The sequence below is a fragment of the Tenrec ecaudatus genome, chromosome 5, assembly GCF_050624435.1.
Source record: "Tenrec ecaudatus isolate mTenEca1 chromosome 5, mTenEca1.hap1, whole genome shotgun sequence".
NCBI lineage: Eukaryota > Metazoa > Chordata > Mammalia > Afrosoricida > Tenrecidae > Tenrec > Tenrec ecaudatus.
The window spans coordinates 2,449,859-2,693,651 of NC_134534.1; the positions used below are offsets into that span (position 1 = coordinate 2,449,859).

General features: G+C 53.1%; 1 protein-coding gene and 3 pseudogenes across 7 annotated transcripts; 3 read left to right on the forward strand and 1 right to left on the reverse strand.

Annotated features, from left to right (window-relative positions):
- The first annotated feature begins 20,625 nt into the window (after window positions 1-20,625).
- Window positions 20,626-21,066, forward strand: LOC142448634 (small ribosomal subunit protein uS17-like; annotated as a pseudogene).
- A 37,157-nt stretch (window positions 21,067-58,223) lies between these two features.
- Window positions 58,224-239,752, forward strand: PTK2 (protein tyrosine kinase 2). Of its 7 annotated transcripts, XM_075549215.1 has the most exons (34): window positions 58,244-58,372; window positions 63,275-63,402; window positions 64,581-64,637; window positions 101,412-101,507; window positions 119,789-120,015; window positions 126,589-126,755; window positions 135,073-135,160; window positions 152,452-152,531; window positions 154,593-154,655; window positions 161,297-161,351; window positions 173,315-173,455; window positions 173,887-173,964; window positions 174,327-174,434; window positions 175,374-175,491; window positions 179,099-179,129; window positions 180,855-180,907; window positions 194,084-194,140; window positions 196,739-196,836; window positions 200,141-200,225; window positions 202,904-203,004; window positions 204,533-204,648; window positions 205,118-205,218; window positions 205,888-205,977; window positions 206,477-206,681; window positions 217,059-217,170; window positions 220,557-220,643; window positions 222,200-222,337; window positions 222,822-222,953; window positions 229,859-229,921; window positions 230,404-230,443; window positions 230,685-230,791; window positions 234,030-234,185; window positions 236,919-236,999; window positions 238,566-239,752. In XM_075549215.1, exons 5-34 carry the CDS (start codon window positions 119,821-119,823, stop codon window positions 238,776-238,778), a joined length of 3,159 nt encoding a protein of 1,052 aa, XP_075405330.1. In that variant the 5' UTR covers window positions 58,244-58,372; window positions 63,275-63,402; window positions 64,581-64,637; window positions 101,412-101,507; window positions 119,789-119,820; the 3' UTR covers window positions 238,779-239,752. The 7 variants fall into 7 exon arrangements, with proteins under 7 accessions (XP_075405334.1, XP_075405328.1, XP_075405333.1 ...); XM_075549214.1 differs by lacking the exon at window positions 64,581-64,637; XM_075549213.1 differs by lacking the exons at window positions 63,275-63,402; window positions 64,581-64,637 and having other exon boundaries at window positions 58,235-58,372.
- On the forward strand, window positions 125,070-125,226 carry LOC142449635 (small nucleolar RNA SNORA24; annotated as a pseudogene).
- LOC142448468 (fructose-bisphosphate aldolase A pseudogene) lies at window positions 167,121-170,297 on the reverse strand (annotated as a pseudogene).
- Window positions 239,753-243,793: the final 4,041 nt, after the last annotated feature.

Genomic DNA, 243,793 nt, shown 5'->3' on the forward strand with positions numbered 1-243,793 from the left:
ACCTCAGTGTCCCCTCAAAACAGCACTGACTCTGCCAGCCTTTGCCAGGTGTGAAGGCACCACTGGGAGCAAGGAGGACGCGGTCTATTAACACTACCCTCTGAGCCACACCCCTTTCCCAATGTCCTGCACGTCCCGGCCTCTGTGCTGGCGGTGACCTTCCCACTCGGTAGGACACTGTGCTTTGCTAACGGACAGGAGAAAGGTGGATTTGTACCTGGGGTCTCCACCTGGCCAGAGGGTATCAACCACGTCACCCGTCTTTGCTTCGTTGGGGTACAGTGTCCAGAAAGACACAAACCAGACCTCCCTCAAAATCTTCCCTGTGTTTCTGAGCCACCCTGGAGCAGAGACCCCGGGGTCCTGGGGGATGGATGAAGAGCCGGCATGGAGCCCGCTGACGTCTCCGTCTGAAGTGGCTGAGAGGAGACCAGGGGCCTGAGTCTGAGACAGTGTGGCCGTGGCACTCGGGCTTCCAGGCCCACCCACAGAGGCCAAGGCCGAGGGACCACGTGGCCCAGAGGCTGGGGACCAGGGAGAGACGTGGCTGCTGGCAAAAGAGAGGTGCTGCTGTGCCCCAGACTGTCTCCTTACTGTTTACTGGCCCTGCCTTGTGCTACCTGTTCACTCCCTGAGTTCTGTCTGTGAGTTCTGTGAGGTCACCCCGATGGACTGCTGACCCAGGAGGAAGGGGTGGTGTCAGAACAGGACAGGGTGGCCTGTCTGACAGAGGATGGAGGCTGGTGTCAGAACAGGACAAGGGAGGCTGGAGGCGGGTGGCCTGTCTGACCCCTGCCTGGAGGGAGGCAAAAGGGGAGTCAGAGAAGGTCAGAGAAACTCCTCTGCACCGGGTTTTGCACACACACACACACACACACACCTCCAATGAAAGAATGTGTTAACAGAAAATAGGTGCTAAATAAAGACTCGGGGTGAGACACCTATGGTCGGGTCCTGGCTCCACCTGTCACAGCTGAGAGTCCCTCTAGCCTCAGTTTCCCCATGATAAATCCAGGGGCTGGACTCAGAACTCGGAGGGTTTCATCACACTGACCCATGTCCACCACCCCCCTTCCTACTGTCCAGGGCACAGCTGGCTGCTCCCTGCTGCGGTGAGTCTGGCAAGTCCCTTCTCTGCCTGACACCAAGTTCCTTCTCAGTCCTCCGAGGGAGGGGACTCGTGATGTCCGTGATGACCTGCCTCCTCTTCCTGGCCACCATCAAGTCACAGGGCCTCTGCAGAGAGTGGACTCCAGCCTGGACGCAGGGCAGCTGGCTGGAGGGCCCGAGACTGGGTCTAGACGACAGGAAGCCTTGGACAGGAGACGGACTCCTGTGGGCATCTGGCCCGGCCGCCACCTGATCCCTCTCCAGCCAGTCGACAGTCAAACTGCCCCAGCAAGTGTGGGGCTCTCCACCCTGTCTCCTCTGTTAGAGGGGGATCTCTGATAGCGTAGTGGTTATATGGTGGGCGACTAACCGCAAGATCAGCGGTTCAAAACCACCAGCCTTCCCCTCCTGTAATGCTTGACAGTCTCAGAAACCCACAGGGGCAGTTCTACTCTGTCCTGTAGGGCCACTGTGAGTCGGCATCGACTCGATGACAGTGAGCGCACGTGCTGAGACTCCCTGGTGGCACAGCAGGTGAAGCTCTTGACATTGAGCCTAAAGGTTTCCACGGAGCAAAATCTAGGCACAAAGACCTGGAAACCTGCCTCAAAGGTTGCAGCCGTGAGCCTCCAGGTCCCCTCTGTCCATAAGTGGAGTGTCCTGGACAGTGTGGGGCCAGTCCCTCTGCCCACAGGCTGCCAGGGTCGGAGCAGCCTGCACAGGGTTCCATGCAGCGACAAGCCTGTTATAACCTTCAAACCCGCGGTCTCAGCGGGATCTTTTGTTCCCCAGGGACACTGGCCAATCTGTCACAAGTGGAGAGGAACATTCAGTTGGCAGGCCGGTGCTCAGCAACTTACAGCCTCAGCCAAGGACAGTCCAGTGGCCACTGCCGGGCCCGGGCTCCCACTCTCTCTCACTGCTGTCGACCCTATGCCGGCTCATGGCGGCCCGTAGGACAGTCGAACTGCCCCTGTGGGTTTGGGAAGCCCTAGTCTGACCCCAATCCCACCCCTTCTCCAAACCCTGCTTCAACCCCCCTCCCCCGGGAAGCCAGGCTTGCTTGGTGTCCGTCATCAGCCGCTACCTTCTGCTGCTTTCCAGGGTCCACCCACAGCCAGGACGCCAGCAGTCCCTCTCCCCAAGAGCAGCTGGGCCCACCGTCTGATGACCACTCGGCCACCATCCCCTCGCCCTCAGATGCCCAGCGGCCTCCTTCTAAGTTTAATGTCCACTGTCTTCTTTCAGGTTTGTTTCTCTTCAGCTTCTATCATCTGTTCCAAGGCTTTGGAGGAGGGAGTGGGGTGGCACCTGCAGGTCTAAATCGAGGTGGGGGTGTTCGGTCCTTCCGGGCCTTTCTGAGAAGGACCGCTCAGGCAACCACGTAGCCTCCCACACAGCCTGGGGAGCACGCTGCACCAAAGACACCTGCATCACATCGGAAATGTCCCCAGGGACTGCGGCCCCCACTCCATTTGAATTGCGCCCTTCTGAGTGGCCTTGTCCTTGGGCACGGTGGACACAGCTCACGTGGGAATAGGGTGCATGTTAGACACAACCCTCGTTTCCCCTTTTCTTGTCACCTTGGAAGTGAGGGTGGGAGGCAGGCCGGGGTGGGGGTGGGGCTCCTTCTTTTTCCTCCTACCCAAATGTGGAGACCCTGCAGGTCTGTAATTGATGGACAGCCCAGCATGGGGTGAGGCTTTGGGAAACCTGAGAAGACTGAGGCAGTACCCTCTCCTGAGTGGCCGCTGCTTCTGGTGCAGTCTTGCGGCCTCCCTGCAGGGCCACCTTGCGACTGGGCAGAGCTGCCCCCTGGGGCTTTCCAGCCGTCATCTTTACAGGCACCAGTCACCAATGCCTCCCTGCTGCCTGTCAGAGAGGCCCTGGACTCTTGGTTAGCAGCTGAACACCTGACCTCTGCCCGGATCAGAGAGCCCTAGGTTTGGGAGACCCTGGCCCTAGTGGGTCATTGGCTCCGCACTTCCTGAACTGAGGGAGGGCAGTGAGCAGCTGGACCCCCCTGTCTTCCCAACGTTGCCCACTGCTGCCCAGCCCCAGGGAGAACACCTGTTCTCCCCAGAGTGCTGCAGTAATCCCCAGATCCTGAGTCTACCGCACACCCCTCAGTCCCTGTCCAGTCCCTGCTTAAACCCTGCCCACCGCTGCTGGCCACCTCCCTGCCCATGGCTGCTACCTCGCCACGCCCCTCCCAGCCACCAACATTCTTCCCACCAGACAGAGGACCTGCCAGGGCCCCCGGGGCCAGGGCCGGCTACCTCATCCCCGCCCCTGCCCTCTTCATCCTCTGGTGGCCGGAGAGCCCTTGCTGGGAGTGAGTCAATTCTCCTGGGATGTGGGCCTGGGTGGGGTCCCAGAGACTTCCTGCCCCCAACCACCATTGTCATCTGACCACAGCTGGGTGGAGGTTCAGTCCCCAGGGAAGGGGTGGCAGCAGTGCCCAGAAAGCCAAGAGATGCTCCAGACCCCGAGGCTCAGGCAGACAGACAGCCACGTATCTGTCATGAGTGGACACCAAGTAGAGCGCAGCCTGCCCACCTCCCCAGGCAAGCGTGTTCACTCATGATGAGGCGTGAGAGTCACACATGGCTGTCCTGTGGCTGCACCGTGAGTACCACTCTGGACACGACGGTCTGCCATCTCCAGGGTGGGCCAGTGAGGGAGTCAGGCAGCAGGCACGGGAGGAGCATGCTGAGTGGTGGAGGGCATCTATGGTGGGGGCTGGGGGCTTGGAGGTGAAGACCCACAGATATGGAGACACAGCTAGCTGGTGGCTGGGCAGTTGGTGACTGTACACTCGATTGGGTTGAGTTCTTTGAGTGAGACCTTTTATGTTTGATGTGTATTTTATTACAAACTTTATCAATCGGCCAACTGGCTTGGGCATGTTAGTGAGTGAGCAACATTTGCTAGCCCCTCCCTACTTCAAGCCAAGGACAGAGCGGGGCAGGGATTGAGGGTCCAGGTTCCCTGGGAGGATGAGGTGGAGATGGTGGAGATTCATGTGTGGAGACCTGAACCCCTGTCCACATCTCCACAGCAGGACCAAGGCAGCAACAAAGACTTCTCTCCGAACGCATGTGTCTGACCAAGATGCTGTCCCACTGGCCAGCCAGTTACAGTGAGCAGCCAGTGGACCCAGCCCATGCCCACGTGGACTGGTCAGGCCAAGGGAAGGTGCCCCAAAGGGTAAACCTGGGAGGCCCACACACCTTAGAATAATCAGCCTTAGGATAACCAACCTTGGAATAATCAACCTCAGAATAATTGACCTTAGGATAATTGATCAACCACGTCAGATCAGACGGGCAGCACTGCCTGAGGACAGAGCCTGAGGGTGAGGAGAGGCAGGTGTCATCTAGACTCACTCCCAGAGTGTAGCCAACCTAACACACGGCCCCTGAGCAGCCTCTGTGCACACTGTCCCTTCCTGTGCTGCTCAGAAGACTGGTCTTGGGAGGACTCAGCCTGGAGGACCATCTGGACAGCTCGTCTTGGAGGTGCTTGCGGCTCACCGAGGTGGCTCTTTGGGTTGTCTGACTGTTACAGTGGGCATTTACCTTTGACTATCTCGTGGCATGAGTGACTGAGAGTTCCCAGAAGTCTCCGCCAAAGCATGCATTCAATATAGAAGTCTGCCACTCTGTGCATGCTGAGCACAGATGGAAGGAACCCTGCAAGACAGCCTGCATTCGGTCCGTCGGTCTCCTGGACGGTGTCACCTGCTGATAAGCTTCTCTCGTCCCCTCTCACTTGAAGTGAGTGAACTGGCTCCTCTGCTCAGGCACAACCCTTCCAACCAGCAGCCACGGAAACAGGAGACCAGGGAGGAAGTGGGATAAGCCATGCTTCCCTGAGCAGACTGCAATCGGCGAGAAGAGATGGAGTCTGCATGAACTCTTGGTTGGGAAACTTCTACCCAATTCACAACAAAAGTTCTCAGCGAGAGAGCGCCCCTGGGGTGGGCCATCAGCCAGAGGCAGGCTGAAGGAGGGCTTGCCCAGCTGGGAGGCCCAGAGAAAAGGGCGCACCTGCAGGTGGCTGCTCAGGCCCCGGCAGCAGGTGGGCAGGACCCTCCCCACCCAGCCCCCATGTACCTGGAAGAGGAGGCACCTCTCAAACCGGTTCCTCCAGGGTCTGGCCTGACCCTGGCCTGGTCCACCTCCCTGGTGGCAGCCTCAAGTCAAGTTCCTGTAGCTTTGGGGGTGGCGTGGGGGTAGGCTGGGCTTCCAACCACAAAGCCGGCTGTTTGAACCCACCAGCCACCCTGCAAGAGGAAGAGGAGGCTGTCTACTCCTGTGAACCTTCACAGCCTCAGAAACCCGGGGAGTGGTCTACTCTGTCCTGTCGGGTCCCATGCGTCCGAATCGACTCATTGGCAGTTGGCCGGTTGGGGTTTTCTTTGTTTTTTGTGGGGGTGGGGAGGGAGAGAGACACCCGGCATGGAATGAGGCTGCAGGACACAGACACCCAGCATCCCAGGTGCAGTGTGTGTGTCCCACCCCAGCCCCAGCCACACAGCTGTTGGTGGCCACCGAGAATTGTTCAAAAAACCCCAAATTCAAATCTACTGTATGGAAACTCCTTTATTAAGTCTTAAACAAGACACAGACACGCCATCCCGAGGAGGGAGACCCCAGCAGGAGGCCATCATGAAGCCCGAGGGCCACTGGAAAGGGCACAGACACCGAATGAAACTGCCCCAAAGCGCACTGGGCAGCAGAGCATGCAGCAATGTCGCAGGTGGGACCACAGGAGCAAGAGCAGAACCATGACTGGGGACAACAGCTGCAGATCAGAGTGTTCACCAGAGGGAGTCAGGGTGTGGCTCAGGACCATGAAACCCTGTGCCCCCAAGTCCACCCAGGGCACATCCTAGCACCCAATATTTCACCCGGAGTGCCACCTAGTACCCCAATTCCACTCAGGGCACCTCCTACTATCCCCAACTCCACCCAGGACACCCCTAGAACCCCCAAGTCCACCCAGAGCACATCCTAATGCCCCCAAGTCCACCCAGGGTACCTCCTACTATCCCCAATTCCACTCAGGGTACCTCCTACTATCCTCAATTCCACCCAGGGCACCTCCTACTATCCCCAATTCCACCCAGGGCACCCCCAGAACCCCCAAGTCCACCCAGAGCACATCCTAGTGCCCCCAAGTCTACCCAGGGTACCTCCTACTATCCCCAATTCCACTCAGGGCACCTCCTACTATCCCCAATTCTACCCAGGGCACACCCAGAACCCCCAAGTCCACCCAGAGCACATCCTAGTGCCCCCAAGTCCACCCAGGGCACCTCCTACTATCCCCAATTCCACCCAGGGCACCCCTAGAACCCCAAAGTCCACCCAGAGTACATCCTAATGCCCCCAAGTCCACCCAGGGTACCTCCTACTATCCCCAATTCCACTCAGGGCACCTCCTACTATCCCCAATTCCACTCAGGGCACCCCTAGAACCCCCAAGTCCACCCAGAGCACATCCTAGTGCCCCCAGTTCCACCCATATCACATCCTAGCACCCAATATTTCATTCAGAGCACCCCCTAATACCCCCAATTTAACCCAGGGCACCCCCAGAAAGTCCCTCCCAAGGCTGGTGAGGACAAAGCTCTCCTGGGTGGTCGCCAGCGATGGGTCAGAAAGAACTCAATGGAGGCCCATGTGCCTGTGGGCATGCGTGTGTGTGCACCTTCCTGTGCATTGTGTGCGGGCGTCTCCATGCCTGTGTGCCTGTGCACAGGTGCGTCTGTGTCGTATGTACACGCCTGCAAGCATGCATCTGTGTTTATGTGAGTAAGGTTGTTTGGACTTATTTCTCGTGTCGATGTGCTGTGCCTGTGCAGATGTGTAAGGAGCCCTGGCGGTGTAGTGGTTACAAGCTGAGCAGTTCAAAGCCACCAGCTGCTCCATGGGAGAAAGACGGGGCTCTCTACTCCTGTCGAGCGCCATGGCCTTGGAAGCCCACAGGGGCAGTTCACCTGTCCTCTGTGGTCACAGTGAATGAGCATGGGGTTGACAGCAGTGAGGGATGTGTCTGTGCATGTGTCTGTGCATGTGTGAGGGTGTGTTGTGTGTCTGTGTGTGCATGCGTGTGTGTCTGTGTGATTGTGTGTCGTCTGTGTCTGTGCATGTGTATGTGTGTGTGTCTATGTGTCTGTGTCTAGGTTTGTGAGTGTGTCTGTGAGTGTGTGTGTCTATGAGTGTCTGTGTGTCTGTGTGTGTGGTGTGTGTCTGTGGTGTGTGCTCGTGTGCATATGTGTTTGTCTCTGTGTGTCTGTGAGTGTGTGTATATGTGTGTGTCTTGGTGTCTATGTGTGTGTGCGTGTGTGTCTGCGTCTCTCTGTGTCTGTGCATGACGTGTGTCTGTGTGTCAGTGTGTGCATGTGTGTCTGTGAGTGTGTGTATAGGTGTGTCTCGGTGACTATGTGTGTGTTGTGTGTGTTTGTGTCTCTCTGTGTGTGTCTGTGCATCTGTGGGTGTGTGCCTGGGTCTGTGAGTGTGTGCCTGTGTGTGCTGGTGCATCTGTGGGTGTGTGTCTGTATGTGCATGTGTGTCTGTGAGTGTGTGTATATGTGTGTCTCAGTGACTGTGTGTGTGTTGTGTTTGTGTCTCTCTGTGTGTGTCTGTGCATGTGTGTCTGTGTCTGTGTGTGTTGTGTGTATCTGTGTCTCTCTGTGTGTGTCTGTGCATGTGTGTCTGTGTGCCTGCGTCTGTGAGTGTGTGCCTGTGTGTGCCGGTGCATCTGTGTGTGTGTGTCTGTATGTGCATGTGTGTCTGTGAGTGTGTGTATATGTGTGTCTCGGTGACTGTGTGTGTGGTGTGTGCGCATGTATGTGCATGTGTTTGTGTGTGCATGTGTGTCTGTGCGTGAGATGGGGGAAGTGGCTGCTGGTTTCAGGAACCCCATCTTGCGGCTGGGATCCACCCCTGTACAAGGAAGCTTCCCAGGGGCCCACAGGGGTTTCTCCTGGGCACTTGAGCGGGTGAGAATCTCTCTCCTCCCCGAGAAGCCCCATCCCCCTGCTCAGGGCCCCATGCCTCTTACCTGCCCTCAGCAAGGTGCTGGAGCTGGACCCAGCTGCCCCCCCCCCCCGCCGTGCCCTCCTCACCCCCACCCCCCACCACAGCATCTCTGCTGATGGCCGGGTTATTCCTTCCTTCCTTTCTTCTGTCACTTTCTGGTCACTGGAGGGGCAGTGGGGGGGCCCAGAGGGAGGAGACAACATCTCCTTGTCTGCTCCCTCCCCAGCATGGGCCTCAGGCTCCAGCCCCCTCCCTGCACCTGCCTGCTGGCCGCCTGCAGAGCCTGCAGAGCTCAGAGGCTCTGCTCACCACCACCCCCAGCAGGAGCCAGGCAACTGGGGGAGGCCCAGTAGTGGGAGCAGGTTCCAAGGAGGGGCAGGCCGGCACCCCATCCTCACAGGTGCTCATGCTGCAGGCCCTCTGAGGCAGCTGGGCCTCCATTCTGGGCCAGATGTGGGGTTGCACCCCGATACCCTGGGCAGGAAAGAGACTTCCTTCCTGTCGGACTGAGGTGACTTTCGCCCGGTTCTGCCCGGGGTCCCTTGGGCCCTCAGGGAAAGTGGGGCCTCTGTTTGCTCATCTGTAAAATGGAGGTGTCGGGGGAGCCATCGCGTGAACGTGGTGACAGGAGTGGGTGGTGGCAACAGTCCACGAGTTCGGCTGCTGACCCAGAGGCTGGGGTTCAAGGCCGCCCCAAGCAGTCAGACGACAGCAAGGTCGGCTCCCTCCCGGGGATGCCTGGCCACGGGTGTCTGCAGACAGGCTCCCCAGAGCCCCTGGAACGGGTGGTGGGGCTCCCGTGTGTGGGATCTGAGCCCTTGAGCTGCACTGCACCCCGAATGGAGGCAGCAATGGTCACCCCACTCTGCCACCAGGGAGGGAGAGGGAGGTGAATGAGAAGCTACCTGGTCACCCCGGCGGCCATGGAACTGCCCTGAGGGCACCTCTTCCAGGGTCCACTGGGGACGGGGGGCGGTGGGCTCTGTGGACTGTGGAGGGCTGTGCACACCTGGAGGGGGGCACCACTGCCCTGTCCATCCCCAAGGGAGAAGCAGTGATGCTGCCAGCCCTTTGCAGTCAGAGTGCTCTTCCCTCCCCTGAGGACTCCGCGCCAGGGAGGCCGCTACACACATCGGTCTCACTCACTGTCTCAGTGGCCTGGCGCTGCTGTAACAGGAAACACCACACCTGCCACGAGTTTATTTCCTCAGGGACCTGGAAGTCAGCCACTGACTCGAGGAGAGGCTTTCTCTCTGAGTTGGCTCTCGGGAAAGTCCCAGTCTCCAGAGTTTCCACCCCTGCAGACCTGGCATTCTTGGGGAACCTCCATGTGTCGTGGCATCGATCTTGCCCAGGGTTGATGAGGTTCACAGCACGGGGTCCCAGGTCCAAAAGACTGGCTCTGTCCAAGATCCCTCTTCCTTGGTATTCGTGAGCCCCCAGATCTCTGCCGGCTTCCTCACTCACCGTCAACATCGCAAACAGCAGCCACTGGAGACAGGATCCAGCCCTGCACCCTGTGTGCTGCCTGACTCTGCCTCAATGATGTCACAGAGGGGACAAGTGACAGCTCACAGGACGATGGCATCAGACGACAACATGGAGGATAGTTACCTCCACTGTGCACCACGGAGACCCACGCACAGCAGAACAAAGCCCCACCCGGTTCTGCCCCACCCTCACAATGGTTCTGCAGCCACCGTGTCCATTCATCATCCTGAGAGGCCTTCCTCTCCTTTGCTGCCCCTGTACCTGACCAAGCACGATGACCTTCTCCAGGGACTGGTCTCTCTTGATGACATGCACAAAGTATGTGAGGAAGTCTCACCATCCTGTTTCTAAGGAGCACTCTGACTGTACTTCTTCCAAGACGGATCTGTCCGTTCGTCCAACCCTACTTTCCACTGACAACACGATCATGCCAACAGCAGTGCCTGGCACATAGTGACTGCTCAGTTTGACCAGTACACCCACTGCTGTTGAGTGGGCCGCGACTCTAGCAACCCTATGGGACAGAGTCCGCCACGATCCAAGGGGGCATGGCCTCACCTTTCTCCCTCTGGGCAGTTGGTGGGTTTGAACCGCTGACCTTAGGATTACCAGCCCAACACTTAGCCTGTGACACCCCCAGGCCCTGATAAGTAAGTGAACAAAGGGAACACTGAAAGGATTGACACGATGGGTCACCAACATATACGCCCTCGGTGACTACTGGAGAACCTGGCAGTTCAAGTCACCCCATGTGCTGAGGAAGAGAGAGCTGGCTGTGTGGGTCTCGAAGATCACTGCCATCGCTCACACCCACTCCGACACCAGGGGGTGCCCTGAGCCAGAGCCCACGTGAGGGCCGCAGTGCTGGGAACGGAACTCCCTGTTTGGGTCACGTGACCCTTCGACGTTCCCTCAAAGAAACCTCTCTCGCTGCTAATTTGAGGGGGGAAATCCAGAGAGCTGACAACCTGCCACCAGGCCATGAGTGCGGTCCTGGGCATGAAGACTTGGAGGCCCCTACCTCCGGGCAGCCGAGGTCAGCGGGTGCTGCACGGGGTGCTGAGAAAGCCCCTGAGCCCCAACTTCTCCTTCTCCTCCTTCTTTGGTTCCTCTGTGTGGTTGGGGTGATGGGTGGGTTTCAGAAAGCTAGAAAGGGTGGGGTGCCCTTGATGGGGGAGGAGCTGGCCCAAAGCTGGCCTGCCGGGCCTCAGTTTCCCCACCTGCAAAGGGAGCGATGGTGCTGAGGAGTTTGGATTCAGCCCCGAGCATGGGTTGGACACTTAGGGGGCTCTCTGAAGCCTGGCTTCCTTCCTGCCCTCCTGCCCACAGGGTGAAGCAAGATGTGGAAGCTACTCACTCATGGTCACTGCAAGGGGAACCCAGCGCAGCTGGCACCCAGGAAATGGGGGGTGGGGTGGGCAAGGGGCAGCCTCGGGACCAGGACAGGGTTCCCAGGCTGGGCCGTCCTGCACTCACCTCTGCTCGGTCTGTGCAATGGGTACATCGTGGGGCTGGTTCACACTCTTGAGAGACCTCGCTCTCCCCAGGGAGTCCTCTGTGTCTACCCCTCCCCAAAACACACAAGTCCCAAGGGCCCACCTGTCTGCTCCAGCTCTCAGCAACCTGCCTCCTCTGACAGGTAGGCCATCCCTGCCCCCCTCCAGATCACCACCAACAGATCTGGAGCCTGCCCCTCCCCTCAGCTCCAGGCCGGACCTCGGAGCCTCGGACCCACCCTCTGTGAGGGGGTCTTTTCCCTTTGAATAGCACCGGGGAGAAGGTTCAAGGAGAGCTTGAGGCACCTGCTGGTGAAGAACCAGGATGGCATCCTTCAGTGTGGGTCTCAACTCCGTGTCAGGAAGGCCAGAGTCCTCACGCAGGGCCAGGAGGCAGCGTCCTGACCCACAGAGTAGGTCAAGGATTCCGCCCTGCTTGGATCCGCACAGTGATAACGGACACAGCAGCCACGCGGTCAGACGCCACGCTGCACTGAGTAAACCTGCCGCAGGACTTCTTTCAGGTGTTGAAAAGCAAGCAGGTTACTTTGAGGACCGAGGTGTGCCTGACCCAAGCCACGGTCCTCTCTGCTGCCTCGCATGCTGTGCGGGTCGACCGCTCAATAGGGAGGGCCAGAGAAGAACCAATGCTTGAACAAATATGTCTTGGAAGAAGCAGGGCCAGAATGAGCAATGGTGAGGGCGTCCTGGACCCCACATTGGTTCCTCTGGGTGACTGGCAGATCAGTGTAAACTCCTGACCCGGGCTGGCCCCGATGGGTCTGCAGAGAGAGCGCTGGGGCAGCTGCCTTTCCCCTGTGAGTTTACCAGTGGGCTGTCCTGGCACTTCAGCCGAGGGGTGCTCAAGAAATCCAGTCTGTACTCACTTTAGTGAGAGAGAGAGAGAGAGAGGTCTTTATTGTTCAATTATGCAAAATCAGGTACCCAAGCCCAGAGACAAAGCAGGCAAACAGTTGGGGGGGTTGCCTCACAGCTTCTCCAAGAGCATTTTATCCCCTGGCTCCTCACTGCCCGAGGACCATGGGGTTAATACGCCCCTAATAGTTTTCTCCACCTCCCCCACACACACCCCATACCTCCTTAATCCACCCGGCCCCCAGGTCCCACACCCCAGGCGCCTGGGCTCCGATGATTGCCCAGGCGGCAACCGACTGGTGTCCTGGTCACTTCGTGACCCCTGGGCCCGCTGCTCTTGGTTTGCTGAAGATGGACCAGCCTGGGGACTTGACTCTTCGTCACGGAGGCAAGGATGGTGAGACTCTGACTCTCGGACCTTGGGCATGTTGTCGGGAGAGACCAGTCCTTGAAGAAGGACGCCATGCTTGGTAAAGTGAAAGCGGAAAGAGGAAGGCCCTCAGGAGCTGGACTGACCCGCGGCTGCATTGATGAGCTCAAGCGTAGGGACACTTGTCAGGGGGCGCAGGGCCAGGCAGCGGGGCGTCCTGTTGTGCACAGGGCGAAGGTGAGCAGGAGCTGACTGGGTGGCACCTAGTGGCAACAACCCCTGACGTTTGGTGGGGGTTGCTGAGCAGAGGGCCACCACGGCTGGGTAAGGTCATTCACAGCGCTGCTGCCTAGCCTTCCAGCTCCACAGACACGGGAGAATCAAAACGGCTTCTCAGTGGGTCTGTTCACTCTCCTATCAGCATTTACCACCCTGGGCTAGCTCCCGGAGGTCAAGGCCAAGGTGAAGTTGGTGGAGGGTGTGAGGCATCACAAGTATTTGGTTGCAGGTGGGAGGGGATAGAGCCAGGTAAGCTGAGAGAGCTTCCTGCTTCCTGGGCCTGAGATTCCTCATGTGAAAGCAAAGTGAATCCCTGCAGCTCAGAAAACCCAGGCTCCCAGTACCACTTTCCCCCCAGCAGGGGCCCCGGGGCAACCCAGCTCTTCAGAAGACGAGGGTGTGTGCACCCTCTAGTGGGCAACAGGTGAAAGGCCATGCTGAGCCCCTTCTCTGTCTCAAATGAGGAGACCCTCTACCTGATCTGTCCCAATGCTGCGACAGACCCACGGGGGTGATACACAGCACCTGGCACAGCTACAGGTGCACAGGTATGGCCCCCTGGCAAGCCCACCTCTAGGAGCTTGTTCTGCAAATACCCATCACACACCTGAGAGAGACCATGGGACTGGTCTCCACAGGATGAGTCCATACTCATTGTGTGGGCCCCAAGAGTCAGAATGCACTGGCAGACCAGAGCCAGGTGTGTGGGACATCGTGCTGACATGAGCGATGAGCCAGTCTCGCCGACAGGGGCTCTCAGACCTGGGGGCAAGGGGTCCCTGAGCAGGGCACAGGGAGGGGTGTGTTCTATGAAAATCTCAGCTGGCTTTTTTGTAGAAATCAAATGCTACAATGTGTCGAAAAATCCAAGGAATGCAGAACACAGGCGCTAACCTTGGAAGCAGAGGGGTCCAAACTTCCGATTTCAAAACTCCCTACAAAGCTATCGCTACACTATGAGGCCTGCACCCACCCTGCCCAGCCCCGCCCCTCAACAGCTGCCTGTCCCTGGCCACAGAGCTGACCCCACCTCACTGAGCAGAACCACACTCCCCGGGGTCTCAGGGTGGTCTTTTGGAACATTGACCTCCAGGGAAACGCGTGGCTCTGGGTGAACTAGCACCTCCTGGTGAAAGCTTGCCGGAAGGCACACCCTTCCCAGAGGAGGTGTCCCCAAACAGGGTTTTGAAGGATGTGTAGGAGTTTGCCAGCCTTCGTGGAGGGTGTCTCCCTGGCTATGCATTTCTTTAACAAGCACTTTGGGGTGCCCTGGAAACCAGCCACCGCAGCTCACAGCAGCCTGCGTTGCTGAGTCGGGGTGAGTCTCCCAGAGAGAAAGGGCATCCTCACTCAGGAGCCGCACCGTACCACATAGGAAGCTCCCTGCTTGGGGGGGGGGGGGGGTCCTGATTGCAAGTGGGCTGCTGCCACTGCCCAGCTGCATGTCCTGGACCAAGCCCTCCTTCGGCGTGGTGGGCTAGCCACCCTTGCTCAGAGCTGGTCACTCTGGCTGCGAACATACACACACACACACACACACACACACACACACACACACACACACACACACCACCACCACCACCACCACCACCACCACCGCCACCACCCCTCAGTCACCTGCAGTGGCGGCCCCAGCCAGCAGAGGGCACAGGCACCCCGTGAGCCTGAAGGTGGCAGCCACGCACCCAGGGACGGAGGGGCGTGAAGGCCAAGTATCCTGTGGACACCCGCTGTCCCCTGGGAGGGGGCCATCCAGGCCCTTTTAAGTAGGGCTCTGGTGGCCATCAGAGCTAAGAGCTGGCATCAGAGTGACCCATGACCCTGACCATGCCCTGGTCTTCTCCCAGGTGAGGCACTGCCTATGGTCACGGGCAGGAAGTGGCCCAGAGGGACTTGCAGGAGGTGGCTGGCCGCCGCCCCACTCGCCACATGCCTGACACCTCTGGCAGAGCTGCCCCCTGAGCCCCAGCCAGCGGGGATGACAAGGACAAGGAGAGGCCTTCCAGCTGAGGGTGCTATAGAAATGAAGGCTTGGGTCTTGGGGTGGCAGGGGCAGGAAGTCAGGGAGGGTCACAGGGTCAGATCACACCTCCACTGGTGCCCCGTGCCCGCTTGATACAGAGTCGTAATAATGGCTCTGTGGTCTTGGTGCAGGCCACATACGCTGACATAGAACCAGGTGTTCGATAGACAAGGTTCTGTACTGGGCAGCTGACCACAAGGTCGGCAGTCTGAACCCACCAGCCACTCCTCGGGAGAAAGACGAGGCTTTCTGATTCTGAAAGGTGGGAAACCCACAGGGCCAGTTCTACTCTGTCCACAGGTTCAAGATGGACCCCATAGGCAGAGACTTCTCTGTGTTGGTTTTTTCTGTGTTGTTTATTGATCAGGAAGGTAAGCACTCAGCTACCAAAGGGAGGTCGGAAGTTTGAGCCCGCCCACGGGACTTCAGAAGAAAATGGACTTCCAGAAAAGCTGCCGTAGAAAGGCCTGGGGAGCCCAGTTGCTCTTGGACCCACCTGGGTCACTATGAGCCCATTCCACAGCTCCTGGGGGTGCCTGACCCTGGCACCAGCAGTGACCAGATCAGGATGGCGGGAGTCCTCGGTTTGAAGACAGGCCAGGGCCACCTCTAGGCTGCTGTGGCCAGGTCCACAGTCCACTCCCGAGGATAATTAGAGCCGGGGTCCAGGGGTCTCCTCAGCTGGCCCCGGGAGTCAGGGAGTGGGTGCAGCTGCCCCTGGCCCCAGCTCTGCCTCCTCCCTCTCCCTCTCCCCTCCCCGGGACAGTGAGTGTGGCCCTGACACCTCCTGGAAGTGTACCTTACAGCCTCATGGTCCAAGGGCGCCAAGTCCAGGTATGACCAAGAGGAGACTCAGGGTTTGGGGCCACTCCTTTCTCCCTTCTCGTCTCTGGGCAAGAAAACACCCCGGTGAGGGGCAGCCTTGAGCCCAGAGCGGAGAAAGGGTGAACAGACCGAGTCGGTTTATGGAGATCGGTCAGAGTGGAGCCTCGAAGGGCCTCGAGCTAGTCCGGGGGTGGGGTGGCATGACGAGCTGGGGTCACTTTATTGGACGAATGGTGGACTTCCACCCTTGGCTGCTCCCAGCATCCCTCCCAGGTCCAGGCATGTGCACCCCACACCTCAGAGTGTCTGTGGTGCTCTCGTCACCAGGCTCAGACACCAAGGCCCAAGGGAGCCACTGAGGGGCGTGGGACTGGAGGGGCTGAACACACTTTCCCTGCTGACACCCTTTCACTCCATAGCCCAGCAGGTTCTCAACCTGTGGGTCCAGACCCCTCTGGGAGTCCAATGACCCTTTCACCAGGGTTGCCTAAGACATCAAGAAACAAATTTCCGATGGTCTTAGGAACCAAGACACTGCTCCTCTATCTGTCTCCAGGTGGTTCTGCACACATGCAGATACACCCACACACAAGTACCCGGCGTGACGACATCATTGCACCAACCCCATCACATACACCCCGTACAAATACAGGTGTATGTGACAGAGTTGGCGTCATATGTACTTCTGTGGACCAGTCACACATGTGTAGAGAGCAGCTACTCTGTTGTGGAAGATGCTGCGCTCTTGCAAGACTGCTCTGAGAATTTCTGATCTGGTGAGAAAGAAGCTATCTCAACCTTTGCACAGATGTTGGTTTTTTACACACACTGTCGCAAAATGGACCAGTGTAGTTTATTGTTGTTATATTAAGACTGTTACCTATGCTACACCATGCTTCAAAACAAACTTCATTCATTTGTCATTAGAAATAAATACTTCACAATCTAGAATGACATGTTGTTTTGTGATGACTCACGATGCTTTCACTATGCTCCATTTGTAACCATGAAAACACATCCTGCATATCAGACATTTACATGATGATTTACACCAGTAGCAAAATGACAGGTAAGAAGTAGCAACAAAAATAACTTGATGGTTGGGGGTCACTACAACACGAGGAACTGTATGAAAGGGTCACGGCACGAGGAAGGTGGAGGCAATGTGGCTTCTCTGCCCTTCACCTTCCTCTGTGACAAGGCTGGGGGGAAGGGGGGCATGGGGAAGTCTGCCTCCATCTCCCCCCTCCTGTTTGTTTCAAGATTCCTTTTACCCTCACCCTGTGCCCCTCTGCCCAGTTCTGTGCAGCTAACACTGGGATGGCAGCGGCTGGTACAGCGCGGGTCAGGGATCTGCCCTGTCCAGTGGACCGTGGGAGGGACAGGGCTGGCACTGGGTTCATGGAGCCTGCGTGGGGTCTCTGAAGTTCCGAGGAAGGACTGGGACAGTCCAGAGCCCTGGGCTGGCCCCGCCTCACAGACACCTGGCTCTGGAGTTCTAACTTCTCTTGTTTGTGTTAAAGTCTGAGAGCCGGCCAGGTGCTGGCAACAGTGAGGGTCGGGGGTGGGGAGATGTTAGTCAGCACCACCCGCCCACCATGAGGTGACGCAGAAAGTCAGCTGGTGGGTGTGCAGAACCCTGAATCTATTTTCTTTTCAAGGTTTAAAAACCGAACAGCTGCTGGGGAAGGCAGGTGCGCAGGCAGGAAGGATTCAGACAGGGAAGCAATCGTGGCCCCTGGTGATTGAAGCCACAGAGAAGGAAGCTGCGTTCTCTCCACCAGGCTTCACCCCAGGACACAGGGCAGGGGCCTCCCCAAAGACCCAGACTCTGGTGGGGGGCGGGGTGTTGAGAGGGGGCAGACCTCCAGTCCCTTTACTGGGCCCTGGGGAAGTGTGGGCCGGGGTCTCAGTTCTCATTACCCTCCTGGATCTTGTTTCAGTTCAGTTCTGACTCACAGTGACCCCATGAGGTGTGCCCTGGGCCAGCCCATCTGGTGGGGGGTCTTCCTCTCCTTCACAGACCCACCACGTTCCCCTCCTCCAGGGACTGATCTCCCCCGACAGTGTGTCCACCAAAGTACGTGAGACAGTCTCCCCATCCCTCCTCTGAGGAGCGTTCTGGCTGTACATCTCCCAAGCTTGTTCTTCTGAAAGCTGAGGGGACCTCCAGTACTCTGCCAGTCCTCCCCGCCACTTCACATCCCCCCCCCCACTTCATACATACCAGGACTCCTGTCTCCCCCGTTGTTCACTACCCAACTCTGAAACAGGTGAGATGGCTGAAAACACCATCGCCCACGTCCGGCATAGCCTAGACCTTGAAGTGACATCTTTGCCTTTGAATGCTTTAAAAAAGAGGTGTTTGGCAGCCCGTTTGCTTAGCGCAAGTCATTGTTTTATTTCTCGTTAAAAATATTTCTGTGGATTTGTTGTTGTTTTTGTTTTAAATTTTCCATCGTGAATGGGGGGCAGGGGTGTTTACAGAACCAATCAGTTTTCCACTCAACAGCCCAGACACGCTCATCCCTGTTTGCCGTTTCCGTCCCCTCCTCCTTCCCTTCTTTCTGAACGTCATCCTTCCAGACGCTGCCCAGGGATCCCAGGTGATCGGTTATTCTGAGGCGTGCGTAGCTCACTAGCATTACCGTCCCCTATAGATCGGTGATTTGCTTGTTTGACGAGTGAACCACAGGGGTGAGCTGTCTGCGGCCTGCCGGGTGAGTAAGGGCCAGCCTCTCTCTGACCAGTAGGCGTGGTGTCTTTTAGGATTTGAGGTTTGGGTCCTCATTTCTTGCACTCTATCCTGGAACATCTAACGTGAGCCCCTGCACAACAGTCGGTGGTGGTGGGAGCCGGCACCAGCTGGCTCGTCTGCTCCCGGGATCCTGGAGACCGATGTCTGGGTGTCCCGTGGACTAATCGTTTCCATGACTTTTCTATTGACGTCAATCTTCTCTCCTCTGGCTGCAGAGAGACTGAGTGTTACACCTGAGACAGCCTCTCACGAGCTCTTTAAGATCCTGCGCACTGCTAGCCACAGCAAGACGCAGAGCATTCTCTGTGGGTTCCGTTGTGCACAATGGACCTAGGTGCTCCCTGGACACCCCCCCCACCCCCGATCCTGATGCCCCAGGCCCCGCAATTCACCCTTCGAGGCTTCCGTCATGGCTAAGAAGTCTTTCTATCTTTGTCCCCTGAGCGCTCTACTTTTATCTGGAGTGTATTTGCAGCCTCCATACATATACCATCTGTAGAAATATCCTCCGCCCGACCTGCATATACCTGTGGATACAGTCTACTCTCCGTCGCATACCTGTTCAGGTGTGTCCCCATTCAAAGGCTGCTGTGAAGACTTGATGCAGGACGGTGTCTGCAGGAGAGTCTGCTTCTGTGGCCTTGAACCCAGGCCACTCCTACAACTCCCGTGGTCTGGGTCACTTTGTTCCTCTACTCGGCTGTACATCGCCCCTCCCTGCGCTCAGGTTAGTAGGCGGGGTTCCAAAAAGGGCAAGGACATATTTCGATCTCTTTTGGTTCCTCATTTTCCACAAGCTTCTCGAAGGCCGTGGCACGTGTCTGCCTCTGGTTGGTGAGTCCTTCATCCAGCGCTGCTTCTGTGGGCATCCATGGTGGGGCCAAGTAAAAGCTTATCATGATGTGGCCTGGTAGCCCCTGGACACTGGTCACTCTGAGTCCTCTATGCCTGGAGAGAGGGGCCTGGGGGCTCAGGGGGTTGCATATTGGGCTGGGAACTACAAGGTCAGGAGTTTGAAACCACCAGACACTCCGTGGGGGAAAGATAAGGCTTTCCGGCCCTCTTTACAGCCATAGAGAGTTACAGCTTCAGAAGCTCACAGGCCTGTTCTACCCTGTCCTGTAGGGCTGTGTATGGGGGAACAGACCCCAGCTCTGGGAGCGCCCACAGTGGTGGCCGGGTGGTTAAGTGCTGGCTAGAAACAGAATGGTTAGTGGTTTGAACCCAGCAGTCTTGGTGAGGGAACAAGGTCTGCTGGCATCTCAGGAGCCCCACAAGACAGTGCCACTCGGTCCTGAAGAGGCCCACAGCTCCCCATTGGCTCCATAGCAACGGAGCGGCTTGTCTCTTCCACTTCCTCCTCCTCATCCCCCTTCATGGCTGGAATGGGGGCCCAGCACCCCTCCACTCCAGCACGTGCTCCCAGGCTGTGTGTGAGCAGGGGTCAGCAACTCCTGGCAGAGGAGGGGCTGGGATGTGACAAGACCCTGCCGAGCCTGGGCCAGAGACAGCAGGCTCTATTCCTCAGAAGTTCCAACCTGAGGGTCTGCAAGGACCGCCCCCCCCCAGGGTGTCTGAGCCAGTGCCGCCTCCCCAGGCTGGTGACAGAGGAGGACTGTCCCCCGGGTGTCCTGGCTGTCATCGTGACAGGAGCAGACAGCCAGGACTTTCTCCTGAGGAACTGCTGGGTCTGAAAAGCGGGCCTGTCTATGAAGACGCTTTGGGCTCCTTCAGAGCCACCCACAGAGCCCAAACCTGCCCCAAGTCCAGCTGTCTTCCCGTGTGGTCTGCACACAGTCCCCAGTTTCCAGGAAGGAGGGGTGAAGGGAAGACCCTGCTCAGAGGTGGCCACTCAAGAGGCACCTTCGCCTGGGACATCCCCCCTCTCCTTGCATGGGATGCCAACACGGGGGGGTGGGGCGGGGGAGAAGGGGGACAGTGTCTCCGGTTTTCCTAATTTTCCTTCTGGGAAACCTCGGAGGGTCTCTGAGGGAGGACCAGGAATAGGACCTGGGAAGGTAGAGGAAGAAGAGGGGTGGGGAAGGAGGAGGGATGAAGGAGTTACAGAGGGAGGGGGAGGGGCCACAGGAACTTTGGGGCGGAGGGAGAGAAAGAGGAAGAGCAGGCACTGAGGCCTAGGACCCAGCAAGGACGCGGGGGGTGGGTGTCAGAATCCCTCCAGAGCAGCAGTTCTCAACCTGTGGGTCACGACCCCTTGGGGGATCAAATGACCCTTTCACAGGGTCGCCTGATTCCTAACAGTAGCAAAATTAGTCCAGCCCTTGCATAGTACATAAGGAAACCCAGCCGATTCCATGGCCCTCTTTCTTCCAGGCCACCGGGAAGATGGCGGACATTCAGACGGAGCATGCCTACCAAAAGCAGCCGACCATCTTCCAGGTACCAGAAGAGGGTCCCCTTGGGGAAATTGGCAAGGAGAAGCTCCCCGATTACTACAAGAACATTGGCCTGGGCTTCAAGACGTCCAGGGAGGTCACTGAGGGCACCTACATTGACTAGAAATCCGAGGGCCGATTCTGTTTGGCATGGTGACCAAGATGAAGGTGCAGAGTACCATTGTCATCCGCAGAGACTACCCCTAAGTACAACCATGTTGAGCAGCACCCCAAGAACATGTCCATGCACATGTCCCCCTGCTTCAGGTACATCCAGATCGGCGACACCACACTGTGGGCGAGCGCCAGCCCCAGAGCAAGACCACGCCCTTCAATGTGCTCAAGGCCACCAAGGCTGCAGGCACCAAGAAGCAGCTTCCGAAGTTCTGAGCCGCCAGCCTCCCAGTAAAATAAAGCTATTTTTGGTCCTGCCCCCCAGAAAAAAAAAGTAGTAAAATGACACTGATGAAGGAGCACAGACACCCCCTACTGCCCCTGAGCACAGACACTCCCCACTGCCCCTGAGCACAGACACCCCCACTGTCCCTGAGCACAAACACCCCCACTTCCCCTGAGCACAGACACCCCCCACTGCCCCTGAGCACAGACACCCCCCACTTCCCCTGAGCACAGACACCTCCACTGTCCCTGAGTACAGACACTCCCCACTGCCCCTGAGCACACACACCCCCACTGCCCCTGAGCACAGACACCCCCCACTGCCCCTGAGCACAAACAACCCACTGCCCCTGAGCACAGACACCTCACTGCCCCTGAGCACACACACCCCCCACTGCCCCTGAGCACAGACACCCCACTTCCCCAGAGCACAGACACCTCCACTGCCCCTGAGCACAGACACCCCACTGCCCCTGAGCACAGACACCCCACTGCCCCTGAGCACAGACACCCCCACAGCCCCTGAGCACAGACACCCCCCACTGCCCCTGAGCACAGACACCCCACTGCCCCTGAGAACAGACACCCCCCATTTCCCCTGAGCACAGACACCCCACTGTCCCTGAGCACAGATACACCACTGCCCCTGAACACAGACACCTCCACTGCCCCTGAGTACAGACACCCCACTGCACCTGAGCACAGACACCTCCACTGCCCCTGAGCACAGACACCCCACTGCCCCTGAGCACAGACACCCCACTGCCCCTGAGCACAGACACCCCACTGCCCCTGAGCACAGACACCCCACTGCCCCTGAGCACAGACACCCCCACAGCCCCTGAGCACAGACACCCCCCACTGCCCCTGAGCACAGACACCCCACTGCCCCTGAGAACAGACACCCCCCATTTCCCCTGAGCACAGACACCCCACTGTCCCTGAGCACAGATACCCCACTGCCCCTGAGCACAGACACCCCCCACTGCCCCTGAGCACAAACAACCCACTGCCCCTGAGCACAGACACCTCACTGCCCCTGAGCACAGACACCCCCCACTGCCCCTGAGCACAGACACCCCACTTCCCCAGAGCACAGACACCTCCACTGCCCCTGAGCACAGACACCCCACTGCCCCTGAGCACAGACACCCCACTGCCCCTGAGCACAGACACCCCCACAGCCCCTGAGCACAGACACCCCCCACTGCCCCTGAGCACAGACACCCCACTGCCCCTGAGAACAGACACCCCCCATTTCCCCTGAGCACAGACACCCCACTGTCCCTGAGCACAGATACCCCACTGCCCCTGAACACAGACACCTCCACTGCCCCTGAGTACAGACACCCCACTGCACCTGAGCACAGACACCTCCACTGCCCCTGAGCACAGACACCCCACTGCCCCTGAGCACAGACACCCCACTGCACCTGAGCACAGACACCCCACTTCCCCAGAGCACAGACACCTCCACTGCCCCTGAGCACAGACACCCCACTGCCCCTGAGCACAGACACCCCACTGCCCCTGAGCACAGACACCCCCACAGCCCCTGAGCACAGACACCCCCCACTGCCCCTGAGCACAGACACCCCACTGCCCCTGAGAACAGACACCCCCCATTTCCCCTGAGCACAGACACCCCACTGTCCCTGAGCACAGATACCCCACTGCCCCTGAACACAGACACCTCCACTGCCCCTGAGTACAGACACCCCACTGCACCTGAGCACAGACACCTCCACTGCCCCTGAGCACAGACACCCCACTGCCCCTGAGCACAGACACCCCACTGCACCTGAGCACAGACACCCCACTTCCCCAGAGCACAGACACCTCCACTGCCCCTGAGCACAGACACCCCACTGCCCCTGAGCACAGACACCCCACTGCCCCTGAGCACAGACACCCCCACAGCCCCTGAGCACAGACACCCCCCACTGCCCCTGAGCACAGACACCCCACTGCCCCTGAGAACAGACACCCCCACAGCCCCTGAGCACAGACACCCCACTGTCCCTGAGCACAGATACCCCACTGCCCCTGAGCACAGACACCCCCGACTGCCCCTGAGCACAAACAACCCACTGCCCCTGAGCACAGACACCTCACTGCCCCTGAGCACACACACCCCCCACTGCCCCTGAGCACAGACACCCCACTTCCCCAGAGCACAGACACCTCCACTGCCCCTGAGCACAGACACCCCACTGCCCCTGAGCACAGACACCCCCACAGCCCCTGAGCACAGACACCCCCACTGCCCCTGAGCACAGACACCCCACTGCCCCTGAGAACAGACACCCCCCATTTCCCCTGAGCACAGACACCCCACTGTCCCTGAGCACAGATACCCCACTGCCCCTGAACACAGACACCTCCACTGCCCCTGAGTACAGACACCCCACTGCACCTGAGCACAGACACCTCCACTGCCCCTGAGCACAGACACCCCACTGCCCCTGAGCACAGACACCCCACTGCCCCTGAGCAGAGACACCCCACTTCCCCAGAGCACAGACACCTCCACTGCCCCTGAGCACAGACACCCCACTGCCCCTGAGCACAGACACCCCACTGCCCCTGAGCACAGACACCCCCACAGCCCCTGAGCACAGACACCCCCCACTGCCCCTGAGCACAGACACCCCACTGCCCCTGAGAACAGACACCCCCCATTTCCCCTGAGCACAGACACCCCACTGTCCCTGAGCACAGATACCCCACTGCCCCTGAACACAGACACCTCCACTGCCCCTGAGTACAGACACCCCACTGCACCTGAGCACAGACACCTCCACTGCCCCTGAGCACAGACACCCCACTGCCCCTGAGCACAGACACCCCACTGCCCCTGAGCACAGACACCCCCCCCCCGCCCTTGAGCCGAGTCCTCGTACGGGGGGCACCTGGAGACACAGTGGACAGGGAGAAAGGGACAGTTATCAAAGGCCCTAAGCTGGGCACCCTTGTGTCGGCCCTCACTGACCACCTGGAGGTTACAGAGAAGAAATGCAGCTGAAGAGACAGATGGCCAGAGAAGCAAGGTCACTGGCCATAGGCAGACTCTTCAGGCTGTCCATGCAGCAGGTCTGACCAGCACCAGCCACCAGGACACCAGGGATCAGGTGGTGCTCAAATGTCCTCAGACACATGGGATACCTGGAGGCATAGCCAGGGGAGGGGATCTGGGGAAACAGCCAGGAGAGGGGGTCTGGGGGTAGAGCCAGAGGAGAGGGTCTGGGGACATAACTAGTGGCGGGGTGTCTGAGGACATAGCCAGGGGAGGGGGTCTGGGGACACAGCCAGGGGCAGTGGTCTGCAGATATAGCCAGGGGCAGGGGTCTGGGGACACAGCCAGGGGAAGGGGTCTGCAGACACAGCCAGGGGAGGGGGTCTAGGGGCACAGTCAGGGCCAGGGGTGTGGGACACAGCCAGGAGAAGGGGTCTAAGGACACAGCCAGGGGAGGGGTGTCTGAGGACACAGCCAGGGGAAGGCGTCTGAGAACACAGCCAGGAGAGGGGGTCTGGGGGTAGAGCCAGAGGAGAGGGTCTGGGGACATAACTAGTGGCGGGGTGTCTGAGGACATAGCCAGGGGAAGGGGTCTGGGGACACAGCCAGGGGCAGTGGTCTGCAGACATAGCCAGGGGCAGGGGTCTGGGGACACAGCCAGGGGAAGGGGTCTGCAGACACAGCCAGGGGAGGGGGTCTGGGGGCACAGTCAGGGCCAGGGGTGTGGGACACAGCCAGGAGAAGGGGTCTAAGGACACAGCCAGGGGAGGGTTGTCTGAGGACACAGCCAGGGGAAGGCGTCTGAGAACACAGCCAGGAGAGGGGGTCTGGGGGTAGAGCCAGAAGAGGGGGTCTGGGGACATAACTAGGGGCGGGGTGTCTGAGGACACAGCCAGGGGAGGGGGTCTGGGGACTCACCTTTGGTGACCCCTCCCACAAGCTGTTCCCAACTCTAGTAGGGAGAAACCGGTCAGACCTGCTGACTGGCTTTTCACTGGACTCAGGGCCTCAGGGGCCTCAGCTTGGTCCCCTTTGAAAGCAGGAGATGAATTGGGGTTGGGGGGGGAGGGTTCTGTAACTACTTGAATTAGTACCAAAAGCACTGATTGCAGTTTTTCCAGAAAGTGAATAGAAAACAATCACTCTGACCTGAGGCCCCAGCACCACAGAACATTCAGTACCTGCTACTGGGCAGGCTTGGCAAAGCCCGAGGGCTCTTCATTCACCTAGCCCGCACTTGGCCTGGGGCACCAGTCCTACTAGCTGGGTCTGCACCAGAGGTGACCATCCACCCAACATCCATTCACTCACCCATACATCCATCCACCCAGTCATTCATCCACTCAACATCCATTCACCCACCCATCTACCCATACATATATCCACCCAGCCATCCACCCACCCAGCCATCTACCCACCCATCCACCCATCCATCCATCCCTTCACCCACCCAGTGCCAGGCCCTGCGCTGGTCCTCTCGTTAGCTGAATCAGACAATATCCCTGCCAGCCCCCCACAGCCCTGCCCCAACAAGAGCTGCGGGTCTGATGGGGGAGGCAGACTGGAGGACCACACAGCACAGTGGCCTGGGCCAGTGCTGGGAGCCGCCAGGGAAGGGCCTTTGGGCGTGAGTGGGAGTTCCCCCAGGAGAAGGGGTGAGGGAAGGTGTCCCAGGAAGCACAAGGAGTGAGGGGAAAGAGATGTCTCCTGGCAGGCAAAAGGATGGGCAGCTGGAACAAGGAGCCAGGGGGGGGGATACCGGGCTGGATGTGAGGGTGGGAACCCAAGGGGGGCAGCCCCTGAAGATGTGGTCTTTGGGCAGGGATTCGGGCTCTGGATCTGGCCCACTGTACAAACAGTGAGGCTCTCAAGCTGCCAACCAGATCCGCATCTACCCAGAGGCACTACCCTCTGAGTAAAGGCCTGGCATCCTGCTCCCAGAAACCTCTCCAGGGACACCTGTGGAGGTGAACCTCCCTGACATGTGGGCACCACCAGTGGGACATGACCAACCTGCTGGCGCAGCTGTTTGCATTTGGTTTCGGGCTATGGGCCGGTCAGGGGATGGTGGAGAGCCTGGCTCCTGTGCCCTGGATGGACCCCAGGCTTGGCATCTACTCTGGAGGGAAAGTGAAATTTGGGGCAGGGCAGTGGTGAGGAGGAGAAGGTCAGGCTCCCCCCCACAGGTTTGGACAGGAGGAGCTGGTTCTGGAAATATGGCAGAGTGAGCACTGTGGGCTTGGAGACAGGGCACGTGGTACATGGCACACCCAACTCTTTGTCCCCACACAGAGCCCTTAGTCCCCCACCACCACGGCATACCTCCTTAGACATCCTTCATCCAGTGGGGGGTTAGGGGGTCAGGGCACGCAGCCCCAGTGCATCCTCTGAGCGTGGGGTGCCCTGGCTGCCTCGTCCCTAATGTTTCTGTTCAGAACCTACCACAGGGCAGAACCCAAGAGACCCAGGGCCAGGGGGCAAGAATGTTGATATGCTGGCCTCCTCCCGGGTCCACTCCCCTGAGCCCAGCCCCCAGGCCAGCATGGTCCCCATCAGGGTCAGAGGACACGATGGCCTCCAGCTCCTGTTGGAGCCTTGTGTCAGCTCTTTCCAATCTTCCTGGGTTCTGCCCACTGCCCCCTCCCACTGCCTCAGGCAGGTTTTGAGTCTCAGCGCTGGCACAAGGCTCCTCCCGACTGGTTGAGATCACGTCACCACAGCCAGGGCACAGGATGAGTGCATGTGTGCACCAGTGTGTGGTGTGTGTGTGAGAAGGAAGAGTGGACATGAGTGTCAGGTGTGTCTCTCAGGGTGTATAGGTGAGCCTGAGAAACAGTGGCATGTGAGTGTGCGTGGCATGCACGTGTATGTGTGTTAGTGTGCATGCAATGCAGTATGAGAGTATGTGTCAGTGTGTAGATGTGTATGTGTGAATGCGGTGTGTATGTTTGCATGTAAAAGTGTGTACATTGTGTGTGAGTGTGAGTAAGTGTGTGTCCAAGAGTGGCGAGCACACAAGAAGGATCTGGGTGACCGTGTGTGTGTCTGTGAGAGTGAGAGTACACGTGTCAGGGGGGTAGTGTAAAACACTCGAGTGTAAAACACATGAGTATGCAAGTGCACGTCTTACACATACATGCGGGGGTGTCAGGGGGTGGGTGTTCACAGTACCTCCTGGATCCTCCCCTCCAATTCACACTGGACTTCAGCTGCTGACCTGGTAGGCCAGTTACAGGACACCATCCCCAGCCCATGAGCTCACACACACACACACACACACAGTAGCCGTGGGAACAAAGGGTAAGTAGGAATCAGACTGTGCAGGTTTCTGATCACTAATGAACACTGCCAGTGGCCGGCTCCCCGTAGGGACTGGGCACCCACCGCCCTCTCTGTAGGGGCTCAGCTGCCCTCTTTACAGAGAAGGACAAGGCAGGCTCCAGTAGGCTGCCCATGGAAGAGCGAGGGCTAGGACCCAGGTCACCTAGTCCACACCTACGCCACCATCCATTGGGCCACAGGACCCCTGGGGCAGGTCTGTGTCCCCGTCCGTGAGGAAGCCCACCCATCACACAGGGTGACAGACATGCAGCCACCTTCTTTACGAGCAGGTGAATCTCTGTTCTCCCAAACCCCGTGCCACAGAAAGAGCCTGTCACCAGGCCTGTCTGGCGGAGATCGACCATGTCTCTGATGTTCTCGTATGTTCTACCACAGGCAGGGGAGAACCTCAAAACCTTCCACAGCAGTGAAGAACGCTGATGGTGCCCAGCTATCAAAAGATACAGCGTCTGGGGTCTTAACGGCTTGAAGGTAAACAAGTGGCCATCTAGCTCAGAAGCAACAAAGCCCACCTGGAAGAACACACCAGCCTGTGTGATCATGAGGTGCCGAAGGGAGCAGTTATCAGGCATCAAAGAACAAAAAAATCATATCATTGGGTGCACACCTCCATGATACGATCGCTGAGGACACACGGGTGCATAAGCAAATGTGGCAAAGGAAGCTGATGGTGCCCGGCTATCAAAAGAAATAGTGTCTGGGGTCTTAAAGGCTTGAAGGTGAACAAGCGACCATCTAGCTCAGAAGCAACAAAGCCCACATGGAAGAAGCACACAAGCCTGTGCGATCACGAGGTGTTGAAGGGATCAGGTATAAGGCATCATCAGAACAAAAAATCTTACCATAGTGAATGAAGGGGGAAGTGCAGAGTGGAGACCCAAGGCCCATTTGTCGGCCACTAGAGATCCCCTTACAGAGGAGTCTAGGGGAGGAGATGAGTAGTTAGGGTGCGATGTAGCACCAATGAAGAATAGAGCTTTCCTCCAGTTCCTAAATGCTTCCTCCCCAACCCCCTACTTCCATGATCCGAATTCTACCTTGCAAGTCTGACTAGACCAGAGGATGTACACTGGTGCATATAGGAGCTGGAGGCACAGGGAATCCAGGGCGGATGATACCATCAGGACCAGGGGTGTGAGTGGCAATACTGGGAGGGTAGAGGGAGAGTGGGTTGGAAAGAGGGAACAGATTACAAGGATCTACATGTGACCTCCTCCCTGGGGGACAGACAACAGAAAAGGGGATGAAAAGAGAATTCGGACAGGGCAAGATATGACAAAAGAATAATTTATAAATTATCAAGGGATAAGGAGGGAGGGAGGAGCAGGGAGGGAGGGGAAATAAAAGAGGACCTTATACCAAGGCCTTAAGTGGAGAGCAAATGCTTTGAAAATGATGAGGGCAATGAATGTACAGATGTGCTTTACACAATTGATGTATGTATGGATTGTGATAAAGTTGTATGAACCCCTAATAAAACATTTAAAAAAACAAAAACCTTCCACAGCAAGCAACCAGTCAGGAGGCCTGCTTCGGACTGTGGGATCTGTACCTGGATCCTGGGGGTTACCGGGGAGGGGAACCTGGGGAAAAGTCTAACAGCGACTCTTTACCAACCATGAGGGAAGGATTTTAATATCTTAGCAACTGTTTTCTTGTCGCAGTGTGAATTGGGACAGGGTACTCCCCTGTCCCAAGAAATACAAACAAAAAGGATGCTGTGTCTTGAGGGAAAATCCAGTGACAGCAAGCGTGTCCACGATGGAAGCCTCTCACATGGAAGTAATATTCTTACAAACTCGAGGTCCCGCTGTCTGGCCTCCCTCTCTCTTTCTTCTGTTTATTGAGCTCGAATAAAACAAATGAAAAATAGCATCCAGACTGATGATCCTTCTGGTTTTATTTAAAACCAATATTCCCACCTGTCAGTCCCTTCAGCCATCCTTCTGTCTGTGTGTTTGCGTGTAAAGTTGTCCCGATGGTGCTCCCTAATAGGAATGGTTACGTCCATCCTTGGGATGAGCCGGGTTTGCATTCTGCATGGTGACCAGATGTATCACTTCTGCTTTTAAAGTACTGTCATTTAATTCTTTCCCTTGAAAAAAGTGACAGGGAGAAAACATCTCAAGACTGTTCATCAGAATTAACACTGGCACCAGAGATGATTAGCATTTCTTCTTTCTCTCTCTTTTATTTTTTCCCTAGCAAGTATCCATAAAATGTCTAAAAGCCAGAGAAAATGATTTCACTTTTAAAGTGAAGGGGGAAAGGAACACAGATTGTGAAACAGCAGTAGACAAAACAGCTCGACTATGATTTAGTCAGGCAGCAAACATGCACTGAGCAACTTTGGGGCCTGGTTGTCATGTTTGCTGTCATGGGAGAACTTTAGGGGCTCGGCTTATCACACTCCCCCCTGCCTCCTTTTTCCAACACGCTTTCCCTGTAATAGTACATGCTGCCATTAGATGTCAGGAAAACTTTTGGTTTGAGCCACTTAATACAAATAAATTCTTTTATTATTTCAAATACTTTTATTGGGGGCTCTTACATCTCTTATCACAATCCGTACATTCCAACAGTGTGTCAAGTACCTTTGCACATATGCCGCCATCATCATTTTCAAAGCATTCTCTTCCCACTTGAGCCCCTGATATCAGCTCCCCATTTCTTCCTCCACCCTCCCCCCGTACAAAAAATTCTTATTATCTACATTTTACCTTGCGTAGATGGCTTTTATTCTTGAAGGTTGGGGACATAGTGACAGGCAATGTTATCGAAGCGCCTCTACTTTTTGTCTCCGTCGTGTGAGTCAGGAGCGTGACTTGGGCAGACCGGGCAAGTCATGTCCTCCGTGGGTACCCCTCACACCAGGTGGGCAAAGTCGCCCAGCTTTGGAATCAGCTGGATCTCGGCCCAGTCAGTCCTGGTTCCACCATTTACTTGCTTGATCCACTTCCCCTCTTGGGTGCGCTCAGCTCTGTCCTGGGGCAGTGATGGAGCCTACAGCACAGGAGTGTCTTAGGCATTCAGGGAAACTGCACATCAAGGAACCAGGAATCTCCATTTGTATTATTCCCGCTGCCGCCGCCACCACCACCTGGAGAACCCCGACTCCATGTCCCCGCTCCTCCTCCAGGCTCCCTCTGCTGACTTCTCCCAGCAGTTACTGGTGGCGCTTTCCGTGTCCCTAACCTGAAGGCTTTCCTTCCAAGTCTTTGAGGCCAGGCTGTCAGGTGCGTGTGGCTCTAGGACTCTGTGACCTGTTGACGTGACCCTCTTACTGTGGCGTGATTCTTTTTCTCTCGCCAGACCTTGGTTTTACCGCAGCAGCTTGCACATGTGTGCACACATGTGGCAGGCAAGATCCCCCGCCTGTTGTCCTGAGGGGCCTCAGGGTCGGTTCTGACGCATAGCGACCCCTTCAGGGGCGGCCGACTGAAATGGCACCCCATCCTGCACCAGCTGCACTGTCTTTCTTCCTGTGGAGGGCCTTCCGCCGGGGTGCTGCTCCTGTTCTTCACCAAGCACGATGTCCCTCTCCCTTATCCAGTGTCCAACCTTCATAGGAGGCCACTGGAGAGATCGTGGCTTGGGCCGTGCGGCCCTCTGTCCTCACAGGAAAATCCTTGCTTTTCAACATAGGGAAGGGGTCTCGTGCAGACTGACCCAAGGCAACGTGTCCTTTGATCTCCTGCCTGCTGCTTCCGTGAGCATCGATTGTTGTGGTTGGAAGGGGTGCCAGCCCCCCACCACTAATCACGGGTTCGACAAGCACAACTGTACAGTTGAGATATATAAATATTATAGTAAAGTCATCGAGAGCATGAGCGATAGAAGAGAGGTAGAAATAATGGAGTCAGACACATTTCATGGTAGCATGCTCACCTCAGCCCCACTTGGTGGTCCACATGGGGGAGGGGGGAGGGAAGGAGGACAAGGGGAAAGGGAACAGGGGAGAGGATGGGGGAGGAGAGAGGGAACCAATGCGAGACCAAGATGGGAGCCTGAGAGAGAGTTCTTTCTTGCTAACCCAGCCCTATATACCTTTGTGGGGAGTGCAAGCCCACTAATTACAAGTAAAGGCATATGTCACAGGAAGGGGTTACACAGCAATGAGAGTGGACAATCTAGGGGTATACACACAACAGGGAGCAGAGGCACTGGGGGTATACGCGTGACAAGATGGGCGGATCCTAGATTCAGATGTCAGCCTTACTTTGGATGTCACTGAGCCAGTTTTATCTGTTCTCTGGACCTCCATAGAAACCATTACCAGTAGGGTGTAAACCCCACCTACAGGAACCAAGCTAATGGTCCCAGACCTTTAGGGAGTAGCCCATTGTCCATAACAGTAGGGAGTAGCCCTACCTGCCTGGCAACTGACTGCCTACAGGGAATATGTCTCTAAGCATTTGACCTCCCATCATATGCTGACAAAAAGCCCCTAATGTTTGGCATGTTTTGGGGGAAGACAAAGCTGGGGAAAGTCTATTTACAAACCCAAGGATTGTGGATCCAGGCAAGAGGAAATTCTTGACAACTTCAAGCTTTTCTCCATTCACGATGACATCACCTACTGGTCCACCTGTGAGGATGCTGGCTGTCCTTCCGGTCATCTGTACAGAAGGCTGCAGTCCTTGACCTTCATCAGCAAGGGCTTCAAGTCCTCGAAGCCCTCCTCCACTCCTGATGCTGCGCTCTTGTGTCCAGGATAGTACTGGGAGGAGGGTGAGAGGAGACCTGCTAGGCTTGCGGTCAAGTCCTGACGACTGCGTGCTGGTCCTGGTACTTCAGGAGACTACTTTTCCATCCTCAGGAGACAGGGTGTCCACTTGCTGAGTGTCGTGATGTCAAGACCAGTGGCGGAGATCAGTGAGGAAACGATGTGGGCCCAGACAACATGCTGGGCAAGGGAATGGCCTCCAAGGCAGCCTCTAGCAAGGAGCGGGGACTTCTCTGAAACACAGGGATCACGAGTTTGCTCTTCTCCCTCTCCGTCTCTGTCTGTCTGTCTCTTGCTCTCATGCACAGACACGTACTCACATGCTGGTTCACACACATACTCAGACACACTCATCCACACTCATCCACAAGCCCCTTTCACACACATGCTCACACTTTTACAACACCTAGTCTCACTTACTCATTCACACACTCCCAACCTACTCACACACTCACTCATTCTACTTACTCTCTCCTTCTCTCACACATTCAGACTCTCTTACTCATCTGTTCACACTCACACTCGGCGCTCACGGGTACACACCGGCGTGAGCACATCCCGGAAGCCCGGGCTTCTGGAACATGGCCCGGAAGCCACTCAAACCGCTTTCAGCCCAGACAGTGCGGGCTTGCTGAGGGTGCTGCTTTGAGAAGGCGTCACCTCGGGGAGCCATTCTCCACCCCAGACCCAGTGTCCTCACTGCAGGTGCCCAGCTCCTCATGATCACAGTGTCAGTGAGGGCTCACCTGCAACCCCAGCCTGGCGTGAGTGGGGACACAGACGCTTGGCTATGGTCTGGCTGGAGGTGGGCAGCCAAGGAGCCGGGCCCAGGTCAAAAGGCCTTGGCTATCAGGACTCGGAGCCTGCTGCTCTCTGGACCCCGTTCCCGTGCACACGCCCTTGTGCAGATAGGTGGGTTCAGGGGAAGCTAGAGAGTCTGAGTGCTGAGCCCAGGTGGTTAAGAGCCAGTCCCGGCAGCACAGTGAGCGAGCCCCCGACTCCTCTCAGCAGCCATGGACCTGGGGAGCAGGCTCGGGTTGGCTGGTTCAGCATCTGGGTCAATGTCCTGTCTCTGGCCTTTGTCTCAGCAAGACTGCTGTCGCTCCAGCCATCACATGAGTGGTCACCGCAGGGAAGGAGGAGTCTCTGAAACACTCCACGCTCCCTGTCTGGCAGCCTCATGGCTAGGAACGCCAAGAGGAAAAGGGGTGAGGTTGGAGCACAGGCTGAGGGCGATCCCCCGCCAGCAGCCCTTCGTGGGAGCATTGCCAGGGTAGAGGGCAGGGTGGGGCCTGGTACAGAACTCCCGTGCAAGCGCCTGACCCTAAAGTCAAGCTAGTTGCTGTCGCCCACTGCCACCGGGTCTGTCTCTAATCACCGTGAGCCCAAATCACTGAGACGGCAAACGCTAACTTATTTGACTCACCTCTCTCCAGAGAAGCAGCTGGTGGGTTTGAACAGCTAACCTGGGGAAAAAGCGACCCAATGTCCAACCCACAGCACTCCCAGGGCTCCTTTGCCACCTAACAAGTCAGTGTCCCTGCCCCCAAGCCGGGGATCCTGCTGGGACCTTTTGCCATGCCCAGTCACCCCAAGAGCCGAGACGCATGCTCAGGGGCCCCAGTGCCTGGCACAGTGAGTCTTCGTGTTCTAGCTCAGGACTTCCTTTAGGCAGTGGACAGCAGAGGGGACAGCAGAGGGGCCCCGGCTCCGGGGACACAGTTCTGGGAGCCTGCAGTCCACAGCCATGGCAGGGAGGAAGTAGCAAACAATGGTCCCCAAGAGGCCAGGCCTCTCACGGCCAGCTTCGCACTCCAGACAAAAGAGACTTCCTGTACAGGAAATGATCTGGGAGGTGGGGGTGGCTTCCGGCGGGAACAAGCTGTGGAGGGACTGTGTGGACAAGGGCAGCAGGAGCGGGTCAGGGCACCCTCGTCCCCGGCTAATGGCTACCGGCAAGCAGCCACCATCCGAGTCACCAAGGCCTGCCAGGTCCCGCCTCATTGAGCCTCTGAGCCACAACCCCAGGATTAGAGCTGCCCACAGTCCAGCCTCAGCACCCCTCTGCCCAAGGAGCTCAGCATACACGCCCGATGATGTCAGGCAGTGACCCCTGGGAAGTGGACATGAGTAGGAGCGGCTATGCCATGCAGTCCCACCGCCATCCTAACAGGACAGGGTCAAGGCCGTGCTGGTGATGTCCCAGGTCTAGGGTGCGCCTCCTGGGTCCGGGGCGTTCCTGTGCATCAGTAGCATGAGGAGCAAGCTCAGGATGTGGACAAGAAGGACCCAGTGTGACACTGAGGCTCCACTGTCGGGAAGTGGCACCGAGAGGGGCACCCGTTGCCACAAAAATTTGACCCGTCCAAGACCCAGCCTCTGCAAAACACAACGAAGGGGCGGGTGCTGACAGTGCAGGTGAGTGTCTGCACATCAGCGTCCCTGTGGGTACCTGGAGGGCACACTGCTGACGCTCACGGGACGGCGGTGCGGACGCGGTGCAGGAGAAACACTGAGGGCGGCACCCTCCACACATCACATATCCATCACTACCGTCCTCTTCGGGCCCCGTGCTATCAATGCTGGGCCCGCAGGGTGGGCATGTGGTCGGAGAGACCGGTCCCTGGAGGAGGACACCAAGCTTGGTAAAGTGGAAGGGCAGCAAAAAAGAGGAAGGCCCTTGGCGAGACGGACGGACATGGCGGCTGTACCAGCGGGCTCAGACACAGGACAATGGGGAGGACGGTGCAGGCCCAGGCAGTGTGTCCTTCTGTGAGTCGGCACAGACTGGGTGGTGGTGCCTAGCTACAGCAATAGCGTGCCTCTTGTCATTGTTCCCATTGTCACCCATGGCGAAACCTGCCCACTGCCACGCCAGCTGCACACTTCTCATCACGGGGGAGCATCGAGTGTGACCTGGGTGCAATAGGGGAGCCGTGCTCGGTACACTGGGAGACTCGCCCTACCTGCTTAAAGGAAGGGATACGTACAAGCTGAGATGGGAGATGGGCAGGGGAGGAGGCGGGCAGAGACGGAGGGGTGCAGCTGGAACTGCAGGACACCAGGAGCCACCGGGAGGGCCTGGGGGTCCAATGAGGGCTGTCCTCCAGAGCCTGGTCCTGCTGGCAACTACATTTCGGACTTCCGGCCTCTGAACTGTGAGCAGATGGGGTTCTCTTGTCTGGTCTTTCCGGGAGTCCAGGAGTCAGACACCCCATGTTCCAAAGGGAAGGCCACTCTCCCTGGTCCTAGCCCGGTGGGATCTGACAAGACTGCAGCCCCCTATCCTGAGAAGCTGGGAGGCTTGGGGGTTGGGCTTCTCTAGAGCCACCTTGGACCTGCTGGTCTCCAGGGGAAGTAATCTCTGAGAAAGTGTCATCTGCGGTCAGCGGTCAGTGGTCAGCCCAGGAGGAAGTGGGGAAGCAGAAGCTACTGGGTGAGTGCTGTCACCCAGCCTTCCTGGCCTGTGGGGGTAGGTGCTACCTCTGCTCTGTCTTGTGTCTCTCCTAGGAAGATGTGCGTCCTTGGAACCATGCAAAGCCCCTGCCCCCGGGGGGGGGGGGTTCCACTCCTCAGGGCCTCTCCTGAAAAGGTGGGTGGGATTTTTCCTCTGAAGGGCCATGGCCTTGACCACAAGACCGTCAATATGACAGGGACCGTTTCATCTTAAGAATCCCTGCCCCTGGACAGGAGCCCCAGTGGTACTGTGGTCAAGCCCCTTTGGGCCACCCCAGAGGTCCAGGGTCCAATCCCACCAGCTGCCGTGCAGGAGGAGGAGGAGCTGTTTGTTTCAGGCACTGATCCCTGCCCTCTGTGGTGGCACCCAAGCCAAGACTGCCAAGCTGGCAGAGCACCCGCCCCCAGGGCTGTGGGGAAACCAGCCCCTCACACTATCACGGGTCCAGTAAGCGCAATTTCATGGTTAAAATATATAAAGATTATAGCACACTCATAGAATAATATGAGAGAGCAAAACAAAGAAGTAAGACCCATTTCATGACAGCATGCTCACCTCAGCCCTTCTTAGTGGTCCATGTGGGGATGCGGGAAGAGAGGAGGGCAGGAAAGCGAGCGATTTATTTCTAACCAAGGCTTATATATCTTTTGGGGACATGCAAGCCCCCTGATTACAGGTAAAGACATAAGTCACAGGAAGAAGTTGTGCTATAGGTAATACAGTAATGGGAGGTGGACAATCCAGGGGTGTACATGCTATAAGATGATTAGGGATTAAGGGTATGCATGTGACAAGATGGGCAGACCCCAGAATCAATATGGAAGCCAAACCTTGGTCACACTTGAGTGGGCTTGGCCTCCCTGGACTCTCCTTCAGGGAAGCATCTACAACTATCCTTTTCAGAAGGGAGAGGGCCCGACTTAGGGTGGGACAGACTATACAGTCTGATTGCTCCAGATGGCAGATAACCCTTAGGGAGCATAACCTCTGACCTGCTTCCAGTGGCCTCCTAGTGTAGTCATGCACCATGTGTAGCAAGCAGCTAGGTTTGGCATATATTTGGGGGCAACAACTTGGGAGAAATCTTTCTGTATTCCACAGAGGGCCTCCTCTTTCTCCCACAGCGACGTAGGAGGATTTGAACCTCTGACACTTGGGTGCCCAACCAAGTGCTTTACAACTACGCCACAAGGGCTCTTTCCACAAGAAACGACAGCCTTGGAAACCTCGGGAGCAGCTGGCCAGAGAGGAGCCGGCTGCACAGCCCCCAGCAACACCAATAGCCCCGTGGGTAATCGGATTTCCTGTGGCTCTGGTCACTCAGGACTGCCTGCTCCAGCCCAGCTGCCCTGTGTGTCAGCAGCCTTGGGGGCTGCTCCCACAGATGGTCCCCACTCAGGGATAGCAAGTCCCAGGCTGGCTTCCTCTGCTGCTGTCACCAAGCTGCCGTTGCCATGGTGCCTGTGTGACACCCAGAGCCTGGAACAAGGTGGTGGGCGGGCCAAGCTGCTCGGAGGGGAGGGGCACTGGGGGCAGGGGAAGCATGGCTAGACAGACTCCCAACAGACAGGCAGTGAGCAGTAGTTCCCGCACCGGTAGCTGCAAGGCATTCTGGGACAGGCCACAGGGCCACGGGCCTGCTCCTGTTGCGACCTCTGCCCCCTGCCCCCACTCCACCCCCTCAGCGTGCTCCCCACATGGCTGCGGAACATCAGGTCTCTCACACCGCCAGCCCTGCTCAGTCTCCATTGCTGCTAAACCCACTCCCCAGAGACCAGTGCACAGCTGGACCCCTCCTCAAAGCTCTCCTCTCTCCCAGCTGCATGGGCCCCCCTCCCTTCCGTGGCCCCGAAGACCTCAAGACTCTCCTTGATCTCTCCCAGTATGGCCGGACCCCTCCTTAACACTCTCCTTGATCCCCTCTCCCACCCTGAAGCACGCCCCCGCGCACCCCCGCTACCCCACCCCCTCTGCCAGGAACCCCTTCCTTCAGAGGGAGCTCCTTCTTGTCGTGCAAGTTTTAGACGCAGGGTCACCTCCTCCTCAGCAGGACCCGGCCTCTCAGCAAGATGGACTCCTCCTCTCCTTGTCCCTTTCCCTGGGGAATGTGAGCCCTACCAGGGCAAGGCTGCTCTGTCTCAGTCCCAGCTGTCTCAAGAAGCTCAGACAGACAGACGTGCCACCACTGCCCTAGGCTTGTCTCCAGGCTCGGAGCCACCCACTCTGCCCCAGAGCCTAGTAGACTTGGCCCATCAGAGTAAGGACCCACCTGCATGAGGGGCTCAGCATACTACCTGGCTTTACCCCAAGGAGAGTCTAGGTTCTGGGAACTGCTGTGTACAGATGGGCAAGACCCCCTGTGTGCCCTGGACTGCTGGCTGAGAACCAGGGAGGGAGCGGTGGCTGAGGTAGCTCAGGAGCAGGAGGTTCCTCCTGGGTGCTGGGCGGGGTGAGGTGCAGCTGGACCATCCCTGGCTTCCGTTGTGGGATCAGGGGCACAGACCCCCAAAGAGGGAGACACCCTGCTGGCAGGGAGGGGACATCCTCCTGTCCCTCCTCAGTTGCTGCTCTGCTCTGGATGTGGGTCCTGCTGCCTGAGCTCCAGAGGAGACTCAGAATGCCGTGACTGGCTTTCCCAGACTCCTTTGCAGCAGCTGTGCCACAATTGCTGGCTAATGGGGCTGAGGCAGGTGTCTGTGGGGTGGGGTGGGGGTGGGGTTTCCTGGGAAAGGCCTATCCTCCCGTGTCAAGGAGACACCCCAAGAAGGAACAACAGAGCTTGTTCTTCAGTGTCCCTTGACTGTATGGTGCCATCTTGAACCATGAGGGGACAGGAGGAGCCAGAACCCAGGAGGACACTTTGGTCTCACCCAGGCCCTGCTTCCTCGGGCACCAGGGGACCCCTTCCCTTGGGTTGGGGATCCTGAAGCTTCCTGGCTGAGATACCTCTGCTGGCTCTGGAGCCGGGGGACCCCCGGGAGTGGAAGTGAGAGTAAGACCCCCTGAAGGACCTTGCTGAGGCTTTGAGCAGCTGAAGAACTGTGCACAGCACGGTGACAGCCATCGCTCGGCCGGGCTTCCCTAACAGACTACTGCGAAACGCTGACCGTGTGTGTGTGTGTGTGTGTGTGTGTGTGTGTGTGTGTGTGTGTGTACACGCACGCTTGCGAAGGTCAGCAGCCCAAGTTCAAGGAGCCTTGCACCTTCTGAAAGCTGAAGGAAGGAGATGGCCCTGCAATCTCCCAGCATTAAATCAGAGAAACTGAAACCCACTGCTGTGGAGTCGGCTCCGGTGTAGAGCAACCATGGGGACAGTGTGTGAGTGTCCCTCTGTGTTTCCCAGGCTGTAGGTCTTCGCAGGAGCCGAGAGCCCCGGTGTTCTTCCCCAGAGCGGCTGGCTGGTGGGTTCACACCGCTGACCTTGAGGTTAGCATCCCCATGGGCACCCCACTGTCCACCAGGGATATCCGTGCGTGGAGATACTTCACTCCAACCTCTGCCTCTGTCGTCTGGCCTTCTGCCTCTGTGTCTCTTGTCCTCGTCCTGTAAGGACACCAGTCCCACTGGATGAGGGCCACCTGCGTGACCTCCCCTCCCCTCGACGGCAGCCTTCAGTATGGATCGCAACTCAATGTTGAGAAGACCAACCCCCTCACACTGGGCCAGTAGGTCACGTCACGATACAGGGAGAAGACTGATGCCGTCAAGGACCGTGTCTTCTCAGAACCACAACCAGTGCTCACAGAAGCAGCAGTCAAGAGATCAACCCACAAACTGCACTGGGCCGGTCTGCTGCACAAGACCTCTCGAAAGTGTTGAAAAGCAAGGATGTTTCCTGTCACCTCATAGGCATGTGACAGCTGGGCACGGACCGAGCAAGGAAGACCAGAGAAGAATGTATGCCTGGCACTGTGGTGCTCACAAGGACTATTGAGGGAACTGTGGACCGCCCGCCCGGCAGAAAAACAAGCGCCTCCGTCTGGGAAGAAGTACAGCCAGGACGTTCCCGAGAGGCAGAGATGGAGAGTCTTGTTCTCACGTACTTTGAACCTGTTACCAGGAGAGCCCAGTCCCTAGGGAAGGACATCGCACTTGGGAAAGTGGAGGCGCCGTGGAAAGCAGAAGGCCTTCGTTGAGCTGGACGGACACAGTGGCTGCAAGAGGCCCAAGGACCACGGGGAGGGAGGTGCGGGACCAGGCAGCGCTTCCTTCTGGGGTACAGAGGGTCACTAGGCACCGGCTTGGTGGCACCTCACAACATTGACAAATACCTCACTTCCAAACCAGGTCACCTTCTCGGGTCCGGCTGGGACTTGTCTTTCTAGGGCAGCGGTTCTCAACCTGGGGGCGTGACCCTTTCAGGGGTTGAATAACCCTTCCACAGGGGTCTCTGAAAACCATATTTCTGATGGTCTTAGGAACCGAGGTACCCCTCCTCTATCCATCTCCAGGTGGGTCCGCCCACATGCAGATACAGCCACATATGGGGTCACGGCCACATGAAGAACTGTGTGAAAGGGTCGCAGTATTAGGAAAGTTGAGAACCACTGCTCTAGGGGATGTCATCCAGTCTCTAAGAGTCATCTTTTAAGAATCGCCACACCTTGATATCCACAAGGTCAGCAGTTCGGTGGCACGTAGCTTTCTACTCCCATAAAGAGTTATGGTCTCGCAACCCACGGGAGCAATTCTACGTTGGGCTCCAGGGTTACCAGGAGTCGGACTGACTTGCTTTCCGGCCTAGTTATCACCACTCGGTAGTCAGGCCGGCACTCCCAGGGTCACCAGGGCCTGAGCAGGGCCTTCCCACCCACAACCACGCCATCCTGCTCAGAAACACAACCACCGCCCAGTAAGGGCATGTCTGCGAACCACTGGGTCAGCGTTATTGGTGTCTGCAGTGGGCCCTGCTTCCCCCTAATGACGCTGTGAGTATTCACTGTCCACATACCACAAAGGACTCCACCGGAGGCGTGGCGGGTGTGGCGGGCGTGGCCGCAGGGACCAGGTGCCCCAGGAGATGACAAGCCGAAATCCTGCTACCCTGGAACAGATTCTAACTCAGTGCTCCCTAGGGCACAGAGTGGAACTGCCCCACGGAGCTTCCAAGGCTGCAATTATTTTTTTCTTTTTGGATTATAACAGTTTTATTGACATAAAATTCACATCATCGTATAACTCAATGGTTCAAACGTATTAAAAGAGAGTTGTGCAATCCAAGGCTATGATTTTTCACATAGGCCTGTTGGCACTGTGAGTTAAGCATTGGGCCGCTAACTGCAAGGTCAGCGGTTCAAACCCACCAGCCCGACCACAGGAGAAAGATGAGGCTGTTGGCTCCCATAAAGAGTCACAGCCTCAGAAACCCCAGGGGCAGTTCTGCTCTGTCCTTCAGGCTTGCTATGCGTCGGACTCAATGGTGGTGTAGAGGTTACTTGTTGGGCTCGAACCACAAGGTCAGCAGTGGGAAAAGAGTCACTTGAATGGAGAATGATGAGGCCTTCTACTCCTGTAAAGAGCTGGTCTAGAAACAGGGGCAGTGCTACCCTGTCCTACAGAGCTCCTCCTGTGGGTTGGCCTGACTCTGTGGCCGTGGTTCGGGGTCAGCAGGGAAACAGCTCAAAGCTCGACTGCTCACGGAAAGACTGGCTGTTCAGGTCCACACAGGGTACCACGGAGCAAAGTCCTGGCAATAGACGGCGGAAAGCCCAATTGTGGGAGCCACACGGAGCAGTGTGACGTGCGTGACTGGACTGGACGCAGCCAGTCAGCACGCTGCTCAGCTCTAGGCCCTGGGGACGCACCTGGCCAGGGGCTAGTCTGAGGGTGGGCTTGTGGTGGTGGGAGGGCAAGGGTGCTGGTTGTCCCTGCCTGTGTTCCTGACCTGCTCTTCCTCTGTAGCTGTGTACTGACCATGTCCCTGGTTGGATAGGACTAGAGCCCTCGTCTGACTGCCTCAGGGAAGGGGCCAAACTGGGGTCTGCCAGGCCCCCTCACAGCAGGCCTTCCCGCGTACCCACCAAGGGTGACTCAGGGACTCTGGCTCTGGCACGGAACCCCTGCTGCCAGTCAGCTCTGGCGTGTGCTTACTCACGACTCGCTTCCCAGAAGTCTCACTCAGGACTTCCTCTTGCTGACTCACAGCCTCTGTGGTCTGGGTCTTCGAGCCCCAGCTCCCAGCTGACAGCCACGTCTCCCAGAGAGAGCCCTATGTAGCCTACATCGGGCGGCCGCTGGGTGGCCAGCCGCTGTGTCCCCTGCCTCATCTCTGACGGCATCCCCGTGTTCAGGACAAAAATCCTCAAGGGACCCCAGGCAGTGTCCCCGAAGGAGGAGGGTGGCCGGTGCTGTGATGAGCACATCTGGTTCACTCTCCTGCCTGCTTCACGCTCCAGCCCTCCGCCCCCACCCCTCCCCACTGCCCCATGATGAAGTGTTTAGCTGCCTCTGCCCCATTCCATCACCTCAGTTCAGGGGGCCTGCCAGAGCAGCCCACAGATGCCACCTGCCCGCCTGGCAGCCACAGCAGCCTTTGTCCCCGGCCTGGAGCAGCGCAGGGTGCTTGGACTCTCTGCCCTCCCTGTGGCTGGCAGCACACGGGTCCCCCAAGATGCCACGTCCTAACCCTGGGGCAACCCTGGGGCGTGTCAGCTGACACCGTAATAAAGGGCACTTGCCAATGAGAGACCATGAAGGTGGCCCTGGATGTCCCAGGGGGGCTGTGTCCTCTGTCCTTGAAGGGAGAGGAGGAGGAGGGGCTGAAGCAAGGGGAGAGTGTTGGTCCCAGAAACAGAGAGTGGAGTAATGCCCTCTAAGGATGGGGTGGGGTGGGGCAGGGGCCAAGGAGAGTGGACAGCCTTGCGGAGGAGGGGCCTGGCCCTACCCAGACTTTGCCAGGGCCCTGACCCCCTGACCTGCAGGCGGTCAGTGTCTGCTGTTTAGACTGAGCGGTTTCCCTCGTTGCAGCAGATGGAGGGCACTCACACGGAGGACACTGAGTGTCCCTGCAGGGAGGGAGGCCGCGCGGGTGATTTTCAGCAACGCAGAAGGTTTCAACAGCCAGATGATGTCTACCAGTGATCAGACGGTGGACACAGAGTCCCTGACAGCCGTGCCCCTGACCTTCCTGTCCTGCTGCTGACCGGAGGCCTGCTCTGCAGACACTCTGAGGGCTCCCCTAGAGCATGCCCTGGGCGGCCAGGAATTTCTAGGGCCCCACTGGCCCTCAGGAACCACTGGGCACTCTTCTGGCCACACCCTCTGGCCGACAGTGACCGTTTCCAGACAGCTGCCCTTCACACTCAGGTCTCCTTGAGTTCCTAGAGATAACCATCTGCTCAGATGGAGAAGCGGGAGGCCAGAGGTTCAAGCCCACGAGGCAGCTGAGGCAGGCAGACACCCTCCACCTTCCTAGCCCTCTCCCTCTGCAAGGCCACTGCCCACTTCCTCTCCCTCCCTCCCTCCCTCCCTCCCTCTCTCCCTCCAGGCCCAGGACCTGCTGCTGCTGTCCCTCCTCTGTGCCTACTGAATGTGCTCCAGGACTTCAGGGAGAAAGCACCCTGCCCCAGGGTCTCTGGCTTGTGGCCTGTATTAATCACAACTGCCCTCAGTGGCCAGGGACTTCCACGCCCAGCCAGTGACTCGTCTCCAGGCATGAGGACTAGAACAGAACAGAGCACACCCTGCCTGCTCCATGCCCCTCCCCACACCCCCTCCACTGCCCTTGCCCCTCCCTTTACCTCCTCCACTGCCCCATGACCCTCCCCACACCCCCTCCACTGCCCCATGCCCCTCCCCACACCCTCTCCACTGCCCTTGCCCCTCCCTGTACCTCCTCCATTGCCCCATATGCCTTTGTGTCCCCTCCACTGTTCCATGTGCCCTCTCTATGTTTCTGCACCCCTTCCCTGTGACCCTCTACTGTGACTCACGGCCTTATTCCTCTGACACCCCTCCCTGTACCCCTTCACTGTCATAGACCCCTCCTTGCACACACACCACCACCACCACCACCTCTGCTCCTAGCTGCTCCACTCTGCACCCGGAGACGGCTGCCCACCCTGGAAACACCAATTTCTTATCTGTTTCCTCCCAGGGTAGCTTTGTCTTAAAATAGGGCTGCAGAGGATGCCTGGGGAAGGATTGCTGTAGGACACAATGGCCACAGCAGTGGGCTCCAGTCCAGCAGAATCGTGAGGACCCGGCGCAGGCCCTGGAGGAGTCCCGTTTCATTTGTAGCACATGGGTCACTGTGGGTCAGCACTGACTTACAGCACCTAACAAGGGTGACACAGACACTGCAGCAGAGCGTAACAGCCAGGGACACCCACTTCCTTCCCTGGCAGGCTTCTTAGCGGGCCCTGAGGCTAGGCACCCCTTCGGGGCCTCAGCGTTCATGCCTGTGGAATGTGGGTATCATCGGGCCCCACAGCCTAGGGTGGTTAACGGGAAGGGGTGAGGTAAGACTGACCAAGTGTGTGGATGAGGGCCTGGGATGTGTGAGGGCCACCTATGTATCTGCTAAATACACGAGACTCCTTTCTCCTCCCCTCCTGAGCTCAGACCCAAGTGGGGGTTACTGGAATCCAATGATCACCTCAGTTAGGGCACACTTGGGAGTGAGGCTCTACTCATGCTGCTGCCTGGTGAGAACTGACACCACCCCACGGGACCCTTGGCCCCCCAAGGCCATCGTCCGTGTGGCAGGCTGGGATTGGGGGAGTGAGGAGCTGAATGCCCTTCATGTGGACTCCAGGTCCCATCTCTCTCCCCGCTGCCACTAGTCCAAAACCTGGGTGGGAAAGCAGAGCACATCAGACTCTTTCGCCATCACGGACTGGGAGGCACAGGGACAGACCACCAGATCTTGCTCCCGCAGCACGGCATGTGTTCAAATCACTTGCTCCATCAGAGTCTCGCCCAGGAGCACACACGGTGGTCAGTCATCAAAGCCCACCATTTCCCTGGTCCCCCTGGCTCACTGGCTCCTCGTAGCACCGCACAAAGCCATTTCACCGCCTGTGGGATCAGATGAGATGCAGGACCCCAGGAAGACCCGTGGGGAACCTGCCAATGGTCATCCTGTCAGGACAGGTGGCGAGATAGCTGAACCCAGTCTTTCAGGATTCTGAGCCCTGCCCATGTCACCATCGCCACCAGTGGCCAAGTGTGGATCCACTGGGCCTAAGAGAGTGAACACTCTCCCCATCCATTGGCCGGTCAGGGAGCGAGGGTTAGACACCAGATGCCAACCAAAAGGTGGGGCTGAACCCACCCAGTTGTGCCCTGAGGAAAGGCCTGACAACCTCCAAGAGACCCCGCGCACACACAGACCACAGGGGAGCACTGCCCAGCCCCTCGCCTGCCCCACTTCCCTGTGACGTTTGCGCCCGTGGCTGCAGCCACTGTATCGGCTGACCTCATGGACGGTCTTCCTCTTGTTCACGGCCCCTCTGCGTTCCGAGCCCCAGGTCCTTTTCCAGGGCCGGTGTCTCTTCATCTCGTCAGAACGCCTCCAAAGTCTGTGAGATGAGGCCTCACCGTCCTCGCTTCGAAGGCGCATCTGGCTGCACGTCCTTGAGTCGTGTTTGTTCCTTCTTGCAGTCCATGGCACGTTCAACGTCCGTCAACTTCCTCCGCCCAGGCTTCTCTATGCAGTGTCCAGTTTGCCCGTGCACACGAGGGGCTCCAAAAGGCCATGGCTCGCAAGGAAACCCTACTCTGTCTGTCACGTGGGGTTACTCTTTGATAGCGACTCCCAGACAGGAGGGGTGGAGGTGGAGGTAGAGCTGGGGAAGTTCACCGGCCACTTCTTCTTTTCAATGTGTCTGGACCCAGGCTCAGGGGAGCCTTGGGAGGGGGGATTCTCATGGGACTCCTGCTACCTGTGGCCCCTACAGGAAGGCTTGGGAGACAAGGGGCCGAGTCCCCGCCCATGGGTCCAGGGCCCTAGAGCCCAGGGAGCGTCCTTCTCTGAGGCTCAGACACCGTGTGGCTTTTTCGCCCTCAGGGAGGCAGGGGAGGAGCACCGGCAAGGTCATCTGTTGGGGAGACACATGACTGGCCAGGTGGACGACCTCGGAGAGGTTGCGTCAAGCAGTGGGGTCACAGGCGTGGGCAGCACAGACAGATGCTGACTTGTACACACCCCCCAAACTGCAGCCATCTGTCCAGGCAACTCAGAGCGACACTGCTCAGGAGAGTGTGTGAGGCTATTCGTCTTTGCAGATGCAGACAGCCTCGTCTGTCCTCCTCAGTGACTGTGGGTTTGAACCTTGAGACCAGTCAGCAGCTAAGCACCTCACTTCTGTGCTGCCCGGGTCCCTGACTGCTGCACAGACCCAGCCGGCTGGCCTCATGCTTATTCCCCTCAGAGGCACCCTATGCAGATGTCCTAAACTAACCACCTTAGAGGGCGCAGACAGCCCGTCCTTCTCCTTCCAAGCAGCTGGTGGCTTTGAACTGCTGACCCTGCAGTTAGCAGTCCAATGCTGAACCCACAACTGACTCCACTCATATGTAACACGCCAAGACCCAAAACCAAACCCACCCCACGGAGTCCATTCACAGCGACTCTTTACCTGCTCCCCTGGGGGTCCCCGAGGCTGTCAGCCTCATCTTTCTCCCTCAGAGTGGCTGGTGGGGTTGAACTGCCAATCTTGTGGATCCCGGCTCCATGTGCTTATCCCCTGGGGCCACCTAACACAAGGGACCATCAAGGACAGATTTGAAAGATCTAGCTGAGTGGACACAGAGGACTTCAGAAGTACCAGGCTTCAGACAGGTCAGGGTTGGGGTGCCCAAGACCCTGGTGGGCAAAAGGCCCTGTTGAGGATGTGCTGGTGGTAATGGGGAGCCACTGAGTTGGGGGGGGGGTTCTCAGCCTGGGTCTGGGAAGCCAAAGACTGAGGGGGGCAATGCTGCCATCAAAGGGTGGAGAAAAGGAGGCCCAACTCTGGATAGACAGCTGGATGAGGGTGGGGACTGTCACCGGAACAGGGACAATTACAGAGGGTTGAGGGTGGGTGGAGGGGGGGGTGGAGGGGGGTGTAGCAGAGAGAGGAGGTACCCAGGGGAGCATGGGAGTGGTCAGGCTCCAGACCCCAGGCAGCGGAGTAGGGTCTGCTGAGGGTGATGGTTCATTTGGTCCTGGGTCTGGAAGTGCAGGCAGAGGCCTGGCCTGAGGTCCAGCCACGGGGGTCACCATGTGGGGTGAGTATGGGTAATGAGGGGGAGCCCATGGACAGCAGGGGCATAGGATGAGGGAGATGTGCTGGGCCGTGGTCCACACCCCAAGGAGCAGTCTGTCCCACCCATCTGCTGCCCTCCAAGGCCCTTCCTGTCCCCCAGCCAGGACACCCAGTTCCTGACCTCCCGTGGACCCCCTGGTACAGGGACCCACTTGTTCATGGTCTGCAGGTAGTCGGGATATGAGTGATTCAACTCCATTGTCCATCCGTCCCCCAGCACCCCGCCTAGATTTCTGCACACAGTAGGTGCTCAGCAGGGAGTCCCTGGTGGTGTACATGGTGAAGTGCTCAACCACCACCTAAGAGGCTGGGGGTTCCAGTCTACCCAGAGGTGCCTCGTGAGAAAGGCCCGGTGAGATCAGCTGTTGGAAAACCTTTCTGCCAGACACACGTGGGCTCCACCGGGCCGTCATGGGTGCTCACAGGGTCCTGCATGCCAGCCAGCTTGGCAATGGGAAAGGAGAGCAGAGAGGTGCTGGGTGTCCCCTGGATGGCCGTGCCTGTACAGTGCCCGCCTGTGGCCATGCTCAGTCTCAGCTTCTGCCTCCTAGCTCAGAAGGCAAACCATCTTGTTTATCTGAGCAAGGCCCTCCACTTGGCAGACGGGCGGCTGGACAGGAAGTGAGCATGACACATCCCTCCCAGCTCCTGTAGCCTGCGTCCCTGGATGCCGGAGCACAGACAAACCCACATGTCTCAGGGCAGGCCACCCAGTCGCACCAGGGGCTGGACCGACACAGGGCTGGGTCCCCGGAACACACTGTTCTGGCTGAGTGTGAGAGACTCAGTCGTTCCCACTATCTCCTGTCTAAGGACACCCAGTACTGACACAATTCCGACTCGGCGTCCCTTTGGTCTGAAGTCAGAAACCTGGTGGCTCCTCCATGGAAGAAAGATGTGTCAGCCTGCTTCCGTAAAGCCCCAACCCCCCAAAAGCAACCAGACTCCCTGCCCTGTGGTCATCTCTGACTCCTAGGGATCCTGAGGACAGAGGACAACTGCCCCTAGACTTCCCAGGCCCTGATGGTGCTGCGGACTAGATGGGTTGCTCACAAAGGTGTCGGTGGTTCAAACCCACCAGCTGCTCCAGGAGAGAAAGATGAGGCTGTCTGCTCCCCTCGAGTCTGGCCACTTGGAGTCGCTGTGTTGGGTTGCTATGCCTGGAATAAGCCCTATGGCATGGGGTTCAAAACCTCCAAACTCACTGTCATTGAGGTCAGCCCACTCATAGCACCCTATAGAGCAGGGGAGCTGCATCTGTGCGTTTCCCCCCTGGAGCTGACAGTGGCCACAGGCAAGTCACACCAGCAGGGTCAGGCAGTCTTTGCCTCTCTGTGTCCGGCTGCTTTACTCGGCATACTGCCCCAAGGCCCCAAGGCTCGGGGACGTCACTGCACAGGCCGGGTCTGTGCTCCTCCAGGATGGATGCATTGTGACCAGCTGCTGCCCAGTGGAGTCAGATTTGCGCCCCAGTGTGCTCTCATGGCCAAGCCCTTTCACAAGTGGACTGTCAGGCCTCTCACCCGCAGCACCCAGGGTGAACTTGGACCGACTCATGCAGCCCCTCAGTTTGCGACCCCAAGGACCCCTGTGGGCTTGCCAATTGGACGTGAACAGCCTGGCTCCTGCCCCTTGGGAGTTCCCAGAGAGGGTTGAGAATGGCCTATCATTGTCCAGAGGTCACTCTCTTGTGGGCTCCTGGGGGCTCTCCAAAATCCTCTCTCCTGCAGAGGAGGCAGGGAGACCAGCGCGCCCGGAGTGGGCAGCCAGGGGGACAACTGACGGTCCTGGGTGCATGTTCCCAGGCTGGGCGAATGAGCACTCATGGGTCCTTCACCCCCTGCACTGGCCGAGAGCCCAGTCTTTTCCTGTCCCCGAGGTTCAGGTGACATTTCCTCCCAGCTGAGTCACCTGGATTTTTCAAGGTGAGGCCGATAAGTCAGGCTTCCTGGTCCCTCGGGGAGGCAGTTTGGCTGGCTACTGGTTTGGAAGCCAGGCCTCTCTGTAAAAGTTTCCCTCCACAGCCACCCTCAGAGCCACCTACTGGCCATCAGAAACCCCTGACTGCGGGGCTAGCTGATGGCCCTGCAGTATAGTGCAGCACTGTCCGGGGATCCCCCAGGCTGCCCATCTTTTCAGAGGCAGGCCACTGCATCTCTCTCCCACAGAGACCTCTGCAACCCCAGCCATCCTAGCACCCTGGGGACCGGCGTTAGCACCAGAACAAAAACATGAGCCCTCGCCACCGACTGCTGCCTTCATTCAGCCAGTAGACAGAACGTGTTACCATGGGAAGCGTGTCTGCTGGGGGCCAAGCTGGGCCACAAAGGCTCTTCAATGCGTCTTCGCTGGCTGCTCATTCATCCTGTCTTCTGCCGTCCACGCCTCCGGACTGCCCTGGGAGGCAGCCACCTCCGCAGGAAACCCGCAGAGGCTGGCGTTTCAGGCACCCCAGTCCTGCTGCTTCTGATCCCAAGGAGCCTGCGTTTTGGAATGCGGCCAACGCAAAGTGCAGGGGTCCAGAGCAACAAGCTCGCTGCCCCTTGCAGGATCTGAGGGGGGTGGGGCACACCTGGGAAAAGCCCACCATGTAATCCCGGCCCCGGGAATCCCCAGGGGCACAGACAGATCAGCCACCATGGGCAGTGCCTTAGAAGAAAGGCCTGGTGAGCGATTGCAGACCACCCGCAGGGTGTTCAGCTCTGCCCTGGCTTTGGGGGTCTGGGCTCGGCTTGACCCAGACACTCAATGGGGTTCCTCTGCAGAATGCCGCCCTTCCATAAAGTGGTGGTCTCAGCTGCTGACAGTGCAGACGGGGATGACTACCCACCTCCTGGCCTTCGGGGCGCAACTCCTCCCCAATGAGTGGGTGTGAGATGCCTGTGGGTTGTCAGAGGCTTTCATTATGGAGGGGTGGGTGGGGGGGTGTTATAAATGGAGGGCCCCAGACAACAGCCTGCTAGGCCTAGGGGAAAGGGCTGTGTCATCACAGCCTGGAGCAGGAGGTGGGCGGTGAAGAGGAGCGTACCCAGCCCGAGAGGAAATGGCATTTTAGAAAAGGCAGCAGAGATGGACGTGAAGACCGATGGTCATTCAAGGTGGTCACCTGTCAGATGAGACAGCGCAGCACTCCCAGGGTGTTTTAGGTACAAAGATACCAGAACACAGCAAGCCAGGTGAGGGTCTTGTGGCTGCAAACAAAAGCTGCCCCCCCCAGCTTCTCCGTGCCTCAGTTTCCTATCTGTACAATGGGGGTGGTCGTGATCTCCAGCTCGAGGGGCAGTGTTGGGAGAATGTGAATGAGCATGCCAGGTACAGACGGCCTCGTGGCTCTCCTGTGGAGCGGATGATGGCCGCCACCCACCAACCTTGCCTGCACCTTGGGGCTCCTAGACAGGGGAGACCAGGCCTCCTTCCATCAAGTCTATTCCACTGATAGCCACTCACCCCAAGGTTCAGGAAGCTGTCAATACTTAGAGAAGCAGGGAGCCTCAGGTTTCTCCTGCGGAGCAGCAGGTGGGCTTTGAACTGCCAACCTTGTGGTGGACAGCTGGACATTGACCTGACAGTGCCACCAAGTGGAAGTCAAAGCCCTCTGTGGATTCAGAGAGAGCACTGTCATAGGAGCATCCACCTCCAACCAGATGGGCTCTTGTCTGGTGGCTCCCCAGCAGCCAGCTCCTTCCCACAGGGTGGTGGTGAGGGGGCTGAGGAGTAGAGAGAGGACTCTGCTTCCTACAGAGAATCTTGTCAAGGGATGCCCTCACCCTCGCGAGGTCTGTGATCGCCCCCAGCCAGCTGAATGTTCCTCTCTGTTACTGTGTTCTTGAGAAGACAAAACTGCTAGGAGAAAAGATTCGGTGGTGGCCAACCCTGCCCCCAGGAGCCCTGGTGGTGTAGTGGTTATGAGTTGGGCTTCAATCTGCCTGGTTGGCAGTTCGAAACCACCAGCAGCTCTGAGGGAGAAAGGCAGGGCTTTCTACTCCCGTCCACAGTGACAGTCTTGGGAAACCACAGGGGGGGGGGTGCTGTGAGTCAGCACTGCCTGGAGGGCAGTGAGAGCCTTCAGCCCTGGTGGCAGGCATAGTGGTTATGAGTTGGCCTGAGATCCACAGTCTACACTTGAAACTACCAGGGTCTCCTCAGGAGAAAGTCAGGGCTCTCTACTTTCGTAAAGAGTTAAACTACAGTCTCAGAAACCCACAGGACCAGTATGAGTCAGAATTGACTTGGCAGCAGTGATTTCTTAGGTTTTTTTTGCATTAACTCTGAAAAGAAAGACAAGGCTTTCTACTCCTGTAAAGAGTCGCAGTCTGGAAAGAGGAGACCTCACATTGGCTAAGGTCGCTCCAAGGGGGGTGGTATGGGAGAAGACCATCCACATGAGTCTATGCAACATCCAGACAAGGTTGGGGCACATACTGGCCCCCCCCCCCCGCTCCCCACAGGAAGGGAAGGAGAATCTTGCTGGGAAATCAAGCCAAGGCCAGGAGAGGGAAGCATCTACCTTTCGAAGAAAACACTGATAGTTTGTTGGTGAGTATGGTGGGTGACTGGGGAGAAGTCACCTCACTTTTGGAAGGGGTGCTAAACAATGATGGTAGGAGACCTATGGGGGCAGGGGTCCACACCCTATGTTCCTGGGTAGACACTGAGAATGTGCTTCTACACAGCCCTCAAGGAAACACCACAAAGATGAACGTGGACGCTGTCCTCGGCCCCAACATGGCATAACCCAGTGGACTTAACAGAGAATGAACTGAGCCCTGCCTCAAAGGTGCCTGAACCCTGGAACTGAGCACTTGGTTCAGATGGGAGAAGCACAGTGTGGCAGACCTGGGCCTGTGGAAGAAGTGGTGGTCATTGGACCTTGGCGGGGTGGGGAGGGGGGGTCCCTGGTTAGGTTGGGGCCAAAGCCAAAGGGACCCAGAATCACCATATATTTAGTACCCCGATGGCCCCCTCACAGGAACATGACAGGCTCTGATCTGTTGGGCAGGGATTTGAACTTGGAAGACCTGATCCAGGAAGTTTCCCCCTGGCACCAACCCCCATGCTATGGTCAACAGAGGTCAATTGGATGGGAGACTGCAGTGTGTGGAGCGGCAGCGCATGGCTTGCGGCTCACGGTAGACCTGTCCTCGCACAGACTCCTCATAACTACAGTGTCAGAGTCATTGGAAAAATCGGCGATGCTACAGGTGCAACTGCCTTATACCTTGGGGTGGGGGAGGGGTGATTGACAGTGCTGACTGTTTCTGTTTATTTGGGGGTTTGTTTCCCTGCCTTTAGGTTGCTATTGTCTGTCTTTCAATGTCTGCTAGTTGGTTTGGTGCTGTTGGTGGGGCAGTTGGTCTTATGGAGTGTGGATTTGTCATAATACAACCACCACTATAAACCTGAGTCCCGCACATCCCAGGGACAAGCTGATGGAGTCTGGGGCCCCACTTAACTCTAGCCCCAATCCCAGAACAGTTAGTTCCGATCACAAGGCCCTGCTCAATACTCACCCTCATGGAATGATCACTGAAGATAAGGGGCTACAGCAAAGTGTGGTGAAGAAAGCAGATGGTGCCTGGCTGTCCATTGACTGGAATAGTGTCTGGGGTCTTAAAGGCTTGTATGCAAACAAGCAGTCGTCTAAGTGAGGAGTCAACTAAATCTACATGGAAGAAGCACACCAGCTTGTGCCATCCAACAACGACAACAACATTCAAATATAACAAAGGGAAAAGTATCAGCGTCCAACTTGCAAACACCCAACTTGTAGAAGGCTATGGGGGCAGAGGGAGCCCCAAGCCCATCTTCAGACTACCTGGTCAGGAAAAGTCGCTGCGGTCCCCTCTAGGTACAGGCAAGGTCTCCAGCAGCCTTACTGTCAGATGGAGATCACTGTAAGCATGATGACACTGGATCCAACTGGCTGCTTGGTTAGTTGACCTCCCTCTTGACCCAACCTGAACTTGTTCTAGGTGCAAGTTATTTCTTGTTTGCTCCATGACAAACATTTCCTCCCTCCCTGGCCTTTTAACTATTCCTGGTGGTCTTTTCTCTCTGACTCGTTATTTGTGTCGTTACCTCCCGATTATTATTATTGGATCCTTACCACTTTGTGTTTTAGTGTTTCTGTTGGGTTTTCCAGCTGGTGGAGCACGGAGGGAGTAGAGGCTTATTGATAACTGTTGCAAGGACTGATAGGGAAGTTAGGGAGGGATGGAGATCGGAGGGAGGGTGAGGAGCTGGGGGAGCGATGTATGTGGTAGAGGGGAGTGAGCACCAGAACTGATGGTGATTACACAACTCATTTTAAAAGTAATTTAACCATGGGGTGGGGGTGGGAATGTGGAGAAAATATTCTAAAATTGATTGTGGTGATCATTGTACACCCCTTCTTGATATGATTGAAGTATTGAATTGCGTGATATGGAAACTGAGAAAGAAAAAAAAAAGTAGCATTCTGGGAAACCCACAGTTCTCCCCTGTTCTATAGGGGCCACATGAATCGGCCTTGACTCAGTGGCCGTGAGTTTGGTTTGGAGAACCCTAACCCCTGGCCCCTCACTTGTGCTTCTGCCTTCCAGCCTGGAAGGAGAGCTGGTCCCTCCGGGAGCAGAGGGGCGGGGCGGGGCAGCTGCTTTGCCAGCGTGAAGGAAGCCCTTCCTGAAAGCTTCCTGTGCAGGGGCCATCTGGCCGTGCAGGAAGGGCAGAAGCCAATGGCGTTCCAGGCTGTTTTCTGTGAGGGGCTGGGGGTGGGGGGGAAGTGGGCGGCAGAGGTTGTGGGGACAGGAAGGGGCATGGGCTTTGCAGGCAGACACCGGGCTGGGAATTCCAGCCCTGCTGGCTCTCCAAGGAATCCTGCTGGCACAGCAGGCTATAACTCCAGGCCCTTGATTTGAATCCACCAGCCACCCTGCTGGTGCAAGGGGAGGCTGTGTGCTTCTGTCAAGAGGTACACCCTTGGAAACTCTTGGGGAGCAGTCTTACTCTGCCCTGTAGGGTTGCTGGGAGCTGGAATCATCCCAAGGCAGCGGTTTGGTTAAGTGTGGGGCGGCTGCTGCCCCGAAGGTCAGCGGTTCAAACCCACCAACTGCTCTGGGGAAGAAAGATGAGGGCGTCTGTCTGCACAAGACTGTGCTGGTCTGTAGGGTCACCGTGAGTTGCCATGGACTTTGCTTCTGGCTTCTTTTGTTCTGAGCCACAGGGTTCAGGTCTATGGGATGGGTTGGATAAGGAAACGCTCCGAGGATGGGTGTGCAGGGTCTGGTCCACGGCCACTGTGCTCTGGGCCACCCTTCCCATGCTCACAGGTCCACAGTTACCTATGAAGTAATGCGGTAGCTCATCAAGAATACTTGCTTAGCAGATACTATGTGCCCGAATCCGTGGCCTTTCATAACGACAATGAATCAAACAGAATGAAGAGCCGTCCGTGCATTTGAATGTCGGTGCTGGGGAAGGACACTGAGAATGCCATGGACAGCGGAAGAACAAACAAATCTATCCTGGAGGAAGTGCGGCCGGGATGCTCCTTCGAGGCAAGGATGGGGAGACTCTGCCTCGTGTGCTCTGGATGCATTTTCAGAAGAGACCAGTCCATGGCGAAGAATGCCATGCTGGGTCAAGTAGAGAGACAGCAAGAAAAAAAGAGGAAGCCCCTCATGCAATGGATCGACACAGTGGCTGCAACAATGGGTTCAGGCACAGAGAAGGACCAGCTGCATCTGTACGGCTGGGCACAGGGCCGCCAGGTGTTGGAACTGACCGGAGGGCAAGGTGGACGGCCCGGCCCATGGCTTTTTTTTAAGGCTATAAATCTTTAATGTAAGTGGCTCGCCACATCTTTCCCCCTCAGAGTGGCTGATGGGTTCAGGCTGCTGACTTTTGGGTTGGCACGCGGGCATGTAACCCCTGGGCCCTGGGTTCCTTGTCCTGTGTCTGTGTCAGGCACCCTGCCGAGTGTTTTTACTCCATGACTCCTTTACTCCCACCCACCGCCAGGTGGTTTTGTGCAAAGAACACAGGAGTTAAACCACAACACCTTGCTGGCTAGTTTCCTGTGCACACCGTACAAGTGAAGCCGCGAGGCCCTTTCGGAGAGTTTAGTACCGCAGAGCACCCTGCAGGGCCTGCTGGACCGCCAGCTGCTCGCAGCTTCCTGCCCTGGCATCTCTGTTTGCCCATCATTTATGCCACAGGGCCTGGTTCTTTTCCTTCCTGCCTTCTTTCATGAAGCAGAAGACTCCACGCTGCCCTTCACAAACATCTTCTCACACCGATCACGGGAAAACCAAACCAAAGTCTCTGCAGCATGGACCCTAGAGGGGAAATGCCCGTGGCCTTCCGGGACCGCAACTCTAGAGTTCTTCATAGTTGTATTGGCATATACTTCGCATACCACCCAATTCAGTCGTTCAGTTGAGAAGGGTCGAGCAATTATCTCGGCGACCAATTTCAGACCATTTTCCCCTTGTTCTCGGTGATGTGAGGAGACTGTTAACTCTCCACGGGGCCAGGAAACCTTCTCTTTCTCCCGTGGACCGGCTGGTGGTTTTGAACTGCTGAGGAAAGGGACAGCATTGGTTCCCCACGGGTGGCTGTGACACAAACCACACCCAGAACAGAAGGCTCAAAACCACAACCATTGTATTTGCTCGTCACTCCGTGGTTGGACAGTATGGGCTGGTTTCCCCAGCGCTCACGTAGCTGCCATTGCCGGGCACGCTTGGATGGGGCTCCAGGGTCTAGAGAGCCTTGCTCACACGGGGCCGGCGAGCCTCTGTCCTCCTTCCCACGTCTAGCTTGGTGGTGGGCTAGCTTGGGCTGCTGTACATGGTGTCAGGAGCCCTGTACTGCCAAGGTTAAGCAGTCTAGTTAGGCTGAGCGGCTAATGGGACGACTGGCTGTTTAAAGCCCCTCCCCACCTCATCCCACTGGGGATCTGTGGTGATCTGCTCCCGTGACAATGACGTCCCAGGAATCCAGTGGCACAGACACGAGTGATGGAAAGCTCGGATACAGGAGGCGGTTAGCCCAGAGGACTGCACGGACACCCAGCCTCCACAGCCCTGAGAGCAGAACTAGATGGTGCCCACGAGAACAGCTACCACTGCTGGAGGCTCTGAGAGGGATACCAACAGGGGTCCTGCAGAGGGTGGGGAAACAGAGGAACAGAGTACCCTGGGATAGAAAGGCCAGGCTCAGCGGTCTGATAGGAATTGGTGGAACCCTCGGACTCAACCCTGGGACATCCTTCACGCTGGGACTGAACTCAGCCCCTGGTTCCACTTTCAGCCCCACAGGAGCTGGCTCGAGACAGTGACCCATCCAGAACCACGACCAAGCAGACGAGGTGCAAAGGGCAGCGCCTGCCCAGGGGATGAAGCTCAGGAGGTGGCAAGAGGGGCGAGGGAGGGAGGGAAGAGGAACGGAAATGGGAACCAGGAAGTAGGAAGCAGGGTGGCTCTGCCCTGTCGGAACTGCAAACCACATCTTGAAACAGAATGCAGACCGGCTGATGAATGGGAAGGCTGGTTTGCTCTGTAAACTCCCACCCAGATCACCATGCTCCCGGTAGAACAACGAGGAGAGCCCTGTTGGGCAGGTCTGCCCAGCCCCACTCTGAGCCAATGGCTCCTACCAACACCAGTGGCATTTTAAACCAAAACACCCCAACAAAATCCCAGGACATCAACCGAGTGGATTCTGTTCAGTCTCTTGAGGTCTTGGCTCAGAATCCGTGCAACCTCACTTCTGGCATATTCTATTGGCCAACCCAAGGGACAGATCCACCCGGCTTGGATGCAAGAGGTGAATGGATGGAATCACTCTCTGGCTGGGGTGGTGGGCAGCAAAGAACTGGCACAACTCCCTCCCCCACAAGATCCACCAGTCCCTTTCATCCCTTCTCCCTCCCCCCACCCTGCTTCTGATAACACTAGCTCCTCATTCTACATTCCCCAGTGCTCTGTTCACACACATACAAACATGTACTGTGTGCCAGAGACATAGTCATGAATCAAGAGAAGTCTCTACTCTTGTGGGGGACAGGAACTAAAAAACAGGGAGTGTGGGGCTCTGGGGAGCAGGTGGTGTTTTGGGCTAGGGGGTGAGCAAAGTGTGAGCAAGGAGGGCGGCCATGGGTGAACCTTCTTTCTTATACAGACTGGGCAGTTCATATCCACCAGAAGCCTGCAGGAAGTAAGCTCCAGAAAGGGCAGTTTCAGGCAGAGGGAGAGGAATGGTGGGTAGGGCTAGGGTAGGTGCAAAGGTCCTGAGGTGGATAGGAGAGCCACAACCTTTCTCAGTCTTAAGTCTAGGAACAAACAAAACAAGCCACTCAGTACACTTCATTCAAGAACAATCCACAGGAAAACATTTACACAGGAAGAAACTCCTGCTAAGCAAAAGCCCCTGGTTTGGGCTGGATTCTGTTATGAGAGACTGCCTCACTTCTCAAAGTGCCTTCCTCGCGGATCTGGTCCCTGAGTTCAAGGTCCCCTTTCAAGGGGGCATGCGGCTGCCCGCCCACCCCCACCCCCCCAGCTTGTGGGGAGGATGGAAGTGAAAGTTGATCTTTTCTCCTGTCATCTCAGACCACAAGGTTGGTTGCCAGAGTGGTTTCTTCTTGTTTTATGATCACAAACCAGAAACCACTTCCTACTTTCTAAAACCCTGTACCGGCTCTCTGCTGGGTGCTGGAATCACAGGGGACCCTCACCACCCGCGACCCCACCACGAGCTCCAGCCACAAGGGACCAGTTCCTTTCTGGGGCGACGCCAGCCCAGGACTCGGGGTGAGGCCTTCTCCGCTGTAAGATCAAAGCCCGGTGCAGCCCAACACTAGCGATGAGGCCATGAAACAATATTTGGGCTTGGGTTTCCCTTTCTGCAAAAGGGGCTAAGAGCGCCAGGCTCATTCCGCACAACCAGAGAGCGCAGAGTCGGGCATACCGCTGTCTGCGGGACAGTGGGACCCAGAGAAAGGCTGGGGGGCCGCCGAGGTCCTCCGGGGAAAGGGTTCCCCTGGGGGCAGAGGCTTTGCCGGAGCACAGAGCCTCCGCTCGCAGGAGGGTGCTGCCGAGGGCCCCCACGAGCGCAGGAGCTTACCCTGGGCTTGAGACCCAGGGCCCTGGGCTGCTCACAAAACCCGGCAGGGCCGGCGGGCGGGGACATCGGGAACGAAGCCGAGCGGCGCGTGCTGCGCATGCGACACTTGACGCGCATGCTCGGTTGTCGCAGGCAGCGCCGCCGGCGACTCCGAAAGCCCGGACGCGGAGCCAGCGAGCCGCCGTGCGTAGCTAGCGAGCCGCGGTGCGTAGCGGACCGGGCGCACTCTGAAGCCGGCCGCCGCGCGCGCGCCCGCGCCGACGCAGCCACGGCTCCAGGGCGCGAGCCCGCCGCCGCCGCCGCCGCCGGGCCGGGAGCGCCGTGCGCCCGCGGCGTGAGCGTGGGAGGGACCCGGCCGTCGGCGCCCCAGGTCGTCGCACCGCGGACTCGCCGCCGGCCAAGTGAGTACGGGCTGGGCGCGCCGCCCGGGGCCGGGACGCCGGGCGGGCGGCTCCGGAGGGCCGAGGGCGGGTGCGCGGGAGCGGCCGGGCCGCGGCTTTGGGAGGCGGGGGGCTGAGGAGGCCGGGCGCGGACCGAACGCCTCGCACACAAAAGGGCGCGGGCGGTGGAGGCCGCGGGGCCCGCGGGACTCGAACGCGCGCCGAGCTGCGCCCGCGCTGCCCGCGGCCCGTCCCCGTGGTCGCCGGGCGGGCGGCGCCTCATTGTGCGGAGCGAGCCGCCGCGGGCTGGGGTCCTCGCGCTCTTTCCGCCGGAGCAGGCTTTCCCGGCGGATTTCGCCGCGGAGGGCGCCGCGGGCAGAGGGTTTTGTTCGCTGGGAGTCGTGTCTACAGAGTCTCTTTCTCGCCCCGCTCGCCTGCAGCTGGGGTTCGGGCCGTGAGCCCGAGAGAATGGTCATATTGTAGAGCGGCCGGCGACGCCAGCGCGGGGCCTGTGGACGGCGCCGCCCCGCGGGGTCACTCCGGGCCCCGGCCGGCCGGACAGACGGGCCGTTACTGTTCGCGGGGCGGCTCGGGCGGGCGCCGCGGCCAGGGGCGGGCCTGGCTCGTGAAACGGGTAAGGGAACAGCCCGTTACCCTCGCGGGCAGCCGGCTCCGCAGGCCGAGAAGTTGGTCGCTGCCCGCCGGCAAGCGGCGCCGAAGTTTGGGCAGGTGGCTTTACTCGGACACTTAAGGTTTATTTGTTGAATGTGTCCCAGGCCTCCTCAAAGGGTGCGGTGAAGTTCATTCCTCCCAAACCCAAACCACCCCAAGCAACCCTGCGCTGGAAGCGCGCGGCACCCCTTCGCGGTTAAGGAAGTGTGTCTTCAGGTACCCCGAGAGTGTGCTGTGTATTCTGGCTGCCTTTGGGGACCAGGGGGGAAACCTGCGGGATCTGCCTGTCGTGATCAAACGTCCCCAAATCCCAAGATGCATTATCAGATGATCAAACCGTCCAACTTTAATAGCGAGCACGGGATAAAGTGCATGTAAAACACGAGCCTCCCCTGCCACAAGACTGGCTTCCATTGCGTGAGACCCGTGTTTGTGCAGGGTGGGCTCGCCCACGGGGATCTTCATAGCCAGGCCTTTCTTCCGAGGATTTGTACCTCCAGCAGATGTGCTGCTATATACATCCAGCGGAGCAGAAGAAGCACTTAGCAGCGCGTCCTTGGATAAGATATGACACTGAAACCAACTCTTGGTGTTTACAGTTTGGAACAAGGAATAATGGGACACGTCTTAGTGGGTGTGTGTGTGTGGGGGGGGGGCGGTTTTCAAAACCTCTTTGGAAAGTGAATGGGCCAGTGGCGGTTCAGAGCAGGACGTTTTGAATGCTGCTTGTGGAGCGTTAGTGGGGAGAGCGGAAGTTGGAGATGACAGGGTCATTAAAACTTTTTTAAAAACAGACTTCTTACAACTAAAATTGTTTCTGAGCTGTGTGGAATGGAATGACCCGCCCCTCAAAGCTGCATTCTTCAGAACCACTGCAGGTATCTTTTCTCCCTCAGAAGGGTGAGACAACTGTGTTGGTAAACCAACACCCTTTCCTGCCCCCTTAAAAAAAAAAGAAATTCTCAACAAGTTAAGTCGGTAAATAGAAGTCACCCCCAATAGCATGGGGAAAGCCCTGCACACCACGTGAGTGCAAAAGCTGTGCAGCTGTATTGTGAGCATAGGCTTGATGCTGTGTTGTGAGTGTGCATTGGCTTGATGCTGTGTTGTGAGTGCAAAGGCTATGCAGCTGTGTTGAGTGTGCAAAGGCTGTGCAGCTATGTTGTGGGTGTGCAAAGGCTATGCAGCTGTGTTGAGTGTGCAAAGGCTATGCAGCTGTGTTGTGAGTGTAAAGGCTATGCAGCTGTGTTGTGAGTGTAAAGGCTATGCAGCTGTGTTGAGAGTGTAAAGGCTGTGCAGCTGTGTTGAGTGTGCAAAGGCTATGCAGCTGTGTTGTGGGTGTGCAAAGGCTATGCAGCTGTGTTGTGAGTGTAAAGGCTGTGCAGCTGTGTTGTGGGTGTGCAAAGGCTGTGCAGCTGCGTCACTGGTAAGGATCCTGTAAGGACGGCGTGTACTGAAGCCGGCAGGAGTCATACTTTAGGTAGGATTTAAGCTGACTTCAGCTCCTCCCCTAAATTTCTCATGTTTGAGATTCTGATCATGAATGTATGTAAACTTCTAAATCACAAAATGAAAGTAATAAGTAAATAATACATTTGAAGTAAAACTAATGTTAAATGACTGTGGAAGGAATTAGGACATTTCTACAGGTAAAAAAAAATTCTTTGCTGAAAATTCCTATCCCCTCTTGGATGCTAATTTGAGTTACTTGGTAAGAGGAGAGAAAGGACTTAGACATTTTGATTAGCATCAGCTCTTCAGGTTTCTAAAGGTATTATGGAAGCAGTTTTATTCCCCAGGAGTAATGTCTTAATTTTGAAGAAATAATAGAAATTGTTTTAAGAGCAACAAGAGGGGTGACTCAGAGTGTTAATGCAGTATGTAAATCTTTCCCTTTTAAAATGAAAGAACCCTGCTGCTTAGACAGGTTTTCTCATCTAGAATAATTCTTCATGTTTCAGTAACATCAAAAGTTCTTTATTAGCATATCTGTGATGTGAATAGATATATAGTCAGTGAAAAAGAGGAAAGTTTAGTGTTTCTAGTACTTTATTTTGCCCAAAGCTGTAGTTTAGCCACATAGTGACTTTGCTGGAATGAGTTTAGTAACTAGAGTATTCCCCTCACTCAACACCCGAAAAGGTTGTTGCAGGAAAGTTGTTTTGTTTTTTAGGCGGCATATGCTAAACTACAGATATTTAATGATAAATAAAACCAAGGAGCCTTGGTGGTGTAGTGGTTACAAGTTGGTCTGCTAACTACTTAAGGTGGGCACTTTGAAATCACCAGCCACTCCCCAGGCCAGAGACAAGACTTTCTGCTCCCATTAAGACTTACAGCCCCAGAGACCCACAGGGGTAGTGCCACTCTGCCCGAAAGGGCCGCTGTAAGTCGGAATTGAATCGATGGTGGTTGGGTTTGGTTAGTTTGAGTGTAAAACCTGCTGCCATCAAGTTGATTCCGACCCAGTGCCTGTATAAATCATGTACTTGAAAATAGAACTTTGTAAATTTGGGGACAAGAGGCATTTAGGAGCTGTGGTGGTGGGTGGGTTAAATATTTGGCTGCTAATGGCAGATTGGCCATTGGCACCCCTCTCTCTTCTCAGGGAGAAAGGTGTGATAGTCTGCTCCCATAAAAGAGGTACAGCCTGGAAACCTCCAGGGCACCTCTCCTTGGCCCCGTGGGCGGCTTTGCCAGCCAGTGCCAGGATTTTATGAAGGAAGCATTCACAGGCGCAGTTGCTCGTTCCTTGTTAGGAATGGGAGATGGTGAAAAGGACAGACTGTTGTGGACAACTGGACATGCATGTGCCCCTCACCTCCTAGTCTGCTGGGGTGGGGGTCACCCGGGGCCCCGCACTGCTCCACCCTACTGTGGGGAGGTGGCTCTTTTCTGGCATCTGGTCTGTAAGCTGTGTCCGTTGGGGGTTAGGGAAACACTTGTGGCCTTCTTGCTACCACAGTTTTGGCTAAGAGTTACTTATTTTTCATTTCACTCACTGCCACCAAAAGGCTGCCTATGGCAGGAGCAGTGGAGTCCCCATCTGCCCACTTCTGATTTAATTTCTAGGGGTGGTACCATATCCTCATCACTGGAACCGCGGAAGCAGCAGAGGACCTCCTCCATCGTCCTAACTGCAACAAGTGTCCGGTCTTGTCCTTGGGGTCCTTAGAGGAAATAAAAACCCACAGAAGCACGGGGCACTCAGGTGTGACATTTGCTGGTATTGGCCAATGATGTCTTCCCTGTGGCTCGGTTTGCATCAACACAAGTGGAGGGGTTCAGGGACTAAAGCAGGAAACCACTGTTCTGCACCATTCCTGCTCTCTCCAGCAGGCAGATGGGAGCCTGCAGACCCACGGCAGGAGTGGGGAGGCTCAGGTCTTTGCCTGCTTTTAGGAATGGGAAGGTGCCGCTGTCTAAACTTTGTGTCTGGTTAAAAGAATCTGATTGAAGTCTTGCTGGTGGACTATGTACTGTAGACTTTATACCATTTACTGCCATCCAGTGACAGGAAGTAAGTAGTCTGGGCTGGCTTGGTGGATACCTGGCTGGCTGCTTGCAGGTGTTGTCCCCTTCTGTAGGTCGCCCAGGAGTGGCTCTGTGAGCCTTGGGGAGGGGCACACAGAGCACTGCTCAGCTGCCAGCTTGAGAGGTTGGCCGTTCAAACCCCACCCAGAAACGCTGTGGGAAACAGGCCTGGTCAGCTGGGTCCCTGCACTGGGGAGCTCCCCACCCCCCAGCTGCATGAATGTCTGGATATAGGTGGCAGTGCTCTTCGGAGCAGACACAGATCGGAGTGCTTCCTCATATCTACGAGTGGGCGTCCTCTCAGTGTCCCCTTGCCACCTGTAGGCCTGCGGCAGCACCCCCCCCCCCCCACCACCAGCGTGCATGCGCACCACTATGCTTGTGCTGGACCCAGAGGCTGCAAGAGGGAGCAGGTCGCCTATGGGCCTCCATATGAGTGCTTCTTGGATACTATGAACCAACCACGTTGAATGAATGCATCTAAGGGTTTCCGTTTTTTAAATTCTTGACGTTAGAATCAGTTGAAAAAGCATGTGTAAAGCTCGGGGCAGTGGCTGGCCTGCTTGTGTGTCCACTGCACTTACTGACAGGCCCCATGGGTGATTTTCCTCCGCTGGTGTTTCTGGTCGGCGGTTTTGTGGGACGCAAGGCCAGAGCACAAGAGCCGCTTGAAGTAAATCCTTGTATTTATCCTCTTTCCCACGTGCATGCTCTAAGGTTCCGGAAGTGGCTGCATGCCTTCCTGTTGCCGGAATTTTCCACCCTGCTCTAGTTCAAGTACTCTCCGCTTCATTATTGGTGCCAGTGGAGTAAAAACCAGGCCCCAGGAGAACCTCACGGTTCAGGTATGTGGATTGTCAGTCCCTGCTGTGCCCCTCCCCTTCCTGTAGGAAAGGTCCCACCTCTGGAAGTAAGAGATGTGGCTCCTTACCCCAGTCTGCTGGGCTGCCTGCTCTCCACCAGTGTTGGAGTTGGTTGTACTGAGTGGGGAGCTTAAATTGCTTCATCCTGCAGATGGAGTGAAGCGGGATGTAGGTTTTCCTCCCAGAGAGCACGCGCTAGTGCACATATGCGCATGCATACATGCTGTGTGCCCCCCGAAGCGTTCTCCCCATGGGTGCTGAGCCAGCCGGGAGAGTTGCTGCGGAGGACATTGCTTGGGGTCTCACCTTTAGCTGCTTCATATTCAGCCGTGTCACCAGACATGGCCCCTTTAGGACTTTGCCACAAAAAGTGGTGTAAGAAAAAAGAAAGTGGTCTTGTAGGGAGTCGGCATTCGAAAGGACTCATCCCAGGTCCTGAAGTCCTAGAAAGCTGCTCAAAGAGGCGCCTGTTGCATTTGGGTAGGGTCCCAGAGCTCTTATGGGCGCCGTGGGCACTTAGGAGGGTTTTATATGGTAAAACTCCAAAGCCTGTGACAGATCCCAGCCATCTGACACTGCAGCGTGAGGCCCTTCCCTGCTCCCTGCAGCACCCGACTGCCATGCAGAACACCTGGCTCAGGTAAGGGAGCAGACATACCAGCACTGACCTCTGGGAGACTTTGTGGTTTGCTCGTCCTCAGTGACTTTCTCTGCAGACCTGCTGTATTGTGGGGGAGGAGACTGCGCCAGCCCGTGCATGCACGCACTCGGAAATACATTCCAAGTTACCCTCACTGGTCTTCAAAGGATCGTCAGAGGCCAGCTGCTACAGCACCTGGCAACTTGTTAGACATGCAAATTCCTGGGAGTGGGCTGCCCCTGCAGAGAGCTGCCCCTGCAGGCTGTCCTGTCTGTCACTGCAGGGGGACGGCAGTCCTAAGTGGGAGAGATGAACTTGGTAATGAGAGGTCCCTCACTGTAGACTAAAAATTTCTCCGGTTTTCCAGACCCTTCCTCCTGGCATGGTATTGGGGTGGGTGGCTTGGTGTTGAAGGCTTGGCTCTGTGAGCAGTGTGGCGTGAACTTACTCCAGCCCCAGTATTGCATTCCTATTTAAACTTAATACTTTTTTTTTCTTTTGCCCTTTCTCTTTTCTTAAGAAAATTGCAACTTAAAGGGAAGACCACGTGCAAGGACAGGACTATTGGTGTGTTTGGGTATGTTATGTATTATGCGGAATGTCATGCACCGATTGCCCATTCCATGGCATTGGGTAATTGGCAGATAAGGAGCCCTGGTGGCTCAGTGGTTAAACTGGCTGACTGCTGCTTGAGAAGTTGCTGTTTCAAACGCTGGCCACTGAGGGGGACGCTGTGGTGGTCTGCGTCTGAACTGATTTCTAGATACAGCCTTGGGAACCCCAGGGGGCAGCTCTGCCCTGTCCTGTAGTGGCGCCGAGAGTTGGAATCACCTTGATTTCGGTTGGTGTTATTAGTCACTGCAAATAGAATAGTGTGAGCTGGGTAAGGCTATAGATGCTGGGTGCTCCCTTGGGTATCCTTGGGTGTATCCCTTGATACAAGGGGGCTTCAAAAACTTCTTGGAAAATGGAGATGAAAGATAATGGAATTTTCAGTGAACTATTTGAAGCCTTCTTGTGCAGTGCAGTAGGTGGGCAGTAGCTGGTTTGTAAGTGGATGAAGGGGCGGGGAGCCTGGGTTACCGCTGAGGGTCTTGGATTGTCACGTTGTTGAGAATTAAGGAGCAGGTGAGTGAGGCCAGCTGGAAGCTCCCAAATCGCCAGATGCCAGAGGGAGGAAAGGAGAAGCACGCACGGAGTAGCTGAGAGGTGTCCCAGAGATGGGACACCCGCCCTGTTGGGTGTCCAGGCTGTCATTCCATGGGAGCAGATTGCCAGGCCTTGGTTCTGCTGGCCCCTCTCAGCAGCCGTGGTTGTGTCACCTGCACTCCTTGTTACAAAGGTGGGGATAAACAGGTGAAATTAATGTAGTTGCCAAGCCTGAGAGAGCAGCTTCCACCTTGATGAGGTGTGAGTTCCCTGGTTGATCAGATCCTTGGGGCTCCAGGAGGCGGGATCTGATTGGACGGCAACGTGCTGGGCAATTCTCCTCTGGCCAGAGTCATAGAAGGCCCTGAGCTGTTTCTTACTCCTCCAAGGTGTCTGAGCCTCCCCACCCCTTTGGCCACCCCGCCCCTCTGGTGGTTATTGCCGTCTTATCCCCTTGTGGTTTTCAATAGCCTCTTCCTGATGATAATGAGTTTGCATCTCTTTTTATACACTTTCTGGCCTTCCACTGTTTAATGCTGGGTCCCTGCTTTCTTTTAGGCCCTCTGCCCTTTTCCTTATTGGTTTGTAGGACTTCTTGATGTACAGGCATGCCATGTTTTATTGCGCGCTGCACGCCCTTGGCTTTTACAAGGTGGAGGTTTGGAAACCCATCCGGGCCACTTTCCCAGTTGCCCAGTTCATGTCTCTGTGCCCACGTTGGCCTTTCCACAGGGTTTCAGACTTTTTTGTAGTGCTGTTGTGCATGTGGGAGGCTGAGTGTACTGGAAACAACCCTCTTCTCTTGGGGAGACAAGGCATTGGACCCGCATTGACTCCAAGGTCCACCTGTTCTCAGTCCTTGGTTGGTTCCCTTGACTCTTCTCTTCCACTCTATACTCTGCAGTTTCACTTGCCCTTAATGCTTTGTCGTCGTCGTCGTTGTCAATAAGCAGGAGTTTTAATGTCAGATTTATCGGTCTCTTCCTTTAGGGTTTATGCCAGGTGTCCTCAAACTTTGGCCCGCGGGTCACACGCAGCCCCCGAGGACATTCATCTGGCCCGCCGGGTGTTTTTGCCCCATTTGCTTTTTTTACTTCAAAATAAGATATGTGCAATATGCATAGAAATTTGTTCATAGTTTTTTTTTGAACTATAGTCCAGCCCTCCAATGGGTCTGAGGGACAGTGAACTGGCCCCGTTTAAAAAGTTTGAAGACCCCTGGTTTGTGCTGTCATGCAGTTGCCCTATATTGTTTTGTAAGCACTTTATACTGCTACCTTTCACCTTAGCCTTAGTAATTGGAGTTGGTGCTGGTGAGTCCCAGCTGGCTCCACACGGCAGATGGAAGAGAGCCTCCTTCCCCAGTGCTCTGCACAGCCCTGTACAGGTTCCTCTGTTTAGGACTGGCTCTATTTGGTCCTCCTGGTGATAAGCGTAGGCACGCTGGTGGCATGGTGGGTTACAAGTTGGGTTGCCAGTCAGAATCTCTGCGGTTGAGTCCCCCCGGCTGCTCCACAGGAGCAAGATGAAGCCCTCTGTCCTTGTGGAGATGGACGGCAGCTCTCCCGACAGTGTGGCTAGGAGTCGCAGTTGACCCCACCGCAGTGGTTTGGTGCTACGCTACTACTTCTTCTGTTAGAAGTCAATTTTAAGCCGCCTGGTCTCACTGAAGTTCTCCGTCAAGAGGACCTTAGCTCTGATGGTGCAGGTACATTTCAGAACTGCTAATCAAATTTCAAATAGAAGGGTGGTGTTTGGGATGACATTGAATCCATTGAAAAAAATCAACTTATGTAGAATTGTTTTCAGTTTAGGCCTACTATAATCAAAGCCCCTATGAATATATGGGGTGGGGACTTCAGAAAGTCCATGAAAAAATGGGACTACAAGAAATGGAATTTCATCATGAACTTTTGGAAGCCCCCTTGTGACTTACTAATGTATAAATCTTTTGGTGGCTGTAGGCCTTCATTTTTCTTGGGAATAGCGGGGCCCCGGGCTAGTTAAGGCAGGTATATGTTTAACATTCAAAGAAACTGCCCGTCTGTTTTCTGGAGTGGTTGTATGGTTATGAGGGGAATGATAAGGCGAGGGAGACACACACACCTTGGAATAACCAACCACTAGAGCTCCCTAGGGCAGCCTTTTCCCAGGATAGAGCTCAGAGGGTTAGGAAAGGAGAGGGAATGGACACAGGAAAGACAGGGAGGTGCATTGTGGGTGGGCAGTGAGTGAGATAACACAGGGTGAAGGGATGGCTGACTGGGAAACCGCTCTGTCAGCCTTCACCAAGTTCACAACAGAAATGCCCACAACCGCCATAGGAATTCATGGAAACCTTTGTGAAACAAAGACATCCTCAGGAGAAGCTGTGGTGCTTCAGCTCTCCTGGAGGCCACCGCCCTTCAGAAGGTGCTGTTTTCATGGGAGCGTCTGTTCTTCCGTTTACACCGCATCAGAATGGCAGCTGTGACATCTTTGAGGGACTCACATCCTAGTCCTCTTCAGTGTCGAGTTTGGGGACAAAAGGCAGTCTGAAGGGCAAGATCAGGTTGGCTCTAGGGTGGGTGGGGTAAGGTCTCCGAGTGAAATTCTAGGACTGCTCTTGCTGCCCTTGGAGAATGAGTACCTTTCTGGTGATGATGGAAAAATTCTTTGAAGCCACTTTCTTACCAATGGGTTTTTGTTTTGTCTTTTAAAAAAAACACTTTTTGTGAATTGGGTGCAAGCTGACAGAGAAGATAACAGTTTTACAGTCAATAAATAGCTCATCAACCTGCCTGCCTCTGTTTACGTCGTTGTTGCCCATCTCCCTCTTTCTCGGTATCGGCTTCCCCTTCACCCAGGTTAGCACCTGTCCATCCTCTAGCCTGGGGCTTCCCCGCCCCTTTCTCCTCTGGCAACCAGCATTCTTGTTTTGTTTAGTGGAAAAACTTTTTCTTGATTTTTTTTTTTTACTAACTGGTCTCATACGGATTTTTTTAATAACTGGTCTTGTGATTGATTTTACTCAGCTCACCACTGTAGTTTCATGTTTTCTTTAGACTTCTTTGTACTAAGTCCCCATGCTTGCCCTGTGTCCTTCGAGCTCTCAATATGACACCCCCTTCACCCCTGTTACCCTAACCTCTTGACAGTATCAAGAGAGCTTGTCTGCGGGCCTCTCCCCATGGCAGAGATGGGTGGGAGTGCTTAACTAGCCCGCATAAAGCCTGCAGCCAGGCATGACCCTGCACTTCCCGTTTCCTCGTGGGCTGCACTTGGTGTGGTCCCTTTTTTCAGTTTTAGTTCCTCTAAGACATAGGTTCCCAAACTTATTTGGCCTGCCTCCCCCCTTTCAGTAACATTTACTGTGTGTTTCCTCCCTGACACAGCATGCTGAGTGGCTTCATAAGCGCTCGGGTGCCACCCAGCCATCTTCTTTGAACTGTCCACATCTTTTCTCCATTAAAAAAACAGGTTTTTGTCTTCGTCTTGGGAGTTTTGAGAGGCCCAACAGGATCTCTGGAGGAACAGCAGTTAAAGCGCCTGGCTGTCTGAACCCCGCCAGGTGCTCGGAAAGCCTGTGTGCTCTGCACTGCCCCGTCAGCATTGCCTTGGTGGCAGTGGGTTGGGTTGGCGTGTGGATGGATGGGCCTGCAAGCCCTTTTCCAGCCATGCCAGCTTTTCTGCCCCTTGCGTGCTCTTCCAGTGTCGTTGGAGAGCAGAGCCTTTGCTGTGGATACAGTCCAGTTCATCTTTGTCCTTGTGTGGGTTCTTTTGAAACCTTTGCCTCATCCTGGGCCCCAGTGGCTTTCTTCCCCTGCGCCCAGGAAGTTTTAGATAGCACACCCAGGGCTGGGACTCCTTTGAGGGTTTTTCTTTCTGGTGGGCGGTTTAGATTCAGACTGTCAGCTGTGCCGAGGCCATGGGGAGGGCGCTTCCTCCAGAGCGTGTCTGGCAGTGCTGGGATTTCTTCAGACCTGGTCAAGGCCTAGACTTCCTTGGGCCAGCGGTCCCCGCACTCTGACCTCAGGCTCCGCCCACTGTGGTTGGCTGGTGGGAACTGCCTTTGATTTGCTTCCCTTTTCCCCTGAAGGAAGGGGGTGAAAATGAAAGTGGCAGAATTTCAGCAGGAGCCAAGGCCTCAGGCAAAGGTGGTTTCTGTTTTGTTTCTTCTTCTTAACCTGCTCAGCCTCCCGGGTTCCTTTTCATTTTGACTTGGCATTTCCTCTTTGTCCTGTCTGTGCCTGGGTGCCTGTGAGATTTAAAAATATTCCACCCAAGCTTCTCAGTGTTTTTCCGAGGGGTGTTGTACTAAAGAACGGAGCCTACATGTAAGAAGCCCAGGAAAATCACTTCCTTTTCCTTCCGAGTCTAGACATGGGCCTGCTGCCTAGTTCAGTAGCCACTAGCTACATGCAACTATTTCAACAGACATGAATGGAAATGAAGCAGACTTAAAAGCTCTGCCCCTCGCTCACTTTAACCAACGTCCCAAGTACTCACTGTCCCATGAGGCCAGTGGCCACCGTATTGGACAGTGCAGAGGCAGAACATTGTCACCACCCCTGGCTGTCACCGGCTGGACGATGATCCCCTCCTCAGAGTCCTGCACTGGCTCACGGATCTGCATTTGAGAACCACTGTTGAAGCTTGACTCTCTGGACACTTCCCACCCCCATCTCCATCCCCCATGCTGGACTGAGCTTGGAGCTCTTAATGGTGAATGAAGCCCGGCTGTGAGGTACAGGTGGTGGAATGGGGATGTCCCTTGGCCCCAACTAGACAACCAGTAAACTCACTGCCATCAAATAGATTCTGACTCATAGTGACTCTATAGGACTTTAGAACTGTCCCTGTGTGTTTCCAAGACCGTAGCTCTCTATCGGAGCAGCTTGTGGTTTTGAACTGCTGACCTTGTGCTTAGCACCCTAATATGTTCCACCCAGCCATCAGGGCTCCTAGACAACCAGTAGGTGTTGGTATTTTACCTTCTACATGCCTGTCTGATTTGGGCTTTCATGGAAACATATCCTCTACCTTCTGTGATCTGGACCCTGTGGCTCCAGCGTGGAGGACCCTGCCCCTGCCCCTGCCCCAGCCCCTGCCCTGCCCCTGCCTCTGCTCCTGCCCCTGCCTCTGCTCCTGCCCCTGCCCTGGTCACAGAGGGGCTTCACTTACTCTCGACCCTCAGGAGCTGCATCTCCTATGGATGGAAGAGCTGCCCCCAACCTGCCTTGAACAAGTTGGTCAGTCCCTTTTCCAGCAGCAGACTGACTTGGTGTCCAGCCTGTGTGTCTAGGAGAGAGGTTGCTGGGCTGAGGGACAGACCAGTTGTTAGGCTGTGCCCAGTCAGTTCAGATTCCTGGTGACCTCAAGGGTAACAGAAGGAAACGTTGCCTGGTCCTGCACTGTCTTCACAGTTGTTGGGCTGCTCCAGTCCGGGTATTGTGAGTGCCTCCCCGCCTCGGGGCCTCATCTCCCAGCTCTGTATTGCAAAGTATTCCGTTGTGACCCATAGCATTCGCACTGCCGCATTCTCACAAGTGGATCATCACCAGGCATTTCTTCCTAGTCTGTCTTAGGAAGCCCCATTGCAGCGTGCCCACAGTGAATAACCTGCTGCTGTTTGAAAAATTGGTGACCTAGCTTTCAGCCTGACAGGTGGTGGTGCAGCTTGGCTGTTGCCGTCAGTCGGTTCCGTTGGCAGAGTACAGCTGCCCTGTAGCATTTTCTTGACTGTCATCTTTATGGGGGCAGATTGCCAGGACTTTCTGCCACGGAGTGGGTTTGAACTGCTGACCTTTCAGTGCACAGCAGGGCACTTTTACAGAGTTCATGCCACCAGGGCTCCTTGCAGCCTGACTCTCTCCAGACCACACCTAACTCAGCAACCCCGTGTAGGGTTTCTGAGACCGTGGATCTTCAACTGTCTCCTATAGAGCAGCTGGTGGACTGCCATCCATGCTGTAACTTGTTTTTCAGTTTGCTTTTGTATGCATTGATGACTCCTGGCTGGCATCAGCCTGGCTTCAGCTGCATGCTTTTTTTACCTGGGCATAGGGTGAGGTAGTCTATTTTGCCCAACATCCTCATTTTTGGCTTTCTGGTGGGTGTGCAGAATCCATTTGATGGCAGCAACTTTGTTTTTTGAGTTTAAAGACGTATTGTAGTTGACATATCTCATTGTGGCCTTAATTTGAAGTGCTCTGATTTCTGATGACAGGGACCCTCGTTTAGTGCTGTCTCAGTGAGGGGAAATAACTTGTCATTTCCTGTGCTTTTCTGAGTGATTGACATCTGCTCTTTCTGTCTGTGTGCTGGAGTACAGCCCTTTGTCACTTAATGGGTCTTTGAGTATCTTGGAACTAAAATTCTTAATTTTCATAGTCAACTTCATCCATCTTTTTATGATTGGGATTTTTGCTCTCATGTGAGTAATCCTTCCTCATCTGAGGGCAAGGGCTCAGTCCACACCTCCCTTCGCCCTCCCTCGGTAAGTTTTAACGCAAAGTATCTTTGTTACTGAGTTCTTAAAGTCCTTATTTTTCCTTTCAGTAAATATGACCCATATTTATACACATTTTTGAATTTTCATTGTTTCTTTTGATGGCCCAAGAGTCCCACTAAGTCTCCAAACCATAGCATTCCCTGAAAAGCAAGTCACAGTGTGATGGAACACTTCCTGATGGTGGGTCTCTTGCTCTGTAGCTCTTCCGTGTAGTTGAGTTCTACACCGGCTCTCAGCCAGAGACAGGCACTGATCCTTTGAAATTAATATTACCTGGAATCCACCTGATAGGAGCAAGTTTTTGTTTTTTTCAGTTTAAATTAACATATTGTAGTTGACATCAGTCAAGCTCTTGGTCCTACTGCAGAAACTTTTGGGGCACCCACGTTCTTAAACTCCAATCTGGCTTCAGCTGCTTTCTACCTGGTTATAAGGTAAGGGGAATCAGGCACATAGTGACTATCTCCTCTGTAGTTAATGGAATCGCCTAGATTTCTGTTCTGCCTCGGGATATGTCTGCTGTTTCTTGGCCAAAGTCAGTGTGCTGAGCCACGCTGATGCTGAGACCTTGCAGGTCCCCATTGTCTCTGCCTCCAGCCTGCCCGGCTCCTGCTGTTCAGTGACATTTGTTAATTAAGAGGTTTAATTTTGTTTTGCTTTCTCAATACTGACTCTTAAAAAAAATAGAGAGAGAATGAGGAATTTCTACTTTGTGGTTTTCTGAGGTTTTAGCCTGATGTGTATTTTGGTTGTCCACCATCTCATTTGTTTTGTGTGTTTTTAAAAAGTGGTATCAACTTGAAAGTTGTCAAAATTCAATATGGGCCAGAAATGACACTCCTCCTTGCTCCCAGCAGGCATCAGTGCCTGGGGGTGGGAGCCTGGCAGGGGAGGAAGGTCTGTTTCTGAGCTGGCGACCTGTGACTCCTTGTTGTGTTGTCTGCTGACGTCCGTGTAAAACATGCTGAGGGTACAGGTGCAGTGGCCGTGTAAAGGGTGTTGGCAGAAGCTCTCCGTGGCCGAGGGTTGCCGTCCATGACTGTGCCTCAGCAGCTCGCTCATGGGAGCCCTGGGGAGTTCCACACTTACAGAATGCCGGCTTTGTGGATGGGACAGCATGAAGATCTGGTGGCCTTGACATTCAGAGACGGGATGGGGGGAAGAGGAAGCTGGCTGTTTCTGTGAACACTGACAGCATTTTTTAATACCTCAGGGACAGCTCTCTGGGCCACACTGAGTGGGAATCGGCTCAGGGCAGTGGGATGGGTGTGGGTGTGATGAGTGAGGCTGACCCTGAGCAGGCTGTGCTTGGGATAGACGATGATGTGGGCATCTCGGGGAAGGGCAGTGTTCCCCAAACCCCCAAGGTCAGCCCAGGCAGTGCACTGTGCCCGGGTGCAGTATGCTTCCTCTGTACAAGCCAGGCAGGAAACATCGTAGGCTTTGTGGTAACTCACACATTCTGTTTTCTTTCAAACTTTAAATGTGAAAAATCCACTCCTGCCCAGGAGTCATCCCTAATCTGTCTGGGGGCCGACTGAGTGATGGTGCAGGCTCTAGTGTCTCGAGGACTGCATGGTGTACCCGGAACCGTCCGGGACAGGGGCTCGAGGGTGCCGTGCTCCTGTGTGTGGAGGGGTGCAGGTTGAGTAGAAGGGGAGGAGGGAGACCACAGGCAGGATCAAAGCACACAGCATTGGCCCTGACACATTTGACATGCCCTGGAACGCTGAGAACAGGCCAAGAGGCAGCCATTGTAACGATGCACTGTGGAAGGAGGAGGGAAAGACCCCACTGCCATGAAGGAAGTGGCTTGTGGTGGCATCCAGCGGTGGAGTGGCAGGAGCAGGGTTCAGTCCGTTGTCTCCAGTGGTAGAATTCAGGTGTGCACAGACTGGCACAGGCCTGTTAGGGGGGAGGCTGAGACAGAGCGGGGGCCTGTATCTGGGCTCCAGCCTTCAGTCCCTAACCAGCGGTGGGGGGCAGAGAAGGGGGAATAACTGCTCAGTTATAGGATGGCTTCGAGTGCTTCCCTTGGGGACAAGTTTAGGGACACTTCTCCTTTTATCACCTCCCCTCCCCCTCTCCCTCCCCCCAGTTTAAAACAAACTGGTGTGTAATCAGGTGTGGCGCAGAATGACCCTGCTCCACAGGGGGTTTCAGACTGTCCTCTCTACAGAAGCAGACTGCCTCTTCTTTCTCCCAGACTAGAACCTCGGAGCTCCTGGCTTGGTGCTTAATCATCTGTGCCACCAGGATCCTTCCCAGTATGTGCTGGTGACTGAACAAGGGTTCTAAGGGGGAATGTTCTCTTCTGGGCCTGTGGCCCCCTGACTTGTAAGCAGAATTCTGTGAGGATTCTGGAGCATTCACCTGCCGCTCCAGAGGGAGCCCCTCCTTGCTGTGGGCGTGTGTACATCTGGCGCACAGTGTAGGCTGCTGGGGGCAGGGGTTGGGTGTGTGTGTGTGTGTGTGTGTGTGTGTGTGTGTGTGTAGTCATCCAAGTCAGGTGGGTTATTGACCTACATCCCAGCTGCCAAGTAAAACATGACACTTGTAACTGTTTCCTGGCTTGTAACGATCAGCCAGCAATCCAGATCATCCACCAGGCGCTCCCGCTCTGCCCCCAACACAGGCAGAACCACAATTAAGGACCCATTTGGAGCACACAGAAGGCCAGCCAGAATTGGGGTCTCTGATTGCTGTGGAGGATCTTCAGCATGCTACTGACCTCTGCAGGGTGTGCCCTGTTTTTTGGGGGGATATTTGTCACCTCTGGGGTATGTGTGTGTCAGCATTTTAGCTGTTTCTTGAATGGCAGTACCAGTACCCCAAAGTGAGTGCTCTTCCTCTGGGTTGGCGTGGGAATGTGGGCTGTGCCTCCGGCCCTGGATAGCCTGTCTGCTGGTGAACTGGCAGGTAAACCTCGCTGATTGAACCCCAGGGACTCTGGGTCTGCCTGGGTTTCTGTTGGATAGTCTGGGGACTCTGATGAGTGCAGTGTAGGAACTACTACTGCCTTACCCAATGCAAACTGAATCCACAGCCATGGAGTCCATTCTGACTCTCTGTGACCTGTAGGACCGAGTAGACCTGCTCCTTAGAGTTTCTGAGACTGTCAGTCTTCGTGGCGCAGACAGCATCATCTTTCTCCTGAAGAGCTGTTAGTGACTCAGAACTGCTGACCCCAAGGTTAGTGCCTGATGTTGAGCACGTTGTGCCACAGGACCCCTTTCCCGTCATACAGGTGACAGCAATTCTGGCAGACTAGTTGAACATGGTGAGGGATGGCCGTCTGCTGTGGGGTGGGTCTAGAGAGGAGAGATTGGGTTGGAGATGGACTTGAGTCTGAGCAGGCTTCTTGTCCGCCAAGGAAGTTGTGTCATGACCAGAGTGCAGTGGGGGGTGAAGCAGTGCACTGGTGTCTGGAAGTTAGAACTTCCAGAGACTTTATTGGCACTGCTGTCCTTCAGCTAAAATGACACCCAGCCTCACTGCCAAGAAGTCTGTTCTCACTCAGAGTGCCCGCAGGTAATCTTTCATTCAGCTCTTATCACAATCCATACATCCATCCATTGTGTCAAGCACATTTGTACATTTGTTAACATCATCATTTTCATAACATTTTCTTTCTATTTGAGCCCTTGGTATCAGCTCCTCATTATGTTCCCCTCCCTTTCCCACCCTCCCTCCCTCATGAACCTTTGTTAATTTATAAATTATTATTTTTCATGTCTTACACTGACCTAGTCTTCCTTCACCCACTTTCTGTTGTTTGTCCCCCTATATGTAAGGGGTTATATGTAGATCATTGTGATTGGTTTCCCCTTTTTTCCTTCATCTTCCGCTTACCCTTCTGGCATCACTACTTTCATTATTGGTCCTGAGGGGTTTATCTGTCCTGGATTCCCTTTGTTTCTAGCTCTTATCTGTACCCGTGTACATGCTCTGGTCTAGCCGGAATTGTAAGGTAGAATTGGGGTCATGATAGTGGGGGGGGGGGAAGAAAGCATTCAAGAACTAGAGGAAAGTTGTATGTTTTAACAGAGCTATACTGCACTCTGACTGGCTCATCTCTTCCTTGTGACCCTTCTGTAAGGGGATGTCCAATTGTCTATAGATGGACTTTGGGTCTCCACTCTGTACTCCCCCCTCGTTCACAATGATAAGATATTTTTGTTCTGGGTCTTTGACACTTCATGATCACACAGCCTGATATGCTTCTTCCATGTGGACTTTGTTGCTTCTCAACTAGACAGCCGCTTGTTTATCTTCAAGCTTTTAAGACCCCAGATGCTATATCTTTTGATAGCCGGGCCTTATTAGGTTTCTTCACATTTCCTTATGCACCCATTTTGTTTTCCGCGAGTGTGAGGAAGGTGAGCATCATGGAATGCCAGGTTATTAGAACAAAGTGTTCTTGCATTGAGGGAGAGTGTTTGAGTAGAGGCCCAGTGTCTGCCTGCTACCTTAATACTATATAAATATATGTACATAGATCTATTTCCCTATCATTATAAATATATATATTTACATATGTACATGTCTGTATTTAGACCTCTATAATGCCCTTTGCCTCCTAGTTCTTTCCTCTAATTCCTTTTATTTTTCCCTTGTCCCACTATCACGTTTGACCTTCATTCAGGTTTCAGTAATTCCTCTCTGTTACATTGCCCTTGATTAAGCCCTACCAGACATCCTATGCCCTCCTCGCCATTGATTTTAGATCACTTGTTGTTCCCTTGTCCCTGGGTTTGTTAACACCCACTTCCTTTTCCCCTCCTCCCTATCCCTGTGTCCCCCGGAACTGTGTCCTGTTTTATTCTCCTCTGGATTATTTATCCCACCTATCTTATCTAGATAGACATGCAGAGACAATAAGCGCAAAAACAAGACAGAGCAAAGCAAAACAACAAAAGAACAAACCCCCCCCAAAAACAACAACAAAAAAAAGACAGAAAAAACAGCTTATGAATAGTTCAAGGTCTGTTTTTTGACCTTTAGGAGTGTTTTCTGGTCAAGTCTGATGGGGTGCCGTGCCCTGACCCCAAAGTCTATTTTTGGCATTCTCTGGAAACTTCATTGCTTTGCTTCCCTTGCTGTTCTGTTGCATGCCCTTAGCCTTTCGACCAATTTCACCAGGTGTGGCGGGGTCATATTGGATACAGTTCCACACTATGCCTCCAGTGTTGTTCCTTGTAGCACTATGGGTCAGTCTGTGATGTCGGGTCTTATGGTGGGGCTGGCCTTATGGTCCTCTCTGTGCATTGGCTGTTCTGAGCCAGGAATATGGTCCTCGGGGCTTGGTGGGCCAGGACCTCCCCTCTGTGTTTGCTCATGTGTGCTCTGATCAGACGCACCCCTCTCCCTGAGCTGTAGCTTCAGTGCTGTCCTCTGAAGGACAGCACTGTCCTCTCAACTTCTTCCTCAGAACAGCTGGTGGATTTGAACTGCCACCCTCACTGCTAGCACCTAAGGCTTCACCCTCAGTATCTCCAGGGCTCCTCTCTCAGACTCGACCTGCACTCTATGGGTCCAGCTTAGTTGGGAAGCTCAAAGGCTATGCTGCTTAAAAACCAAAGCCAATATATTGGGTCAGGCCCTCGGGGTTGGCCGGATCGATCAGGTCTCAGGCGTGACTTCATTTAATTGCAGGCTGTCTGCCTGTGAACGGGCCTGTGGCAGTGCAGGGTGGGCCGGGCTGCTGGTGAGTGGAGGCCTTCGCGCCTCATCTTCCCTTAGCCTTCCCTTGGAACCATTCCAGTATAAAGCCTTCATACTGCCCCCCTGGCTTCATGGTCCCATTGTTTATTTTCTACAGCAGTCTAGGATTTTTAAAGGTGGGTCCAAGGTGGGAGGGGGTTTCTTTAGTCCAGAGCAGATCAATGAGTGTTGGATCAGCGACTAGGATCGTCCATGGAGTTCTAAGACAGGTGTCCTCAAACTACGGCCCGCGGGCCACATGTGGCCTGCTGAGGACATTTATTCCGTTTATTTTTTAACTTCAAAATAAGCTATGTGCAGTGTGCATAGGAATTTGTTCATAGTTAAAAAAACAACTATAGTCTAATCCTCTAACAGGGACAGTGAACTGGCCCTCTGTTTAAAGAGTTTGAGTACCCCTGCTCTAAGAGAATAGTAGAATGGTAGCTGTACCCCCACTGCAGGACATCTGGTGTGGGGTCCAGCCACCTGCATTTTAAACTTGTGTCCTCATAGTGGAGAAACACTGCCCTAGTGTTGGTGAAAATTTATTGTAAACATCAGAGTCTTGAGAAAGTACATTATTATTGCGATCTTACTGGCTTTGAGAGAATTAAGATGTTATTCTTGCTTTTAGGTAAAAGAGAGGCTGAAGCCAGAGGCTGTAGGATATGCCACGAAACCAAGATCAGAATCTGTGGCCAGGAGTAGGAATGTCTGCAGAGTGTGTCGGACTTGATATGGTCCTGTTGTACTCTCTGACCAGGGATTGGAATGAAGATCAGGAATTACACTGGGAGAGGGTTCACATGATAGAGTCATAATTTTAGAGTATTTTGACACGTCACAATGAAGTGCTATGATCAGCAAGGTCGTATGAACCAGGGATAAATGTAAAATGGGAGACTTGGATGGAAATGAAGACTAAGGAGAAGGGACAGGGGAGAAATATGCTTTATACCTGTGTGCAAAAGACCTGCAGGAATAGTTGACCAAAACAAGAGTCTATGAGGTTTTTCTGGAAAGGGTCAGATGGGTAACATTTCAGGTTTTGTGGACGAAAAGGTAATATTGAGAATAGTATGTAAGCTTTTTAAAAGAAATTTTTTTAATGTAAAATTTTTTATAACAAGAGGGAACACAAACTTTCTATAGAACTTTTATTGCCAATTTAAAATATAATTAACACATATAACTAAAAAATAATACATGCCTATTGTATGAAAAAATTGATTTTTTTTTTTGCAGGGGAAAAGGGCAGTAACATTTTGCTTAATTGGGGTTCAAAGTTAGTGTTCCTTATCAAAATCTATTGCAAATGTTAATTTTTTTAGTGTTGATCTGTAAGGAGATTTTACATAATTCATATATGAAAATGTCTCCACAATGAACTATCAAAAGTCAGTTGAGGAACTTATAATTTTATTATTTTCTCAATTTTATTTGCTTTGTTGTTGAGAATTTGCACAGCAAAACATACACCAATTCCACCGGTTTCTACACATGTACCTTTCGGTGATGTTGATCACATTCTCTGAGTGTGCAGCCATTCCTACGCTCCGTTCCTGAGGGCCGACCCGGCACCCACTAACCAGTCCACTGCCCTCTCAGGATCTTAACTCGTCTTTGGAGTTGCTATTGCCAGTGTGTCCCCACATAGGTCATAAAAGATCAGAATGCTCAGGAAAGACATTTTTTGTAACTAATCAAGCTGAGTTAGTCTTTTGCTTTTAAGAAGACTGCAAGGGGATGTTTTGGTCTAAAGTGTAAAATCTCAGGGCAATAGTTTCAGAGTTCGTGCAGCCTTTTGACACCAGGAGGGTTCTCGACTGCATGCCTCCCCTGTGAGCAGGATTCTTCCTGAACTCTGATCAGCATGTCCAGGAGCAGTAGCGAGGCACGACCCTGCCCTTCTGGTCTCATGGCAAAGGAGGCAGTCAGCCACACACTCCTCCTCCTCTAGTGTGTCTTAGCTGCAATAGTTTGTGACCCCGGGAACCATGCAGCACACTCAGAGGTCGAACAGAAGCACCAGAGGACTTTATTAGGTCATTTAACTGGGATGTCCTGTGGAACCCTGACCCTACCCCTCCAGACCAAGGAGCCAAGTCCCGCGTGATGCTTGGCTGTGTATGAGCAGCACCATCTCTCTCTCTCTCTCTCTCTTTTTCGCCCTGTTGTTATCAATCATATCTATTATATAACTTCTGCCAGTTCAACTTTTTATAGGTAATCAACTTAATTGACAACAGTGATAATAATCGGCTGAGCAGCCCCACCCGTAATCAGTGTGAACTTTCCATCACTTTATCCCCCATTTTTCCTTCCCTCCTCCCCCTGGTAATTGCTGATAAACTTTGATTTCTATACATTTGCCTTTTCTTGTCTTTTTTATATGAGTGAGGTCAAGATCTTTGCCCTTTGTAATTGGCTCATTTCGTTCAGCAGCATGTCTTTTTCCAAAACAGTTTTATTGTTTTAAAATTCACATATGCACTTCCATGGTTAAGAAGCTTTTAAAAGAGTTGTATATACATCATCACAATCAGTTCTCTGCTTCCTCCCCCCCTCCTGAATTCATTATTTGCCCCACAATTCTCTCCCTCCCCCTCAACCAATAACCATTGCATCAGGTATGGCTTTTATACATCCACTCTTTGTGCTTCGTAAGCTGGGAAACCTAACAGAATCAAAAAACAAAACAAAAAATCATCATAATAGTGTAAAGGAAAAGAAAGAAAATACCACCAGCAATATGAAAATAGGCCAGAGAAGGAAATTTCTGTCGTGGAACAAGCGAGAAGTATTTACATCTAGAGTAAATTCAGTTTGGGTCAAGAGGGAGGTCAACTGATCCTAGTTCCATCCACCATTATCAAGTTTACAATAGTGTGTCTGATAGCAAAGCTCTTTGTGCCTCTGGACTGTGGTCCGAGGGGCCTGCCAAAGTCTTAATCCCATCAGGTACTTTGCAGATGGATTTTGGGCTCTGACTGTTCTCTACCTTTCTACAAATTGGTTGTTCACAATTTAAGCTCAGATACTTTTCCCTTCATCTTATTTGGATTTCGTTATTGGCATCTTTGGATCACACAGGCTTGGTGTGCTTTTTCCATGTGGAAGATGTCTTCAAGCTCCATCCACACTGTAGTGCAGGTAGTCAGCCTTCATTTCTCCTACTGTATCCCACTGTATATCTGCACCACATTGTATGTAGCAGTGCTGATGATGGACACCTCCGTTGTTTCCACCCTTTGATTCTAGTGAACATTGGTGTACAAGTCTCGTTGGATCTCTGGGGAGAGATCCATCTGGGAGAGTGGCATTGCTGGACCATGGGGAGTTGCAGTTTGTTGTTGCAGTTTTCTGGGGAACCACCATGCAGTTTTCCATATTGGCTGTATCATTTTGTCTCCCCATCAGCAACAGATAGGGGTCCAACTTTTTAAAATTTTGTTTTATTATTTAAAAAAAATCCTAGCCATCCTAGTAGGAGGGTGAAGCTCTATGGTGATTTTGCATCGCTGATGGCTAATGATAGAGAGCATCTTTTGATGTGTCTGGTGGCCATTCGGATGACCTCTTTGCTGAAATGTCTAAGTCCTTTGCTCATTTCATGCTTTGTCTATTAGTTGTCTGCTGCCGTTTTGTATGCTTGAGGGCCTTCAAAGAGTTCTTCGAAAAATTGAATTAACGATCATGTGTCAGGAGAGCCTGCCCTAACAAATCATCCCAGGTCCGGTAGGCGCAATTGTACAGCGATAATAATTAAAGATTATAGTAAAGTCATAGATAATAAGAGAGATAGAAGAAAGATTGAAATCATGGAGTCAGACACATTTCATGGTAGCATGCTCACCTCAGCTCCTCATGGTGGCACAGGGCAGGAGAGAGCGCAGAAGAGAAGGGGGAGAGGGAGGAAGACAAGGGGAGAGGGGACAGGGGAGTAAGGACCAGGGGAGAGAGCTCTTTATTTCTAACCAAGGCTTATATACTTTTGGGCATGCAAGCCCCCTAATTACAGGTAAAGACATGTCACAGGAAGGGGTTGTACTATAGGTAGTACAGTAATGGGAGGGGACGATCTAGAGGTATCCACGCAATAGGAAGGGGAGGGATTGTGGGCACACATGTGACAAGATGGGGTGATCCAAGATTCAGGATGGTGGCCTAACCTTGATTGCCCTTGAGCTGGAGACTCCAAGCTTTCAGGGGAAGCAACCCACTGTCCTAACAGCAGGGAGTGAGCCCCACCTTATGGTGGGAGAAACACTGGTGCCTGCTTGCTCTGGATGGCTGGAGTCTTCAGGGAGATAACTTGACAATCATTTACCATTAGTTGCAAGCAGTGTCCTAGGTCTCACATACATATTTGGGGGAGCCGACCAGGGGAACAGTCTTATTGTAACTGTATTTTGGTTATTAGATGTATGGTTTATGAAGATATTCTTTAACTCAGTAGCTAGGAGCATGTAATTCATTGGCATTTATGAAACTGTTAGATTCTTCTTGATATTTGCCAGTAGCACAGCATTCCACTGCAGATTAATCACTCCCCATCGAGGGTCCGTAGACGCTTCTCAGCTGCGCAGCCAAGTGGATTTTGAAACATGTAAATGTTCTTTGCGTTTGCATCAAGGTCTAAAAACTGCTGGAACTGTAATTTGAGCTAAAAAAAAACGATCTGCTGCAGATTGTAAAGCCATGAAGATTCCTTAGTTTGGTCTTAACTCTGACAGCAGGGGAGGCGTGTATAAGGAAGCTGCTTTATTAGTAGTGGCTCAAGTACTCCTTGTCACGATGCTGTTGTGGCTTCAGTTTCTCATGTGAGCCATACTTGGCCTTGTAATTTTAGATCGAGTTCATTAGCAAATATTGTCAAGTCTATAACGTTGTTTTCCAAAGTCATTCCATTGTCAGCAACTGTGAAGTGCTACAGAACTGTAGTCTTTGCCCTGAGGTGAAAAAGTTTTCACAGAAACTGTTACCACCGCTAAGCAAATCAGGCTATTCAGCTTCAGTTTCTATTCCAACAAAGATTCACAGGACTGACAATGGCTAAATCTTCCAGAGCTAATGACTTCATAGTAGAGTCATGGTTGATTCCCTCACAGACACACACACACTCTCTCTCGATCAAGGAAGAGAGGTATATTTACATACCCTGGGAAAAGTAGCAATGCAGTGAATAATCAATCACAGGCTTGAAACACTGTCCATTTTCATAAACTTCATAAAATTTCTCGGGCTCTTCCCCCTCCCTCCCCCGCTCTCCTCACCTATAGTTTTAACCCCCATTCGTTGTAATGCATCATAGCAGATTCTACTTCAGGTTATACTGAATCAGTGTGGTTTCATGTTCTCTGAAAATGTTCTTTTTGTTGCTATTCCACACCAGTGGTTTAGGCCAGGTTCATTCTGATTCACCCCAGGTAGACTGAGTGGGACCCTATACAGGTTAGCGTGATCTTGTTAGGCTCCCACTCCATGTATCTGGAGCGGAAAGGCAAATTCTCAGCAGAGGGTTGACATGAAGCCCTGTTGCACCCAGACCATGGTTTTTTTTAAATGGATTTTTAAATTGTGAATTAGGTAAGGGAATTCCATTTCAGACCATTGAGTCTGCATTCGACAGGTCAAACCCTGCATCACCTGCTCCCCCTGTACAGTAGCCCACCCTTTCTCCCCTGATTTCTCTCCTCCCTCTTATGGACGTCTACCTTCCCTTTCACCCAAGTCAGCACTGGGGCAACCTTCTCGTCTGTTCCTTCAGCTTCCCACCCTTACCCTCCCTCCCTTAAGAACCTCCAAAGTCTGTTCCCAGAGCCCGCAGCCTTTGTCTTGGTGTTTGAGAATTAGCCTCCTATTCTTGGAGAGCCAGTCTTTAGTTGCTTCAAACACGGCTTTGCCTCCTGGAATGAACAACAGCTGAGCGATATTAGTGCCGTCTGTTGACTCGTCAAGAGTAGAGGAAAGCCACTGAAAATCATTTGCCTTGTCTCTTAATTGACTATTGATGTTGTTCCCAATGTCCTCAGCTCTGCAAGCAACTGCTCTAGCTGGAAAGCTGATAGTCTTAAGCACGTTTTGTTTTTTCTGGACACATTTCGTAGACTGCTGCAGTCAAACACCATTTAATTAACTCACCATGGGCAAATGGCATTCCTTGATTGGCTAACAAATGAGCCTCTCAAACGTTATTTTGGGTGTAGCCGCATTTTCTTAACTACTTTTGTTGTCGAAGAAACGGCTATGAGATATTTCATTTTGAATCATCTCATTTTTCTGATTGCTGCTATCCTGTGAGTTGAGGATATTGCGATGAGTGCTCTGTCTGTCAGTGCCAGTGCTTAAGCCCCCTCCTTTAGTGCAGCTATGGTTTCACTGCATCACCAACGTGGACCCCGCGTGCTGCAGCGTACTTAAAAGCACAGCGTGGTAAGTCCTCTCCCCTGCCTGGGTTTGCCCTGAGAGCTGTGCACTGGCAATAGAGCCATAGCCTGCTTGGTTAGGGCAGTGCAAGGGATTCAGCCCTAGCTGTGGGACCGTGACCTTGTGTCAGTCTGGGTAGACTAGAGAAACAAATTCATAGACACTCAGAGTGTATAAGAAAGAGCTTTTTATAAAAGAGCAATTGTATATTGAGAAAACATTCCAGCCCAGTCCAGATCAAGTCCATAAATCCAATGTTAGCCCTTATGTCTGATACTAGTTCATAAATTCCTCTTTAGACTCACGCAGGACATGTAATGATGTTGAATGTAGGAAGATCATGGGCCAGTGGGTAGAAGGTCTTGTGGATCCAGTCACGGGGAAGCATCTCATTGTAGGTGCAGGTCTCCATGTGTCTCCTCCAGCTCTCCAAGTGTCTCAACAGCAGGAAAGGGAAGGCAGGGAGTGTGTGTGCCCCACCCACAGGGAGGAAGACAGGAGTGCCCAGAATCCTCAGGAAAAGCCCATGCCCAAACAGAGGCCTCATTGGCTATGACCTGATTGACAGACAACTCCACCCTTTTGCTCAAGTTGACAGGAGATTATGTAACTGCCACAGACCTGCAGTGAGAAGAGGTGAGACTCATGCAGTCTGTGACAGCCCTGCCTTTTGACTCACCTGGAATTTCACATGGCTGTGCTCCAATAAAACTGTTTTTATGGACACTGAAACGTGAATACTTGCTACCTTTTCTTTGTGTTGAAACACTGTTCTGGTTTTCCCCCCAACCATCTAAGGGTGTAAAAGCCACAGTTACCTTGGAGCACTGTACTTGAGCAAGGTGGTGGGCAAGATCAACCCCCAGCATCGCCAGATGGTGACTTCTGAACCATCAGTTCAAGATTATTCAGCTCTTTTGAGTGTTTGCCTAAAACTCACATACAATTGCAGTTCTATTGCAAAGGAAGTGAGTCCCATTCTGGGATGATTGGGTCAAACTTATCAGGGGTGTGACACTTAGTAGGGACACTGACAGACTGATTTGGGTCTGTGTGAAGATAACCTTTTTATCAATAGTATATGATGAGTTATTTTACCTTGAAACGCCTTAGTGGCTGTAAGAGCTACCTCCCAGTAAGTAGAAGGAGCACTGGGCCTTAGAAGATGAATAAGAACCTTCCTATTTTCTGGATGGTGGACAGAGGCCTGGTGGAGGTGACTCGCGGGAAGTAGGTGTTTAGCCACTAAGTCTGGGTACCGCCACCCCTTTTCTCACCTCCCACTTCTGCTGTATATGTCCATACCCGGGGCATCTCTTCTTGGGGTTATTGTAGGAGCCTCCCAACTGAGTTCCCTGCCCCCACTGCTCTACCTCACCCCCTCCCACACACACACCATGTTGAGTGTTATTGCCAGAATAGTATTCTGCAATGCAGTTTGGGCCATGCCATCTCCTGCTCAAAAACTGTACTGACTCCCTCTTATTCTGAAGAGAAAGCCCAGACTCCCAAACGTGAGTTGGACTCCACCAGGCCCAGGTGACAAAGGCTTTATGGACTTCTTTTCATTCCCCTCAGGTGAGAGAGGTGACTGTCAGGGGATTTCCAGAAGGGCATCCCTCTAACTTTCAAGTACACTACCTCCTCAGACTGGTCCTTGGCTCCTGTACCAAGCACAGACTTGAGAAACTGTAGTGGAGAGTTTGGATCAGTTGTTAGGCACTAATGACCTTAAGCTAACCAACCAACCCCGGCCCCCCACTCCCCTACCCACCCTCCCAACTGGTTGCCATTGAGGCCTTTGACCCCAGTGACCTGCCCCGTGGGGCTGTGAAGGCAGAACTCTTTGCGGCAGCAGATCTCGTCACGTGGCTGGTGGGTTTGCAGCCGAGCACCGAGCTGCTGTGCCTCCAGGCTCCTTCAGATGATCTTGCAGAAGCACCTAACCTCCTGTTGTTGAGTAGAGTTGATAAGGGGTCACAGGGGCCCGAGAGGTCAGAGGGGGCTATTTCAGAAGGTCTCTAAGGCTGTCATCTCTATATAAGCGGCCTGGCTCATCTTCTCCTTGGGAGTGGCCGGTAGGGTCAAATAGATGGCCTTTCACTTAGTCACCCAAAGCTTAACTCACTGCGCCACTCAACTCCCCTTTTCCCAGACTCATGGAGTGACAGAAGTGTCTTTAACCTTCGGACGGGGCAGCAGAGAGCAGGTGTGAACCTGTGCAGACTAGACTTGAAGTGGGTCGGCTCAGATTGTTGAGGATCTCCTGTAGCTGAGATCATGATTGAGCGTTTGGTGACTGGGGATAGATATTCTTTTCATAAGCTACATTTATATGTGCATTCGCTCCCTCTTCTTATTTCTGGTCCTCTTCTTTCCCATTTGCGCCACAACTTCTAATTCTCCTACCACTTTGAGAACTCTGATTGTCTGCATTTTTGTCTCCGGTTTGTGTATGGATGTCTTTTATTTTAATTACACATAAGACTTGTTTGACTGCTAGAATCTGTGGGTGGGTATCTTGCCATAGTCCTACCAGTGTTGCTTTCTGCCTGTCTGGCTATCTCTCTCCTCTCTCTTTCTGAATGTACAGGCGATTGAAGGCTTTTTAGATCTTTTCATTGGAAGACGTATAGCCAGAAAGACTTTTCAGAACCAAAGATGCTGAAGCTTCGTCTCAGCTACTTTGGACATGTCATCAGGAGGGACCAGTCCCTCCTGATGCGCAGACTTGAAGACATGTCCGAAGCAGGCGAGATGATTTGGCACAGTGTGGAGTGATTGTGCGGGTGGTGCAGGACTGGCCGGGCAGTGTCTTGTTCTTTTGTACAGAGTCACAGCACCTAATAGCAGCAGCAGCAGTGGGGAAAGTACTAGGTATGCAAGTGTTAATGCATTCAACTGCTAACTAAAAGGCGCCCAGCCTGCCCAGAGGTGCCTCAGAAGAAAGGCTGAAAAGATGTTCTGACACAAGAACTGTATCCAGAGCCTTTCCCGATCCTGAATTGTCAGCTGGTACTTCCCTAATAAGTCCCATGCTCCTGAATATTGTCTGCACGTCTTTGTGGTCACTACCGTGGATTCCCAAGCTCAGCTGAGAAGCAGCACATGCTGTGGGAGGGCCTGCTGGTGTCAGAATGAGTGAAGAAGGGTGGAGGGGGAGGTGCGTGTGACCTCACCTCCGCCTCAGAGGAGCAGCCTTGGGCTGGTGCTGCTGCTGGTGATCCTTCCTCCCTCCCTCCTAAGTGAGGGTCCTGTGCCGCTACCACACCTACATCCTCTCTGTGGATCAGGGAAGTATGAGAGTTTGACGCTGCTCTGGATTATTCAGAAATGACAGCGTTTCTTTGAAAAAAAAAAAGTGACAATACCAGTACACAGGAGTTTGCATTCGATTTGCAGATGCCATTGAACAAGAACTCCCAATCATTGGGTTTACAGTGTGACACTTTACTCACCTGCTTTTGTCCCATTATCTTTGTCGATGCGTCCTGAAGGGGAGCTAGGAGCTGGTCCAAGTGCCCTCTGGGGCATCCATCCCTTCAGTGCTGGAAATAGATCAGAAAAAACAAAAGCTCTTAGGCACAACGTGCGATGAGCGTGTGTGCGTGAAGAAGACAGCCACACTCCCACTTCATAAACAACTTTCTGGTGTTGGTGCAGTGTCAGTTTACTTAGCCCTAAGTGCGGTTGGTTTTGTTGTTGGGACTATCTCAAGCAAAATACCCACCGACTCAGCAGCTCATCTGTTCATCTGTGTACAGCACAGTGCCACTGACCACTCTGCGCCCTGCTCATCCTCCTCTGAGTTGTCCCTAAACTGCCGTCCCCCAGGGTTCCTGTTTAACCCTTCAAGTTACTGTTGCCACTGTGACCTCAGACAATCTTAATAGCGCAGGGGTGAACAAGACATTCTTTCCTGGTTAACTCACACTGCTATGTGGCTTTAAGAACACTTCAGGGATGGTCCTGGTTTAAAGAATGTCTCGGGGTTCATTCATTCTTTGTGACTCCAGAAAGTTGACATTCCATGGGGATTTGGAATTCTTTTCCACATTTCCCTCCTTTTGATCATGATTTTTCTATAGATTCTTGTATCAGAATGTTCAGTAGTGGTAGCCAGTACCATCTAAGTTATATAAATCCAGCAACTTCTACAGACATCACCACAGTCTTCTTTGGTGACACTTTTATCACCTCATGCTGTCACTGCCACTCCCCACTCCCTCCTCCTGCTCAGCCTTAAGCAGCCACTGCTCTGAGGCCTTCTGGACTGCTCTTAGACATGAAACCCCGCAGCAGGCGGTCCTTTGTTGGTTGCAGCAGGGGTTGGAACCTCATTCCCCGAGAACCAACATGGCTGAGTGTGGTGTACTGTGTACATCCTGTACTGTGCGGGCTGGGATGCTGCTGGCCACTTCACTGGTATTTCAAGTACCAGCAGATTTACCCAAAGTGAACAGGTTTCTGCAGAACTTCTAGATTAAGTAATTGGCTGTCTCCTCCTCAACAGAATGGAAACATTGTCAGATAGTGAAAGCTCCATGCATAGAAGCATCAATAGAGGGCTCGCGCAGGCCCAAGAACAATTGTGAGGACAGCACAGAGAGCTGGGCGGTGCTTCCCAGTCACTGTGGGCCAGGGCTGCTCCGTAGTCCTCCATGGTGTGACTTTGCCACATTTGCATCCATTCTTTAGCTGATGGACACTGATGGGCAGTGTCTGCCCTCTGATGGGCAGGAATGGTGCTGCTCGGATATTTGTACGTGAGTTTCAGGGTGGGCGTATGTTTTTATTTCACCTGGGCCAGTGGTAGCTCTGTGTGCAATGTTTGAGGAGTGGCCAGCCTGTCGTCCAGGGGCTGAACTGGGCCCCAGTGCCTGTCTGATTGGGAACTGGAAGTGGGACCATTTCCCTGTCGATGAGAAGTGTGCCTGCATGTCCTTCCTCGCTGCTCTTTGTCCTCTGGTCACTCGCTAGTGTTTTGCTTTTTTTCCTACTGAGTAATGAGATCTTTATGTTTGAGATAAAAGTAAGTCAATCCTCTCCAGGTTTGCTGTGTCTTATGTCTGTTTTAGTAACTTGTGTGACATATGTTTTCTCAATTATGGGCCAAGCAAATTGGCTTCTTTCCATTGACTCTGGGACTCCTGTGAGTGAGTACATTCCTGGGATCATCCTGGATCAGATGAAGGGAAACGGTGCCGATCGTCTCAGGGGTCCTTGGATTGATGTTAGTGAAAATGATCACGCCTCACCAGAGAGGGCTCCTCGGGTTATTCATCAGAAGTCTGGTCTGTTCTCTGCCAGTCAGCACTCCCTGTGCTGGGGAGGGCTCCTTCGGAGAGCACCTCCTCCTGTGATGTGTGGACACATCGTCCATCTAGTTAGAAGCAGGTGAGTGCCTGGGAAACGAGGTAGAGCAGAAGAGGGGCAGGGGGAGCGTGGGCAGTAGTGCTAAGTGCTCACTGCCATCCAGTTGATTCCGACGCACAGCGACCCTGTGGGACAGAGTAGAGCTTCCGCGGGTGAGACTGTTTATAGGAGCAGAAAGTCTTTCCCCCTATCAGTGATTATTAGGGCAAAGACCTGGAGGTGATGAATTTAGGTCGCCAAGTGGGTATCCAGGTGGAGAGAATTCTCAGGCAGGCAAGCACCTGGAGTAGCTGCCCTGATGTGTGCCTGAGGGCTCTGGAACCTAGAACAGGGGAGAGTGACAGGAGGGACTGAGGGAGAAGAACCCGCCCAGATCAGGCAGGTCCTACCTGCATATCAGGCTGATATAACTAACCTTCGCTGATTCGATGGAGTTGGTATGCTAGTCTTCTTCCTGAATCTATGCCCTTGGGTGACTTCAGAGCCAGCCTAGTCTCCCTAACTATTCAGCCCTGTTCTCTGGTTGTTTCCGAGGTGGGGCTGGGATTGGGGATTGAGACAGGCGGTGTGCATACACGCTAGGATACTGAGAACTGAATCCTTCACTCACAGACGGTTCCCACTGCTCCCATGGCCAGTGTCAGCAGGCCACTGCTGCCCTACTTACTTCGTGGCTCCCAGGCTTCCTTCCCAGTTTCTTGGGGATGGTGACAACCTGCCTCTCTGTCGAGCTGCTTTTGTGTCTCCCTCAAACCCTGCCCTCAGAGGCACTGTAAGTCCTCTTGAGTATGATTGGAGGCTGCGTTGTCTTAAACGTGTTAGCTTTGAATAGTGTTTCCTTAAGATGGCAGGCTTTTGTGTTTTCCAACTTTATGGGGGCATTATTTTCAGAATAGAGTAGCAGTTAAGAGCCCAAGTTTTGACCAGATCTCACTTTACATTTCAGACCAAGTTACTTAACCTCTCCAAATCTGTTATCTCCTCTGTTAAGTACATATGATCCTGACTTTTGGAAATGTGTTCTGTCACACGGTTCTCAAAATATAAACACCAATCTTATAAATAAAAGCTTTGCTTCGTTAGGGCAGAATCCTAAGCAAGTGCCGTTTCTAACAATGTGGTTACTTCTATTAGGAATATCGGAGCTGATGGTCATTAGGCTTTGGTGAGTGATTTTGGTGGGTCTGAGAATTGTAAGATTGCTTATATTTGCCATTCTGTCTACGTATGTGATCGGTAATGTATTAATAATGCTTTTCCAAATGCAGCCCCTTTGCAACTTCTGTCCTTTCCTGTACCCTTGAGGTGCTGGCTCAGTCAGTGCCTGTTGGAATGCACAGAGCCCAGGGAGACTCCACGGGCCAGGAGTAGAACACATTTTGGTTAGGAAATTATTTTGAGGTATAAAGAAGCTTTTGTTTGCCTGGGTGATTTTCATAGTCATATCTACATTCTTGTATATTTTTTCCTTTTTCGGAAAGTTTCTGCTGACCTGTGCGTTCTTGGGAGACAGGCCACAGCTTGCCCAGGTGCAGGTGGCAGATGCTGTTGTCGGGTTGTGCTTAGAGGAGGGGACGTGTCGATTCTGGTCTTTGGTAAGCTGCACACGGATTTAAATTGTTAGAGTACAACAGTTGGTGTCTAACTTACCTGTCACAGGAGAAATACAGATGGGTGATTTTAACAAACAGAAATTCATGCTTGCCCCGGCTCTAGGAGGGGCTGGCTCTGTGAGTCTGGGGAAGAGAGTTCTTGTTTCCTTTCAGCATTGGTGGGCCAGCATTCCTTGGAGATCTCCATGGGTCTGGACAGCACCCTTTCTCTGGGTCCAGGGGGAGTGCCCCATGCCCAGCTCTTCTGTCTTGGTGGTGGTTAGGTCCCCCTTCTCTGCTCCATCTGTTTGTCTCTTTTCATTTCTTGTAAGACGAGAGGGGACGCAGGCTCCCACCTCAGAGAAGTCCCTTCAATCACATCAGGGCTGTCACCTGAGTAAGGTGTTGTCTCCCACCCCAGTTCCCTTGTAACTGACTTCTCTGGGCAAATGGACGCCTTTTGGGGGGTGAGGGGGAGCACAGTTCAATTCATGGTGATTTCTTTTCTAGGGGCTTAGCCTCCATTTGTCCTTTTCAGCTGATCTCCTGTTATTTGTCATTGTGTCATAGAGAACGTCATACTCAGTGTTAGGACACACACAGGTTTGAGCCCCTGAGTAGAGACTCCATCTTGTGCTGTGTGGCCGTGGGCAGTTTCTTGCCCAGGGGATTGACTCCTTCCCTTGGAGAGCAGCAAGGACTGGCTAGGGGAGTGCTTCCCCGGGCCCATTAGGAGGCTCTCAGGAGAGTGCGAGAGGGGAGGTAGAGGCTGTCAGGTTGGGCTGGATCTGCCAGGCGCACACTGTAGCAAGGTGAGTGGGGGAGACTGCTGGGCTCCTGGGGCCCAACTCTAGAGTTGGTGACTGGCTGAAAAGCTTGCTTTGGCAGCTCAGGAAAGGAGGGAAGAGGCTTAGAGGAGGCTAGGAATCCCCATAATATAACCCTCTGCTGCCCCATGCAGGATTTTCAGGATAGACAGCCTTGTCTTTCTCCTGCAGAGTGGCTGGTGGGTTTAAACCGCCGACTCTGCTGGTAGCAGTCATATGCCTTTACAGCATACCCGTTCCTATCAGGTGAAGGTAATCAGACTGCAGGAAATGGTCAGAGGCCTCCATCCCACAGATAACTGGAGAGCTGAGCATCTACCTCCTCATGGATAATAAGCCAAGTGTAATTTTTCTTTGTCCATCTGGAACAGTTAGTTTAAGCATTTTAATTACCCAATCTGCAAGCTCTCGGTTTTTCTGCCTTATTTAATTCAGGTTTTTATGCTAATATGTAATCAGTTTCATAGCTAAAATGCTCTGTTTTAATAAAGAGAAGTGAAATCTCGAGGGGAGGAGGGTGCTGGAGTTCGGGTGTGGAGAGATCTGAGATTCCTGTGCCTTAAAGATGGCGAGCCTCAGAAACCCACACGGCAGAGACTCACAGGGTCGCTGCGAGTCGGCATCGCCTCGATGGCAGTGGTTTTGGTGTGAGTTTTTGCAGGTTCCCGCTGCGGAAATGGAGAATGAGCAGCAGGCCTGGTGTGGACAAAACTTATTGTAGCTCCTGACTTGGATTCGGGTTGGAATACCAAATAAAGCCAGGAGCCCCAAGCTAATCTGTCTGTTCCCTGACCTTCCCTATGTTAGGCAGCTGACTGGTGATGTCCCCAGCAAGGTGTGTTCTCAGCTGCTTCTCTACAGAGTTCCCTCCAGTAAAGCGTCATGGTTCGCAGAACCCTGTTAGGACAAACCAAAACCAACTGCCACGGAGCTGGTCCTGACTCACGGAGACCCCGTAGGACAGAAAAGAATTGTCCTCTAGGGGATTCTGAGGCTGTCAGTCTTCACAATTGCAGTCTCGACTTTCTCCTGTGGAGCAGCTGGTGGGTTTGAACCATGGGCCTTCTGGTTAGTAGCCCCACATTTAATCTACAGCTCTGGGAACTAGAAACCATGAACATGATTGAGTTTACAGAATGCAAAAGTGGGAGTGGCTGGACCAGGAGCTGCCTTGCCTCTCTCCAGGAGACTGGCTCCATCTCCTCCAAAGGTGCTGCCAGATGTGTGACAGAAATGAGGCTGGGAGCCTGGGACCTCCCACAGCTCCCGGGCTCCTCCCTAGCGCAGCCTACTGGGGCGGGTGGGCAGGAGGGCCTGCTCCCTCCATGTACCCAGCAGCCCCTGGAGCTGAACATTGGGCTCCGTCAAGCAGAGGTCAGTGAAAGCGAGGCAGAGCCTCAGTGAAGGGGTAGACAGAGTGGCCGCAACAACCCTCGTAATTGTGCGGAAGATGCAGCACCGGGGAATGCTTTGCTCTCCTGTGCATGAGTTGGAACCATCTCAGTGGCACCTAACCACAACACTTAAAATGCTTATAGGGGTCCCAGGGTGGTACAGTGGGTGAAGCGTCAGCCTGCAACTCCCCCCCTCCCTGGGTCCATCATTGAAACCCACCAGCATGCACCCCCAGGTAGAATGATGAACCTGTCTGCTCCCTTCAAGAACGTCTCAGAAGCCCCCAGGAGCTCCTCCTTCTCTCTGCTCCAGGGTCCCTGTGCATCAGAGTTGGGGGAAATGATGCACCAGGTGTTAGGTGTGGAGAGGACAATTGAGAGAATGGCCTGTGTGTAGGATCCTGCTGTTTGGTTGGAGAAAGAGACTCATAGGTAAGGCAAGATTTAAAGGACCAGGTTGTTCATTTGCTCACTGTTGTGTCTGCCTGGCTCAGTGTGGGAGTGGGAGGCAGGTACAGCCGACCTGGCAGGAGGGTCAGCTGCTATGACCTGTGCAGCCATAGGAAGACCCCAGAAGCTCTGGAGCTACTGGCACAGAGTCAGGAGGCAGCACAGTAGGGTTCCACAAGCTGGAGACAGTGGTGAGCGGTGCAGCCGAGAGTCGGGGGCTTGGTCAGCAGAGACCCGAGAGGTCATCAAGGAGTTTCTGTGGTGCAAAGATGCGAGAAGAGAAGGGACATTGGACCACCAGTCTATCAGGAGCCGGAGGAAGATGAGGAGTCCTCACGCAGGACGCCTAGGGGTGGGCTGGGGACACTGGGAAGGGCCTTGGAGAGAAAGACAGCAAAGCCACAGGAGGGAAGACAGTGTGGTGGGAAGCCTACAAACTGGGAGCACTCAGACAGGCTCTCCCTGCCAGGGTCCCCAAAGCACCCTCCCTCCTGGGCTCCACATCCCTTAGGGCTGGTAGGGCGGTAGGCTTCTGTGAGCCAGGGCTGAACTTGTCATTGTCTGGGGACAGCAAGAGAGTAGGATAAGCATCTTCCTCAAAAGGAAAGGATGGTTTATTAAACTCCTCAAGGGCAAACCCGTTCAGCGTGTCTTGGAATTCTGGTTCTCTGGCATCACGGCAGCGGGAGAGAGTGCCTGCAGCGGGGACTGTGTCCTGCAACGGCCAAAGCTGTCACTGCCTGGCCCTCTGCAGAGCAAGCATGGTGCCCCTGGTCTGTGCACTTGTTCGAGGGGAAGGACCCGATATACAGTTAGCCCCGCGGATTTGGGTTTGCAGTCCGGCAAGACTTGTGGGTTAGCCATGTAAATGTGACACTCCACAGGAACCCAGCACTAGTTGAGTCTTAGATGGGTAGGAGAAGGTTCACCAGAAATCCTTCATGAAAATGAAGGTGTGGTGTGAGCCACCATGGGCTGCAGGGAACGACGTGCTCCCATACCACACTCTTCAGCTTGGTTCAGGGGGGGGGGGGGGCTACTCTCGCTTAGCGTATCAGCGACTGAAAATAGCCCTAAATATCCATGGATTTAGGCTGCTCACTTGATAAAATTTGGAAGAAGAGGTTTTGAATAAATGCCACCAAGAATGCTAGGCTGAGTACTTGGTGAACAAACCCTCAAAATGATTTGCCGTTTTACTAAGCCTGTCCCTGGAGGGCTGCCACGGGTACCTTGGGCTGAGTGCGCTCTAGGGAACTGCATGTGAAGTTGCAGGAGCAGACTCTAAAGGACATCTTGTGTTTCACACGGGAAGTTGGCTCTGGAGGCTGAGTAGCTGAGCTGCTTCTAGGACTGGCTGTGTTTCTTGGAAACAGCCAATGTAGTAGACACTTGAATCGCTTGGCAATATGATACACATAGTGATCAGAAGCACGGGTTATTCTGGGATGCCTGTATGTCTTCAGCACAGGGTTCCTCAAACTATTTATTTTTTCCTCAAACTTTTTAAACAGGGGCCCAGTCACTGTCCTTCAGACCCGTTGGAGGGCCGGACTATAGTTTCAAAAAAGCTATGAACAAATTCCTATGCACACTGCACATATCTTATTTTGAAGTAAAAAACAAAACTTGGAAAAAACACCTGGCGGCTTGGATAAATATCTTTGGCGGGTTGCATGTGGCCTGTGGGCCATAGTTTGAGGACCCCTGCTTCAGGGAACGGGGCGGGGACAGGAGATGTTCTACAGGGACCATAGGATAACCTAAGAGCTAGAATGCAGTCCAGCTCCAGGTATATGCTGGGTGTCCGCAGTATGCTCAGATGTACCAGGTGGACACTCGGTATCCAGCTCCCTGGCAGCAGGCACAACTGTCCATGTAAGGGCTTCCCTGCTGCTCTGTAATGGGGGTAAAGCCCCAAAGGGTTTCTGCTACTTTGTCCATCTGACTGATCAAGAAATCTCCTTGCTTCAGAGTTTAAAATGGCATTTACACACAGCCCCTCCAGACCCCTGTGAATACTAAACCAAAACATCTCCGGTGTCGGGTCAGGTTTGCCTCGGATACCCCTGTGGTACACAGTAGGTCTTGGTTGGGTGCTGTTCGCCGGGTTTTCTTGGTTGTATCTTTACAAAAGCAGGTTGCCTGCACTTTCTCAGCATGGTTCTGCTGTGTGGGTTGAACCACCAACCTTTCAGTTAGTGGACGAATGCAAACCTTAGCACAGGGACAGTGCATACCTTCTGGGGAGCGTGTGGAAAATACATGGATATCACAGGGACGGCACAGGAGTTTTAAAAACCTTGCGTGGTTTCCTCTGCAGCGAGCATCCTCAAAAATTCCATTTTAAGAACCCAGAGTGGAAACCAGTGGAGAGGTCTGGGGGTCCAGCCCCAATCCCAACTACTATTTGGACACCTGTCTCCCCCCCCCCGAAGAATTTATTTCAAAGGACGGTGTTGAATCTGCAGCTCCGGGAGAGGGACATACCTGATCAGAACGCACAGGAACAGATGAAGGGGGAGGAGGAGAGAGTGGAGCACATCCTGGTCCACCAGGCCTTGAGGACGATGTTCCCAATTAGAGCAGCCAGTCCACAGAGAGGACCACATGGCTGGCCCCACTATGAGACATGACGTCCCTCACTGACCCATAGCCCTACAGGGACAACACCAGAGCCACAGTGTGGGAATTGCGCCCGATCTGATCCCGCCACACCGAGGCAAAACACTAAGGGGGTGCAAGAGAACAGCAAGGGAATGGAGTGGTGAGGTCCCCCAGGGAATGCTGAAGGTGGACTTCGGGCCCAGGGTATGGTGCCCCAACAGACTGGACGGGAAAACATTCCTAAAGGCCAACAAACAGTCCTTGAACTCTTGAACTAACTACAAGCTTTTCTTTCTTGTTGTGTTTTGTTTTGTTGGGTTTTTTTGTCAATTGGTTTGTTGTATATTGTTGCTTGGTTTTGCTCTGTCTTGTTTTTGTGCATGTTACTGTCTCTGCAGGTCTGTCTAAATAAGATAGGCTGGATGAACAATCTGCAGGAGAAAAAAAATGGGACTGACAGTTCCTGGGGGACATGGGAGAGGGGAGGTGGGGAGAAAGGTAGTGATGTTCACAAACCCAGGGATAAGGGAACAAGAAGTGATCCAAATCGGTGGTGAGGAGGGTGTAGGAGGCCTGGTAGGGTGTGATCAAGGCTAATGTAACCAAGAGGAATTACTGAAACCCAAATGAAGGTTGAGCATGATAGTGGGACAAGAGGATAGTCAAAGGAAATAGAGGTAAGAGCTAGGAGACAAAGGGCATTTATAGAGGTCTAAATAAAGGTATGTACATAAATATATATATGATGGGGAAATAGACCTATGTGCATATATTTATAGGTTTAGTATTTAAGGTAGCAGAAGGACATTGGGCCTCCACTCAAGTACTCCCTCAGTGCAAGAATATTTTCTTCTATTAAATTAGCATTCTGTGATGCTCACCTTCTTGACGTAACCACTGAAGACAAAGTCGGTGAATAAGTAAATGTGGCAAAGAAAGCTGATGGTGCCCGGCTATCAAAAGATACAGCGTCTGGGGTCTTAACGGCTTGAAGGTAAACAAGCGGCCATCTAGCTCAGAAGCAACAAAGCCCACCTGGAAGAACACAGTAGCCTGTGTGATCACAAGGTGCTGAAGGGCGCAGTTATCAGGCATCAAAGAACAAAAAATCATATCATTGTGCGCTCACCTCCATGATACGATCGCTGAGGACAAATGGGTGCATAGCAAATGTGGCGAAGAAAACTGATGGTGCCTGGTTATCAAAATATATAGTGCCTGGGGTCTTAAAGGCTTGAAGGTGAACAAGCGGCCATCTAGCTCAGAAGCAACAAAGCCCACATGGAAGAAGCACACCAGCCTGTGCCATCACGAGCTGTCGAAGGGATCAGGTATCAGGCATCATTAGAACAAAAAATCTTACCATAGTGAATGAGGGTGGAGAGTGTGGAGTGGAGACCCAAAAGCCATTTGTAGGCTATTGGACATCCCCTTGCAGAAGGGTCTCGGGGAGGAGACGATCCAGTCAGGGTGTGATGTAGCAGCGATGAAAAATACAACTTTCCTCTAGTTCCTAAATGCTTCCTCCCCACTATCATGATCCCAGTTCTGCCTTACAAGTCTGGCTAGACCAGAGGATGTACACTGGTACAGATAGGAACTGGAAACAGGGAATCCAGGGCAGATGATCCCTTCAGGACCAGTGTGGTGTGAGTGGCGATACTGGGAGGGTAGAGGGAGGGTGGGTTGGAAAGGGGGACCTCCTCCCTGGGGGACGGACAACAGAAAAGTGGGTGAAGAGAGATGTTGGACTGGGAAAGATATGACAAAATAATAATTTATAAATTATCAAGGGTTCATGAAGGAGGGGGGAGCAGGGAGGGAGGGAAAAATGAGCTGATGCCAGGGGCTTAGGTGGAGAGCAGATGTTTTGAGATGATGAGGGCAATGAATGTACAAATGTGCTTTGCACAATTGATGTATGTATGAATTGTGATAAGAGCTGTATGAGCCCCTAATAAAAGGATTAAAAAAAAAAAGAATTGGCAGGAGGAGTTACCTATGTTGGCTACTCAAAGTTTAAATGGTGTCAGTTCAGTACTCTCAATTATAAGGTTATCTTAAATAAATATATTCATTCAGGGGGCGAAAATAAGAACCCAAAGTAGAAATATATGTGTCCATCTTGCTATTGTAAATCTACTGTTTAAGAGGGGAATAGTTAATAAGAAAAAGTGGGGAATAGATTCCTCTTTTCTGGTCATGGACAGAATTGTGTCTTTCAGAATATGTCTCAGTTTGGCTGGGCTGGGGTTCTCAGTGAGTTTGGCCGCTACTCTTGAGTGATTTGATTTGGCAGTTAAGTAATGATCCCCTGTGATGTGATCTAATCAGTTCACCAGTCATTGAAAGGCAGCCTTCTTAGTTCTTGGTAGTCCTGCTCTGAGGTCTGGGGAGTTCCCCTGGCTGTGGCCTGAATCACCCTTCATCTTACACACAGAGAGGGGAACCTCAGATCCACCAAGAAGGAAGAGCTGGGTGTAGAACAGTCCCGTGGATTTAGGTCCCTGTGCTGGAAACCACCTAGACCCAAGCAGATGAGGACTTGGGTGTTCACCTGGGAGCTAGCAGAGGCAGCCTTCCCCTGGAGCTGGCGCCTGAACCCAGGCTTCTTAGCCCGAGCTGTGAGAAAATGTGCTTCTGTTGGTCAAAGCTGTCCGCTTCCTTGGCATTTCTCTGAACCAGGGTGCTTACTCTTTTTACTATAAAGGATAGATGCTAACATTTAGGTGAATGCTTACCAACACACAAAAAGGCTGTGTGTGTGAGTGTGTGTGTATACATACCTATCTTCCCATTGTGTTGCCTCTCCCTTGGTGACCATCAGTCGTTGAAAGCCATTGAGAGTGAAGGGGCAGGCAGCTTAGTGGGAGAAGGTACTGGCACCTCCTGGTTCAGACAGGGTTTCTGTCAGGATGCATGACATCAGGGTGCCCCTTAGGTTGGTGTCATGGAGAGCCCCAGGGATCCACCCTCCATAGGAGCAACCCTTAGCTGAAAAAAATGGTCAGAATGAGTTTTTCCAAAAGTCTGGAGTTGGACGTCGGACTCCACACAGAGGGAGTGAAGGAAGGAGAGGCCACTCCGGTATCGCTGAGGAAGGTCTGCCAGGTCACTCACTAGCTGAGCGCTGAGGGCTCTGGAGAGGGCACTGAGCCCCTGTAGTAAGGTGTGAAAAAGTCACTCGACAGAGCTAGCTCAGGACGATCCTCAGGACACCCAATCAGCAGCAGAAATTAGGAGGCACACAAAAAGAAGCCACCAGTAGCCCCTACGACTCCACTCCCTCTAGAGGAGAAAAGGTCCCAGGACAGTCCGGCCCACTCACGGAGAAAGCAGGGCAGCCTGGTGGGATGTGACAATGCGTCCTGCACTCTGCCTGCAGCGGGTGTCGCTGGCCTGTCCGCCAATGATGGCTTTTCCCAAACCACTGTGCCTGCCCCCAGGGCTCCTGCTTTCTCTCAGCCAGTGCTTCTCAAGCCTCCTAATGGCATGGCCCTTTAATACAGTTCCTCTTGTTGTGGTGACCCCCAACTGTAAAATTATTTCCATTGCTACTTCATCACTGTCATCTTGCTACTGTCGTGAATTGTCATGTAAATACCTGATATGCAGGATGTATTTTCATTGTTACAAATTGAACATAATTAAAGCATAGTGATGAATCACAAAACAAGTCCGATGGCTCAGTGGTTGAGCTTGGGCTCTCACCTCAGAGTCGGCAGTGCTGACTTACCAGCCACTCCTCAGGAGAAAGATGACGCTGTGTGCACCCCTTAATATTTACAGTCTCGGAAACCACAGCCCTGGAGGGCTGCCATGAGCTGGACTTGACCTGCTGGCAGAAAGTTTGGGTTTGGGTCTTGTTGTTTGGCAGTGGCCGTGACTTGATTTATTAAGGGTCCCTGCTGTTTGTTTTTCTGTTGTATACTTTATGCCCTCCCAAGTTTCTTTCTTTGCCTCTGGGCTCTGTCTTCATTGTTAAACTGTGGGCACATGTCCTGATGCTCTAAGTGGGCCGTTTGCTAGGGAATTCCCAGTGTTGACGTCTTCGGGAATTTCTCTCTGGCTAAGCAGATTCCCCAGGAATGTGCTTCCACTCTTGCTTGCAGGGTGGAGAGTTCTGGGAGCCGGGGTATGGGTGGGTGGACTTGGGAGCAGAGTGTACGAGGCTGTGGGGAGCGTGAAGAGTCAGTATAGTCGGACAGGCAGGCGGACCCCACCCAGCGTGCCAGACAGGACCTTCAGCCTCTGTTGCTGTTGGGGCAGTCAGAGCAAGGCATGGTGAGCATATGACCGCCTTCTCCAGGCCCCAGCCTTCTCTCTGCCCCTCCGCTGCTGGTTTAGGACTGCCTGAGCCCTCTCTCTGCCTCCGTCTACCTTCCAGCTCCCACATGTGGCTGCTTTTGCTCCCGTCATTGCTCTCACTCCTGTGTGTGTGTGTGTGTGTGTGTGTGTGTGTGTGTGTGTAAGTTGGTGGGTGGTAGTGAAGCACAGGTGTGTCTTTCCCTGCCGTCTTGTCCAGAGCGTCACCAGCAAACGGTCTGCCATGGCAACTCACACTTGTTACTATGTCTTCGTGGCTTCCCAGTGTTTCATGGGTATTTTCTTCAGCTGGGTTGTGGCTGGAAGACAGGACATCATGGCTGCTGTTCCCAAGCCAGAGGTAAACAGTAGTTGGCAGGAAGGGGGTTCTATGGATTGAGTTGTGCCCCTCCTTCCCCACCGCCCCATGCCGAAAATAAGTGCTGTGAACTTTAACCTCCATACCTGTGATTATGACCCCATTGGGAATCGGTGTCTGTTAAATTTGTAGGGTAGGACCAGTGGAGGGCATACAAGGGGATCTTCAAAACATCCACGGGAAAACTCCTTTATATTTAAATTCCAGTTTTCTGCGAACTTGTTGAAAACAGAAAATGGCTCACTGTTATCAGGTCAATTATGACCAACGGTGACTCTGTAGGGCAGGGTAGAACTGCCCTATGTGTTTCCAAGACTCACTCCTTGCAAGAGCGAAAGCCTCTTCTTTCTCTTGGTGGCTTCAAACTATTGACTTCCGTTAGCATCCCAATATGTAAACCAGTACACCTCCAGGGCTACTTGTGGAAGCCCCCTCATGTTTTGAGTCCACAGAGATAGAGAGGGGTAGCGTGGGGAGGGGAGGGGAGGGGAGAGGAGAGGAGAGGAGAAGAGGAGAGAGACTAAATATCTGTTGGTGCCACTGCCACCACCCACTGTGGTGGTTCTGTGATGGCAGCACCAACACTGAGATGGGAGAGGAGGGACCCAATGGCATCACGGACACATGTGGTCTTTTCTTGTTAGGTTCTTGGTGACAACAATGGACAGCGGAGTGAGGCACCAGGAGGGTTTATAAATGATCTTTGGTGTGATCACAGACTTCGAGTGGCCTTCTGAACTGTGAGTATAATTCTCTGGCTACACTGGTGTCTTGCTTTGCTCTGCATAGTATCTTACCCTGCCTTTAGGGTGTTTTGGACACAAGTAGAGGGATGTGTAAATGTGCATGCAACTTTGGTGAGGTAGGCAGGCAGAATCACAACACACTTGTTAGAATCGCATCTAATGGACACAGCAGTGCCAAGCCCATCAGATAGGCTGTGCATCCTGTGACTGACCAGGACCTCACAATGGTTCACAGTAAGAGTGACTGTTCGCTTAATCCTATGTTTGGTAGACTGAGGCAGACACCCTGGGACACGATGGGTCCGCTGCCATCAGACTGAGTGTTCTCGTGGACTCTGGATTAGATAGGGGCTCAGCTCTCCAACAGAATCCTCAGCCTATGACTAGCCCTCCCACCGAGGGGATTGTGTTGGGGCCGAGCAGATGGGGTTGTCATCGAGGGTGCAGGGCATCTGTTCTGTAAATGTGCTCAGGGCCTGGCCTGCTGTCTGCAGCTTCCCCTGTCTGCTCACAGCTTCATGAAGGGCACCTCTTTTCAATTCTCCCATTTGTGATTTGGGAATGATGGATGAAGTAAGTTCATACCATCCAGATTATCCTTTATGGTCAATCAGCAACTCTGTAGAGAGTACTCTGCCAGTTTTATACATGAGAAACCGTGCTTAGGGAAAAGACATTTACCTAAGGAACTTCTGCCCAGAACAAAGCTCAGAAGGCAAGGAAGGGGCAGCATGTTAGGCTGGATTCGGAAAAACATAAAAAATTTGATATATGTATATAATTTATATCAAGAAAATGTCCTCTACAGTTGTAGAAGCATGTAAATCCAGTTCAGTCCAGTTCCAGGTATATGGGTCAGATATTGAGCTGGAAGTTTCTCCTGACTTGAATAGCTATGGGGGCTGATGAACCTAAGATAGGCAAGAATGCCACAGAGACAGGTGACTGGGAGGGGGGGTTGGGTGTGTGTGTGTATGTGCGTGAAGTTAACAAGTCAGGCTGTGACTGGAGGAGAGGTGAATGCATGCAAGGTTGGCAGGCAGCATGGCCACCTACTATGTCCAAAGAACCAGATACCGGTGAGCCAAATGCAATATCCATACCCAGCCAAAAAGCAAGCGAACTTTCCAACAGCTTCCACTTATATAGGACACCCCATTCCTGACCCCCAGCTGTTCTTTTGTACCAGAGCTGTGACCTTTATCAGGAGGTTGCACTCCACCCTCATCTTCTTTCAACTGTATTCATTACTCAACAGCAGATCCCATCTTGGAGGGAATGACTTTGTGTTAAGTCACCTCATGGGGGCATTACTAAGCCTTAGCTGCCAAGCCTCTGAGAATCCTGCCCAGCCAAGTTGTCAGGAAAGAAGGCTCAGAGGGAGCCAGAGCCAGGGGAGAGGGACAGGGTCCAGTGCCAGGGAGCACTGGGGATGTACACTGTTGAGCTGATTGCTGAAACTGAGGTGCTCTGTCAATTTTCTGCCAAACCACAATACAAAGATTAAAACAAAACAAAAAAAAACCCCAGCACATTAAAGTGGTAATAAAAAGAAAGGAAGAATTTCCACGGCTTCTTGACTGGTCAATGCAAGGTTATTTGTCTAATTCCAGAGATCAAAGTTTATTTAATTTAGCCTTTGGGGAAAGCCCTGGAGCTAGCTGTGCTCCTGTTTTGTTGGGAGGGAAATAGCGCCACCTACTGAGAGGCCAGTTCACTGGTTTTCCTAACACTTCCTTTTAAGTGTGTCAACCGTGTTAAAATGCAAAGCATGACTCCTAATTTTGAGCCATTTGTGGTTTTGGCTTCTACTGAAGATAGAGTGTGGCTTTAGATAACTTGTAGCAACAGGGCATTCTGGATTCTAGAAGCAGGCTGGCAGCTCTTTTTCATTCTGACACAGTAAGGGAAGGGGGTAGATTGTTTCCTCTGCCTTAGCGGTTCTTAGATTTTTTTTTTTTTTTTTTAGGGAGGCAGATGGGGAGACACGGGAGGTGGGAGAGGTGGCTGACTTCTCTTTTTGGTGTATACCTCATGAATTCACAGTGCCTTAAGACAGTATTTTTCCCTTTGACACATTTTTCAATAACAATTTCACATTTTAAAAGTGATAAACCTTGAGAACTTCATACTGGATGAAACAAGTCAGTCGCAAAAGGTCAGACACACTGAGCTCCCTTATCTGGACACCAAAGGTGATGGTGGGTTCCAAGGGCTGGGCTTGGGGCACGCGAGGTCCCAGGGGGCAGGCACATCGAGGCTGTGTTTGCAATGGCAGCGGAGGATGGCTACCTAGCCGCAGCAGGATGGATATCATGGAATTGGACCCATCGGCATTGTCAAGATGGTGAGTGCTTCGTGTGCACTCTTCTGTTCACCACAGTGGTTGGTTGGTTTGTTAAGCCCAGCAGTAGGAGCAAGCACGTCATTCATTTCATGTGTGTACAACACCGGGCCTCCTGACCCAAGCCCATCTGTAGACAGTTGGACATGCTCTCACAGAAGGGTCACAAGGAAGGGATGAGCCAGCCAGGGTGCAGTAGAGCTTCCTTCCCCCCACTGTCAAGACCCCAGTTCTGTCTTACAAATCCAGCTAGACCAGAACCGTGTACACTTGGTACAGATAAGAGTTCTCGACACATGGACTCCAGAGCAGATAAAACCCTCAGGACCAATGAGAGTAGTGATACCATGAGGATAAGGGGAGAAAGGGGAAACGAACCGATTGCAATGATCGGCATACAACCCCACCCCCAAGAATGAAAAACAGAAATGTGGGTGAAGGGAGACAGTGGACGGAGTAAAATATGAAAATAAAAATAATTTATAAATTATCAAGGGTTCACGAAGGTGGGGGAGGGAGGGAGAAAAAAGAGGAGCTGATACTAAGGACTTAAGTAGAAAGAACATGTTTTGGAAATGATGGCAACATATGTACACATGTGCTTGATACAATGGTTATATGAATTGTGATAAGAGCCATAAGAGGCCCCAATAAAATGATTTATTAAAATTAAATAAAAAATAAAATCAAAACGGATTGTAACCTTCAGTGTGGATCACAAGTCAGTGTAAAGATTGACATCCTCACAACTGGACCAACAGTGACATCACGGAGAAGGAGTAAAGTGGTCAAGGATTTTGTCTGTCTTGGATCCAGTCTGTGCTCATGGAAACAGCAGCCAAGAGATGAAATGACACATTGTATGGGCTAAATCTGCTGCACAAGCCCTCTTTCAAGTGTTGGGAGCAGGGGTGTTACTCTGAGCGCTTAGGTGTGCCTGATGCGTTGTGTTGTTGTTCGGTGCAGTACAGCAGGTCCTGCCTCAGAGCAACCCTACAGCCACCAGGAGACGCTGTCCGGTCTCGTGCCTTCCCCAGTGGTGCTTACGGACCGCCCAAAGAACCAATAAAACTGTCCTAGAAGAAACCCAGCCAGAAAACTCCTTAGAGGCCAGGATGACTAGACTGTGTCTCATGCGCTTTGGACAGTTTTGTCAGGACAGATCAATCCTGGAGAAGGACATCGTGCTTGGTAAAGTGGAGGGCAGCAAAAAAGGAGACCTCGACAAGATTCCGACAGAGTGGCTACAAGATTGGGCTCAGACCCAACCATTGTGAGGACGACGTGGGACAGACAGGACAGAGTCCGGCTCAGCCGCACCGAGCCACAGCTTTGTTGGTGATGGAAGAATGCTCTTCAGCATAACTCCGTGGCCGTTGTCTCAGCTGCACAGGTTGACATTGTCCTGAAAGTTGCTTCCTCATAAACTCCATGATCTGTGTGCTTTGAGAAAATAACATCAAGATTAACCCTTTGGAACCCCCCACAGGGCCCATCACCTTCTGAGCTGACCTGTCTGCCTTGCATTGATCTGGCCCAGCAGATCCCTTGGAAAGCCACTGCTTGGATGGGACCTTATTTTTAAAGGCATCCAAGTGAGACCAAGACTAGTGCTTGAGAGGATTTGCAGCCGTCTGAGGATCGAAGAGGCCTGTGCGAACACATTAGTAACCAGGATAGCCAGTAGCAGTACTTTCTGACTTTTACTCTTTTATGCCTACACTTACTAATTGAGCCCCATTTTTCTTTTCAGTTGGCCCCGATTTTATTTTTCTGGATTAGGTAACATGCACATTTCAGGACAATAGTTTTCAGCATTCACACTGCCTGTAAAAACACCGAGGCTCTTTGGGAGATTCATTAACTTGATTCACTCATAGCCTAAAGGCTGTATGATGTGTTTTGTGTTTGTGTAATGAGATTGTATGTTACAGGTGCCATGCAGTTAGCATAAATGAAAGATGATTTCAAAGGTCAATTATTTTAGGGTTTCTTCTTTGTCCAAGCTGTGGTAACTCTGGAGAGAACTAGTCTTACCAGGTTAGAAAGTTAATAAAAAATTCATTCTCTCATATTAATGAGGCAGATTTAATTATGCTGTCTTCAGTTCTATCTTTTAATCAGCTGTAATTGTAGACCACAGTTCTATTGTAAACATCTAGAAATAGCTTTAAAGTACACAAAGTAATACTTGGTATTTTGAAATAATGAAAATGAGCGTTACTGAATTTAGACATAATTGCAGTTGTAAATCGTGACGTTTTTAAAAGGTCTCCACGCAAGGCGCTTGCTGGTGGTCGGTGATATTCTTTGGCAAAGCTCTTACCATTTCCCCCAGCAGACACGGTCCAGGAAAGCCACAGGGCAGCCGGGTGACGTGTGGGAATAATGGAAACAATCTGGGACATCGCTGTGTTTGTTTCTGCTACTTCCTTGGTGGTTCCTGTGTGCGCTCCAGGCCGCCATGCTGCCCTGGTTGGTGAGGGGTGGCGGGCGTGGAGTACAGACCTGTGTGGTGACGCCACAGGAAACACTCTGCTGTTACAAAGGGTTTTAGAACACGGAGTGATTCTCCATGTACCTCTTCTTCCCCTAACAACTCCAGCCCAGAAAATACTGCCTTACCATAGTCTGCCATTGACGGCGTCACTTTGTGTGGAAGTGTTGGAGGAGGGGGACATGGAGGGGAGGCCCCGCTGTGGTTCTCTGTGGAAGAGGTGGGGTGTTGGCAGGTGTGCACCACGTGTATGTGCTGGTGTCCTTTCTACAGGTGGGCTGGCTTACAGGATCGCCTCGGTGAAGGCTGCTCGGTACCTGGAGGAATTCCCGGAGTCTACCTCCAGTCACAGGAGTATCTCATTGTAAATGTTAGAACCCTGTTATTTTGGGCAGGTTACAGCTCCTCTGCGGGAAAACGGGAGCTTTGTCCCCACTGGGAGACTCTGATACCTACCAGTATGTGATCGGAGGGCAAATCCAAGGTCTGGTCCAGTCATCAAAAACTGGCTGGAAAGAAAATCTAGCCAGAAAGAGGGTGGTGGGCTTTTTTTAGAAGTGAACTTCACACGAGGAAGAGAGGAGGGTGTCGGGAGCAGAAGGCTCGAGCTCCCCCAGTGTCGTGGCAGAGACTTGGCAAAGTGGAGGCATGGTGAACGTGGTCTGTTTAAGATGTCGCAATACCACGGCCTCCACACCTGCCCTTCTCCAGGCTGTAAAGGTGGGTGTCCACGAGGAGTGTCCGTGTGAGACTGGGCAGCAGGAGAAGGATAGAGAGGTCCCCTGTCTCCATTGCCTCGTCGGTGGATGTGGTCTCCCAAGTGGCACCGTGTCTTGGAAGGAAGTGTGGCCAGTTTCCCCCGCCCTGGGTTGCCCTGGAAAAGCTCTGTTGGCCACTGCCTCATAGGAACACACATAACACTTCTTCCGAGAAACACATTCTCCACCATTGTTCTTAGCAGGGATAACACTAAAAGAAGTATTTGATTGGATTTTGCTAAAACAAAAAACCCCAGAAAACCTGTATTCTAGTAGATATGGATTGGCTGAAAATTGGGGTGTGTTTCTTGCCCAGTATACATGCTCCACATGCCTCTGCTGCTATATGAGATCCCTAAAGCTTCATGGAGAAATGGAATAGAAAAACAATGTTTTTCCCCACAATTTCTTTGCATACCCGGCCGTGTTTGGGAGAGCCGAGCCGCAGAACCCAGAAGAAGCCGTCTGGTGGGTTGTGAGCTGGCAGGCAGTGGAGTGGCCACCTTGTGTGTTTTCACCTGGAGCTTTGCTCATCCTTTGTCCATGGTGAAACGGGGTGCCGTGGTCTTGCTTAGACTCTATTCATGTTGTTGAGATGAAAACAGTACATACCGTTAGTTTCCTGCTTAGACAAAGAAGCTAGTTCTGGGCCGTGATTGTAGGAGGACCTTGGACATCATATTAGGCATAGGTTTCTGCAGCTAGAAGGAATCTAACAGCTAATTAGTCCACTCAGCAGTACAGAGGGTTCAGTTCAACTCACTTCCAGTTAATTTACTGGAAGTCCTTGAAGTCACATGGGTGTGAGGTCCAAGGTTAAGGAAGCAGAGAGTGAAGTCCCCCTTCAGGCAAGGCAAGCAGAGTCTGCCAGCAGGCAGCAGGCAGCAGGGTGGGGCACCGACAGCAGCTTGGGAGCTTAGCGAGGCAGGCCTGGATGGGGTATCCAGCGCAAGCAATGCAAGGTGACAGAATCCACCAGCCTCAAGCTCAAGCGATGTACCAGCAGCGTGCGGAACCAGGTCTTGAAGGAGCCTCGAGCCCGTGACACGATCCGGGTTGACCTGGCTCACAGTTAGTTTAGCTCACAGGTTGAGGCAGAGAACTAGCTAAAGCAGCAGCACCTCTGATCACCAGAGAGCAAGAGAGAGAGAGGGCGGGGGGAGGAGGGGACGGGCCTTGCAGGGACATTTATCTCTGCCCTCCAATCAAGCTGCGACCTGATTGATCCCACATGTTCCTGTTGGCCAGGTTGGCGCAGTAAACCTACCTATCCCAGGCATCGAGTGCAGTGGATGATGAGTGTCTCACGCAGTGCCGAGCTGCGCGGCCTGGCTGCCATAGGTCGCAGTGTTGCCGAGTTGGACACCAACATCAGTGCTTGGTGGTCCTCCGGGGTCCAGCCGGGGGCCACATGGACGAGAGCAGCTCAGCCCACCGCCTGTGTTGCTGCACTCTGGGCTGTGGCGCGTCTCACTGTCCAGCTGGGGCCGCACGTCCTGACGGGCTCCGGCTCGAGTCTGGTGCGCACCTTGGACTGCTCAAGGGTTGCTGTGGCACCCGCCTCAGCTCGGGGGAGGGGCGTTCACTGAGGAAAAGGGGTGCGGCACCGCAGTGATGGGCACATGTTCAGGGGACAGATTCCCCAGTGTGCTTGCCAGCTTTGTCCTTTAACCTGCTCATGACCCCTCCCAAACCCAACCCAAGACAAACCCTCTGCTGCCTCATGGATTCTGACCTATAGCCTGTGACATGCCATTATCCCCTACCTCCCCCCCCCCTCCCCCCAGCAGCTTGAAGTCTGCTCACGTTTCTCCGGGAGCCGTTTTTTTTCCCAGCTGTAGTCTCTGCTGCCCCCTGGTGGGGACTCATATAACTGCATGCACCTGAAGAAGCGTTTCAACTCAACCTGTCCTCCATGGATGTCCACAGTGGCACAGGTGCCCCACTTGATTGCACCCGTGCCCCTATGATCTCGCATGCCTCCCGATTTCAGCCGGTCTTCCTGTGACCAATAAACAATCAAAGCAGAAAGCAACCTCTTCACGGACGGTTCAGCGCTCTGTTAGTCTGAACAAATCATTCACGTCACCTTTCTGTGCTTCCTTGTCTTCAGCATCAAGGGGGGGCGTGTAATTTATCGTCACTCCTGGTAGAGGTTGGCTACTTTTCTTCTGTTTTTTGGGCAGTTGGTTATTTTTCAAAACTGCTGAGGTTTGGGTGGCGCTTCTCAGAGCAGAGCATGTACTTTACAAGTGCTTTGTGTCTGCTCTTTGGGTCTCCTCCCCGGGTGCTTGCTGTTCACACTGCTCCCTGTGTTTCCTTTCACCATTCCTGCTCCTTCCCAAACCCGAACTCCCACCATGGAGAGGAAGGCGGTCACTCTGGCGCAGGCTGGTAGCCATGTCATCCACAGGAGAGGATGCCCCACATCTCTCCACAGGTGTTCCTGAGTCCTTCCAAAGTCATAAGTTTTGTTGCTAGACTTAAGATTTTCAGGAAAATGATTTCTGTTTTTTGGTGAGAACAGGGAGACAGGACAGCTTGTTGTGAGGTGTCCAGGGACTGGTCTCTCCTGATAACATGTCCGGAGTACACAAGTCTTGCGATCCTTTCAGGAGGACTCTGGCTGTATCTCCTCTAGGACAGACTGTTCGTCCTCTGACACAGAAATAGTGGTCAGTATTCTTCATGAGAGCATGTGTATGGTGAGACGTCCCGGTAGAAGCTGCGTACTCTGAAAGTTGGATGGTGTGTAAATCTTGATATGTGCGGACATAACCGAGGCAAGTGAAGGTACATCTTGAGCTGCTTTAATGTCCTCCCACCACTTGATGGAAAAGCTCTACTCTCTCAAGAAGTTAAGAGACTGCCAGGAGTCTGACCAACACACTCAGAGTTGCCTCAGAAGAAAGACGGATGGCCATCGACTTCTGAAAGTCACAGCCATTGACAATCCAGGGAGCACAGCCCTGCTCTGAAATAATATAGCAGGGTGCTGTCAGGAAACCAGCCTCTAACACCTGAAGGGTCAGTAGGCACAATTGTACGGTTACAGCATGTAAGATCATAATAGTGTCTTAGAGAATAGGAAAGATGGGAGGGAGAGTACAGTACAGGAGTCAGACACATTTTATGGTAGCATGCTCACCTCAGCCCCTCTTGGTGGCCCATGTGGAACTGGGAGTAGAGAGTGTTTGCAGGCAGCCACAAGACATGCATAGTCAGTGGTTGCATGCATCACAAGGTGGGTGGACTCTACAGTAAAGTCCCAGAGCCCACAGGTGAGGAATGGAATCCCTGCATTGGGGAAGGTGTGAGGGGCTAGGAAGAGATAGCAGCGGGATGTCTGCTTCTGTAGGGAGATGAAAGCAAACATGTGCTCACTTTAAGGCAGCATAGCTGTTAGGGGAGCATCTGTGGGAACGCTATTTAAAGCAGGATAATGTACATGGACTTTACTCCTCTACCTTACCAAAATGAAGACTTTTCTACTGTAGAATGCTAGCTTTCCAGGTTCCCTCTGTTATAAGTTAGGGAATATCGTCGTAGACATATTGCCCTCTGTTAGTTCCCACAGGGCCCTTTAAGTCCACGGGAGATTTTGTTATCTTGTACTTCAGGTCCCCGTGGCCCCCCCCACCCCCCGCTCCTTTTGATGCTGACTGGCTGAGAATGGGAAGCTGCTGAACTGTTCTGGTTTGGGTTTCTGTAGGGATGCCAGGGGAGGCGACTGATGACTCTTTCTCAGTGCCACCCATTCATTGTGTTGCCCTGCTGTTGGGGGCATGTGCCCTTGCTACATTTGGGACTAAAAAGGTGGCCAGCTGGCATTCTGAGACTGGTGTCCATTTGCTGCCCTGGCCTTGCAGTCTTGAGAACACAAGCTTTCCCTGGTGTGCCCTTTAGTTCTCACTCAGTAACCCAGAGGCCTTTCTGCTTAGCACTTCCCAGGCCGGCGCCCGCCACATTGTCCTGAGCAGTCTATCCAGCGGAGTCTGATCCCTCGACCTCTGAAACCCAGAGGCCCCTGCTACCTCTCTCCTGGCCTGCAGGCGGAGGGCTGGTGATCCACCCACCTGGCAGCCCTCATGTCTCTACAGGAGGGCAAGGTCCCCACAGGGCTTGCCGGGCTCTGGACTCCATGGTGCCCACAACAGGTGCGCTGATGCTGCCGTGGTCCCAGCTGGGCCTCTCTGCATCTGTCTAACAGCACAGGCTTCTTGGGCACTCTCCGAAGGCTGCCATGTGCCTGGACCTTAGTGTCCTTTCGAGGTGCTGTGAATTAACCTCAGCTTGATGGTGGTGAGTTTTGCGTTCCCAGGTGGGTTCTAAGTGACGGATGAGCTGCATGGTGTGCTGGGGTGGGCTCAGCTGGCACTCCTGGCACTTGAGGGTAGGAGTGGGGGTGCATGTAGGTGTTTCTGGGCCTTTGCCTGGGGCCCCCATCTGCCTGTTCTTCCTCCTCTGGCAAGGAGGCCTTGTGTTTTTTGGCCCCTTCCCTCCAAGTGCTGCCTGGGGCCAGGGTCACAGTAGTGACTGATGTGTGGTCCCTGGAGCACAGGCTGGGTCACTCAAGCCTGGTCAGGAAGCCTGGAGACAAAAGCCATAGTCATGAGATGCGTTTGCAGTGAAACAAACTGTCCCCAGGCCCTGGGACACAGGCCTTCCTTGTTCTTCTCAGCCCTGTCCAGTGCTTGTTGCCACAGTTGCTGGGCCCTGCCACTCCCAGCGTGGGTGGAGTATGTGTTCTTACTTTGGCATTGTCTGAGATTGGGGAAACCGGGTGATGGGCCTGGCTGGGTGCCCCAGGAGGGTGCAGGTGCCTTCACTGTGAGTTTGATGGGTGCCCCAGTCACCATGCCTTCATTGAGGTTTTGGCTACCCTGGTGCCGAAAGCTGACTGACGCTCCTGCAGAGAAATGCTGGTTCCTGCAGTGCTTCAGCCCCGCCCCCCAGTCATTCTGACTTCTTCTCGGCTGTCTTTGGAACTCAAGTCATAGAATGGAGAAGTGCCTAGGTAGGGTTAGAGGAGCCAGCTGCTACAGCCCCTGGTGCTCCCATTCTGGGGACCCTGCCCTCGGCCCGTCAGTGCCTGGCCAGCCTGAGGGTGGAATCAGCATGCTAATCAGGTGCCTGCGAAAGGGCCTGGTTTTCTCTCTCCCCCCCCCCTCCCCCAGCTCCTCCTCCTTCTCTTCTCCCTCTCCCCCGCTCCCTCCCCTGGGTGAATCCAGCCACACGGCCCTGACTGGGCCCTCGCTAGCCTGCCTTTTTCCACTCTGTAGCAGTCCAAAGTGGGAGAGAAGAGCCTGCCAATTGCCTGCCCACCCTGGAAAGGAGCCCTGGGGACAGGGGTGTGGCCTTGTTGCCTGCGTCCGCTCGGTGCCGCAGTTGTGCTGAGGGGGGCTGCGTGGGGGCTGCGTGGACCTCCGTCACAGGATTGGGTGCATGTTGGACCTGGCCGTCCGGGGCCCGGGGAGCAGCAGGGGCCAGCTGTATGGAGAGGAGCGGCTGTAGCCCATTCCCCGTGTGCTGGGCGCAAGGTATAAACTAGTGCCGACATTGCAGTTTAGTCTGTAAGCTAACTGAGGGGATGAGAGTCTCTCTCGGAGAATGTTTCAAGACGGTTTCCAAGTGAATTTGAGGAGAAATTGAAATCGGTGCGTTTCTAATTATTCCTTAAAACCAGCTAGTTTTCCAGCTAGCAAGTAAAACATTTTTATTGGAAATGTGTTTTAAGCGGGCAAACAATATTTTTATGCTCTAGCCTGTGTCTCTAAAAATTTTATTTCATATTTTCTCTGAGTCAGGTCATCTCTGTGTTTTTATTCTGTGGAGTGGGGTTTAAGTAGGACACGTTTCAAACATTGGCTCCCTAGACTTGCTGTGACGATTGGGGCTCCGTTTAATTTGAAACTTCATTCGAGTGCAAGGCAGAAGTACCGTCAATGAACACGCTTCCCACTTCATGTTCTTAGGGGTTTTATTCAAATGTAAAAGGAGCACTTCCTCTGTAGACTTGCAACATCCTGGGGAAGCCTGTTTGGAAGTGTAACAATGTCCGATCCTTGTCGGAGTCAATTTAGGGCTTTCCCTGAAGCAGTAGTGAATATCTGAGACCCAGAACGCCCTTTCGGAAGAACTCAGTAAAAGCGTGCAGTCTTAACGATTTAGAACGTGTTTAGCCCAAGGAATCCACAGGGGGCAGAGTTGGAGAAATCCCACTATATTGGTTCTGCCTCCCTCTCCGACTTCAGGCTGTCTTATTGGGGAGAACTCCTGCAGCAGGTTGTTCAGAGTGAAGGTTTTGCAGAGCCAGGGTCTGGCCGCTGTAAATCTGCTGAATGGGTGCTAGTGAGCCATCCCTGGACCTCCGTCTTTCCATGGGTTTGTTGTGACTCATTTGCATAATGGCCCTCCCTGGTGGGACAGCTTTCTGTTAGCGGAGGACACCCCACCCCCAAAGCCTGGGCCAGAGTCCAGGCCTGCAGATCTAGACACTGGGATCTTAACGATCAATGACTAGATTTCTTTTCATTCAGAGTGCCTTTGGAAATGTAAACTTGGCGCTGGGATAAGGCTTCCCTCAGAACAATGGGTGGAAGCTGCCTATCAGGTTAGCTGGGGGCTGGGTGCCTGAGAGCAGCTTCGAGGTGGGGGTTGGGGTGGGCTGGAGGTCTCAATCTTTTGACTTTGGGCTGTGCCAGAGGCATTCTAGGCACCCCCCGCGTGTCCGTCCCGGCCCCCCCCCCCCAACTCACAAGGAGTGCATCATCCTGTTACCCTCTGAGGGCAGCACCGGGGCCCACGAGGTCATGGATCCCCATCAACTTTCTCTCCGGAACAGGAAGGCAGCGAAGCTTGCTTCTGTGTGGTATGATAAGGACAAAGATGGTGTGCAGTAATTTCAAGTCTGGAAGAGACAACTCTTCAGTAAACAGTGAAACTCTCCAATCTGGCGTGACTGCCTGCTCTTAGCCACCTGAGCCTGCCATCGCTGGTGCCCACCCAGGAAGCAGGAGCACTAGCCCGCTTTGAGGAGAGATGGGAAAGGATTCTCAAAGAAGACAGCAGGTCACCTGGGTCCTGAGGCCTCCAGCCGGTTCTTCCCAGAGCAGAGGCCTGATTCTCTTGGACTGAGGATAGCAAAGCCCCCTCCAATCTTCCCAAAGGGGGACAGTTGGAAAGTATTTTAAAGGACCGCTTGTTGTGAGGCTGTTGTCCAGTTGGCTGCTCATGCTCCTAGCACCTTGTGGAGCTGTGAGAAGGCCGTGCCGCCAGGTGCACACGCTTTGTGCCACCTTTCCACAGCCTGGGAGGGCTCAGAGGTGGTTGGGGTGAGAGTGTTAGTTGATTGCTTGGTAGTCTGCCAATGTAAGCTAGTTCATGTATGTCAGTGTCGTTCATGCATGTGGCTGTGTGTCATGTGACTGAAGTTGTACTAATTTTAACTTCATGGAGAACTCCCTGCACACAGGTCTCACTCACCACTTGAGAGCTACATGTGTGTTTCTTGTTCATACCTGATATTTGTCAGGAGTAAACCAAAAACAAACACCAAACCATCTCTGAGCTGTCTAGCGCATTCTAACTGGGAGCTTCCCTATAGGACTGCCCCAGGGGTCCCAAGGCTTTAATTTTTTCAGAACCCCTGATGCTGCCTTGGGCCACTTATTGTTGAGCTGCTGGGTCAGCAGTTTGAACCCACCAACTGCTTTGTGGGAGAAGAAGGAGGCTGTCTGGTTGCATAACGAAGTATAGTCTCAGAAATCCAAAGGGGTACTTCTACCCTGTCCAATAGGTTGATGTGAGTCAGAATCAATTCAGTGGCAGGGGTTTGGGTTTGGTTTGGTTCATCTTTACTGGCACAGTCTCCTGAGGAGGAGGAGGATGTTGTTATGTGCTATTGACCCTACCCCAACCCATAGTGGCCCCATGTAGAACAGAAGGAAACACTGGGTGACCCTGTGCCCTCCTCACAATTGTTCCTTTGCTTGAGCCCTTTGTTGCAGCCACTGTGTCATCTGTCTCGTGGAGGCCTTCCTCTTGGCCACTGCCCCTCCACCTTACCCAGGGACTGATCTCTCCTGACAACATGCCCAAAGTACACAGGACGAGTCTCTCTATCCTGGACTCTTAACGATCACTCTGGCTGTGCTTCGTCCAAGGCAGATTGGTTGGTGCTTACAGCAGTCCACAGTACTTTGAATATCCATCTCCAGCTCCACAATCCTAACAGCAGTTCGCCGGTCTTCCTTCTGAGCATGGCGAGGGGATCATCTTTTTGAGGAATCTAGACCACCCCCTCCCTGGGGGACAGGCACCAGAAAAGTGGTGAAGGGAGATGTCGGATAGTGTAAGACATGAAAAAATAATAATAATTTATAAATTATTAAGGGTTTGTGAGGTGGGATGGGGAGGGAGGGGAAAATGAGCTGATACCAAGGGCTCAAGTAGAAAGCAAATGTTTTGAGAATGATGATGGCAACAAATGTGCTTGACACAATGGATGGATGGATTGTGATAAGAGTTGTACGAGCCCCTAATAAAATGATTTAAAAAAAATCTAGATCAAACCAGTTCCAAGGATTGGGGATTGCCGATGCCCAAATGTCCATCTGACTCCTCTGTGATGCTCTTCAGTCCCATGTCCCCCACACCTCTGGACGCCTGGCTTCAGCCACGCTGCAGCTCCCACAGAAACTCACCAATCTTGGATGCACTGTCTCACCTGGTGGTGGGTCCTGCTCAGCTCAGACTCTGCAGGTCGGGCGACCAGGGGCGAGCCAGATATGGAGTCTACCGAGGCCTGGTCAGGAAATGGAGGCCTGGCTTTCTAGGTGAGGTGATGAATGTGTGAGATTGTATGTTGACACCATGATATAGCCAAGGAAAATCAAGTGGTCTTTTCGTGCCTGGTTCTAAGGTGGCATCTTAAGAGATGGCATCAAAGTACCGAAGAGTGTGACCTGGTTCCCACCTTCTGCTCAGCTCAGGTCTTAATCCCATCCTGTTCCTTAGTAGAAAATGCCCTGCAAACCTGAGCTGCCACCACAGGCTTAAAACCCAGAATTGCAATTCCTCGTCTGAGGAAGTGTGGCGAGAGGGGTCATATTAATTGACTGTAACTTGGACAGATAGGAACCACTGACTGACAGAGAGGAGCCTCCTAGCCCCAAACTGTGTTGTTCCCTTCCATGCATGTGCCCCCTCCGCCCAGCTGCTCCAGCTAGAAACCGGACCCCTTCCCTGGCGTCTGCGTGTGCGCACGCATGCAGGGCACCCGCCTTGCTCTTCACAAGGCTTCGTCAGTCAAATGGGAGTTGGTTTGAGTTTCCACTCCTGTCCCTCTGATCTGGCTGACCCTCCTCTCTGGGCCCTTCTGGAATCTGCTCATCACAACCAGAGTGATTCTGGAGACCTTGGACTGAGAAGACAGGGCTGGCCGGGGCTTTCTGGTTTGATTCGGATAAGAGCCAAAGCCTGCATCCACCTGCCCCCCTCCCCCCCATCTGCCTCCTCCCCACCACCCTAACTCAGGCTGTGTCCTGTTTCATTAACATGCCACTCAGTTTGTTTTTTTTCTGTGCATCCCAAGCCCTTCACCTGCAGCCTCTGTGGCTGCTGCAGCCACAGCCACCTCATTCCTGCCTCCCCACCTTCGATCCCACTGGAGCTATCCCTTCTCCTCCCTCTCGACCAGCCTCTCACACACGGCCTCTATGGGTCTGTTTGCATTGCAGTGAATTGGCCTGGTGGATTTGGGTTTCTTGCATCTTTCCTGGGCCATCATGGGACCACCAGCAGGAGTTGTGCCAGGTGTTTTCTGCTTGGCAAGTCGTTGGCACAGAGGATGCTCCGGGAATGAGTGAATTCCACGTCTATTTAGCTCGGACTGTTTGGCAGCCTCCTCCAGAGAGTGATCCTCTCTCGGACTCAGACACACGGCTCCGTGAGCAACGGCAGGGTGGAATCACTGGCTATGGAATCTTGGGGCCCAGTAGACAGGCTTCGTTCGCCCTGCTGTGTGCAGGGTTTGTGTTTGTTTTCACCAAGGGCTGAAGTGTGTCCTAGACAGACGTCTGGCCCGGCACACCTATCACAGGGGCTTCTTGGGGCATTTATGGTGCACTTTGGTCTGTAGATCGTGGGAGTCCTGAGAGCATAACTGGAATGTGTCCCTCATTGTATAGGGTTTCTTGTGCTTTACCTGAAACGATGGCCCTGTCACAGTGTCTGTGACAGTGGGTCTCAACCTTCCTAATGCTGCGACCCTTTATTACATGTTGTGGTGACCCCGTATGTGGGCATATCTGCATGTGGGCAGACCCGCCTGGAATTGGATAGAGGAGCGATGCCTCGGTTCCTAAGACCATTGGAAATTTGGTCTTACTCGACTCCTATGAAAGTGTTGTTCGACCCCCAAAGGGGTTGCAACCCCCAGGTTGAGAACTGCTGGTTGATGGGAACAGCGAGCATGTATTCACCGGTCTAGTCACTGTGTATGAACGCATTCAGACCCTACCCTTTAATTCTCGCCAAACCGCTCTGACAGGGGGATTGTTACGACTTCCATTTGGTGAGAAACAGAGGCACTTTGAGACTAAGCAACGTGACCTGGTTGCTCAGCTCATGAAAGGCAGCACAGGCTCTGAGCATTCACTGCCATCGAGTCAATTCAGACTCATCGTGACCCTATGAGATTCCTACACCCAGAGCTGCTGGCGGAGAATGAATGAATGGCATCGTCCGTGTGCTTGGAGAAACAGGTTTCAATCATTGGGAGCCTTAGTATTTTTGTGGCATTTAAAAGAGAAACTTTCCTGTTCTAGTTAGCGTGTTGGTGATTTGGGAAAATGGTGTTCACAAATCATTGATTTCAGAGTCTTCAATAGTTGTTTAAGGTACACGGCGGTGTCTTGTGAATGCAGCCTTTGTCTGTATTCCACAACCTTGTCACTCTTCCTGGCGGTTCCCACTCTCAGTGGCCCCGTGTACCACAGAGGAAACACTGCCCAGCCCTGCACCACTCCCCCAAGGGTTACGCTGGAGCCACTGTTGCCGCCACAGGATTGCTCCTTCCCACTGAAGCCACCTCCTTGCTGCCCCACTAGTTTCCCAAGCACAAGGCTTTGCCTCTGAGCAACATTCTGGTGCGTCTTCCAAGGTGGATCTCTGTTCTTCTGGACGTCCACAGTGCTGTCAATACTGTTGGCCAGCACCCATTGTTCAAAGGCACGAATTCTGCAACCGTGAGACCCCATTGGCCCACAGTGTATGCTTATCAGGCATTGGCCCACAGTAGTCAGCAGCACTGGCACCACTGTGTTCATGGCACATGGTACCTGCACTGGATCCTTGTGACTTCAGATGGAAGCTGTGGCACGATTGCACTCTTGGAATGAGGAACCAGAACCAGTCCAAGTGGCACCACTCCACGGTTTGCATAAGAATAGAGAATCCGTCTAAATAACTTGTTGAACGTCTTAATAGTGATCGTCCATCCTCCTCTTCCTGCCTCCATCCTGCTTACCAAGCTGTGGGTTTCTTAGCTCCGTACTTGTTTTTAACTAAGTGCGGCGAGTTGGCAAGCAAAGAAACTGAAACATTACGATGGTGCTCAAAGATCTGCTGAAATTCTAGTGGTTGAGAGTCCACTCTGACTCATGGCAGCCTTGGGTGTGATTAAGTTGAAATCCGCTGCCCCTCCCCCCTTCCATTGTCATGATTTTGGGCTTGCTTGAGCCCATTGTTGCAGCCACTGTGTCATCCATTTCTTTGAGGGCTCCCCTCATGCCGCGCCCCTTTACCAACCATCATGTCTAGTGCCGTGTCCAGAATAAGCAAGATCAAGTTTCCCTCGCCTGCCCCTCGGGGCATTCTCAGTGGGCTCCCTCAGCCCTGGGCTTGTTTGCTCAGTGTCTGCCCTCTTGGTAGCCAGCATTGTTTGTCAGTGCCATAATTCAGAAGGTGTCCGCTGTCCGCTCTGCCCGGCCCTAGTGCTGGTGGCCGCAGCACTTGCAAGCTCAGTGAAGAGGACAGCCGTCCTTGCATTGTGCTCCTGTCTCTGTCTTGCTTCGTCCTGGTTGGTCCCAGGATTTGAGTCCTCCTGACAGTTGGAGCTGTGTTCTGTCTGGCTTCTGACTTTCCCTCTTCCCCAGAGAGGGGTCTTCCTGACTTTGTGCTTCCGCGGCTGTGTCCTCGGTTGTTTGTTGCCCCCTTCCTGAGGGGAACGTGGCTCTCCTTGTGCTTGCATTTCCAGTCACCAGTGCTTGGTTTGTATCGACAATGGCTGCTAGTCCCAGTTTTCTTGCACAAGCACCTCTTAATCTATTCAAAAGCAGAATAAAAATGAGCAGGTTTGGTTTTCCAATGAGATTTCCCCACAGATGTAAAGGTGATGGCACAAGAGGGTGAGATTGTTTATAACACAGTGGAGGGGCTTTGGGCAGAACTAAAGCAAGACTCCTTGTCTGGTAATCATTTAACAAGCATTTATTGTGCTGTTCTTGGTGGACGTGAGAGGCTGTGTCTAGTAGATTAGGCCCCTGTGCTCAAGCTCACTTGACAGTGTGCCATCCACAGGTAAGCGTCTCACTGTGCGGTCAGCACAGCACATTAATTGGTGGATTTGAAATACCGCACGCTGAAAGTTACTGGTTTTTTTCTCCCCCTACAGAATATGACAGATACCTAGCATCCAGCAAAAGGATGGCAGCTGCTTACCTTGACCCAAACTTGAATCACACACCAAATTCCAGTGCTAAGACTCACCTGGGCCCCGGGATGGAGCGCTCCCCAGGGGCCATGGAGCGAGTGCTAAAGGTCTTTCATTATTTTGAAAGCAACAGTGAGCCAACCACGTGGGCCAGTATTATCAGACACGGAGACGCCACCGATGTCAGGGTAAGTACGTCCTCCAGGCCCCACCACATCCAGCTTGTACACTCGTGGCATGTGCAGAAAATGGTTTTTATTTGGGAACATTACAACTTTTTATTATTTATTCAGTCATTACGTGACTGAATAGAATTTTCATTGTAAAACTTCTTAGGGAAATAAATGAGTTACATGAGTCACACAGTGCCACTGACCACCCCCACCCTCACCCCCAATTTTTCCTCCTTCTTCAACTCTGACCACTTGAAACCTCCAATGCCATCAGGCTGACTGCCACGCACAGTGGCCCTGAGGCTTTCTGAGTATAGGAGCAGGAAGCCTGGCCGTTCTCGTGCAGAGCCGCAGGATGGGCTTGCCCTCAGCGCCCCAGGGCTCCTCTTGAGCGGTACCCAAAAGCTGTGATGTGAGAATGTCCTTTGGGAACTGTTTACATCCCTCAAAACTGGATGTTCCTCCAAGAGCAGTGACCATTGTGAGTCTGAGGGACTTCAGGGGCCTCTCAAGGACCGTAGAGGACAACCCTGGAGAGAGAATGGCTTGGCCCAGGGCATCCTGAAGGATTGGCTCTGGGGTGCAAGTGTCCCAGTGGGGTGCTTGCTCTCCTGCGTGTCTTCAGTGTGGGCAGTAAGAACCGAGGCCTAGCTAGAGCAGCAGGGCACAGTGAGTGCCTGGCTGGCGGAACAGAGCAGGCGCCCTCATGGTAGGTGTCGAGGCTAGGGCGGGAACTGGAAAGGTGTCCACTTGGGTGTGGAGGGCAAGCTTGTGACACAGAACCAGGGGTGGAGCACCCCAGGCGGAGGCGCAGGTCTGCCCTGAAAGTGGGGAGAAGATAGCGTGTGGTTTCCTCTGTCCATTGGACCAGATGTGGGTGGAGTGCCCACCCAGTCCCTCCTCCAGTGGTGACTGGTGAGAACCAGAGCCGGGCCTGGGCACAGACAAGGTCAACTAGGCCGTTCCCTTTCCGTTGCGCAGTGCAGTCCATCATCTGCTCCTCTGGCAAACTCTTCTGTCGCCACCCTTTTAGAGTAAAGGGTTTGGTGAAGGTAGTTTTAAGGCTGAAATGCCACATTTGAACGATGTATCATGGCCGCATACTGGCTGATGTTTTCAAAATGATTAATCATTAAAGGGAGAATTACTGATTCAAGATGGAAATATGTACGATTACCTGCTTATAGGGAGTTAATCTCTGCACTTTCTCATGAAGCTTGCTGGCTTTCTTTCAGCCTGTGCCCTCTGCACATGGCAGGCCTAGAGTTGGTGTAGAGGTCAGGGGTTGGCCTGAGTTCAGTTCTTGGCGTGTCAGTTCAGTCCAGCTGCTGTCCCCACAGCAGGCTTGTGGCTAGCGGTGTGCTGCCAGGTTAGCTCTCGGGGCAGCAGTCCGAGCTGGGCGCACATCGTCTTTCTGGGTGGGCGTGGAATGTAGACAGGACCACTAGGTAGGGGGGAGTCACTGGGGGAACCCCAGGTAGACCTTGCCATCGTGGTTTTCTGTTGTCAGTTCCCCCCATTTTGTAGTCAAATTGGGCAGAGCTCTCACTCCTGCACCACAAGCCTCGCAGGTGGAAACAAGCACACAAACACTGCCTTCAAAACCCAGGTGTGAGCAGCTCAGGGGACAAGAATGTGGATGTAGTCACCTTTCCAGGTCTGATGCTGACACAGAGCACAGTAGACGTGTCAAGACACCAGACACCCACGAATGGAAGTAAATGGGCTGGCTGTCCCGCAAGTGTCCCCAGAACGTGTGAGTTGGTGATTAGTACCGTGAGCAAGGAGCTGTCCCCTCACGTGTGATCATGAAGAGTCATGCATGTGATGGTCCCAAGAGATTCAGGTCGAGTTTGAGAGGAAGGAGGACATCGTGGGGTGCCGGCACCAAGAGTGTCCCTCAGGGCAAAGGACAATGTGGGTGCCGTTGGGGGCCAGCGGGAGCAAGCAGACTGACCCTGGGGACCAGCCAAGGGCTCTCTGTGTACTTCCAGATGCTCTGAGATCCCTTGCGGGGAGACAATGACAATGGCGGGAACTCAGGAGTTTCCCTTCAGCTGGAACGTCGAATGCAGGAACAGGACTGGTGAGGTTAGGACAGGAAGGGGTGTTAGATGGCAAGGAACCACCTTCCAGCAGGATGGCACTAATCTCTATCCAAGGTCACTGAAAATTAGACTCCGTCTCGGGCTGACTGTTGCCACGCTTGCCCGATAGAGTAGCCACCGCCACATGGGGTTCTCGGGCACTGGAATGTGTCGAATACAAAATACACCTGACGCCAAAGACTCCCTGTGATGCCTCTCTAACGGTTTGTCTACCTTCACATGTTGAAACTGTCCTGTCTTTGGTCTCTTAGGTTGAATAAAAGTAGTTTTTAGGAATAAGTTCATTTGCCCCTTGTGCCACTGGAAGATGTTAAGCCCCTTATGTGGCCGGCCGTCTGTCTTATTTCTGCGGGAGACCGTGCTCCTGAAAGAACCCGTGAGGCCTTTGTAGGAGAAAGGAGCTCATCTTCCCCAGGGAAAGATGGGGATCTGTAGAGTGTTCAGATGTCCGTGCTTGGTAGCTGAGGTGTTTGATGGGCAGCAGTGGACGGGCATCTCAGGCTGGCATTGAGTCTAGCACCCCTATAAAGAAGGAAAGGACAGGGTCACAGCAGGAAACAAAGGGAACCTGGCCATGAACTCTGAGGGGCCTGAGGTATCACAGGTGTGAGCCAGAGGCATGCAGGGGTGAGGAGGAACGAGCTGCTTGCGGTGGAGGGGCTGTAGAGTGAGACTGTCACAGCTACATTCGTCTCCCCCGGCTTTTACCACTGCCATCCCGGGGTGCTCCCTGGCTCAGCTGTGAGGAGACACATATCCAGTGGAGAACACGGAACCACGCAGACAGGCTGGCCTGAACTTGAGGTGACAGATTATAAGGGTCTGGAGTTAGTACCCAGGATACTTATTCCAACCCTCTGCCGGCACCAGCTCCTGGCTTCAGAGTGACCCAGGTAGAAAATCCTAAAGGCCACCAGCCAGGTGACCCTCGCAGGATAGGGCCCCGGGCCCCAGACTGGCACCTGCACTGCTGAGTGCAGGAGGATGTAGCCAGAGACCTTCAGCGTCTCTGGCAACAGACCGTGCACCATGTGCCAATTAGAGGTCAGTGGGGAGAAGGCGGAATGAGAACGTCCGGTTGAGGAGCCCCGGCAGCAAGGTGTCATTCTGAGTCAGGACTGTGGGTACCAAGTTCAGTGTCAGCCACAAAGTTGCATTTCATGGAGCTTTTGAGTGTCCAGCATGTTCACCACAGCCTGCATACCCATTGTTGTATCTGCCCCTCTCCTCCCCCCATTCCATTTCCCAACAAGGACCCCTCATGGTCGCGGCATGGTGAGGACTCCGTGCCTAATGTCACGGAACTTTAGCCAGGACGAGTATGTAACTTGGAAGCGTGACATACATGGAGATTTTAGAGTCACCATGTGTTCTTTTGGGCATAACAGGACTAGAATGCCGTGGGCCTTCCAGGCCAGTTTAAGGGAAATTCAATTTAATCCACTTCCCATCAGTGGTGAGTTCAACCCTGTCCCACCATTTCCCCTCATGAGCGAGTTTGCTGCAGCCATGGCATGCCGGGGCTGGGGCTCTCGGTCCAGCTACTCAGTGTGACCTTGCTGTGCCGTTCACTGACTCAGAAAAGTAGACTTCAGAGGCCTGCACCCCCTCCCACAGTGTATCTGGATATGCTGAAGGAAAGGTCGACACTGGACAGATGGACCAACGGAGCGCGGGGTGGGTGGAGGTGATGTGGCTAAGTCCGGTCTCTGGCCAGAGAGTGCTTGGCTCTCTGGGGTGAACTGGACGAGCTGACACCGTGAGACAAAGGAGCTTTTGTGGGACTGCAATGAGGCGCCAGCTCCAGTCTGTTGCAGCTCAGGCGTTTGTGTCTTGGCAAGCAGCAGCTGCAGAAATCGCCTTAGAAATGGGGAAGAGGTGCCCCATATGGGCAACCCCAGGCCACCCCAGAGCCACAGTCTGAAGGCGGACTGCAGGCTGATTTCCAGCTCCCCTCAGCTGGGCACCTTGTGCAGGCACAGCCTGCTTTACCCCTCAGTGGCAGTGGCCCGAGTGTCAGGCCTTTGGCCAGAAAGCCAGACCTTGGCCTGCCCGTCCAAGTCGCTCACTGTGCCCTGGCCTACACACAGCCTCCTGTCCTGAGAACACCTCTTCCTCCCTGATGCTGCCAGTCTGGCTTTAGGTCTCTGCTTTCTCTGACCCTGAGCTTGCTTCTCGTTCTTCTCTGCTCCTCCCTGTGTTCAGTGAGCAACCTTGTATGGGATCCTGTCGGCTAGAGGGATCTTCTATGACTCCTGGTCACTCGGTGTCTACGAGGGCACAGGTGGGCACATGACAAGCCCTTGTCCTTGGTGGTGGACACCTTGGTCACCCTTTGTATACAGTGTAATTATATTCTGTGGCTTCTCCCACCAAGGGCCTGGGAACACCCTGTGTTGTGTTAACGACAGCAGCGTGCTCAGCACAGAATCTCGGGCCGGCACAGAAACGCTCCGCTGGTGCTGGGCCTGTTGGGTGCCTTACATTGTGAGTGCACAGTGCTTCCCATAATCACTGCTTTGTAAACACCAGTGGTGATTTTCTTTAATGGTCATTTCTATCACTCACCTCAAAGGTGGAACAAATAGTTGGTGGTTGTGATTAGCACACTTGATGGAAGGGCAGCTGCTGGTTTTTGTCCTGTTCGTGCGCTGCCCCTCCACCCCCCCGTCTCCCTCCAGGACATCTCTCCGAGGGACCTCTCACACCTGAGAGAGCACAGGCTGAGCTCCTGTCACCTCTGGCCCCTTTCCCAAGCCCCAGGACAAAGCTTCCTGGCTCCAGGGAGCTGCCCTGGTGGCCTCATGCTGACCCCACCTGCCCCTCCTCTGAACCCAGGGGCCCATGCGCAGGCAGCACCAGTGTGGGGCTGCCTTAGTGTGCTGCACAGGAAAGTTGTTCTGTTATAAACTAGAGTGCGAGCAGATAGTAAGGTGATCCACTGCAAACGCAAATAACTTACCATGTGTCTTCATGGTCTTGCTCATGTTCTTCAACACAGCTGGTCCCCTGTCCACTGGCAGGCTCCCTGCTAGCCATGCAAGAGTGTCTTCTTGTTCACTGGCTAAGCTGCCAGCATTGAACTGGTGTCAGATTCTGACCGGCACACGTAGTGTTCTGTGCTGTCAACCTGATGCGTTTAGGGGACCATAGGGCAAACTAGGTGAACCATCTCTAGGATGCTGAACTAATCCACGGATGGAGGCAGGAAGATCAGATCCAAGGAATGCCAAGCAACTTGGATGAAATTTAATTGTGAACCTTAATGATGGTTGAGGACACTCTAGAGCGCGGCACTTTAATTGACCTAAATGTGGATTTCTTTCTTTTTTTTTTTTGGATTTTATTATTTAAAAAAAATCATTTTATTGGGGGTTCATACAGCTCTTATCACAATGCATACATATATGCATTGTGTCAAGCACATTTGTTACATTTGTTGTCATCATTTTCAAAACATTTTCTTTCTACTTGAGCCCTTGGTTATCAGCTCCTCATTTTCCCCTTCCTCCCTCCCTCCCGAACCCTTGATAATTTATAAATTGTCATTATTTTTTCATGTCTTACACTGACCGATGTCTCCCTTCACCCACCTTTCTGTTGTCTGTCCCCTAGGGGTAGGATTTTATTTATTTTTAATACTTTTATTGGAGGCTCTTATATCTCTATCACAATCCATACATTCATCCAGTGTGTCAAGCACATTTGCACATATGCCGCCATCATATTTTCAAAGCATTCTCTTCCCACTTGATCCCCTGATATCAGCTCTCCATATCTTCCCCCTCCCTCTCTTACCCTCCCTCCCTTGTGAAGCCTTGATAAGTTATAGATTATTATTATTTCCATATCTTACATCTTCTTCCTTTGCCCCTCACTCACTTTTCTGTTATTTGTCACCCTGGGAAGGGGGCTCTAGGTTGCTCCTTGTGATCAATTTCCCCTTTCTACCCCCCACCCTCCTGGTATCTACTCTCCTTGTTGGCCTTGAGGGGTTTATCTCTGATCCCCTGTGTTCCAGGCTCTTACTAAATGTGGTTGTTAAGTGAATACAGCTGAGAGTTCAAGCAGAAAATAAAATACATTGCCTTGTTGTTTGAATGACACTAAGGTTGCAGCCTGACCTCAAGCAGTGCCCTCGGTGGTTCAGAAAGGATAGCCCCATCTGGGCCCCGTCCTCAGAACGTCACTGTGGGTGCTCTCGGGCTTGGACACATCTTGTGGGGGCCTGACACAAGTGGAGTTGGCAAACCTGGACGTGTGGGCTTACATACCTTGTCAATAAAGAAAGGGGGGCCGTCTTCCTGGTGTTTAATCAAGTGTTCTGTGTCCCTCAAAAGACTACTTGAGAAGAAGATGCTGTGGTGAGAATGCAGGCCTTGCTGTTACCAGAGACCTTGGAATCAAGGTCTGCTTTCCCGGCCGCCCCTGGCCGGGGGCTTTTCGGCTTCTCACCGTCACCGGTCGGGGTGTGTTCCAGGGCATCATCCAGAAGATCGTGGACAGCCACAAAGTCAAGCACGTGGCCTGCTACGGGTTCCGCCTCAGCCACCTGCAGTCGGAGGAGGTGCACTGGCTCCACCTGGACATGGGGGTCTCCAACGTGAGGGAGAAGTACGAGCTCGCACACCCCCCAGAGGAGTGGAAGTAAGCCTACAACCCTGCCTGGGCGGGACTGACCTGGGGTTTGTGTGTAGTGCGTGTCACAGACCCACGCACACGGGTTGTGTTGTATGTCCCTACTGCCCAGCGAGGATTAACCAGTGGGCTTTCCTGGACTCTGGGTGGTCCTTCTCTGGGCATTGGGATCTTGGGCTTGCTTCCTGTGAGCTGTCCAGTCTTTTCCTGCAGCTGGTCTCCTGCCTCTGCCCGTGTCACTGTTTCACCTCTGCTCCCAGTAGAGCTCAAGCCCTCCTCCTTCCTCTGTGCTGATCTCACAGCCTTCTTCACAGCCAGACTTGAGGCTGTGCCAGAGGGGGGAGAGCAGGAGCGGGGTGCAACCCCTGCTGTGGTCTGGTTAGGGGTCTGCAGCTTGCTGCTTTGTGCACAGTACTCTAGACCTGGGCCTGAAGAGGTTGTGGGCTCAGTGCTCACAGAACATTATCATGAGGGCCAGGACCCTCAGGACTTCAGACTGATGGACATGGAGCTGAGCTTATCTCAGAGGGAGTGCAAAAGATTCCTGTACTTGGTCTTTCCCTTAGTGCACTGCATTCCCTGTTACGTAAACCGAATACGGACAGGAAATAGTGCAAGTACCATAATCACGGTGAGAAAACAGGCACTAACTTACGCCATTAGGCTTCCTCTGCAAGCCCCTCACTTTTACAAATGTAACGACAGACCAAAGAAGCCATTCCGACTTGGTGAACTTTCAGTCCAAGGCTCTACAGTCACCTGGGTAGACTCTTGAAAAGGAAAACGGGCTTGACATGTAATTGAATTTTGAGTTGAAATCTTGTCCTAGTTACAGACTTTAACGAAGGCATACAGTTTCATTTTAAATCTACAACGTAACCACATACTGGACTAGAGCTAATCCAGGTGCTGTCTTGAGGTTAGCCATTTGGTTGCTTTATTCCAGTGGCTGGAGAAGATTGAGCCTACGATTCGTTTACAAAGTAAGCACCTTAAGACCGTTCGAGGATATTCTAAATATTAGTTAAGAATGCTTGAATGTGGCATTTTTATTGAATATAAATCAGCTTCTGTAGACATTTCATAGATAATTTGAACCATAAGATTTTTAAGTGTATTGTTATTATGTGCGCCATAACGTGTTTTGAATCTAACCCTTGAGCTCGTTTGGTTTGTTCCTCTGGGCCAGTTGGTCTCACCTACGAGAAGTCAAGTTGGGGACCAAGTACTGACTCTTCCAGTGGCCACTGTTTCGGAGGAGAGCAGTAAACAGGACCTCACCGACATGAAGTTGAAGTCACAGAGAGCCTTTGTGATACGAGTTTGACTTGAATTTGCCTGACTCCACAGCACAGGTTTTGAAATCAGCTTGCCTCTATCAGCGGGAAGGAGGTCAACTTAGAAACAGACTGCTTCTAGGTCCTGAGGCGCCGGGAGGGTGGGGGAGAAGTGAGGGCAAAGGTGGCCTGTGTGCATGGTTGCCTCAGCAGGCTGAGGTGCACGACTTGAGCATGTTTCCAAGGAGAGGGATGAAAGAACCAGAAAGGAACCAAGCAGACCTGAAAATAAACCAGGTAGAAGTTTTAGAACTCGCTGGATCTCTGGGGTGGGGAGTGAAAATGTAGTGAACAGTGGATGTGGGACATTGCACAGAGCAGAATATGAAAGCAAGCTTGTGTAACGAGAAGACAGAGAATGTCTAACCCATTTCTGATAAGAAACTAGAGATAATGTCTCAGAATATTCTGGAATCAGTGGATGTCATGAGTCCTCAAATACAGCATTTACTTCAGATCCGTGACAGGAAACCCGCGCTTGGGCAGATCGTAGAGAACCGCCAACGTCATAATCTGAAGACTCAGCTAACGGCTTCAGTGCAGCCATGCAGGCTACACACACCCGCCTGCCCGCCCACCCCAGCACTCCAGTTCTACGTTGTAGACCTCAAAATCAGATCCAGACTCTAATTTTAGTACGACTGTTTCCACGTCACTATTTTTAGTGATCAGACCTGGATTTTGAGCTTTCAGAAGTAGAACTAGAGTGTTGCGGTGGGGAGGGAGGGAGGGAGGTGCCAGGGGCCTTGCACTGCAGTTACAGCCCTGCCAGCCAGTCTGCGTGCAGACCAAACACTTAGGTGCTGCTACACCGTCCAGAAGGGTCCCCGGTGTGGGTAGTGGTTATGCGTTGGGCTGCTGACCGCAAGGCCACTCCAAGGGAGAAAGATGGGGCTTTGCACTCCCTTAAAGAGTCGCGGTCTTGGCAACCCCCAACTCTCAGGGGCAGTGGCACGCTGCCCTGTAGAGCCGCTGATGGGCAGTCGGTTTAAACCATTAGGAAGAGGCATGGTGCATGCACAGAGAGGTGGTAGGTGCAAAGGGGGCGGCGAGAGAAGGATCCCACCGACACCTTTCAAGCTTAACTATTAGGTAGGCGCTAGGCCTCTGGGGTGAACGTTAAAGACCAGGGAAGGATTCACTCATGGGAACCCTTAGCCATCAGAGATGGGAAGCACAGCCTGCCCACCCAGGGAGATAACTCAATGGTGGGGGCGGGGATGGGCTGGAGAGAAATGGAAACAGGATTGTGGGGGCTGCCGTCTGTGTCATGAAACAGAATGTGTGTGAATATTGAACAGAACACAGACTTTCTCTCTGCAAACTTCACCTGAAGAAACAGAAAATGAAGTCTGGTAAACTGCAAGCGGAAATAAGATTTTGGGAATCATGCAACTGTGTTGAGGGGTTCAAAGAGTTGGCTGAGAGCTTCTATCGCCTTTTTCCATTTTCCACTGTGGGAGCGGGCCAGCTGCCAGTGGAAGGGCAGAGAGGATTCATGGTTCACTTGTCATTCGCCGGTCTGCTCTATATAAGAGATGCCCAAAACATGGATTCTCAAACACTTTTCTTTGACATAGCATATATTTTACCTGAAGATGTAATGTATGTGTTCATGCATGTGTGTGTATATATCGCAGTACTGGTATGTAGTCGCTTGCTCTGTGTGTTTCATAAAACCATACCTGTTTATGCTGTGAAGTCTGAAGGTTTTTCTACTTCATTAGAGTAAGTAATAAAATAATTTCACAGCCCACCAGTGAGTTGTGGCTTCCAGTTTTTGATAAACTCTCAACTGAAGCATAAGGAGGAAGACAATGGATGGTAGCGGGGGGCGGGGAGGGGGGAGGGCTGCCATATGAACAGCCCGGGGAGCAGGTTCTAAGGCTGAATGTTACTGGGCATGTAGAGGACTGGTATGCAGTAATAAAAGATTCACGAGGATTGAGAAAGTGTAGAAATAGACGTCATTGCTAACCTTATGGATTCCTACAGATATTCCACAAAAGCGTATCAAGCAGAAGCATGGATGATAGACTGTAGCCACTGTTAGAGGAAGAACACCAGGACAGCAAGTAACAGCAGGCGTGTGTGGGCACTTGGCAGTTGCTTCTCTCCTAGGAATATGGCCTCCTGCATATTTTTTTGTAAAAAAATCAGAAATCATATTTTTATCAAACTTTTCAATATAGTGCTGCAAAGTGTAGCATTGAAAAAAATCTATATATGGAAAATCACTGAAAGACCTCTAAATGTTTTTCTTATACATACTGGCATTTTATAATTTGCATTTTGTTTTTTTGAAATGTGAAAAAAATTTTGCTTTAGGAGTGTGCCTAATAAATACTTTTTAGTCTTCAGAATAATTTTTAAAATCATTTTATTAGGGGCTCATATAACTCTTATCGCAATCCATATATCCATCCATTGTGTAAAGTACATTTGTACATTCATTGACCTCATCATTCTCAAAACATTTGCTCTCCACTTATGCCCCTGGCATCAGCTCCTCTTTTTTCCCTCCCTCCCCAATCCCCCCTCCCTCATGAACCCTTGATAACTTATAAATTATTATTTTGTCATAACTTTCCCAGTCCAACATCTCCCTTCACCCACTTTTCTGTTGTCCGTCCCCCAGGGAGGAGGTTATATGTAAATCCTTGTGATCAGTTCCCCCTTTCCACCCCATCCTCCCTCCACCCTCCAGTATCACCACTCTCAGCACTGGTCCTAAAGGGATTATCCACCCTGGATTCCCTGTGTTTCCAGTTCCTATCTGTACCAGTGTACGTCCTCTGGTCTAGCCAGATTTGTAAGGTATAACAGATCATGATAGTGGGGAGGGAAGAAGCATTTAGGAACTAGAGGAAAGTTTTATGTTTCATTGTTGCTACATTGCACCCTGACTGGCTCATCTTCTCCCTGCGACCCTTCCATAAGAGGATGTCCAGTTGCCCACAGATGTGTCTTTGGTCCCCACTCTGCACTCCCCCTCATTCACAATGATATGATTTTTTGTTCTCATGATGCCTGATACCTGATCCCTTCCACACCTCATGATCTCACAGGCAGGTGTGTGTCTTCCATGTGGGCTTTGTTGCTTCTCAGCTAGATGACCGCTTGTTTACCTCCTCCTGCATATTTCTCAGTGAAAAAAACACTTCCACAATGCCTAGCTCCGAGTAGAATGCTCCCCCTGCTGGCAGCCTGCCTTTGATTATTTTGTGCCAACCCTGCCATGGGCTCCTGTCCTCTGCCCTAGAGCTCTGCCCACTGAGTGCCCTTCTCTCCACAGCACTGTTTTCTCCTACTGACACATCATTCGTATCTTTGTCTTTACCCTAACAGGATCTTGCCCTTACCAACTTCACGGTGTTTCCCAGCTGTGGAGCACGGGCGGTGTGGATGTATAATGATACTGACTGATGTAGAGTGTGCTAGGGAAGGCAGGGGTGAGGGATGGGGACGGAGGGAAAGGGTGTTCAGGGGTCGATAATGGCGGCGGGAAGGCAGAGGGAGCACCAGAACTGATCGTGATTGCACAGCTCATTTTAGAGGCGGTTCAACCTGGGGGGGGTGGGCAGGGCATGCTCGAAGGTAGATGTGGTGACGACTGCACCATTCCCCTTGATGTGATTGGATGATTGAACTATTCAGTGATGTGATATGTAAATTATGTGCCAATAAAACTGGTGGGGGAAAGCAACCAAAAACCACCTTGGTGGTGGTTCTGCCCGTGTTAGTTCTGACTCATAGTGGCTGTCTATAACAGAACCAAACATTGCCCGCCCGCCCTGCCCCATCCCGCCATCCTCACAAGCACTGCTTGTTGCAGCCATGGTGCCGAAGAACCATCTCATAAGGAGTCTCCCCTCTTTCCAAGCATGATACTCCAGGGACTGCTCCCTCCTGCTGAACATGTGCAAAAGGATATGAAGCAAAGTCTCACTGTCCTTGCTTCCTTTGGATCTGATGCTAAGCATATAATCCGAGAAGCTGGACTGCAGGAAGTCCATGGCACCCGGATTGCAGGAAGGCTCGTTCGCAGCTGCAGTCTGCAGAAGGAACAACTCTGGCTGCTGGCAGTGCAGAGGACTGGACACACTTCCTGATGGATGGTCATAGCCACTGTTTCAATGTGACCCACCTGAGCCCAGTCCTGCAGAAGCCCTCCCTCCCACCCAGGGGCTAAGGCACCCCTGCCAGGGTTTCCTGTAGTGCTATATCTCTCATGGGAGTTAAGCAGCAGCCAGCGAGGTGTGAGTCCATCTCCAGCCACCCAGTGAGACTGCACACGAGGCCTAGGCGCCTTGTACCCACTGCTAAAGACTCTCAAAGGATCTTGATGACACAGGCCCGATGATGTTTTTAACCAAGCCCCGTAGTGGATACCTTAGTTGCATACAGGTTTCTGCACCACCAGTGTTCTGCTGGTGGGCTGTGTTAAATCGCATTGTCAATAAATGCATTTTTGCTCCACAGGTGCCTGTCCCGTGTCAGGCACAAGGACACCCTAGGAACACAGCAGCAAATAAGACAGACTTAGGGCCTGGGGACCACACACTGGCTCGAACCCTGTCCTGCTCAACTCTGGACGTGTGGAGACTGGGCAGCAGCAACAGCAGGAAGAGGGGGAGACAAGGGGAGGCCCAGGCCATGATTGGGAATGGAGTGGCGGCGTCCTCGGCACAGTCACACCGAGCTCTGTGGCCCCGAGTGAGCACGCAGCACAGCTTGTTCACGAACAAGGGTGGTGTGGCGAGAGGCGTGAGGAGGGGAAAAGCCGGTGTTGAGCAGAGACTACCACCAAGCTACAGCTCAGCCTGCAGAGGACTAACCACAATGATCCACAATACAGAGTTCGATGCAAACTGGCTTTCCGATGGCACCAAGGAAGAGTCAGGGAAGGGGAAGAGCCCCAACAGTGGCATGGACGGGCTGTGCCGCAGGACGTGGGACTCCCGCCAGGTTTGAGGAGGCAGATCTGGGTGACCAGGGGTGGGCCTTCCTGAGCAGGACTGTTCCATAGCAGACAACCGCGTGCCAAAGAGCCAGCACAGCCCAATGACCAGTGGCAGCAAGGCGGGCCACGGGGCACCACTGCATGTCGGTCACCCCGTCTTCCGCAGTGAAGTTGACCACAGGTGCGCATGGCATCAGGGACGGGCGATGTGGACGAATCTTGGCACTGTGGCCTTGTGCGAAAAGGGGCGCCTGGACGTGAGGCTACTGACTCAGATGTTTCAGGGGCCCATTTCCTGTTACAAACATGTTACTGCATGTGGTAGTTACATAATTACTACACACGAGTGTCTCTGGATTTGTTCTGTAGTCAATCCCGCCTAACACACCGCAACTACACACAGGAAGCACATCCTCGAAGATGACGGACAGCAGAGGAAGTAAACGGCCGTACAAATGTTGAAGGACCTGCTAGGGACATGTGTGTGTGTGTGTGTGTGTGTGTGTGTGTGTGTGTGTGTGTGTGTGTGTGTGTGTGTGTGTGTGTAGGATGGCCCTATGGGAAAATGGACTGAAAAGAAACCTCCAGGAAAGAAGTGCAAGTCCCCAGGCGGGGGGGCGGGGGGCAAACCTTCCCCACCTGAAGCAGATTCTGGCCACTAGCAGCTCCGGGTTGATGCCCTGTCGCCTGAATCTAGGACCACTCGCACTTTATTTAGCCCTTGATGAAAGCACATACTTTGTAATAAGATCATAGCTTAGTGGTAAGCGTTTCAAGCCATCTCACAGGGAAGGAATGTGCTCTCCTCAAAAGAAAAGATCCACTACAAGAGACCAAATGGTCCCTGCTTCATCACCAGCAAAACCGGGGGGGGGGAGGGGGGTGCGGCAGGGGTGCCAGACGGGTGGGAGCCTGGTCATGAGGAAGCGGACACACTGCGAGTGTCGTGGAGGAGCGGTCTGTGCAGCCGTGTGGGAATCTCATCTCCCCAAACACGTTAAAAGTATATGGATATATTTAAAAGATGATTTTTTTTTCCTTTGAGCACACTGTATTTTTAAAAGTCACATAATAAAACTTTCTAAGGGGAAATAGATATCTCTGTAACCTTCGAGTAGGAAGAACTAAACACACCGTGGAATGAGTTTACTAAGAAGTTAAAGACTGTTAAAAAATGTCAGCGCTTTTCTGCCAGAGATGCCATGAAGAGCATGAGAGGCCAGCGTGTGTGGGAGAGAAGCACCCCCCCTTATCCCCCAGCACCTGTCGAAAGCACCGACATTCACTATGGGACCATTGCCCACAGGGTCAGTGAGCATGAACAGGTGCCCAGCTGCATAAGTCCTGTGGGAAGTGCTGGGGCTAAATACCCCCCATGTCCTGAGACCATGTCCTCCAGAGCCCGAGGACTACCAGGTGGGGGTGGGGATGAAGCACATCCTGAGCACCCCCACTGCGGGGACGGCCACACAGACGGCCTCCTGGGCAGCTGGTTAGTAAGGTCAGCCGAGGCCCTACCACTTGTCCTACCACTTGTCCATGTAACTTTCAGTGGCCCTTTGCTGAGGTGCACGGCTGACAGAAAGGTGTTTGTATTCAGATAAAGTCCATGGTAGGGAACCCCTAAAGGCCACGGAGCAGCTGTGAGGGTGGAACCAGAGTGGGTGGAGGCAGGTTCTGGAGGGGGGAGAAGTGGAGAAGCGTGACTGGAGAGGTAGGCTCTGGTGGAGGGTGACTGGAGTGGGTTCAGGGGTCCAGAGGAAGGTGACTGGAGAGGGTGGAGAGGTAGGTTGTGGTGGAGGGTGACGGAGTGGGAGGGTCACTGGCTTCTTCGAACACTGGAATTGAAAGTGTGGCAAAGGAGTGCCATTCTGTGAGGAACACAAGTCTTAGGCTGAAAACGTAGTGGATATTCTTTGTGCCTATTTTTAAAACCCTGTTTCATAGTAATTGACAATGTTGTACTTGCAGTGATGAATGAAAAAATAATAATGTACTTCCCATGGTTTTGTGAAATGTTTTTTAGGTATGAACTGAGGATTCGTTATTTGCCGAAAGGATTTCTACAGCAGTTCACAGAAGACAAGCCAACTCTGCATTTCTTCTACCAGCAGGTACCGGAGGCTCTTTGATGGGCAGTCTCCAAAGGCACTCGCGCAGTGCTCTGATCTTAGAAACAGAAAGGCAGCAAACCTGATAGCTGAGACAATGTAAACTTGAACTTTGCTGCTTGGTTAACTTTGGTGTGCTTGAGTGGATCTCAGAAGGTAATTAGTACTTCATGTGGGAACCGGGGGTGGTCACCCTTGGGTCCAGTTGCTGCGCTCGAGAGACAGCACGTTGGTCATAGTCCACAGTCAGAGCCAGGCATGCCTTAGGACTCGGAGAGTGATTTGCGTAATATAGTACGCTGAGAATGGCTTGCTCTTTCCAACCCAAGGTATTAGTTAGGCAGTAAGTGTAGATGGTGTAAGGAACCACCAAACATAATTTTATGACTAAATAAATACTCATTTTAGTGAGGAATACTGAAAACATATGACCCAGGAATATCAGACACACATTTGTATACAGATGTTTCCCTTACATATACTTGGTATTTTTTTGTTTTATTAAAAATATTCATTAAATGTCTACTCTGGGCCAAATCTCCAAACCAAACTCCCTGCCGTCAAGTTGTGTCCAACTCCTAGTGACCCTGTCGGACTGAGTCGAGCTGCTCCTGTGAGTGCCAGAGGCTGCACATCTACAGGAGCTGAAAGCCTCCTCTTTCCCCATGGAGGGACTGGTGCTTTCCGACCGCTGGCCGTGCGACCTGTGCCCCCAGTACTGCCTGTGGGCCAAAGAAGCTGGAATCCATGATGGAGCCTTAGGTGAAAGCCCTCCTGTAAACAGCGGCTTTGTGTGCTGCCCTGTGCTGGTGGTACTGCCACCCAAGTGTACTTGTGTGCAAGCGGGTCTTCTAACCCCGGGTAGGTTTGGGGCCAGACCTTGTTCCACCAAATCTCCTGAGTTGGGAAAAGGAGAGTGGTGCTTTCTAGGCAGGGCCATGGAGGAGGCATAGAAAGCATGGTGCATTTACATCTGTGCTAAGATGCTGAGACAATTGTGTGTAAATAGTGTCCGTCACTTAAGAATTGAATCTGTACAAGTCAACAATTTGTGTGTTGCTGTCTATAGCTTGTATAATCTTTTCTCAATGATGTTTTTAATTCTATACCATTAAATAAATTAATAACAATAGCAATAGAATTACCTTATGCTGCAGGGGGTTGATTTACAATGTTCTCTGCCATAAAATGATAATGATCTCTCTAAACTGAAGCAGAGACATATATAAACCATAGATACATGAGTGCATCTTGGGCTCGAACTAGCCCCCATCTAAGAACAAATAGTTCTCATAATGTGGCCCTGCTCGATGCTCACCCTCATAAAGAGATCACTTAAAACATGGGTGAAGAAACCAGATAGTGCCTGGCTATCCGAAATAGTGTCTGGGGTCTTAAAGGCTTGCTTAAAACAAGCAGCCATCCAAGCAGGGTGTCAACTAAGTCCACGTGGAAGAAACACACAGACCTGTGTGGTCTAACTGTTGTCAATAATGAAATCCAAAGCTAAAGGAGGGAGTGGTATCAGAGCTGAAACTGGGAACAACGCTTTGCAGAGGCTCTGGTTGACAGTGGAAGCTCAAAATCTATTGGAAGCATCCCCTCCCTAATGGGTTAGCCTTCCAGGGAGTCCCCTCTGGCCCTGGTGGGGGCATGTGGATGCCGTGCGGTCAAATAGAGGACATTGTAAAGCTGATGATGGTGCTTAGGTTAAAATTTAACACCTTCTCATTTAATCTCCCTCTTGACTCATCTTAAAGTTGTTTCAATTTTTATTATTTTCTGCTTTTCGATTGAGGTTTACCTGCATTTTGTTTGGTCATCGTTATTGGATTTTTTGGTGGGTTGGTTTGCTTCCTGGTTGTTTTATGGGATTTTCTATATGTGAAATCCAGGATAGATAGATTTATAGAGACATAACGGGATCGGTCATTGCCTGGGCAAGGTGGGAAGATGGAGGGAAATGGGGACCCAATAGCAAGTACAAAAGAAACTTCTGAAATTTGATTGTGGTGATAACTGCACAAATTTTACTATGATCGAATGATTAAATTGTATGATATGTAACGATATGCCAACAAAATCATTGTCTTTAAAAATAGTTAACAGTCTCAGAAACCCACAGGGACAGTTCTCTGCCGGTAGCTTCACTGAGTCAGAATTGACTAGATGGCAGTGAGATTTGTATGCAAAGTGGGCACTGTATTTAATAAAATAAAGCAAAATGGCGACAAAGGAAGGGATTGCACCTTGTAAATGAAGGATTGGCAGTGGAAGGCATGTGAAGAATTCAGCTCACTTCTCCCCTAATCAGACATGGGGTGCTGTTTAACCAGACCACACTGATGGCAGTGGTGGAGTGGGTCGGATGTTTCAGAAGGCTCATCAGCACGTCAGGCAGAAGATTGAAAGGGTGTGAGGGCTACAGCGTTTGTTTGAGAGTGTGATGTAGGTGGGTGGGTTTACCTGTAATCACAGGGGCATGAAAATAAGGAGGAAGGAGTTTAGCCCCTGTTGTTGTTGGTCGGCGCTGTGCAATGGGTTCCTGCTCACAGTGACCTGATGCACAGCACAAGCAAACCCTGCCCAGTGCTGCGCCCTCCTCTCCACTCTCCCTGAGCTTGAGCCCATTGTTTCAGCCACGGTATCCTTCCATCTCCTTGAGCCCATGCTTTTTTGCTGCCCCTCCACTTGCCCAAACAGTGTCCTCCCCCAGAGACTGGTGTCACCTGCTAGCAGAGTGGGTGAGGGGACGTCTCGCCATGCGTGGAGCGCTCTGCCTGAACTGGTAGGGCAGTTGGGTTTGTCCCTCTGGCGGTCCATGTTACTTTCACTGCAGTTCAGACACATCCGCTCTTCTTCAGTCTTCCTCATTAACAGTGTTCCGTTTTCACATGCACGTGAAGCAGTGGGAAGTACAGGGCTCGGGTCAGGCGCGCTGTAGTCCTCAAATAACACCCGTGCTCTTCATTACTCTAAAGAGGTCTTGTGCAGCAGTTACCTAATGCCACACATCTTGTGATCGCGACTGCTGCTTCCTTGAGCATCGATGGTGGACTGTCGAGTCCCTTAGTCTAGGCATTTGGAAATAAGTGAGGAAAGAGAGCTAGTGCGTTCTGTTCAATGCAAAGGCCCGATGCCCGGTTTTCCTGTGTAAGGTCAGCGTGGTCGTCCTTTCCTGGAGATCAGGCTGAGGGCAGGGAGCTGAGGATGAGGTCAGCCATCAGGTTGTGCCTGCTGCTTGTCTAGAGGCAGGAAGTGCCTGTTTGAAACTTGTCAAGGGTCACATACGTGCGGAGGTCCATGGGAGAGGGGCTATGCCAGACAAAGAGAGATGTGTCCGCGTCTCCAGATCCTGAGTGTTGAAGGCCTGTCCCCGCTAGGACTAAGACGTCCTGCTCTTCTGGTTCCATGTCTCATCCTGAAAAAACTCCACCAACCCACTGCCATGGGGTCCACCCCGACTCTTTGGCACCCTGTGGGGGGGGGTGTTCTGAGGGTGCAGATCTCTGTGGGGCCAGACAGCCGCATTTTTCTCCCAGGGAGTGGCTGGTGGGTTTGAACTGCTGACATTGCAGTTAGCTGCCAATGTTTACCCAACACACCACCAGAGTTCCTGTGTAGAAGCCCGGTTAGGGTGGTATGTTGGTCATTCCTGTGTCATTCAGGCAGGGCCCGCAGTCTGAGCAATGGAAGTGTGTGACTGTGCTTTCCTCCACTGCACGCGGTCTGGATCCTCACCCTCCTCCACCAGCCTGCGCTCCATAGGCTATGGCTCCTCACTGCTCCAGGCTGCTGTCTTTACTTGTCCCCCGTGGACAGGAAGTTCGTTCTGCTATGTGTGTGTGTGGGCTACCAGGCTGTCTCTTCTGGCTACTAGCGCTAGAGTGGGCCTCACAAAGCCAGAGAGGCCAGTTCTTGGTTGTGGCTCCTCAGGGCTGGGCGCTCTGAGCACCCTGTGGCTCTCTGCCCTCCCGAGGCACCTGGCTCTGGTCTTCCCTGTGCTAAAATGCTCATTTGTGGTCCCAAACCCGTAGCACCACCATGCTGATTGAAGGGGGTAAAAGGGCCTGCTGGGTAATTGCCAGATCCGGGCACTGAGGACAGCACACTTCCCCTTTGCATCTCCCTGCTCACTGCCAGTTGCTGGTTCTGTGCTGGCTGGGTCCACTTCCTCCTTCCTGTGCTTCTCCCCTTCCTCAGCTTCCACCTCTTTCTGAATGTTTACAAACTGTTCAAACAGATGGCATGTTTTCAGGAAGTGCGGGAAACAGTTTTGAACTTGACCTGAGTTCCTTTATCCTCATCATGACTTTCATGTTTGTGTGCTCTTACACTTTGCCAGACGCTGCATACGTTATTCCAACAGTGGGAGGGACATGCCCCGAGGCAGGGGACCGAGTGCTGCCCCGTTGTGGGATAGCAGGTGACAGAGGAACCGAGGACGGGGAACTGCTGGAGGCTGCCCGAACCACACAGAAACATTTTTAACAGGCTGGCCACAGTCAGGCCCCTTTCTCACCTTGGTGGCCACTGGCATGGCTTGTGTGTGCCAGGACTTGGGCTCATGTGCGGGTGGGAGGGAGAGGGGAAGTGCCAGGAGCCATCAGAACTGGTGTTGCTGGAGAAGCCTGGCGTGTGCTCACTATGTAGTGCCATACGGCACTGCCATTTTGTCAGTTACAAATAGTCAACTCCTGGCACTCTCTTGGTTTGGCCCAATTAAGTCTAAATTTAGCCTGAAGAAATAACAAGATTCCTACCAACAGGGACGGGCGAGGCTGGTCTGAGTAGCCATGAAGCCTCATGCGTCCCTGGCAGTTCTGCAGGATGTGACCCTGGGTGGCCTCTGTAGGCAACGTGAGGTGCATCCGTGCTCTGGGGCCTGCTGGGCTGTCCAGCAGCACACTCCCTAGAAAACGTTTGCTCGGGGGGGGCGATGTGCACACATGCCCATTTCTACCCTAGCCAGAAAGCTCTGAGATAGCACGATTGTTTCCCCTCCTGCTTTGACAAGCCGTTCTGCAGCTGACATCTGGTAGTAACATTTTAGGGTGGAGTTTCTTCTGGTTTGGGCTTGGGAATCCCAGAACTCTCCCAGGTGACCCTTAGGTTACTCCGTACAGGCAGCAGTCCACTGGGACAAACCCAGGACTTCCTCCCTCAAAAACACAGAAAGGCACATGCCATCAGTTCCACCTGGTATTTCAGCGACTGTCCATTTGACTGAAAATGCGGCTGAGAGACTATCAGAGCGCCTGTGTAGAAATGTTCCCCACACAAGGGCCACAGATTGTACTGATAGCAATACTTTAACATTGCTGTAAAACACAAACTAAATTAGGATGGTCTTTGGGATTTGATAGGCTTACTTCCACTGATTTTGTACCAAGTCCGTCTGTTTTGCAGAATTCTGTAGGGGCATAGACCTGCTTGTTGTCTTCTAGGCCCTCTCCACTAAGTCCTGCTCCTACCGCCCCTTCTTTCTCTCACTGAACTTGAGTTTTGCTTGATCTGCAAAGTCTTATAAATGGGCTCATGCAGCATGCATTCTTACAAGCAATGCTTGCTGCCTCTTTCTTTTGCGAGTTCAGTAAACAGTCGTATGCCTACAGCAGCACATTCTTCTACCAGGACTCCTAGGCGGTATCCATGGTTTACCACCAAGTGGCGGAGAGCCTTCTTGTTCACATCCACTCCTGTGGGTAACGACTCGGGGTGGCGGTACCGGACCATAGGATGGGGTGTGTTTTATAGGAGAGACCCCGGCGCTGTGCTGTGTTGTGTCCCCTCCGATGATGTGTGCCAGGTCTCCTCCTCCATCGTTCTGCCCAGCAGCAGGCCTTGCCGCGCTGTGTTCTGGTGGGCGGGTCTTTACCTGAGCACGTCCTCAGGAGCCAAGTCCAAGTTCGTGTGCCTCCTCTCATGAAAGGGCTGCTCGGTGGAAGTGGCAGCGGACTCCACGTGGCCTGAGGGATAGCCCTTGCAGGTGCTGTATTTGGTGAGTGTTCTCTCGGTGTTTTCTTACCTGACATCCTTGTTTTCAGTCCGGAAGGGGGCATGAGGGCTTGTGACGATTCCATGAAGTAGCACACCAGGGCACATAGGCGTGGCTAGCACATGACCAGGTGTCAGTTCTGGCTGTTTTTAGTGATTTGGCCCCTCTGTCAGAGTAGACATCTGGAAATGAAGCTTCCATGACCCCTGCCACTGCTCTCATCTGGATGCTCCTGCCAGGAGAAAGAGAAAGGGAAAACAAAACCTCCCTCCGTGCCCGAGACTGGGACCCTTCCTGTGATTTCGGCTTGGGTGCTGGGGTCCTGGTGGGAAATGATTATTTTGTACGTAAGTTGTTTGACTGAAAGGTGTCCTGAATGTGACCACCAATGTGATCCATCTCAGGTGACCCATTAAATGCTTCTGACCCACTTTAGGGTATTCCGAAAGATGTTAATCAGCACACCCTAAAAATAAACTAGAATCTTGTTTTGCCACTGTTCCCTGCACCGCAGGAGTCGGCATGCAGGTCGCAGAGGCAACCCGCAGCTCCCAGTGTTTCTCTCCTGTATTGCCTGTTATTATTCCCCTCCCTCACGGACCCTCGATAATTTATAAATGGTTATTTTGTCATATCTTTCCCTGTCCGACGTCTCCCCTCACCCACTCTTCTGTTGTCCGTCCCCAGGGAGGAGGTCACATGTAGATCACTGTAATTGTTTCCCCTTTCCAACCCACCCTCCTTCTACCCTTCCAGTATCGTCACTCACACCACTGGTCCTGAAGGGATCATCCGCCCTGGATTCCCTGGGAGTCCAGCTCCTATCTGTACCAGTGTACATCCTCTGGTCTAGCCAGATTTGTAAGGCAGAATTGGGATCATGATAGTGGAAGGGAGGAGGAAACATTTAGGAACTAGAGGAAAGTTGTGTTTTTCATCGTTGTTACATCGCACCCTGACTGGATCGTCTCCTCCCCGAGACCCTTCTGTAAGGGGATGTCCAGTGGCCTACAAATGGGCTTTGGGTCTCCACTCCACACTACCTCCTCATTCACTATTGTAAGATTTTTTGTTCCGATGATGCCTGATACCTGTTCCCTGATCCCTTCAACAGCTCATGATCACACAGGCTGGTGTGCTTCTTCCATGTGGACTTTGTTGCTTCTGAGCTAGATGGTCGCTTGTTCACCTTCAAGCCTTTAAGACCCCAGGCGCTCTATATTTTGATAGCCGGGCACCATCAGCGTTCTTCGCCACATTTGCTATGTACCCATTTGTCCTCAGCGATCATATCATGGAGGTGTGCACCCAATGATATGACTTTTTGGTCTTTGATGTCTGATACCTGATCCCTTCGGCACCTCGTGATCACACAGGCTGGTGTGTTCTTCCAGGTGGGCTTTGTTGCTTCTGAGCTAGATGGCCGCTTGTTTACCTTCAAGTCTTTAAGACCCCAGACGCTATATCTTTTGATAGCTGGGCACCATCAGCTTTCTTCGCCACATTTGCTTATTCACCTGCTATGTCTTCAGCGGTTGTGTCAGGAAGGTGAGCATCATAGAATGCCAATTTAATAGAAGAAAATATTCTTGCACTGAGGGAGTACTTGAGTGGAGGCCCAATGTCCTGCTACCTTAATACTAAACCTATAAATATATGCACATAGATCTATTTCCCCATCCTCATATAAATATATTTGCATTTGTACATGTCTGCATCTAGACCGCTATAAATGACCTTTGCCTGCCAGCTCTTTCCTCTATTTCCCTTGACTGTCCCACTATCATGCTCAGTCCCCACCAGGGTTTCAGCAATTCCTCTTGGTTACATAACCCTTGAACATGCCCTACCAGTCCTCCCACACCCTCCTCACCACCATTTGGATCAATTGTTGTGGTGTGAATTGGGGGTGCCAGCCCCCCACTAATAACGGGTTCAGTAAGCACAATTGTACAGTTGAGATATATAAATAAATTATATTAAAGTCATTGTGAGCATGAGAGAAGAGGTGTTGCAATAATGGGGTCAGACACATTTCATGGTAGCATTGCTCACCTCAGACCTGCTTGGTGGTCCATGTAGAGAGAGGGGGAAGGGAAGGAGGACAAGGGGAAAGGGAACCAGGGGAGGAGAAGGAGCCCAGGAGAGAGGAAGGGAGAGACCAGCAAGAGGAAGCCTCTGTTGCTAAACCAGGCTTACATACTTTTGGGGGCATGCAAGCCCACTAATTACAGGTAAAGATATACGTCACAGGAAGAGGTTGCGCCACATGCTATACAGCAATGCTAGGGGGTGGTCTAGGGACATATACGCAGTAGGAAGAGAGGGATTGGAGGTATACATTTGACAAGATGGGCGGATCCTGGATTTAGGATGGCAGCCTAACTTTGGAGGTCACCAAGCAAGCTGGTTTGATCTGTTCCCTGAATCTACATAGGAACCATTCTCAGGGTGTGAGCTCCACCTACAGTGTCCATTGTCCTTAACAGCAGGGAGTGGGGCCCACTTCACTCTGGCAACTGATCACCCTCAGGGAGGATCCTGCCTATGAGCATCTGACCTTCCCACACACACAACTTGTTATTCCCTTGTCCCTGAGTTAACACAACTAGCTTTTGCCCCACCTCCCCCTCTCCCATGTCCCCCCAGAACTGTCCCTTTGTTTTCTCCTCCAGATTGATCATCCAGCCTATCTTATTTAGACAGACCTGCGGAGATAATAACATGTACAAAAACAAGACAGAGCAAAACCAAACAACAATATACAATAAAACAACAACAAACCAATGACAGAAAGACAAAACACAAGAAAGAAAAGCTTGTAGTTAGTTCAAGGATTGTTTGTTGACCTTTAGGAGTGTTTTCCAGTCCAGTGTGTTGGGGCACCATGCCCTGGCCCCGAAGTCCACCTTCAGCATTCCCTGAGAACCTCGCCACTCCCTTCCCTTGCTGTTCTGTTGCACCCCCTTAGTGTTTTGCCCTGGTGTGGTGGGATGAGATTGGGTGCAAAACCCACACTGTGTCTCCAGTGTTGTCCCTTGTAGGGTTATGGGTCAGTAAGGGACATCATGTCTCATAGTGGGGCTGACCACATAGTCGTCCTCTCTTTGGTGGACTGCCTGCTCTAATCTGGAACATCATCCTGCAGGCCTGGTGGGCCAGGATGAGCTCCACTCTCTCCTCCTCCCCCTTCATCTGCTCCCTTGTACTCCGATCAGATATGTCCCTCTCCTGGAGCTGCAGATTCAATGCCATCCTTTGAAATAAATTCTTCTGGGGGGAGGGGCAGGTGTCCACTTAGTAGTTGGGATTGGGGCCGGCCCCCCAGACCTCTCTACTGGTTCCCTGCTCCGTGCCGCCATGTTGCATTCACATCTTGGAGCACTGGGTTGAAGTCTGTTCCCTCTTTCCCTGTGGAGATACAAACAATACCTTCCCCTTGGGTGGGTTAGTGCCCTGTGCCCCGCTACTCTTTTGGGGTTTTTTTCCTTTCCCCACCTCCTTTTTAGTTGTCTACCCTGTGGATATCTGTATTTGTTCTGGTTCTCACCCCAGGAATGTTTGTATACAGTAGCTTTATCCCTATGCTCCTTTTGCATTTTTTGTTTTTTAAAGCTTACCTCAGTGGACTCATGTTGTACTTGTCCTTTTGTGCCTGTCTTACATCGCTTAGCATGATTTCCTGTAGTTCTTCCCATGCAGCCATGTGCTTCATGCATTCATCACTGCATTTTAGCGATGCATAGTAAGTACTCCATTGTATGTCTGTACCACAGCTTTTTAATCCAGCCGTCACTTGATGGAAATTTGGGTTGCTTCCCCAACTCCTTGCAATTGTGAACTGTGCCGCAATGAACATTGTAGCACAGATGTCTGGCCTTGGTTTGTTTTTTGCCTCTTCTGGTTATATGCCCAGTAGGGGGATTGCTGGGTCATATGGTAACTCGATTTCCATCTGTTTTAGATGTCGCCAGATCGATTTCCATAGTGGCTGTACATACTTACACGTCCACCAGTAACGGATGAGAGTTCCTGTCTCCCCACAGCCCCTCCAACACTTGTTGCTTTCTGATTTTTTTGAATTGGGCTACCTTTGAGGGTGTTAGGTGGTACCTCATTGTTATTTTAATTTGCATTTCTCTTAAGGCTAAAGATCAGGAGCATTTTCTAATATGTTTGGCCATTCAGATTTCTGCCCCTATTAAACTTCTGTTCTGGTCCTTTGCCCACCTCTCAAGTGGGCAATTAGTTTTTTTTCTTTTGGAAGCTAGCAGAATATTGTAGATTTTAGTAATAAGACCTTTGATGTGTCATTGCTAAAGATGTCTTCCTAATCCGCGGACTCTCTTATTACTCTCATGGTGAATTCTTTCGATAAGACACAGGTGTCTTACCTTCAGTAATTCCCATTTGTGAATTTGTGCCTCCTCTGTGTTTGTATCCTTCCCTATTTCTGATCGCCTATGTCTTCCCTGTGCCAAAGTTCTCAAATTGGTCCCAGTTCCCTCATTGATGGCCCTAATAGTTTGGGGTTTAACTTTTATGTCTATGATCCACCTTGAGTTTATTCTTGTGCATAAAATGAGATAAGGGTCTTGCTTCATTTTTCTGCTGGTAAATATCCATTTTTTCTAGCACCACTTGTTAAAGAGGGCATCTGCATCCCATTTGATATTTTGGGGGCCCTTATCAAAGATCAGTTGTCTGTATGCTGATGATTTTATTTCTGGGTTTTCAGTTCTTTTCCATTGGTCTGAGTACCTGTCGTTGTACCAATACTACGTGGTTTTGACAACTGTGGCTGTATAGTATGTGCTAAATTCAGGCAGAGCAAGCCTTCCCACGGTGTCCTCCTTCTTGAGGACTTTTCTGCTAACTCGGGGCTTCTTCCTTCTCCGTATGAAGTTGGTAATCAGTTTTTCCATTTCTTTGAAGAAAGATGGGGGTAATTGTATCAGGATTGTATTAAACTTTCATAGTGCCTTTGGCAGAACTGACATCTTGACTATATTGAGTCTTCCTATCCACGAGCATGGGATATTTTTCCATTTGTTGAAACCGCTCTTGGTTTCTTGTAATAGTGTTCTATAGTTTTCCCCATATAGATCTGTTTTTCTTTCAGTCAGGTGTATCCCTAGATGTTTCAATTTGTGTTTGGCTATTGAGAAGGGTACCACCTTTTTGATCTCCTCTTCTGTGGTCTTATCCGATGTGCATAACAGTCCGATGGACTTTTGTTTGTTGATCTTGTATCCTGCCACTCTGCCAAACTCCTCTATTGCTTCCAGTACTCCCCTTGTGGAATTTTTGGGATTTTCCACATATGAAATCATAATATCTGCAAATAACGATAGTTTCACCTCTTCCTTCCCCAGACAAATACCTTTGATGTCTTTTCTTTGCCTTATGCTGTTAGCTAAAACCTCCAGCACGATATTAAATAAGAGTGGGGACAAAGGGCATCCTTGTCTGGTCCCCTTTTTCAGTGGGATTGTGTTAGTCTTTTCTCCATTGACTACCACGTTGGTTGTTGTTTTTATATTTATAGCTTGTATTGTCTTGAGGAACTTTCCTCCCATTCCTATCTTCTCAAGTGTCTTAAACAGGAATTGGTGTTGGTGTCAAATGCTTTTTCTGCATGTATCGATATTATCAGGTGGTTCTTAGAGTTTTTCATGTCAGTGTGATGAATAATACTAATGGTCTTTCGTATGTTGAACCATCCCTGCATCCCTGGTATGAGTCCTGTTTGGTCATGGTGAATTATTTGTTTTATATACTTTTGTATTCTGTTGACTAGTATTTTGTTAAGGATTTTTGCATTGATGTTCATTAGGGATTTTGGTCTGTAGTTCTCGATTCTTGTGGGATCCTTGCCTGGTTTCAGTGTCAGTTATACTAACTTCATAGAAGGAGTTCGGGAGTTTGCCATCTCTTTCTATGTTCTGGAAGAGTTTGTGTAGGATTGGTGTTAGTTCTTCCCTGAATGCTTGGTAGAATTCTCCAGTGAGGCCATCTGGTCCAGGGGATTTTTTTGTTTGTAATCCCTTGATAACCTTGTCTATTTCTTCTATTGCTATGAGTCTCTTGAGATTCTTGGCGTCCATCGAGGATAGTCTAGGGAGGGATTGTTTTTCCAAGAATTTGCCCATGTCTTCCAGATATTTTAATTCACTGGAGTACAATCCTTCGTAGTACTGTGTAATTATCCTTTTGATTTCATTAGGGTCTGTTGTAATGTCCCCTCTTTCATCCCTTATTCTTTTTTAATGTTAAAAATAGTGTTATTGGCATATACTTCACATATATTATTTATTTATTTAAATGATTTTATTGGGGCTCATACAACTCTTATCACAATCCACACATATATCAATCGAGCAAAGCACCCCTATACATTCGCTGCCCTCATCATTCTCAAAATTTGCCCTCCACTTGGGTTCCTGGAATCAGCTCATTTTCCTTTTGCCCCCCCCTCCCTCCCTGTTCCCCCCTCCCTCATGAACCCTTAATAATTCACAAACTATTATTTTATCTTACACTGCCTGGTGTCTCCCTTCACCCACTTTACTGTTTCCCATCCCCCAGAGAAGAAGTTATATGTAGATCCCCGAGATTGGATCCCCCTTTCCACAACCCCTTCCCTCCCGGCATCGCCACTCTGACTGTTGGTCATGAGGGGTTCATCTGTCCTAGATTCCCTGTGTTTCCATATCCCAACTATACTGCTGTGCATCCTCGGGTCCAACCAAGTTTGCAAGGTAGAATTGGGATCATGATATTTAGGGGAGGGGGTGGGTAGAAGGAAGCCTTTAAGAACTAGAGGAAGGTTTTGAGTTTCATTGTTGCTACACTGAACCCTGAGTGACTCATCTCCTCCCCACTACCCCTCTGCAAGGGATGTCCAGTTTCTAAAGATGGGCATTGGATCTCCATCACGCACTCCCCTCATTCATTCACGATGATATGATTTCCCCCCCCCCCATCACCCCACCCCCACTTTTGTTGCTTGAAACCTGGTCCCCTGGCCCTTCAAACCTGGTCCCCCTCGGCCCTTCATGATCTCCATCTGTGGACTCTGATGTCATTTTAAACCTTTTGTGTTGGGTGTTTTCCTACTTTCCTTTCTCATTAGTGTGTTGTGCATGTGTTTGTGTGTGTATCATTCTTGACTTTGCATCCTTAAGCCAGTGCTATCTTGGGTCTGTTTTCTCTTTGTTGCCCTCTGCATGAGGCTGTTCTATGTGGCAGTCTCTTATTTATGCTTGGTGAGTGTTGTTCTTCTGCCCATACTGGGTCCGCAATGATCTTTTTTAGGGCTGGGTTTCTTCTAATGTATTCTTTGAGTTTTTCCTTGTCTGGGAAGACTCTTAATTCTCCATCTGTCTTGATCGATAATTTGGCTGGGTAGAGTATTCTTGGGTTTACATAGTTTTCCTTCAATTTTTGGAATATGTTACTCCACTCTCTCCTGTTTTTCATAGTTTCTGCTCATAGGTCTGAGCATATTCTTATTTGGGAACCTTTATATATGATTGCTTGTTTTTCCCTAGCTGTTCTCATGATTTTCTCCTTTTCCTCAAAGTTGGATAGTTTAACTATTATGTGCCTTGGTGACTTCTTGGGATTCCGTCTAGCTGGTGTTCTTTCAGCCTCCTGAATGGTTGCCTGATTTTCATTCATTAAGCTGGGGAAGTTTTCCTCCCAAGAATTCTCTCACTATGGTTGCAGATGACATCTTTGTTGTGTCTTCCTCCTGTAAGCCAATAATTCTAATGTTGTTCCGCTTCATAGCATCAGACATGGCTCTTAGGTTTTCTTCAGCTTCTCTGATGATCTTATTAGATTTTTGTTTATGTTTGTTAAAGTCTGCTTGGCTGTCCTCAAAGTCACTGATGCAGTTCTCTGCTTTCTCCCGTCAGTTTTTGAGGTCCGTGTTTCTGCTACTGGTTTTTGTTATCTCCTCCCTAAACTCCTGTATTTCCCATTCATATATGGTCTTTATCGCCTCTATCATTTCATCCTTTTTTTTATATTTTTTCCTTCATGTTCTGTATGACTCCAAGCAACATTCTGAATATTTCTTTCTCTGGCAGCTCAATGTTCGCTTGTTCTATGCATGTCATTGTGTTCGGGACATCTTCTGCCATTGCCTTTTGTTTCTCCTGTTTTTTTCCTGTTGAGGTCGTTGGGGCTGATGGCTGTTTGTGTTGCATTGTTTTAGAGGAGACAGGTGCCATTTTCCAGGGTGTCAAAGAGCACTGGCTCTCTCTGGGAGACTTGTAGGAATGCTTCTTCGAACTGCTTACAGCTAATTTCACTATGGAATTAACCTACCACTTTATCCTCCTGTGGCTTCCCTTTCAGGGGAGTGCCCCAGAAGGCTGGTGAGTTATCTGCTATGGTGTTGCGTAGGTTTTGCAGAGGTTCCTGCAGCAGCTTGGAATGTTGACGTGTGTTGGCTGAGCTTCCTAGAGTCCCCAGGTACACAGGCAGGAATTCCCTGTTAAGAAGTTGGGCAGAGTATCCCCTGGTGGAGGTCAGCAGGGCTTTTCCAGCTTCGGGCTAGCTACACAGGGTGGAACTTACCTAGCTGGGTGTGGCTCAGGCGTAAATGCCCTAGGCTAAGGTGAGTGGTCTGGAGGTCAGCAGTGGAGTGTGGAACAGGAAAGAGACAAAGAGGAGGAGGAAAAGTTAAAAAGTAAGACCACTTAGACTGTGCAGGGATATAGAAAAGAGAGGAAAACAAAAACAACAATGTAGTTGAGTCCTTATCCCCGCCTATAGAGCTGCAAGTATTTAGTCCTGCCCGAGAGAGAAGGAGGCTGCGGCAAGCTATGGCTGTGTTGAGAAAATCCCCTGCACAGCCCTCCAAGCCTGTGTGTGTGTGTGTGTGTGGTGGGGGGGGGGGGAGGATGGAAGAAATGGAAACTAAATAGCTGAACCCTGATCCCTGCCCTTGGAGCTGCAAGTCTTTAGTCCCCGACTGAGGAGGTGGCAGTAAGCTGTAGCTGTGTTGAGAAAAAGCCCCTGGGCAGACTTCCAAGATTGCGGGATAGAGAACAGAGAAAGGAAACAAAAGTAACAATGTAGCTGAACCCCAATCTCTGCCTTTGGAGCTGCAAGGGTCCAGTTGCTACCCTGAGTCAGGTGGCAGCAAACTGTGGCTGTGTTGAGACCAAACCCCCCTACGGGCTCCAAGTGGTCCGTGCTCCGGCAGAGACAGTGGCAGGGCTAAGGTCAAGCCCCAGCTGGCTTCCACTGAGGGAAGCCAAAAGCTCCTAGCCCCTCAAAACCCGTGGGTCTGTGCCTACTTATCTTTATAATGCTCCTCCTGCATTCCAGCAGCATTGAATTTCCCTCTACGCAACTCCCCTGGGCTGGATTCTGCGGAGTCCCTCTGGTATGTGTCCCTCCATCACCATCTTCCCGGAAGTCCCCTGTGCTGGGTTTCTATAGACTGGGTTTTGGCATTGTTGGAATCTTTGACTTTTGAAGAAGCTTGTGTCTTCTCTCAATGAAGATAAGACTCTTTTTTTATCCCTGTAATTATTCTCAGATTTAAAGTGAGTATATCCATCCATTGACTCTTAAAGTAAATACTAAATGTCTGGTGAAGCCCTAAGACTGTGACCCTTAGACACCTTTCAAACCTGTATCTAAACTCATCCCTGGGCTCACCTTTCAGCAAACGATGGGCAGAGGGGTGTACTCCTCAAAATGGACAACCCTCCCAAGACCCAGAGGAGCCTTTGACCACAAGCACAGTTCAGAATGGAAATGGGGACCTAAGGAGGAAGTGGGAAGAGGCTGTTGAGGAGGAGAGTCACAGGCAGTGCCATGGGGTATATGGTGTGGACTGCCTGCTGAGGTCAGCGCTCACCCAAACCACAGTGAGAAGTCCAGAGGACTACGTGCCACATGGTCATCAAGAGTGGATTCAGCTCAGGTGGTGTGGCACGTTGAAGAAGATGCTGATTCTGAACCACAACTTCACTCTGGGCCGCAGAATTTAACCTGGGTGGATGAGTGGGGGTCCGTTTGTGAGGCTCCAGGGCATATGTTCTTGTCAGTCCATCCTTCCATTCTCATTCCAATTTCTGGCTTTTGCCTGTTTTCATTCAGGCAGTTGTTTTTTCTGTATTTTCTCTGCCTGGAAGCTATTGTAAGTGTAAACATTTTGGGATGGCAACTCTAGGTGGGACATTTTTTGGTGATGGAGGGTCTCAAGAACATAAGCCTCTGAGTTGACCCTTTCCTGCAGTCACTTGGACCTAGAGAGGTGTCCTTAGTTTCTTGTCTGTGCACACACATGCACAGATACAAGAGGGCTTCAGAAAGTTGTGGGGGACATGGGTGGTTTCCCTGAATGCTTGAAGTCACCCCATAGATGGAAGCTTCAGGAAAGGCACTCCTAGCCGGGACCAGAAGTGATGGCACATTCCATAAGACTGGACATCAGCATCTGTTTTCGTCTGTGCACCTAGTGTGATTCTGATGAATGAAACACAGCATTTGGTGGCTTTTTCCCACCAGTAATAATTAGCCTGAGAGTCAAATTGCCGTGACGTGCGGATGCTCCCCCACGTGGGGCTGGTATTCAGCAGTGGTTTCTCTGTGACCCACAGCAAACCGTTTGCCAAGCTTCCTCAAGCGCTGCTGTGGTTCTCGACCACATTGCAGAGACGTGTCTTGACCTAGTCTGCATTTCAGTTCCATTGCAACCTACCTGGGCTGCAGTGTCTGTTTTTAATTCACCTTTGAGCATGCCTGCACACTGCTGGGTCCTGCCGAGTCCTGACTGCACTCTTGGATGGGCACGCCAGACTCTCAAGTGCCTCTCAGGCCTTGAAGCAGATAAACCTTTCCAGGTGGTTGTTTGACGAGAGCACCATTGTGCACTGGAATGGCCTTGGAAGGGTGTGGGTGGATTTGGGTGGCGCGTGCACAGAGGTCGAGCAGGGTGCTGGAGCTGGAGCTGCGGTTCAGAACATGCCCCTGGGACCCATTGGCTGAGAGTGGGCAGCAGTCACTCGCTGAGCCCCCTCTGGCTGAGACATGCTCTGGTTCCGTAGATCACGCGTCTGTTACTACGCAGCCCCTGCACTTAACCAGCACTTGCTCACAGTGGTGACGATGGTGTGGCATTCTTGTCCTGAAAAGGTCTTATAGTACTCATTTCTAATTCACCGGCACCTAGCCGAGTGACTGATGCCACATGTACAGAAGGCACTCAGCCAACAGGTCATGGACAGCTAGCTGTCTCAGCCACGCTGACCCCATCCTTGTGTTGCAGGTGAAGAGTGATTACATGCTAGAGATAGCCGACCAAGTGGACCAGGACACCGCTCTGAAGCTGGGGTGCCTGGAAATACGGTAAGGTGGCCACCAGCTTTGCAATCTTTCTCCCTTCACGGTGTTTGTCCTTTTCAGCAGACTGTTGAGGAAAAGCCAACTAAAAATGAACAGGCTAGAACTGATGGTGTGATGTTGCTAATTCAAGACATCTGAGGCTCCTTGGAAATGACCTTGCATTCTGTTGGAGTAATGTCTAAGAAACAGGCCCAGAAGGGCCTAAGACGGAGCTTCCTGGCGGGCCCTTCTCTGGGGGTGGGGTGGAGAATTCCTCCTGCTGTCCCACGAGTCAGCCCAAGAAAGGGCGGTGGGGTCAGGAGCAAAGGGAAGGGAGGGTCTGAGCATGTATTCCTCATTGCCAGCCACACCGGGGCACAGTTACTTTGTACATTCTCGTTTTAAATTATTTTTTGGTGCTGGGGAGGAGGGACCGACACCAAGGGCTCAAATAGAAAGTCAGTGTTTAGAAAATGATGATGACAACATACTCAAAAATATGCTCGATACAGTTGATGTATGGAATGTTATAAAAGCTGTAAGAGCCCCAATAAAATGAAATTTTTTAAAAAGGAAAAAAATTGTATATTTAAAATTTTGATCTTAACTTTCATCAAATCGAATTTTTTTTCCTTTTTCTTTTTTTTTTTTCAAATCGAATTTTAATATAGAAATTGACCTTGGTGTAAGACAGGAAAAAAATTTCTAAATCATCCAGGGTTCATGAGGGAGGGAGAAGGGTGGGAATGAGCTGATAGCAAGGGCTCAAGTAGAAAGAAAATGCTTTGAAAGTGATGACGACAGCCTATGTATAAATGTACTGGACACAATGGATGGATAGTCATAAGAGCTGTAAGAGTCTCCAATAAAATGATTTTTAAAAGAAAGAAACTCCTCTTGGCTGCCGGTGTGAGGTGACTTGGGTGCATTAGAGGACGTCTGTTACACTCCCACAGTGGTCATTCCTCCCCAGGAGCCAGCTTGTTCCATGCGGGAGGCTGCTTAGTCACAATCAACCTTGGCTTCAGCCTCCCAGGACAGCCTGTTGTCAGCCTCAGGGTGTGTCCAGTAACAGCATCCTCGGCTCCTGCCTTACCTTCCGCTGGTTTCAACAAAGGAAGCATACCTGTCACCCTCCCCATCCCCTTACTGCACCCAAAACCACTGTGGCTTCCCAATCTATTCTGGTTTGGAACGACTCTTCAAGAGCAAGCGTAGCTGCCCCAGAGGTTTCCAGGGCAGAGGTGTTTGCCCAAGCAGACTGGCCCGTCTTCCTTTCTGTCAGGTGGCTGACAGTTCAAATGCCTGTCCTGTCTGTTAGCAGCTGTGTGCTTTAATCGTGGGACCCCCCTGGACACCTTCCTGTCCTGCACACACAGCCTCAAGGGGAGTGGTGTTGCTGTGGGTTTGAGAGAACCTTGTCTCCCCCTTTCCTCTCTGTCCCCCCTCTCACTGAGCTCCCCTCCACAGACAAAGCCTCCTGGATGGCCCGGCTGCTAGGAAATCACTTCAGATGATCTGTAGTGTCAAGCCCAGCCTCGTCCTTTTGTGAGGTCCTTGGCGGGACAGACAGATCCACAGGTGTCAGGTTTTGTACAGAAGGGTTTGGCCCCTGTACAACCTGGAACTGCTGGATAGGGTCATTTGGAACACGGAGGTGATGCAGGGGTGCATCCATGGGTCAGCATTGACCGTGGGTCACTCACTGCAAGAGCTAGATACCTGCTGCCATGTGGACTGGCCACTGATTTCATCTCAGTGGCCAGTACTGTTAAAAGTATGTTTCCCATAGCTGTCCCGCACGTGTGCACCATGTTTCTAGCGAGAACTAGAAACCCACTAGGTGGCACATGAAACGGTCTCTTTAAACCTGAAATCTCCCTTCTCAGCTGTGCACAGCAATGAAGTGGGCGCCCCCAGCATTGCTCTGTTGGGATGTTACAGTGATATGCCCAGTCACATGCCTCCCTCCGTCACAGCTCAGTGTGTACCCCAACCACCAAACATCTCAGGACAGCCCACCCCTGCTCTCACTGCATCCAGTGCAGACACTGTTGGTAACTTCTCCATCTCTGCTGGTTTCAGACGCTCGTACGGGGAGATGCGGGGCAATGCGCTGGAGAAGAAGTCCAACTACGAAGTGCTAGAGTGAGTACCATGTCTCGGCGCCACCCACAATCCCGCTTCTTCACACGCATCTTTCTTGGCTCGATAAAAGCGAACCTGTTCCCAAATAGCTGTCTGGAAGAGGGACGGAATTAGGAAGTCAGAATTCTTGATGGCGTCACTATCATGGCGTCCTTTTAGATCTGTTGGTCAATGTGAGGCCTCTGGGTCTCTAGATGCCACCGTTGTTGACGGTGGGAGTTTTCCATAAGTGACGTTAGCCTGCGGGACCTTCCTTTTCAGAGCTCTCACCAAGTCCACTCGGGTTTTCTCTCCAGGAGGGGAAGGGGTTGACTTAGTATTCACATACCCCAGGGTAGAATCTCTGAGCACTTGTCCGATAATTGAGTTGATTTGCATGTCAGATGGTGATGTTGGGAATCTGGACGTCCTGCTCTGCATCCTCCAGGCACTGGACTCGGCAGAAGATCATGGCTGGGGGAATCTGCCGGTCACAGGAGGAGGACCGGTTGTTTGGGACATGTTCATATGCAGGTCTGAGACCACCCGTGCTCTTCAGAGTGGCATACACAATTGTCTTTCTCTTTGCTTAGCTTGGCGGCTTCTCCTCTCAGTCTTCCTTTTTAAATGGTGTCAAAGCTGCGTTTGCTATCACTGGGGCTTTCGTGTCTCATGACCTCATAAAAAAATGATTCAGGGACTTGAGTGAAACTCGCTTGTTAACTTGTGAAGGGTTATCTCTGCATCTTCATCTGTGAGTGAGCTGGTGTTTTTCTCTTTGGCTGCTTGAGGGCCAGGGGGCTTGGAGTGGTGTCTTTTGGAACCTACTCTGGGGGGTCTCCCCTGATGGGAAGGCTGCAGGGATGCTCCATTGGGTCTCAGCCTCCTGTGTCCCACTCTTGTCGACGGTCTGTGGTGTTGGCTTTCCCTGATCGTGTTGATACGGATTTTTAGTGTGGCGGAAAATATGAACTGTCTGATCAAGCCTGCAAATCGTCTGCTTGCCCCTCCTCTTTCTTTATTGATACTCTGTTTCTCCATCTTCAGTAATCAGGCCATGTGCGGAAAGCTCCGCCGGGACCGTGGTGTCGTCATTGTCTCCCGTCAGGCTGCTAAATCCTTGCTTTATATTTCTAGGCTCTTTCACTTAGTACATATGAGGCTGCTTCGAGAGATTTGCAGAAAAGGCAAAAATCAAAAGGTAATGGGATTTCTGCCTGACCTTTGTGAAGCAGCCTCGCACTGGCGGAGCGTCTCCACCATCCTGGTAAAGTAAATCCTCTGCCACTGTGGTGACGCCGCTCTCTCTAGGATTAATACTTCTTCAGGTTTTCTCCATTTATTTTACATTCACCTTTTCTGTTATATTTTGGCCTGTCTCTTATAAATATCAGAGCTGAACTTAAAATTCAGCCTGATAACACTTTGGTTGAACTGTTGGTATTTATTAGGATGAATGTGCTTTTGGATTGGTTTGGTTCTTATTTCTGTATGTTCTTTTTTTGTTGTTGCTGTCTGTCTCATACTCCAGATTTTCTGTTCCAATGATTTACAAATATAGACACTCTGCCCAGTCTTTTGCCAATCACCCTCATGTCACCAGCATTCCCTGTCTCCGCTTCCTGAACTCCAGCTGTCAGAGTGCCAGCCGTGACCCTCCTGGAGCCCACAGGAGGCCCTGGGACGCTCCAGCTGGTTTCATTGCCTTCTCTCTGGCTTTCTCTCCCCCTTGTTTTAATTTAGTTCCATTCTTTTTCACTTACCCCACGTATTAGCGCTGTCACTTTAGACGTAAATTATCATTGCTGTAGTTTGTGGTTATCCCTACACGTAGATCACCTTTGGGGGTGTGTGGTGTGTGTGTGTGTGTGTGTGTCTCACTGTCTGCCCTCCAGGCAGTCTTTCCCCGACACCCTCTTCTTGAGAGGCTGATGATGTTCCTTGGTAGTTGCTCCTTCTTTTAAGGTCCTCTCCGTAACCTTGGTCTTTTCTGGTTCCACATTGGAGTTCGTTGTTATAAGTCCAGCCCTGGGTGTCGAGGCGGTGGCCACTGTCTCTTGGTCATGGAGTCGTCTTGCAGCCTCTCAGTCTTGTCTTTTCCATCCATCTCACTTCCCTTCATCTGTGGCAGTGTGTGTATGATTTCTTTAGACTTGCTTTCTATTTCCTCAGTTCTCTTTTCTGCAGTGCCTTTCTGCCGTATACCTTATCCATTTACTGTGCTGCCTCCCCACGTGTGCTTCTGGATCCAGGCAGTCCATCACTGCCGCACCTCCTTCACGCCTGCCAGCTCTGTGCTGATGCTCTCCACCTTGTGGGGGGCTCTCTGCACACGGCTGCTGTATGTTGTGTCTGCCTGTCCACTCTCCCGCGTCTCTTGCTGCTCTTGCTCTGACTCTCAACCCACAGGTAGCTTGAGTGTGAGAGACTGGAGGCTTTGTTTCTGCTGCGGCGGCAGCTTCTCACAACCCAGGAGTCACCCCAGCCTCCCTGGAGGGTGCAAGAGCAGTAGCTGAGGGCTAGGTTCACCCTCCTCGCCTCGCAGATAACCCTGGGGTCCCGCTGGCCACACCGGGTGGTCTTCACCTCTACATTCTGCGTGTTTTAGTCGGGGCTGCGGGTTCTGGAGACCTGCTTGTGGATCACAGTGCGTGTGAAGCCTTCCAGGGTGTGCCAGTCTCTCCTTCTGGTATGGGTATTGTCTCAAGCTTCCTGTCTGTGTCTCTTGGTGGCAGAGTGCTCTCATGTTCTGTCATGTGGCCACTGACACCAAGTCAGTGGCGCTTCCTAGCAACCCTCCAGGACAGGGCAGAACTGCCCCTGCCGCCTTCTCCCGAGACTGCCTCTTTTCGGAACCAGAACACCTCGTCTTTCTCCTTGTCACCTGTTAGGTATCTTGATTTCACCTTCTTCCTGGGAGGTCATTTCTCAGCCTTGCAAAGGTTCTCTTCCCCAGGGGTGTGGGTGTGGGTAAGGGCACTGATGGCAGCAGCTTTGAGGAGTACTGTTACTCGTGTCCTGCGTGGGCTCGGTCGCAGGGCCGCGGGCTCAGCACGGCATTGTGGCCCTTGGAGTTTTTTAGAAAGTTGAGGCTTTCTAGGAGTTTCTGTTTTCCCGGCACAGAAAGCGTCGTCATCTGAACACAGCCCTGTTCGTTGGCCACTCATTCTTCCCTTGTAGCTCCTTAGCCCCTACTGGGGCTTTGAAAGCCCCTCCCAGTATTGACTGACAAATGGGGGGTAGCCCATCCTCTTTCCAACCCATCACCTTTCCCAGCTTTCTGAGAGTGGGGAAAACTTCAGGCTTGTTTCCTTCAAACCAACTAAGACACTTTTTTTTTTTAACTAAGACACTTTTTCTATAGTTTTCCAGCCTTTAAGAAGGCCTGGCGGAGCAGTGGTTAAATCCCCAGGCTGCCAGCTGGAAGGTCAGAGTTGGAGGCCACAAGCCGCTCTGCAGGGGAAAGATGTGGCCGCCTGCTTCCCTTGGAAACCCTCTGGGGCCATGCTGCAGTGTCTGTTGGGTTGCTGTGAGTTGGGATTGAGCCGACGGCATCAGGTTTGCCTGCCTTTTCTCTCGGCAAAGAGGAGGTACAAGGCAGTGACTGTGCCAGCTCCTGTCTGTGGTATTTTATTTCCTGATGGCTGGCACCGCCAGGAGCTCACTGGTGCCACAGTGGAGTCTGGCCATAGCTACCCACCAGAGGTGCTGTCTGAGTGCCGCCTGTCTGGGGACCGCCACTCTGCATCACCCAGGAGGCCCAGGGAGAGCCTTACCAGCCAGCTACCAGGTGTAAGAGGGCTGGAGTATGAACTGCACGTGAAAGCGCTTCAGTGGAAAATCAGAAAACCAGCCCCATTGCTGTGGCTTCATTGCAACTCACTGGTCCTGTCGGACAAAGCCAGACCTGCTGCTCTGTGTGCTTTCTGAGGCTGTGGATTGCTAAGGGAGTAGACAGCCCCACCTCGCTCTTGAGTAGCAGCTGGTGGGCTTTGAACCACCAACATTGCAGCTAGCAGCCCGACGCGTATCCCCCTGCACCTCCGGGCTGCTTGTACAATACCTTCTCAGTGCTTTCCAATGGAAAACGCTCAGTTCTGATTGTTCCCATGACAGCTTACCAGGGAATGCCACATGGAAACGCCCTCCCTCCTAAGGGCAGTGAAGTTGGGATGCAAGGCGAAGGGACGAAGCCAGCCTTTTCTGAGAAGCATTGTCCGTGGAGGAGCCCCTCGTCCCTGACGGCAGAACTCCCTCCCGATGAGCTCAGGCACCTTTGCAGGCAGCTGTAGGTCTCTGGTTCTGTGGGCATGGCCACAAATGCACACTGGGCAGGGGCAGGCTCAGCAGAGCACCCACGGGGCTGGGGCTGGGGCTGGGAGTATCTCGATGGTGCTGCTGTAGAAACCAACCCTCCAAGCTCAGAAAGAAGGCAGCAAGGCCCTCCCTACCCTCACGGCGCTTCTTGCCCTGTCCATGTGTCCTGCTCACTGCCGGCACCCCCTTGCAATCTGTCCCCATGGTGTCAGCTTATGGTAGCTATCCTCCACCCACCTTGAACCCAGGCCTTGACCGAGGCCTGCCCAGACCAACAGCACCCCTCCTCTTCGAGACTCCCATGTGGCAAGCCTTGACTCTGCAGTGATGCCTGTGCAGAACACCTGTCCGGCCAGTGTGCCAGCCTCTAGCCAGGATGACCTGCACGTGGCTAGTGGCTGCTGTATCAACATAGCCTGGCCTTGACTTGACATAAATATCTGGTCAGCTGTGAGATGAACAAGGTGCTCTTTGAGCCAGTAGGGAACCTTCTTAGCAGCCTAACCTTAGGCTTGGGAATTGGAGTTCAGTCACTTTGTAAAAGCTTTCATCGGTTAAACGACTATGTTTTCGGAAGATGTACATGCAGTGAAAATGAAACCTCTGTTGATACAAAGGGGCTTCAAAAAGTTGGTGGGAAATGGAGTGAAAGGAAATGTAATTTTCCTGTGCTTCCTCTGAGGCGCCTGGTCTTGCACAAGTGCGGAGTCAGGCTCCGTTTCGGATGCACAGGATGTGTATGTTGTGGCTGCCACATCTTGAACATGTGGCCGGGGGCCACGCAGAGCCACGCTAGCTGAACGGTAGCTGCAGATTTGAGGCCCTCACAGCCAGAGCCTCCTTTACTAGGGGCAAGGCAGCCTGCACGTGTCCCACGCGTGGCTCCTAAGAGTGAGTTTAAATGGAGACATCGGCAATAGGCTCGCAAAGCCTCACCTGGCTCTGGCTGGTCTCTTGCATCGTGAACAAGGGATGCTGGGGCAGTGGCAGGTGTCACAGCAGGGGCTGTGGCCTCATTTTGTTTCCCTCATGTCACCTGCCTTCCTGAAGGGTCCTCATGCATGCACAACAATGACAAACTAGTCACTACATAGAATTGCCTTTCAAATGCTAGTGTGCTCCTATGCTACACACGCACCTCCATTGGCCTGAAACTTTATTTCTTTAATGGAGACGCCATTGCCTTTGGGGCATTTAAAATAGGCAACGCCTACTACCAGTCTTTATTTTCCAAAAGAAATGCGTCCCTCTTACTTTCTGGAGCCTCTTTCTTTTTGCATTTCTGTGTCACACCGACCCACCCTAAACCCACGTCACCAGTCAATTCAGATTCAGCGACCCAGACAGGCTTCCTGAAACTCTGCATCTTGAGTCCAGTAGGTTCCCCGAGAATGGGGGCATGCCTGTCCATCTTGGCACAAGGCTCACTCAGATTGTGGTCTCTAGGAGCCCCCAGTGAGCAGGAACTTCATCTTACCAGTGCACGAGCGCCATCTGGTGGCCGAGAAACCTGGTTCTTTCCCATCTTTTTTTCCCTCCCATGATGGTTCCTTGGCTCGCATGCTCAGGGGTTTGATTTCAGAAACAAAACAAAGCAAACTCACTGTCTTTGAGTCAATTCCCCCTCATAGCAACCACTTAGGATACCCTTTGGGCTCCCGAGAATAAATCTTTCTAGGAGCAGACACAGAATGAGGACGGGGTTGAACTATGGACGTGCGGTAAGCCACTCGATGCGTAACCCACTCCCCCACCAGGGCTTCTGAGAGTCTGATCGTGACAGCTAATTGAACTTGATTGCTGCATCTAGCCTGTCCCCACACGGACAAAGTCCAGCACTGTAGACAAATTACTAAATGTCTCGTTTGTTCCTTATGTGAGATTGAGGTGCTAAACCTCAGCTGGATGGACGAATTCCTTGCCCCAAAGGTTCTTACAACACAGTGGACTGTTACAGTAGGTCCAAGAGTCTGTTTGTCTTTTAGACTTACCTGCATCTGGCTAGTCTGCCTTCCTCCCAGTTGGAGCTGATTTTATTAGGATAACCTGCAACGCAGCAATATCTGAGAAATGACTCTTTATTCATGCCTTATACTTTGCAATGGGGCAATATTTTAAGTTTTCAGCAACAAAGGTAAAAAAGCAAACAAAGGATTGTCTATTTTCAAACAATGGTGTGTTTGTGTCTATCTGTCTAGGAAACGATAAGTTCTGGCCCCACCCCCACCACCCCACTCTATAGACGTGGACGGCTACAGCGCATGCTCTCTTACTCATGCAAGACTGTCATTGAAGTAATGAATGTAGTGGCATTATTTGTTAATACACTTCTTTTTGTATTTCAGAAAAGATGTTGGTTTAAAGCGGTTTTTCCCTAAGAGTTTACTGGATTCTGTCAAGGTAATTAGAGTCTCCTATCTCAAAATCCAATAATCACGTTTTATGAACCCATTTTCACCAGTGGTGAATTGGTTTTAGAATGTAAAATGTTATTTTACTTTGGTTTTAGAAGTAAAATGTTATTTTCGTTTCGCCCCTCACATGTAATGGCTGTGATGTAAAAAGCAAACAGTTATTTTAGATGTATTGAAGGAAATATTTATCACCTTAGCTGCTCAGATGGTTTTGAAAAATTCAACCTCCACCCATTGTTGAGTCAGAGAAAATGGGTCGTTCGGCTCAGGGTCTTATCTGAGGCTGTTTTGTTTCCCCGGCATCCTCCCTTCCCATTTCCGTATCTAGAGGGTTGTTCAGGGTTAACACTAAGGGGACTTGTCTGAGGCTAATGCCAGTGATGGCCGTGGGTGCACGGGCGCGCATACCACGAGCGCGATACAGGTATCTACCTGGATTCTCTGGCTCTAGTTGTGCCACGCACACTTGGCTCTCTCATTGACAGTGACGCCAGCAGAACTGCCCTCACTCACTCTGTGAGGCATTCTGCCAGGTTCTGATCCCAGTTCTGCAGCAGTGCCAGGACCATGAGAGACACAGAAAGACCATGACCTGATTCAGAGCCCCAGGAGCCCACGCTGGTTTAGATGGGGTCACCGTGTGCCGGAACCCGCTCCATGGTGCCTAGCAGCAGCAAGGCCACACTGGCCAGCAAACTACTCCCTCAACTGCCGGGTTGATTCCCACTCAGCCATCCTGTGAGACAGAGTTGAGTTGTGTCTTAGAGTCTCCCAGGCCAGCAGTCTTTAGGGGAGCTGACTGCCTCATTCTGCTGCCCATGAGCGGCTGGTGGCTGATTCACCAGCCCAGCACCTATCCCACAGTACCGCCAGGGAGACTTCCAAAGAGCACAGTGACAGTGCCATGTGGCATCCTGGTTGGGACCCTGACATCTCTGTTAAAAAGAACATTTGTGGACAAACTAGTGAATTCTGAGTCAAGTCTGTAGTTGGGCAGGTTGTCCCGTGACCAGGCTGGTTTTATGGTGGTAACAGGCACCGTGGCCGTGTATGGCGTGAGCATGAGGGGATTGTGGGAGTGTTCTGGACTGTCTTGGCAGCTCCTCTGTCAATCCACAACTGGGTATCAAGGCTGAGTAGCCATGCTTGAGCCGGTCTATCACTCGGTCGGTCAAAAATCGGATTTCAAAAGGAGGAGCAGAAAAGGGCGGCAGCTAGCAGCTTTGTGGCATCGTGTGTGCAGTTCCCAAGTAGAGAAGTGGTGTCCTCCGACGTTCTCAGGGACACTTCACTCCACTCGCACAGAGATTGGCCTTCCTTCTCTCTGTGACCAGCAGGTGGCCACATCAGAAGGGATCTTGTTGAAATCTCTGGCTCCGCACACTCATCCAGCACCCCTCATGGGTACCCGGGTGGACGCCAGGCAGGGCAGAGTTGATCTCTGCTCAGGAGACTCTCATCTTTGAGACCCTAGGGGAGGATGAGAATAAGTACCCTGTGCAGGAGCCGTGAGTATGTCTGAGGTCCACTCTTGGGAAGAAGAATGCGTACCTTATTTCCAGTTCCATCTACTCGATTCTGACCCACAGTGAGCCCGTGTGATGGAATAGAATGGCCTTGGCAAGAGTAAGTCACCGGATCTTGCTCCCACAGAGCTCGGCGGTGGGTTCAAACTGCCAGTCTTGGGTGAGCAGCCTGGTGTTTAACCAGGCCGCCACCAGGGCTCTGGTTCTGGGTTGTCTTTATTGTTCATAGTAACTATTTTACCTGGAAAGCCCTAGGAATTTGTTGTGAAAGAGGGAGGTGACACATAAAGGCATTAGCGTAAAACAAGACTCCAGATGTTGAAAGACCGCTGCTGGAAGAGATCTGGACGTGTGCCCATTCCAAAGAGAGTGACTGCAGGATGCGCAAAGTAACCATGTCATGAATACCACATGCACGGGGAATTTTGCTCAAATGATGAAAAAGTGATCAAAGCAATACATCAACAGGGAGCTATCACGCTCAAGCCAGATTCTGAAAGGGATATGGAAAGAGGATCGCTGACATCTGGTGAATCTTAATTAAAAATGTAGCAGAGCAGGCAGATAGTTACTTGTGTTTGTTGGCTATGTAAGAGTACTTCACTTTGTGAATACTGACAAATTGTGGCTAGCGTTGAGCAGATCGGGGGCTCCACACATTTGATTGTGTTCATGTGGAACCTGTGCGTGGATGAAGCGGCAGTTTTGGGGACAGAACCAAGGAATACTGAGTGGTTTAAATTTGGGAAAGGTGTGCTTCAGACTTGTCACTCCAGGTGCTGAGCACGTAGTCTGAGAAACTGGACTCTCTGAACACGAGTACAGTGTCGGGATTGGAGGGAAGTTTGTTAACCCCCTTGGATCTGCAGGTGGCCCAACCTCGCTTGCTGACAGTGAAGTTGACTGTGTGTTGCTCTCCTGCTAGCCCCTTATGTGATGTAATTCTGCACTCCAGACCCCAGTGGCTGGAGTCCCATTTTGGAGGGCATGATCTGCTACGGGTCAGGAATCAAATGAGATTTGGGCTTGCCCTTTGTACAGCAGTTCTCAACCTGTGGGTCGGGACCCCTTTGGGGGTCAAACGACGCTTTCACAGGGGTCACCCGATTCATAACAGTAGCAAAATGACAGTTATGAAGTAGCAAAGAAAATAATGCTATAGTTGGGGTGTCACCACCACATGAGGAACTGTATTAAAGGGCCTCGGCATGTGTAAGGTTGAGAACCACTGCCTTAGTAAGGGGTGTGAAGCAGTCCGCATGCTCTGCTTAGTGGTTGTTCCGGCTACTAAGTGTAAAAACTGATGGGGGACAACTGAGAGGAGAAGCCCTGGCTGTTGTAAGATGAGCACCTGCTGGAGACGTCCTGCCAGAGGCCTCCGGTCATCTGTGCTTACACAGAGGCCAGGGGTGGAGGATAGATGATTACATTGCGTGTCATTGAAAAGGTGATGGCTGCATGTTCATTTGATTGCACTATTGATACTCACTGTAACTCCCACCAAACAGCCTTTCCCTTCGTGGTCTGGTACGCAAGTCGGGTGAGTTACCAGTAGGATTTACCTGTGAGTAATTGCGAAAGAATTCCTTGCAGTGCTATAATACTGAGCTTAAAATGAACCTTCTGAGGAGAGGGAGATATCTCATCACGTGCAAGGACCAGGAGTGGAGTGTGCCTCTGGACCCAACATCTGGCTTACCTCTGCCTGACCTTAGAATTTTAACTAAACAGCACCCACCACCATGTGAGACATTTCCCCAAGCTTTCATGAGGTTCTATGGGACGTTGCAGCGATGACATGAACCCAGAAATGTGAAGGAATATACTCAAGGGAAGAAGGGGGCGGGGGTGGAGCTGAATAACATCATGGAAGAGTTGGACATTTGGGGCATCATCAGCCTCCGATTCTGTGAAGCTAGTCATATTAATCCTTCTGAAAGAGATTACCATTATATTGTAATGCTGGAATGGCTTTCTAGTGCTCTGGATATTTATCTAGTGACAGGCACGGTAATCAAGGGAGCCCCTTCTCATGGGCACCCCAGGAACTTTGCTACTGCAAAGCAATGCAACCATCCGAGAAGCAGTGTCAGATCTGATGACCCAACTAACACACATAGGTTCTGATAGAGTGGAAATGGGCCTTTGGGAAAGAACTTGTCCTGGTAGGAAAGAAATTTTCAGATGGTTTCTAAGAAATGGAATGAGCATGCAGATGTTGATGCAGTTGACACAAGGGTTCTCAAGCAGTTTGACAGCAGGTTGAGTGGAGCGCTGGAAACTACTACTGGTCCCCCAGTGTTACGAAGTTCTAAACAAGTCCGTTCTGTTGACTCCAGCTGGGAGTAGTTAGTGATAGGCATTCCCACCTAGTCAATGAAATAAGGATTGAGGAAGGGTATAGGGTCTTCTGGTGCAGGCCTCAGCAAGGGAACCAAGGCCATAATCAGATTGTGTAAAATGGCCCGGCGATGGGAAAGAGAGCCCTTTGAGCTTCCTAGGCACAGGTGCCCGATTCACTGTAATCCTCAAAACTGCCCATGAAATACTGAAGGGCTTAGACTCGGGGAATGTGGAGATGCAACAGTTGGTGGGACTAAGGAAAAAATTTTTTATGAGAATTGGGAGATTTAAATAGATCTTGTATGAAGTAGTTGCCTCTCCCTTACCCTGGAGTGGATTATTAGCGTGCTCATTATGTCTAAATGGGGAGCACTCCCTCTACTTGAAACTGTAAACTTGAAGGCATGTAAATCTGCCTTTAGGCTGCTGCTGAGCTGACATGCTAAATGGAAACGTAGTACTGTGGCGGCTTTTGTGATGCTGAGAAGCTCTGTCACTGGTGTTTCAAATAGTGGCGGGGTTACCCAAGAGAACAGATTTCAACGGAGCTTTCAGACTTAGGAACAGGTTACGAAGAAGGACTGGGCTGTCTGCCTCAGAGGAGTTAGCCACTGAGTGGCTGTGGGTAGCATTGAAACATCATCAGAGATGGCTTCAGAGGATGAGCCCCACAGGTCGAAAGCCACTCAAAATGTAACTGAGGACACACTGCCGTCTCAAATTAGTGCCGACCACGGTGCTCTGACTGGGGTAGTGCTGATGGAGCACAACTCAAAACGCGCAGAAACAGCTGCAAACATCAGAGAATAATTGAAACTTGGAATATATGAAGTATGGATCTAGGGACACTGGAAGTCATAAAAAATAAAGTGAAACACAAAAATTGATATCCTAGGCGTTACATTGGCCATCTTGAATCAGAAAATCATATGGTTTTTACCATGTTGGGAATGACACATTCAAGAGGAATAGCATTGCATTTGGCATCAGAAAGGACATTTCGGGGTCTATCTTGACATACAATGCTACGTGTGATAGGATAATGTCCATCCACATATTAGGAAATCTAATCAATACAACTATTTAGATTTATGCACCAATCACTAAAGCTAGTGATACAGAAATAGAAGAATATTACCAACATTGCCAATCTGAGATAGATCAAGCCTGCATTCAAGATGCATCCATAATTATTGGTAATTAGAATACACAAATTTGAAACGAGAGTAGCAGTAGTTGGAAAATTGGTGATAGAAGTGAAACTGAGATCACATGATTGAATTTTACAAAGCTAATGACAACTTTATCACAAAAAACCTCTTTTCAACAGCACAAAAGTTGCCGACTATACACTTGGGACTTTTCCATATGGGATACCCAAATAAAATGGCCTGCATTTGGGGAAGAGATGATAGAGAAGCTCGATGTCAGCAGCTAAGACCAGACCAAGCACTGACAGTAGAATAAGCCCATCAATTGCTCATATATAAATTCAGGTTAAAGCTGAAGAAAATGAGAGCCAAAATATGATCTGAGTCTGTCCCATCTGGATTTCCAGAACACCTCATGAAGGGATCTGATACATTGAACACTAATGACCGAAGACCTGAAGAACTGTGGGAGGAACCAAGAACATCATACATGAAGGCAACACAAGGCCTTGTGTTAATCTGGATACTTTAGAGAAGAAACAAATTCACAGAAACTCGTGTATAAGAGATAGTTTTATATAAAGGTTAAGTGCACATCAAGAAAACATCCCAACCCAGTGCTGCCCAAGCCCACAAGCCCAACATTAACCCATATGTCTGTAACACCAATCCACAAAGTCCTCCTCCATCTCACAAAACAGACGCAATGATGCCGACTGCAGGAAGAAAGCCGAATCAGTGAGGTGTCAGCAAGGTGCCTTCCAGGTAAACGTGATGGTCACTCGGGGTCTTGTAGATGGCAGCCAGCACCTTCTCTGTGACATACTGGCAGTGCTTCAGGTCATGGTCATTGTCGGGGAGGATCTCGGGCTCCACAATGGGCACGATGCCATTCTGCTGGCAGAAGCTGGCATAATGGGCCAGCATGTTGGCATTTTCCATGATGGCGAGTGCTGAAGGGGTATGTTAGCCAATCTTCAGCACACAGCGCCACTTGGCAAAGTCAGCGCCATCTTTCTTGTACTGGGCACAGCACTCAGACAGACCGTCCAGCCCTTGGGTGGTGGTCTTGCCGTTTGTTCCTGCCAGGGGCACCACACCCTTGTCGACCGTGATGCCCATGATCCTGCCCTTGGATTTGCTAACTTGGAGGAAGGGGTGCCCGTTTCCACCTTCTGGTAGAAAGTCTCATGGAAGAGGATGGCGCCCCCTATGCAGGAGTTCGCCTGGTCGTCAGCAGCAGCTAGCGGCAGAAGTGGCGATTCTCTTCCGTGTTCTCAGTCCCAGTGGACTGCAGCTGCTTGGCAATGCTTCCTGTGGACTCATCTGCAGCCAGGATGCCCTTGCCCAGAGCCACAATGCGATGGGCAGTGTCAGCTCCTTCTGCACGGGGGCGAGTGCTGGGTTTGGGTAGGCATGGTGGCAAGTTCCTTCCTGGAGGTTGAAGGAGCAGCAGCCGATGGGATCAGTAGCGAGCTAGTCCATACCATATCTTAAAATGAAGGAACTCAAGAAAAAATTCAAGCCTCAAGTTACAGTATTGAAAGATCTGTGGACAAAATGCTGAATGATGCAAGCAGAAGTCAGAAGATGGAGGAATACAGAGTCACTGTACCAAAGAGAGCTAGTCGACAGCCAGCCATTTCTACAGGTTGTGTATAGGCAAGAACAAATGGTGCTGAAGGAGGAAGTTCAAGCTGCACCGGAAGCATTAGCATTCCAAGGCCCCCTGAATTGATAGAATACCAACGGAAACGTTTCAGCCAGCTGATAAAGCGCTGGAAGCATTTACTTGTCTATGCCAAGAAATTTGGAAGACTGCCACTTGGCCAACTGACTGGAAGGAGTTCCATGTTTGTACCCACTCCAAAGAAAGGGGACCCCACAGAATGCTCCCATTACAGAACAGTATTATTGAGATCACATGCAAGTGAAATTTGGTTGAAGGTCATTCAACAAAGGTTGCAGCAGTACATTGACAGGGAACTGCTGGAGTTTCAGGCTGGATTCAGAAGAGGCCGTGGAACAGGGATAACATTGCTGACGTCAGATGGATCTTGGCTGAAACCAGAGAATACCAGAAAGATACTTACCTGTGTTTATGTGTTATTGTCTATGCCCGTGCACGCAACGATGTGGAAACTAACAAACTGTGGACAGCCTTCAGAGACTGGAGACTCCAGAAGACTTCACCGTGCTCCTGAGGAACCTGTACACGATTCAAGGAATTGGGGAAGGTGTGCATCAGGGTTGTATCCTGTCATCAATTTTACTCTATCTTCTTACCAATCTCATCACATTTATTCAGTCTGCCTGCTGTGCACCTAATCAGAGAAGCTGGGTTATATGAAGAAGAATGCGGTATCAGAATTGGAGGGTGGCTTATGAACAACTGTTGATAGGCAGATAATACCACCTTGTCTGCTGAAAATGAAGACTTCAGACCCTAATGGAGATCACGGATTGCAGACTTCAGTACGGATTACAACTCAATGTAAAAGAAAGCAAAGTCCTCACAATCCCACAAAAAGGTTAAATACCATGATAAGCAGAAAAAAATTGAAGTTGTGAAGGCTTTTGTCTTGCTTGAATCCACAGTCAAAGCCCCTGTAAGCATCAGTTGAGATCAAATGACCCGTTACCTTGGGTAAATCTTCAGAGACTTCTTTAAGGTGTGGAAAAGCAAGGAAGGATCTTACACTGACAACTATTCTATCCCTCACCCGCCTGAGCCATGGTGTTTTCCAATCACTTCGTATGCATGTGAACGTTGAACGTCGAATAAGCAAGACTGGAGAAAAATCGATGCCTTTGAACTGCCGTGTTGATAAAGAACAAACAGATGGGTCTCAGAAAAGGTACAGCCAAGAATGATCCTTAAAGGCAAGGAGTGTGAGACTTTGTCACACCTACTTTGGACGTCCTGTCAGGAGAGACCATCCCTGGAGAAGGACATCGTGCCTGGTAAAGTGGAGGGGCAGCCCCAAAGAGAAGAACCCTCCAGAAGATTAGATTGACACAGGGGCTGCCACACTGGCCTCAGGCATGAACAGGTGTGAGGACAGGTGTGGGGGTCTGTTGCCCACAGCCACGTGCCCAAGAACAGCCGAGGCTGGAGTGTTAGTGCCAGCCGAGGGACCACATCTGATCACCTCTGACTTCAGGGAGCTGACAGTCTAGCTCCCCACCAGCCCAAGGCCAGGAGCCACAGGGTGATCAGACAGGCTTCCACTGCCCATCTTCTTTCACTCTCTTCTGTTACCAAACGTTCGTGCCACACAGCTTTCTTCCTCTGGTGGGCTTATGCATGTACCCGTGGTCTTCAGCCCCTCCGTCATGGGGTCCCTTGGCCTCTGCCTCCCTGGGCTGGGAAGTCCAGGTGCACTTCTGCCTCATGGTCTCTGGTGTCAGAGCTGGGGCTCCTCTGCTCAAGTGTCTCTGGGCTCGGCACAGGATCTCTTCCACAGCCTCTGTCAATGGACTGTGTGCTGCTGCTGATGGCTTTTCTTCCTGGTGATCCCAGGAATTGTCTTCCTGCTTCTGATAGGCCTCACTTACGCCCACTAACCCCTTTTATTCGTGTTTCACACACCCTAATTACACTGTCCCACCCAATTCACTTTGGGGTGTTAGAGACATACATGGGTAAAACAAGCCATGCAGGGCACCTGCCTTTCCGCAAATGTGCGTGTCCTGCCACAGAGGTGTTTCCGGTTGGTTCAGTGATCCTGGTCAGAAGTGTCGTCCCTTAAGACTGTGTGCCTTTCGTACCTGAGGGTGTTTTCCATGGGAATCGGCTCCCCCCCAAGCTGCTGCAGGCCTACGTTGGAATTTCTCTTGGCGGCAGGCCAGCTTGTTGATGTCTGTGGAGAAGAGTACTACTGTGTCCATCTTCATCTTAGTGAACATCATCCTTTCCCACAGCCCACTGCTTTACCAAGCACGATGTCCTTTTCCAGGGACTGCTCTCTCTTGACGAAGACAGAATCTCCCCACCCTTGCCTCCTGGGAGCATGCCGGCTGTCCTTCTTCCGAGACAGATGTGTGTGTTCTTTTGGCAGACCGTGGTACTTTTAGTACTCTTCGCCAGCACCCTATAATTCAAGTGCATTGACCTTTCGTCAGTCTTTCTTAGGGTCCAGCCACCACTTGTCTGGTCGTTGGTTGTCGTGTGGTTCTGATGCCCCAGTTTCGACTAACCAGCATGGTCACCCTAAGCGAATGGGTTTCAACAGAGCTTGCAGACGATGGAGAAGGACGAGGCCGTCCACCTCAGAGGAATTAGCCCCGGAACATGATAGAGTCCAAGGGAAAATTTTAAGGGGTCCCAAGATGAGCTAGACTTGCTTTCTACTTGTTGCTGGGAGAGATGATTGGAATCTGACTTTGAGCACCTTGAGGCAGGACCTTCTGTGACAGACTGTTGACATGGAGGACGTCTGAAACCTGGCCCCACTTAACCTGCTGGAAACCAAGCATGTCGTCATGGGAGCAGCTTTGGCTGGGGTCCATCATCTGGGGGCTGCCAGACTCAAGGTGTGGGCCGAGCAGTCTTGTGTTTATTTCTTCCTTAGTGCCTATTGGGTTTCAGTGTGTGGCCCACTGTGCTCAAAGATCAGGGATGTGATTGAGGTTCCTCTCATTACCAGCGACCTTTCAGACTAGTTATAGGATAAGAGGGCCACCTTTTTTAAGAAAAGAAATAAAAGTTCCCTATACAGTGTTGAAAAGATGTGGTTAAGGTGCGGTGAGGCTTGGGATGCCCCAGCCCTCACTGGCTGTCTTCCCTGAGTCCCCACCGATGTGTGAAGAGTAGGCTCTGCCTTGCAGGGCCTTGTGCTGAGGAGGGAGGAGTCTACAGAAGTCTTTTCTGGTTGCTCAGCGCCCAGGGCACCAGACCCCAGAGTTACACTTCTGACCCAGGAGTGCTGGCAGGGAGCGCTCACCTTCAGCTCCTCTCTGTTTTGTGGTCAGTCCTACGTCTCCATGGAGAAGAATGTCTAGTGGACCCTTCTGGATGCCAAGTGCAGAGACCTACTTCCTGAGGCCCATTTTACATTAACATGCTCCCAGGACATTGGATTGATAGTGTTAATTAGAATATGTCTTACAAAAATAATTCACATCTCCTCCACTAATGCACATTGTCTGAGGCCTGTCCACCCTGTGTAGGTGGTCGCAGCCAGGGACTAGGACTCCTAAGGTCAGAACGGTGATCGCACTGCCAGGCTGAGCCCTGGGCGATGTGTGGCCTCCTCAGTCCCTGCCCCATGGGCAGTGCTTGGCCAGGCACTCCTGGCACTTCTGTAGCCCAGACTGTTTCTGTTCCTTTATAGGACACCATTCACTCTCTTGTCCCCTTGTCTCTGTCTTACTCACTGGTCAGACCCCAGCCCTGGTTAAAAGCATCTGTCAGCCTCTCCCAAGCTTCCATTCCAGCAACTGAACATCACCTCCTCACGTCCAAGACCCTACACCTCACATGGGGCCTCTGCACTCGCGGGTCCCCTCTTCAGTTCTCCAAGGTCATTGCCCTCATCTCCAGATGTCCCTCATGGTGCCACCCCCACCCTGGCCTCATGGGCTCACCTCAGGATCAGGGCAAACCCCACAGCTCTCTGGGTCCTCATCACAGTTTCTCTGTGGTCCCTTTCGCTTTGAAACTGCTGAGAGGTCCTCCTTCCCTCCTCCCTCCAAGCCAGGGAAACCCATCATCAGTCCCTCCGTGTGAGTGAGGTCCATCTCACCACGTCCCACCAGTGGTCACTCTACTTAGATCCGCTGCCTTGTTGAGCTGCGTAGCCTTTTCTCCCTTCCTGTGTGCACTTGGTGTGGGTACCACCCAGTGCCCGTGCTTCGGATCAGCACCTCACACTGAGCATGCTCTGTACACTTGGAATTCTCCTTCACCTTGCCCGCCTGCCACCCAGTGTCTAACCTTTCCCTCTGGTCCCTCACATGTCCTGCCTCCTGGACTCCCCAGGGCCCTTGTGACCTCACGCCCCTCACGTGTCCTACCTGCTGGATTCCTCGTCACACACACCACCCACACCAATACCAGGGACGGGGCACCTGCTACTAGGAAGTTCTTCCCTCGCTGCCCAAGCATGTAGGAGTGGCTGTCTTACTTTCTTATATAAATATAGATGTTCATGGTGATTCAATGGGAAATTCAAACTAGCAAAAGAGGACTAAAGGTCACCTGTATTCCCATGACCCCGGGAGCCGCGGTGGGCCCAGCACCCTGTCACCTGTGCCTGTCACCCGTGGTGTGGATGCTTCCAGGCACCGGTGTCTACAGAGCAGTTATGCCAGGTCCCCTGCTCCTTGTACGGGACCTGTGCTGCACAGACAAACAGACTGCCGCCTCATTGCTCCTCATGGGGCAGCAGGGTTCATACTTCAAGTCAATACGTGAGTCCTACCAAGCATTTTGTCGGGCTGCGTCCAGCACTGGGCGGGTGGACCGTCATTTACGTAACCAGTGCAAGTGTTAGTTAGCGTGAGCAGCCCGCAAGTGAGCCTCGCTGCCACGGGATCTTGGCCTGTGTCTCCCCCCAGTTCTAAAGAGTACCATACTGGATTGGAGTCGCTGCAGCAGGGGTGTTGTTATGTGCTAGGTTTGTTTGTTTTTATTGCTGTGGCTGAATTGATTGCCCTTCATAGAGGATTGTCTCGATCACGGTCAGCCCTCTACCCTTGCCCACTCCAGGTCAGGGACGCAGATGGAACCTGTTCTTCAGAGCAGGCTGCAGCTTGACCTCACGAGCTCACAGATGTCTTTTTCAATGGGACTCACTATTGACTCCGCGTGTGCGTAGCATGAAGCAGATCAGAAAGAAATCTTAGATGACTGCAATGTCAGGGATAGCTGGGGTGTTCGCCTCTTGTTGCTGACCCTGGAAAATGTCCCTTCATGTTCTCTTCAGGCCAGAACACTCCGGAAACTGATCCAGCAAACATTTAGACAATTTGCCAACCTGAACAGAGAAGAGAGTATTCTGAAATTCTTTGAGATCCTCTCCCCGGTGTACAGATTCGACAAGGAATGCTTCAAGTGTGCCCTTGGTGTGAGTGTGGGGACCCGGGGATTGTGGAGCAGCGGGGCTTCTTGTGCCTTCACAAGTTGCATGTCCATTTCTACAGAAAGGCATGTGTGTCAGGGTTCGAGCAACATGAGTTCCTGGTGCTGTTTTGCACTGGGGAGACACGCAGAACCCAAACCTGCCAATGTGAGGCTCGACTCCTCTGTGCAGCGTGCCTTTGTTCATAAGTAAGTTCTGCTCTGCCCCACTGGAGCGCTTCTTTTTGCTGCCTGTGGGCTCCGGGCTCCGGGCTCGTGTGCTCCCTGCAGAAGCCACACTACAATTGGCACAGTTCGCTCATCCGGTCCTGAATCAGTGTGGCTGCAAAGATGTGCCCAGCCCCTCGGTTCCTCCTGCAGCCACGCCCATGTAGCTAAAATACCTCTTTTGCCCCCTTCCTGCTGCCTCCCGAAAAGTCAAGCTGGGTCATCTCGGTGGAGCTGGCCATCGGCCCGGAAGACGGCATCAGTTACCTGACGGACAAGGGCTGCAATGTAAGTGCCTCTGCGGGCCATTCGCCCCTCTGACGTAGGCACCACCCTGGGCTGGAACCTGAAGTGTCCCCACCCCCGGGGCCTCTGCAGAGTGCTCCCCTCCCGGAAGGAGTGAGCAGCACACTGACCCGAGGGCGGCTGTGCGGTCTGCATGGGTTGTCAGGGCTGACCTGGAGAAAGGAGGAATCCCACTTCTCAGCCAGGTTCTTTGTTTGGAGAAACGCCAGGGACTCACTCCATGATACAGAGACCTTTGTTACAACCCGCTTTTGGGGGTTGGGGGTGCCTTTGGGTTGGTGGAGTGGGGGTGGGCGGGGCGTGAAGAGTAGGTAGTTCACAGAGCAGACTCGTCCTGTCCACAGCCTACACACCTGGCCGACTTTACCCAAGTGCAGACCATCCAGTATTCCAACAGCGAGGACAAGGACCGGAAAGGAATGCTGCAGCTGAAGATCGCAGGTGCCCCTGAGGTATGTGCCATGCCCACCTGGAAGGCGAGGAGGCATTTGTTTTAGAGGCCTAACTAGAAGATGATGATCAGGTGCCCTCAGCAGGAGACACCTGGTGTGCGGCTGTTGTGAGTGACCAAGGACACCACCTCTGGAAGCTCCGGTCAGAAGGTCTCTTCCTGCTGCCACCTGCACACAGGACATTCTCAGCATGAGTCACAACAGTGGGGACCGCAGGGCAGCTGGGCGTCGGGGCACCGGGAACAGGCCTGTCACTCATACCACGCCGCAACCCGGCAGATGATTCCCACCCTTTGCTCTGTTCCAGCTTAGAGAGGGGAAGCCAAGGCCCCAGGAGCCTGACCCCGCTGCCGGAAGGGAGTAAATATTTCTAGGACTCGGCATGCATCTGTGCTGGAGAGTAATAGCACAGAAAGTTCAGCAGGACCAGGCATGTTCTACATCAAGAAGAGGGGTAGCCAGTCCCCTCTGAGCAAGAAAGAGAATGGAATTCTGCTAGTTCTCATTCACACACATAAATTATGGTGGCCCCTGGATGAAAATGCCCTACACATCAGCTAGTTTTCCAAGAAAGCATAGTCTGACTTCCTGGTTCTCTCAGCTTCTCTCCGCTGGTAGAGCACCAGAAGGGCCAAGCATCCGGAAGGGAGAGACTGCCTCTACCCCACACCCGTACACATACACACACACCCCTTTATGTTCTAGAAAGTGCACCTCACATGAAGGCCTGGGATTGCTTTCACCTGCTCTTGCCTTCTGCCACAAGGGTTCTGAGAGTCCTGCCCTTAGGATGAAACTTTCCCTAGGATGGGTGACAAGGGACAGTTACCCCCCGCCCTGCCCCGCCTCTCGCAGAGAGGCTGAGGTCAGCACACAGCTGTGCTTTTGGTGATGAAGAAGAACAATGATGTCTCTCTTGTCGGTCTCTCCCCTGTTCAGCCTCTGACAGTGACGGCCCCATCCTTAACCATTGCAGAGAACATGGCCGACTTGATCGACGGCTACTGCCGGCTGGTGAACGGAGCCACCCAGTCTTTCATCATCAGACCCCAGAAAGGTGAGGTGCAGGCATGTAGACTCCGAGTTCCCCTGGGTGCTCTGGGCCCCTCGTGGTGATCTCTCCACTCCTGACCCAGACCGGGAGCACAAGGAAAATGCCCTTGGTGCTCTGCGTCCGGTTCCCAGGGCCCACCAGTGTTTTCTAGTGAACTCTGGCCAGTTCAGTTCGTGTCTCTTTTTAATGCCCCTTATGACTCACATTAAAGTGTGCCTACTCTTTGTTCTCGTATAATTACCAAAGCTCAGAATAGTGGAAGAGCAAAATAAATGTCAGCTCATGGGAAGCAGAAGGCAGGATGAAACCAGATGGTCTCGACCAGAAATCGGGGGCGGGTTTGCCGGATGGAGGCTTGTGGATGGTAGGTTTCTGGCATGATTAAAGACACGTGTCCCAGCAGAACCCGAGCATTGAAGCAACATTGGCCTCTGGAATCCTTTCTGGCTTGTGGGCTCATGTCCCCAGGAGATGACAGGGTCTGGGAGGAGGAGTTGAAATGAAGGTGCTTTACAGAAATTACATATGGATGTGTGTGTGTGTGTGTGTGTGTGTGTGTGTGTGTGTGTGTGTGTAGAGTAAAACTGAATTGGAAGCTAATGGAATTTTTTCATGAACCATTTGAAGGCCTTGCCCCGGTGTTTGTAGTCAGCACCCTGTCACTGGGTGTTGTCAGCTTGCTGAGATCCCTCCTGACTGTGACATTGATACCAAGGTAGAGAATCCAGACTCGGCCGAGTATCCAGGAGAGACCACAGAAACCTTTGAGGAAAGGGTGTGGCCACTCACACCCCCCAGCTGCTCACTCTGGTAAACATGGCCGCCTTGGGAACCCCGTGGAGAGGTTCTGTGCTGTCCTGTAGGGTCGTTAGGAGCTTTTCAAAATGAAAAACAGTTATAAAAGCCCCAGACCAAAAGGCCACTGAGTACAAGCTAAGGTGGTATGATTTAAGGACATGACTAATCTGACAAGTGGTTCTTTCCACTGTGACCAGACCTATAAACACTATTAAGCTATTTCTGAGATACAGTGTATATTTATCATAGGAGGTTGGGTGTGAAATACAGTAATAAAGTTGATTGCACAAACCACTGAAGCGGCCCTCCCTGGAAGCTTTTGCCTCCGCTCATTCAGTTTATACGCTAACCCTCGAAAGTACCCAGGTGAGCATGGGAGGGATTCCTGCACATGGAGCTGGTGCCTTGAAGACTGGAAAGTGTTGCTGATGATCTAGAGATGGTCATTTCTGTGCACCTTTGGTGGGCCGCTCCCAGCCTTGCACGGCACCCAGACCCTGCTGTGACAATCAGCGCATACCCTCCCGTATGCTGTCCCCGACCACTCGTGATGCCTCCCACGTGCCTGCGTGGCCTGGGAGCCTAAGCTTCTCCCGCTGTTCCTATTCCGTTCTCCTGGTTTGGTAAATACTGTGTTCATCGCCCAAAGCCCTTTCTCGTGTCAGCCAGAAAGAATGTTCCGAAGTCCAACATGAAGGGAGCTTTAACGTCTGTCTTCCTGCTAGTTACTCACGGCACAGGGAACTGTTTCTGTGTGCAGCTCCAGCTTCTCCGTCACGGGAGAGGAGCTCGAGGAGAGCACGCAGCGTAAAAATAAAGTGGCATGTGGGCGGATACCAACTGTCCACCGGCCCACGGGAGGGAGCCTTGTTGGTGTAGCAGTCATGAGTTACCAAGCCCCCACTTTTTCTGCAGGAGAAACATGACAGCCTCAGAGTCCCTAGGGAGCCACTCTACCCTGTCCCACAGCGAGTCTGAGGCATTCTCCAGCAGGGCCCTTTGGGTTTTGGATGAATTATTAAGCTTGAAGATATTTCTGCCTTATTTGAGTGTCAAAGGCGTTTCCCTGCGTCTGATGGAGCACGTGTCTTAGCTCAGTCATTCATCTGCGTCCCTGGATGGTGAGCTGTGCCGTGGTGGGCAGCAGGTCTCGGCCCTGCTGAGAGTGTGGCAGTTCCTGGCCGCCTGTCGCTGTTGCCCAGATGCTATCTGATCGTTTGCTGCTCGAGCACAGTGACCACCTATGGGGGACCCTCCCAGGTGCCACAGGCCAGGTGTCTTCGACCAAACCCCACCCCAGAGTGGACACGCAGCCTTGGTAAGGCTCTCTCAACTCACTAAAGACAAGACAGCCCGATTCCAGGGGGCGCTTCCCAGCAGAAGGAGAGGTACCCAGTAGCCAGATGGCCCAGAGGTGATGAGAGGCCATTTTTCACCTTTGGGTTGGGGGACGGTGCTGATGCCCTCTCGTCCACTCGGCGCAGTGGGAACTGCCCTCTCAGGTGGATGTCTTCAGAGGACAATTTGGCAGCAGTCCCCTGCCCTCAGACCCCACCTTCTGCCTTCTACAAGTCAAGTCTAATTTATGTGTTGAGCCATTGGTCCCAGAATGCCCACTTTAACACTGTTTATAACCGTGACAACTAGACGGCGTGTCAGCATCACAGACGGGAATGCTGGACCACGCATCTGTGCTCTCGCACTCCAACTGTGGCGCACGCATAGCACCCCAACCGAGCCGCCCAGAACCACCCGCCCCGTGGGTCCCCGAGCGTGTACACCTTCACTGGAGCAGACCACCTCCCCTGCTCCCCTCAGACGTGTGGCTTCAGGCTATCCCGTGTGTCCCCTTCTATGGCACCAGGCATGTAGTACTAGGCACCTATGAAAAAGTAACTGGCCCGCCTTTCTCTCGGGGAAATGCACATTTCAGTGACGTGCAAATAGATCGCACTCACGGGCCAGTTGAAGGAGCGTGTTGCTCACGGACAGTGTTGCAGGGCTGAGGTAGGTCCAGTGTTCAGAGGGGAGTAAACTCATGGCTGGCTTCTGTTAGTCTAAACTTGGTCTTTCTGGTGTGACCTGGTTGTTGGGCCTGAGTGTTGCACGTCCAGGTCAGAGTGAGGGAGCTGGGACCGAGACCGTGTCTACACTGCGTGTGGGCGTGCTGCACACACTCCTGTCGGTGAGAGCAGCTGTTGTGCGCAGGGGGTTCATTGACTCATGCCTCGGACACCCGGGGCTCTGCCTGGTGCTGAGTGCCTTGGGCTCACGAGTCTTACCCTCATGGGCCCTGGCCACCAGGTGCCCTGTCAATATAGCATAGGCTGGGCAAGGAGCCCCACAATTACATTCCCTGGAGGGGAAGGGGTGCTGACCTGAGGTTGGTGGGAGCACACCGAGGTGCAAAGACACTGCACGGGAGAGTGAGGGAGCTTCGGGATGCAGGGAAAGCTGCGGGGAGGTCCTGCCAGGGTGGAGGGGGTCGCCTGTGTGAGACACTGGCAGCAAGTCAGTCGCACATTGAGAAGGAAGGGAGGTGTCCTGCCTCTGGTGCCCTCCTTGACATCCCCCAAAGATGCGGTGGGGGTTAGGGTGAAGTGCTTTACTTGTGTCCTCAGAGCCGTTGAGAGCCACTGAAATCGTGAGCAGAATGACGTGGAGACGGGAGGGAAGAGTATTCTGGCAGCACTGTGATTTGGAGATGAAGTCAGAGGGTCACTCAGAGGCTATTAGAATATCCCTCATACCAGGGTGGTAGCCAGAAACTACCATGTAACAGAGACTCACCTCTCTCTCGTTTCCCTTCTAGAAGGCGAGCGGGCTCTGCCATCGATACCAAAGTAAGTGTTGGGTGCCCCCTGGGAGTTCTAGAGACGGCAGAGTGTGCGGCGGCTCCGTCCAGTGTACGTGGAGATAGATATACCGCTGTACCTGCTGTTGGATGAGCAGCTGTCCCTGCAGGATGATAGACTGCGTGTGCACCTGGGACAAGCAGCCATTGCTCACTGAGAAGCACTAGGAGAGCTAGGAAGAGAAATAACTAACCCCAGAGGCCATTGCGGTGAATAGGGTAAAACTGGGGCAGCGGGTGTCGGCCTTCTCCCTATTGCCCACAACCCTGCCCACCTCCTCAGAGTGCTCCAGACTTGGCCACTGCCCTCCGTGGGCTTGGCCACCTCCAGTACCTGCCTGGGTCAGTTCAGGGGACTATCGGTGCTGTCAGCATAGGGAAACCACAGCTGAGACTAAGAGCAGAGCAGGCCAGGCGCAGTCCTGCCCCAGAGGGCCACACAGCATGCGCACGGACCCCCGGGTCCAGGAGAGAGAAGCCTCTGGTGAGTCTCAGGGCCAAACCTGGGGGACCACCTTAGGTGGGGCTCCTGGTGGCTGGGTGGCAAGTGGGAGAAGCTCTCAGCTTGGGCAGGCTTTCTGCACTGCAGACATCGACTCAGGGCCACCATCAGACCAAGAACTAGTCCTTAAGGTGTCTTCAGTTCTGGACTGCCCTTGAAGAATGAGGCAGGAACCTCAGACCCAGGTGGGGTGTGGGAAGAGGCTGTCAGTCAGACGTGGGCATCAGCGCTAGAAAGCAGAGCAAGCCGATTTGGGAGAGCAGTGTGTATATGCCAGTGCAGTCGGGACAGCACCGGGCTGTGACATGGCTTGCTGTTGACAGGTCCACTGTGGAACGGCTTCCCAGGAGTCCTTAGAGGGTACAAGGGGTCCAGCAGTGACTGCTAACACCCGGAGCCTCTCGGCAGGCTTCCAAAAGGTGGTGGGACAGTTATCTGCACCCCTGGGACTCCAGGAGCTGCCTGGACTCGGGTCAGCCCCCAGGAGGGCGGCTTCCCAGTCGGCTGTGGGACAAGGAAAGAAAGATGTTTCAAGAACGCACTCAGTGGGAGGAGCCTCCCTGCGTTGACACCAGTGTTTGAAACCCCTGTTGCCTGGTTCTGGAGACTAGGGGAGCGTCTGCAGTGGCTCCGCTGCAGGGTGTGCTTGTGGGTCTGGAGAGAGGTCGGTCTGCTGTTTAACAGTCACAGCAGCTTCAACGTCTGCAGCCTGCAGGCTCCTCTCTCAGTTTCCTTCTTGGCTAAAATGTGAACCTAAATTATGCATGCGTTTCCTAACTGTCACCCAAATCGCGATTGGCCCTTCGTTTCATCTGGTTAGATATGTAGATCATAGCTCTGAGTGTAGGTGTGTTTTTATTTTATGTTTTAGTCCCACGGCTTTTGGGAAATCATTTTCCTTTGGGAAAACCGCTTGATTTTGCTATCGCTTTTCCCCTTGCACATCACGTGAGAGGCACTGGGTGTGGACACGTGTGCTTCATGTGAAGCACTCAGCCTGGTTCACCTGTCACATGTGGGCCTCGTGTGAGATGGGCTCACCAGCAGCTAGAGCAGGGCTTTCAGTTGTCCACGTTCATTCCTGTCCTGGAAACACTGCGGCAGTCGGGCTCCTTCCCCTGCGGCCCCCGTGGTCAGAGCAGTGGTCTGTCTCGGGATTTGCTGGGCCGAGCCGGGTCGGGCGGCACTCATATGGTGACTCCTCTGTTACAGGCTCGCCAACAGCGAGAAGCAGGGCGTGCGCACCCACGCTGTCTCCGTGTCAGGTAAGAGGGAGCCCGTGGCCCAGCGCTGGCAAGCACAGCGGCCTGGAGCCGTGGGGTCAGGAGTCTGTGCCTTTCTTCAACACCGGCTTCCCTCCTAGACCACTTCCTGAGGGCACCCACCTACCATCTCTGAGTTCCTTTAAATTCGGCTCATGGACTTTACTTCTTGCATGAACATACATTTTCACGTTGGGTGATCATCCACCAGATTGTAGAGGGTCCTGAATCCACTTTAATGTCACGCTCATCACATTGAAAACGAGTTATGTTGAAACTGCTGTTACAATTTATCTTTGCAATTCAGCGTATACTTTGACTTTTTTAAAGCTGGGGAAATGTGACTTATTTTTTACCTCTTTTTAATATAATGAACATAAAATTGTGTTTGGGTGTTGCTTTTTGAAAAATATGTTTAAGATGCTGGATATAAGCCTTATCTGAACTCTTAGCTGCCGAAGTGACTGCTGCCTCTTTCCTGATACGGTTTCAAAGTTGTGCATCTTTTTCCCCACCAGTTGGACCATGTGGAAAGAAGGTGGGGTCGGAAAGACCATCTCCCATCAACCCATTTCGCTATCTTCGCGTGTATAGGAAAGATGTGTACAAGGGGTAACACATCGTGTATGTCTGCACTGAGATATCAAAGTGAGCTGATGCTGTGTGTACACACACGCGCACGCACACATCGACAAGGATGCTCCATGGAGCTCATGGAAAAATGGAATGGAAAGGAGAATGGAATTTTTCCATGAACATTGTAAAGCTCCATCGTGTCTATATACACATGGATATAACCAGTCTTATTTTATGTATTTTATATGTGAGCATATATGTTACATTTTAAAAATAATAGCTTCTTCATAACTTCTGTGTCAGGTAATCTCACAGCCTCGCTTAGAGAAAGTCTAATCCTGATCTCTCCAATGAGCTTTGAGTCAGTTTTCCCTGAGATATAGTTTTCTGCTTTTTGCCTAATTGATGACTGGATTTTTGGGGGGTCTTTAGAGAACTAAAGTAAAACACAATTGTTTGTGTGTTTATGGTGCACAAATGTCCTAAAAGCCCTTTCCTGTGGACTAGTCATATGTGATCTCTTGGAGGTCAAAGTCTTGCTACTGGGGTTTATGCAGGCACAGGTCTTTTGGAAACAAAGTGTGTGGAAGGTTGATCCCACCGTCTCTCAGTAATACATTTGTCTTAGCCTCACAAGTTAAGGTGCTTCCCAAAGTCCAATCTCAGCAGTGGCCCCGGGGTCTGCTAAGCCAGGTCAAGGCAGAGAAGTTGCCTTAAAAGATTACACTGACTTTTTTTTTGGTATTCCAAAGGGGTAGTTTTGATACGTTTGTTTTTCCCAGAGAATACAGAGGTGAAGAAGTTGTAAAACAAACTGAAGACTGTATGGGTGAGGAAAATGCTAGAGGTGCCTTGTGGGTTTTTCTTCCCATTGTGACAGTGCCTGACCTCCAAAGGTCGCACCAGTCATCCTGCGGGGAGAAAGCTGTCCACAGCCGGATCTCGCCCCTTACAACTCCCCTTTGTTCCCAAAACAACAACAACATTGAAAAGAGAACATGATTTCAGTCCTTCAGAGATTGCCATTGGGATGCGATGTAAACTGAAGAGCACAGATGTGTTTGGGGAAGGGCTAGAGCAGCGGTTCTCCACCCTCCAAATGCCGCGACCCTTTCAGATAGTTCCTCGTGTGGTGACCCCAACCATAACATTATTTCCGTTGCTACTGCAGAACTGTAATTTTGCTGCTGTTAGGAATCGGGCGACCCCTGTGAAGGGGTTGTTCGAACCCCCCCCTCCCCCACGCACACACACACACAGGGGTCGGGACCCCCATCCGGAGTGTAAAGACCTAGGGTCCCAGTTTTTATGCAGTCCGCTTCATTTGGTGGCAATTTCTAATGCCTTTTAGATTCAGACTGCTTACATTCCATGTTCTGATTCCTGATGGGTGATTGCAGCTGTTCCTTTTCATTTTGGATCATTCCACGTGATTGTGGTTGACTCTGCTTTGAGGAGGCAGCTCTTCCTCGGTCGTGTGTTGAGTGCCTTCCAATCTCAGTGGCTCATCTTCCAGCACTAAATCTGATGATATCCCACTGCTGTCCTTCAGCTTCACAGTGGCTAATCCCTCAGAAGTAGAGAGTCTGGAAGCGCCACTGCAACCTGTTTCCTTTGGGTGACCCTGCTGGTATTTGAACTACTGGTGACTCATAGCAACAGGCCAGCCACCCCAGCACAACACACTGACAGAGGAGCAATGGTATTTCTTCCTCGTTGTCTCTAACTGCAAATTCAATCTCCAATCCCTTTCTTTGCAGCCACATGACTTTTATGTCATCAAGTCTCGATTCAGAACGTGCAGAAAATTTTATAATAATTAGAAGTTAGCCTTTTGAGCTCAGCCCTCAAAACCCTTCAGTGTCTGCCCACCTCCTATTCCGCCTCATCCCTGTCTGCTGGTGTTTTTCAGTCAAAGGAAGTTGCTAGTCCGGCCCCTCTGCTTTGGATCAGGCCGGCCCCTCAGCCCACATGCTTTCTTGGCTATGTGCTCTCCCACCGGTCTTTGCCTCTGCTCTGCTTTCACATGCCACTGCCACGAGGGTCGCTCACAGATGCAGCAGAGCAGTTGGGCCAGCTTCGTGTGGCTGTTCCCGTGTGCCACAGACGTTTGGATGTAGCTTCTTCCCGACCTAGCTGCCACAGTCTGTACAACACACTTCACTCCGGTGCTGTGGCCTCACGCTTCTGGGAAAGCCTTTGTCCAGCTGGTTCTGTTACTGAACCCTGAGGTCATTTCTGTACCCGGACCTAACGATTATGGCTCCAAATAAAGGACACCCTTGGCAACGTGTATCTTTTCTCTGTGGATTGTAATGTGCATCGCTCTGAGTGTGAGGGTTTGGTTTACCTTGACTTGCAGTCCGCTCTGAAGGCCTCGGGACCTGCTCTTCATCCACGTGCATCCATGTTCTCTTGACTTTCAGCCAGCCCAGGTTACGTCATCTGTCTGTCACAGGTGGCGATGAGCCTGCTTCCCAGCCCAATGTTGCACTCTGCTTCGTGTGGGCCAGCCTCTTCAGAGTCTGTGTCCAGCATACAGACTGAGTAAGGATGGAGAAGGAATACCAGGTGACACGCACCATTGTTGATTGCAAACGACGCGGTAATCCCTGGGTCATTTCCAGTGACCGCTTCCTGATCCACATGAGCTTAATAACGTGCCCTGGACTTCCTTTCCCATCAGTACCTTCCAGTTGCATGCCTCTGCATAGTCGTTAACATGCAAGTAAACATCCTTCTGCTTTTTGCTAAGATCTGCCTGATGCCATCATGGCATGCCTCCTCTCATCCTCTCTGCTAAATCTAGCATTAGTTTCTAGTGCTTCTGTCTGTGCACTGCTACAACAATGGTTTCTTTAATGGTCTTTAGCCAAGCTTCACTTACATGTGATATTGTTCACTAATCCCTACATTTCGTTGGGTCGTCTTTCTCTAGAATGGGCCTCTTCCAAGTGGTTGGCTTGGTAGCTTTCTTCCAAACTTCTGGATGCAGATGAGCGAGTGCTCCCTGTGCTTCGTCAACGTGTTGAAACATGTCGTTAGGGTCTTATGTAGGTTCCTGAAGCCCTGCTTTTCCCTAATGCCATCAGTGCGGGGTAGATATCTTCCTTCAGTGTCACTGGTTCTGGGTCACATGCTACCGCTTGAAATGGTTAGCATGCACCAGTTTTGGGCACGTTTACTCCATGTAGTCCTTTGAAATGTGGTCAGTTAAGTGGCCCTCTGAGCCACGTTAGCCCCTTATGCAGCGTATTATCAGGTCTAGTCTCTGTGCCTGTGGCTAGAGTTGCATATTGGAGGAGCTTTTTTCCAAGATTAAAGGGCTGCATCCTGAGTCCCCACGGGAGTCGCGGGTGTGAAGCAGGTCATCACCGCCTCTTGGGGAAGCAGTCTGGTAGAAGACAAACCACCTCTCCATCAAAGGCAGGCCTCGGAGTAGAAGAGCGGAGACACACAGAGAACTTCCCGGACCATCCGCAGGCCTGCCTCCGTGCTCTCCTTGAAGTGCAGGGTCCAAGACCAGAGTGGGACAGGGCAGCGGAGTCAGGCCACGCCCAGGAGCTGCAGCAAGAGGCCCGTGAGAGAGACCAGGAGACTGAAGCAGAGCATTGGCTGGCTTCCCCACCCCCGAGGCACAGGCCAAGGGTCCACGTGGTTCAGAGGCAAGGCACTGAAGGGAGGCCTGGCTATTGACCAAGGAGTAGTGTCGCTGTGAACCATGACCGCATTCTCTTTGTTTGCGGATCCTAACTTGTGACCTGATAGACCCCCGTGATTGTCACTATTGTGTGCGAGTTGTGTATGATCCGCAGTGGACGATCAAGCCCCCCACAGGAGTAGAGTGCTGTGAGAGGAGTGGTTATGTCGGAATCAGCATAGGTCAGGATGGACAGACGGAGCATGGAAGTGCATCTGACCGCTGCCACGTGCGCTCCTCATGCTGCCACTCGTCGGTACTTCCTGCCTCGTCCCATAGTGTGCTCGTGTGTCTCTGCCTGCAGCCCTTCAGCTTAGGGGATGCCGAACCTGCGCTCCTCCCAGGGGTGCATCTCCTCAGTGCTGTGCTGTGGTCATGAGCCGCCTCCAAGTCACCATTTCTTTCCTTTGTTTGAGCTGCTTGGCTGACATCCTTTCTCCTTGGTTCTTTCCTGCCTCTTTCATGACCTTTTGCTTTCTGCATGTGTGATGGTCTTCATGTCACTCACATTCAGTGTGTCAGACTGGTTCTTGAAAACCAGGTGAGAGAGGCTCAAGGTTGTGGTCTGGCTCCCATGGACTTGCTCTAATTCCCTTCGCCGTCAACCTCAACGTCCACGTGCGCCCTTGATGGTCTGTTCCACAGTCGGCCCAGGCCTCACTTTCATTCCTAACAAGCGCGGCTCCATGGGCTCTTCCCACAGTCATGCCCGTTTGGTTCCTGTGTGCCCCGTCAGGCAAAGTCCACGGTGCTGTTGTGTGGAAGCCCGTGCCCCTCCCCCACGGCAGGCCTTGGGCACTCCACTCTCAGATGGCATCCGCTGCGTTTTGTCATGGGTTTGGTGGGAGAAGAGGCTTCCTGTGACCCTGACCACTGTGATTGTCCGACTTGGAGGTGGACAAGGATGCGAGTGGTCAGGATCCGTGCACCCACAGACATCTCCTTCCCATCAGCATGTGGGGGCTCGCTTTCTGGTGAGACTTGAGGCTGCTAATCTCATCATGTCTGGCAAAATAGAGGGTGGGGGTAAGAGGAAGACCCTCCTCACCAGGCGGATTGACACTGAACACGTGTAAGCATCTTTCTGGTGGCGTGAGCTGAGACAACCACAGTGGTGAGGGCGGGGCAGGACCAGGCAGTGTTTGCTTCTGTTGTGCGTCATCACCCCTTTCCTCTGGTTGCTGAGAGCTAACACTGTGGCCACTGCCTGTGCTGTGCATGGCCGTCCCCAGGGCCCCGGGGCTAAAACAGCCTCCTGTTCCTTGGCCTCCCTCCCAGAGGGCCTGTATCACGGTGGCTGTGAGAAGCTGAGCCGAAATCACTGCTGGGAGCTGGAGCCAGCGTTTGCTCGGAGCTCTCACACACCTGCCTGCCCCTCCCTTCTTCCTGAAATCTGTTCAGAACCGAGTGGGTTTCCATCTTCTCCCCACGACCTCCCCGCTGTCAGGAACGCAGTGCTTTGAGAAGCGTTTGACCGAAGCGGAAGAGTCGTTTTTGCCGTCCCAGAGGGACGCCGGCTGCACAGTCGGTCAGCAGGGTCGGGTCACAGCCCGTCTGCACTGGTGAGGTGGACTCTGCCTTTCTGCCTCGGATGTGCGGGCAACGTGCAGACGTCCCTGGCGTGCTGCTTGCCCTGACTTCCCCGACCCCATCTGAAGCACTGGCCTCTCCTGTTGATGCCCAACACCTGTGTCCACACATGTTTCAGGGCCAGAACTGCTGTGTGACTGCACGTTTCACACAGCGTGCCCACTGCCGTCCTTGGCTTGTCTACAGTACTGTCGCTCTGTGCCCCTCCAGGGCTGGAATGTGCCGGCCGGCGCTCAGAGCGTGAGCGACTACATGGACGCACAGATGCTTCACGGCCTGGGGTCAGCCGTGTGCCCCTCCAGCTGTCTGTGCTTGCAGCATTTCGTGCAGGTGTGCTTCTGCGGTCTGTGTCTGTGGTTTGGTTTGCCTGCTTCCCCACAGCTCGTGGGAAAGTTCCACCAGCTTTCATCCCCCTTTTCCCACGAGCTCTGAGAGGCTCCCACACAGGGCTTGTTGTGGCTGAGGTGGGAGATGAGGTGGATCCTACGAATGTCCGTTTTATAGCCAAGTGCACAGTGATGAGGCTAGAGGGCGGTGTGCCGGCAAGTGTCTGCGAGCGTTGGGGCTGAGGTTGATGTGTTGTGATGTGCCCTGCGATGCGACACACGTTTTCCTTGAAGTAATTTCTCTGTTTCTCTCTCCCCGTCTTGCCTCTGTGTAAGGAGCCAGCCACAGCCAGCACAGAGTTAGGAAAGCGAGGCGGTTTCTGCCCCTGGTCTTCTGTTCCCACGAGCCGCCTCCTCCGGGTACTGCGCGCTCCTGTGCATGAAGGGCCTGGGCCGCTCAGCTCCCCGAGCTTCCAGGCTCCTCTCTGACAGTCTCTGGGCTGACTGACCCCCTTCCTCGAGCTCCCAGCGTGCTCCTCAGTGGGGCTCTAAGGCAATCCTACTGGCGCGGAGCGGGGTCCTGTCTGATGGTCCCTGTGGGAGGTGACTGCTCCACTGCTATTGGGTTTCACACGCATGGCAGGTTGGGCAGAAAGCTGCTTCTGGGGTGTGGTCGTCTGGGGTGCGGTCACACTTGACCTCAGGGTGCTTTGCATCAGCTGCCTCTAAACAGCACGCACCTGAGGGACGGGGTCGGCATTGTGAACACTGAGCTGTGGGCATGCTGCAGAAGACAGCTAGGCAGGCACCTGTGACTGCTCTCTAGGAGCAGATAGGCTCCCTAGCCGAGAAAGGGTTGTCATCCTGGGAACGGAGCAGCTGGCACAGGCCGTGGCCTGCAAGTACCACGTAGAGCCGGTCCCAGCCCCAGAGAGCTGCCTTCCCTGGTCATGGGCTAGTGTTTCCCTGCACGGAGGGAGCGCCTCTGGTCCTCATTGTTCTCCTGACAGTGACCGGGCTCTTCGAGAAACTGCCCCTTACCTACCTCTCCCCTCCCTGGGAGAGAAGCAGGTGGCTCTTGTTCCCTGTCAGAAACCAGGATGCACCCTGGCGTGGCACAGTGACATGACAGCAGCATGACTATTGCCACAGCGTACACGCTGTGCGAGGCTTGTGAGGCGCTGACAGACAGCCCAGACCTTGGCTGAATGCCCCGCCCTGAGAGTGAGCCAGCCAGCCAGTGACTGTAGCCTTTGATTTGGGGGTGTGGCCTGGGGGTGGTTTTCTTTGTTTTCTTACACTTTGATTTGCCTGTGGTTTTAATAGTGTCTCTCCTCTCTCTTTTCCCTCTTTCCTGTTTTCCCCTCCCTTCCTCCCTCCCCTGCCCCAACTTTCTTTGCATGCCACCTGGATCTGCAGATGAAATTAGTGGGGACGGTAATACTTTATTTTCACATTTGTGTTGCTAATGTGGTATGATTTTTTTATTACTCGGTGATGTAAATGTCGCTCAGTGTTTAATGACAGGAAAATGTGGTTTTGATCCCACAGAGTGAGCCTAAAACAGTGTCAAAGAAAGCTCTGCACTGTCCTGAGAATGTTGACAGAGGGACTGGGGGTCCCTCACCCAGCTCTGTAGGAGATTGGCCATGTGTGGGTGCACAGTGAATTCTCTAGGCTTCACTCCTGGAAGGTGAGAGAGTTCTGGAAAGATTGTCAGCTAGGAGTCACTCTAGAAGAGTGTCACTCTAGGAAGCAGGGATGACTGAGACCCACACAGCATGTTCCCCGAGTACAGTGACATCATGGTCCCTCGTGTGGGGCGAGCGGACAGGGCGGAGGGCCTGGTAAGCCTGGCACACGCTGACTCAAGTGAGGGCAGGGTCTGCTGAAGGCATGAGAAGTGGGCATGCAACATGCATAAGCCACTTTGTGTCTGTTCCCGGTGCTTTGTGGTCTGCCTGCACCAGCTATCGCTTCTGAGGACTAGAGTGTGGGATACTGAGGTGAAGGGGAAAGCCACCTCTTCCTGATACATTCGGGGACTTTTCAGGATGATTCCACCTCGGTTTTCATGGGAGGGAGGATGAGCACGGAGAAAGGCCTAAGGGCACGTGTTGAAGTCCTCTCTTGGACTGCCCCTGGGCAGTAGCCATTGGCTGGGAACTCACTTGCTAGGAGCAGGTCCTCGGTGGCCCTGGGGCTGCTGAGAGACCTGGTCAGTGCAGCTGGAGGATGAGCAGCCCTTCCGCCTCCCCACTTCACTCAGGACTCCGCCATGTCTCCTCCTGGACGTTGACGCTTGGTGGCAGAGGAGCGCCTCTGTGGGGAGAGTGTCCGCACCGCATTCCCCTCCCATCACAGCAGGGATTAGCTGAGCGAGTGCTGTCCTCCACGTCTGTGAGCGACGTTCACGGACGGTCATGCCTGTGCATCCACTAGTGCCCGTGGCTGCTCACACGCAGTACCAGGAGAGCCGCCGCTGGCCCTGCCTGTGCCCAGGCCACACCTGCGCTCCTGGTCTGACTCTGGAGACGACAGTGGTAGTCTCAGTGACCTCTTACAGCCACCCCCATCGGCGAGGAGCCTGGGGCGAGCCCACTCTCCTGGCGGCAGCCACAAAGGTGGCCAAGGGGAGAGATTGTCAAGAGGGAGTGACCACCGCTACATGGTCCAAGCCCTAAGTGGAGGACACCTTCCAGCTTTTCAGCACCCGAGAAGCTTCATGCTTGAGGACTCTGGGGCTCGGTGCTGGTCACTCCATCACCCCCCCCACACCACCACCCCGCCTAGGGTCAGGACCTGGCAGTGTGAGCCTGTTGCTGTTCCCTGCAGTGATGAAAGATCGTTCCCTTCCTGCCTTTCCATGAGACCCTGCTAACTCTCTCCCATTTCCTGAGACCCTCTGCTCCGTCTTAAAATGCCTTTCTGTGTTTATATGGTACCACATTTCAGCCGTGGGCTTCAGTGACGGGTTTTCCCCAGCTTTTTAACCAGCCTCAGGGTTTTCCTTGTTGGTGTGTTTGAGATATTGAGCTCGTGGACTGGGTGCTCTGAAATTGTCTCCTGAGCACCAGGTGTAGGTGGGCCATCCTGTGACCAGCACAGAACTACAGTGGGCTCTCCCAAAACAGCCCTGGCGAGAGCATAGGGCACCTGGTCTCACACCACCACGACCAGGGCCTGGCAATTCCTCCTCACTCTGGGCCCTACTCTGTGTGAGCACCAGCCTGCCGCACCTGACTCTGGGAGTTAGAGAAGCTGTGTCCTCCTCCCCCTGCCTTTGGAGTGGGGTGATGGGCGTAGTACTGCCTTGCCATTCGCCCGGGGACTAAGGACAGTGCAAACACGCCCCCAGCAGTGCTGCTTGCCACCCTGAGTGGAGCCTTGAGAGCTGACTTCCTTTGCCCATGCCCACGCCCAGACCTGTGTACCTAGTTTGTGTCTGTTTATAATTCTGCCATACCTATATTAGGGGAGCCCAGGTCGTTTCCCAACTCACAGTGACTGCCCCTTTGGTTTCTCGGACTTTAAATCTTTGCAAGAGTAAGCAGCCTCATCTTACTCTCAAAGAGCAGCCGGTAGATTCAAACTGTTGACCATGTTAGTAGCACAACGAGTAGCCCACCATGCCACTGGAGTTCCTTAGAAAAGGACGTGAAACAAGAGACATTATTGCTGATGTCAAATGAACCTTGGTTCAAAGCAGAGGATAGCCAAATTATATTTACTTGTGCTTCATTGACTACGCAAAGGTATTTGACTGTGCGGATCATATCAACCTACGGATAGCCTTGAAAAGAGCAAGCGTTCCAGAATACTTCGTTGTGGTCATGCAGAACTCCTTCGTGGATCACGAATCAATCGTGCAAACAGAACAAGGAAATGCTGCATGATTTCAAAGAAGAACTGTTGTGCATCAGTGAGCATGTGGAGCAGGTGATCAGAGAAGCTGGCTTATAGAAAGAAGCATGCAGCATTAGGATCGGAGGAAGGCTAATGAGCAACCTGCAGCATGCAGGTGACACCACCTTGCCAGCTCAGAGTGAGGAGGACTCACTTGCTGATGAAGATCAAGGTTTACGACCTTCAGTGTCAACTGCAGCTCAATGTCAAGAAGACAGAAACTCTCGCAGCTTTACCACTCACTTGGTGACGTGATCAACAGAGAAAAGATTGAAGTTTCGGCGACTCCATCTTACTTGGGTTCACAATAGTGCTCATCGAAGCCACACCAAGAAATCAAACAATGCATTGCATTAGGTAAACTCAGCTGCAGAAGACCTCTTTAAAGTGTTGAAAAGCAAGGATGTTACTTTGAGGTCTGCGGTGCCCCTGACCCCAGTCGTGATCCTTTTCAGTACCCTCTGTGCATGTGGCAGTGATCAAGGAAGGCCAGAGGAGAGTGGGTGCATTTGAACCACGGTGCTGGAGAAGAATGCTGAAAGCGCCACGGACGGCCCGGGACACCACGTCTGTCTGGACAGAAGTACAGCCAGAGTGAGACTTTGTGTCACGGACTTTGGACATGTTGTCAGGATAGACCAGACCCTGGGAAGGACACCGTGCCTGGTAAAGTGGAGCGGCAGTGAGAAGGAGGACGGCCTTCGACATGATGGACTGACACCTTGGCGGCCACAGTGGGCTCAGACAGCCATTGAGAGGCTGCTGCACGACAGGGCAGTGTTGTCTTCCGTTGTACGCAGGCCTGCTGTGATTCAGAGCCCATGAGGCAGTTTCAGGCTGGGCTCTGGTTTCTAGAACCCTTGAGAATCTCATGTCAACGTTGTACTGACTCTTGAAAGCCCCCCACCAAAGAATAGCTGATAATACAGCCAGGTGGCTGCTGGGAATTCCTGGAGAAGCCTACCAGATGTTTCTATTCGAAAGCTCTTGCCCAGAATGTTCGTGGGTGCCTGCGCCGTCATAGTGTGGGCGATGCTCCTCAGAGCCCACTCTCTGCCTGGCGAAGGGCATGGGACACGGTCCATGCCACACAGCAGAAGCACACCTGCCGCAGGCCCCACTGCACAGAGTTCCAGGAGGCTGTGATCCGTCCCCAGAGGAAGAAGTCTGTGGTTTTAGACAGGCTCGTCCTTGTGAAGGTGAGCTAATGGAAGGAAGGTAACTTGGTTTTACCCAAACCCATTCTGCATGCCCACTGCTGTCTCAGCTGTTACTTCTGCCGCTCAGATGGTTACACATGGTGATGGTGCAGCTGTACCTGCTGTCTGCATGCAGAGCACCCACCAGAGAGGTCGTCTTAGCACCAGCTTGACCTGCAGCTCCTGTCATCTTCCCTCACTCACACCACAGGACAGCGCCACTGAAGGCTGCCCTGTGCCCTGGGCTCAGCTGTTTCCCACCCATGCCTCCCGCCCAGGGTGCTCGCTCACTCTGTGTCCCCATACTGTGTGACCACCTGGTCTCAGCTGCTGGTGTAGTTTCCCTCCGCTACTTGGTCCTGCCCATTACTTGTGCGCCCTTTTGTGCCCAGCGCGTGCCCCAGTTGTGTCTCAGGAGCTGCAGGAGCCCCAAGCGGGGTGCACAGCAGTCAGTGGGCCAGTGTACGGAGAGAAGCAAAGGTTGACGGCAGAAGGAAACTTCTTCGCTTGCGTTTCTACCGGGGCCCATGAGTAATGCTATCTGTAAGCAGGAGAGGACAGCGCAGTTTGTCAGAAGAAACGGAACCGGACACACAGGGAGGAAGTGGACTGGTGGCATGACATTGAGGGGACGGCAGTCACTGAGATGAAGCAAACCTGTCTGAACCGCTGGATGGAGACGTCGGCTGTGTGCTCTCCACCAACTCTCTTAGAATGAACCTGGAAGAACGCCGGCAGTATTTATGAAACACCTGTACCAGTCCCTGGAGCAGACCTGCTGCACGGATCCACGGAGATCACAGTTCTCTGTAGAAGCAGATCGCCTCCTGTCTCTTCCAAGGAGAGGCTGTGGGGGGCGACCTTGCGGTTTGCAGCCTGCTGCTGACCTCACTGCGCCACTTCAGCTCCATTATGAATCCTCTACCTATGAGAAGCGCCCTAAGGAGATTTTACGTAAGTCCTGCCGGCTGACGTGTTTGACACCGATGAAGAAGAAGGGCCTTGCCGGCACCGGTGCGCTTGGTCTGGTTGCCCCAGAGCAGGGCAGGGCCCCGGCCTGCTGGCTGCAGAGCCGTGCCACCTCTGTGGCTTTAACGCCGGAGGGAAGCACGGGAGAAGGAAGCGTCAGCGCCGCGTTTCTCTGGGGGGAGTTTTGGGGGCCCCTCTTTTCCACTGGACACACTGTGTCCCCTTCCCAGACTCTCGGCAGCAATGCCTTTGTGCCCAGAGCACCTCAGCCGCCCCGCAGCCCAGAGAGGCAGGCAGGCAGCCAGAGCTCATGGCACTTAGTGTGACTGCTGGCCCCACAGTCGGTTAGGCTTTCCTTTGGACTCTTCTTTTCCCGCTGGCGGGATGGCACTGCTGCGTTACTGTGAAGCCTGGAAACGGCTGGCGCTACCCCTTACATGCCCGCGGAACCCCCAGTTTGTGCTCGATGCGGCTTTTACCAGACCTGTTACCCTCTGGATGTTAGTGTCTGGATGAAGGTGAACGCTGCAAACACCTGCTGGGGACGTGACGGGAGAAACCTGGTCACTCGGCCCGGGGTCCTGAGCACAGGAAGCAAGCCACCAGGTCTCTCACCGGGCCACAGAGCCCAGCTGCTGCTCAGTGCGCAGGCCGGGGGGTGGGGTCCGAGCAGAACCGTCTGTGTGTTTGACAGGGGCTTTCTGTGTCCTCTGAGGGACAAGCCTGTGCAATCTAGTATGCTGGGCAGTGATGTCACTGTGGTTTCCACGAATGACTCAGGCATGAGTAGTACTGGAGTAAGGGCAGGGACAGCCTTTCGGCAGAGCGGAGCCCTCGGGCAGCTCGGCCTGCCTTCAGCTTACGCTCGTGGTCAGCTGGCTAACCGCCCCACTCTCATCTTGCCCTTCTGTAGAGACAGACGACTACGCGGAGATCATCGATGAAGAGGACACGTACACCATGCCCTCCAGTAAGTAGCCAGGGGGCTTTTCCCCCCGCCGGCCCCCCCCCCCAGCTTGAGAGCTCCGGGTCCCTTTAACCCGCCCTTTCTGTCTCCTTCAGGGCCTAGCAGAGGTGGGCTTCTCAGTCCCCAGAGCTCTGTGTTACACATGCCTATGTTAAGGTAGCCTAGACCAGCCGGCGAGAACCGATTTCTACCAACATTTCTTTCAGTTACAACATTTCTTTCAGTTACTTTCAGTTTTTAAAAAGTCATCTTTTCTGACTCTGATAATACTGCCTTTGTTAATTCCAGTGTTAGCATTACTTATCTAAAGGTTAAACATTACCCACCTACTGAAAGAACTTTATTGTGCCCTTGAAATTGGACTGTCTTGCTTTGGAATAACCAATTTTATAGCAACTTCCAGCATTCAAACCATGGCAGGGGCTCCAGGGGGGTTAGAGGGTGGCAGGACGGTCCTTCTCCTTGGTGGCCTTCCTGCAGCCCAGGATTGCCTGGGTCTCAGGGAGAGCTGGGAGGCCTCAGACCGTGCGGCACCCAGGTTCCCTATCAGAGCCAGCTCGGTGGAATCTCAGCAGACAGTGTCAGATAGAGTGGTCACCCCCATGCCTGGAGCGGGTCACCCTGATGTGTCAGTCAGTCTTACTACTTCATGGGAACCTTCACTGTGGACAGGGAGCGCCCTGTCCCGATTTCAGTAGAGCCGTCTGGAGCGGTAGGGTAGTAAGCGTTCTCCTCCCACTTTGTGCGAATTTTCCCAAAGCTGCTGAGCAAGGGACTGACAGTCCAGGACGAGGAAAGGCTAGCAGAATAAACAGAGAATGCCTGTGTGGAGGGAGGCTTTGAAACAGGCACTTGTATGTTGGCCGAGAATCTGTCTGTTGTTCGTGCCAAGTGTTCAGTCCACAATGTCAGGCTTTCATCCCCACCTGCCCACTGCCCTCAGGTCCGTCCTGACTCTCAGTGACCCTGTAGGTCAAGGCTGCACATCTCTCCAGAGGGGCTGCCACGGCTTTCTCCCACCGCCTCGAGGGCATGCGGGTCACCATCCCTCAGACCCGTTGGAGGGCCGGACTGTAGTTTAAAAAAAAAACTATGAACAAATTCCTATGCACACTGCACACATCTTATTTTAAAGTAAAAAACAAAGCAGGGCAAAACACGCGGCGGGCTGGATGAGTGTCCTTGGCGGGCCGCTGTGAGAGGACACCTGATCTAGAGGCACACTTCCTCCGCGGAGCCGATTGCCCAGGAGAGACTGATTGTGAACTTGGGTTTCAATCGCTGTTTTGTTTCTTGTATTTACGTGTGTGTAGAGTATAATATATGTGAATGTTTTTTGTTGACATGTCTTACTCATTCCAACATGTCCGTTCACATGCAGTTGTGTTGCTCAGTCCCATCGGGTGGAGTTATACAATCATCAATGCTACCAGCTCCCTTCCCCCTCCTCCCCTCTTACTTCCCATACCCTCGTGTTTCTTATATTCCTGTAAAGTTTATTGTTGCTAACCTATTGCTATCAGTTCTTTCTAAGAAAGGTCTTCAATTTTTCTCTCTCTTAATTGCAACACAGAAAGCTATGGAATAGATGAAGGTAACAGGATCCCTTTGAAATAACTGCATTGCTTGTACTTGCAACTTGTGGAGTGATACGGGATGTTTCCATTTTCTGTTAACTTTTATTTTTAAACGATTTGTTATTGTTTGCTCATGCTGTTAAATCAGTGGAATTACCAGCTAAAGTGATTTTAAAGAGGAAAACGTGTCTAGCATTTGGGCCGAGTTGTCTGTGTGACTTAGAATCTGAGATTCTACAGAGGTGACGATCAGCTCCCCATTGGTGATGACGTGATCGAGTGTATACTGTTACGGGGCATAGGGGCCACAGTCCCAGGAAGTTAGTTAAACTAAGACTCTGCTCAATTCCGTTGCCGATACCTCCGCAGCCCACTGCAGAATTGATTTTGTGCAAATCTCAAATATTTAATGTATTAATTTGAGGCAAATATTTTCACCTACAATTTGTTTGGTGATGCGTACAACCTAAATTCCGATTCATCTAATTTTGAAATTAGTTCTGAGACACTACCTCTTTAAATTCTTTTAGCTCCATGAATAAATAATATAGAGATAGGATTATAATGAAGTGGAAAACTCTTAAGCTTCTCAAGCATAAAGATTACTCATAGAATAACAGTTTTGTATCATCTCTATATTTACAGACTTTGGTTCTTTGTAAAATAATTGATTTAACTTTCATAGCCTTAATTATTAATACCTACACTAATAGCACTTTGTTAATTGAACATAGAACTTAAAACTTGGAGCAATTCTTTGAAAACTATCAAGTAGACAATAATCCAGCCATCCAAAAATTCCTATGGACGATGGTAAAAACCTAAACCTAACCCGTCCTTCCAGCAGCTCAGCCCATGGTGGGCTCCCTACAGAGTTTCCGTTGAAATGTTGTTTAAGAGAATTCCACGCTCTTGAGAGCATTTTCATGACTCGGTGTGCCACCGATGAAATCTCTCGTGGGTGATGATAATGAAATGCCTGGGTGTTAGTTCTATGTTTCTGACCTTTGGCCCTGTTTCGCAGCCAGGGACTATGAGATCCAGAGGGAAAGAATAGAACTAGGACGGTGCATTGGAGAAGGCCAGTTTGGAGACGTGCACCAAGGCGTTTATATAAGTCCGGTGAGTGCTTTCCGACTGCAGCTGGTTGGGCCTCGGTGTGAGCGCTGACGTGAAACTGCCTCTTGTTTGCCTTCATGAATACGGAGCTCTTCCCGTAGCCGCCTGGGGCAGTAATGCAAATCTCCTTGCCTGGAGTATTCTGAGTCCAGTTGTGGAAAAGAAAGGATGTGGGCGCTGTGTCTGAACCGGAGAAGGAAGAGCAATGCTCACGGCAGCATCGCCCAAGGCCGATTTCTGTGAGGCTGAGGTCAGACATGCGTCCAACCTCCAGCACCAGCGTCCATAGTTCATTGTAGTGACCTCACAGAGCTCACAGTCAGTGCAGTTAAGGAGTTTATGGAGGACGTTAACAGGTTACGGATGCGCGGGATGCAATTATTCAGACAGGACGTCTCTTCTCAGCCCTGCCTACACACAGACTTCCCTCTGGTCTCTGACCTCTCAGCCACACACCCAGTGACCTCTACCCTGCTTATGCCACGTTACAGAGCTCTTTAGGGCAGCCAGTAAATGCCCAGAGGGCATGCCACTCTGCCTGAAACCTCAGCCCAAAGATGCTGAACTCTAGCTGCAAGCCTGCCTCCCTAGACTAAGTGCCTGGAGGCACCCTATTCTGTAAGCCAGCCTCCTGCCCATAGGCACTCAGCTTCACCTGCTATGTGGGCGGGAAAGTTCATGTTCTGGCTCCTGGTTCTGCTGCTCTCTCGCTCCCCAGGTATCCCAGGTGTCTCTGGGATCAAGGAGGAACCCTGTGCAGGGATCTGTTCCCAGCAATTGTCTTTTGCTGGTAGGGAGATGCCCTTCCCCACGCCTGCTGCTAAGATGGCTTATTGCATTCCCAGCAGAACGGCAGTCGCAGCCCGCCCTGTTAGCAGTGACACACCTCTGCGTCCTTTCCAATCACTGTCTCCCCCCTTCCCGACCCATTGGGTCAGTGACGGCCCTTTGGTGGGAGGTACAGAGGCTGACTAGCGGAGCCTGTTACAGAATTCCCTGCCCTGCACCCACATGGCAAAGTCCTCCCTGGAGAGCTGACTGCAGAGGTGGAGTGGCCATTACCTGTGGCATCCAGTGAGCTGTGTAAAGGGTGCTTTTGCCTCGATAGGTTGCTTTGCCCCCAGTATACTCCAACAGAGATCAGGAACCTTTTTAAATTATAGTTTTTTACGTAATAGCTTAATCAAGCTATATAGTTTTTATACCTTGAAATTCACGGCCACAGTGTGCATTTTCGTGGGGTTTTTTGTTGAGAGCCTCGGAACAAACTCTTGAGGTGAGTGTGACTCCCAGCCCAGGGCACACTGGCTTTGCTCAGGAGCTGCTCTGTGGCCACACATCCCCAACGCGTCCTGCAGTACTGCCTCCTGACAGAGTGGGAATCAAAGGGAAGCAGACCCAGAGCGCGGCTTTCAATGAACTGGTTTTACCAGGGTGTTTAGAATGGAGTGAGAGTTTAGGCAGGGTGAGGGGGACTGGAAGACGAGTGAAAGAGACTAGCTGAAAGTCAGAAAGGGAGAGCCAGGCGTGCAGCCACAGGAGACGGTGAAGTCGGAGCACCAACCAAGGTAGCCTGCGTTGATAAGCTTTGGGGCAGAGATAATCAACACGTCTAAGAGGAGCCCGTGCTTCCCCCCCATTGGCTGTGACGAGGGGTTTCTGTGAGATGACTTGCGAAGGAAGGTTATGCAGGTGGTGGGGTTAGAGACGTGGGCTATGGCCGAGAACTGTAACGTTACCGTCGGACCCTTGACTGACTAGGAGCGTGCCGCCTCCCAAAGCCAGGCCTTGGCAAGCCACCCAGCTCATCAGCCTCTGCTGCCTCGCCTAGAAAAGGGGTGTCCTGGGCCGTCTTAGAGCTCAGTAAGGAAATGTGCTTGCTGACTTAGGAGAAACGGCAGCCTGGTTGAGGTGTCCGCTGCCCCCACTCCACACCCCCACTGCATAAAGGTGTTGCCTGGCTGTTCACAGCCACTCTCCCAGAGGGAACAGAACTGCCCAGAGGCCATGTCAGCTGGTGTACGGCCTGCACTCCCTTCCCAGTGCTGCTCGCCCACCTTCACGTTAGGCCCGGGAGAGTCAGATCTCGTTACGAGTTTTGTCATTACTACCCAAGCTTCCATTTGAGTTTTATAACCTGAAACATGCTCCAAAGGTAAAGGCAGCCAACAGCGCGGTGCAGGGCCTGTGAAGACCTTTGGAGAACACTAGCATTGATGCATCTACCCCTGAAATCTGGGGCCTGCCAGTTGCCTGCAGCATTTCATACTCAAGCCTTGCTCCAGAGTTTTATAGGGGCACTCCACGGGGAGAGTGCTCCAGCCACCCACAGTCCTCCACGGGGAGAGTGCTCCAGCCACCCACAGTCCTCCAAGGGGAGGGTGCTCCAGCCACCCACAGTCCTCCACGGGGAGGGTGCTCCAGCCACCCACAGTCCTCCACGGGGAGAGTGCTCCAGCCACCCACAGTCCTCCAAGGGGAGAGTGCTCCAGCCACCCACAGTCCTCCAAGGGGAGGGTGCTCCAGCCACCCACAGTCCTCCAAGGGGAGGGTGCTCCAGCCACCCACAGTCCTCCACGGGGAGAGTGCTCCAGCCACCCACAGTCCTCCAAGGAGAGGGCTCCAGCCACCCACAGTCCTCCACGGGGAGAGTATTCCAGCCACCCACAGTCCTAGTGCTCCAGCCACCCACAGTCCTCCAAGGAGAGTGCTCCAGCCACCCACAGTCCTCCAAGGAGAGGACTGCAGCTACCCACAGTCCTCCACGGGGAGAGGACTCCAGCCACCCACAGTCCTCCAAGGGGAGAGGAATCCAGCCACCCATAGTCCTCCAAGGAGAGGACTGCAGCTACCCACAGTCCTCCAAGGAGAGGGCTCCAGCCACCCACAGTCCTCCACGGGGAGAGTGCTCCAGCCACCCACAGTCCTCCAAGGGGAGGGCTTCAGCCACCCACAGTCCTCCAAGGAGAGTGCTCCAGCCACCCACAGTCCTCCGAGGAGAGTGCTCCAGCCACCCACAGTCCTCCACGGGGAGAGTGCTCCAGGCACCCACAGTCCTCCACGGGGAGAGTGCTCCAGCCACCCACAGTCCTCCAAGGCGAGAACTCCAGCTATCCACAGGACTCTGAGTTTCCCCAGGGTGCCTTTTCCAGAGTTATGCATAGGCGCTACCTCCCGTGGTCTCAGTGCAGTCCTAGGGGCATGGCCCAGGGGCTCAGTAGCATAAGTACCTGGCCCTGCCCTCCATGATTGGGCCCCTCCGTGCAGACCCGCCCTCACACGTGTGGTTTTATAATCTTCCTAACAGGAGAACCCAGCTTTGGCGGTTGCAATTAAAACCTGTAAAAACTGCACTTCGGACAGCGTGAGAGAGAAGTTCCTTCAAGAAGCCTGTAAGTATTTAGACATTTATGTGAAACTCTCTTTGACTCTATGCCTGTGATGCCTGAACTGTTTGAGGAAGTCAGGAAACCTGCCCCCTTGCATGTGTGAGATCATTGCACCTGCACCTCTGTATTCACCCTCAGCGCCTTTTTGCAGTGGCCCCCTGAGAGGTTTCCAGGTAATGCCCATGGGGTGCTAATGCCCCTGAGCACCTGAAAGAGGCAGTAGTGCAGGTGCCTCACCCCCCAAAGGATGCCACATCCTGGAACACAGGGGCAGGGATGACCTGTGGCCCGTCTGGACCAAGTCAGACTCAGCCGAGTGTGCACTGATGTCACGGTGCCTTCATGGGCTCCATCTTAACGTGGCAGCCCTGGGGGTGCGGTGTGGTTGATGCGGCCCTGGGCCGTCTGCGTGCACTGGCTGTTCCTCCTGGAAACACCCCCCCCCATAGAATCTGTCTCTGGGGTTCCCCTTCACGGACACACACTGGCTTCATGCCGTCGTTGGTAAAGGCACATGGTGTGAAGTGGGCCCTGTGATGAAGCTCGCCCTCCCCACTCCACAGTGTGGGTGCCCCGGGGCCTGAAGCCTGGTGCCCTCTCCTCTCTACCTTTCAGCAGCTAGTATGCCCCCGAGTGGATCATCTGTCCCTCGTCACTCAGGTCTCAGAACATCTCGGCCTAGCAAAGATTGTCAGCCCCATGACCCTCTCTGCGCAGCAGCGTGGCCTGGGCAGTATTCCTGTGTGGTGTCCAAGCTTCAGAAGGCCGCTTTGCATTGCTGGTTCTGTCTGGTATTGTGTGCGCAACGGTGTTTGCAGGACTTGAGTCGTCCCGGCAGCTGCAGGAGGTAGTTTAGTAGGAGCTGGCAGCTCTGGAAAGGTTATTTCAGAGGCCTGTGTGAGGTGCCGTGTGTGCCCTCTCTGCACACGTTGTCCGACTCGGATCCCCAGCCTCGTGAAGGCCCAGGCTTTGCCGGCGCTCCTGCATTCACAGCCTTGGTCATGGGGTCCAGCTCTGCCATGGGTGGCAGAGACCAGGATGTAGCCAGCAGGTTGTGGCCCAGCAACTGCAGGCGGTAGCCTAGTGAACAAATACCTGGTGTCCCAGCTGCTGCTCAGCTTGGGGGGCACCCTGCTGACCATGTGACTCCCAGCCTGCGCCAGCTCCTGGGTCTGTAATTCCCTTCCTGCCCACATGAACATGTAGACAGTGCACTGTGTCAGGCAAATGGCCTGCCGTGATGCCCTATGGGTTTGTCCTGACTGTTGACATCATGTTTGCAAAAGCTGCTCCACCCTGGGGCATCTTAGGGTTCTCCCTGTTGAAGGGCAGGCGCCTTTGCAAGATTTTGAGGTGGCCTTTGGGTACGTTGCCAGGATGCAAGGTAGCTGTCTAGCATGGGAGCAGCAGATGGAGACAGAGTGGCCCTCTGGCGGGGAGGATCCTAGGGCTCCATCTCTGAAAAGTGGTGGGAGGTGGAGGAGACCTTGGGAGACTGTGAGTGTAGCCATCGGGTTGCAGCGGGCCGGCCTGTGTTGGTGCAGGTGGAGAGGCTCACTGGGTAATGAGGAAACCAGCCGCCAGCTCCAGGGGAAATGCCAGAACTCACACACACACACACACACACACACACACACACACACACACTCACACTCACACTCTGAGACACGCACTGCAGACATTCATCCCACTGCACAAGGCACGGAGAATTTGCATTTCTTTGGATAAGAATTATGTGCCTCCTGGCATGGTGTAAACCACGTAGACAGGGAGAAACCAGAATGTCCCAGTGAGTGAGCGAGCCGGGCTGTGCTCTAGGGTTTGCCGGTTTCCAAGTCTTCAGAATTTTCCTCATCCTGTCGTGTGACAGGGGGACTGACATGGAAAGGTAACTGCTTCGGATACTGCTCTCATCACCTGGCTTGTTAGGGTGGGAGTTGACCCAGCATGGGTCCTCCAAAGAAACCCTACCATCTGCACGTGAAGTCTGAGAACGACTGAGCTTTGTGGGTCACCGTAAGCGTAGAACATGGTTTGGGATTTGGCGGTTGTAAGAGAGCAGTCCTGAGACTGGCGGCTGCTGGTGCCAACTAAGAGAAAAGCTATTAGTCCTGTCCCCATACACAGGCCCCCATGCATACAGGGCTCTGTGCAGCAGTGCCTGGCCGTGGGGCTCCACCAGGCTTGGAGATGCCGCAGCACAGCCGGGCTTCACTGCATGTGCCTCCCGTGGGGTCTTCATGCTGCCCAGGAAGTGGTCTCCAGAAGTCTGTTACTGCCCTTAAGTATCGCCTCCAGGACCCAACAAAGGACACACCAGTGCCCAGCTCCCAGGGCCCCTGCTGAGGGGAAAGCCAGTGACTAGCTGCCTTCAGTCAGGCGCAGCGCGCCAGTCAGTGGTGTTTACAGAAAGTGTGCTGCCTAGTTCCTGGGTTCTGCTGAATGCTTGACGGAGCAGGTTTCCAGAGGGGCCGCCCTGAAAGTTGATTGTGCCCATGGCAGAGACAGTGGGTTTGTCTTTAACACTCACCCCCGGGCTCCCTGGCCCTGGCCCCCACTCCTCCTCTACCAGCTGTGCCTGTGTGTGGGGACAGGGCCAGCCCACTGCCTGGCCTTCGCGGGCCCTGCACATGCACATCTTCGTTTGCAGCAGAGTAACCAGGCGTGTATTTCCTCCCCAGTAACCATGCGGCAGTTCGACCACCCTCACATCGTCAAGCTGATCGGCGTCATAACGGAGAACCCCGTCTGGATCATCATGGAGCTGTGCACGCTTGGGGAGGTACCCCACCACACCCCGGGCTAGGGGAAGCATGGCGGGGCTCAACCTTCACCTTTAGACTCCCTGGAGGCCCAGCCCCAGGCAGCAGCCCCGAGAGGACAGCTAGTCCGGTGACTTGATGACGAGTGAGATGGAGGGACAGCTAAAGTGAAGCGCCCTGGTCCAATCGGAGGACCTTTTGGGGGCCTGAGGCATCGGTTAGTCCACAGGGCAGGAGCAGGTGAGCTAGTCTGGCGTCCTCTGGCAGGCCAGCACTCGCTGAGCTGCCGCAGCTTCTCCTCCACTGGAAAGCCACTGCAGGACACAGCTCTCAGACCTGGCCACTAGCCGAGGTGTCAGGTCTTTGCTCCACCTGCCTGGGGACCTGGGCATCACAAACATGTCCCTCCCCAGCCGCTGCTCCTCCACTGAGTACAGTGGCCTCAGTGAAAGCTCTCTGCTGGACCACCTCCCTCCCTCTAGGGTTTGTTGGTCCCGAGCACCCAGCATGCCACCCTGGGTGACCTTCACACAGGAGCAGGTCTCTGTTTTCTGAAGGGACACCTGCCAAAGGGCTGGCCACGCCGTCCTCTGCCCTCCGAGTGTTGTGTACATAGTTTGTCCATCGTATCCTTCTGCTTTTGCTTTTCCAGAATATGGTGACTCTTCTGGCTTAAAAAAAAAAAAGCCAAATGTTTGTTGTTACAGATTTTAATAGAATTGAGATGTTGAAGTCACTTGCCCCTCTCTGCAGTGTTTACCTAGCTAAGCATCTCAGGATATACCAGTGATTCTCAACCTTCCTCATGCTGTGACCCTTTCATACAGTTCCTCATGTGTGGTGACCCTCCAACCGAAACATTATTTTTATTGCTACTTTGTCACTGTAATTTTGCTCCTGTTATGAATTGGGCGACCCCTGTAAAAGGGTCTTTGGACCCATAGGTTGAGGACTGCTGAGATAGGCTATCTGTCCCAAGGATGGACTTCTCTGTGTCAGACTCCTCGGGGAGGGAAAGAGGATGGCATCTTCTCGCCTCGCTGTCTGCAGCAGATGCCGGGTGGGGGGTGAGGAGGGCAGTGAGGCCGGCTCCCATCCTCCCCTCGGGTGTGCCCTGAGAGTGAGGAGGGTCGAAAGGAGGTGAGCTGCCCAGGCTCATGTAGCAGGCTTGCTCCCATAGCAGCTGCATTGCTTTGTTCTTCAGCTCTCTCCACTGAGGAGAGTGTTTTATGCTCTGCAAGTATCCCTTCCCCCAAAGCACATCTCTTGTGTATTTTTCCCCAGATGTTTGTGCAAAGTCAAGTCATAAACATTATGATTTACCATAGAGTTTTTTTAAGCAACAAACCCTGGACATGAGCTGGGATGTGTCCTTCACTATGCTCTTTTTGGTGGGGGTGGGGGTGGGTGAGAAACCGTGGCCGTTGGTAACAGTGCATCAAGGGGGGCACTCAATGGTCAGAATTGCTGCCCCACATGGCATTTTCACTTACCGTTTCTGTTCTTTGTCCCCAATTGTTCTTCACCTTGGTCACCGTCTCCCAAAAGCTGAGGTCATTTTTGCAAGTCCGGAAGTACAGCCTGGATCTGGCCTCTCTGATCCTGTATGCCTACCAGCTCAGCACGGCTCTCGCGTATCTAGAGAGTAAAAGATTTGTGCACAGGTCAGTCCTGAAGCTCACAGAGCTGACCCCCAGGGCCACCCTGTGGCTCCAGAGCAGTGAGCATGGCCCACAAGGCTGTACTCTCCAGCTGGTCAGCAGGGTCTGTGAAGGCCAGCTGGGGGTGGGCAGGACGGGGAGCTGTAGGAGCAGAAGCAGACCACAGTTGCAGATGACACCTGCTGCCGTTGAAGAGCATCATCAGTGGGTTAAAGCAGGAGGGCACGGAGCTTTGTGCGAAGCATTTCCTTTCATACACTGGCCCCGGGAACAGTAGCAATAACCGTGTTAAGGATTACATGCAAGCTGGGGGTGGGGCTATATCTGCAGTGAGAATGCCCCCATCTCCTCAATGCCCATTAGCTCTCCAACGGGCACTGCAGGGAGGCCCTCTTTCAGGTGGTACTGGGGCCTCGAGGCCCTCAGCTGATGTTTCCTGTGTTACAATGTTTCGCCCACAATTCTCACCCAGGGACATTGCTGCTCGGAATGTCTTGGTGTCCTCCACGGACTGTGTCAAGCTGGGGGACTTTGGACTGTCCCGGTACATGGAGGACAGCACTTACTACAAAGGTGAGAGGTCAGGGCAGGCACCACAGGTGCTGAGCCTATGGTTTCCTTTTTCCAGCGAGATGTGTGCTGGTGGCTGACCCAGGGCGCAGGGTCGCCATTCCACGGAGGGCGGCGAGGGGGCTTTTTCTGCAATCGCACTGCAACAGTGAAGCATCCACTGGCCAGAAATGCACCTTGCCTTCTCCACACACCCTCCCCTGGCCGCCGCCTCCACCCACGCATCCCCGTCCGTGAGGATGTGCTGGTCTGACCCGCAGGGAAGAGCATCTGAGGGCCAGCACTGGCAGAAGGAGGGGTGTGGGAGGTCGCTCTCCTGGCAACTGTTCCCTCAGGAACGGCGCCCAGATGGCTTCTCTGTCTGCTCTTCCTGGTGAGAGCGTGTGCCAGCAGGCCATTTTTCGCACAAGTCCAACCACGTCCAGATGTGGGCCTTCTGTGACAGCTCAGGGGACCAGCCCCTTTGGGGGACCAACACCACTGCTTTACATGCCCTCCCGCCCAGCCTCCCTCCAGCCCCAGGGGCTGCGAAGAGTCATCCTGCAAAAGGGGTTTCCCTGCAAGCAAACACACACTGGCCATCAGGTGGTCGAGCTTTCTGTTTGATACTGGCAAGTATGAGCACGTCCCCAGGGGCCCGCGGTGCGTTGATGATGTGCTCTCATTTTGCAGCTTCCAAAGGAAAGTTGCCTATTAAGTGGATGGCTCCGGAGTCCATTAACTTCCGACGTTTTACCTCAGCTAGTGATGTGTGGATGTTTGGTGAGTGCCCTCTGTTCTGTTGTCTAAAGGCTATCCCCCCGGAGACGCTGATTTGCCTGGCCTCCTTATCTGGTGAAGCAGCCACACGGTCCCTGTGACAGCTAGTTCCAGGCCTGGTCCTCTGCGCCTCGGTCCCTCTTGTGCTGCCCCTCTCTCTCCCCTCCCCTTTTCTGTCACGTGCTGGGCTGCTAACCACAAGATCAGCAGTTGAAACCCACCAGCCGGCCGCCATGGTAGAAAGATGAAGCTTTCTGCTCCTATAGAGAGTTCCCTCCTCTGAAACCCGAGGGAGCTGTTCTGCTCTGCTGCGCGGGGTCATCAGAACTCAGGGGGAGTGGGTTTTCAGGGGTCGGGGCTCCGCTTCCCCTCGGTCACAGTCTGCCGTCCCGTGGCACCCTCTGTGCTTGTTTCTGAGCAGCCACCAGGCCAGAGCAAATGTCAGCCTGGGGGTCTGCCCTCCCTGCAAAGCTCACTGTTGTCTTTCCGTCCCCGCCCTCAGGTGTGTGCATGTGGGAGGTTTTGATGCTCGGTGTGAAGCCTTTTCAAGGAGTGAAGAACAATGATGTGATCGGCCGTATTGAAAACGGGGAGCGATTGCCAATGCCCCCGAACTGCCCTCCCACCCTCTACAGCCTTATGACGAAGTGCTGGGCCTACGACCCCAGCAGGAGGCCTCGGTTCACAGAGCTGAAAGCACAGCTCAGGTAGGAGCCGGGCGGGGGCTGGGCGTGGGAGGCCGTGGGTAGATGTGGCCGCTGATCCTCTTCACTGAGGGCCATCCTAGGTCCGTGCCCGTGCCTTTATTCTGGCCCACGTATAGCCGAGAATCTTAACACTAGCCATCAAATCAGCACCCGATCTCCTCCCGACTTCTTCCTGGAACAATCAGGTCCCACAATATCCTCTCCCCAGTACTCGGGAATTACAGTAGTACCTCCCCACCTTGGGGGTTCTCCTACTGCTCAGCCCCTCGCTGCTCCAGGTCTGTAGGTGCTGCTCCCTGTAGGTGCTGTTGCTCCCTCTCAGTAAAATGCCCTCTAGTCCCCGTCAGTGCCCACCCCCCACTGCTCATCGCCGGATTTTCTCTCTCATTACCCGCTTTCCCCTGAGGAACTGAGCTCAGGAAAGCTTCCCGAGCAGCCCCTTCAGGGAGAGGCCACCCCTTTGGTGCCTTTCACATGCTCTCAGTGTGACACCATGCACTACGTTGCTTACTGAGGTCCCAGCCCGTCTAGGGCACTGAGGGCCTGGTATCGGGATCCACTGGAAGGTCCGGGCTATGGGACTGCTTCCTCCCTGGCCACACATGTGCCATGCCTTCGAGCCCCGCTGGACACCTGGCTGTGTCTCGCTCCTTCCTCAGCACCTGGCCTGGCATCCGGGCTCTACATCCTGGGTTGGAGCAGAGCCCGCTCTGAGACCTGTGCGTCAGCAACGTAGAGGGCCCCTGTGATCCTGCATGGGAGCCTGCTACAGACCATTGCCCGGTTTGCCGTGCCCCTGCCCCCTGGCTCCACAGCCAAGCTGCGTTCCTGGATCTGGAATGTGAAGTCTTTCTTAAAAGTCACCACGCGTCAGACACCAGAGATCCTAAAAGTCCATCCTGCCCAGCCTCCTCACTGAACCCTTGGCCTGTCCAGATGGCCACCTCCTGCCCCTCACCTCTGGGCAATGTGGCCCAGTGGGTGCTTCTCCCTCCTAGAGACCATCTCAGGGTAGAAGCAAGGCCCATGGGCAGGCATGTCCACCGATGTTTGTTTTGTACCAGTGCTGTTTCTGTGGAGCCAGCATGGAGCAGACCCAGGGAGTCTGTCCAGAGGAGAAGCAAGGTGCTAACTTGTGTCCGGACCACGTCACACACACCAGGGAGGAGGGCACCCACTGGCCTGGCCCTCAGAGTAGCTCCACTCTTGCCTTTCACAGGAGAAGCCGTCAGATATTTCTAGAGCAGATTCTTCTGTTTTCCTCCTCCTCAGCCTCCTGTGAAACGTGTCAGCCAACCTCCCTGACTTCTCCATCCCCACACACTCTCATATCAGCCCCCATCGCTGCCTGGCACCATCTGCCCTAAATGTAGCTTCGCTTCCCTCCTCTGCATGGCCTTAGGGTTAGGCCTGCCCTTTCTTAGAAGTCCCAGGTCTGCGTTTTTAGTTGCTGGCTGGGAACCATATTGATCCAAATAGCAAAGCTGTGCTGTTCTCTTGAGTCCTAAGTCACCGTGATACCTTTGTCTTCCCAGCTGCCTAGAGGCCTCATGCAGGCTTAGCAGAGCTAGTCTCCCACCTGACTGCCCCTGTCACCCAGCTGCATCGCCCGCACACTTTGGGAAACCAACCCCCTTACTCAAAACAACCTTCCCTGAATGCTGGGTCTACGAAGGCTTCTCAGGGCGCCAGCTTGGGCACCCGTCGCCCCCTCTACAAGTCCCTCCCCCTCACTGCCCCTCCCACGGCCTCCTAGATAACGAGCCCTCCTCCCTGTCGCCACCTTTTGCTCTTACTGCTCTTGCCTCCTGGGTTCCCTTCCACCCCGCTAGCCGTGGTGGGCCCAGGCACTGCGAGCACCCGTGGTGGCGTGGCTGGCACTGGTCTGGCGGCCCAGATGACTGAGACACTCTTCCTGCCCTCGAGGAGCTCACAGTCTAGTACGTGCCACCCTACTAGACTGGCGCTCCTTGAGGACAGGGGTCGTCATACTCGCCCGCGTGCAGAAGGGCTCGGGCACGTCACAGCAGCTGGGAGAAGGGTCATAGATGTGAGCTCACCCCGCACACCCCCACTTGCACTATGGGAGCCCCACAGAGTCTGTGGGCAGCCTTCCTGGACTCTCAGTGCCCATGTGCACAGGAGCTCTCCGGGCCAGCACTGCAGTTGTGTGTCTGAAATGGAGCTGGCTTTGCAGCCTGGGCATTGTAGTGTGGCGCCCAGAGGCCAGTGGGAGGCGCCTTTATACCACATGGCTTCCCTGCTCGCACCTCTGCCAGTTGTTTTCTCCAGGATTTGAATGAAGAAATAGAAACTTCCCTGGCCTTTACCTTCAGGGCAGCACTGTCAGCAGGCTCCTGGCACGGTCACAGGGAAGGACTTGGGCGGGCTTTCACAGGCTGATCTCTGACTCAGGGAGCCTGCCTCCTCACATCCTGTCTCCTGAGCAATGGCATGCATTCAGTTAGAAGGAGAATCGGGTTAACCTTGGATGGCCTGTTCCAAAACCAGACTACTGTCGGTGAGTCGATTCTGACTCAGAGCGACCTTGCCAGGCGGATGAGAGCAGGGCTGCCCACAGAGTCTTTGCGGCAGAGGGTCTTTACAGATGCACACTGCTGCCCCTTTCTCCGGCGGGGTAGCTAGTAAGTAGGTTTCTGGTTCAAAGCCAAGCCCTTCAACCCTTCTGTTCCCAGGCCCCCTTGGGTGGCCTTACCCGACCTGGAATATTTTTCCAGGGGTGGGCTAGGACCGACTGCAGATGTGCTGGCATGTATGTATGGAGCAGCAGAGAGAGCAGTGGTGTAGATCTGAGTGAGTTCATGTAACTCATTCCCAGACCCTCTCCCGCTTCCCCTGACCAGACTCTCCCCAGACTCAGATTCACCCTCCCGATCTGAAGCTCAAAAGTAGGCTTTCCCAGCCGCACTTTCTCCTTGGCCCACAAGAAAGGCCGTCGCGAATCATTCTGAGTGACCGGCGTGTGTCTGAGTACTTTCTAGAAAAAAAGAAGGCTATCGAGTTTTTGACTTTGAAAGTTTTGCCCATCATTTGGGTCAGTCTTTTTACTTCTGTAGAGTTGTCAACATAGCACAAAGTGACTAGCTCAGTGAGCTTCCGGGAATTAGACACCCCATGGAGCCCTCCATGAAGCACATATGTAATCAGCATACATCATCAGCATGTAACACTGTGTAACCGCGGCCAGAAACCACACACAGCCTTCCAGGCGGCTACCAGCGCAGTGCCCCTTCCTAATCAGTACCCCTTCCTAATCGCACACACTAGCGGGGCGCCCCCCCTCCCCACCCCCTCAAGCTGACTGTGGAGTGTGCCTCGGGAGTAGCTTCAGGAAACAAGGAAAAGAGTGGAACGGTACAGAACCAAGGAACCCGGGGGCTGTTGGGAGACCCATCAGAGGGCCCACCTGAAGGTTGATGGAGCCACAGTGTCACGGCCGGCACTCAGTCAGTGGTGCACCCTGAGCAGGCCATTCCTGCCAGGGCCTAAGGACCACGGGGAGAGCAGGAGCTTGGTGCTTGACACCAGTGGAGCCTGTTTCACCCAGCCCACCCTGCTGCCTGCTGGCCTTGCTCAGGGCTATGTTCCAGCCACATGGCCTGGTTTGGTTTGGGCCCTTTGCTTCCTTCACCTGTGGGAGACCTGTTTGGTCTGGGCTGTGGGTTAGCGCCATGGCTGCTTGGTGCCCACATTGGCGCTGAGGGAAGCTGTAGAACCTGCCAGGTGTATGGGTGGCATTTCGTTGGGCTCAGGCTTGGGGTCTAATGTGTACATGTGTGTGTCTCCCACTTGAGAACACACACAGAAAACGTGCGGCAGGTGCTGGCAGTTATAGGTAAGGCGTGAGGGCCGGTGTGAGACATAGACCCATACTGGTTTTCCGGGATGAAGTGAGATCATATTTCTAAGGCCTTTGATGGTGTGTGGCTTGCAGGAGCCCCACTGTGGGCGCCCGCCACTCTGCTGATGTAGCTCACCACAGGCTTTTTGTGGCCAGAGTCTGGCTGTTGAATTGGCCACATTTGAGATGAGCTGTCAGGAAACTGGGCACTCTGAGCCATGGAGCCACACATGGAGCGAGCCATCACATTCAGGTCTGGGAACCACTACTTAACGCTGCTGGGGCTCGTGCGAGAGTTCACTGAGCTCTCAGTGCGTGGAACATGCTGGTGACTCCATGCTCACCAAAGCACAACACGTATTGTTACGGACCTTTGATTACTATCTTATTGAAATGTGGGTTGTAAGATGATCATTTAGAATAAACAGCCTCTGAGACAAGCCAGACCCACATCCACTGCCACCAAATCCATTCTGACTTGCACAGCCCCATAGGGCCGAGCAGGCCTGTTGGGGGTCGTTCAGCCTTGGCAGGAGCATACAGCCTCATCTGGTGGGTTTGAACCACTGACCTTGTGCTTAACTCACCATGCCACCAGGATGTTTTTGTTTTGTTTTAATCATTTTATTGGGGGCTCATACAACTCTTAACCCAACCCATACATACATCAATCATGTAAAGCACATTTGTACATTTGTTGCCTTCATCCTCAGAACAGTTGCTCTCCACTTAAGCCCCTGGGATCAGCTCTTCATTTTCCCCTCCCTCGCCCCTCCCTCATGAACCCTTGATAATTTATAAATTATTATTTTGTCATATCTGTCCAGTGTCTTCCTTCACCCACTTTTCTGTTGTCTGTCCCCCAGGGAGGAGGTTATATGTAGATCCTGGTAATCAGTTACCCCTTTCCAACCCACCCTCCCGGTATCGCCATTCTCACCACTGGTCCTGAAGGGATCATCCATCCTGGATTCCCTGTGTTTGCAGTTCCTATCTGTACCAGTGCACATCCTCTGGTCTAGCCAGATTTGTAAGGTAGAATTGGGATCATGACAGTGGGGGAGGAGGAAGCATTTAGGAAGTAGAGGAAATTTGTATGTTTCATCGTTGCTACACTGCCCGCTGACTGGCTCGTCTCCTCCCCGTGACCCTTCCATAAGGGGGTGTCCAGTTGCCTACAGATGGGCTTTGGGTTTCCATTCCACACTCCCTTCTTCATTCACTATGATATGATTTTTTGTTCTTTGATGCCTGATATCTGATCCCTTTGATACCTCATGATCACACAGGCTGGTGTTCTTCCATATGGGCTTTGTTGCTTCTGAGCTAGATGGCCGCTTGTTTACCTTCAAGCCTTTAAGACCCCAGACGCTGTTATCTTTTGATAGCCGGGCACCATCAGCTTTCTTTCCCACATTTGCTTATGCACCCGCTTTGTCTTCAGTGATCATGGGTAAGTTCTTTTAAGTCTTTGTGGAATCTTTATTGTCCTACAATGTTAGAAAGCTCAGAGTCTGATTAAGGACATGAAGTCACTTGTACTTACCTGGATTTTTTTTTTAAGTGGTTTTGTATTTGCTTCCAAAATTCCTTCCAAAGGTGGTGTCTAAACTCCTCATTAGTCATCTTGCCAGCATTTCCCTTCTCGGGCTGCCCTGCCAGCTCTCCTGGCTGCAGAAGAGCTGCGGTGTCTCAGCTGACCCGGCTGCGTGACCCTGCACTGGAGGCTCTCGGGACCCTGGGCTGCTCAGTAATAACTGAGGGTAAATCCAACCAACTTAGACATTTGTTTCCCCTAAAAATGACATCTTAACTCATTTGACTATAGGCTGCACCTCACCCTTCTTGGTTCTCGGTGGAGTCTGCCATGCCCACACTCTGTCCTGGTCATTCTGAAGTGGGCCAGTACCTGACAGGGCATCTGTCTTCACAGTGCTTCACAGTCTTGCATCAGAGGCCCACGGAAGAAGCACCTGGTTCAAATGTGCACCTGGGGTGGGAATGCAAATTCTCAAGCAGGACAAGGTTGAACCAGACTGAATGGTTGGGAGTTATGCCTGCAGGAGGGAGGGCCATGGTCTGAGGTGTCTTCTGACTATAGGACTGCTCACTGTGCCCCCTGTTCTGCTCCATCCCCGAGCTGGTTTGCTTTGTAAGGAGAGACCTGGGATGCGATCAAGTCTGCAGTTACCGCTCAGCTGAGAGAGTTCCCTGAAACTCCCTCCCATCTGACTTCTTAAGAAGGCCCCTGTGCTGGATTTTCTCTCTGGGATTCATGATAGGAAACTGCTCTCTGGTCTGGACATGACATGTGCATGGTGCTCACTGCCCTCCCCTCTACTTCAGCTGACCAGTGGGGAAGGGAGGGAGCTCTGTTTCTGCCACAGGCTCAGTTGGGCCTGCAGCCCTCTGGCCTCCCAGGCCTTCTCGCCCAGCAGCATGTCTCCTCCCTTAGCCCTCTCCCCACCAAGGTCTGCCCCCAACAGTGTCACTGCCAGAGGGGCTCAGTGGTTGCCTTGTCCACAGCCGACTGCGAGCTAGGATGTCAAGTGTAGAAAGTTAGTCCTCTGTGGCCGAGAGCCCCCTGCAGGGTACATGCTGGGGCAGGCAGTGCTTTCAAGAAGTGAGGGGGGGCAGTTTCGCAGGATCACCCGCAGTTACCGGTCCTGCCTTCCCAATAGCCTGGAGAACTCTCCTACATCTTGTAGTGCAGTTTGTTTAATTTCTTCTGAAAGTGTCCCATTTCCACTGTCCATTGATTGTCATGCGATGAGGCCTTAGGAGGTGTGTGTGTGTGTGTGTGTGTGTGTGTGTGTGTGTGTCTGCACTGGAAGGATGTCCCCCACCATCCACTGGAGGGGTGTGTGTGTGTATGTGTCTGCACTGAAAGGATGTCCCCCACCATCCACCGAATGGGGTATGTGTGTGTGTGTTTGTGTTTGTGTGTGTGTGTCTGCACTGGAAGGATGTCCCCCACCATCCACTGGCTGCACTCGCTGCTGAGGGGAAACTGGGCTGGCTGCCGCCCCTATGTGCTCAGCAGCGATGGTCCTTTTCTCTGACCACCTCACGACACAACAGGACACGCCACACCAGCCCTCAGGGACCTTCTGGTCCTGCAAAGCTAGGCTCAGCCATCCTTGCCCTGTGGTTGGGGCTCAGAGATCTGAGTGGAATTTGTCCTCCGGACGTGGGATGTTTCCCTCCCCAGCTTTCCCCCACTCAGCCTCCCGCTGCTGTGGTACCTAAAGCCAGCCAGGTGGGGGTGTGCCTTCCCGCTCGCCCTGGTGGCTCGGGTGCCCCAGCATGCCCGGTGCAGGTGCCTCTCCACGTCGCAGTCGACAGCAGCCACACCGCCCGCCGTCTTCCCTGCATTTTCAGGTCCCCGTGTGCGAGGGCCCCGCGAGCTCCACAGCCTGGCCGGCCTCCCTCCACGGCAGCCTGTGTCCTGCAGTGGATACCAGTGGCTTTTGTTAGAAAGCGGCTTCATTCCTTTGCGCTGAGGCAATGCTGCGTGATTCAAGGAGATCGTGTCTCAAAATTGGTATTCCCATGAACTTGCCAAAACAAGTCACTTCCCGCTGGCTCTGCCCCCTGGATCCCCTTGCTGCTTTCCCTGGACACTGCCCAGATTGGCCTCGGAAGCTGGAGACCATACTCCCTCTGCACCCAGAGCAGATGCCATGTGTCCTCGGCCCTCTGTGGTGATCCAAGTCCAGTCTTCAACATGCTTCTCCTTGTGCAAAATCCGGGAAAGGTGGCTTGTGGCTTCACAGTACAAGAGGGTAGCAGGGAGGCAAGGATAGAGAGAAGCACATCTCTTTTCAGGTGGGTGAGGATATGGCACTGACTGAAAGTCCTAGAAGCCTCTCTCACACTGATTCTGCGTGTGGACACAGAGAGGCTGAAGCCCAAACAGACCTCCGTGGAGCAACTGGGGGCTGAACTCAGGCCTTGAGGCAAGCAGTCTGTGCCGAAGACACTGCGCCGGCACTCTGGTCCTATGGCCGGGAGCCCAGCCGAAATGGGGTTGCCTGCTTAACTAGGAGGAGATGCAGCTCAGGCCTGGCACTGCTTCTTGGCCGGCGTGGGCATCAATAGCTCCGAGTTAGTGGCCTGGGTCACCAGCCCAGCTGACCTGTCTGGAGGAGGCATGTTTCTATTCACGTCTCAGCCCAGAATGGAAACAAGGGGGCAGGAGGGCTGCTTTCAGTGACGCTGCGTCCTGTTGCTTGGGAGCCCCAGAAGACTGGCAGATTCAGGAGTGGAGCTTGGTCTCTCACTTGCTGTGTGGTCTCTCATCTGGGCTGTACCTTGGGGGCCCTGGTGCCATAGGGAATTAACCCTTCAGCCTCCAGCCATGACATGGGAGACAGGATCGTGGGTGCCAGTGAAGGTCTGCGGCCTGGGGGGCAGTCGCCCTACCTCCCACAGGGCTGCTCCGACCCGGGACCCTGCTTTGTGTTGGACTGATGCTCCAGTGGTTTTTGGGGTGAAGTGAGGGAGTAAAAAGTAACATCAACCCAGCGGAGGAATGTTCTTCTCCCTGCTCTTGAGAGGCCAAGCTCAGGCCTGATAAGCAGGAACTCTGAGTCTCCCATCTGTTGGCAGGTCCAAGACCTAAAGCCCTCCCCTCAAGAGACACGCACGGGGGCTCACTGCCAGGCCACAGGAGGCAACTCAAAGCTTGCGAGTGGAATGGATTGCTACTAAAAATACTGGCTGTTTGGGAAAATATGCTTCAATTTGACCTCCCTGACACTCATTTGTTGCTCTGGGTTCCTCAGCAGCTGTAAATACTGACATCCAGAAATGGCTCTGCCCCTGCCCCCACCCATCTTCCCCTCCTGGACTCTCTGGGCTCGGGCCACGCTGGGCTGCAGACCACCACTTCCCTCCCGGCAGCACTGCTGTGCGGGGTGGTGTTGGGGCCCCAGAGGAGGCAGTGAGGTCGAGGGGGTATTTCCTGCATGGGTGGAGGAGTGCGACTGTCTTGCCCATCGCTGCGGTCAGCAGTTGGCTGAACAGCTGGGGTGAATGCTACTCCAACAGCCATGAGTGCAGCGCAGCTTATTAACTGTGGTGCCCTGGTGACAAAGACGGGGCTTTCTGCTCTATCTCGGACACCCCTGGGGGCAGTTCAGGCCGGCCTGCAGAGAGGCACTGAATCAGTTTCCACTCAGTTGCAGCAATGTTGTTGCTATTGATACATGAAAGTGGCCTGGGCAATGGGCTGCATACCTTACCCACGGTCACTAGTCCCACTCACTGCTTGGGGAAACGATGTGGTGGTCGGCACCCAGAAAGATTGAGTCTCGGAGACCCAACTGTTGTAGAATTTCCTAAAGTGTCCTCAGTCCTCTCACGACTGAGGTGCACACTGCAGTCCAGGAGCACGGCCCACGGTGTGGTGCTGGGTCCTGAGCGCTGGATAGCCCGGCAGTCTTCTGCCAGCGCAGAGCAGCTGCCTGGCCAGCCCTTGGGGTTTTTGAGACCCCCTGGTGGTAGAGCAGCATGCTGTAGACTGGAAGCTTTTCCCCCCAGGGGTCCCCTTTCCTTCTCAGGAAAAAAGCAAAGGGGAAGGAGGGAGCAAGAGGGTGAGGGTGTAGGGGTATGTTGTGTCGTAATGGTGCCCCACCTCCTGCACCTATGGAACCCATCCAGCAGTCTTCCTGTTGAAAAGCAATTGGGTGCTAGTCAGTGAGGGGCCAGGTGAGCCAGTGCCTTTGCCAGGGGTGGGGATGGGGGTGGGGGGAGGAGGCTTGTGCAAGAAGCGGGGTGGGGTTGGGGGTGGGGGGAGGAGGCTTGTGCAAGAAGCTGCCTAGAAGCCCGGCCCTGAAAGGGTCTGTGCGCTGATCTCAGTCCTGTCGTTGTCGTGAGTAATCTGGGAGTTGTTTACTGCGCTCCGCCCGCCCGAGGCTGGCTCTGAATGCTCTTCATTATGAGGCCCCAGTCACCGTCGTCAGAGCCACTGGGAACAGGCAGTTAGCAGCGGAAGCCTGGCTCTGGCTGCCTTCTGAGGGGGTTGTGTGATGGCAGGCAGCCAGGACCGAGCCGCCCTTCTCCGTCAGAGGGGCCCTGGGGAGGCAGTGGCAGCATGAGGGGCTGAAGCTAGCCCACAAGTGGCAGGGTGAGTTACCGGTGTCCTAGCTGTATGTGCAGCTGCCCATCCCCAGACTGCCCTGGGCATCGGAGGTGACCGGCTAGCTGGCTTATTTGTCACCTCCTGGGCTGCTGACGGCACCCCCAAGGTCTTCAGCTGGAGACTCACAGTGGCCGGTGTGCAGCCGTCGCCCTGGCTCGTCCTGGTGCCCCTGCCCAGCTGTACTCTCACCTTGGGCTGCGCTCTCCATGGATTTGGACGGGGTAACCTGACCCGGCAGCGCCCCGTGTGGGATTTCTTTGTCGCTCCGCCACTCACGGCTAGCCAACTGGCAGGCCTGAGGCGAGTGGGGAGAGTGCTGGTGGGGGCCCCTCTCCCCGGCGTGCCCCTGAAAGGCTGTGTTGCCCCCTAGCACAATCCTGGAGGAGGAGAAGGTTCAACAAGAGGAGCGCATGAGGATGGAGTCCAGAAGACAGGTCACCGTGTCCTGGGACTCTGGAGGCTCTGATGAAGCACCGCCCAAGGTAGAGTGGGACCCCCGCGGGCCGGCCCCCCACTCCCCCCTTACCAGAGGAGCCCTTCTGGGGCCCACCAGCCCCTCCCACACACACCCTGCCCGTCCAGTCCGGCCCAGCCAGCTGCACCCAGGCTTTAAAGCGGCCTGACTGAGCTCACAGAGCCTGTGTGAAAGGTCAGGGTTAACCCTGCAGTGGGCTCCAGCCAAGCCACCTGCCTTCACCTCACCCTACTCCTGGGCGACAGAGTGGCTCTGAGAACCTTGGGCACCCATTCACCTGCCTGCCTTCCCTCTTGCCAGAGCTGGTGACTGATGTGGGAAGGAGCACCCGCCTCCATGGCCTTGCTGCCCCCTCCCTCTCCAGCCGCTCCCGGACTGTGTGTGAACTGCCCCCAGGGTCGTGCGCAGGGCCCCATGCTGGCCACCCTGAGTTCTCCACAGGTGGCTCAATTGCTGGTCTCTAGAGCACTCATGGGTAGAGACTTTTTTTGCAGTTAGCAAAAGTTGGTTGACAGGAAAATGTAAGTCTTTCTCTGGTTGTCTTTTCTGAAACTGTTCAGAAATCTGTGAATGCAAACGTTACTTAAAGCGTTTTTCATCGTGGTGCTTGCCTGGAAAAATTCTGTCTATTGGTCAGGCTTTTACACAACCCGGCATCAAGCACGGTGGCATACACAGGTGACTGCAAGTGAGTGACCCAGTCCCAGGGCTCTGAGAGGGAAAGGCTCTGCGGTCAGCCGCCTGGCAGAAGGACCTCGTCATCTGTCCACAGACTGGCCGCTCAGAGCCAGGGCCATTCTCTGTCTCTGCTCCAGTCTAGCAGCAGCAAGACCTTCCATCTCCCACAAGTAGTCTGAGCCCTCAGCCCAGCCTCCCAGGCCCTCCACTTCCTGCCTGTCATCCCTCAAGGGCACTCAGGAAGCAGGGTGCCTCAGGCCTAGACATCATGCAGATCTGTCCCTATATATAGGGAGGGCTCGACCCCTTGCCATCCAGGTGACCAGGCAAGCGCCCTAAACACCCTACACCTCACTCTTGTCCTTTGTAAAATGAGGGCTGGTGATCCCTCCCTCGTGGAATGCTGGAGGCAAGTGGGACTGTGTGTCACCTCACTGATGTGGTGTGTGAAAGGTGATGCATGGATCTGGTAGCTGAGATGGCGTGTTTCATCACGTGTGTGACCTGGTATGTGTACTTGGTGCTGTGAGATGGTGCGTTTTGCTCCAGGTGACGAGGTACAGGGCAGGAGGTGTGCTTGATAAGAAAACAGGTAATGACTGCAGCTCCCCCTTAAAACCCACTGAATCTCAACATTCTTTTGTATTTTGTTCTGTTGGATTTTTCACTAATCCTACTGGGTGACTTCGTGCAGCCTCAGTACCTCTGGTTCAGAAGCTCCCTCTGCCTGCCTGCCAGCTGCAGCAGTGGGATGTGCACCACGTGTTGACAGTGTCTTGTGAGGCAGAGTGTCCCCTCAGGCCCAGGGCTTGGTGGGCATGAAAGTGCAGCCCCACCCATCCTTCGCAAGCTCAGGTCTTGCTGAGAGGGGCCCCACAAGAGCTGTTACGCTGCCTTAAAGGAACAGGCTGCCCACTCTCGGGTGCACAGGGGTGGTGCAGATGCTGGTACTCAGAAGCAGCAGTGTGAGTCCGGTCCCGCTTGCTTGGTCCTCCAGAAGCAGATTCCGCCTCTTTGGTCACGTCTGAGCCAGCCATTGTTTCCGCTTCCTCCGGCAGCTACCTCTGCCTGTGGTCGAGTTGGCGGCCATGCAGGACAGAGCAGACTTGTCCATGGCATTTCCGAGGCAGACAGCCTCATCTCTCCCTCAGTGCGGCTGGTGGGCTCAAACCACTGACCTCTCAGTTGGCAACCCAGCCCTACCCCGCCGCTCTGCCAGCTACTTGACAGCAGCTGCGTTCACCGATGGCTCTTAGATTCAAGGAGGAGCAGTGACTTTGTTCAATCATTTGTGTGGAAAATAAAGAGTTTTCTACCATAACTTAAAAAGGAGACATTTGCCCTCTCCGTTTAAGATTCAAAGTCAAATGCCTAGTGTCAGAAAGCAGGACAACTACAAACTGGTTGTGAAAATACTTCATGAGGTTTTCGTCAGTACCTAGTGCCCACCTCTCCCACATCTTCATCTTTGGGGACATTGACTGGAGAAGAGCCCCGCAGCGGAGGAGCTGACCTGTGGGCCTGTCACTGCAGGGTCTCAGACCAGAGGTCATCCTTGGGCCGCAGGGGTCCCAGGACCAGAGAATCAGAGCAGTGTCCACAGCAGAACTGCGCCTCCACGTACCTTTCCCTGCACACATGTTAGATAGTGCAGCCACTGTGGCCAGTAGACAGCTGGAGGGGGGAGAGGGCAGCGTGTCAGACGGTCCCCTCTAACTGTCCCTCCAGGACCTGTGTCCACAGCACGGAAACAGGCCAGTTTACCCAAGAATGCCCTGATGAGGCGGCAGCAGCAGCTTTTCTGGGCTTCTGAGGGTGTTGGTAGGGTTCCTCCTAAGAGCCAGCAGCTGGCCAAGGAAACAGGCTCTCTGCCCAGACCTGCAGCAGGGCCTGGGGCTGCCTCTCGGGGTAGGTTCGTTTCCCTCCTTGTTAGAAGGCATTGTTGACAGACTGATTGTTCAGCCATCTTTTTCTAACGCTCTTTTTCGCACGACTTTGAAGGCATCTCTGACAACCCATGCAGTGTTGGGGCTGGAGGGACTTCAGGGGCTTGTAGCTCAGCCCCATTTCATCCAGGAAGGAGGAAGAGAAGAGAGGCCAGGCAGTTCATCACTTGCCCCTGTGCTCCACCGGAAAGCATCCAACTACTGCCTATTCGTGGGCCCCAGCTCCTAGAGTCACCTCCCCCTCCCATTCAGGGGGCAGACAACATCCAGACATCCATGCACAAAGGCTTTGGCAGTAGGTTTTGTTGTTGTTGTTGCTATTTTCATCGCTTTATTGAAATAGAACTCACCTGTTCAGGTACGTGGTGCCGTGGTTTCTAGTGCATTCACAGATGCTGCGGCTCCCATCAGGTGTAGAACATTTTCATTGCTCCACCAAGACACCCGTTAGCAGTCACTTCCTGCTCAGCCCCCGGCCCCGCCTCTCTAGGCTTTGCTGTCCCGGACGCTGACATGCGTGATGGAAGCGTGTGTTCTGTGGCATTGGGTCTGGCTCTCACTGAGTCAGTACCCTCGAGGGTGATGACGCTGGGGCCAGCGCATGTCAGGACCATGCCAGTGCGCCCTCCCACTTCTCAGGGCTGGTAAAGACAGTTCTTATGCTGCTTTTTTTAAATTATTGGTCTTATTTTGCTCTTGTGCTTTTAATTAAAGTATAGATTTGCCAAAGTAAAAGGCTGTGCTCATTCACCTGCTGGTTTGTCCACAGCCCAGCAGACCAGGCTACCCCAGTCCGAGGTCCAGTGAAGGGTTTTACCCCAGCCCCCAGCACGCGGCGCAGAGCAATCACTACCAGGTAGGTCCGTCCCAGCAGACGCACGCTCCATGGGGTGGGGTAGGACATGTTTGTAATTTTTGTTATGTGATTAAGAGTGTGGCTGGGTAAGCAGAAAGCTAAGAACAAAGTTGTCTTAGCCTACCTAGCACAGCCTGAGAGAACATGGTCCTAATGTCCCCACGTCAAGGACTTGACTGTCACACAGTTGGGCCGGGTGCCTGCCCCCAACTGTTCTGGCAAAGGTACAGCGTGTGCCTAGTGCTCCCTTCTACATAAAGGGGCTCCACGCTTGGGGTGGGGGGCAGGGTGTTCTGGAAAAAAATCCAAATTCACCTTCACAGAAATGAGACGAGAGTCCATGTGGGCGGAGAGAGCGTTTGGGTTGGGACATCCATGTAGATACACATTAACAGGTCACCAGGAAAGACGAGGCCCAAGCCGGGCGCCTCCCCTTCTGTTGCTGGCCTTTCCTGAGGTGTGAAGCACGCAGGTCTTTGTTACAACAAATGCACCCCAGGGTGTCCCCACCCCCATGGGGTTGTAGAACATAGCTGTGAGCCCAGAAAGCTCCCTGCTGACCTCTCCCCAGCCAGTCCGCCCCGCCTGCGCTCTGTCTAGAACCCCAAGTCCTGCGGTGCTCTCTCGCCCCGCCGTGAAGGTCAGAGTCCTGGCTCCCAAGAGGAGCCTTCGATGAAAGGGCTGTGCCACCATGGTGCCAAAGCAGCTGGCACTGGGGTCTGGCCAGGCACCCGGGTTCCAGAAGGGCTGCTGCTGCTGCTGAATCCCAGACATTTTCCTCTGGGAGAGAAGGCCACAAGTCACTTCCCTTTCCAGAATGTTCTGGGTTTACTGAAAGGGGATCCCACTCCCTCCACCCTGCTCTTCAGAGCAAGTCCCCAGGCGTGGAGGCGTGAGCCTTGTATTCTTCGCACGGCCAGCCTGGTGGGCCTGCTTTTAGTAAGAGAGGGAAAGGCCCTGTGCCTGAGGACAAAGGGGGCCCTCTACCTGCAAGGAGGGAGGGGCGGTTTCCCACCCCGAGAAGACCGGCGCTGTCCTCACCCCCCACCTTGAGTGGAGTGCTGGCCGGGGCGAGATGGAGGACGGCCTCCCCCTGCAGGGCCTGTCGCTCCATCTACAAAGGAAGAGCTCATGAGTTCCATCTGCGGCCCCTTCCCCTCCCAGCACCATGGTCCCACAGGTGTGGTATGGGCTCGGCAGAGTGGAAGCCCAGGCGCATCTCCAAGTCAGTCCTCTCTCCTTTTCCCTCTCCTCCCCTCCCCCTCCCTCTGGACAATCCGATGCTGGCTTATGCCAGGAGACCTAACCCACAGAAAGCCTTTGCGGAGGGCTTACAGGTTTGTGTGAGTATGCTCCGAGCTGGATGCTCTTTGTCTCCTAGAAGCCATCTTCCGTCCTGACTGTGAGGTGTGAGGCAGCAGGTCTGCAGGTGCTGGGGTCCAGGCATGGCTGTCATTGAGGCCCAAGGTCCGCCGGCCACCCTGCGCCCGTGCTCTGCTGCGGGCAGTGGGCTGTGCAGGCGGTGTTGTCAGTCCCCTGACTGCCCTCATTCGCAGGTGTCTGGCTACCCTGGCTCGCATGGACTCCCCGCCATGGCTGGCAGCATCTACCCTGGCCAGGCCACCCTGCTGGACCCGACCGACTCTTGGGACCACAGGCCTCAGGAGATAGCCATGTGGCCCCCCAGCATGGAGGTACGGGTGCTTGCTGACCCTGGGCCCACAGTCCCTTTCACTTCTGAAATGTTGACATCTCTTGATTTTGATGACCTCGTGTTATATTACCCACCCATGTGGCACTTCTGGTTGGGCAATGTTTTCCTGGAAAAGAAACCCAGGGAGAGGCACTCAGCCCAGCAGCCGTTTGTGTGAAAGGCAGAGCCCCAGCTCTGGGGGTGTCAGCACGCTGAACTCTCCTGGCCCCCTGAGACCCAGGGCCTGTCTCCCGGAGGTCTATGCTGTCTCCGAGCTCCTCACACTGGCTCTGTGGGCTAGCGGTCATGCACACTGTGAGGCAGCCCAGCACACCTGATAATTTGCCACCTGCAGAACAGTTGTCCCCAGCAAGCACCAGAGGCCCAATGTCTCCCACCGTGCAGCTCGGCTCCGTCTTGAGAGCCGTGCCCATAGCACAGTGAGGGCGTCCTGAGATCCAGTGTGTGGTTCCCGCTGCCCACAGGACCCTGCGGCCCTGGAGACACGGGGGATCGGGCAGGTGTTGCCGGCCCATCTGATGGAGGAACGGCTGATCCGGCAGCAGCAGGAGATGGAAGAAGACCAGCGCTGGCTCGAGAAGGAGGAGCGGTTCCTGGTAATTGGGGCTCGGCACTGTCCCCCCCGCTCTATCAGCCTCGCAGTATGCTCTGAAGTTCACTGTCCGCAGCAAGGGAGTCGTTTTGACTGCTCTCACGTTGCACACTAACTAGCCTGTCACTGAGTGAACTGTGAGCATGCCGTCAACGGCGGCATGGAAAGTCTCGCTCAGCCTTGTCCCAGTGTCCTCTCTGGACAGCGAAGGATGGAGTGGAGTGACAGCTGAGAGTTCAATCCTGACTCTGCAGTTTACTCACCCTGTGACCTTGGCCAGGCTGTGTGGTCTTTCTTCTCAGACACAGGGAAAAGGTGCCCCTCCTGTGTGGTCACTGAGAGGGCGCCGTTGGCCGGGTCTCAGAAAAGCCTAGAAGGTACCCTGAGCACCATGTTTGTTTTCATTACAAAGCTCCGCCTCCCCTTCTGAGTGTCCTCAGACACACAGGGGAGTTGTCCCTGACGGTGGTCAGTGGCCATCCCGCTTCATCTGTCTGTGGGGCGGTGTTTTCTGAATGGTGGGCCATGGGTGAAGGGGCTCTGGTAGCACGGTGAGAATCCCAAGGTCAGCAGCTCCTCAGAGGATAGCTGATGCTGTCTGTCCCGGGAACCAGTAGGAGCACTTCTGCCCTGTCCTCAAGGGGCTACTGTGAGCTAGAGTCAGCTTGGGATCAGTGAGTAGATGTGTGTCAGGCGTCTCCATCGGTCAAGGCCATTCTATAGGACCATCGTTAGGCTGTCCAGTACAGCTGCCTCGCGAACCTGGGCCAGGAACCTGGGACACCAGAACCCCCGCTTTCTCTGGCCACTAACACGTAACCTACACACATCCACCCATCCGCTGTACATGACTAATGATCCCTTGAGCGTTATGTCCTGCTTAGCCTCTGAGGGCATTCTGGCCACCTACCTTCCTTTCCTCGCCCGAAGATTCCCACCCGTGGGTGCAGAAGGGCAGCTGCAGTGCACTTTAAGTTGTCTTTGGACTCATCCCTCTGAGCACAACGAAGCCACTCTGTCACCTGTGCTGCCTCCTGGCCCTCCTCTCTGTGGAGACCTCAGTCCCACCTGGCACGGGTCACGTCTTGTGTCTGTTACCCCTGTGGGCCACTGTTACTTTTCAAGTGTCCCCAGAATCCTTATGATTCTTTTGCAAACAGAATTGCCCATCATTGTTGCACGGCCTGGGTCCCCGGACACCTGTGCTACAGTGACAGCTTTCCTGCATCAGAAAGACATGTCCCCCCCCAAAAAAAAAGTAAGATAAAATAAATACATTTTAAAAAGAAAGACGCCAGCCGAAAGGACACCTTGGCACAACCAGAGAGGGTTCCCACGGAGGAGCCTGTGTCCCCAGGGACGTGGGTGTGTGCAGACGGGGGCTCCCTGGGCCCGAGTGCAGAGCCGGTGCTGTGCTGTGTGGAGGTCTTGCCAGGCTCGGGACACAGTGCAGACATGCTCGGAGCATAGTTCCTTCTTCAGCCCTCCTTGGGCCAGTGACTTAATTAAGTCCCTTCCTGTGAGGTGCTGGCCAGTTGGTTTCTGGTTTTACAAACCGTGCCGGCAGTCAGGTCTCCACCATTGTGGGTGTCTGGGGGAACCTCAGAGAATCTGGATGTGCATCCTGGCTTGGTGCTTTGCCAGGTCTGTGCACGTGTGGGACGAGGCAGCTTGCCCCAGCAGCACAGTCTGGTCTCAGGACTTGCCGTCCTGGGGCTCATTTGCTCCATCTGCCACTGCAGACCTCGCCCTCGATGTCGGGGTTGTAGACACAAACGGTCCTTTCTTTTCCAGCCGCCTTCCTCCAGAAGCCCCTTGGGGACAGAGAGGGCACATGGGAACAGGAGCATCTTACTGTGCTGTTGGGATTCTGAGGGATTTCAGCAAATCTTGAGTTTGCAGGCTGGCTGGGAGACCAGTTGCGCATTCTGCTCATCAGTATGACTCCATTGGGATGCTGGGTTGGTCCCAGGAGCACCGTGGGCTGGCCCTAATCCTACCTCTCAGTGCTTGCGCCCCAGAAAGCCTCTTCCCTCCCATTGATGTGGACTTCAGACGTCACACTCCTGGCCCAGGGGAGCCTCCAGCCACATGGTGCCAGCAAGGCCCCTTGGAATTTGCTAGGCAAACAGACACCGGAAACTCATTCCAGGCTGGGGGGATGGGGGCGGGGAAGGGGGACAATGGGTCGGGAGGGATTGTGGGACTCTGCCCATAGGAAAGCAAATGAGATTCCAGCGCCCCTTGGTCCCCAAGCAGGCTTGTTCAGCAGCCCAGCAGCTGCTGGCTGTGTGGGTTTCGTTCCTGGCTTTTCATTGAGGTACATACACGTTGTATTCAGCAATGGTGGGTTTGCGTAACCCAAGCCCCAGGCATCCAAAGACGAGTTCATGGGAAAATGGAATTGTGACAATGTGCAGCTTCTCCACAAACTTTCTGACGGCCCCTCGTGGGCTTCCTTTTCCAATGTGGCCCTGCCCCAGGGCAGTCCTTGTCTGAGCTTCTGTCACCCTGAACCCCTGGCTTGCTCTTGGACATTCTGTCATCCCACGGAGAGAGCTGCTTGGTGTCTGCCTTCAGCCGCACACCAGAGTGAGGCTTGTCCTTGGCCTGAGGGACTGCAGCAGTTCATTCCTGTGACTACTGCCATGGCCTGTGAATCTTCCGGGCACCCGCCCCACCCCCTTTGCTGTGCTTATTGGCTGTTTAAAGATAACCAGCTGTGTGGGCGTGGCCTCTGACCTGCCATAGCAGGAAAACCAAGCTGTGCATCAGGATGCTATGTACTGCCAGGTCGGACATGGCCCACCTCCAACCCTCCTTAACCGACTGTGACAGCACCCCAGGCACGCTGCTGCTCAGCTGGACCCCGCACTGTGTTGCAGCAACTAAACAGCTCACAGACAATGCCGGCGATCTTGGAGTTCACGGGCGACGATTCAGATGAGAAACACTCAGGACCGTTTCCTCGCTGCTGTGCGTACAGGCAAGCTGCTCTCTGGCCCTCGGCCTTCTTGGACTGACCTCGGCCCTGCTCCTGCGGCGTTACAAAGATCTCTGGGGCTGCCACTCCACTGTAAGCCTCAGCCTACAAGCATGCTGCTCCCCTCCGTTCCCCCAGGGAAGTGCCCAAGGGCACCCACTCCACAGCCAGCCTCCTGCCCAGAAGCACCTGGTGTCATCTGCTTTGTGAGAAGTCCACCTGGCTCTCAGGCTCTGACTTCTTGTTCTACTGCTGCCGCTGCCCTGCCTCTCGTCTCCTTACAGCTGCCGTTTCCTGGATCCAGGAGGAGGCACGTCAGGCAAGGACCTGGCTCTTCTCCGGCTGGTAGTGAGAGCCCCACCCCTGCTTCTGCGATGGCTGGTTTGGTACCCAGCAGGCTGGCACTCAGTCAGCTCCGTGCTCAGACGCGTTAGGAAAGGAAGGAGTAATTAACAGCCACTGCGGCGACTATTAGGTGCCATCGAGCCAGTTCCAACCGTAGCGACCCTGTGCCTGACAGAGCCAAGCACTGCCCTGTCCCGCACCATCCCCACGACTGTCCCTCCACTTCCACCTGTTGTTGCAGCCGCAGCATCAGTCCATGTTGTTGAGGTCCTTCCTCTCCGTCGCTGCACCCCCACTTTACCGAGCATGATGTTCCACAGTGAAGAGGTCTCCGCAGAGCCTCCAGATTCAGCACAGACACGAGAAGGAACTGGCCGTCCACTCTGGAGGGAGGAACTAGCCACTGAAAACACCATGCACAGAGTGGAGACGCTGCCTGATGCTGAGCACTGATGTGACCCACCGCGTCACGCCACTCAGTCTCCTCTGAGCAGTGCCTGCTCCTGCCTTGCCATGTCCATCTTGCAGGGTTTCCCTCTGTGACGCCTCGGTGGGAGGAGCGCTCTGTTCTGCACTAACCTGTGTCCTCACTTGGGGGCACACGTTTGTTTTTCATCAGACACTGCAGTGGGGGAAAGGTGGTGAAGCTCCTCAGAGGCCAAACCCCCCCACCATTCCCTAGCAGAAGCTTCCAGAGAATGGTCCCAGCCACAGCAGACAGCCCTCTGCCCCACCCCTCTTCCCTTCCTCTCTGCGATAGCTGGGTGGCCGCCCTGCCAAGTGAGCAGTCCTTTCCTGATGGGGCTCTAGGCGAGACAGCCCTGCAGTGTGGAAACGAGGAGGCCAGCCTGGTGTTCTGAGCATGGACGCCACACCGGTGCTGGAACTTTCTCCCTCATAAGGCAGCCACAGTTCGTCGGATGGACGAGGACATGTCATTCGGGCAGGATTCTGATCTCTGCTGCTGAGTGAGGTCGTCAGCCCCGGTCTGGTCCCCTCGAGTTTATCCCAAGCTTGAGGACAAGCTGATAGTGACAGGACACAAGACTTTGAGTTGCAAGTCCTGAGTTTAAGGCCTTGTTGGCCAGTCGGAGGTGGGGCTGTCACCTGAGCTATTTCTGGCTGTTACGCCATAGCCTAGAACAGCCAGGGGCTGCTGCCTCGGGAGGGCGTGTGGTGACCCAGCCAGAGGAGGGAGTTACAGGTGTCCCCATGGGTGAGAGTGCTTACTGGGGCCTGAACTGTGTGTGTCACTGGGTCCTGCTCTAAGGAGAGTACCACGAGACAGTGGCTTGGACCAACAAGTCTCTTATCTCACAGTTCAGGAGGTAAGAAGTCCGGATTAGGGCACTATCTCTAAGGGAAGGTCCTTGTGTGTCCCCTGAGATCTTCACCTGCCTTGGCATCCTCAGCACAGGGACCGCAGGTCCTTGGACATGCTTCCATTCCAGGTGGTACTCAGGTCCCTCCGATCTGCCCTTGTATCCCAAGAAGGGACTGACTCATAACACACCCAGTCCTGCTGTCGTGTGCCCTGCCTCAGTCACCACGCTGCCCCCAGTCCTACCTGGGGCACATGGCAGAGGGGAGGAGTTACACACCCCTCACCACCTGGAGGATAACTGCACTGCCCGGCTACATTGTCACATCTCAGGGGTCATGGTTCAGTCCATGACATCGGTAGCCAAGAACTGGGAGCAGCCTGTGTAGCTATGAACAACATCCCTGTGGGCAAATGCTCAGACAGTCGGGTGCTGAGCAATATGGACACACGGGGGATCAGCCTTGAGGGGTGTTAGGGGACACACAAGCACAGAAGTGACTGTGTGTGTGCATGTGTGCGAGTGCTATGGATGGGGGGAGGGGTGCAGCACAGGGGCTCCCTTGGTGGTTGTGGGGCTACTGGGAGCCAGAGGCCCTGTCTGCCTGTGAAAGCTGGACCCGGTCCAGGGAAGCATACGCAAGGCCTCTCCGCAGGTGGAGCACGGTGGAGCAATGCCCATGTCCCGCTGTGTAGATGTGTGAGCTTACACTGCAGAGCTGCACGCAACAGTGAGGACCCGGTCCCTGGCTGCACGTCGGCAGCCCTGCACGTCAGCAGGGGTGTTCTGAGGCTCTGCTGCTGGCTTCCTGTGCGCACCCTCCTCATCCTCCTCTTCCTCAGGTCGGTTTGGGGCACATACTGCCCTCGGCTTCCTGTGGTTGATGATGGTTCTGAAGAATGAACCATTTGATGTCCATCTACTTGTGTAAGGTCTCTAGAGTAGATTGTCTCCCGTTTTCTTTATTTCTACTGCAAAGTCTTTAGACCTAGAAGGTTCTATGAGGGAAACAGGAGGAGTCTGGGAGTCTTTCTCACCGGCTCGGTTATGTCTGCGTCTGAAGAAAGAAAGCTCAAAGCGTCATTTCCATTCAGAGAATCCAGTGGACTGCCTGTAGGTAGAACGTTCCCATTGTAATATTAAAATCCCATCTGCAGGGAAGGACTGTGCACAACGACAGGAGCAGCATCTGATTTGTATGGGAATAAAAACAGTTCATGCATACAAAGGAGCTTCAAAACATTGGTGGGGGAGTGGCCTTCCTGAAGGCCTCTTGCCTGTGAGACGGTAGAGGTGCTGTCGATGGAGCGCCCTGTGCCCATGTGTCCAGAGCCTTGTCTGTGTACCGCTCTTCCGGAAGCCCCACATCTGTACGAATGCTTTCCTGCCACAAACATTCCCTGAATATCTAGGGTGTGTAGGGTGCTGTACCCGGCATGTGTCTCACGCACATGATGGCCCATGGTGAGGTGCCGTGAATTCCACTCCATGCAGCCCCGCCCGGCTCCACCCTCACAGTTGTTTGAGCCTATGGTTGTAGCCATTGCCAGTCCATCTCGCGCAGAGTCTTTTTCGTTGTCCCTCGAGGCTCAGATGCCCACTGAGGGGAGCAGCTGGCCGTAGTCTTGGGGAGGGCCGTTCATTGGGGCCAAGTCACCTGGGGAGGAAATGCCCTGTGAGTCCTCAGCCAGCTCAGGCTCTGGGTGTGGGTTCAGTTGTATTACCCGGCTGCCTTCCTTCCTGTTTGGTGCCCATCAATGGACCCCAGCCTTAAGGCCACACCTGCTGGCTCCTCTCTCCGGGCTTGGCTTCTGTCTGTGGGAACCCCCATGCACTTTGAGAACGCCTGGTTCCCACCATTGTGTCCACACCGTGTTTCCCTTTCCATTTGAAAGAAGTGTGTCCTCAGATGTGGACGGTGTGCGCAGCGGTCCCGTCTCGAGACGCTCCCTTCTGTTTGTTAGCAGAGTGCCTCTGCCTAGTCGAAGGGCTTTCAGGATGTTCAGCGTCCGCCTGCTCCAAAGTCGCCCGCTGCCACAGGCAGGCCTCGGGCACAGTGACTCGGAACCCGCCTCCTCGCACCGGGTCCGTGGAGCACTGGGGTTCAGCTGCTCCGGCCCAGGCAGGCCCCAGGCGATGCCCCGTGGAGAAGGGGTTCATGGCTCCCTGGGAGTGGGGCCGAATGCAGGGGGTTCTCAAGGCGGGAGATGGGACACTCCCGCTCCTGTTCTGGGGACCTCACTGGGCTCTCCTTTCCAGAAGCCAGACGGGAGGCTGTCCCGAGGCAGCATCGACAGGGAGGACGGAACACTCCAGGGCCCGGTGAGTGGTGTGGCAACTGGGTTTCCGGCTCCCCTTACATGGGATGGAACCCCCACCATCAGCATGCTGGGCCCATCACACAGAGGCCTGCCTGTGGGGGATGGGGGTGGGGGGCAGCAGCCCCTGGGGGCTGGGGCCCAAGAGGAGAGGGTTGGAGGTGGGGGGGTATCCAAGCGTGCGTGCACCACTGTCAGCACACAGGTGGTCATTTGCCGAGAGTTCAATGCTAGTGTACATCAGTACTTACTGAAGCAAGATTTTCCTACACCCCCTGTTAAATTATATTTATTTTGTGGTTGTGGAGAGTAGACTCATAAAGCCCACCTGTCTTCAGTCCCTACCTGTGCCATCTCCAGCCTCCTTTTCCAGCTGGTCCCCGCCCTGTTTGCATGAGGGCATTGCTCATCCAGGGTTCAGTGCCAGTGTTCTTGGGGCAGGCATGTTCACACCAGGGCGTTGACAGAATTTTTTTTCCCCCACAGACTGGAAATCAACACATCTATCAGCCTGTGGGGAAACCAGGTGAGTGGAGCCACTGTGTGTGTGTCAGCAAGCTTGTGTAATTTACAGGGATGCCACTGTCTCGAGGTGTTCTGGACTTCCCTCCTGGCCATTTGACCCTTCCCCTAGACCGTCAACCATGAGTTTACTCTGTGGCACCCGTGACTGCAGAGGAGCTTCAGGAATGCACGGGTGCTTGGCGGGGGAGGTTTCCTTGTCTCGTGTTTATATTAACCCCTGCACCTGTGTCCTTCATTACCAGATCCTGCAGCTCCACCAAAGAAACCGCCACGCCCCGGAGCCCCCGGCCACCTGGGAAGCCTGGCCAGCCTCAGCAGCCCTGGAGACAGCTACAACGAGGGTGTCAAGGTGGGCATTCCAAGCCATGTGAGCAAACAGCTCACCAGGTGAAAGGGTCCTGTGGTCCTGGTGGGGGAGTCACAGGAACTTTAACTGAGAAAGTTCCTCTCCCTGTTTGTTTCTGCTCACTAGAGCTGCAGAACTCAATCAGATCCTACCTTTCTGAATGTTTTCCTCAGGCAGAATGTTCATTTGCTTTAAAATCCATTAGGCCAGAACACCTAATGTCAAGAAAGACATAGGTGGGCTCCCTGGCTTCAAGTTCGTAAAGGTGGCTCCACTTGAGAAAGTTTGTTAACTTTCCACACGGGAACAGAATCCTGTGCTTAGAGGTATCCAGTTCTTTGGGAGCAAGGGTCCACACGGCTTCCGCTGGCTTGTGGCCTCTTACGTTCCTCTCCGCCCGAGTCCCTGAATGGGCAGCAGCTGACGTAATCCACGTCTGGGATTTTCCTGGTCTCCTGAGGCCCTGCAGAAGGCAGGCTTTCCTCCTCTCCGCCCGGCATAGATGCCCCTCACCCCACAAGTGTCTCTGCCCACAGTGCTGTGGCACCCTCCTCAGACCTAAGGTGCCCTCTCCTCACCGCAGTCCGCCACCTCTCCCTGGAGATCGTCCTCATGGCAGGCATCACCCCACCCCCAGAAGACTGGCCTCCCCTCACCTAAGTGGCCTCCCCACCCCAGCCCCCTTGGAAGAAGCACCAGGGGTGTAGCTTCCTGTGTCGTTTCTTTAACGAAATAAGGAAAATTGAGGGAAACTAAGTTCCTGAAACTTCTCTTCATTTTCCTCAGCCTCAAGAGCAAACTGTGAAGAGGGCTGTGTTTATTGTAGTGTGATGTGAGCTCAAGATGGGACGTGTTTGCTTTTCACAGGGAGAGTAAGACAACAGGTCCGAATAATTGCAGCGAACCGTCCGCTAAGAACATAAGCAGACAGAAGCCGCAGAGGAAAGACCGTGTTTTCAGGCAGACAGCGTGAATATTAGACAGGGTTTGGGGGTGGGTCTGCCACCTGCGAGTGCAGCCCTGTTGCCTCTTTGTGCTATACACATTCAGTGTGAAACACAGGATGGTGTCCTTCCTTAAATGAGGACTTGGAAAGACGAGCAAATGAGAACTGGCCCTCTTCAGTCCTCTGCTGAGTAGAGGTCATCCAGGACAGGGGAGAAGGAGCCATACTGACCTCGGCACAGACACGCACCCGTGTCCAGCCCTGCATCGACAGAGAGCGTGATTCACCCAAATCACAAGTCGCCACAGGCCTGCCTCGGCGGCTGCTTGTTTGGCTGTGAATTCTGCAGTGTGGCATAGTTAGGACTGGCTCTGCGTGGCAGAGTGCTAGCTTAGGGACACTGCTGGTGGCCAAGGAGAATGTCAGATCTGCAGAGTCAGTCCTCCTCCTGGACTCCCCTGCCAGCTTTCCAGGGAGCATTGTGACACCTTTTCTGATGGACGGCCAGAGGGCAGCAGCTTTTGCTTTCTCCTGGCTGGCCTCTCCCTATCTCCTCATTTAAGCCTGTGGTGCTCTCTGGGCAGCCTTGCACTATGACCCCACCCAGAGGACAGAATGCCACCGTCCCCTCAGAGTGGCGTGGCTGTGACCTCCCTCTTCCTAAGCTCACTGAGAAACTAGGAGAGGCTGCCCCTCTGAGTTCCGTGTCCTCAGCACCTCCCCGGCAGTTCTAGGTCAGGAGAAGAGGCCCATGTTCCCCAGTTCACTCCCCCTTGAATGAGTGTGGGGAGAGATACACGAGCACCACCTGTGGGTATAGAGTCACTTCATGGGTCTGCACAGCCCCCGGCCAGGACTGTGGGTTAGATGTGCACGTCCAGGGAAATGGGCGCAGGGATGGGGCCGGGAGCACAGCTCCTCTCTCTCAGAGACCCCATCCCGTCGGCCCGCTTGCTGCTTGCCGAGTGTCGCTCTCGAGCTTCGCATGTGGCTCCCCCGTTGGTTGCTGCGCTGTGAGCACTGCATGCAGGGGGCCCTTGGGTGCTGCGCAGGCGCCTGGGGGCTGACTCCTTCCCATTCTGCTCCTGGATTGTGACAGGGTTTTGTCTGCTGCCTCATTAATATTGTTTTTCTTTTTCCCCCCCCCTCTCTCTGACCAATTTCTGTAACCTTTCCTCACCTTCCATCGACCTAGCCATGGAGGGTAAGCACCTGTGTCCACGTGTGTCTGTCCAACCCTGCATGGGATGGGTGAGGGCGCTCTTGCTTGGTTCACTGCCCCCTCACAACCCACGGAAGCCAGAGCAGCCTGGACGTTGGTCTGAGGACGAACCGCGAGCCTCTGTGCCTTGTCAGCCTGAGCTTGTCCTCTCTTCCGCACCCAGGCTTGGGGACAGCCCTGACGGGGCTCCTGAACCAATGACTCTAGCCCTGCGGTTTAGTCCTTTACAGACAGATGTGCCTGCTGTCCATCTGGGGCCTCAGCAGCAAAGCACACTGGTTGGTGATGCGGTGACTAAGCTCAGAGCTGGGAGCAGGAAAGTTGGCAGTTCCAACCCAGCAAACCCTTCAATGGGAGAGACTCATGGCAGTTTGCTTCCATAGAAATGGTGGCCCTGAACCCTGTGGAGCAGTTTGCCTGCGGGCCCACTGTGTGTTAGAACCTACCCCACACAGTGTTTGGGGCCCAGGGTGGCTTACTGAACAGCTCTAGTTACTGCTGGCTCTTCTGCACCCCGTCTACGGGGCGGGCACCTCTACATGGCACTTCATTGCCCCTTGCTCAAGACAGGGGACTGGGACTGCACACAAACACCCCACCCCGTGAGCACCCCTCCTGTGCTGACAGCCACTGCCTTGTGGGGGTGGCAGTCCCACCCAATGAAGAGTCCGCTATCCATTCAGTTAGAGGAGGAACGCAGGAAGCCTCCGTTGTCCGCTGTCCACGTGGAGGGGAAATCCATGCACAGGATCTAGCCCCTCGTACCCTCTGAACTCTGAACCCTTGGAGAGACGTCAGAAGCTTGGGGTCTTCCTGCTGTGGATGATTCTGGGGGAGCACCGAATCACTTCTTCCTGAGAATCGTAGGCTCTTCGTGTCAGATGTTGGGTTCCCCCCCTTTTCCTTTAACTGAGCTCAAAGTGAGCACAAGATGCTGCCTCATTGATTGGCCACCCTAACCCCAAACCTTTCCCCGAGCCACTTTGACCTCTCTTAAAGGCCAGTCCCAGTGAAGCTGTGGTGGGCGCTGCCTCTAGTGGCAGGCAGAGGCATAGCTGGCTCTGTGTCTGCAGCTCCAGCCCCAGGAGATCAGCCCTCCACCCACCGCCAACCTGGACCGCTCCAACGACAAGGTCTACGAGAACGTCACTGGCCTGGTGAAGGCCGTCATCGAGATGTCCAGTAAGATCCAGCCAGCCCCGCCCGAGGAGTACGTGCCCATGGTGAAGGTAAAGTACCTGGTCTCTCCCCCTCTGCCTACCGGAAAGCCTGCGAGGGCCATGTCCAAGCTGCCTGACCGCCACCCTGGGTGCAGATCCCCTGACCAGAAAGACCAGAGGGCTTCAGAAAGGGCTCTGGGAAAATTCCGTATCTCCCTACCCCGTTTCCCCACGAGCTTTGTGAGGCCTGGTAGAATCCAGAGTGAACCAAAGGTCTTCGAGGGGTGCCAGCACCTCCTCGGGAAAGTCCTGGCCCTACACTGTAACTGCAGTCATCATGTGCTGTCCATTGGGGAGACCTGGGGCCCACCCCCACTCGGCTTTTGGAGTTACTATTTGAGGATTGTTTGTTACACTTGTTTTTTTTTTTTGGTGTGGAAGCGTAGGGTGTGTACAGGGATGTGTTCAGACCACGGTGGAGTCAGCGTCTCCAGCACACTCACAAGCACACATGTGATTCAGTCACGCCTTCATCTTTACCTCCTGCCAGGAAAGGAGCCAGGTCCTTGCCCCGTTATGCTCCTGAGAGGTGGTCCTGGGGCTTCATGGGAAGGAGGCGGTGTGAGCAGCGCCTCAGCAACCACTCTCTCTGGCAGGGCCACGGCACACATGCTGGCATTCTCGGGCACTGCCACACTGCTGGGAGTGGCTGCCCACCTCAGCTTTCCTGGGAAGCAGGCCTAACCCATCTGTTCTACTGTGGCGGCTGCCATCCTGTAAGCACAGTTCTTATGGGTACACTTGTGTGACTGAACAGACAAGGTTTATACACACATGCGCACACTCACAGGCTCAGCAGCAGCCCCAGGAAGTAACGGGGACGGTGCTGGCCTGTCCATTAGGATTCTTGGGGTGACTCCATAGCAGTTACTCTTTTTTCTTCTTCCACATTTTTATTGACACATAATCCACATATCATATAATTCAATGGTTCGTTCTGTCATTCACATCAAGAAGAATTGTACAATCATTACCCCCATCAATTTTAAAACCTCTCTGCCCCCCACCCCATCCCACCTGTAGCACCATGGTTAAATCCCCTCACCCTCCCCAGCTCCCACCCCCAACCCCCATGTCCCTATAGACCATTGCATCAGTTACTATATGCATCCGTGCTTTCTCTGCTTCACAAACTGGAAAGCTTAACAAACCATCAAAAACCTAACATGCTAAGGATAAAATAATAATGCTACAGAGATAAAAATGCAAATAATGCATAAAAAAGAAAAGACCACCACTGATACTTAAAAAGGCAGAGAAGATATATTTGTCATGGAGTTGTATGAGCCCCAATAAAATGATTTAAATTAAAACAAAAGACAAGAAAGCATCCCCAAAAAGAGAGATTTGTCATGGTACACGCAAGAGATACTTGCACACAGAACAAGTTCAAGTTGGGTCAGTAAGGAGGTCAGCTGAGCCAGTATCAAGTCCAATCCAGCATAATCAAGATGACAGTGGTCTCTGTCTGATAGTAAGGCTGTTCGAGACCCTTGCCTTTGGCTAGTGGGGGTCTCCCAGCGGTTTACTCTAACTAGTTACTCTGAAGATGGGTTTTGGGCTCCCACTGTCCTCCTTAGCCTTCTACCAATTGGGTGTTAATCATTTTAGCTCTGATACTGTGTCCTTCATCATATTTGAATTTTGTAATTGTCATCTTTGGATCACACAAAGTGCTTCTTCTGTGTGGACTTAGTTTACTCCTCGATTAGACAGCTGCTTGTTTGGCATGCAAGCCTTTAAAACCCCAGACTCTATTCCGATGGACAGCCAGGCACCATCTGCTTTCTTCACCACACTTTGCTGTAGCTCCTTATCTTCAGTGATCATTCCATGAGGGTGAGTATTGAGCAGGGCCATGTGATCGGAACTAACTGTTCTGGGATTGGGGCTAGGAGTTCAGTGGGGGCCCAGACTCCATCAGCTTGTCCCTGGGATGTGCGTGACTTGGGTTTACTTTGGCAGCCGGTAATATAACAAACTCAAAGCCCATAAGTCCATCCTCTCTAATAAAAGTACAACATTGCCCATCATTCCCATGGGGTGTAAGGCGATTGCACTGATCACGCCGTCCGTCCTCCCAGGGACACAGCCCTCCAGATGCTGGCGGTAGGAGGTGTCTGTGTGAGTACAGTTCCACCCTGAGCTACAGCCACGAGGTGTTGTCTGACACAGCTCAGTCTCCCATTCGATGGAGCTCGGTTTACTCTCAGTATGGGGATTGTGACCAGCGGACCTTCCTGGATCAGTTCGTCGAAGTGTAGATCCCTGCCCCCCAGATCAAAATCTGTCAAGCCACTGTGAAGTGGGCATTGAGGTACGGATTATATGGTGATGGTGGCCAAGCTTGGGGTTCCCTCCACTTCCACAGCCCCTGGTCAGCCACTGTGCTTCCTCTCACAAAGAGCAGCCTCTGACCAAAGCAGCTACTTTTTAAACCTTTCTTCTGTGTGCACTGACCCAAGATGAAGACCGCATTCTGTGTGCAAGAGTTCGTTCTCATAAGAGTGACATCGGTAAATCCTTAGGGCATCATGTTGTAATGGCTCTAGTCATGCTTTAAGGCCGCAGTCTCTTACCTTGATTCGACACTCTAGAAGTGGCACGGGGAGGAGGCTCCCCATCAGTGGAGCTTCAATGTGATCCCTCCATCGCGCTGCCCCATCGTCACCACCAACATGCCCCCCTCCCTCTGGCCCCATGAGTGGGGTGCTGATCCTGCTTGTGGTTCTTCTCTCGCAGGAAGTCGGCCTGGCCCTGCGCACATTACTGGCGACCGTGGATGAGACCATTCCTGTCCTGCCGGCTAGCACACACCGAGAGGTGAGTGTTATTGCCCTCCCACCCCCTGGTAATGGCTGGAGTTGGCCCTGCCAAGACCCTGCTGGCCTGCCTAGCACAGGTCCTCACAGCAGTGAGAGATGGTGGTCCCGACTCAGGCTTGCAAGTCCACGTGAAGAAGCAGGACCACCACAGAAGGGTTGCTTCGGAGTGGGCACTCAGCTGCCCAGCATAGAACAGGGAAGACCATGCTCTTAATTCTTCCTGAAGATGCCAGGGTTTGCTCGTGATCCTGGTTCCTCCTAAAGGCTCACTCGCTGCCATCGAGCCAGTGCCGACTTAGAGCCACCCTGTGGGGCAGGGTAGACCCGCCCCTGTGGGTTTCTTAAACTTGACGAGAGAACTGAAAGCCTCGTCTTTCTCCAGAGGATCGGCTTGTGGTTTTACACTGCTGAACTTGCAGTTAGCAGCACAATGTGTAAAGACCCCGCCTCTGTTCAGCACCTGAAAGGGAACAAAACCGGCCGCAGTGCTGCCCCTCCCCCACTGCACTGTGGGGTCGCCCGCCCGCCCTCACACCCCCTCCTGCAGGCCCTTTTCCTCCCATGCTGTGAATCAAATCCTGCTCAGACTCCCAAATCTGCGGTGGGAGAACTGCCTGTGGCAGTTGAGTGCTGTGGTCCCCACACACTTGTCGCTCTCTCGCCACGTCTCAGGCTTCTCCTTGCTTCTCTGTCCTCAGTGCTGCTGCCCCTCGTCCTGAAGGACCACCACCCTCCCTACCCCTGGGGCCTGTGTCACTTGACTCCCAAATTCTCTGAGACCCCCCTGTTGCCGTGGTCATCTACAGGGTGGGCCTGATGTGACGCAACCCCGAAAGCCCTTCTCCCCTTGGCCGGCCTTCCCTGCAGTCTGGCCGCCTCTGTGTGAGATGCCTGCCCACCTGCCCTCACTGCAACTTCCTGTTCTCCGTCGAGTCCGTCTAGGTCTTCTCTGTGTAAGAGGCCCCTAGCGGGTTTGTCACAGTATAGCAGGGTGCTCAGTGAGTACAGACACATCCGGTCAGTGCTCGTGAAAGGGCAAGGGGACGGGCATCCCCAGCAGGAGACTCCTGCAAGGCAAGCTTTTCTGATCCCGATGGGCAGCATTTCAGCCTGTGCGCGGCTTCCGTCTGCACGGCCCGGGTGGCAGAGCCCAGCGCTCGCCAGGCAGCTGAGCCGCCGGGGCACAGAGGGCCTTGGTGAAGAGTGAGTAGTTCTAGAAGGAAGAGTCCTTCTCAGAAGCCACAACCCAGGGTTTTGCCCTCTGTGCCTCCAGGAGTGGGCTTGGATAGGTGGGCCGTGGGTCTCCAAGCCACTGAGGTGAACTTGGTCTGAACTGTGACAGCACACAACCACCCAGTAAGGAAGCTGGCCAGCGGGGAGAGTCTGGCGCGTGTGCGCACACATGCCTATGTGAGCTTGTGCATGCACGTGACAGGCTAAGTTCCTGGAAGGAGGCTGCCGTGGCGTCTTCCTGCTTCTGAGGAGAGTTTGTTTGTGAGGAAGAGAACAGCTCTCCTGGAGGTATCTGGTACGGCGAGTCCCTGACTTATCTCTGTTCTTACAGATTGAGATGGCCCAGAAGCTGCTGAACTCGGACCTGGGGGGGCTCATCAACAAGATGAAGCTGGCTCAGCAGTACGTCATGACCAGCCTCCAGCAGGAGTACAAGAAGCAGATGCTGACGGCCGCGCATGCCCTGGCCGTGGATGCCAAAAACCTGCTGGACGTCATTGACCAGGCACGACTGAAAGTGCTGGCGCAGACGAGGCCACACTGAGCCTGGCCGGGGAGCCGGCCTCCCCAGGGTGGGGAAGCGCCTCTCGAGACATTCCTTGGCCTTCCACCAGCACTGAGGGGCCAGCCCCACGCCCTCTGTCGCCAGTGCTCCTGCCAGCCAGCGGCCGAGAGCTGCTCCCTCGCTGGTTCTGCCACGCCTTGGTCGGGGCTGGGTTTTGTTTTGTTTTCTTGTTTGAGTCGTGGTGTTCGGAAGAGTTGGGGATCCAAAGTGGGGTGCTGCTCTGGAGTTGAGACCAGAGGTGTGTGAAGGGAACGGCCAAGGGCTGAGCCGGGTGCTCAGGCTACAGAAGGTGTCTCGGAAGAAGAGAGGATGACGAGAAGGATTCAGGGACACCCACTGGGCTGAGAATTCTTCTGCCTACCATAGAATTATTACCCAGACTGCAATGTGCTACTACCACTTTACAAAGACAGAATAGAAAAGCTATATTTTGAAGACTTGAGTCATTTCAGAAAAAAAACACAAACATGACTGACGGTGACCTTCCCGTCCCTGCTGCCTTCCCCTCACGTGGATGTGTGAGGCCTCTGGGTGGGAGCGAGCTGTGGGGCACAGCTCCGGATTCCTGTTGCCTGTCACCCGAGTCTTGGGCCCGTTTTTTGTAGCAATGCTATTTCTCTTGGGAGCAGCAATGCTTTGTACCAGAGCACCTCCACACTGCATCGAGAAGCCCCATGGCCCAGCCCATTTTCCACGTTTATATGATTTATACAGAAAGAGTAAAGCCATGTTGACGATCTCACAGCCACTGGAGCTAAGTGCCCCTTCATCACATCTGTCAGTCTTCCCGGGAGAGGTTTTCCTTGGCGTCCGCTGGTACCATCGATTCTGTTAATCATCCTTTGGAAGACTACACCCTCCCTTTAGTTTGATGGGGGATATAAATTATTCTCAGGAAGAATATGATGAACTGTACAGTTACTTTGACCTGTTAAAAAGGTGTTGCCAGTAAAGTCCTTGCTGTCATCGCCTGATTGGCTGTCTCTCTCCAGACCCGTTTACAAGTTCCGGGGCAGGGAGCTGGTGGGGGGAGGGGGTTGCTTGTCAAATAAAACAGCACACAGGAGGGCAAAGGCTGGATACCCACTAGTTTCTTTCCCTTCCTCCCTCCCTCCCTCCCTCCCTCCCTCCCTCCCTTCCTTCCTTCCTTCCTTCCTTTCTTTCCTTTTCTTTCTCTCTCTCTTCCAGGAAAGGTTAGGACTTTACCACAGACAGACGGCCTGACCCAAATTCACCTTTTCATTCAGTCTTGACTTACCCCACTGCTATGAAGTCAATGGGTTTGAACTGCTGGCCTTGTATCCAGCAGTGCAAAGACTAACCCACAGTGCCACCAGGGCTACTCAGTCTTAGTAAGGATGAAACTCGAAAGAGGAGCTGACTTTTCATACAGGAAATCTTCTCTGTGTGGTTCTGAGAGTGTAGGAACCGTTCCAGCCACAAGGACCTTGCTGGCGGGAGCTCTCCCAGCCACCCGAGTTCACGCATATCTGAGGTGAGCCCGGGCATGCAACGGCAGGGTGGAGGTAGGACTCTGGAGCTGGAGAGACAGCGGTCCAGGGAGCAGGGATCCCAAGTGGAAGGGCTGGAGGAACGTTCTCCCTATACACATGTCATCCTACAGGCGTGAGTGGTTCCTGCCTTGGACATACATGATGTCTTGGGTGGGAGGGGGCAATGAAACACATTTTCTATCAGACTCCTATGTTCTTCAGTGCCCTGCACCTCAGTTTCCGCATTTGTGAGAACTGGGTATGCCACGCCCTGTCTAGGTGGCCAAGGTCTTCATGCACTGTGGGCACCCTGCATTGTAGCTTGTCTGGCTGCATCCTTGGCCTCTGCCCACTGGATGCCCATAGCACACGCACGCCTAGGGTAACACCCTAAGCTCTGTACACCTCATCCATCGTCCCCTCCCCCTCGCCTGTCAAGCGCCCCTGCCACTGAGTTTCCAGGCCTGGATAGCCCCGGCAGCTAGACCTTTCCGTGCTTCCCTTCCTCTAGGGCAGCGACCCTTTCATACAGTTCCTCATGTGGGGTGATCCCCAACCGTAAAGTGATTTTTGTTGCTACTTCATCACTAATTAATCAGGTGACCCCTGTGAAAGGGTTGTTTTGAGGACCAGGCAGGCCAGTGGTGAACAGGACTGTGGTCACAGACTCTACCGTGAAGATAGCAGGACCAGGAGTCATTCCAAACGAAAAGGCTCCGCGTTGACTCCCGTGGTTTACTAGCTACTGCTTCGATGCCAACTCAAGCCGCCTGTGTGCATGGAGTGGACACTGCCCGTCCCTACGCCCGCCTCACAAGGCTGCTCAGCCCACCTCACGGAGGGTCGTCTTCACCAGTCCTCTGCCAAGCATGGTGCCCTCCGCCAGGAGCTGCTGGTCTCCTAATAGCACGGCCTGCGTGTCTAAAAGGAAGGTGCCTCGTCCTCTGTCGAAGGAGCGTCCTGGCTCGGCTTCTAAGATGTGCACCTTCTGGAAACGCCTGGTCATCACCGCTCCCCAGGTTTTACCTCGGAGGCATCGCTCCCCGTCTTCCTTATTCGTCCGCCTTCCGCATGTATGCGGGCACCTGAAAATGCCTCCAGGCAATCCTTGACAACGTCCATCTTTCCCCGTTTTGCATCTGGATCCGGTTGTCAGTCCGTGATGAAGGCTGTTGTCTTGGGTCGTCAGTAAGTGCTTCCCGTCATCGTTACTGCGCTTTCTTCCGACCCTGATGCCTCGCTCTTCATCTAGTCCCGATGTCTGTGATGGTGTGTTCAGCATACATGTTGGCCAGGGCTGGGTGAAGGGTGCAACCCACACACACACACACCTTTCCTCAGTATCCTGTTACTGCTTCTGTCCTCAGCTCCATACGGGTTCCCCGTGAGCATAATGATGTGTTTTGGAATTCCCATTCTTCACGATGTCATCTATAATTTGTTATCCACACAGTGAAAGGTGTTTTCACAGTCGGTACAACACGGGCAGACATTGAGCTGAGATCCAACTAATGTCACCAGGGATGGCTCTTGTGCCACTTCTCTTGGGAATCCCGCTTAAAGCAGCTTTCAAGATTTACTTGGATCACGTTTCTTTGGGAGGAGCACAAATCCGGATCCCTTCCAGTCGGACATGTAGCTGTCTTCCAGACTTCTTGGCAGAGGCGAATGACTGCTGCCAGTGCTGCGTTCTCTTGTGGAAACATCTTCAGCAGTGTTCCATTAAGTCTTGAAACCTTTTCCGCCACTGTCTGTGTGCAGCTTGGACTTCTGCCTGCTGTTCTCCGTCGTCTCTGTTCGTGGCCTTCTGAGATGGCACAATAACCAGAGCTGCTTTGGTCCAGTGGCTCGGTGTGTTTCTTCCGTCTTTATTGGAAGTTTTCACACATCACCTCATATTTTGCCCATAGAGTACTTACCATATAGCCTCGAGTATAAGCCGACCTGGATATCAACCGAGGCACCTAATTTTGCCACAAAAACTGCATTTAAAAATGCGCTGGAAACCCCGGCTTAGACACGAGTGTCCCCAGTAACTGTTGCAACTCGGAATCGTTCCTTGAGCTGTTTCAGCACGAGCCCTGCCGAGCACGCCCAGCCCTTTCCTTCCCTGACTCGGTGCAGTTGCGCGTTTTGTTACTGTACTTTGTCTCTTGAGCCACCATTGGAACCTTCAGTTTAGCTCTACTTCATCCTGTCTCCCCTTTGCTGGAGCTGCTCCACCCTCAAGGGGGTCTCAGAGACCCTCCTGCTGTCCACGTGACTGTGTGTTTGGTGCCGCCCCCCCATAACTCCTGACCTCTGGGGTCTGTCTAAAGATTGGGGTCATCAAAGAAACTCCACAAGAGGGGAGGCTTTAGCCAGCACATTTTTTTTCCCTCACCATTTAAGAGGCTGAACGTCCTGAATTCAAGACACGGGCCCCAGGGAAGCATTTATCTCTGTGTCGCTGGGAGGGTCGCTCCTTGTCTCCTCTCGGCTGTGGGTTCTGCGTGAGCTCCATGCAGTGTGGCCTCTCCATCTCTGCTCATTTGCTTCTGTGTCTTCTCGCATCTAAAATGCACTGGACACTGGTCTGGCCTCCCTGTTCCCAAGTGACGTCATCCACGGGTGGGGGGGTGGGGGTGTTAGGACGCACAGTTTCGTCCAGAGCACAGACTGAGGAGGGCCACTACCGAAAGCAACAAACCACATGGAACATTTGAAAGTTGTGCCAGGCCCAACACCTGAATGAAGGAAGGAAGGTAAGCCTGTCGACGGCCGCAGCCCCTCTTCCTTCCTATTTGTTTAGAATGAGTGGGAAGGGTCGTTTAGGAAGCTGGGTACTCAGGAGCCGAGCTCAGTCCATCTCTTACAAAGAACACAGCCATACTGGTAACTGGGCCCTGATACAGAGATGGGGTATCCCCCCAGACAGCAAGTGCTGTTCTTGCTTGGGACCTCCTCAACTCTGGCACTCAACCCCTGGTTCAGCACTGATTGCCATCCCCACCATGTGACATCACTTACCCCACTTTCTATCCGCTACCTGTTTCCAGTCCTCCCCTAAGCTCTCTAAACGGTGTCCATTAGTCAGTGCTGCCCCTTTGATTTCAAGTGGCCTAGATTCTAAGATACTTGCTTCCTTTACAGCTGGCTGGTGAGATTTTGGTCAGCGTGGTAAGAGTTACAGGTCCTGGATACTAGTCCTTGATCCCTCCACTCCGTGGTTGATTGCATGTGGCTCTGATTCTTCTGGTGAAGCTATGCTACTTATCATGTGACATCCCAGCACGGCTACCCAAGGTGAATGGGTTTCAACTGAGCTTATAGACTTGACTGATGATGCAGAAGAACTCTTAAGGGATCTGCCACAGAAAATCGTAGGAACAGCGGCTGGAGGAAGAGGCCCTCCGACGGTGGGAAGGCACTCGGGATGCTGACCCCTCAAACTAGAATTGGTCTTCGTGATGTCAGTGGAGTAACGCTTTCAAGACCTTTATCTGCTGGCGGGGCATGACT

Coding starts and splice junctions, on each gene's coding strand:
- PTK2 (XM_075549219.1), top strand. CDS start 119,821: ATGGCAGCTGCTTACCTTGACCCAAACTTGAATCACACACCAAATTCC. Junction 135,161..152,451: donor TGCATTTCTTCTACCAGCAG/GTACCGGAGGCT, acceptor CTTGTGTTGCAG/GTGAAGAGTGATTACATGCT. Junction 222,338..222,821: donor TGTGGCCCCCCAGCATGGAG/GTACGGGTGCTT, acceptor CGCTGCCCACAG/GACCCTGCGGCCCTGGAGAC.